This window comes from Colius striatus, chromosome 3 (genome assembly GCF_028858725.1).
Source record: "Colius striatus isolate bColStr4 chromosome 3, bColStr4.1.hap1, whole genome shotgun sequence".
NCBI lineage: Eukaryota > Metazoa > Chordata > Aves > Coliiformes > Coliidae > Colius > Colius striatus.
In genome coordinates this window covers 8,264,353-8,552,710 of record NC_084761.1, presented here as the reverse complement: position 1 = coordinate 8,552,710, position 288,358 = coordinate 8,264,353, and the positions used below count along the sequence as shown (strand labels likewise).

The window sequence follows — 288,358 nt, the reverse complement described above, 5'->3', positions numbered from 1 at the left end:
GAGCTATGCTTATTAAACCACTGCCCTATTAGAAGAACACAGAAGTCAAGTATTGTTTCTGGATACACACACCTTTCATTGTCCTCCATTATTTATATCAAGTAGCCAGCACAGTAAAATATCTACTGCCTTGGTCTTGTATCCAACAAAACATGTTCTTAACTCTGTGGGGTTTTCAGGGGTTTTTTGTTTGTGGGTTTTTTTACTTGACTATTTGTCTAAGTGATTTATTCATCCACAGCTGTTTGAAAAGGCATGCTTCATAGTCAACATTTGGCCAGAGTTTTGTCAGGGAAACGCATGATTAGCTGTTTCCTTACCTGATTAACATACCTACAATCCATCAATTAACCCCAGTCAACCATGCTATTGGGTGAAGAGTCCATAAATAGGGCTGTAGCATCCTCCTTCAGAGATCCTAAATGGGACAGCATATGGTCCCACTAAGGTGTTTCATGATGTTTATCAACCAAAACAGTGGTCGGCTAAGCAGGAATCTCCACATCACCATCACATTGTCATTTGCAATGGCTGCACAACTGAAGCCACAGCTGTGCTACAATCACATTTTAGAATGAGTTCATGAGAAAAACTGCTCTTTTAGTGATAGTGTGTTAACCAGTAAATACTTTTCTTCCCTAGTGAAGAGAGTTATTACATCAAGAAGTCTCAATCCTCTCTACCCTGCTCCTGCAACAGAAAGACTTCGTAAGTGTGTGAGACAGTTGAAATTTGCATGAAGAACAGAGAACACAGATGAAAGATCGTGGGCAGTATTTAAAGAATTCACACTGAAAGCATCTCTAAGAGATGAAAATCCACAGCAACAGATTGTCTGAAGATGTTCTAGATGCAAATCAGGGCTACACAGAGACATCCAGAAAGATGCTGACTTATAGGACAACTAAACACCTCATCTCTGCCAAAAGTGCATCCTGTTACATGGCATTAACTGCCTAAAAATAGGCCAAATAATTCAGAGGGACACAAAACACACAGGTTAAGGAGGATATCTCAGTGTTGCAGAAAAATGATTAGACTCAAGTTGCTAGGGAAATGTTGGGAAATTAAAAGATTCCAAATCTCATAAAATTTGTCTAAAAAAAGTGGCAATTTGGGCAACCACTGAGCTGTCCCCAGAGACAGTAAAAATGGCCTTTCCCCACACAAGCCCATATCCTTGACTGCAAATCTGCTGTAGCCACGGATCTGCCCAGATCCATCATATACATATCCATCATATACAAACCCACCAGAGGAAAAGGAATGTTTACAGCTGCCATTTAAGAACAATCTGTTGGAAAGAGCATGCACAGTACTTCCTTCAATCAGCTTTAGGCAAGGGGATTTGAAAAAAAGAAAGCATCCTTCAGAATTCTAGGTGAAAATTGATGCTATAAAACAAGTCAGCGTGGCCATCTACTACAAGCAATAGCCTCACAAAAGCAACAGAAGAAACTGGGTGAAAGGAGATGCAAAGAAAGTGTCAGCAGAGTAGCTGAAGGGGTCTGTCCTCTCTCACTCCAATAGGAACAGGCATAGATAGAACAGGGTATCTTTTTTGTCATACAGTTCAAAACCACATAGTAAGCTTAAAATGTTCTATTACACTTCAGAGATCATTGTATCAATTTCTATGGAACTAATTACACAGGTTTTCCATAAAGGGAAGAACTAGTACCTCAGTGGGAAGGATCAATCAGGCCATTAAAGATTTAATTGACTCTTCTGCGTATATTTATTTGAAACAATAGGAGCCAACTGTATTTATTGATACAATAGTATTTCCTCCTCAAGAAAACGACTAATGCGCTCAAATGACACCAGCCTACACGGCACAGAAAAAGACTCCAGAGAACAGAAACTTTCTTCAGATAATACAACTTTAGCTAAACTGAGACATATTCTGTCTTCCTGAACACTATAGTTCATGTGGGGAGATACACTTCCCAGGCCACCAGGTCCAGTCCTCTGGTCTGTTACATGGCAAACGTGTTAAATGAATATATCTATCAATTAACAGTTGGAAACCCTGGCAGTATTTCTCATTTTATTTGAAAACTTCAGACATACTGGAGGCTGCCAGCTATACCAAAAGCCCTACCTCATCCCTGTGCTGGTATTGCCAAAGAAGCTGGAGCACATCACCCTGCACACCTGTGGTCTCTGCACCTTCATCTCTCAAGCTCCAGTTCTTCAGAAAAGTGTTTTCAGGTACTTACGTTGGCTCACATCACAGAGCATACATAGCAGAGATTCTTTTTCCCAAGTGTTCAAATGATGAGTCTGAATCATGAGTTCTCCATTGCCTTTACTTCCTCTCTTCCTTTACCCCTGCCAGGAAAACAACAAAAAGCTAAAACCATCCTCCATGTTATTACAGCCCTTCATGTCTCTGCTAGAGCCACTTCAGCAGACCAGCGAGCCCTTTGCTTACATACTTGGAGGAAGTGACTCCTTGTGAAGGGAAGAAAAAGCTTCACTTCTGTAAAGAATACAATTTTAAGGGGTGTATCATCACATCTGGACTTTAAACAGTAAGGAACAGGGGCTAGAAACTGGAAAATAAAAGATTTTGTGGCCTGACCTCCTGTAGGTAGGATAAATCCTTTAAATTACACAAGATCCTGATTAAACTTGTTACTTGCTGTTCAGAAGTCTTCCAGCGTTTTTCATTCTTTACTAAATCTATGACACTAAATCCTTTCCCTAAGATCAAAGTCTTCTGGGAAACAGAAGCTGAAAGATTTACAAGCCCTATGATCCAAAGGGACTCTACAATGAAAACAAGCTTCAGTAATACAACCTCCTAATTGTTACTGTAACTCAGCATGACACACTATCTCAATGTCAGCAGCAGCAAAAGACTTCCCAACAGGAAATACTGGTTTAGAGGATCCACCACGTGTCTCATGTACACTCATGAGTGTTGCTGAGAGGTGGCAGCCCTGTTCACAAGTCCCTCATAATAAGAAATTTTCAGAACACTGTGATTTTTTGAATAGAGATTCATCTGTAGGACTTCACACCTTGATGACCAGGCAGCAAAACTCACATTTCTCCTTAAATAGATTCACCTTATGGCAATACTTCACTTTTTAAACAGTAAGGCTCTCTTTCTAGTGGAGGACAAGTTCAAAAGTCAGTTAAATCAGTTGAAAACAATAGAGTAGTTGATGTGGGGTTTTTTACTATCCCCAGTTGTCCTAGAAACATACAAGGAATACAATATCAGCCAAAGGTAGAAAGCAGCAACCAACAACACAAAACCCTGCCTGTCAGTCTAAGATACTTCTCTGTCAATCATTTTTATAGGACCCAGATGATATGTTAAATACCAAAGTCAAAATACTAATTCAGTTAGGCATTCCCTAGTTGTGTTATTGCTTCCCATTGAGGCACATCACTGTCATTTTTAACAGATATTTTAACTACCTAGAGTTTGCAGGACTTTCTGCATTTCTGTGTGTATTTCAAAGAGCAGAGGCAAAACAAAGGTTTTGACTTCATCACAAAAAGGGTCAAATTTCCGAGTGGCTCATTTATTTCTGTAGGAAATATTAAGCTCATTTGCTACAGAGTTACCAAATACTTTCTTCCAAATCATTCTCAAAGCCACTCCCTGCAAGTTCTCCTCTCTTTCCACATCACATCAACAGCTCCTCAGGGGTCTGCACACCTTTGCTGATGTGAACACTACTTGTCAATGGTGTCCAGAGCTCATAAAAAGTAGCACCGTGGAATAAAACTCTCAATACCCTGTAATGTAAAGCTGGGCCTATCCTGACATACCTTATTGTCTGAGGACTTTGAAAACCCAGAGAGTCAGTCTCAGGGGCTGTCTTACCCATACACACTGAAGCTTGCTAGAAAGAAGAGACAGAAACTGTTGCAGCAAAGTCCGTAGAGTCACCTTCACACTTGCTTTCTTTCAGCCATTAACCTGCTGGCTAAGCCAACAGAAGCTTCTGGGAAACCTTGCTGTCATTTTCACTTGCACCACCATTTCTCCTGTGCACAAATTATACAGACAAAACGCCTTCCTTCTTACCAGTCACCAATCAGATGCTTCAGAATAACCACTGCCTGAGTTGTACAAGTCAACTCTTCATCAAAATGCAACAAATATTTCACATAAAAAGCTAAAAACCCACAAGCAACGATTAAAAAACTATCCAAAATTTTCATTTTCCATAAGAGTGAATGGGAACTTGCTTGCACAGCCCAGTGCCTCTGTATAAATACTGGAGACAAACTCCTCAGGGAGTCTAATGACCAAGACACAAGAACTAAATTCTCCCTGGCCACGCTGTGTTTAATGCAAGATGAAGGATTGGGGGAAAAAAAAGAGTTCTCCATGACCTTGATTTTATTGCTGAACAGCTTAGACCCTCTGTGTTGTCCTCAGCTGTTTTGACCAAAAGGATACTGTGGGGGAAAGAGGTTAAGAAGCTCATGACAAATGGGCTAAGGGAAAGTCTGTCCACTTACTGATGAAGTAGTTAGAAACTGCATAGATTTCTTGAGACCAGGGGTGCAGAAAAGTCAAGACTTTCATTTGTCTAAAACGAAATCTAATTTGGTGATATTTTCCATTCCCAAAGTCTCTAATGATATTGCATTTAGTTGGTCAGGCAGAAAATTACTTTTCATAAATAAGATGCCTGGGTTTTGGGAGAAGTTTATTGCTGCTAGCTATATACAGCTATTCTGTTTATCTACATGAGTGTTTGACTTTACTTCTTTTACTAAAATGATTATCATCTTTGTCGATAATCCCACTCATCTGATTCTGTGCAGGCAGGAATCAACAAATAGGGTGAAACTCATGGTTAAACCCATGAGATGCATACATTCAAAACATAGCTGAAGACAGCATTTTTCATTCATGTTCTGATCTTGCTTTTGCTAAAAATAATGAAATTTATGAGTCAAAGACAATGCCATAACACAGAACAATAGGGTTTGAGGGACATGAAGTCTCCCAAAACATCCTTCTGCCCTTACACAGGGCAAGCTAGAGTTAATCTGCTACAGAAAACACCCAATGACTGAAACTGTAGATATATTGGGGTACATTTTCAGTTAACATGAAGTTGTTTGATGACAGTTGACTTCAGCCAAAGGATCAGGCTTGATAGTTCTTGACTCCAAGTGTCCTAATTTGGAAACTTGTAGAGGTGGATTTACAGGTGTAACCTGCTGTGTCAGAATAGTGAGAGTCAGGGTGGACTATATGTTTGTTGGTTTTCAGTGGGGTGCATTGGAGGTGTATTGGATGAATGCAAGGAGAGTTTGAACTTTATATTTTATTACCTGTTCAATATCCACAGCATTTTTTGCTTTCCTGATGAAATACAGTGAAAATCACCATTGCTTCAGGGATTGGGACTTTTGGCTTCTCCTTTTCCTCTTTGTTGTTTGGGGTTTTTTTGAACAGTATCATTTTTGGTGGGAATACTAGTACATGATATTCCCCATGCCTGTGACTCATTCAGGTACATACACAGAAATATCTTTGTATCAAATTAGGCTAATTATGCTACTATTCCCTAATGGTGAATTATAGCAAAAAATCAATCAAAACTCAGCCCTTCTTTATGATACTTTAAGCATAATTCCTGAACATCTGTGTTATCCCATGAAGTGCCTGGGTTTGATGAGAGACAGGTAGGAATTACAAAGTGAATTCTCCCCATGTTGCAGTGGGAGGAGGAAGCCTTAATCTCTCTGTGCTTTTAAAAAGTCTACTCATCCTTTTCTAAAATGTGATCTTTAGAAGAAACACTCACATAGCAGATTCTTGATGCCACAAAGAAAATAGTTAAGCCTTTTACCAACACAAAGGACACAAATAATGCAGCACTTTTGGACCTTAAGCTAGCTGGCAGGACTTGCACCTTCAGTGAGCTGCATGCCCTTTCAGAAGGGAGCTTCCACTCAGAAGACTCAGGATGGTGTTTTACAGCACTGTGTACTGAAAGTGGAGTACCAGAGTTCTTGAGCTTGAATTCATTTTCCTCTCACCAATACTTGTTAAGTTCTACAGCTGAAGTGGAAGTTTTCTTGTTTTTATCAAACTGAAGGAGTTTACAATGAACCACTTCAGCCCAATAACATCTGATTCCAAAGACAGTATGGAGAAGGAACACAGCTGAGATTCAGTAACTGAATCTTGGTAACGATATACCAGTTACAACAGCATTTGGGGCATATAAACACCCACAATGCATCAGTAACAAACAATACTCACTCATGACAGCATTTTTCTCTCACAGCTCTGAAAGCTCTGTCAAAGGAATTATTATCTCAACTTTGGGTTTTGGGAAGCAAGGCACAGAGTACCGAGGACCAACATTTCCAAACTGGCTATTGATTTTTGTAGTTCTCCTGTGTTTCCTGTGTTCAATAGTCCAGCTGGAGCTAACAAACCTCATCTTACAGAGCCATCAATTACACATACACAAGTCCCACTGCAGATATCAGCATTTCTAAAAAAAAATGATTCAGGAGCTCAAAGTGAATTTGGTGCATAATTTGAACATGCCAAAAAAGAGATTGCTTTGGAAAAACCATGACCCACCTCTCATCCAAGGTCACACAGTACATCCATTGCACAGGAGAGAACAGAGTTCAAGTCTCCTAATACTGCAGAAAGTAGTATATGGAAACTAGGTTAATGATTCAGCTGTGGGCTTCACAGTCTTGTGTCTCTAATGCATAATTTGAATGACACTGATGGAGCAGCAGCATCATTTCATAATCATCCTTACTACTGTAGACTATGGAGGATATCAGAGCTATTTATGAGGCCAGTTAGGAGATACACTTGGGCTCCTTGTCTGTGTTATGAAAATTCCAAAATACTGGCACTTTTTTTTATGGTTTCTTAGAATCATGAAAAACATAAGAGAGACAAACTGCTATATTAGTCTGAAAAGAAAGCAACACATTTATATTTACAGGAATGATTTTCAAAAATCTCACATCCAAGCATCCAATAACTACATGTCTTCCCCTTACTGATATTTAAAATACATACATCATTTCGTGTTGGGTCTACTCTAAGTCTAATTGTTCCTACATAAGCACTGCTTCTGTGAAATAAGATTTTTCAATCAGATCTCTGATGAAAATCAAAGCAAACACTATTTTTCTAAGTTCTTGAACTTGGCATTTTCAGACAAATATAATGGAAATTCTGAATGAGCAAAAATTAATACTAAAGGTCAGATGCAATAAAGGAACACTGAGAAAATGCTTCTAGGCCATGCACACTCGCATTGATCAGAGTAGCCTTTCAACAAAATTGTCTGCTTTACAAAGGAGGAAAGCAGATAAATTATTCTAGAGACAAAAGGTAAAAGGAATTAAAGTTATGTGTCATGTAGTTTAAGAAATCTTCCTGCTTTTGATCTTGCTAAGTGATGTCTGATTGTAAGATATCACTTTGAAAATTACAAAAGACAAATTTGGAGAGTAGGAAGCTGTTATTTAAGCAATTCTTAAGAAACTTCTTCTCTGTTCCTCTGCCTTTCCACTCACTCATTAAAATGTGGTGGATCTCCAACAGATTACATGGAAATGTAACATTTAAAAAACCAAACCCACAGCATGGTAACAAAATATATTTTAATATATGTGCAAAGGGTAGGAATTTGAAATGTTTCCTTCTCATCAGCAAAGCTTTTCTAGAAACTACTGCTCTTTTATCCAGTTTTAAAATTTCTGCAACTGTTACAAAGCAAGGGCTAATAGTGTCCATCACATGGATACAGCCAAAATACAAAACCACTATTTAAAATCCAAATTGCCTTCCTCCAACTGATGTTCAATATTCTGCCAATAGATTTAAGGAGATTTCCTCATTTAGAAACAGGGAAATACGAGTAAAAAGGAAAGGAATGGCTTAACATTCCATTTGCCCTTTTGTATTATTATTCAGTTCCTTGGCATAATGCTCTTTAGATGTAATCCTTTATGGGTTTTATATTGCCAGTCTTTAGTGTCGAAATTTATTATAGCTTACATGCTCATCTGATGTAAAGTAGCTACTGAAGTAAAAGTTACAGACTGAAAGTAATGCTGAATACTAGAACAATAAGACACTCTCTCTTTCTCTGCTTGACAAAAAGTATGTTGGAAAGTTTCTGTAAAATAAAGACAGAATATCTGTTGACAAAATATGCTTCTCTTTTCCTAGTAAAAAACACAGATTCCCTTCACCAAAATATATTCATTGAGACTAATCCCCATTCAGCAAGAAAACAAATGCTACACAAAACATCTTAAACGTTTGGTATGTTCACAAAAATGTAACCAGACCAGCTAAGAAAGAAAAATTGAAAAAAAGCAGGGATATAACAGAACTCATCAGAAAATGTTCTTTTACAACAGCTGAAAAGGCTTCCCAGAAATTAGTTTCTAAAAGAAAAGTGTGCGTATACACCAGAGATTCGTGTGCCTGAAAGCATCCTTCTGCTTCTCCTATTGAACATTCTAACCACCAGTTGCATTATCTTACTTGACACAGACAGGAACCTTACAACAAAATAATGCAATCCAGCCTGCCTGAAATGTTGCCTTGGGGACACTGCTGGGAACCAAACATCTTCCTTAGTTCCCATTCAATGCCATAGGAGGAAACTCAAACTGAATTGTAGGATTTGATGTTACTTTCAGCCATGTATTTTGCTGAGTGCAAAATTCTGGTGAAGAGATCATAGAATCATAGAATGGTAGGGGTTGGAAGGGACCTTTAGAGATCATCCAGTCCAACCCCCCTGCAGAAGCAGGTTTGCCTAGATCAGGTCACATAGGAACATCTCCAGGAAGGTCTTCAAGATCTCCAAGAAAGGAGACTCCACAATCCCTCTGGGCAGCCTGTTCCACTGCTCCCTCATCCTCACAGTGAAATAGTTTTTTCTTACATTTAAATGGAACGTTTTGTGTTCCTTAATTTCTTACTGAATAATGAAACTATCAGTGCATAAAGCTAACATCATGTCCTGGTTAGCACCAAACCTCTGAGTGCTCTGCTACTGAGATTCAATTTGTTGGCTGCAGCTGAAAATAGAGAAGAGGCACCTAAAGTTGAAAAAGCTTGTTTCATTTAGGGTCAAGGATCTGTCATGTGCTTTGTTGACACAGTACAGACCATGTTGTCTGAAGCCATGTGTTCAGTTCCAGGACAGTGTTCTGGCAGGCTTCCAAACTCCATCAGTGACATCCAAGCTTCTCTGATATCTCAGTACCTGATTGTCTGTAACTGATGCAGGGAAATCTCATTTTCTGTACAACAAACACACTGTTGCCAGCCCTAATCCCATTTCTAATTACTGCTTTGGATGACACAGAAATGAATGGCAAGTCCTCCATATCAGCTGGTACAGACCTTCATCTTTGCAAATATACAGGAACCAAGTTCTGCAACACTTGGTTTTCCTAACCCGAGCCTGAAATCTAGTTTTGTTTGAATTAGTGTTCTGAGTGGTCTCAGAATCGACAAATGAGAGGATATACCTGCACACTGTTTGGAATGGACCTTAATTTTAAATTGGGTGACATTGCAATATTCAGGAATTCAACTACTTTTGAAGCTCATATTTTTCTGGAAACTAACCCTAACCTTAGCCTTATCCTGAATTGACTTGGCACAATGAATAATGACCTCCAAACATATGGTAATCCTTAAACTAAACAGAGCTTTGTTCCTCTTGTACGGGACACTATGCAATCCACAGCAGTTTGTGAGGCCCTGCTTTTTCATTTCCCCTCCCTCCTATCCTTAATATAGGTGGTCCCTATGCCTATCTTGAACTACTTGTAAGCATTTGGATTTATGCAGGAAAAGTCTGAGAGCATGGACACACAATGATATCTCCATCTAAAACCAACACTTGTGTAAACCATTTTCAGTTTTCAAGAATGACTGACACTTCAATGAGTTTCAGGTCACTTTACTAGGAAATGAAGCAGTATATCCACAATTTAACAGGAGATAGGCTCAGATTTGCACAGTACTCAACAATAGCTTATGTATCCACTGAATTCAGCTTTTCACATTGTTGTTTCATGCTTTAGTGTTCTCTTTACTGAGTGTAGCAAACCTCATCTAACGAAAAAACAGATAGTTTTGATTTTTAGTCGTTTGCATGGGGCTAATTTCTGTTGTCAAGTAAAACTTGATTTCTAAACATCAAATTCTGTTCACAATTACACTCGTAGACTATTGCAGAGCCCTGGGAGCTGCAAGGCTATGATGCTAGGGATTGATCCTTTATTGTTCTGGAACCTTACATCATGTCCCAGTTGTATAAAAGAGCCACAAAACAGGTGAAATAGGCTCCTGGAATAAACATGTAATGAAACAAAGTGTTCCCCACTGAGCACAGATATTACAATGGATCTAAGTCAGCCAATATCAGTTGTAGTTTCGATGCTCCTCCATGAGTGCATCAGCTGGGCACATGCTGAAGACACAGATCTGCAAGCCCAGCAGTCTCAGCTGCAGGACTGTGAGCAGTCAGGACTCTGAGCAGAAAGGGGAGATTTAAACCTCCCAGTGAGTCGCTGCATCAGAAAGGGCATTTGTCTGTACTATACACCATTTCCCTCTTCTCTTTGAAGCTCTCAGCCACTGAAATGACTGTGTGCCTACATGGAAGGGAGTGCAAGCAGTGGGGGAGGCAGAAGACTTAGATGAGGTTAGCTTGGCTGAAGCACATCATTTTCCATTTATCCTTGGGAGCTTTCAGTTATAATATATTAGACAGCTTTGGCAAAGCCTGAGGTACCCCTCAGACTCCTCCAATTCATTCCAGGCATGGGTTACCATAAGGAAAGACTTGCTGTACATCTATACCAGGGAGAGAAATGCAGAAACAGACGTCTGTTGCTAGTTCCCAGAGCACGACGTAGCCCCAGCCCTAGGATTCAATAATCCTGGCCCTACCCCATGGGGCTAAGCACAACTTTCCACTAATGCAGCTGTAAATGCAGTACAATTCAAGGGCTATGGTGGACTTCCAGAACTGTATGGTAACAATGGTCTGCATCTCTATGTTGTTATTCACTTTTATGTTGCTGTAGCAAGAGCACAGTCTGGAGTAATAGTCTACCCTGAGCTTGTGCTCTGTGTTTTGGGTAATGGGTAATTGGTTTTATAGCTTTTTATGAAGTCTCATTCATAATGACAGCCAGCTGTGTTATCAGCTAACATATCCTCTTATTCCTTCCTATATACACAAATTTTACTCTTGACCCCAACTCAGTCAGCACTCATGAGACACATTCTCTGGTGTCAGGACTCCCTCAAGTGCTTTTTACACAGTCCAGCATAGCATGTGATGGTCTAAAAGAAGAAAGATCCATGCTTCAGTAACAATCCACTATTTGTGTTTTCATATAATCACACCTGGGTTATTGTAACTCATTTTTCATGGCTGCAGAACTGCAGCCTCTGAACTTTGTTATTTATAAACAGCGATTCAAGCATCATGCAGAATTTGAACTTCGCCTTTGCAATCTGTCTCCATGAACCACCACTGAGCACACAGGTGCTCTGTGCAGACCACCCACACAGAAAGCTGCCTGTCTACCTCTCCCATCCTGCATTACCCCTCACTTACATCTAAATTGCAGTGCAGACCTGGGAGTTGCATAAAGCCAGAGGATGGCCTTAGGTACTTAAAAGCAGAGCAGTCAATTCAGGCTGACAAACTCGTGTTGCTTGCAGACTAATTGAGCTTATAGCATTTCCCTCCAGGTTGCCTCTGCTCCCTCTAGTTTCCTTGGATTTTTTAATATGAGGCATTCTTTTTCCCAAGCAGCTTCATGCAAACAGTGAGATAAGGGTGGTTATTGTAGGGGGGTTTTTTTTCCCTAAAGGAATGTTAGGAAAAGCTCCAGCTATTAATTTGATGAAAGAGGTGCTAGAAATTACAGCAAATGGCAACATCAATCCATATAAAAGCTCTGCAGTGTTTTTATTCTAAACTCATGCCATCAGGCAATGCAGTATGTGTGATTTTCATAGCCTCTCTCTTAGCCCCTCAGTTATCTTCTGTCAGGTGTTGGTGGCACTTGTTTCCCCTGTTCTTATTTCAGATGTTTCTCACATTTCCTATTACTCTCCAGAGGGCAGGCGGTCATCTCAGGTCCTTATAAGATCTCTGTTTTTCCAAGTAATGAGTACCAAATATCTGCTTGCAAAAATGAACCTGAATGAGTGATAAATAGAACTCACACGTATACAAATTGAAAAACAAGCTGTTATTATCTTAATAACAAAGAAAATCTCTAAAAGGAAAGAGCTTTTTTTCCTGACGTGAAACAAACAAAACTTTGAAAGCAGTTTGTAATTCTCTTTGGTTTCTTTTTGGGAAGGATAAAATTCTTTTGCCCACTTTCATTTTTATGAGACCAGAAGTCTCATTCCAAAAAAAACCCTGATTGTTTCAAGCTCAGGGTATTCTGTAAAAGTAGCAGAAATAGAAATAGTTTTTAAATGGATTAAAACAGGAAAAAAAAACCCAAGAAACCCAAAGAGACAAATGAGAGCAAAAATAAGAAGACAAAAGAGGGTGATCCTTAGTAGCAGAGCCACGGATGCAGAGCAAGTAAAGAATGCTGAAACGAAGAGTTGCTGTAACAACACTACACTGGTTTGGCTGGTTAACTTAGGTGCTAAATCATAATATGCCTCTACGCAGGTACTAAGGTCACATACAAAACCCAATATTTCATGCAGGTTCTGTGGAAATAAGACATTGCACATGCTCATCTCCTGTTCAAACACTAAGGTTTTGATCAAATCCTTGAATATTTGTGGTAGGTCCAAAGAGCCAACTCCTTGGTGGGTTTCTGGCATTGGCATTGTTACAGGCAACCTCATATTGCTATAGAAACTTTGTGTAAGGATAAACACCCTGGCCAGTGAAATGTTTTGCTGACAGATCTGACACTAAAGAAACTTATCATTAAGGGAGCAGGTAAACTGCTTACTCACAGTAAAAGTTCTCTTCAGCAATTCAGCTTTACAGTAACAGGACGTGTGTGTGCACATAAGTCACCACAGCCAACTAAGATCCAATTCAGTGCCATCAAAGCAACAGACACACTGCAGCTGACGTTAGCTGGGCGCAGGACTGACCTCAAAGCAAGCACACGTAGACCTTACCACTCCAAGTCTGTAGAAGCAGCTGTGACTGAAATGGGCACATGGGAAGGTGATAATGGGAACATCCTATCTCAAGACTCTGCTGTATCTCTTCCCAGCTGGGATGTTCACATAGCATTTTTGTGCAGTTTTAAACACTGTTTTGTAATCCCAAGAAGAGTCATTTTAAACCCTACAGGAAAAGAGCAAAGGCTCCTCCAGATGCACTTTATGAGACACCAATTCATACTGGTGTTTCCTGAGCCTAAGCAGGCCCTGCAGACATCATCAAAATCTCCCAAAACCCAAATAGCAGCTTCAGAAAATTCAACAAACTTGCAATAAAATATATTTTCCAATTGCTGCCAAGAAGCCTTATTAAAGTAAAGAAGTTACCTGATAGTTTTCTCTAACTTTCACAGTCATTGTATCTGAAGATCTCTGCTCCCAAAGATATTCTGGTCAAATGATTTATACCCAGCTAAACTTTGTTTGCTAGTGTTAAGAGGTAGTGCCTGAATGCTGAAAGGTGAATGACAATTCAAGAAAATCTGACCATCAATAAGAAAAGGCAAAGCTAACAGAGACACAAAAGTCCCTGGAGTCTTGGCCAAGCTGAGTGCCAGCTTGGGAGAGTACTACAAAAAGCAACAAAATACAACAGCACCTCATGGAGGCTGCAGAGAAACTGGTTTTTGGGAGATCATGTCACAAGGAGTTACAGATCATGGACCACATATGCTCCTATAGGTCATAGCAGCACTTGACAGAGCTACTTCCCAGTTACCAGTAACACTCAAGGCAAATCTACCCACGAGGACATCTTCCAGTGCAACCATGATATGGAACATAATTTTCAGCCCCTTCACAACAAAATAAATTTCTCCTTTGACAACTGACTCTACAAGAAAGAATCTCAGGGAGAAAGCCAGGCTGTAACCACAACATTGGTGTTTACATGCATGTTACTTTCAGTATACAATGTTCAGTGCTTGCTCCCAAATTCATCTTGACTTCTCTTGGCTGACCATTAATGTCTCAGCCTGGCACAGGCCTGTTTATTTCAAGTCCTTCTATATCCTCTAAAAAGCCTTTTATTCAAAAAGTAATTAAAGTTTTATAAAAGAAAAGCTTCCCAAACATGAACTACTTCCCATGCACACAATGCCTTATTCTTGCAATAAACACATGGCCCTTTGCATTAATAAGAGAGTGAACTCTCTGCCTGTTTAATGAAAGGGCAATGTATTAAATACATTTTCCAATGTTGAAATGCTTTTCCTTTTTGTCAGAAGAGCTCCCTTCCCACTTGCTGTTTTAATAAAACATGGCAAGAAGCACTAAGAACAGTGGAGCTGCATGCTGTAACACCAGGCTGTGTACAGAAATAAGTATTCCATCAACCTCTACTCCCAAAAGCAGGAAGACAATGACCTGTGATCAAAATCTCTTCCATAGCTGCACCTGTCAAATCAAAAGTCTCCACGTTCCCCCTTCCATCACTCTCCTCTCTGCTTTGCAGGCAGGTGACAAGCAGCTCAGCAGCCTCTGACCATGACATTAGGCCCTGGCATTTCCCCATCAGACACTGTACTACAGGTGAGGTTGGGTAGAGGGCTGGACCCTCTTACTGCACAACACAGAGAAGCATGTTGTTTTCACATTTCACCTCCCACTGAGCACTTGAGAACCCCAGTTGTCCCACAAGCACCATAATCCCTCAAGTCTCCTGGAACTCCACCATGGCTCCAGAAAAGATTTAACATGCACAGGATCTTTTCTTTCTTACTGAAACAACTGTGACTAATGATAGGAGCTCCCAAACTCACTCTCTCCTTATAAGCAACTCTTTTCTAAGACTCTTGCCTGCATAGGAGGTTTAAAACTTGGGAGTAGAGTTTTGAAGCCTGGTTTGCTGTTTGTTATCATTTTAAAAGTATTAAGCTTGAAATGCAAGAGCAGGTTTATCAGATAAAATGACAGTTTACTTATTATGCTGTCAGTAATATTTGCCAGTGTTTGGTGGTAGGTGTAGATATCTTTTTGATGAACTCTTCCCATGTGCAAAGAAAGAGGGCAGTATCTTCTGTTAGAACTGATTAAAACTACACACTTGTTGAAAGACCTAACTTTTTCATTCCTTTTAATTGTGCTTTGAACTAAAATAGACATTGTTTGGTGCTTAGAAAAGCATTTGCATATGTTGAGGCTAATACAGCTCCAAGCAGGCTAGCTTTCTTTATTATGTCATATTTCTGTCACTGCAATTCATTTCCAAGAGCATGTCACCTCAGTTATGTGTTTTATCTGAAGTGCTACAATGTTTGGGACAGTTGTTCAAGCTTTGGTGATACCTATATTGATGTAATTACTTGAGAAATTCAGTTTCTTCCTAGTTTTTAGCCCTCAGGGATTCTGAGAAAAGGTTACAAATAAAACTCATATGCAAACTGAAAGTTCAGAAGCAGAAAGGCTTATGAGAACCAAGTGAGCATTAATCACTGTTTCTAATGGCCCAAAATATGTGAGTTTGCACCAAGCAAAGTTGCAGAAACCAATAAGAGAGGATGATGGAGAAGCTGATAGCAACCAAGTCTTGGAACTTGCTGGGCTGGAGGCTCAGCTGCCTCTTCATTTTCTTTTTGCCTTTAAAACTAAGTCATGGCTTTCTTGGATGTTTTCACAAAGGTTAGCCCCTCTGGAAACCTGCTAATGCTCCCTGAACAATTGCTGTGGTCTTGATAAGGGCTGATAGAAACCGCTGTCACCGAGACTGCCTTTAAGATGTTTGCTGTGGTTTCCATCACAAGTGACAGCCTTTCTCCTTCTAAAGTGTTCTGAGTGTTTGCTCTCTTGCCATTAATACTTGTCTTTACCTGGCCAAATTGGTTTACTCCCACTACCATACTTTGATCTGCTAGAGCCACTTGCATGCGTGTGGCTAGGATAGCTCTTCCAGGTGCGCCAGAGGAGATGGCTTTTCTGAATACTAGTCAGTATAACAACTTTGAACTCATGTACATCAGGTTACCTGTGATAAAATATCAACATACATTATCCTTAGAGTGACATTTTCTGGCAAAGAAATCTCAGAGGCTTTTGAGTGTTCTTTCGTTCCTACAACTACTCAGCTTTTTAGATTTCATTACATTGTTTTTCATCTCCTAACCAGAGATGCCCCTTTTCAGTTCATTCTTTGCAATACTCCAAAAACAGTAACAAAATTTTGTAAACAATTCTTCAGATTACCACTGTGCTAACTAAGGAATCTTTTTACTCATTTCTTCAGTCACTAAGTGATCTTGGGAACCATAGACAAACAGCCACATGCTTTAACATTCAGTATAAGTTGAGATGGAAATATCATTTCAAATTTCCTTACAACAATAGCATCTACTTGCAGTTTCCTACCTTCTATCCAGCAATCCTAATAATGAAAACACATTCAACCATATTTTAAGTTGTCAGATCAGTAATTGCTGATAAATTTGTAGTTTTTCACTGGACAATACATCCAAAACGTGAGCCAAACGTAGCAATGGTTGGATGCATCACTGCTGCTATCCAGGCTGTGCCCAGTACCAGAATGGATATCATTTCAGGAGTGTGCTGTATGTTCAATGATCTGGCATGGGTTGGAAAAAAGTCTTTAGAAAGTGTGACCTTCAAAGTACTCTGGTAAATGGTTTTGCAAGTGCCAGATTTTCAGATCCCCACAGCACCTTCCTTCTAATTGTGTGGAGGCCCATTTCTCTGCTCCAAAACCCAGAGGCTTGAGGTTGTGCAATAACCTGAAGGCAGCAGATGCTGCCATATCTTGCTGGGTAATTTTTTCCCTTTTACATTAAAAATAGGATATGATTTTTTCTTACACCTTCTAGCACTATTTCATCCAAATAATTGTTACCATTTGGAATGCAGTCTCCTGTGACAGGCTCATTAGTCTGACAGCAAAGCCAGCAAGTTAAGAATAACAGCAGAGCACGTGCTGCTTTTCTCTGCAGATGCTTAAAAAAAAAGGAACAAGAGCCCAAATCCTGACCCCAGCATGCATCCCAAACTAGCTAAAAAAATTCTTTCTCAAGATCAGAAGCTCTTGTATAGCCTCTGTTTTAGCACTGGGTCATAGCAGCAGATCAGCAATTTCATCACTTTCTGTGCTTGTTTGCAAAGGAGTGCAAGAAAAACCCAGAAAAGGCTCAGAACAACAGCGCTACTCTCAGGCTTGCTCTGCTCAGCACCCACGTGTGGGGTGGCTCCTGGGGCATCTCCCTCCCGCAGTCACTTGGCTCCCCAGCAGAAGGGCATTTTTGCATTTAAATTGTGGAATACTTTGTCACTGAACTACTACTATTTTTTATCTCCTAAACAAATTACAATGTGAATGGCTCCAGCTGTCTGATGATTTGGCTTGGCTAGCAGGGGAAGTAGGATAAAGATACAAGCTGGCCTGCAGACTATCAGAAAAGAATATGTAAAACAAGAATACTACTGTCAAAAGGTATTAGATAGTGTCCTTATTAATTACAATAAAATTAATTCAGGTAGCCACTGATTAAGCAGAAGCAGCATTTAAAAAAATCAAATATATAGTTTACTCTTGAGAATTACAAATAGCCATTGTATCTTTAGGCAGAGTGTTTTTTTATGCATTAACTAGAAAAATAAGTTCTACTTGCAAATTACCTGTCATGGAGACACAAAGGTGTTATAAGTAATTACCATAATGATAACTACTGTTACCACCAGTGAGGTGAGGCTGAGGTTAAATCCTTCTCTCTAGCCAAACTATATTTGTCTCTGTCAATAACCTATCAATAACATATCTCTGTGCATCCTTCTGAATGTGAAATTAAATTGGAGATGAAGGTAAAGAGGTTTAAGAGGATAGAAAAGCAATTATGCCAACTAACAGCCTAAGCTTCTAACAGGAAAATAGGCCAAAGAGTAAATCAGACTTGTTTTGGCAGAAAGTCTCCATTTATCCCTGGCCTGAGCAATCAAAAATGCTCAGCATGGACTCAGGATTTCAAACTGCCCAGATTTTCCGAGCTCCTCCCTAGAATCACAGATAGAGGATTTACTAATCAGGCCTAATGACTGCAGAGAACATTGTAAAACAGACAAAGAAAAGTTTCTTCTGTATCTCTCATTGGAGAGGAAAAAAGTAAAAGTAAAATTTAAAAAACCTAAAAAAACTGGTAAACTAGACCTGTCAGGAGAAAACAAGCACAATCTTTTACTCTTCTGAATTTATTCATAAGCAAAGAACTTTGGAGGAACTACTTGATTTGCAAAGTTACACATGCAAATATACACAGCTGTCAAGATGCCTGAGGTCAAAGGGAGGAGGTTGAATGTTGGTGGGTTTTGGCTCTGCTTTTGAGGTTTAAAGTGACACCAGCATGAAAGTTGTACACAGGAAAAAAAAAAACCCATCAAAAAACCAAACAAGCCAAAAGCACCAAAACACAAAGCAAAACAGATACCAAAGCTCAGAAGTAATGCATTTTCTCTTTTGAAAGGAGTAATTCAGACTTCTTCAGAACTTCAGTTTCTCAGTTGGCAAAAGAGCCCTTGGATACTGCAGGTACCATAAATGTACAACACTTGCACAGTTTAATTCACAGGGTCGGTACATACCAACACATATTGCCATTTTGCAGCTATAAACTTGATTTGGAGTGTTAGTAACACATAACTATATGAAAATTCTCACCTTTAGGTAGAAGTAAGGTGTTCTGAAACAAAGACTGTATAATACTATATGGTAAGCATTGAAATGTCTAATCTGCACATACTGATCCTCTGACCTAGGATACAATGGAGAAATTGTCAGATAAGAACAGAGGAAGCACTGTCTTATTGCTAAAGCAACAGTTTCAACTGAAGAATCATAGAATCTTAGAATGGTAGGGATTGGAAGGGACCTTTAGAGCTCATCTAGTCCAATCCCCTTACTAAAGTAGGTCCACCTCTATCCAGTCAGGTTTTGAAGACCTCCAGGGGAGACTCCACACCATCCCTGGGCAGTCTGTGCCAGGGCTCCCTCACTTGAACAGTAAAATAGGTTTTTCTTATGTTTAAACATAGTTTTCTGTGTTCCAACTTCATCCCATTACTTCTTGTCCTGTCACTAGATACAATAGAAAAAAGGGATGTTCCAACATCCTGACACCCACCCTTTAGATATTTATAACTGTTAAGAAGATCTCCCCTCAATCTCCTCTTCTCCAGACTAAACAGCCCCAGTTCCCGCAGCCTTTCCTCATATGAAAGATGCTCCAGTCCCCTGATCATATTGGTGGCCCTGTGTTGGACTCTCTCCAGCACTTCCCTGTCCCTCTTGAGCTGAGGAGCCCAGAACTGGACACAGGACTCCAGATGAGGCTTCACCAGGGCAGAGTAGAGGGGGAAGAGAACTTCCCTTGACCTGCTGGCCACACTCTTCTTGATGCATCCCAGGATGCCATTGTTCTTGGCCACAAGGGCACATTGCTGGCTCATGTTCAGTTTATTATCAATCAGGACTCCCAGGTCTCTCTCTGCAGAGCTGCTCTCCAGCAGGTCAATCCCCAGCCTGTACTGGTGCATGGGGTTGTTCCTTCCCAGATGCAGGACTCTGCACTTGCCCTTGTTGAACCTCATGAGGTTCCTCTCTGCCCAAATCTTAAGCCAGTCGAGGTCTCACTGAATGGCAGCACAGCCTCTGGGGAATCAGCCAGTCCTCCCAGTTTGGTACCCTCAGTCCCCTCAACCAGGTTGTTGATATTGAACAAGACTGACCCCAGAACTGATCCCTGTGGAACTCCACTGGCCACAGGCCTCCAACTCAGTCCTGTGTCATTGATCACCACCCTCTGGGCTCTGTCATCCAGCTCTTCATCCACCTCACCATCTACTCATCCAAGCCACAATACCTGAGATGCAGCTGCCAGAGTTCACATAGGACCTTAAACAGGGCTAAATCTTGAATTCTACATTCTGTCATGGTAACTGGGATTATGAGGAACATGGACAGCTATGAGATTATTTGGAAGTTGTCCCAATGGGCAGGAGCAGCCTTCTAATATGACTTACTGTGGCAATGAAAATAACAAGCTTGCCATCAAGGAGAGGCCTCACAGGTGCAGCTTATATTCAACACAAAAATAATCAGTGTGATTTAGCTTCTATGTGCATTAACCAGAGAGATCTATTACAACTTATCCATTGTTTTTAATATAAAACATAAACTTACTGGCTTCCTCCACAAGACCTTCTATTTGTAAAGTATTTTTAGACTTGTTATTTAATCATATGAACAGTTTTTGCCAATTGGTTCAAGTCCCAGGATGGTATACTTTTAGATTAGAGCTTTAAAGAGCTCCGAGAAATGTTTATCCTGCCAATGAAGAGTTTAAGCGATGCATAATTTAGTTTTATCTTATTGGTGTAATGAGGGCAGGTAAAGAGCATGCTAACCATTTGCACATTAATTACAAATACTGCATTACAAATGCAGGCTGTATTTTTAGCTTTTCAGGGTCTTTAGATCTCCCTATGTGCCTGTAACCTAAACATTTTAGCTTGCTTTTCGTTGCATCAAGTTATGAAACTAATCTTTCCTACTTTCTTTTCTTATATAAGCTCCAATCACTCAAGCAAAATTGTTTTCTTTTAGTTTCTTTTTCATCACTTCTTGCATTCTGATAAAGCCTGTTGGGCTCAAATTCTATAACCAGGTCATATTATCTAACCTTACAAAGCAAATTTCCTCAAAGTCTTTTTCTTACTGGAAGGAAAAATTCTATTTTAAACATTCCAGGAAGTTTAAATACAGAATATATCACACAAAAATAATAAAATAGATCTTAACACTTTTATATTGAGCAAATATTCTGAAAGCATTTATTCACTTTTGTTATAAGCCTAACATTAATATTTCTGATTGCACTAGTTTCTTCCAAACAGCCAAGACTGAAGTGAAATCAGCATGACTAAGGAGAATTTATGTTAGAGGCTGGTGGAACTTGCAAGATGCTGTTTTTTCAAAATACACAAATTGTGGTTGCTTTCTACAATAATTTCTTTCAAGGACACACATTAAATAACTGGAAAGAAATAGCCTGACTAGTAACCCTTTCATTTATAAAAGAACAAAACAAACAGATAAACAAACAGAAAAAATAGTGTGAACACTAACAGCAACTTCGTGATCTATGTTGTGAAAACATCTTCAGTGGTCTTAATGTTAATTCTGATTATCTTTGAGAAAAAGAAGAATGGATTGAAACCATCTGGCACAACACCCTGCAAAAGCATTTGTACAGTTCAAAATGATGGCAAGACAAAGGCTGATATTTTTTCATGCACTGTGAAAAAGCAGAGATCAGGTGTTAAGAGGTACCAACTAAATAAACAAGAGTGAGGTGGTGACTTACTTTTTAATTATCTATGTACAAAACCTAGACAAAAGAGCAACATTTCCCACAACAGATCAACTAGATTAAGTATCTGAAAGTAGAAAATATATACAGATGATAACAAAGTTAAAAAGGAGATTTGGAAAAAAGCTAATTAATAGAAAACAAATTACTATCTAATGTAATTGCAGGCCCTTTGCTTTCACTTGAGCATCTGAGCAAGTATTTGCCGGTATAAAAGCAATCTAAGACTGGCTACAGTACAACACTAATTACTTGTATCTCCCAAGGAATGCAGGATACTTGCAGAATTAAAGAAAAAAAACCAGCCATTAAAAAAAAGACTTTTATGGAAAACAGTTGGAGGTAACTTCCATTAGAAAAATATAAACTCTTTTATATGTAATACTGCATCATTTTTGTACATGGGATTAAAAAACTTCTGCAAGTCAAAGGATCCACCAAAAATAATTGAACATAGGGAAAAGGGAGAAAGAATCTATTTGTAATATTAATCCTACAAAGACAGGACAGCTATACATTGTACACACCAAGTAACGTCCAACCAGCTTACATATGGTAAAACTATGTGTGCCTGAACTCAGCATGTTACTGGTGTATATTACACCAGAAAATTGACACACTCTTTGGAATGGTTTTGTTTAGGAGGTATTACTAGTGAAGAGGTCTTTAATACCTCTGAATATCTCTAATCTTTTGGTTTTAGAATAAATATTGCTTCAGTTTAAACAGAGCAAAAGGATTGACAATCACACTAGCAAATTATTGCAGAGAAGACACAAGACACAGTCATGTCTAAATTTCAATGACCTAAGGTACAACCACGGCACAAAAGAACTTCTCAGATGAGCCAACTGATTGAATTTCACTTGCAAAGGACAATAAAGCATGGAAGCATTGATTTCTTTTTCCTAAGACACTCAAAATCCTGCTTGTGAATGTGTAATCAGCAGTCTAAATTCCAGTTAATTCTGTCCATCTAAAGCAACACTTTATATAGATTAGAGCAAAATGTAGTTTCGTAGTGTTGGAAGAGATAAGAAAAGGTTTTTGTTCGTATCATTCATTCTCACTGAATTGCAATTAAAAAAGGAAAGAACAAGTTGTGCATTTTTTATTCTGTCTGAATATACAGCTGAGATGGTTCCCCAATGAATGCAGACACAGGTATTCAACTCCCAGACAGGAACTTTGTTCTTGCTTCAATGGTTCCACAAAGGACTTTGAAGATCCCTGAGGCTGACTAAAGGCAACACTCGAGGATTGTTTAAAAATACTGTTCTGGAGTCAGAAACACCATATTTTCTTAGAAGTCTTCACTGAACTAGAAGCCCTTTACAGCTGGCTGAGGGCCACCCAGCACATTCTCTAGGGACCATCAGTAGGACAAAGTTCTTACCACAGAAAAAGCCTGGGTTTTAATACCTTCCCCATGCAAAACACACTTGGTACCAGGAGGCAGCCCTGGCTCAAAGCCCAGAGGTGGGTGTCAGCCCAGTGATGGCCCTAGCCCAGGGTGCAACTTGCTCCTGCCCTTTTTTGGCCAGCACCACATGTCCCACGAGCACATGTTCCCATGGTTATTACAAATTATTACAAATGAGCCTGATTCTTTAGGAACTGTTACTGTTGGGTTTTGGTGGCTCTGGACAAGCACAGAGCAAACCTGAGAATGCTCTCACTGATTAAAATTGGAGTGTCCTGCTATTAAAAAACCACAGCAGGAGCTGCATCTGCTCCAGGCCCAGCTGTATGTGACAGTCAAGCTTGAAACTCACCAATAAATATCAACTTGTTCACAGAAGCCAGGGAGGTCTGAAGGAAGCCTTAATTCAAAATACATTACACTATATTTTTATATCATTTTATATATTTTTATATAATATATTACACTATATTTTTAAGACTTGGTAAAACCCCAACGTTGCATGAGGCAGAAATGGTTCTTTCCCTTTCCTTCCTCTATACACCATTCTCTCTATCCATCCTCCCTCAATGTGAATGCTTCCAGTGGCTGCCAAGTCAGATCTCCCCAAGGGAGTGATGTGTGCCTGAGCAAGGGACTCGGTTCAATTCCAAGAGAGTAAAAAGGGATATTAGCTACTAAAATTTCTGCAATCTACAACTGAATAAGAGCACTGGAGATAGGCTGAGCCCACCCAGGACACCTGGGCTCCTGTCAGATGGGAGCTAGATTAAATTTTAAGATGACTATTGTACACAATTCTACCTCTCTTCAAGGCACCTGAGAAGGATACAGCAACCAAAGCCACCAAGCAGATTAACAGGGAGGACAGGATCAACATACTATGCCATTCCCACCTATTAAATCACATACTGCACAACTGGCCCATCTGCAAACTGAAAAACACACAGAGGCTAATGTAACCTATGCAAAGATCTCTACTCAAGTGTCCATTTTTGCTGTCACATTTAATTTCTCCCAGGACACCAAATAGGTCCCAATAAAAGGACTCACAGTCTGATCCTGGAACTGGGAACAAAGGATGGCTTTTTTCAAAATACCATTCTGCAAAACTTACTGTGTCTCAAGCTAGGTTAAAAGCACTAAAAGCTTGAGACAGTCTTGTCCTGTTTGAAAGTGGATTAGCCTGAGACAATAGGAGGTACAGGGGGATGCTGTGGCCCTCCAAGTCCAGCCTGGGCAGTAGAACTGGTTACAAGTACTTCTGGGCTTTGCAGGGCTCTAATCATGTCATCTCCCATTCCTGTTTCCACAGGGGTAATGCCACCCTCCAGCTTCCACAGAAACAACATCCCTCACAGGGAGCTAATCACTATCAGGAGTCAGAGAAAAACTGGTGCTGTGGGCAGGTCCTTCTGCTCTTGGCAGGTATACAGCACATCACATCCAGGCACTAAGCATATGAACCACTTGTCTGCATTTAATTTCCCCAGAAAGATCTGCTAAAGGTGATTGCCTTTCCACACAGGGTTTGTAATTTGCTTAAGCAGCCAACCTGAATTCCCACGACTGCACTGGCTGCTGTAGTGAGACCACAGACCTCCCAGCTCATCAGGTTTCAGATGCTGACACAAAGTTTCTAGCACTTTCAAAACTTTCTTAATGATCTTACTCTCCCATCACATTCCCTTCAGCCTCCATCAGTCCTCTTGCAAGGTGCATACACCAGTGACTGGCAAGAGGGAAATGAAAAACTAACAAGAATCAGCAAAAAAACGCTTAGGTCTTTATAATCCCCAAAGTTGTTTATGTCTGTATCAGCTCTGAAGTTCCCATTCACATTACTTGGGAAGACAGGTCTGGCTGTAGCATAGTAAGTCAGGACACATTGGAAAATAAATAAATCCTAGGCTTAGTGCTGATACAAGAAGCAAAAGTTGATAGACGTGTTATTACTTTTTCAGCTCTCCTAAGATTTAGCTTGGGTAGATGGTTCTTATGCTTTTCACTCATATATATGAAGTGTTGGTTTTGTAATTATTTTCCACTTATTTCCATGGATGATTACATAGACAACAAATGACTGCAGTAGAAGACATAAGTACTTTTTCTTGGGTTATATCAAAACGCTCAGCAGAATGATTATTTTCCTTGTTTCTCAACAGTATAGAAAATGGAGACAGTGTTTGTCTGCTGCCTATATGAGTGACACACCATTTCATGTATTAAGCCATCTAAGGCACTTTCAGGTTTCTTTTTTCTCTTCTGGCAGAGGACCTCAAAAGGTTACTTCTTTTTCTGATGTCCCCTTTAATTGATGAACAGACTTGAATCACTCATGGATCAATAGTAGTATTAGAATATAACCTTGCTAGATACCATGATGCTACTGCTCAGCATGGATTCCATTAATATATTTGTTGAATTCTCACCTCCAATTCCAACATTCTCAACCTATTTAGCAATTATCTTCCATACAACCTGCTCAAGTGCTCCAAAAGAGCTGCATCAAACCATAGACCCTGCTTAAAGACCCCGATTCAGAAACCCATTAGTACATATGAAATTTAAATGCAGGCTCTGATGCTTTGCCAGATTAAAGCTAAATCTCTGTGATGCTGAGAAGAAAATGGCAACTTTCTAATGGACTTTAATGCTTTTAATACTTAGAGCTGGTTTAGAGTTTTCTGTGTTGAAAGCACTTGTCAAACACTACCTGAGCCTCACATGAAGAGCATAGTACAAAGACAACAGGAAATACTTTTATCTTCTTATGCCCCATGCTGGGAATCCATTAATGCTCCCCACACACCGTGAAGACCTCGACTATTCTCTTTTGACCTTTATTCATCTAGATACTTGCTATCTTAAGTCCTACTCACACTGTTAGCACTTTGTGTTATCAAGTACAAGCATTCCTGAAACTATTATTGTCATATATGCCAGAGGACCTTCTTGCATTCACTTTATATTCTTGTCACTCATCCAAACACACTGGCACGCAGCTCCTGCTCTGAAGTTGATACTACATTCAGCCCTATGTCCCTGTTACTTTAGCAGAAACATCCAACTCTGCTGCTTCAAGTGCTCCCCTTGACAAGGAAATACACCAGTTTCAAGTACCTCTTCTCCAGATGCTGTCCATGAAAGACAGTCTCACAAGATTTCTGTCCATATGTGGGGTCCTGCATTTAGAAAGACTGATGCATCACACAGCCTCTGAAGGCTATGAGCTGCATCACAGATGAGACTTTAGGTCAAATCTTACCATCCTGTGAATTAAACAACTTTGCTGAAACAGAGGGAAAAATGTGTCTAAATCTTTCAGTGATTGTGCTGACTGAAAGTGTTCAAAACCAATTTTTTTTGGTGAAGTTTCTCCTTCTTTTAGGCCACAGGAATGCATTTTCCAGTGCCCAGCTTTAACTACTATGGGTCCCTTCTCTTCAAAAGTACTAGAAAATACTACACATCACGTACATTACGTCAGCACATTGGGAAACTTGTCAGTGCATGTTCATACCTATGACTGCTACACACTGGAAAGGTTTAGCATTTATGAATTTCTCTTGACATTAATACAACTACTTTTCTAAATCACATCCTTTGTAATTTAGTGTCCAAACTTTATCATCATCTGATTGCTTTCACAGAGTTCTTGATGAAACTCTAAATGGTTCATGACACAATCATCTTTCCTTGTTAATATTCTATTCTCTTCTAGAAACCAGACAATGTTTTAAAAAGAAATTGGTGGAACAATTTATAAATTCATGAGTTAAAGCAAATCTTATTCTTTAGCACATGAGGAATAAAACCAGCTTGCTAAATCAAAGCCTTAATTTCATATGGTTTCTCACTCTGCAACTCCTTTTTGACATTTGTAAGTAATGTTTGTTTTTCAGATATAACTACACTAGCTGGTGTGTCAAAGACTTGTGTGGCATCCATAAAGTCTTCTCTAGGATTTAGAATATTTGACCTCCTGTAAAACTGTAGTTTGGTGCCTAGGCATGCCAGACACTGATTAGATAGAAACACGGCTGATCTGCCCATTTTTCCATGCCAGATGTGTGTGCTGGCAAAAAAACTTATGAACTATTCAGTAAGTGGGCACCAAGTGGGATCAACCACTCTGCTTCTCAACGTGGGAAATAGGGCAGACTGGTGAGTGGAAGAAAAGGATCACGAAAGAAACATATACACGAAACAAGCAAGGAAAGGTGAAAGCCAATTTCTTCCCTTATCTCCACTTCCCATGTGAGTCATCTTTAACTAGACCCAACAATAAATCTTCAATAAATTAAGATTTAAGAACAATTATATGGCAAGATTTGGATATAAAAATGATTTATGTTCTTTCTGTATGAATCAGTTGGTCCCAGCTAACATCTCTGAGAGTTTTGCTCTCTGTTGTTGAGTGGAAAATAGACTCCTCTGTATAGGCAATTGGTACCAAGACAATATTCAACTTCTAGGAAAATAGAAAGATCACTGCCCCTCAAATATGAGGTGAGAAGGAAGCCATCCTAAATGTGTAATGTAGGAGACAACACACAAGACTGCATCTATTATGCCTAATCCAGGGGTCTCACATAAGAGGAAGCATGCTGTTAACATGCCTGAAAGGGCTTTCAGAGAGTCTTCAGTACAGCACTCACCAAGAAAACATATGTGTGCCCACTGTTGCAGAGGTTATGTGATGTAGCCTCTGGCAAGCAAAGGGCAAAATGTTTGACAAAAGTGCACTACAGTCTATAAAGGAAGGATACATCCTCTAAAGCTGGATTCAAAAGTCTGCTTATGAACTGGGATTGCTAAGAGCAACAGAAGGTTTGGGTGCACAATTTCCGTAGTTACACTTTATCCATTGAATCAGAAGTCTCAGTAGCAGCAGTTCACATGAAGATGTGCCCTTCAACAGTGAACAGATCTCCAAACAAAAGCAAAATAACCTAACAGCCTGGCACTGCAAAAGCAACACTTGCCTCAGCTCCAACAGGTCGCAGGCTTCCCAAAGCATAGCATGAAGAAACATACAGCAGCACTTCCTTCACAGTAATGAGTATCTCTGTGGTGTATTTGTGCAGAGCTGTTTTGAATGCCTTCAACCTCAAAAGTGAGCTTTGCCTGGAAAGTACATTTGCCCATGGTGGTAACAAATAGCATTTACTGAGCTATGCCAGTGGAAATAAATGCAAAAGTGACTGTATCCATACAGACACTAAAATCCCGTGTAAGTGGCTTACAAGACATACATATTGTTCTGATGCCAACCTCCATTACATTGAAATTTGAGTTTTCTGAATAAAATAAATACAAGTTTAAAAAGCACAAGCAGTAATTACCTACTGCTGCTGAAGTCTGCTACCACTAACACCACTCCTTTCCCCTCTGATTTGACTGGAAAAAGAAATTACCAAAAAATATTATTAGAGATGACTGCAGAAAAACAACTGAACCCATCAATTCCTGTTTCCATTGTAAACCAGACTAAAACACAGTAAAGGAAATAAAAACTGATTGCAAGTTCAAAGGAACTGTAAAAACCATCTGACAACAAAATGTTTTACTTGATTCATGGACTTTCCTCTGTTCTAGCATTGAAAATCATATCTTTTTATTCCTTTGGAAATAGTAAAACCAGAATAGGTAAATAGGAGTTTAAATAGTCCCTGTAGTGAAAAGATATTTCAGGTAAGAAATACATTTCCTGGAATGTGCACAGCTTTTTGGCCTTACCAAGGCAATGCTGTCTTATTACAGACCCAGGTCAGAATAAGTTTTAGGGATGAGATCCCTTGCACTCAGTAGATAGCAACTATCACTTCAGCAAAAGTCCCCTTGCTGGTGACATAGCAGGTAAGTAGGTAGCTATAGAAATTCCAGTGTGACTGTCAGCCAATCATTAGTAATTACTGGACTCTCACATCAATTATATGGCTATGTGATAACATGCCAATGTCTGTTAGATTCCATGTAAAAAACTAAGATCAACAGTTAATGGATTCTGATATTATTGTCTCATCTGAAAATTATCACAATGATACTAGAAAAAAAATCCAACATGTTTGTACACAGGATGAGGAAGCTGTATCCTCTGAAATTACCATTTCAGTGAAAAAAAAATACAAACAATAAAGGGCATCTGACCTAAAGCTGGTGCAACTTCAAGCTTCACTAACAAAGCCTTTGTTTCCCTTACTTGGCAGCACCACATATAATTTCAGCTCCATTCTCCTTTTAAGATGGAGACTGATACATAATCAAAGCAAGCAAGCAAGAAATATATTCAGAGGCATTTCAGCCACTTAAAACCAGAATTTTGCCCCAGCTGTTTGCTTTCAGCAAATATTTATGAACATTATGCTTTGCTCAGACAATTGTTTGCTGGAAGCAAAACCTAGGACTGTATCTGAGGCTCATTTAAACAGCAAACTAAATTTATTCTCGGAAATTTAGGCAGAGGTAGTTTGGAAACTACATATTGCAAAATAAGGCTGCAAAACAGTGGCATTAGTTAGCAAATGCCCAGAGGCATGAGGAGCTTAAAGTCATCTGAAATCGAAAGTGATCCTCTGTAATAGGTGATTGTAACTTCTTTTCTGAAACAGAGGAATGAATTCCACAGATGTGATTTACTAGGGCCAGCTCAAGAAGCATAAGCAAAACTCTGGAGATGCCTTTCCTTTTTCCAGAGAAAGGATTTACCAGGGCTGTCATGCCAGGGAGTTGCTCCAATTTTGGGGCACATCAGGGTGAGGACACCTGTCATTAGCTTCTCCCCTGCACTCCTCAGGAGCAACAAGGGGAGAGAAAGGTTGGCAGGAGAAAAAAGGTGATGCCTGTCTGCCCACCTGCAGGAAGTTTGCTGCTTTAGGCAGCAGCTTACTGTGCTAATAACTAAATACTACCCACCAGGTACCAACACTCAATGTAGAACACAGACGGTCAGCTATTTGTCACTCACCCACATCTGCAACCAACATGCAGGTTTGCATACCTGAGTCACTGTATCCAAAGAATCCCAGGCATTGGTAAATTAGGCACTGGGCTGAGATTTGGAATTTAGTTTACTGTCAAGTCTCAAACCAGTAACATATGAGCAGCCTGCAGAGGGTCACAGTCACACACACTGGTAGTCTGAGCAGTTCCTTGCAGCAGCCAAGCTGAGGCAGACATTGCTCAGCCTCCTCCACCTTGTGCACACAAGAGCTGGTGGAGAAACAGGATTTGCTGTGTGTCAGTTTGATGCTGACATGTTCATTTTTAATATCAAAAGCAGTGTACAAAGCAGCCATGGGTCATCTCTCCTTGACACTGGGCTGCAGCTGCTCTGAAATATATAGCTGTGTTGGCCCAGGGGAAGGACCTAAAAGCTGAACTAATACGTGCTTGGGTTTTGTGACTCCTAATTCCTGCACAGCATATTGAAAAGCAACCTTTGGGAGCGATTGCTCCCTCTCATCTAACAAAAGGCAAAGCTATGCAGGGAGAAACACAAATGGTTTCCACCACAGCCAGCTGTCCCAAACGCTTTGCTCCCTGGCATGGCTGCCAATAGCCCAACCAGCAGAATCATTACCCCTGCACACAAGCTCCGTGTTGGCAACTTCTCAGTTTGAGACACGATGCCCACGTTGTTTTTTTCCTTTTATCAGTAACAGAGCTGTTCAATATCATCATTAACAAATCATGGATCCAATGATCTGCCATTTCATTTCAAATTTACAGTCTCATTCCTGCTTCTGTGACAGGAATAGATTTTCAGATGATTTCACAAGTAGTCAGGATGCCATTAGGACTCAATGCATGTGATCAAATGTCTTTCTGAATGATTCTGTTGGATTAATGAAGCCCCTTGATGAATTAAATTTGAGACTCCAGCAAAGAACAGATGACAATATTTCAAAATGGGAAAGATTTTTCACACATTCTGATGTTGTCAGTGTCATTCTGCATTAGGGACAAGTTCCAATTATGAGAGGATTTGAAAGCTCAAACACAAGGCTTCTCTGATGGTCGGTGGGACTTGTGCCTTAGAGCTGCTTTCCCCAGTCACAGCTGAGAAGGCAAAGATACAGGACAGGTCAAACAACATAGCCTTAATCCACATACTAAGCAGAGCCAACACATGGAGAAAAGCCAATAAAACTTAGAAAATTGTTTTATAAAAAGGAAGAAAAGATGCAGAGTTTCACATCTCATTTGCAATTGCTTCCAGGAGCATGTTCTGAAACGAGCAGCTCTGAGCATAAGCTGTATCACAGTGATAAGATTTGAACTCTTAAGTCTTCTGCAGGGCTGAAGGCAGAGGAGGAACTTGGGCAGTGCTGGGTTTGACAAGCATTTTTACCATTTCTTAGTAATTTACACAGATATATGCTGACAGACATATTTCAATTAAAAATACCTTTTTCTAGCTTTTATGTTTTGCCCCAATAAAAGCAAAAACAATTAGAAATTGCACTGTAACAAGAAAGGACTAGATCACAGTCTTAACACTTGGAATGTGAAGATTTGTGATTGATTTTGCCCCAATTAATTTACAAATTCACTCATTCATCATGTAGTGAATTTAAAGGTAAGATCAACCTGTTTGAGCAATCTGGGAATCTAAGCACTGCATCCCTAGAAGGAATTGCTTCTTTAGTTTCCTTAAACTATTTTGAAAATTTACCCAGCAGGTAAGTTAATAAACACTGTCACTAATTATCAGCAAGAAGCATTATTTGGCTAGGACCTCATGCCAATCACCAGGTTTTTTTCTCCATGAGACAAATTCTTACTATAAACAGGAGATCAAATGAGTCTATTTTAACTAGATGAAGCTCTTCATTGTTTTTCAAAGGTTTTGAAAACTTTTTCTTATATGAATTTACCTAAGAAAATGTTTGAAAAATTTCTCTCATAATACACATTTGCAATAAAGCACTTGATATGTGTCAAGTTCCATTATGATTTGGAATGAGGACAAAATTCTGACCTTCTCACCAGTCACATCTCCTAGGTCTTTGTTGATGGCCACAGGATGTAGGTAAAGACCACAGCTTTACTTTCTATTCAAATATCTTCTTACATACTGTTGTATAAAGAAGAGCACAGATGAACTATCAAGTACTCCTGCCTTTTAGTACATAGAATCATAGAATGGTAGGGGTTGGAAGGGATCTTTAGAGATCATCCAGTCCAACCCCCCTGCAGAAGCAGGGTCACCTAGATCAGGTCGCATAGGAACATGTCCTGGTGGGTCTTGAAGACCTCCAAGGAAGGAGCCTCCACAACCCCTCTGGGCAGCCTGTGCCAGGGCTCCCTCACCTCAACAGTGAAATAGTTTTTTCTTATATTTAAGTGGAACTTTTTGTGTTCCAGCTTCATCCCATTACCCCTTGTCCTGTTACTAGCTACTATAGAAAGCATAAATGGAAAGTTACTAGGATTATTCTAGCTAACAGCAGCAGAACTCATCCAAATAACAGCCCCAAATTTAGAAAATGCAGAAACACAGCAATAAACCACCAAGGCCAATATCAGAGACAGACAGTTGAGAAGCAAGGGATCTCAATGTTCAATGCAATCAGTGGGGCAAACTCTCCAAATTTCTCCAGATCTGTATCTTTATACCTCTAAGCAAAGACCTGGTTAACGTTGCCCTGGTGCAAGTGAAAATGCAAAGCCCCAAAACTGAACATGATGCTTCAAGGCTGACATCAGGAGGGACAGAATGAAAGATCCCACAGTTAGTAGAGTTTACACTGTTTTGAAACTCAGGGTATACAACACAGAGCAGATGAAATGAATCATTGACACAGGTGCTACCTCTTAATGGAAAAAGGTTTTTAGAAGAGTTTATATGGAAGTTTCTTCCACAATATAATTAAGTTAGCTGTAATTTTTTGTTAATGAGGCAATCTAACAGAGTTAAGACTCCAGTCTCCCACCTTCATGGGAGACAGGCTTTTCCAGGTATATTTTCTGCTGAATTCTGTCTTCTTTGTAACACTGTCCAGAGACTGGCAAGGAAAAGTTTCATCAATCAAATCACTGGGAAATCATGATGATTTTTTTTCAAAACCAACCACAAACACTTTTGGAAGTTAAATAAATTGATCGTGCTCTTTAACTTCCTTTCCTCCCCGCTTTAGTATTTGAAGCACAATTCCTTTTGTATCTGGCTATATTAGACTAATCAATAAGATATTATACTTTTGCCTTTTTGTAATCCAAGGAAGGCAAATGCAACATATTTCTCACTCTCGTGGTGATTGCAAAGCAAAACCAGAAAATCAGTGGAAATTCCTTACACTGTTCTTAATGCTGCCATCTAGTACTGGGGTATTGCCTTGTCAGTGCTTAACTTCATTAACAGACTATTATTTTTAACAGTGTGTACATCTGGAATTATGTGAAGCTTTTTATTTATCAGTCAAATTAATTACCATAAGATTACTTTCACTCAAAGAGTGAACAGTGTTCTTTTTAGGGAAGCATATGAAAGTTGATAAAAAGTTTAGTCACATTACACAAACAAGACACCAGCAGGCAACAAGAGAACCTGCTAAATAAATAGTGGAATCCCTGTTCAGAGTGGTCCTAAATTTTAATAATATACCATTGGAAAAATGATTGTCAAGGGAAAGATGAGAGTGGGTGAAACAAGAGCCAAAAGTATATTTTTGAGATTGCTTCCCCAGCAGTTAATTTATTGTCGAGATTGTCCCCCTGAAAGGATGCACCAAACAGCAGAGTTAACACTTGAGTGGCTTCATTTACATTAGCATTAGAGAGCAGAATTCAGCTCAGAGAAAAGGAAAAAGTAATGAAGGCAATGTGTTTTTTCCATCAACATCACTTCAGTCTTTTTTATAATAATAAATGCCTCAAAAATAAGCAGGGAAAAAATAGTAACAGCAAATTTGCATCCCAGAGAAAAGTTAATGTTTCCACTTGGCCAATTCATCACTTACTATTGAAATGTTGACATCAATGACAGAATATTTAATAAGTTTAACTTGCAAATGCTTGGGCCAAATTTCCAAAACAGCTGAGAATACTGGATGCCTCTGGAAACCTCTGTGTCCTTTATTTTCTGCTAATTTGGAGCTCAGCACTTAGAAATGCAGATCTAGTTATGGACCATCAGCAAAGTTCAACATTAATTTCTTTTCCAAGCTTATTCCTACAGAGTGAACAGATTAATGGCAAAACAAAAAAAGGTATTAGAAATTTTCCTCCTATAATAAATGCAATGAGTAACAAATTCACCACCTTGCCACCTGTGTTTCCTCCTAGCAGTGAAAATATCTAAGGGAAATTCAGCTAATAAATAACTAGGAAGGTTTAAATCAATGCAGTGAAAACAATATGAAAATCGGTATATCTTTCCATGGCCTATATCAAAACAAGCTATGAACTGCATAAAAAAAAGAGTTTGAAATATGGTGAGAGCAACATGTTTTAAAAAAAAAATGCAGTCAGGGTGTTTTCTGTAAAATTCTACAGAAACCTGGAAAGTTCTCTCTGGAAGGACATGACTGCTATTATTAAGCCAAAGTATATTTGGACAAAGCTTCCAATCACACAATAATGATAAGATCCTGGGGAGGTGAGGATAAAAAGTTACTTTGAAATATTTGTTACAAAAATAGTAGGAAAAAAAAATAGCTCACAATCAAAGTGTATGCTTCATAATTCTAGTAAAGCAGAGAAAGATTTAGACAATTGGAGAAGTCAGACCACAAAGGAGGGTATGACACTGTTTATGAGTCAGGAAATACATTCTTTATCTTCTTTTTCAGCTCCTTGGAAGCCAAATTAAAAATCACTTTTAGGTGTCTGAAGATGCAGACATTCACACACTAAGATTCTATGGATGAGGCAGGACTCCTATGAGCTTGGTGGCCATGAACCAGGCACAGGTGCTCTTGATAAGCCTTGTCCCCATGAAGCCCAAATAACAGTGCAACATTTGGCAAACTGATGTTATCCGTGCACCAAGTAAGACTTTCACAACATTTTGGTTTTATGTTTATTATGATTTGTTGTTTAGGAGCCCTAAAGCCCCCTCAGGCTGCTCAGATCACATGTACACATGTTACACTAAAAGCAGCTTCTACATCTGTTGAACTTCAGCCCTTCTTCTCCATCTCAGAGCTGCTTGGTTCAAGTCAACTACTTCCTTACAGTGCAGCACATCCAAAGGGATCTCAAAGTCTTGCTCAGGAGGGACACGGGGTCATAGAATCTTCCTTAAGTCATTCTTAATCAGTATTTTCACACAGAATCACAGAATGGTAGGGAGTAGAAGGGGCCTCTAAAGATCATCCAGTCCAACCTCCCTGCTCAAGTAAGTCCACCTAGATCAGGTCACACAGGAACACGTTCAGATAGGTTTTGGAAACCTCCAGAGAAGGAGACTTCACACTCTCCCTGGACAGTCTGTGCCAGGGCTCCCTCACTTGAACAGTAAAGGGTATTTTCCTAAAGTATAAATGGAAACTTTTGTATTCCAGCTTTTGTTCATTACTCCTGGACACTACAGCTGACTAATTTCTGAAATCAGTGTAGAAACACCTGAACAGCTGCAATGGCAGCTATTTCCCAATAGCATCATTTTGTTCCACCAAGAAAAACAAAACTGGGGCAAGATTATACAGAAAGCCTCAAGAGAGCTCACATTTGTCTCTGGAATTATCACATTATTCATCAGTGATCAGTGTCAGGGCAGTGGTCAGCACAGGGACACCTTTCTTTGCTATGAAGAGATTTACTCCCCACAAATCTCTACCTGTTGTTGAGAGAATTTTTTTTTAATCAGGAACAAAGGGGGAAAAAAAACTTCACTTGTGGAAACAGATTCTAAGAGATGATGGACAAGAAAAGTCAATTTCCCGTTCTGAATATCACACAACACCAGCCAGAACAGCACACAACCAGCTAAAAATAACTCACATAACTAGACAGGACACATTTTGTTTTCTTCTCATGCTGAAAAGAACAAATCTGAGAAAGCTGTCCTGTTCAACGTGCTCTGAAGTAACCTATCAGCTGATTGCCATGAAAGTTACCCTGAAGATTCGTGCTCAGCCCTGTTCAGCTTGTCAAGGTTTGTGCATTCTGCTCCTCTGTACTCCCAGTAACCAAAACAAAGGAGATCTATCCCCAACATCCAGTGTGAATCTGTTGCACCCAGGAGTCCCTCATGTTTCTCTTCACAAGCTTCCCATCAGTGGCAAAGTAAAAGAATGTTGTGGTTGTTTGCACAGCAACCTCAGCTACAAAGTACCACATTGTCACCTATTCACAAAGACAGCAATACTTTATCCCAACTCATCATACCAGAACACTACAACGTAATGTTAATGTAAGACTTTGGAGACAAGAGGGGCAAACAGACTTAGCTGTAAGCAGTGTTTATAACCAACTGCTGTAATAGTATTTTGTAGTTCATTTGCATCTGTTTGGTATTAATTTACTTTACACATTGTTATGCTTTTCTGGTAAGACTTCTCTTACTCAGTAATTTAAATTCCTAGACTAAAATATGAGTATAAACGTGGTTGAAATCTGTGTGAAAGTGATTATAGTTAAGTCTGCAACCACAATTATCATTATGACCGTACCTAATGACAACCAGTAACAGATTACGAATGCTAAAGCCTTTTGCAGTGATTCAAACGTGGTGCAATTTTTAGTTCAGCAAGTATTTTATACCTAAAATAAAGCTTTTCCTCTTTTTAACACTGTATTGCTAAGGAAGATGTAACGTTATTGTCAGCATTAACATTTACTACAAACATTATCATTTTACAATTACTACTGCTGCCTGAAAGTTTACTTGCTTTGGTTGAACCAAAGATTTAACTTCAGCATGTGAACATCATACTTTTTACATTCTTAGAGTACTGAGACTGCAATACCATTGTATCTGATTTAAAACACCACTAATACAGTCAAGAGCAGAATTCAACCCAGCCTGGATCTCATTGTGAATGTTGCCATAAAGACAGAGAAAATGGAATTTCCTTCTTCAGTTTCTTTTATGATCAAAAATGGACTTTAGTTAGAACCACTGAATCTTGAAAGCCACCCTGGATTGACAGAATAAACTTAATTAAGGCCTTGTAGATAGCTTAATTTCTTTCCAACCATGGAATGACAAACATTTTCATCACTTTAAAAAAATAAAAGGTCACTCAGCACCTAAACCACATGACTTGAATGCCCAAAATCACCCCCATAAGTTCTATGGGTTCCTTCCAATTCAGATTAAAAAGCATTTAAGTAATACGAAAAGAGAATGAAATTTTAGCAAAAGATGTTCTACCATCTTCTGGAATGGCTCTCATATAGAGATTAATGCCAGGAATGATTCACAGGGCAGTGAAGTCAAAGTGCCCATAAACTTTTACATGAGCAGAATTAGTCCCAAACTATGTGTTATAGGAAATGTCACCCTGTCCACTTAATATTCTTTTGGGAGTCACACTATAATAAAAACAGAAGAGAATTTAGCATACATGGCAGTGTATGTACAGCAAATCTATTACATCCAAGGATCTCCTATCATATTACAAAGATATTTCAGTATCATTACCTTTAGTAATGGGGAGATTACTGACAGTTACAGAAAAGGCCATAGATTTGCTGAAGGTCATACAGTAAGCCAGTAACAAGGATAGAGTAGAATATATACTAAGTCCCCAGGTCAGGTGCTAGACTGCTGATCCTCCTATTAATGTGGAATGATTGCTGTAAATGGTATTATCAGTTACCAAGTCATGGAGATAAATGAACCTTTGAAAGAGTTACAGCTGTTTAAATGGTGATACATCACACAAAACCAGAGTTGTTCTCATCATTTTTGCAGAGGCAGAATCTGATTCTTATGAAGAGAAATGTATTTCATTCCACACTGGGAAATGTGGAGGCAGAACTGAGTCCTTTTAAATACATATACAGAGAAAACTTATCAGCTAGAATTTTCAAAGCTGTTGTTGCATATGCAAGAGCCATGATGATATTTTCAATTGTGTTACTCATCTCTCCCACCTTAATTCTAGGTCGTTAGAAACTCCATACGGTGGGAGGAAAGAGAACTGTGAACGAGCACATTTTGCAAAATATCATCCCCAGAAATAGAGAGAAAATGGTTTTCAAATTTTGTCTGCAAATGAAATATGTCTTGCAAGATCATAATCAATCACTGCAAGTACTTCATCTGGAAATCTTAGTGAATAGAACCATATTGCAAAAAACTTCCTACAAACAACAACGTCTGCAACAAGCCAGACCATGAAGATTTGTGAGGATGCAAAGTAAGTCACAATATGTTTCTTGAATTTCTCCCATCCATCTTACGATGACATCTCACTCCAAATAGGGGAGTCAGGAGTTGCATCACACCTCTGCTATTGGCCTGAAAACTGTGTGCAATGCAGCAAGGAAATATGCTGCACCAGCAGGCTTTTTTTCCTTTTCTTGTACAAAATCTGAACAAAAGAAAAACAAAAGGCAACTTCTTCTAGTACTCTGCTAGGAACATTTCACTTCCTTACTCTCCAATATAAGATTGTACATTTTCTGACATAATTCCTAAATTTCAATGGGTAGCATCACATTGAATAAGCTGTATAATTAGGTCTGCAATACATAATTGATTCTTATCAAAGCTACGATGCCTTAAAACATAATATATCTGCAGCTGCCACAGCAGGAGGCTCAGGAACCTCTGGAGCATGCCTTAAAGTGCAGGGGGAAGCAATGTATTCAAGCGGATAGAGACAGTTGCATTGGACCAAGCATTCGCAGATGGGCTGTTTGCTGTTGCTTCTACAGCTGTCCTGACAGAAAACAGAGTGTATCAGCTGGCAGAAAGTGATTGGAGCAGTTTAAACTCAGCAGCATACACATAGTTAAGAATTAAATGGACAGTTTCTCCAAAGCCAAATTTCAAAGGGAAAGTAGGGGAAAACAACTGTAAGAGTTCCTGCTGAAGTGTTCCATAAAACTCTAACACCTTTACCATGCTAACTCTGCCATGCTGAACCTCTTTCCTTGAGCAGCTTCAAGAAACACAGCATAACACCATATAAGCAGACTGGTGGGACTATCCACTGTCTTTACACTTTATGGCAGGTATAAGGCCTATAGTATACTCTTTTGGTCATAATTTTTGGTTATTAACTCAAATGACTTTTGAATTGGAGTCAACTTTTAGGGGTAAATGAATCAAAACCTTCTCTTTTATTGCTAGTTAGAGCTCTTTGCAGATCAGAACTAAGAATTTTCTTTGATGACAAGGTAGTGCATCATTTCAAGATGAAGTAACACGGAATAACCACTATTACTATTGTCACTTTACAGTAATCTCTTTGCTTTCCTATAATCTTATTCGTTGATGTAATTTTACCTTTCTGTTGAACACTCTATTTGGTTTTTCAAAGGTAGTTTGATAAAGTATATTTTTCTTAATTCTTCATGCAAAACTGGGAGGGAGAATTGATACTGCCAATTAATAAACTGTGGGCAGTTTTCTGTAAAATTAAAGGCAATAATCAAGTTACTGGACTGTGGTGATTTTGACTGGGACAGAGTTAATTTTTGTCACAGTAGCTGGCATGGGGCTGTGTTTTGGATTTGTACTGGAAACAGTGTTGATAGCACAGGGATGTTCTGGTTATGGCTGAGCAATGGCTACAGAGTCAAAGCCTTCTCTGCTCCTCACCCCACCAGCGAGTGGGCTGGGGGTGCACAAGATGCTGGGAGGGGACACAGCCAGGACAGCTGACCCCAACTGACCCCAGGGACATTCCAGACCATATGGGACAATGCTCAGCAGGTAAAGGTGGGGAAGGAAGAGAAAGGAGAGATGTTTGGAGTGATGCTATTTGTCTTCCCAAGCCACCATTAGATGTGATGGAGCCTGGCTGTCCTGGGGCTGGCTGAGCACCTGCCTGCCCATGGGAAGTGGGGAAGGAATTCCTTATTTTTCTTTGCACCAGTGTGGCTTTTCCTTTACCTATTAAACTGTCTTAATCCATGAGTTTTCTCCCTTTCATTCTTTGATTCTCATCCCCGTCCTAGCATCAGGGAGTGAGAGAGCAACTCTGTGCAGCTTAGTTACTGACTGGGGTTAAACCAAGACAATGTCTTTGTCACTTCGACCCTCTAAAATAGCAACATTCAAAACACGTGCTGGAGATAATATTCTTCAGATAGTTCAATCTTTTGCTACTGAGAGCACTTGGTTATTAACAAAGATTGGACTAAATCAGACCAAAAGTGTGTTTGGTAGGAGTTTTTTATTTACTAGCCCTTCATCAGTTTTACTTCCTTCTCCAAGAGATTTAAGAAGTTACTTGAGAAGCATGAATCAACACTTCCAGCATTCAGAATAAATGCTGCAAGTGATGTGGAATGCCAGTACATTGTCATTCAGGCACAGTCTGATGATACAGTCTGATCAAAACATTATGAACCCACTGTTCTACATTTCAGAGGCTGACTGTACTGAAAGAATGATAGTATCATTTATTGTGTTTGCAGTGTATAGACATTACACTTGAAGCACAGCACACAAGAGATGATGTTTCTGTTAAGCCACTGTGAATTAAATGCATCCATTCATGGACAAAACAATTGTTTCTGTAGTAAGAGAAAGTGAATTTTCATAAATACTTGAGACACTGGATTTTAAATTCAAGGAATTAGTTTTGAAATGCCACACATGAAGAGCAAATATGAAACACCTGTCCAGAAACTAATAAGGATTAAACAACCAATTACTATCAGTAAATTGAAATATTCCATTTGGGTTTTGTATGGCTTACACATTGCTCAGTCTTCAGCTTGATGAAGCCCTTCAGAAAACTGGGGAAGGACTCATCCTGTAGTTGAGAGGAGTGGTGTGGACCATAGCCACTTTTACTGAGCTATAATTAATTAGCTACTAGTTGACTGTTCTTCAACACACAGCCTAGCAGACATACAGTTAATGAGCAGCTCATTGCCAAATACAATGCTTTTGTTTTCTTACTAAAGAATACACTACTTTTCCAGCAAGCTGCTTGGCTACTTCACTTGTATTCAGAATCTAATACTGTCTCTTTTTTTCTTCAATGAAAAAAATAATTTGAGATGAGATTTGCACACATACAAAAACATCCCAAAATAGAAACAAACTGGAGTATTCTGACTGCTCCAGAAACTGAAGCAAAACTCTCCACTGTCTATCCAGGAGAGGAGCCTTTCTGAGAACTCCAACCATATTCTCAACTCAAAGGTTACGAGTAATGGCCAGCATCTTCAGCATCTTCACCACAAGTGAAACTGGAGCTGGCCATGTAACCTTTCTTGCAAACAGAGAAGCAGGACTCAAGGATTTGGGAACCAAGTTAGTGAATACCTCATTATTTATGGACTTCAGGCAACTGATGGCTAAGAACCATTCAGTCTCAAATATCAGGATTTAATTACCTATTTCGTAGTGAAGTTCAGTCTGACAAGTAACAGAAACTGACTTTTTACAGAAAAACCTCAGCAGTTGTAGTTTAAATATAGCCAGAGAACATGATGTTGCTCACTCTTCCTACTTCAATCCAATGGCAAGGCAAGGAGATCTCCATACAGCTCTGACCACCACTGTGTTCAGACTGTGCTGTAGCACTTTGGAGAGAGTAATTGAAAATATTCCAAATCTAACAACACACAAGAGCAAACATACTACACTGGCTGTAATCCATTAAGAATGGCACCTAGGGAAATCTGATAGGCTCTGGTCTTGGCACCAAAGACATGATTGTATGTAAAATTATACTCTCCTTGAGGAAAAGCCTTGGAATCAGCTGTGCTTCCACTTGGGCTCATTCTTCATTTTTCACTCTAATTCAAGACAATCCTGGGTTATTTTCTGAACAAGGATAATTTCACCAAGGGACATCCAGAAATATTTGCAATTCATCTGAGTGAAATCCTGACCCTCCTAGCCACTCATCTTTCAGTTTTAGCTGGAGGAGCAAAAAATTCACATTCCAGCACATTTTAAGAGCATTAACAGCTGCTTTTGTGGATTTTCATTAAAATATAGGCAATGTGCTTAACTTCACTAGAGGTTTCAAGATTAACCTGAATTAAGGTTAAAGGCTTCTGTACAGAATTGTAGATGACAGTGTCCTGAGACAATGCAGGACCTGAGACATCCATCTCTGCACATTTTACTCTGGGTGCCTTGGACTGCTTGCTGGAGGATCCAAACATTCCTCTTTTTCCATATTTTGCCTATGCAGTAGCTCAGGACAGTGACCTAAACCCAGGGGCCAGGTTCTTATGCCCCTCAGTGAATGCTGATATTTTCCTCTTTTGCCTTCTAGCCAATAGTCATACCTACTCACCTTCTGTCCATAAACCCAGACTAAGCTCAGTGGTCTCTCCTTGTACATTTGGTGAAATCTTTACTTCAAATGCTGAAGAGACTTAAATACCAGTTTCTGAAGAAGCTATAAGCCTTAAAAGCTGCCTGACAATCAATGGCATTTTCTCCCAAGGCTTTTTCTTCTTTTATTGTGAGGATAGGTAAAAGGAAAGTAAAAGTACAAACTATATTCTTCCTGTCAAGCCAGAAACATCATTGATTTGTGATAGGAAGCAGGCAGAATAAAATAAGAAAGTCACAGTTTGGTATTAAAAGGTTGTTACTGAAAAGATGTTTTGAAACTAACACAATATGCATAAACACACCAATATTGCCAAAAATGGGAAAAGGCCTGCCTTTGCCAGCATTGTTCCCCTTTAAGTGCATAACTGAACAACAGATGCAATAATGCCTTTCATTCCCAGGCCAGCAGCTCTGCTGGTGGCACACTGTGACTGCTTGTAAAGTTTAATTGATTTTTCTAAAGGTCTAAAAGTCTGTTGTTCCTTTAAATTATTGATGGATGCACAAGGATTACTGTGTATGCACTGCTGTTCTTGAGAGCCTGGCCTGAAAAATGTGGCTGATTATCTCTTCATCTAAATTCTGCTCAATTAGGTCACTGCTGTCCCTGTTGGCACCTTTCAGGAGCTTTGGGTGGTCTCCCTGCTTCACTCTCCCAGCTCCAGTAATGACATTCTGGCTTTATAAATTCTCTTCCCAGTTATAAACAGAGAAAGTCTAACTGCAGCCTGCCACAAAGGCTCATGCAAAGTGCTTGATATCTGTCCTGCCACGTTTCAGACAAAGCCAAATAGGGAAAACAGCTCTGTGCACCTGTAAGTGCTCCTCCACTTGTTCTACCTGGAAGCAGGCTGAGGTCTTTCCATTTGAGACACTCTGAAGTGATATACTACTGTATTTTTTTTTCTTTAGCATCTCTGTTTGAAACTATTTTAATCCCTTACTCCTTATCCAGACAAGTAGCTAGCAAACTGAGGAAATGTGTCCCAACAGAAATGTGGTGTCCAAGGGCCCATAGAGACAATGGACTATCCTGTCTCCTCCCAACAAAGATTCTTATACTATGTATAAAACATGTAATACATATTCAGAAGTGCGACCAACACAGATAATCAGACAAGGGGGAGCTTGTCAGGCATGCAAGGTCATGAAACATAAATTAGAGGAAGAGAGAAAATTAAATCACAACAAGCTTTTGCCAAGGAGACAGAGGAAGGGTATGAGGCCCAGAAGGTTATGTAGAGAGCTTCATTAAAGTCTTTATTAGAGTCAGCTGAGAAAAATTCAAAGTAAAATTAAATTAATTGGGGGGGCAAAACATGGTTCTTAATTGTTCTGTGGAGTTGTAACAAGTCTCTGGTCTCTCCCGACAAACAAAGCAATATGTTTCCTCACAGGAGACCTGACCAGCTTGAAGTCTTGGTCTGCTGGAGACCCATTTAAATCTGATTCAGCTTTGAACTTCCTGTCTCCTTGGTTGGGCAGACACAAAGACTAATGCCTGCTAAAGATCAAACTACCTACAGGACTAACTGCACCTCCTTCGCCAGAGACCTGTGTGGGTACCACTGGAGACCAGGAGCAATCTGCTCCTTCATGAATTGTCCATTTTACACACTTTTGTATTTTAGCCTGTTTTTCAGATTTATCTCCAAATATTTGAAAAGCAGGATCAGCCTTTTGTTTAAGAAGAGAGCAATTGATGCAAAATTCATTTAGCTGATCATCTCTATTTGCAAAGTGCTTAACGATATTAATTATCCAGTACTGCTCACACTCTAACCAGGATGGGTAGCACAACTCCTTGTCCTCACACTATCCTGTTTTCAGTCTCACTGTTCAGATAACTCTAATAGACTTTGACAGAATCTCCCTAATCATACAATTCCTCCATTCTGCAGATGGAGGTTTGATCTGCAAATAAGATGTTTCCAGTTATTCATGTATGTGTTGACTCAGTTCCCACTTCTCTGTGCTGATGGAGATACATGCTGCCACATCTCTGTACTTGGCTTGAAGCTCACCAAGACACAACAACCTAGACACTAAATATGAAACTACATTGGAACAGATTTAAAGTCAAAAGGGTAAGCTTACTACAGGAGGGCTGGTGGTACATAAACTCAGCTGCAGAACTCCCACTGTTGGTAATCAGTGTAAAGGAGGCCTGGTCTGTGGCAACAGTGTTAACCTGCTGTCACGTCTTCCATTTCTTTTAATAAGCATAAGATCCTGTCAGAATGTTGGCATTTCAAATGTGTTGATTACAAAGGTCAGCTATGTTTGGGGGGAAAAACAGTTTAATTGATTTTATTGTTGCAGAAAAATATAATAAACAATGGCACTTTTGTTTGGGAGGGATAAAACCTAAAATTATTGGTTGCATATAGCTGAATGAAGCACTTAAAGTTCAGTCTCTACAGAATGCTGACAGTGTAAGCTTAGATCGATACAGAAACAATTTACACTTTAGAAGCACTGGCTCTGGCTATTAACTAGTAATTATACTAACTTTGCTCTTAAATTGCTTTAACTGTTTCCAAGGTGTAACTGAATTATGGCAAAACTTATTAATACTGTCAGAGTGGGAACTCACGTCACTCTATTGGGCATTTAGCACCTTCTACAGTCTCGGCTTTGACTCATCACAATTGTTCTTCCATTTAATCTTCTACATCACTGACCTACTGCAAACTTCCTTTCACTTCAGATTCTGTGTCTTTTACACACTGGAAGTTATTCAGCTGGGTGAAGAAGGAAGAGGGGCAAGGGGCTGCAGCCAGCACTAGCCATTACTTAGTGTTATACTGTCTCTGAAATAGCACAGAAACTGGTAATGTTTTTTAGCCATTTTCACAAGTAGGAAATGGCAGCTAAACCCTGGACTTTGCAGACTAGAATCACTATCCTTTCCCAAAACAAAGCCCAAAGCTTGAATTTAACCCACTGTAGAAATTTGTTTTCCTCAGTTAGTAAATAAAGTTCCCAAACACTGATGTGAAGATAAAAACGTTGCAAGCTTGTTTATCAGCAAAAGCAATGTTTAAAACATTTACACCTTGCGAGTTTCCTTTGCATCCTGCATTTCCCACTATTCATCTGCTAATCCCCTCTATCATGGAAGAACCAGTTTCTCCTTCACATAGTACCCAAGTGGTGATGGAAAATGAAAAAAAATGTTATGCCAAAGAAATACAACAGCAGAGTAATGTGTGAGGAAATCTATTGTTAATCAAATGGGACCAGCAAGACTAGGAAGAGGAGAACTAATTGTCTATCACAGAATATTCTCTGTCCCCTGTGTCTAACTTGAATGAAAATACATTGTCACACTAATCAGTTTTTAATATTCAGGGTACCAGAAAATAACTGATGAATTTATTTTAATAATGTACAAATCAATGTGTACCAAAGACTCACCTGAGTGTACTACAGCATGTCCACACTCTCATCTCCTCTAATTAATGCCCCATGCTGTGGATTTCACCTCCCTCTGCTTTCCACAATACTCCAATCCAAAAAGCAGACAACACTTTATCAATAGAGCACACACATTCCAAAGTAAAGCATCATCTTATTTTTTTGCTTGCTATGTAGTTGGCTTGCTCATATAAAAAGTAAAAGCTGATGAGAAGAAACAACTTCAACACTCTATACACACCAGGTCCTTCACCCACATTTTCCTTCAGCTGATGTGTTAACATTACCCACCACTGTGCACAGCTTTTTGACAGCTTATTAAGACCAGCTTTAAATAGATAGAGGTAGTGTAAAACAAATTGATTAGGTGAATATGGCTAAATTGGACACTACAAAAATTCATCTGCAGAGTTATTTTTTAAGCCATGTAAAAAAAGCCTTGGAAAAGAGCTTCAGCCCAGTTGTTTTAAATCAGTCTGGTTTGTTGACAACAAAGAGATGGTGTCAAAAAGGAGATATTACAAGATGGGTTCTCACAACACAGTGTAACTCAGCTAATATTGTGCTGATAATTTTAAGAGTGAATGGTTCTTTAGCTACAGGAAACATAATCTGTAAAGATAAACACATTACTCAGCTGGGTACCTCAATTTAGGAGACTTTATACCATTAACAGCAGGAGGGAGTCACACTGTAACAAAGACAAGTATGTCTGTCAACCACTTGCATGACCTGTCTCCACTGACCACTGTATTTAATAGTTTTCTATTTTAAGCAGCTTGAGAGCAGTTGAGATCAGACTGACTGTATCAAAGGATCATTCCTTATCATTCCTCCTTTCATTTTCTCCTGCTTCATCTCTTCCTTTCCCATCATCTATTCATCTCATTGCGCCATTCTTCCTTGCTTCAAAAGGCTCCCCTGTCTTTCACAATGCCCTGCACTTCAGCCTCTTGTCCTGCTACTGCACAACAAACCACACTCTTCACACCTCAGAGTCATCCACCACTTATGTCCAAAGAGGTCTCACCAGCCATTCTTCATTGTCAGCTCAGAAAGCTTGCAATTCTTCCATACATAGCAGTTTCTTGACATAGTGTCTTTAGCATTGGTCAGCCCTTTCAGTCTCAGAGCTGTGTCTTCCCAATACGTGGCTCTTTCTAGAGAAGAAAGGTCAGTTCACTCTCTGCTGGATATCTCTTGGTATCCAAAACCAGAGGAGTGTATCCCTTTTCCATGGAAAGCACTGTAACCACAGAGCTCTACTCTGCTTTTAAGTAAAGGCAGTACAAAGCTACATTACATTATTTCACCCTCATCTGCCATCTGCTGCAGACTCTGGAATAAATTTCCTGGGGGATTTGCTCCTGAATGTAACTTCAGTCCTTCAAAATAACAAATCCCTCTCTCTCCAAGTAGAGATGTGTCTGGTGATGACATCTTTTCCACACTAAGCCAGACACAACTGATACATTCACTTTCTGCTATAAATAAATGCACTAGCTATTACAATCACACACAACCGTTTCAGGTTTTATTGTCTGGAAATATTCATTTCCCTCAAGTATTGCATACATGTCCAAGAGGCCCTGTGCTGTAGTGCTAATGACTGAGAAAGCATCTTTATTACTATGCAAGTAGTATCAGCATGGGTTAGCACCATCCACAAGTGCACATGAACACACATACACTATAAGCATCCTTAGCTACATAGAAGGTGAAATCAAAGAGAAAAAAATTGCTATGAAAATCCATGTCTAAATCCAACTTCCCTCTCTTCTATGAAGCAATTATGTAACTACAGCTTCCATTTTGGCTTATAGAAAGAGAATATTTGCAAAATATCAATCTAGTTTCAGCTACCTTGTTGCTGAGAGGAGAAAAAGGTCAAATTCAGGGTTTCAGTCGAGCCAGAGCAGATTTAATTCACATCTGGGACAGTAACCACAGTCCATCCTGCTTACACATTAATCTTCTCTCTCACAACTACTTCTCTTTTGGTTTGTTGTTTGGGATTTTTGTTGCAAGGGAGGGGGCTGGTAGAGAACTCAGAAGTGCATAGGACAGTGTCAGTCCTACAGTGTCCTTCCTGAGCTTGTTCCTTAGTAACGTGGTTTCCTTTCATTTGCTGCTAGCACTGACATTATGCTTCTCCTCAGGAAATAGACTTCTGATGCTCTGCCCAGCTTGTATCAGTAATGGGCAACACAGTTGTATAATGTAACTCATGTTTTTTAAATGAGCATTCATAGCAGGTAAGAGCATGCCTTCCTTGTCATGACATGTAAAGACACACCAGAGAGCTCTGTGCAAGCTAACTCAGGCTCCAGAAGCCTGTGTATTTATATAGCTCAGGACAAATGTATGTATTCACATTAAGGGGTTGAATTATCCACAGGAGATACTATGCCATACACCGCTCCCAGTTCCCTTCTAGTTGAGAAGTTACTTAAAAATCACTGTATGACACTAGATTTTTGCACTTAGACCAATCCCACAAGCTGTATTTTTAAATATTATGACAAAAGTTTTCTTCTCAGACTTTCCCTTTGCAGAACACCTAATATACTCTACAAATCACTGGTACAAATTATAAGTGAAAGTATATAATCCCCAGGTAGGCACTTAATCTGTGCTCACAAATATGTATCAAGAATGTAATAGTCATAAGTATCATTTAAAAAATACTAATCACCAATGCATTTCATATTTTTAAGATCTTTCATTGATATTTTTGCCTCTTGTGGCTAAAATTTAAAGACTAAGGAATGTGAAATCACAGCCTTTGAATATCGTTCAGAAACATAATGATGGAAGGGGAAGGTTAGTAGAGAGAGGTGGTAGCATTTGATTTTTTTAATTCAAGACATTCAGCCACTTAAAAAAAATAGACAAAATTTTGGTAAACAAACCCATCTTCATGGTTTCAGTAAGTCTATTGCTTCAAAACCTTTCACTTTGATTAATAAAGATTTTCTCTCTTTTTTTATCTTGGGCTACAACACTAAACTATAACTACCATACCACTAAAACAAAGTAATGAAGGGTACTGTGGTTTAAAGTCCATGCTTTAAATGTATTGACTCAACAGTTGTCAATGCTCAGTAGTACAACTGAGAGTAATTAACTTCTGGAGATTTAGGTTCACATTTAAGGATAGTCACCTTCACAAAAGGCAAAAAATTTTATCATAGTTACCCATGAAAATGACTCATGTTTTGGAGTTGTAACCCAATCATTGGCTCATTTGAAAAATGAGACAATGATTCTTGAGGACAGCTTGGCACAGCTGAAATTTGGAAGAGTGCTGACCATGCCTCATAGATTGAAGGATAGGAAAATAAATAAATAAAGCTTAGGTCCACCAAGAAAAAGAAATTAGAGAAATCCAACAGGATAGACTTGATAATTTCCAAAGGAGCTCTGGCCTGTCTCTAGATCTCAAAGTAAAAAACATCACATTTCCCCTCTTGTTTTCATGAGAGTACTGTAACGTCAGCTTCATTGCTCACATCAAACTGCTTCTGACCCAAGAAGCCAAAACTAGTTAAGCTATTTGATGCTGAAGGGATCAAGAAAATGAAGGCTCTACAAGTCAGAACTGTGACTAGTAGGGCCATGTAGGGAAATCTGCTGTCTTTGGAAACTAAAGAGGTTCTGAAAGAATAAAGTGAAACCCTGTCCACAGATAGACTAAAAATTAACCTGCTCTTAACAATTATTTAAGATACAGGGGTTTTTTTAATCCAACCATTTCCAGAGATAAACATCACTGTACTCAGAAACAACCAGACTAACAAGACCTACTTACCAGCATCCCTAGACATTTATATCCAGAGTGCTATATTCAAACACAATGAATATAATTAAAAGCCTTTACACAAATTCCTGCATAACTTCTGCTTGTCAACCTCCAAGCCAGAGGAAGGCAAAACAAACTAAAGTCACTATGTCACTTATACTCAAAAAAACAAAGCCACACCTAGTGCCACAAAAAGAGACAGAGTGTACCCTCAGCAAGTTGACTGATGACACCAAACTGGGAGGACTGGCTGATCCCCCAAAGGCTGTGCTGCCATTCATCGGGATCTCAACCGGCTTGAGAGTTGGGCAGAGAGGAACCTCATGAGGTTTAACAAGGACAAGTGCAGAGTCCTGCATCTGGGGAGGAACAATCCCATGCACCAGGACAGGCTGGGGATTAACCTGCTGGAGAGCAGCAGCTCTGCAGAGAGAGACCTGGGAGTCCTAGTTGATAATAAACTAACCATGAGCCAGCAATGTGCCCCTGTGGGCAAGAAGGCCAATGGTAGCCTGGTATGCATCAAGAAGAGTGTGGACAGCAGGTTGAAGGAGGTTCTTCTCCCCCTCTACTCTGACCTGGTGAGGCCTCATCTGGAGTCCTTTGTCCAGTTCTGGGCTCCCCGGCTCAAGAGGGACAGGGAACTTCTAGAGGGAGTCCAGCATAGAGCCACCAAGATGATCAAGGGACTAGAACATCTTTCTTATGAAAAAAGGCATAATTAGTTCCCTAGCTGCAGCACCTCTATTTTGCTAGTGTCTGCTGTGTGCAGGTGCTGCAGACACACTTACCTGTGTCAGTGGTTACTAGCACAGCAAGAGCCATAGTTGTGAGCGCTACCATAAACAAGTAATGACACATAACATCAGACAACAACTGAAACAACAGATATGCAAACAAATCTATATTAATTTTAATGACTGCTCTAGAAACTCTTTTTTTTTACAGCCTATGAACTGTTCACTCACCCAAGCAGTGACTTTGGCTTCTTTGCAACTGCTCTTGAGAACAGCAGCTTGCCAAGACAGGAGGTGGTTCATTTATACTAAACAGATCATGCAAAATGAGGCACCCAGATTAGCTTTATCCTTGTCTTTAAGCAATGTAAAACTGCATTTTGCTTTACCAAAATACTTATGAAGATGTGACCTTGACCTTGCTCTGCTGAAGGTCTGAACCCTCCAGGCTTCACTAAGTGCTCAGCACCTTGGACAGTGGGGACATTTTTATCATGGGATTCAGAATGTTAAGACACAAACCTCAGAAATTATTACAGGTGAAAACTTGCTGACCTGTCTCAAAGTGAAACCTGCAACTCTGATTAAATTCCTTCCTTTTTTGCCCCTGGTTTTTATCCCCCGATAAATTTAGTATCTCCTGGCTCTTGTGAAATACTTTAACTGATAGTACTGAAATAATAAAATTCTCTCACTTGGGGTTTTTACAGTCATTTACTCTGAGGAATACTTTAGAATTCTGTTATAACCTTCTGATAATTGTAATATATTTTCCAAGCAGAAATGTTTCAGGCATTCAAGAAAAAGAAAAGCAAATACACTGTAAAAAATGACAGTTTCTTGAGCTGATTTTTTTTATTCTTAGAAACGTGACCAGAAAGTCCAAAATCAAGATTGATAAGTCGATAAGAATCCCAAATCCTATCTACTAAATACTATAAATTGGACACTTACTTGGGCTTCAAAGATAAAAATGAGGGTTTAGACAAGGAAGATTAGCTTTGCAAACTGAAATCCTTCCTTCATATCAAATAAATTATTTGATAAAACAGATTAGGTTGTTTACCAAGATGTAGGCACTTGCCTTCAGCATTTTCTCCTCTGCCAAGCTCTGCAGCAGCCGTGCAGAGCTGACTGGCATGTTGGGCACCCACCCCAAGGGTACCAGCTACACACCTCACAGACGGGCCCCTCTCACACCAAGACTGCAGCACCGGGGCTGCAAGGTCCCTGCTCTGAATTTATCATGGTTGGAGCTCTCCTGGCACCAGGAGTTACATTGGGTATGCAACTGCTTTCTGTTTAGATAGACTCATCATAGAATCATAGAATGGTAGGGGTTGGAAGGGACATCTGAAGATCATCTAGTCCAGACCCCTGCTCAAGCAGGTCTGCCTAGATCAGGTCACACAGGAACACTTTCGGGCAGGTTTTGAAGATCTCCAGGGAAGGAGACTCCACACTCTCCCTGGGCAGCCTGTACCAGGGCTCCCTCACCATTAAGACTCCTATCTTCTCTCCTTTTTTGTATTGTAAAATGCAGATGTGCAGCTACACACACAATGATGCTATTTTTCATCAGTAAACCCCTTCTTGCCCCCATCTTGCTTGACATTGCTCTGTCTCTGGAGCCTATGACTTCCCTTTCCTTTTTTAAATCCATGCAGCACTTGACTGCTGAGAAAGCAGCAACTGAAAATCAATATTAGTTCATGACAATCTGCTAGGGACAGGGGAAAGTGGTGAGATGCAGTATCACCAGCTCTCACCATTTTGTCTCTGCTCCCCAAAGGCCTGGAAATTTCTGCAGTGTCCCAAACACAGGAACCATGTGATTGAATCACACTTTGTGAAAAATAAGTCATTTTCTAATAACAGCAAGATGCTTGCAAACAGAATTTAGCTTCAAATACTATTGGGAAAATAGTAAGTGCTTTTAAGGATTGGACAGATTGGAGGTGAAACTTAATTCGTGGCCTTTTATTGTTAGAACTGGCTGTGAACAATAAAATAATCTGATAATTGGTTCATTTTGCTTGTTTTGCTGTATAAACCTCTTTTGGCTGGAGAAACTGTAGTTGTCCAGCTCTGTACTGTTCCCCTTCCACTTTGTTAGGTTTTTTCCTACTCTTTTTTCATATTGTTTTCCTTTCTGTCTTACCAGAACTAGACAGAGGCAGTCCTGTGTCTGCATATAAGTGCCACATAACTCTGCACATCAGGGGAAAAACATCTCTAAGAAGAGATGCTCCACAAGGGCCCAGCATGAATAAATCACGATGATGGGCAACTATTTTTAGGTCATACTTAGGGCCTGGTCTACATGCTGCAGAATTACAAAATCAGTAAGGCGAGCTCAGGAGGAGGAAGATTATGCCTGGATCCCCCAGAGGGAATAAACTTGTGAACCAATTCATTCACACCTCTTCCCCTCTCCTTAGCATTAGCAACTTGTCATAATCGCAGATCCCAGGGAGCTGCTGCCAAGTTGCAACGTCTTGGGATCAATTTCCATGGTGGCTGTGGGACAAGCAGCCCTCCTTCCCTGGTGTCAGCCAGCCCAGCTGCTTGGAAGGAATCAAATACGTAATAGGCCTAAGTAGGGTGCCACAGACTACTTTTCAAGCAGAGAGCTGTGAGAGCAGATCTGGAAGACAGACTACATCCCTGGGCTTGCTCCAAGGAGTCTCTGGCTCTGTACCACCGCCTCTGCAGGACATGGTTGTTGCCTGTCAGCTGTGACATTAGCACAGAGCTGTGCCTGCTTCTAGTGTGCCACACTTTCTGTCTGCTCCACTGTGATAGGAGCTTCTCTTTTCCCAGAGCCCAGGAAGTTGGAGCATGATGCTTAATGCCAGCCAGTGGTTCTTATACAAGTTGTGCTTCAACTCGTTAGAGCGTGCAAGAGCCACATTCACCAAACAGCTTCTCCCTGCTCCAGTAACTCCACTTACCTGCTCCAACTCCCAGCTATTATTCCCAAAATTGCTTTTACTCAACTGAGCCACTCAACAATATCAAATCCCTTAGAAACATGATGGGGGCCCATCTGCAACACCACTTCTGTAAGGAAGCGTGACTCTGGTCAAAGGTATCTGGAAAGAAGAGACACTACCAATGCTAAGAGTTTGTGTACTTGAGCTGCACTGGACCACTTCTGTCTCCTGGACAGGAGTGAGCACGTGAAGTAAGAACAAACTGGAGTTCTCAGGAGGTGTGCAGTAGTGATGTAGTCCCCCTAAAGATGAGTGTGAGACTAACAGCAGGAGACAGTTTCCCAGAAATGCCACAGACTGCAAGGGGTTGCTGCATGTTACAATACACTGTGCACTGAGCTAAAACATGAGACCACTGACACCACAGGAGTCTGACAATGAATAAACAATTTCACAAAGCAACACACTCAAACAACTTGTTCCATAACTCATGCCAATGCTGTAGCAACTTCCTCACAGAGACTGTCTGTAAAGTCTCTGCCTGGAAATGGGATTATTCCACGTAGCAATATATCTTTCCATCAGTCTTTTCCAATTGATTATTCAGTCTGTCCACTTCACGAGATGCCTTCTGAAGCCCAAGATAAAAATCTGATGTTAAAAAAGTGAAGCCAGATCTTTGCTTTTAACATATAGAATCTCTAGATTTTTGTACCATGGAAACTCAATTATTAATGTAACTATGTCATCTGGGTTTGTGTTTTAATGGCAGCATGGTGCACTCTCACTGCACTTTAGAGACTGGGAATAGAAGACTCAAAATGGTAAGAACTCATAATCCATGAATGCAGATCCCCACATTTGTGTGAGTCAGCTGCCCATTGGAAGAAACCGGTGTGCAGGTACTGAGAAATAACATCTCAGTAACAGATGAGATCAAACTTCTCACATACAAATCAACTTCTCACATACAAAAGATACAGGAAAATAATTGCCAGAACTCTAGTGCCACTTGTCAGTTCAATCATTTTGGTTGGAAAAGACCTTTAAGATCAAGTCCAACCACTAACCTCGCACTATCAAGCCCAGAACTAAATCAAGTCCCTGAGTACCTTATCTACATAGCTTTGAAATATCTCCAGGGATGGGCACTCCTCCATGTCCCTGGGCAGCCTGTGCTGGTGTCTGAAAACCTTCTGAGTGAAAAAGTTCTTCCTAAACTCTAATCTAAACCTATTCTGGGGCAGCCTGAGGCCATTTTCTCTTGCCCTATCACTTGTTACTTGGGAGAAGAAACTGACTCTCACCTTGCTACAGCCTCCTTTTAGGCAGTTGTAGAGAGTGATCACATCTCCTCTCAGCCTTGCCTTCTCCAATTCTTCTCTTCTCCTTTGCCTTCCATGCATCTTCTCTCCAAATCAGGATATTGTTTAGGTGCAAAAGTCTTCAAGATTCCTTCTTACAGTCAAAAAGCATCATTTAAGTGGTTAGATTTGTTGGAAATCGACCAAGAGAAAAAAAGATTATGCTGGAATCTTAGGGTAGAGGGTACAAAAAAGCATCATCAGAAATAATATGAAAGAAGGTTCAGAGTTAGTGCCCTGATTATGCTGAAGTGATCATCTACAGGCAGATTTAATACATAACTTAAGAACTTAATCCTGTGATCGACGCATCAGGCAAGTCAGTTCTTGCACAGAACATGTCAAACAGCCACAGACCTTTTTTTTTACTATTACTTCACAAGAGGAGATTTGGCTCTGGAGGATTAGATGCAGTTCACAATAGTGCAGTGGGATAAAGTCTGTGTCTAAGATGCTTAGAAAAATGCCTCAAAATTAAAAAAAAAAAGAGAAATGCTGTGCCACACGTGTGTTTCTGTGCTGCTTTTCCTATGTGTTAATGGATAGGGATTGACTTTGTGAAATTGCTGCAGCAAGCTGAGTATGACGTGTGAAGTGAGAAATTCCTCCCAATGCACACACAATATGGATGTGTTATGTTACTTGCTGTGTGTTGCACAGATACACAATATTCATCTCAGTCAAAGCAGCAGCCAGTAAAGCCTCCAAAGCCCAGAGAGTTGTGCACACCTGATGCAAAAGGCCAGTAATGCTGCTGGCTAAGACCCCATGCTTGTCCCCTGAGTGCAAAAGGAGGTAGACAAATACATACAAGTAAACAGGAGGTGAGAGAAGGTAGAGGCAGCAGAGGGCAGAAGAGGCGAACCAGAAAACAAAAGTATCTCTGTAAGGATCAAGTCTCATCTCATTACAGAGACAGTATGTGTGGAGATGCATAGGAGAGATTAAGCTCTAGTAGTGCAAAGGACATGGACAGGACAGTGCAAAGTGCATAGAGAGCTCGGGGAACAGAGGTTTGAGTAGCAAGCATTGCCAAGACAAAGGGTGCATGCAATAGGGTGATCAAGCCCCACCACCCCAAAGGACATGTTAGTAACATGTGTATGCTGCTCATCTCTTTGCCTGTATACAAGAGAGAGTAGGAAAGGCATGAGCAGGATAACAGCTACACCTCATGCTTCATCAAAACACTTAATCCATTTTTCCAATGCTCCTAACTATGTAGATTTAGGAAGAAAAAAAAAAACAATGATGTTTGTGGGAACAACCCTTCTTCCAAGCAAATGCTACTGCAGATAGCCTCCTCTACACTCCACGTTCCTCTTTTCTGCAATAAAAGCGTAGGCTACAGGGCCATGGAGACAGACAATCTCCTCCCCTTTACCACCAGCTGCCTCTGCCTAGGGGCATATCCTGAGGCATGTCTAGCTGGCTCCTCCACCTGGCCTCTTATTTCAGGAGTTATTCTTGCAAAAACAGGAAGATCTCCACCAGGGAGGGGATTCTATCTCAATCTACACTGAGAATTTTTAAGTGCCTCTGCACAAGAGCTCAAAGAAGATACTACATTTTTAAGGATGATGCAGCTGTCTTTCTCTTTTGTCTCTTTTGGTCCCATTCTTCACACTCCAGGTCTCTAGCCACTTCATACCCCACACCTGCACTGCAACTTGTGGCCCAAAGCTAGCTACTGGATATCATCCACTACAATCTTCTCTGGAACTCCCACTTTTCTTCACAGCTTTAGTCTCTGTTTCCTCCTGCAGTGGGACTCTGTTTAAATTAGGTGATTTGCTGCCATTGCTGTCCCAAGCAGCCTAACTTCTTAGAGGGACACATCGCTCCCTGTGTTCAGATCTGGACAGGATGTTTTTCTTTTACCCCCTAATAAATAATGATAAATGATAAAGAAGCAAAGATCAATTCTTTTTTTGTTTGTTTTCCAGAAATCTGTCTGTTCCAGGGAACAGACACTATTTTATATACAATTGAGACAATTTATCAATCCTTTTTTTTCTAAATGACATTGTCCAGATTCCAAATGGTACTGAAACAACAGTTATGTGCCTGTCCCAAAAAGAGAGCACAGCATTGACATCTATTTACTCTGTAAAAAAAGGCTATCTGGACAGGATGACTTTCCCCCTTGTCTCACCTCCTCACACTTCACTAGATTTCAATCCTGGCCCAGAACACCTCTACTCTGCCTAACTTCCTGTAAGGAAGACCTGTGTCATCCTCATGTCACAGTGCTCACTCCCAGGCTGGTGACTACCTTGAACTACTGCTCCCACCCATGCTTAGACCTTAAAAACTCTCTAACAAAGTTTTTTTTGAAACAAACAAGCTGTTGTGACTTCAAATAGCTGGCATTTTCCCACATGAACATAGAGCCTTCTATTCTTGAAAGCCTTCCAACCAGCTCTTCTCTCACATGAAGTACAGGAGGTATCTATACCCATTTTTATAGGCAGTTAGAAGGCAATAGTAGTAAAGCTTCTTCCTGCATTGGTCAGAAGAGAGCAGCACTGTCCACAAGTACTCAGAAGCATATCCTCTAGTAATGAGCAGATGTACAGTTCAGTCAACCACAGTCACAGCAAACCCAGAGCTACCCCTGCTGAACCTTTTTGTCTGCAAAGAGAAGAGTAGTTTACTTTGCATTAGGAGTATAGTCTGTGAATGTATGCATCAGTTGCATATGAAAAGCAGCTTTTTATGAGAATAGAGGTTTGAAAGAATAACACAGCATAATAACAGCCTAGAACAAAGTCCATACTGACCTACAGCTGGCCTTCCTTGCCTTAGTTACAGAAGTGAGAAGTCCCTTTGCAAATCCATGCTTAAATACCTGCTTTTTCAGGACCCAGAGAAAATATCAAGACATTTTAAAAAGCAAAAACATATCCTTTTTTGCTCCTGTATTTGCAGGACATACTCTTTGCATCTTTGTGAGTATAGGTAAATGAATCTCCATGTGACCTTGGGAGCACACAGATCACAACAGTGACTCTGTCCTTAGTGCCACAGACTACCTGACCTGCATCTCAGAGAAATAAAGTAGTTTTGTCATTCCAGAAACTCAGCTTGTTAAATAGCACTGCACCGGCAGTGATGTGCAAGCAGTTCAGCTCCTAAGACAGATGGAAAGTCAGTGGTGTTACACAACTGAAACACTACTTGCTGGTGATGCTAAAATTCTTGTGGAAAACTAAACAAAGCATATTCTTCATGAAAAAAAACCCAAACAAGCCTCACCTGATGAAAATTCTGAGCATCTATTCTAAATACTGATTAAAAGTAAAAGCTTTTTTAAATGGTCACTTTGCCAACAAATTACACTTTGAATCTTCCCTTCCAAAAATGGTCTTTTCATCTTCTGATAAGGATTCCCAATCCTCCACCATTTCTCATGAAAATCTGCAAAGACCTTTACAGAAGTATTAGTGTGCAATATGCATCCTTTGGGTACATCCTTCCTTCCACAGCAGCTTCTTCCCTCCCTCTCCATCCGCGCTAGCTGGTGTCTAAGAATGGCATCGTGCCCACTCAAGGAATCTGCTCCAAATTCCCAGCACTGCTGAGCACATTCAGACACCACAGAAACCCTCCATCTCCTGCCCAACCAGTCCCCGTGAGCTTCAGATGGAGTGACTGCTTAACACTTCCAAAAAATACTCCAGCTTCCAATGTAAAATTCATATGAATACTCCTCTACTGCCATTTACAGAAGCATTTATTAATCTTTTTAAGGAAAGAACATGTCTGAAGTTTTCTGCATACTCTGTGCACCATCCCTTTCCCCTACAGGCCTACCAAGTGCAATCAAGATGCTGTCTGAAAACTAATCCCATCTTGGTTGGCTTTTAGTGAGGAAATCATTCCACTCTGTTTTTTTTTAAATAGTCTAAGGTATCATGTAAAGGAATGCTTAAACGTTTTCAGGAGAAGAGGAACACTAGTTAAAACCCATTTCCTTTCTCTCCCCATTTCTACATCATGCACATTCTCACAGTTTTGTATGACTTTTGCACAGTAGTTGGCACAAGCCTTGCTGAAGGAAGAGCACAGCTAAATGTTTTCCTTGGTTGAAGATTTAGCATTCATTTTGCAGGTATGTTCACTCCAGGATTTAAAGACAGATATAAAAAATCCTCTGGCCCAAAAACAAACCTGAAGTTGGGGAATTTAACATATGAATCTTGATATAAGGCAATTACTTTTCCTTCAGATTTCAAAATGTTACATAAAGAGTAAATAACTCCATACTGAGGAAATCATTTCATCACATATGATTAGCTATTGTCTGAAGGGAATAGCAGAATGTAAAGTACAAAATAACAGAATTGTACTGTTTTTCCTTTCTAGAGTTTCAGATCAACACATTCATCTCATCCTGTTGCCCCTCTTAATTATTGTGCCATGGCAGCATGTGGCTTGAAGCAATGCCAGAGAAATGGTACGTGCATTTCCATGGCAAGTGCAGCAATCCTCTAACATCTAGCTACAAAATACTTGGGGATCCATAAAGAACAAAAAGATATCAAATAAAAAATTTAGATAGCACCACTTCCTCATGCTTACAGAGCCTAAAATTAAATATTGAAAGTCTAGATTAACTGCACAGAATCTACACATAGACATGAATAGTTAAAGAGGGCATAGCCTAATCCTGTTTTGTATAACAGATACTGCCATCCTTTCTCTAGCACCAGTGCTAACCATAGCCACATGTTTTTAAACAGAAATTACTCATTTTTTCGTCTTCTCATTTACCTTACAAGGGTAAGAAGAAAAAGGGTAATTCAAGAGGTTACAGTAAACTGGCCACATCTTGAAGGAAAACATGTAAACATCTGTTTAATTAACAACTGTTGCCTCTACCCATCTAACTTTCCACAGCCTGATACCAGCTTTGACAGGTTTTCATAACAATGAAAAGCAATAAATGAATTTAAGTCCTGAAGGACTCTAAGCTGCAATGTAGGAAAGCCGTGAAAGATAAATGATGTCTTAACTAATTTCAGGATTCATTATTTCCCCAACTTTGCTCATCTTATGATGCAGGAGAACTCATTTTTCTATTTGGCAGATAGCTATGTCAACCCTGTTAATGGATACTATTACTGTCACATAAATATGTTTGTGAAAATAAGTGTGGTTTCACCTGACGCTGACCTCAGCACTTCAGTTTCATTACAAGCACAAGATCTGTCAGTAACAAAAATTGATGCACTTACCCAGAGTTTCTGCTTGCCTGCCACTAGCATTTTATTCATTTTTCTTCCCCAAAAGTTCATCTTTAAGCAAGTACAGATTCATGGATTAGATTATGCTCTTGACACATCATCTGTTGCTTTGTAAATTCTTTCAGAGAGCACAATTTCCACAGTCTTTAGGAGATAAAGAATCGATGTTAACCATCACTGGGTGAGCTGTACTGACTTGACCTTAACGTGGACTATGTAAATCTAAATTGACTTAAAACTTGTTATTTGAAAGATTTCCTTAGCAAACGTTTAGGATAAGAATAATCTTAATTTAATAACTCCATTTAATACTAATATGACACTTTCAGGTGTCAGGATTCAGCAGCTGAATTTTAGGGTGAGACTTTCCAAACCTCAGCCATTTTGTCTGAAATTGAGCACTTCTCGTTTTTGGTGGCAGCAAGTTTATGCCAGTGGATAGCAAATACTGAAGTTCTTTCCACTCTCTGTGTTGACTGGTTTCAAGAAAAGTATGCCATGTAACGCACATACATCTTCAAGAATTTTATTCCTTCTTGGTATCTCCCAATCTGATTGGTTTCTTGCATCCCAAAATACAATTATTTGTGGATGATCTTGGTACTCATGCTTTTTGGCCAAGAATTTGCTTCTTGAAGAAGTCTGTAGAGCTGAAGTCCAGCAGACCCTTCCGAACTAGACCTCCGGAGAACATCTGAGTTTGGTGACCAATGAGACCATCCAGATTCAATACTCTTCCTATCTCAACACTGACATATTAATGCCAGTAAATTCTGGAAGCTATTGTAATCCCACTTTTTCAAGTAAGAAAGCAAAGGTGAGAAGGAAATGAGCTCTCTGTGCACTGCCATTTGCTTTCCAATTGAGACTTCATCTCCCACAGGACTCTCCCATAACAAAGTCTCATTGTTTTTTCTTGACAAGAAATAGCTACTGATTTTTCAAGACCACTGGCACAATGTTTGGTACAGTCAGGAAGTATTTTTCAACAGACAATATTTTTAGTCTATTTATATTTTTAGCTGCTAGAATATAGAAGCTCCTGCCTTTACAATACAGGAGCAGGAACAATCCTTGTTAATCTCATTATACAAGGAAACCAAACCTGTGTAAAGCCACCTTCATTTGCTATTCCACTTTGTTCAGTTGTACTCAGAGCTTTGGGCCTTCCTTATGCATGGGAGTAAAACTTGTTTACTGTTATTCCCTCTAGGTACCTTAAATGACACAAAATCTTCCCAGATCCACACAGTCTCAGAAACTTTTCTAAGGAAATCAGTTGCTTGTGTTGTTCATTTGGGATTTTGATACAAGCACACTCAGAGTAGAGCTCGGCTGAGGAACAGTAATATCTTCTTGGAGGATACCAGGCATTCTAACTCAATCCAATCCATCACAGCTTCCCAGAGCCACTTGCAATAAATCAGGTCAGTTGTTTTCTCAAGAGGCAGTGTGTATTTCAAAAAGCCAGTAAGTTTTATCACTGAGAGGTGTGGAAGTTCCAGTGCATCTTTTCCAGTTAAATTAATAAACCAAAGTAGTAAACAATACATTGTTTTGCTTAAACAATTTGCTGTTTTACAAGCTGTACTTCACCTGAGCTGTGTGTTCAAGATATATCTGTTAACAACTTGTTTGCTTTTTCAAACCAACTTCAAAACCCTTCCAATCTTCCACTTTGCTCAGAAGTTGGTGAGAGCTGCCTACCAACAGAAGAGAGACATCAAGATACTAAAGGAACGAAACAAGACAGCCAAAAGGTCCATATTTACTATCATCACTTGATGACATTCTCTGAAAATAAAGGAAGCAGCTAACCATTAAGAAACCTGACTTCTTTCTTTTTTTCCTACACAAGGATATATTAAATTCACCACATGCACATGCAACCACTTGTGGGTGATCAACTGCTTTAGATTCTGAAGGTCATACAAATAATTCTACCTTTCCATTTGCTTTACAATATATTCTAGTTTACACTGTTATAAATACCTACTGTTCTGACTATTGCATTTCAGATGGAGTAAAACATTGTAACTTTGGTCTTTGACTGGAGTCTGAGGTAAATGCCCTACTAGAATTCTTCATTGGAAGAAAGATTTGATGAGGAGATAAAGACAGAAGTTCATACTATCTGGACTTGGGCTTTTCATTAATAGGTTGGGAGGCACATCACCTAAGTGTCTGGAGAGAGATAGGACTGGAGGAAATGGCAGGCTGAAGAGATACCCATCTTGGCATCTGGAGAAGCTACTCTGTAGCGCAGGGAACGTCAGGAGATGCAGGTCCCAACATGGGGCAATGAAATAATGTCTGAAGTTATGCATTTGCACAGGTGTGTACATTTACACAGGCACCTAAAGGAAAATCAGTCTGTAAATTGGAGTGAAAAGCATAACCAGTCTGCATAGCAATACATTTCAGAAGTCCTTTTAGCTTCTGGGACTTAGGGTCTGTGGAGCCAACTGATAAGTTAGCTCCAGTTAGGCAGGAACTTCTTGTCTACATTAGCCCTCTCACAGACCCACTTCAGGATGATGGTGGACAGTCAGTGCCAGGTTCCCAATGCACCAACTTCTCCTCAGAAGGAAAAGGCACTCTCTCACCTGATAGGCTCCAAAGGGGTTAGTTGTAGCAGGTTTGCCATCTCCAGTCCCTATGTCACCACTTTGTTTGGACTAACACATATATTCTGTTAAATAGCTGTTCTGTTGTAAAAGATCTTTTGTAGTCTTGTACAGCAGAGACTGTGTTAAGCCTAGATTGACTTTTATGACAACACATTGCTGGATAAAAAGCCTTCTTTTATCACGTATTGTATTAAAAATAATATTAACAGCCATAGCAGAAACACAGGGTTGGTTGACACCTCCTATGTGAAGTTGATTCATGCTTGCACTAAGCCTGGGTATGGTCCAGCTGACACAGTCAGCTAAGTTATTGTGCTGCCAGTTTAATATTTTGCCATCTGCTAACTGAAAGCTCTGCTGCCTGCTGGGTCCCATAAAGACTTTTATTTATTACATTACACATGGCAACATCTGCCACAGGATTCAGCTCAGCTCAGCTTACTAATTAAACAAACAAACACTACATCTCCAGTACACGATTGGGTCTAACTATTATTTATAAAATCTGAGATAGGTATTTAAAAGATATACATTGTCTGTTCCAGATGAACAAATACCCCTCCTGCAGTTTGGGGCAACAGAGGAGAGACTGTCAGAAGAAGCTTAAGATTCACAAATGCTCCATTTTACCATCACAAAGCCACCAGAAGTTGCTGCATTTGTTATGTTTTGCACTTATTTTACTCTCTGAATTATTCAATTTACTCTAGTTAGAAATATGAGATTATTTCAGACCTCTGCTAGCTGTTCTCCTGAGTACTGTCTGTACGTACATCAATGGAGAATACAACAGTCTTCTCTCCTGTTTGGTTTCAGAGGATAAAGTGGCACTTGATGAAGAGAGACACTGGATCTGAGCAACACTTCACCGGTTCAGCTGTTTCAAAAGACACCATGAATGTGCTACCCAAGTCCATATCAAACGTCACCTGAATGAGAGAAATCACTGCAAAACTATCACTGGCTGCACACCTACATCAAGACTCTCCCATCTGTGCTAGTCACCTGCAGTTAAATCAGACTGGGAGAAACACTGGATCAAATCCAGGCCTAAGGAATTCAGTAGGAATGCCACAAGTTCTTCACATTTTTCAAACCAGTCTTAAAGGAAAAAACTAATGGTTTATTCAAACTTTAACCCTTCTTTTGCCAGTCCTTTCTAAATAGACCTGCTTCTGCAGGGAGGTTGGACAGATGATCTCTAAAGGTTCCTTTCAACCCCTTCCATTCTATGATTCTATGATTTCTTATTTTTAAACAATTGATATTTTAAAATGTGAAAGGATGTCTACAATTCCAAAGAAGCCACCTCCTCCCAAAAGAAATATTTTATTTCCCACATTTAACTTCCAAAAAAATCAAAGGGACAAAATAGCAGAACTAAAGTTACATTTTCCACTTTGCCATTCTTTCATCTGGTTCTCATTTACTGCAGTCAGTTGCAAAAAAAAAGACAAGAGGAGAAGCCAAATTATCCATCTGTGTGGGTAAAAAAATGAAAATCACTCATTGGCTCTAATTCTGTAAAATACAAATAACTTCCCACAATTTCCTTTGGTTTTATTTTTGACCAACACCAGTTGCCCTGGTGCCTGTATCACACCAAGGTAGCCCACTTATTCTCTTTAAAAATTGGCCTCATTCCTTCTTTAGTCAAGAATCAGAAATCGTTTCATTTGCACTGCAATGACAGGTGTGTGCTGGCTGCCAACACCCCCAGTCCCTTAGGGCAGGAAGTCATCCCAGGCAAGAAGAAAGATATTGTTGTATTTATGAAAGTAACATTGATTTTCAGTTAAAATCATTGCCTTTAAAATATTATTTCAGAACCACTGACGCCCTGGCGGTTTCTCATCCTCTCATTTAATGCTGAGAGTTGTGGCCACTCTCTGCCCCTCTGCCATACTCGGGTAGGGGGAGAATCTACAGGCTTCATCCAACAATGCAGCTCCCTAGGGGTGCCAATTCAAGGTATGATCTTCACTCTGATGTGCCAAAATATGCACCTTTACAGCTATGTTATTGCTATAGAGATGAATCAATATAACACAGGCTGCCAAATCATCTGCTATTAAAACACTCCAGACATTGAGCTATTTAGTAATGACTTAACAGACTCTTTGCCCACCTTAATCTTTTGATGCTCGAAAAATTCCACATATAAGTATGTAGAGCTTTATTGTACAATTCCTTTGCCACAGCACCAGTAAGTCACAACCATATTAAACAGTTTACCTCCCTGATGATCCACAGCTCCTGTATATATGGAACATGTATAAAAATCCTCTTCTCTCTAAGGTGAAACACAAGCCTAAAAGAACTGGCAGCTCTACATGTTCAGATTAAGCAAGATCTGCTACAGGATATGTTTCATATTAACTGCTTTTAATTAATCTTGGCATGTAAAATTTGGATATTTACAGGCTCAAGGAAATTATGAGTCTTTTTCTGTATTACTGGTACCCAAAGAATGAGTTATTTGTGACCAAATCATCACAGACAACCTCCAACAATACAAGATCTTTATTACCTCTCTTCTGTAGTTCAAATACTAAGTCTGCTATCACTTTTCTGAAGACTCAATAGTTCAGCACAAAAGGAGGTGACAATAAAGAGACAGAAACCTAATTAGTTGCACATAAAAAGATGAATGCATCTGCCAGATGCTGTCAGCACCAACAAAGACCAGGTTCAAATAGCCAGAAGTTGTCTCTTAAAGCTAACAATTCCCATGTGCCCCAAGTTTGTGGGCTCACTGGACACCTCCCCAGGTAGCCTTTAATTAGTGACATTTTCCTATTTACCCTGTCCTATCTGGTTCTGGCTTAGTCCTTGTTTCAAGGGAATTTAAGAAGTTTGCTCTGAACCTTCAGTGAGAGAAAACTCCAGCCCTGTTTCCCAGACACCAAGCCATCTGCACTGCAAGTTCAGTCAGGCAGCAACCTCTGCAAAACAACTTTCACAGCAAAACCCTCAATTTTTACCGTTTCCTATAATAGTATGTGATTCTTAACGAAAAGGGAGAATACACGATTTATCAGCCCCTTCACTCTGTCCCAGGCAGGTGCCTTTATCAATTCACATCTAGGGGCTCAGCACACTTAGCCAGGCAAGGCAATGCTGGAGGAATTTTGGGCAGGGACCGAATGCCAGTACGATTCCTCTGATACAATATCACATCATGCACGGAGGCAGAGAGCTGCCCCTTTCCAGCATTGCAGGAGTAGAGTTTAGTCTTTGGAGGCAGGTCATCCACATCACTAAAGCAGAGGAGTCCTTACTTTCCATAGCTTCAGAACACAAGAGTGCCCTGTACTTCAAGATCAGCTATATCTTTCATTTTTCGTGTCTACACGTGATAAATATGGACAACCTCTTTGATAATTACATCCATACAAACAAGTTAGCAATCCTGTCTTGTTCATGAATGTAGCTTTTCATCAGGGAGAAAAGTATCTCAAGAGCAGCTGGACAAAAGCAGATAGCTTACAACGTGCCATTTCTCCCCACCAAATATCACTGTGCTCTTCAGTATTCAAGTTTAAATATTTCTAATGCCATACATTACTTTCTCTTGATCTAGCACTGTGTATCAGATCCCTAAAAGTTATATCTCACAGAACTGATGTTGCTTAACACCTCACACACAGTAGTTGAGCAGAAAATTTTAAATACTTAAGGAGGTATTAATGGAATTTGACAATTTGCATCACGCAAGAATGTGTCCAGTATTCAGAAGAAGAGTCCTGGGGTAAGGTTGTGACAGCTTAAACTGGTGCCCACAGAGAGAGCCCCAACCAAGAGGGGAAATCATCTTGAGGCCTTGCCAATCACACATGCACTTCACCCCAGGGAATTACTGCTTCTGGGTGACATGAGCTGTATAGCAGTATTTGTCAAACTGACATGACTCCACTTTTGTGTAGTTGCTTTTTCTGCACACGTTCCAGCAGTGGCTCTCGCAGCCGTTCAGTTTAGCTGAACCAAATCCCAGTCTTCATGCAACAATCAAGAGATTTCACCACTGACACAGCAAGCCCTTTTTTATGCCACATAATTCCTTGTGCTCCTGGGTAAATTCCCAATTCAATTGGGAGCACGTCCCAGATGTTTCCTAACACTGTTAAAGGCAATAGTTCATTTCTGTTCAGGATCATTGTTAAGAAATGTCCTGTTGATAAGATTATCTTCTATTCACAGAAAGACTATTCCAAGAAGGATAAGCACAACTGATCCTAATTATTTCCTGCATGAACTGTGAGAGTTCAAGAGGTGGTCTAAGGGTACAAAACTCCCAAAACCCGGCATATCAGCTTATGCACTTTCAAGGCAACAGTTCATGAAGATGGGGCCACAGTAAAAGAAATAATTGAAAAATACAGTTTATATTAAAAAGAGCTTTAACATTAGCAGAATATGTCTATTTGCCACCTGCAATGTTTTTATCAGTAGACCAGGCAGATTGTGGCTCATCATTTTTTTGGAAACAAACGTCTTACTGTCTACAGCATAACACTCAGACCTCAAAATCCAGTGCCCTTTTTTGTGCAGAATAAGAATACGTTAATACCATAATTAGCAAACAACAGCACTCAACGATTGTGCTGGTAGCAGACAAATCCATATATACTATCAGTTATGCTATTAACTAATATCATTACAATGCATCATAATATCATATCTCACCCAGGTAAATACTTACTCACTGTTACTCTGCAGTTACACCAATTTCTCACCCTCTCTGTTGAGACTTTTTAGGTGCAACATCTACTTATGTCTACTCTATGCGACTCTGTGGTCTAGTGATGGTGGAAAGGCTCAAGCCCATACAGTCATTAACTTGTCAACAGAATACAGAATAATGCAGAGCTGCTTGTGTGTTGCTCTTTCTTCTAATAAAGCTCAACAGAATTCCCAAAACCAAATGAAATCTATCCCTAGTGTTAAAATAAAATTTGCTGTTGATGGAAGAGGAACCAGTGATTAAAGTGTAGTATTGCCTATTTGTCATTATAGAGACTTCTGTGTACCTGTATAAAATCTTAGTCATTGCATAAAGGACTCTCTATATTTTTAGTAAGTTGCTAGTGGCTTTGGGGGGCAACTGCATTCAGAAAAAAAATTCCACAAAAATCACCTCAATTGTTGCTCTGCCAAATTCCTTTTAGTTCAAATAACAGAACACGATTTCCAGACGCTTCTGTGATCCAAGGAGCCCTAAATCTTTAGCATTCTCTACTTTTCTTCTAAGGTTTTCCTTGAAAGCACTGACCCAGAGTTTTCTTGCCAAAATGCTAATCAACAGTGAAAATAAAAGAAACATTCCCATCAAAAACCATACTGAAAGTAACTACTGGGATGTTCACTTCTGAAGACATACAAAATATGACTCTGAAAAAATGAGTGAAACTTCAGCCTAATTGAAGAGAAAATTGGAGAGAATATCAAAGTTTTCCCTGAAATGTCTGATTCAGTATGCATGGAAAAGCTAGATAAACATTGCATGATCTCCCTGGACCCTCTGAGACATAAACAATGCAATTAAAAGGAAACATTTACTTCCACTCTTGATGGTATTACCTGAGGGATAGCAGATGCCAGATAGTTCAGTGTTTATTAGAGGAGAGTATCAAGTTAGGCAATTGGAGTTGGCTCAACCCTCTCCCACGTTTTTGTAGTTGTATAACACCATATGGTCACTACACATTTCTGTGACTATCTTCCGGTTTAAGTTCAGCTGCTTCACAGAACATTTAAACTGAAGTTAAACATATTGAAGACATAATGATAAGCAAAAAAGATATTTCAGTGAGGCTGTAAAATTACTAAGATGTGGAAAATGTTATTTGAATGAGTTCATATTTGTTAATAAAATGCTTAGTACCTTTGGTTTTTAGAGTCTTGGCAACCAGAGGTTGGTGTACACTGTTCTTCAGACCTCACTAGACCACAAGAAAACTGCTGAGCTGAACTGAAGCATGACCCTGAGAACACAATGAACCCCTTGAAGCATGGTGACACACCATGGCTGCTGATAGCTTGGAAACATGCACATAAGTACATCATATTTAAAGCTTTATAAAACTTAAGAGCATCCTGTGTTGCCTTCAAAAGTGAGCAGCAAACTAGTATTATGTGCCTAGCGTCGTTCATCTGGGTGAAAAGCAATTGGGTTTTGCTAAAGCTTGCATAAAGCTTGGATAAAAGGCAGTACTAGAGGGTATCATGATTCTGCACTAGTATTGTCACTTGTATTTGTTTTGTACCCCACGTTCTGCTACACTATGCAAACTAATCCAGTCTTTCCATGCCTCTGTCTTCCTCCACCGTTTCCTTTTTCCAGAGCCAGGACAGTACTAGTTACAATCTTTCTTTTCCAGCAACAAAGAAGGGAAAAGCTTCAAATAGGCTCTAACAGTCCTTCCTCTTTATAGCAAAGTGCCAGAACAAAGCTGCTGCAGATGTGAAGTCAACATCTCCAGCCAAGAGCCTATTGAAGGAGTCCCGTACTCCTAGAGAAATGGAGCAGCAAGAGTATTGCTCATGCTGTATCTTAAGCCACCGTGTCTTAATGATGTAAAGTCCTCCAGGGACAGTCAACTCAACTCATCCCTCTAAGTTCCCTTTGACCATAGTTCCATACTATTTAATTACATTGTGATTCTTGTTGATGTTCAAATATTTTGAATCAAATGAAAGATTGTATGCTGTTGTTTGTTTACAGCTCATCCAACAATTACTAAGGTAGTAAAAATAGAGAAAGGAAACAGCCAGGAAGACCTAGAGCTTTGCAATAGGAATACACTGAAACTGGCACAAAATATCTTACACCTTATCCTAAACCACTCTCAGGTTCTTAGAGTTCAGAAGTTTGTCAGTGCTTACGCCAGAAACAGCTGCTACAGCCATTTCACTTTAATATATAGAATACAGCTCCTGGAACAGCCTCTGTTAGAAATGCTTAAGTTCAGTTGTTATTCATCTTAAAATACAGGAAAGACTTCCTCACTTTGCTGTCAGTCTGGCCTTTGCAATCCTCTTTGACCATTAAACAACAGAGGAATAGGTACAGCTACATATGCTATAGAAGGCTGCTGTTCCAAGATTTTTTGTGACTAAAATGTAGCTGTGGGTCTTGGCTACTATTCAGTGGATCATGCCTTCCTCACCTCTTTTTATTGTTGAATAGATTTCCATACTGATTTTATGGACTAGATTTTGGGCTGGGTTTCTTCTGTTTCTGCTTAGAAACTTTTCCTTGTAATTTCTCCTCTCACTGTATAAATAGGTGTCTGTTTGTACCAGGGAAAATCATCAATTTAAAATTAATCTCCGCCACTAGTTATACAAATATCCAAGGAATCTGGAACTCAGTTTCTAGCTTCAGTAAATGCCCTCAGCCAGACAATGATAGAAATCATCCTGACCTCCACTGACAACATTTACATTCAGTCTTCCAGTTACTGCTTCCCGTTAAATGACCCTTCTGCTTAAACAGATTGGTCTTCTCATAGAGGAGCCGTGCTCCTGAAACAAATTGTGAGCACCAATGCTGGCAAGAATGCAGGCAACTCAAGCCATGATCTATTGGCATATTAGGTGCCAATCAAATGCCACCGACTCCCCAGGAAATTGTGGGCAATGGGAGCTTCAGTTAATGAAGTCCCACATTTACTGGATTATCAGTAAAATATGTTTTCTAGAAATGCATTGCAGAAGCATTAGTATGACACAGCAATCTGTTTCGTTAACAACTTATTTAACCATGTAATTTATTGGTCATATCTAGAGCAAGGCAAGATATTCACAAGTTCTTGGTCCTCCATGGCAGACAGCACACATATATAAATCACAGAAAAACAGAAAGACCCAAGAGAGTATTTAAAGTCTGCTCTTATTTTAGCTCCACAGACTTAAACAGCGAGTTCAAGACTGACACTATGGCAAGGCAGTGAGTCTGGGCCTCATTAATTTTTAATCAAACTTTATCCACCATAGCTTTTGAAACGAACTGTTGCTAATGACTAGTCATATGTCAGTCTAATGAATGGGATGCAGACTTCCATTAAAATAATGAAATTATCTTGTTTGGACTTTTGTTCCAGTTCCATGGCACACAGCCCTTGGTAATTACAGCTAGCACTACTTTCTCATTGTAAAGTCTGTTTATTTACTTTAGGTCTTTAGTTTGGACATCCCAATTTAGTTCATGTCAGTTGTTCTTTATGAGTCTAGGAGTATTTGTCTTATTAACAAAGAGATAAATACATGCAGGCAGTGCAAAGTGCTAAAACATCAATTATGTACACATGGAAACACAAAAATAGAAACATTGTGAAAATAAAAACAGAATAAACACCCAGTTCCCAGCCATGTAAACACATCTCAGTGTTTCCCTAGGGCAGCAGAAACACAACAAGGTCTGAAAGGCATCTTTGCTGAGTATAATTTGGTCCCTTCAAGCAAACTCTGTTCTTTCAGATCCTGAGCACAGGCTAAAACTAACATTTGAAAACTTAAGTCAGTTTTTGTGCTCTAGTATACCCAAGTCATGACATATTGTGATGACCTTATTTTAAAGTTGTCATCAGCCTGGCATCTCAACATCTCTCCTAAGAACGAAGCCTAGTTTTCAATGAGCAGCTGTTAGTAACATATCACTAAAATCTATTGCAACAATAATAATGTTGTGAATAGATCATACTCAACACTTTACAGGAGTTTCTCCCAAAATCACTTTGGCAAGCCCCTATATCCCATAATCACAGATCTAGGAGTGATGTAGATCACCTCTGTAGAGATGACTTCTGGAGCAACTGAAGATCTGGGTGTGAGCACACAGGAAAGGTTGGGTGAGAAGTTACTATGCACATTAAGTCTTATCACTAACAGTACTTTCTAAATAGCAGCCTTTGTTTTATAAGACTAAAAAAAACCCATCTGCAATAAATAACAAGTGCTAAAGCAAGTTTTGTTAAAGGACGAACAACTCAACAGCCATCACTAATGCTACCTGGCAAATAAATACAAGCCTCTGGTGACTCAAAGAATGAATTTTATACAGTTTTCTAGTCTTAATGTCTTTTAGGGTTTCAGTGAACTATTCTGATTTGTACTAAGGCTTAAAATAAATCCTATAGTATGACTCTTCAGAGACAAAGGCCAATGGCTGCCTCAAAGCCTGGGTCCCACAGAAGCAAGGCAGGAATCAGCAAATCCTCTACAGACACAGAGCATGTCCTGCAAAGAGGTTAAAAAAGTTTCCCACACTATGGATCAGAGGTAGAGCTAGGAAAAGCCATGGCTTCCCATTGCTGGCACAGCAGGAAAAGCCATCACTGTTTCTATCAACTACAAAATATTTTACCTGAAGTAGAAGTGCAAACAAACAAGGAATTTTGAGAAAGATGTTTCCTGTTGCAAAGAACACTTATATGACCCAAACAAAAGTTTTCCCAACACTTGGGGTTTTTTTTCCCTAGAAGTATAAAAAACATTGATATAGATCCTCTAACCAGCACCAGGTTCAACTCTGTTCTGTGAAAGCCCAGGGAAGATGGAGCTGCCAGTCTGGTGTGTCAACTGGGTAGAGCAGGGATGAAAATTTGTCTCTCCTTGTTGTGATTAACAGACCCTCACCTCTCCTTTCCCACATACCTCCAGAAATCTCTGAAATATCTTTTGTCTCATGGCTTCTTGAAAAACACACAGTTTACTAACAATCTTCACAAGATGAGGAGAAAAGAATAAGTCTTTCCTTTTCACATGTTTATGAATTATGTGTCTGCAATAGATTGTGTTTATGAACACAAAAATCCATCATTAATTATACAACAGTTCCTACTTTCTGAATTCAGATTCCAGTCTCAAACTGTTTTTATAGCCACAATATTAATTGCTGTGAAACAGAAACATTTATTTTTTTTCTTTCCTTAGACAAATTCAGACAACCTGTAAATAGACAGATCGAGAGCAAATGCAAGTCAGGACAGATCCTGTGATTAAATAGGATTTATCAGGAAAGACTCCAAATTACTCCAGCTGACAGCTGTAACTGATGCCTCAACATTTCAAAAGTGGCTAGAGAAACAGAGGGCAAGTGCTACATCCACTTATAGTCACCATGACATCCCAAGGTGGATTCTCCCAGCCTAAAATCTGACACTTCAGCCTGACAGTGCAAATGCCAGTATAAAAACCTACAATTAAAGCCTACAATTTAAGGGACATTCTGTGTTTACAGAGTACTGTTTAATGTAGGAGAGCTCAAGGACCTGCCTTCCTCCTGTCCTGTTGAAAGTATATGAGACTTGATAACTATTTGACTAATCTAAAATCACTGTTGGTAAAAGTTTTTTCTTCTTCTTCTTCAACTTCCAGACTACAAAAGGGGAACGATCACTGTTCTGCTTTGCTCCCTATTCTTAGTTTCCCTTTGGAAAACAAACAAACAAACAACAACAACAAAAAAACTACCACAAAAAGACCACACAAAAAAACCCAAAACAAATCAAACAGAGAAAAAAAACAAACCCAAAAAACCAGAACATTGAGTTTACCAGAAACTTCTGGTAGAGGCAGGAGCAAAACCAAAGCAAGTTTATATTACTGTATTGTCCCTCCCACCAGAAGCCAGAGGGACACATTTGATTTCAGCTAAATTGATTTAGCTCAATCTGCAGTCTTTCTCCTTTTATATTACATTAGGCCCTGATCCATCTTTCAAACTACCTTTGCCAATTAACTGAGGTGGCTAATTCAGGAGCTTAATTGCTCTCCCTTACTCATGTGATCAATATAGACAAGCCATTGCAGTAGCATACTACGTAACTCAAGTATAATTGTTAAAAGTTTCGTGGTTTAATCCAGGCTTTAGAGCTCAGCAGTCCCTACTAGAAATAAATCCAAGTACTTTCCCATATTAAAGCAAGAAAAGCACAGCACAGCAAGGAAGTAAACTCAGATACCCAGGTATTTGGGAATATTAAAAAGGTAAAAAGGAGAAACAAGGGTTTTCATTAAAAAAAAAAACCTAAATCAATTATAATTTATCTTATAAATTACCATAAAGCTATTCACTTTTAATATCTCTTTATGTAACTGTTTCTTCCTCCCCAAGCCTTTCCCAGTTTTAGAACACATTCAGAGAGAGGCAAACAACTGCAACTCACTGTGCATCAGATTGGGCAGGACAGCCCAGGCAAGCTCCATACCAGCTTCTCTGCTAGATCGTTATTTGCCAGATTTCTCATTCATAGGAGAATTGCACTTGCTTTTTATGGTTGCAGCTGCACACTGAGTGGCCCACAGTGACACCTCAGTTTTTCTCCTGGATTCATACAAATTATTTAGGTCTCAATATGATATGTTGAGTAGTTTAATTATTTCCCTCTGGTATGTACTAGCAACAGCCACATTTAACAGAATCTATCACTTCTGACTGTTACAAGTCCCCTTGCTAGAACCCTCAATTCAAATTAGGTCCCAATTAAAAAATTTAAAAGCTGCATTTACAAAAACTGCAGTATTTTCAAAATAACAGAAAACTTGTAAAGAATAATGACTGTGAAAAGAAATAGCTAAAACATGGGACTTTGGGAAGGTATTTGCAAAGTTTCATGAGATCTTCTGTAGAATATGCTAGCAGTTAGAGCTATAAAAACTAAGATGAAATAGGAAGACTATTTCCTTTCTTCTGGCTATGTATAAATTGCCTATATTTAGAATTACTGACATAAATTTTCAGTACTGTCAAACAAGCCTGTACTGTTAACAGGATTCAATGATTACTGGGAAGAGTAAGATTCATTTATAACATACCATAAATGCATACAGAAAATGAATGTTTGGATGTCATTAAGCTGGATCCCACAGCTATCTAGAAAAAAAGAAAAAGAAAAACAATTCTTTTCCTTAAAAGTTTTTGTAACATTCACATTTTGCTATGTCAGATCTGAAGGCCTATATCTGCTGATCAGAAGCCAGCAAGATGACTGAAGAGGGCTTCCCACCAGGCTCAAGCATTCAAAATCCTGGATGACCTTTGGGATGTCAGTTCTGCCCTCAGTTCAACTATTGGCACAATTGGCTTCACTGGATGATTTTATAGTTGTTCCCATACTATGAACCCAACTCCACAATCTGCTGTCTCAGCCCTCCCACACTGACAGACAACTGCACCACCGCTCTCCACTGACACCCTGCACAAAGAGCCAAATGCAAGCTGACCTGGATACAGAATGCCAGGACAACTAAAATCTGAGGGAACTCATTGGCAGAAATTAAGCATATATTCAAATATTTACAGCATTACAAGAAATACAGTTAAGCTCTTAATTCTAAAGTAAAATACATGGATATTGCAAGTAGTCATGCAGTCTTGTCTTTTCTCATGACACCAAAATCTGCTGTGTACTGAATCATGCTGATACATCCAACAACTTGTCCTAATGTCTACACACATAATGCTTCTAAGCTAAACTTTTCTGACGTTCCTTGTAGCTATAGGTTAGTATGTTTGTGTATGTTTGATCTCCTTCTGCCTTTACTGTACAGATAATTTCTCCATTATTTCTTTTAATGAAGAGTTACATAACACTAAAATTAACTGTAAACTTGATGTAATATGTAAACATGCATTTTATTTTGCAACACTTCTGGACACAGTTACTTTAGAGATATCTCATTTCTCTGCAAACAGGTAAATCATAACCAGGAATAGCCTTCTATAATATTGCCAGGAGCATTTTTCAGCAAATAAGAGACCATACAAGATATCACCTCATCAACCTTCAGCATTTAATTCAGCCAGTGTACTGAACTTACATGTCTAAATGCAGATTGTCTCAACAATGTTACAAAAAGATAATTTTTTGTAAGTGGAAACTAATAACACATTTACTTATGCCCCTACCTGGTGCCCCATGTCAGTTTTAGGAGGTTCATTAGAGCAGAGAGATTAGCGTAAGTGAACAAACATCTGTGGGTGCAATGCCCTACCTATCACAGCTGCAATGTGCATCTCTCGGTGAAACAAGGCAACCAAGAGAAAATCCGTGTTCGTGGATAGGCTGTGACTGCCATCAGTCTGCAGGGCTGGGATAGGTCTCCCTGAGGGTTTCTGCCTCATCTTTCTTAACCACACTGACCCCTCAAATGCAAACCATAAATTTTCTTAACAGGTGGCAGATGTCATCCACATATTTGCTGACTCTTCCAAAAGTTCCTGGGCATGCAGGCAGCATTATTTTCATTGCTGCAACAAATAAGAGTGAATTCTCATTGTTCCAAGAGTCTGACTGCAAATGCTCCAGGAAAACAGGCAGGTGTGTGTTCCACAGGCAGCCATCCTAAAGCTCTCACAGCTTTTCTCAGCTGCTGTCATCCCAGTCAGTAATTTCCAAAATGTATTAGAATATTCATAGCTGCTTCCAAACAGATTAGGCGTAGGCAGTAAATCATATGAGATTAACTTGGCAAAACATTTTTATCCTTTCATGTGCAGCTGTTCAAATTTCTGTAGCAAGGGAGATTGTTTCATTCAGCTCTAATATTTGGATTTACCTTTGCAACACAGATGTGGAAAGTATGAAGAAAAATCAAGAACTCAAGTTTTAACCAATAAGCAGAGACAAGGCTTTTGTTTTAGTTTGGTTTTTTATCCCTTTCACTGAAGCACTGAGATGTCTCCAATACAGAAAGAAATGTGAAACTTTCCCACCAACTCCAGAATAAGAGCAGATCAATAAACACAAAAAGCAAGAAGCAGAAACAAGAAACAAACCACCCCAAAAAATGCCCTTTTAAAAACCACAGCAATAAAAAAAAAGGAAAGGCATATGATAAGTAGGAGCAGCAACAGCCAAACACACTTAAAACTTGGATTCTTCAGATATTTCCTCACCTGAGTTCAAACTGAAGCAAGTTCAACTCGGATTCAAATTCAATTTTTTGTGATACTATTTTTTTCTTAATTGAATTAGGGATTCACTCTTCTGGCTGTTTTTAATTTAAATAAAATTTTCTCTGAACATGTGATAATAGCTCTGCAGATGTACTGGTTTGCACTGGTGTGTGTTGTGCCATGACAGAAGCCAATGAATATCATACTAGGCATCAACAGAAATACAGAGAATTTTTGCTCGTCTATCATCCCAGGCTTCCCATTACAGCCACCATAAAAACGCACATGAATCTCTGATAACACATTCCACGACTGAGGTTGGCAAAAGAAAATAAACTCTATTACAGCTGCTCTGATAATGAACTCTGTATATACTACCTGCTGTTCCACAGCATTTACACATACTGACAAATACTGCAATGCTGACAAAATGTACTTGTTTTCAAACTTCTCAAATGTGAAATTCTTGCACAAGTCAAAATCAATCTGCATGGGAATTTACAAGAGTAATTCTTGCCCTTCTCACATTTAATAACATGGAAAGAATAATGAAGAAAGAACAACATATTCTTTCAGGTTGTGCAATGCAACACAATACTTTCAGTTGAACCATCTCAGTTCTCTGTACATTAAGCAATTTCTGAAAGCTTGTCACAAGTTCCATAGTTTCTTTTGGGACACTCAGGTGTGTTATATTCCTGTAGAGCAGGCTAACTCCACACTCCTGAACTACTACATGATTTCATGGTAAAACAGGAAAGCATCATCCTAAAGCCCATTACATTTAAGCAAGAGCCTTTCCATTGACTTTCAAAACACTTTGTCTCAGGATCAACAGGTGAATAGTAAAAAATTACTGACACTTCACCAAAAGTCATTTCTAATCCTCCCATCTTCCTTCCAAGTTCTCTTCCTTCTGCTGCCTGCTGTCCTGAAGCTGTCAGTATTGAAATGTGCTAGCAAACTATTCCTCCTTGTCAGAGCCAAATCCATAAAACAGGTATTTAAATGCTAAAACAAACCTGATTTACAGTAAATCATTAGAACTAAAATATCATATTCCACATGCAGAAGCCTGCACAAAGGTTGGTAAACTGCTAGCTCTTTCTATAGAGAAAAAGCAGGCTCATAATTTGCTGAAGCTCTCTTTAGGGCGGAGCAACCAATGCTCTGGAGCTCCTGGGTTTGCTTCTCATTGATTTCTCAAATATAATTCCCCAGCTTTGTAAGCACAAACAAGATTTGTAACAATGAACAAAATAGCTCTCGAAGTCTGATTCAGAGCAGGAGACAAAGTCTACCAAGGTTAATGAACTTGAACTTAGAATCAAGCCAGCATCAAATACAGATGAAGAGCAACCTGTCTTGTAATGTCCCTGTGTATATCTATCCAAACAAATTAGTACTGTCGTTGTCTCCTGCACACACTACATCAACACAAGGCCATTTCTTTACCTCTTCTGGGAAAGACTGAGCATTATAGGCCCAGCTCCCTCCATGCATAAGCAGTTTGGAGGTTTAAGTCCAGACTGCTGCTGCCCTTATCAGTACCACTCAGTGAGAGCATATATGACTTGTATGTTCAATCTTTGTTAGTCTGGCTATTGAATTTATTCAAGGAAAAGGAGCTGCATCCACTTTGTTTCTATGACAACAACCCTAAGAATTTTGTCTTCATATAAGTGAATTATTGCTTTTTGTGCTTCCATAGTCTAGGCAGAAAAATTAACATAATATGGCCTCTAGAAAGACAATCAAATCTTCCTATACTCCCAACACACCTACAGGCAGGAAATTCTTAGATTTCATTACCAGAGGTATAGATGGATTGAAAAGTAGTCCTCATTCTTACAAGTATTAACACTGGAGAGATTTAATTTCAAAACAACTTCAATTAAAGAAGATTCTTTTGATGTCTGTGTTTCAGTACACACTAGCAGAGAATAGCCAAGCTTATTATTGCCTTTCAATTTTAGCCTTTTGAAAGCAGCTTTCAGACGTTTATCTAAAAATTATAGTCACTATTCTCCTCCATACATAACTTAAACATTTATTGGTGATGTATTAAAAATATTCTCAGTGCTATATAAGTGTAAGTTTCCCCAGAACATAAAGACCAAAATCTACACACGACACACATTTAAAAGCATAGGGGGAGGAATGATTAAAATGTGAAAACTGTTGACTTACTCTTTGAATTAGTTGAGCTAAAACTGTAGTGAATACACAAAAAAAACCCACAGAATAAGTTAAAAAAAGTATTTCTGTTGAAACAATAGTAAAGTTGGTCTCTTGTGAAAAGTGAATCTGAATCAAAGATCCTTTACATGGGAGACTGTAGAAGAGTTTTGAGTTGAAAAAGTTAGTGACTAACTTTGTTGAGAAAAGAATATTTAGGTAAGGGAGCAGAGGAAAGAATTTCTAAGTGGTCCTACTAACAAGATGTGGAATATGAATGTCCTGTTTCATGCCATTTGTCCCACACTTAAATCAAGAGATCCTAAAAATAGAAAAATCCTAAAGATCCTAAAATAGAAAACTGCTTTTACAGAAAAAAAATATTAGAGCATTATTTTTCCAGTATTGTCTCCTGAATTACAAGAAAAATCAGATCTCCACATCCACAGCACTCTTAGCAAAGGACAGATTATACCATGAATCAAGCAAACACTATAGCAATTTCCCATCACAGCACAACTGGGACATTTTTATCTCAAAAACAAGTGACATGGCAAGACAGGTTTCATCATGTGGTATGAATTGTTGCAAATCTGCTGACTTCATTGGAAAACTTATTACACAGATGAAAATTCGGAACCACTACCAAACACTTTTATGATTTTTACTATCCTGGAGTTGTCTTACAAAGAGTAGCTGCCAGCACTGATGGATTCTGGGTTCCTTTCAGCATTTCAAGATAGATGAGTTCGTAACCATGACATTTATGTTGTTATCAAGCATATAAGTGAGCATATTAAATCAACTACAGAACAATGAATGTTTTAAGGTCAGTTGAGCAGGAGAATTCAACTCTGCGAACAAGGGCACAAAGGTTTTTCTTCAATGAAAAGAGTAAAAGGGTCAGCGGGGGGAAGCATCTCTTGAATAAAGTATGGTCAAAATCTTAGAGACCCAGGAGAGGACATAAAGGGAGAGAAGTTCTGTCAGATACAGTGCTTGTAATAACATTTCTCCATAGCACACACCTACTGCATGGCTGGGCTGGCAGCCAGGAAGCTGTTATGGGGTTGACTCCAAACCTAGCTGACCCATGAGACTCACTAAAGCCATGTCTTCACTACTGGTGTCAGTATATTCTATGACTAAATACTCTAGTGGAGCTTTCACCAAGTGGAGGATACTTTAATCTTTATCACCAGCAAGATTGCATAAATATAAATTTAGGATGAAGTTAACCAAGCTTCTGTAGAGAGCACAAAATACCAGATCTTTGAAGGGTTTTTGTACTTCCCTGCAATCTTGTGGAATTACTCAAAAAAAACCAAAGCCTCCTACCTAGCATAGATATCATTGACAGGGGGAGAATGGCCAGGGAGAAAATAAACATTGAAAGTTCTAGATTGCAACCTGTTTTCCAAACCATAGTTCATAGAAGAATACCTTAAAAATATAATGAACCACCCAGAATACAAGATACCAGCCACAGCAGAGCTCTCCAGAGACAACTTCAGGTCCACAACCACAAAAATCAAGTCAAAAGCTGAATGACTTAGAATAAGCTTGTATAAATGTTTGCCTGCTTGGACCTTGGAAGACATTAACTCTCCAGACTTCATTTTCACCATTTGTTTTTCATTTGTCTTTTTGCTGCTTGTAGTTCTCTTTTTCATTTTGACAGGTAGACAAACACCAAAGTCCTTCCTCGACCTGACTCGCATGAGCATTTCAGGTATGAGACAAACACAGAACCTAGACAATTCAAACATTGCCTCATATGTTCAAAATGTAGCTGAATGGAATAACGTGGGAAGTTGGTTAATCAGAATGGCAGCATCTTGTAGAAAACAGAGCTTCCAAGTAATGAAAACAATTTCTGGTCCATAGTAGTAGTGTTGGACGTCAAAAGTTCCCTTCCCCAGAAGCAGACTCAAGTCCTTTCTGAACAGCAGATTTGTAGTCAGCTCTAAGTGATCATTAGGTCACTTTTTTTACTCAATTTAAAAAATGAAAAGAAAAACCCAAACTCATCATTAGAACTGGATATTTATCTTTTAGTGTATTGCAAAATCAAGTAGAAGAGAATTTTTTTCCCTGACAGTCTGAAGCATCAATTTGGAATAACAAAATTCTCATGATGTCGGCTACAATATTGTTTAAAAACACAGTTTTCGTTCAGGAGACAAGGAAAGCCTCAAGTTAATTTTTGTTCTAAATCTGTCAGTGTTGTTAATTACACAGAAAAATGTGGGAACGTCTTAACTCCACTTGAGGAATTGAAGAACAGAGGAGATTACACTAGTTAATCTTTAGAATAACTGTGAAACAATCAAGTACCATCAGTCTTGCATAAGAAATATGTGATTACTCCTCCTACCATAGAGTAAGCCACAAGAAAAGAGTAAAGGGATTTCAAATAAGTCTTTGGGTCACTTACACGACTGGGCCATCAGATCCAACTGGGTCTCTGCCACTGACAAACATGTGATCAATATCACACACAAAGATAGAAGATGTGTATGCTAAAAGGCAAGACATCATTCAGAACACCAAGGAGGAAAGAACTTGGCAACTACCGCAGAAAATTAACTGAAACAACTAGCAAATTAAAGAAAAAGTACAGTAGGTTGTACTGAGAGAGTTCTATTCTGTTAATGTATAAAGATTTCTAACCATATTCAACACCGGATAAGTCCATCTGGGCTCCTGTGCATGCAGGACATTTGTGAAGTCAGTCAAGCAGTCAACAATCAGCAAGGTAGTCAGGAATTCATTTTGCTACCGTTTCTCTTATTAATTCTGTACTAATATTTTCAGCCATGTTCACTCCCTTAACAGAAAATAATGACTGTGAGCAAACAGTATTTCACTTTTGAGAGTCTGTGATTCTAACCTCTTAAGACTGAGAGTAATCTAGCCCTTAAAGCCCAATTTGCTATGAAAAAGCAGTATCAAGAGAGATTCCCCATGCTTTGTCCTTGCTTCCTAGATTAGCAAAATATCACCTTCTGGTTATTATCAGAGCAAAGGCACCAACTTAGAGGAACCATGAAATCTGACCTCATAGGTGGTACTTATTTTTACAACTAGGCTCAGTATCAGTGAAGTAATTAAGCAAGTTAGACCCACTATGTAAGCCTATACTTTCATAAGCCTATACCTTTAAATCCAATGTCTAAGTAATTCTGGTCAGAACGGGGAGAAAAGTTTCCTATTTCCACTTAACTCTTAATCAAGCACGTAGAGTCAAACCCAATCTAGCCTTATAATATTGGTAAATCATGGATGATACACATAAATTCAAGAAGACTGACAGCAAGGTCTTAAAAGGAGTGGGGGAATATTTGGAATTAAACTTGTAATTTACAAAGGAACAGTAAATGCAAACAAGATCTTCAGTAGAGATCTTCCTAGTCAGCAAAGTGAAAAAAACCACACAATCATTCTGAAGAGCAAGAACTGAGGTATGTGAGGATAAAAAAACAGATTAGGAAATCATGAAGTGGCAGGAACAGATGGGCTTTCTTTGAACTGAACTTCACTTAGTTCTAATCTCTCTAATTCCCATTATTATTTTTAGGCAGAAGAAAGTTTCATTTTCAGAACATAATTGCCTTGCTATTTTCTGTGTTATTGCAAGTCTCACTTTGTATCTTCCATATATTATTTTTGCTCCTGTGCTATTTTCTTTTTTATATAATTTGCCAAGCCGATTCCTCTTTTTAATCCCTTTGCCATCTCCTATTCCACTGCTAAAATGTTATCTTGAGGTGACTGATGACATGTTTGACATTTACATTTTGTTGGAAATAATGTAGATTGCATCTTTCTTATCTGTTCCTAAGACATTTCCTCCATTCTCCCACAATGCATTTTTGGGGACAATAGTTGCATCCCCATCAATTTTCTTCAATTCATTACACACTTCTTTGAATACTGACTTTTCAGATTTTAATATTTTTGTGCCACTACTCTTTGTACATATTGTAGCCTCATGAATATTTCAAATCCAACAGCATTATGATCAGTCAACCTTATAAAAGCTCACCAGTGTCTATCTTATTTATCATACAGGTCTTGCTTCATTTCTTAGGACCACATCCAAAATATCCTCTGAGGGTTTGGATTTTTTAAAACTTGCTTATATAAATTACAAGAGAAAATAGTTTTAAACTACCACATGTATCTTCTCAAGCATTAAACAATTCTTATTCCAGTCAAACATGAAGTAATTGAAATCCTCTGTGATCAGTGCTCCATCCTTTTAATGAGTCCTCACGAGTGTATAAATATTTCTTGATTTTCTTGCTTACCCTCTCATGAATAACATCCTATGATCATATATTTAACCATTTTCAGACAGTATTTTAACGGCAGTACCTCTGTTTTTTTCTTACTGACTGAAAGTCCAAGCATTGTACAGTCTCTTACCTGTTTTCCTATTTGTCCTTTTACGCATCCCACTGCTGAGATCCAACTGCAAAATTCTGCAACATTTCATTAATTAACATTACTTAAAAATTTCTCAGACCATCAGTTTACCTAGGATTTTATCTCTAGCAACCTGCAAACAAAGCTGAAGAATCTAAGGACTCTTCTTTTACCAAAGTCATTTAAGACCTCATTCTGAATTCACTAGAAGTTTTTTAAAGCACCGAAAAGCAGAAGTTTTTACTGTAGCTCTTACTCACAGCAGGCTAGATGGATTGCTATTTGCTATAGTCATTTCACTCACTAGGGTGACTTGCAGAGCATGAGATATTTTGGTCTAGACCACAAAACTGTCCTTGAAACTCTAGCAAGGGTCAAGGTTGCTGCATCCTGGCTTCCAACTTACTCCTCACCTCCAGGAACACAGCTTCCTTCCAGCAGAACCAGGCTAGGATTTTTGCCATAACTAATGCCTGGCTTCTGATGTGAAGAGGAACCCAACAGCTCCATATACATATGATGAAAGGAGCTCAAAACTCCATCCTGCAGGCTGAGAATCTGGCCACAGTAATCAAGCTTATATATGAATAAATATGCCTAAAGCAAGATCAAGTAGTACATCAGTTATTTCCAGATAATGACGTTATCGTATCCATCTGCCAAAATCTGCCTGTTAGCCAGAGAGTGTTGGCAAGAACGGATGAAGAACTGGCCAATTAATGAACTTCTCTGCACACACCTGGTGAAAAAATACTGAATATTTTACCACCCACATAGCAGAGAAGCAGTTCTGCTAGGAAGCTGACTTCAGTCGTGCGAGTAGCCGTTGCCAGCAGACACCATCCAAAGGATGGGGTGGAAAGTCTCTATTGGATTGAAAACATTTTTCACAAATTCATTTCTTATAAAACTCTATATTTTTACATAAGATCCATAAATTGTCATTGAGTAAAATTTAATTGTGGCGTACTAGCTTGGGATTTTGCTTTTTAAGCTGAGTAGCAAGAGTCTAGAGAGTAAGAGAGACTGAAAGCAATAGAGCATTTCAGGATTCATTGCTTTTCTATGGCTGTCTGAAAAAATACAATAGGACACCCTAGGACAACACAAAAGCTCTCACCTTCCAGAGGAACCACACACTGAAAACTCTGAAAAATCCCATTGCATGGTGTGACATACAGGAAGCAAATGACACAGGGCAGGAAACTCTCCTTGTTTTACATACTTTTTTTAAGAGAAAGAAGATGTCTTATCCTAAATTGACACACAATAAAAATCTCCAGAACAACTGTGATCCAACTGTGATAAAGTCAGTTGCTGGATAGTACAAACTCGGGGCAAATAAAACTATTTGCTTAGAGAATTCCAATAGCTTCATTTGCAATTTTAACCCCACTAGGCTTCTCTAATTAAAATCAGAAGACTTTTCAAATGATGTTAATATCCTCAACAGCTCATATTCACTGGGGTTCTCCATTTCCACATAGTCCCAAATCTCTCTGTCACCTCTGAGTGTCAGTGATTAGAAACTGTTCATCAAGATCCATCTCTCCAGGGTCACCTATAAAAATTAAGGTCATTTACTCTCAAAGCTCCTGGCTGTTACCCTAATATTAGTCTGAAGTTAATTTTCCCCAGTGCTCCTGTGTCCTGGGGATGGAGGGAAGTAGGACTGGGGAGTAATATGGGATTGTTTGCAACTGGTTTGGACTTTTGTTTTTACACCACAGCCTATTCAAATCTAGGGTGAGGGTTTTCACATGTGGCACCTGGACATGCTCAAATATACATAACGCACAAAGACACAATCACCCAGATGTCTACTTTCAGTTATCACATTCCCCACAGTTCAAGATTTCCCTTTAAGCCTCTCAGTAGAAAAACTGCTCTTCATTTTGTTTATTTTCTTAAATACAAGACTATCCCAGCCTTTCTGATGCACTTTTGCATTTCATTATGAAGTTAACTTCACTTCAGCAGTATAAAAGTCACCACTGCACATTGTCCATAAAGTGCTGATCTTCCAGAATGAAAGTCACTTAACAACAAGCTATTAATAACAACAGTGAGGTGACTTGTGTTATTGTGTTTAAATATCACCCTCAAATGCCTCTTTTAATTAAAAAATGTAAATAATTCCATCATTTAAGTTATTTAGGCAAGATAAGAATCAAAAATTATGTTTGTGAAAAGACAACACTAGGTACAAGAGTCTCACAGGCTAAAGCAGGTATTGTCTGTACTTGAAACGTTAAGCACAGTACAGCTCTGGGAATTCGTATTTAACTGAATCAGGGTTGAGAAGCCACAAGACTTTGGGCTTCATTTGGGCTCCAGTCCTTTGAAGAGCAGCACAAGAACACAAAATCTGCAATCACTTGTACCCCAGGGTCATCTACACCATGTCCTACAAGGTACAAATGATGGTGGTGCAGTAGAGAGAGTGCAAAGATTATGCCTTCTTTAATGTCATCTTTAAAAATAACAAAAAATAATCTAAAAAAAATTAAAATTACACAAGTTACAGATAGAATTTTAGTGTTTGAGGGTCTCAGGTCTGCTTTCTTTCAGCTTTATTCTCTGTAAGACAGCAAGCAGCAGAAGAAGGCGGCTAGAATGCAAAAAGTTATTTGTTGGCTTGTATCCAGCTGAAGCTAGACTCTGCTTCAGCATATGGCATTCATCTACTGCAAACAACTCAGACAAACAATTACCTTACTCATCTATTCCAGTTCAGGTATCTGTTCTGTGTTTATTTGGTCTGGAGGCTCTAAGAGGAAAGTTATTGATCCTTTTAATTGGTAAGGACCTTGCTAAGTGTCAAAACCGTCCGCCTACTTCCCCTAATTAAGAAAAATCCAATTACCACACACAAGTATAAATTGTGAGATTGTAAATACCACCCATCAGTTGTGAGGAATTGATGTAACTGGCATATATGTCCCTAAACCATCTGTACAGAAAATGATTTATTAAAAATTACTTATCAACTTACATATTAGTTGGTAAGACAGAAAGTATAAGTCTTTTGAAAAGGTTACAAACCAAGTTAGAATTACCTATGTTCTCCTCATGTGAGTGACTGTGGTCATAGAGGATTTCCAGGTTCTGAAGCAGACAGTTCTGTAAATTAAGGGGAGCAGCCTCTCCATAACCCCCAAAATAAAAGTGAGTAATTTCAGGGCAATGTAGAAATGTGGAACAGCACTGAAGAGCATGTAGAGTCTATAGCACCTACTAGAGTGTGAACAGAACAAGTGCTCACTCCGATGAGGTGACCTGCAATCACACTTTGGAAACCATGCCTCTAAAATGACATTCAATGAGATAGAAGCCATAAGAAAGAACAGATCAATGTAAAATCAAGGTTTTGGGGAAGAGGCAGAGACTGACAGTACAACAAATATACAAAAGTCATGAAAGAAGAAATAACAGTGGAAGAGGAGATCTTTCAAAATATTTAAAGCAAGTCCTTCGCTCCTGACTACCATGCAAACCAAATTCAGTGCTCAGAGCAGAATAAGCCTTTCATTCCTGTCTTGCTCCTATGCCTGAAGCTCAAGAACATGGCAATGTGATGATTATGCATTGAACAAAGGAATATCCCAAAGAAAGACTACAGAAATTCAGATCTTACTTATGATGCAACACACAAGTGCTGCCACATCTGTCAGATTACTTTAAGAAACATTACAGAATATCTAAAGTCTGGTTCATGAAATTAACAAACTTAACATTTCTTTTTAATTGTTTCTTTAAACACAAAGACAACAGAAAGGAGGAAAATGACACTGAAAGGCAAAACATCCAGTAAAGCAGACTGAGAAGGTGACAGCATGACTGACAAGTAAATAGTTAAACGTGAAAGATGATGCCAAAGGAATTTTAGATAATCAATAATATTCAGAAGACTGGAGAGTAACAGGAAAGGGAAAAAGAGAAAAAAAAGAAAAAGTGGACAAATAAAGAAAATATTTTTTAAATGGAGAATTAACTGCAAATGCAAGGGCTAAAAGCAAAGGGTAGGAAAAAAAGATAATGTCATAAGAGAATTATGGGTAAAGCTGAGATATAGGCTATGATATGGCCTTCCAGGGAACTCTCTTATATTTGTACCAAAGTAGGAATCCTGACTACCAATAGGGAGACCAGGCCTCAGTGAGTAAGAACTCCATGAGACAGTGTCAGTATAAACTTGCTTCTCAAATGAAAAATACCATAAATTGGTATGTAGTCTCACTCAATGTATGGATTGCTACGGTGCAGGAATGGTCTGGACAAAAAGATACAAAGTAAAGATAAAACACACCTATCCCTTTGTTCTAGCTAGCTAGAGACACTGATCAGAGTAAGGAGTGAGAGCTATCAACTTCCACATGGATTTTACATGAGAAATCTCTTTTTCAGAATGGGAATAAAAATCACAAGCTAGATCCCAAATCCTGTTTTCTAATGGTTTGTCAATGTACTAGGAAGGAAATCTGACCTTCTGGAAACTCATGGCACCAAAGGGCAGGATTCTTTTGACACACAGCTTTGACCAATCCATGATCCTCCTCAAAACATTCACATCATGTCAAACACAAACATGTTCTCCTTGATATTAATCTGCTAGACCAACAGACTCCAAAAATAACGTATTCTACAAGCACCACGGGACTTGCAAAGGTCTGACACTCAGCAAATAAAAACATAAATAGAGAAGCAAGAGAAAGATGTTTCAAACACTGAAATGTCATTTCTTGATTTACATCGTGGGCAAAAAGTCATTCACCAATACATTTGAGTCCCTTGTCTGTGTAAGTCAGTACAAGCAAATAAAACCAATTGAGGTAATATATTAAACTAATATGTATCTGTATCTTACAATATTGATAGTGGATGTCATGCTTGCTTTACAAGAAATAGCTTCATTTCTTTTGCAGCCTTTAAAATCTGAATGCAATTAATTTCCTTTGAATAGTGCAAGTCAGATTCATTGAGTGGCTGGGTTTTTTTAAACTCATTAAAAACATACTTTTATTAAAAATACAACTTTTCCCACACACAGGTTGCAGCCCCCCTAAACCTCAGCCAGTCCTTAACAGAACAGGGCCAAAGTCCACAGACACAAAGGGGAATCTGGGCAAGGTATAAACAATTCATCATGTCTTATGTGTCCCATCTCCTATACTATTTACAATCCTTATAGTACATAAAATAATTAATCAGCATTCCCTACCTGTGTGCTACCTTTCAAGGATGATCTCAGGAGAGTGTGACTGGAGGTCAGCTAGACAGAGGACTCTGAATTGATGTCTGCACCAGGCAGCCAGCATCATAATTTATTTCCTTTGCTGGCAGGCACTAACTGTTCCTCCTGCTGAAGAAAATAGTCAGTAATGGAAATCCTGCCACCACCTTAATTATAACATCTCCAGCTTGATGCCAGATTAATGAGTAGCAGTGGAATAACATTTTTAAAGTTTGACTAATGATGATGTAGGTAATGACTGAAGCATGAAAGCACCTGCACTCAGAAATGCTCCAGGTTTGGACCAGTTTGTTCTTTTACATCTAACAATATGACAATAAAAGAAAAGAAGAATTGTGACTTGAGAATTGAAAAACTGATTTAAGATATTTTATTTCCTAATGATGAGAAGGTATGGGAAACATATGAGAAATATTTTTAAGCTGAAAAAATGATGACTATCACATCTTCCTAAGAAAATGCAAATAGAGGATTAAGTAAACCATTAACTAGACATTAATTGGTCTTTACTTTTGTGTAAACAGTGAAAATGAGAAGGAAGCTATAGATACTACACTATAATTTTGTTTTGCTTATTGTTTTCATCAGCACCAGCTTCTGCCAATGAATGAAAACTGATCAGGGGAAAAAAAAGCATACAGTGATGTTATGATGCACACATCCACCTCCTTGAAGTAAAATCAGAGAAAGATGATATTAAAAAGCTTTTCCATGTTCAAAGGACAAGTCCAGCAAAACTAAGGAAGATTAACTGCTCCAGATATATCTATGGTCAAGAATCAGGGAAGGAAATAAACAGTCCCTTCCAGCTCATCTTTATGCATCATAAAACAAATTAAATTAGGTTTTTGTTCACTGTGTTGTATAAAAAGTAATTTTGTCAAAAGTCATTGTGATAGAGTCAGGCTGCTTCTCAATCACTGCACAAACAACTTTTTTCCTCAAAGGTTATCTTCCAAGGAGATTTAAAATATAAGTATATTTATATGAAGTTTATGCCTTTCATATCTAGCATATTTACTTCAAATCTTTGCTGGGATGCCAAATCTACTGAGACTGTGGATATTGTTCTGGTTTATACATTTTAATAAAATTAAATCTGCAGAAAGGCATAAAAGATAAGGCAAGAAAAAGTAAACATTTTATGACCAGTTACTTGCAAGATTAAAACACATCTTGGAAAACAACAACTAATAAATCTATGTGTACAAATAGAAATGTTGTGTATTAGCCCACAGTTTCACAAATATAATGGAATATCATATTTCAAGGGGATAATTACACCTCTTCAATAAAGCCAGAATATTAGACATGAAAATACTATGGTAGTGCTTGAAAACCTTCAGTTACCATACTGAAAGATTCCTTACAAACTTCTCCCATGTTCACATAAAGAATATGCAAAGTCATACCTTTTCTCCAGAGAATAAGATTTCCAAAAGTTTCTCTATTCTTTATATAGATACATTTCATGTTTATAAAGTATGCACCTTACCCTGACAAGTTTTAACTGCTATTTTAGCCATAGTAAAAGAGCTTAAATAGTTGCTAGGTTTTCAAGAGAAATGCAAGAGTAGATGCAGAAACACAGGACCAATTTTCAAGATGAAAGCTGCACTGGTAGAAATGAGTTGGCCCACATACATATGTATATATGACTGCAGACAAGCAAGATTGATAGATCTGTATTAAGCCATTGCATTTTGACAGCAGAATAGAAATATACCAAATGACCTACAGAAGTTTGCAATAGAAACTTCTCTCCAAGAGAAAATCCTACCATGTAAAGATGTCTGGGAAAATTTTATATGACAAAATTGAGAAGGCAAAAGAAAAAACATTGAAAATTGTCAACTTCAGCACAGGCAATGAATTAAGTGAAAGGAAGCTTTCCCCACAATTCAAACCCCTCTGTCAAAAGGATATTCTGGTCCTATAAACAAATCATTTCTTTTTAACCAAAGGTGTTACTGGGTTAGCAATAGATGTTCTTTAGTATACTGGATGTTAACTTTATACTTGGCAACAACTTTAATTTTGAACAATGCAGTTAGACACCCAACACATAAATGTAGAAAAGAACAGCAGTCAGACTCACAGAATCATTACAGTTGGAACAGAACTTTAAGATCATAAAGTCCAACCACTAACCTAACACTGTCAAGTCCATCAGTAAACTAAACGAAATCCCTCAGCATCTCATCTATAAAGCACTAATAAAGCTCAGTATAGTCACACCAAGGATGCATGTGGTCTTTCACCTATTAGCTAAGTCCCTGTGGACTATTTTATAGGGCAGGTGTCAGTCTGCTTACTACAGAAACTCATTTATGTTGTTACCTTACCTTCTCTCAAGCAGTTGGCACTGGATTGCTTCTCACATTGGCATTAAGAAATGTTTCCTGGTGGCCTGCCACCTCAGGCTCATGATCTCCCTCTTCTGATCCCATCAACACGTAAAGACTAGTCGAGGCATCACACAGCACTACTGGAGAACGTCTACCTGCAACTTAGGATGTGGTTTAACACCATGTAAGGAAAACAAAGACTTAATCAAAATTAAAGGTAGTGATAATACAGCACAAATTTGCACTTTCAGAAGATACATGTTGCCAACTGAGCAGGAATCAGAACTGTCACAAAACATACTACACACCTAATGTAATCACTGAGAAGTTTTCTGCGTCGTTCTAACAATCTAAAAGCATCTGGAAGGTGTGTTAGCTATAGAGTAAAAGATCATTTCTTGTAGCCTTTACAAACTTAATATGAATTCCTGAAGGTTTTTTCAAGTAAATGTTTCAAAGAAAATTTGAGGCACACTTCATCTGGATGGATGGAAGGCACAGGTAGAGCTAAGACCTAATAAATGTATTCAATTACATTATGCAAGTGCAATAAACATTTCTGTCATAGTACTGAAATTATATGGAGTTGTTCAGGAATGTAACATTTCTTTCTCTTCTAATGAGACAGAAATGGACCAAGCCTTGTTTATGTCAGCTAGAGACAGAGTTGCCTTTGAGTTACACCAATTTATTCAAGATAAAGCTCTCATCCATTCTGTGCAGATCTTGGCTATGATTCTCTGTGTTTCTGCTAGACAAATATTTCAGGTGAAGACAAAAACTTCCCCTTCTTTCAGAGACATTTCAACAAGCAGACATATTACAGGTTCCCATTTCCAAGGTCTTCACACTATTACTTTTACACTCTTGCTCTCCACTTCTGCATCTAATTATGTTGCATACACATCTTTGTCTCCAAATCCAAGTTTTCTGGGAGAGTGTTATCATCTTCCATGAAAACACTCCAAAAACCTCCCAGGTTTGTATGAAACTATATGTATTTGCACATCACTAATGGCCATTCTTGCTACAGAACAGACAAAACAGTAAGTTAAAAAAAAAAAACAACTTTATTCTAAAAATAACAATAAAAAAATCAACCCCATAACCTTTAAAGCCTAAAAATTCAGCAGCTAAAAATGAGGATTTCAAATCTCAGGCTGACTCTTTCCTTATGCACATTGAAAGTGAGAGCTCTGCCTCCACTGTCAAAGCATCTCTTTGTGACAGTTAAAGCTGATGACTCCTTTGGGTAATATTCAGCCTGAGTGAAATCAAGTGTCACAGACTTTGACCTTCAGCAATGCCTATGCTCTGATTAAGAAAGCATGATACTGGGAAGCAGAAAGCACTGGTTTATTTGCAAGAAAAAGGTGGGTTTGGTTCTGTTTCTTGAAAAAGTGGTATTTTTCCACATTCCTACATCTGGCAGAATAAGCTGAACAAAGAACAGTGTTTGCAAGATAATTGGAATTTATGGTTATAAGCAGAGATAAAAAGGGGCTAAAAATATCATTATAACAATACATCATACTGCATATACTAAACCAGGTGTGACAGTGGCATCTACTCATAGCAATCTAGGTCTGCTCCCAGGGTGAACCAATGACCATGCAGTATATGTAGCCCACAAATGTATGGCTGTTAAAAAAACAGTACCAAGACAACACAGTATTCCCATTAGTTGATCACACATTCGCTCTGCAATGACCCAGTTGCCAGTCACTTTGGGATACACAGGAGAAGATTTTAGTTACAGACTGCTAAGAAATGAAAAAAAATAAATGGAAATTTGAGTTTCTAGTTTAAAAATGTTTGGTGTTGCTTCCTCTTAAAAATCTAAGGATAGTGCCTTTTAAGTTAGTCAGTGACGGAATTCACCAGACGATGGAAGTGCCATCTAGATTTCCCCAGCTAAATATAAGTGATAGCTAGAAAATATCTTCAAAGATTGAAAAGAATTGTTTCAACAGTGATGATATCTAAATTAGGAACAACTGAAAAAAAATCTGGATACCAAGACTGAGAGCTCATGGTATCTCTTCCCTTCCTTCTCCTTCATCTCACAGTACCACAGTAAACAGCAAGAATGTGCCCTCCACCTGAATTTTAGAAACATAGAATAGTAGGGGTTGGAAGGGACCTTTATAGATCATCTAGTCCAATCCCCCTGCAGAAGCAGGTCAACCTAGATCAGGTCACAAGAATCAGGTCGAATTAAGAATCATCTGTTTAACATCAGGAATAGAACAGGATAGCAACTATTTCTCCTCTTCCTTTATTCTCATTTTACTTCAGGGGTTTGGAAGGCTAGACTTTCAAACTTATTACTAGGCTTATTGTGGTACCAAACTCCATGAGCTTTTATTACAAATGGCAGACAACTTTGTTCCCAAACTATGCCATACACATCTTTTGATAAGCATTCCATTTTAGCTTGCATTATCTTACATATGAAGCAGCTGCCAGGTACAGTTTTTATTATGCTGGTCAGAGTAACCTAATATCACCAGCTCCTAAGCTACATTGCATTGATTGGATCAAGACCATATCTGGGCTGCAGATTAACTAGACTCTATTTTCTCATGTAACTCTCCAATCAAAGTTTATATTAGAAGCTGAATTTGATTCTCCCACACAAATATCATTCTGTAGAGGTGGCTGTTCCTCAGCTACTCCATAATGTCAAACTTCTTTCCCTTGTATCATGTCCCCTTGAGAGCCTTCCTTCTTGCAGTGGTATCTTCCATGAGAAAATTGATATGGTCTAAGCTGTAGGTCACAATACAGATATCAGGAATGCAGCAGTCAAGTGATCTGAAACCCACAGCTGAGAATGTTGAAGAGGTAATGGAAAATAAGAACATGGAGAACTGACTAGGAGTTTTTGTTTCTCTGCCAGCCAATTTGATACTTGGAAAACTATAGTTTTCCTTTAAAGTCGAGTCAGAACTGAAGCTGGAATATACAAACATGAGCAAGTGTAAATAAAAAGAGGAAAGATCATACCGGTTCAGCTACAGTTATCAGCAGTAATCACAGGTTGAAGATTAAAACTTGAATCAGACTAAAGCATGCTAACAGTCTCTTCATATTATAAGATCTGTGAAAGCAGTGCATCACCAACACTTCCAAAACAACCTTTTATTTAATCATTTTTTTATCTCCTCTTTCTCTCTTACATATATAAATATTGTTGAAACTAAAGTAGTCGATGTTATTAAAAACTGGATATATACTTCTCTCTGTATTGGTTTTAAAACTTTGAGGAGCAATAGGAGAGATGGAAGATCAAAAAGATAAGTGGCTGGTGTGAAGCAGTTTGCAAATCTGGAAAAGGGAAATCTTGTAGCCCTGTAATGGGCTGTGATAGGACAGGGAAAGAAGGAGGGAGGGTAATTCAGTTTAATTTGGAAGAAGAGACAAGAGCATGAAAGGAAAAATGAGCTTTGCTGAAACAGCATGAGGCTAATAAACACTTGTTCTAGTTTTTAGTTTAAGCTCTTAAGTTTTAGCTGTTCAGTCCCAGTATTTGAGGAATTGAGTCAGTCACCAGAGACAAAACAACAGAGGTCCTTCATCCAGATACGTATGATATTAAGGAATACGAGTTACAAGGTTTCTCAGGGAACCCCACAAACAACACTGGGAGCAACAAATGGGCAATTCACCAGCACTCACCGAGTATCCTTCCATAAAATAAGTGAGTTATTTTCACCCTTTTGTTAAGGGGGCTGGCAGTTCATAGTGATGTATTACCAGATCCTCCCATAAGTGATACATTATGTCACAATGAAGTAAAGCTATTGCTTGTATAAACTAAAACAAATAAGTGCCAGCAAGACACAAACAAGCTGGATCTTCAGATACATTTTAGCTCTAAATTGACACCAGCATGTTGCTCTGCACATTAATACATAATCATTGTGGTAATTATCTTCCTCCAAGGGCCTAAAACTAGAAGCAAACACTACCAAATGTTTTTCTTTCACACAGGGCTGCTTCTCTGTCTCTTCTGTTCATCTTCCTGCAGTGAGATTTTTAAATTTTCTCAAACCCCAAAGCAGAAATCACAGAGGGACTTTTGGAGCACAAGAAGTACAGAACAGACTGAATTGCCTGATGGAAAGGTGATATACAATGTACAGAAGCAGGTTTTCTAGAGCCTCATGTCTCTCTTGACTGACAAGCTGGTGAAAAGTAGACCACAAGCAGACTTACCTTTAAATCAAAATTGTCTCCTTAAGCAGAGACAAATTTGGCTTTGATCATTATGTGAATTTTGTCAACTTCTGTTTCTATATTTGCTTCTTAGTGTTGGAACTTACACCATCAGAACAAATAGCTATTTAACCTATCATTTCCTAATAGTTAAGATGTTGGAGCAGCTTCAATGTACACATAAATTTTCAGTGACACACGCTGTATTTTGACACTCTCTAGGCCCATTAGGCCAAATCTGAGGAACCAAACTGTGAAACTCTACACAGTTTGATAGAGGTCTTCTTTCTTTGTTTTTATTTAACAAAGTTCTCATCTTGCCGTTGCTATAAAGTCAGAAAGAGGGGGAAAAACACTCCAGATACCAAAACCAGGAACAGAAAATTTGCTGTTTAGAGCCTCTAGTTACTGGTTGCAAAGTTTAAAACAGTCTGAAGTTTATCTGTTGCATGAATAACCATTTCACATGCAAGAGGAGTATCAGGTGTTTTTCAAACTGGATGACTTCAGAATTTCAAAATGACTGTTACAGAGTACTTTAGATACAAATGTTGACCCACTTGCAGAGCTGCTCTTTTTCCAGAGAGCAGCTTCTCCTTTGATGGCAAGTAGGGATGCTCAGAGCTTATTTCCAGGATTTTGCATAGGACAGTCACCACAGACTTCATATGAATTATGGAAAGGAGAGAAAAAGTCTAAACGTTGAGCTCAGTCATGATTTACAAAACACATTTTCTGTTGGGTTGGAGTGTAGGCCAGGTCCCAGATGCACTGCCTCTAGACTTCTGTCTGCTTAATCTTTTTCAGAAGTGACAGAATTGATACTGTTTTACCACCCACAGGCCCAAATTACATATCAAAATCATAGCCTCTTACATTACTAAGAAGCAATCCAAGCTAAAAAGAATTTATACTCAGAAAAGAGAAGAGCAGAGGGAAAGAAGCATCTTGCCCATGCAATTCTAGCTTTGAAAATTTCTAGTGCATTTTACTCTACAGGTACAGTAATCTTTTCTGCCTTTTTGCAGAAGGTTTGTGAACCATAGCATCCTCATCAGAAAATCCTCATCAGAACAGCCTGTCTCCCATAACATCCTCATCAGAAAGCTCAGGCAGTGTGGCTTGGATAAGTGGACAGTGAGGTAGATCGAGAGCTGGCTGAATGACAGAGCCCAGAGGGTGGTGATCAATGGCACAGAGTCAAGTTGGAGGCCTGTGGCCAGTGGAGTTCCACAGGGATCCATTCTGGGGTCAGTCTTGTTCAACATCTTCATCAACAACCTGGATGAGGGGACAGAGTGTATCCTCACCAAGTTTGCTGATGACACCAAACTGGGAGGACTGGCTGATTCCCCAGAGGCTGTGATGCCATACAGGGGGATCTCGACCAGCTTGAGAGTTGGGCAGAGAGGAACCTCATGAGGTTCAACAAGGACAAGTGCAGAGTCCTGCCTCTGGGAAGGAACAACCCCATGCACCAGGACAGGCTGAGGGTTGAACTGCTGAAGAGCAGCTCTGCAGAGAGAGACCTGGGAGTCCTGATTGATAATAAGCTAAATATGAGCCAGCAATGTGCCCTCGTGGCCAAGAAGGCCAATGGCATCTTGGGATGCAGCAAGAACAGTGTGGCCAGTAGGTCAAGGGAGGTTCTTCTCCCCCTCTACTCTGCCCTAGTGAGGCCTCATCTGGAGTCCTGTGTCCAGTTCTGGGCTCCTCAGCTCAAGAGGGACAGGGAAGTGCTGGAGAGAGTCCAGCGCAGGGCCACCAAGATCATCAGGGGACTGGAACATCTTTCATATGAGGAAAGGCTGCAGGAACTGGGGCTATTTAGTCTGGAGGAGATTGAGGGGTGATCTTATTAACATTTATAAATATCTAAAGGGTGGGTGTCAGGAGGTTGGGACATCCCTTCTTTCTATAGTAGCTAGCAACAGGACAAGGGGTAATGGGATGAAGCTGGAACACAAAAAGTTCCACTTAAATATAAGAAAAACCTATTTCACCAGGAGGGTGAGGAAGCAGTGGAACAGGCTGCCCAGAAGGGTTGTGAAGGCTCCTTCCTTGGAGGTCTTCAAAACCTGCCTGGACATGTTCCTCTGCGACCTGATCTAGGTGACCCTGCTTCTGCAGGAGGGTTGGACTAGATGAACTCTACAGGTCCCTTCCAACCCCTACCATTCTATGATTCTACCTGCAGTCCAATATCAGGTGGCACTGGCATCAAGGTAGAAGCCTTTTCTTTCATTTTGGAAGAAAAAAAAAGTCAACTAGTACCCACCAGACTGACCCTCTGCATCAGTCTACCAGAAGCTGTGAGGAGAATTGAATCAGATATCCTTCTTGTCAGGACAAGCATTGGTACAGTGGCCTTGTACAATACTGTATTTATGTTGGATATTGTGCTGTTTAAACATGCTAGAAAACTGGACTTGAGGTCAGAGGGGAGATGAAGACAACACACAAGATTTAAAGGGCTGGAGAAGGTCAGGTAGAAGCGTCTGTAGGGTACATGTATTTGTGGGCTGATAAACAGTGACAGCAATGAATACAAATATTTGAAAAGTGTAAGCATCAGAGAAAAAGAAGGAAACAATGATGTGTTTACTGTGATTCAAATACCAAGACAAAAGGGCTCTTTCTACAGAACACATTAGATGAGCAAAATTCGGAACAAAATTATGAAGTTACTGGAAAAAATTAGGACAAACAGAAGAAATATATGGGTAATTATATAGGCAATTATTCAGAGGTGGGATAAAAAAGTAGTGAAAGTGGTTTGGGTTTTCTCAAGGCAGACTGTAGTAAAACACTCTGCTATCTCCTCCCCAAAACAGGTAGGTTGGAACAGGCTTATATGGGCAGAAGATGAACTACGGGTTGTTTGCCCTCTCTCACTTTTGCAATGCAATCAACTCTAGAAAAGCATCTTCCCAGACTTCCCTCATCCAGAAGTCATCAGCTCACAGCCAACATGTTGAAGGTTTTTCTCTGTTGAATTAAGAGCTGCATGATAGATCCAGTTCTAGTCCCACTTTATGTAAAAGAATTCAAAACCATTTCCTTTGAAATGCAGAGGAGACACAGTGGAGTAACATCAGTCTTTTATTTCCAGGTTCCTAACAACAATCTTATACATTCTCCTTTTCTATGCAGTTGTCTTTGGGCCTCTTAGGCATAAAGCCTCCTAAAGGCATAGTCTGAGCTGTGGTAAAAAATCACTAACCCTGTGAACAAAATCTTCAATTAAAATTAAAAACAATGTAAATGTTAAGAGCTTGAGCTAAATTAATTAGTCACTTCTTCCATTTCCAATCTGCATTTAAATATGTAAACACTGCAGCACTCAAAGATTTATCCGATATAAAACAAGAACATCAGCAATCTCCTTCTAGAGGGACAGATGTTAAAGTCATTCTTGGGATTTTTCACAGATGGTCCCCTCCCAATAAAACAGGATTTCTTTCTCAGTTCTGAAAAATCCATGTTCTTATACCAAAACGCAGGTAGCTGACATAGGCTATGAACAAGTTTCACGATACCTGCACAAACAACCAGGCACTAAAGAGGAAAGGACTTTTACATCCATAGCAGCTTCCCAACATATTATAGAGTCAGGTATACTGCACCTTGGCTTCTATTGTTTTTCTGATGTCATTAAGGGGATAACTAATTGGTAAGCTCCACACAGACTGAAAATTCTTGGATTTATTATTGTATTTTAAAAGACAGGTCTCAGAGCACAAGGTCTCCTTGACCTGAGTATTGCACAGTCTTCTGCTAGGAGCTTGCACCTGCCTAAGAGAGTTTCCAGGAGAAACAGATTTAAAAGTTAAGGGTTGGCAGTATCCCTGCAGTATCCTGCACTGGCATAGAGGAAAGAGACACATTCTTGTAGATTTTGGATTGCTAACAAATATGCTTAATGTTATGACCAGAGTCAGTACTACTCAACAACACAGCAAAGTAAGCAGCCCATCACTGGTCTCTCAGTCTAATCAGAAGAAAACAATGACATTTTGAAATATGAATAGAAAGGGTGAAAAAAAATTCTTCTGAGATTCCAAAATCAAAGACAGGAGATGAAGGGAGAACAAGAAGACCTCACCAAATCCTCTCCTAAAATAAAAATCAGCTTGAAACAGAGCACTGAAAAAAGGGTCAAATGGCAGCATCACAGGCTTCCCCTAAATCAGCTCCATCACAGGCTGTAGGCAAGATCAGAGGGGCTCCACACTCAAGTGTCCAGTTTATCCTGCAGAGCATCTGGCACTCACATAGTCTCCCTGAAGCCACAGACATTCTCCCTCCCAGGCAGGTAAAAATAGCCAAACTGAGCTAAGCCAAACAGTTAGAATGTCCTAAGCAAAGCAGACAACACTTGAAAAATACCTGCCTCTTAGCAGTTTTAGGGGCTGATTCACCTGCAGTGATATTAATAAGAAATACTACTATTTAAATTTAATGGCAGGCAGTGAGCAGAGACCAGGCAGTACAGCTTTGAAAGAAGAGAATCCAAAAGATCACATTGTCACTTTGTCTTACCAGCTCCCAAGCACTGCAGCAGTCAGGACAGGAGCTAGGCAAAACGTCAAGACAGAAAAAACAGTCAGGAAAAGCTACTACAAATCCGAGAGAAATAAGAATGTGCTTTTCCTAGGGGGAAGTTCAGGAATGAAAAAATATGTGTCTGTTGTAGCACAGATCAAATTTTCTACAACCTCCTATGCAGCTAGAATCAAAGTAGCCTGGAGCAGACTGTTCCATTTGTTCTCCTGCAGGTGTCTGGAGCAAGCAGGTGAGTGACAGAAACTAATGCAGAAACAGATTGAGGAAAGACATCTCTAAAAAGCCACACCATTCCTCTCCTTGTCTCTTGCATAAGTCTGCTCATGCCAAGCTGACTAACAAAACGATGATACTGAAGGGAACAGAAAAAATACAGCAGCTTTCCTATAGCTACAGAAAGGCCAATCTCTTGCCTACAAAGTACAAGACTCTAGCATTGTGTGACCATCTTGATGTTTTACTGTCATGTGGCACATGTTCTATAGAAAACAGCAGTACATTTGTTAAAGATTTTTAAATGAAAACACAGACAGGTGCAAAGTATGGACAGCTTGCCAATCCTTTCTATATATCTTTTCCTAAACCTTTCCTCTTGCAACATTAGGAACATCCAGGAAATTGAAGACAAGGTAAAGGGCGGGTAGAGAATGCTAGAAAAGATGTTAGAAGACACAGATTAAACATTTTAGTATCTACATGCCTGTAAAACCTACTGTGCCATCATCTCAGCAGGTAATTATAGGCAGTTCAGCCATACAGAGAGGTTCAGTAAGCTAAATAACTTTCTTTTTCAATTTGTCTTGCAGCCAAAAGTAGGTACAAGGACATGGACATCTAAATCCCAAATCAGAAATTTTTATACTGTTTTTTTCTTAAAAAGCAGTCATGACATGTACTTTCAGTATTAGTAGCTTACAGCAGCACATAAGTGCTCAGTGAACAGTAGATGGATCAGATCACAACCACCACCTTTTCTTCCTCAGCAAACTGGAACCCTGTTGCAAGCCAAACTGGGAAAACAGTGCTTGGGTGAAGAGAGATGATGTATAGCTTTTTTATTTCTTCTCACTAATGCAACTAGTGTAGCTCTTCCAAAGATGTTCTCTGTTCTGGACAGTCATTAAAAACTTCTTTCCAGCTGAAGAAATAAAAGGGGAAAAGGTTTGTGGAGTCTCACAAGCTCTGCAAGGCCTCCTGCCTCACAGAGTTCACCTGCAGGAGTTCACTCCTTTCCTACTTGTGCTCATTAGCACCATCGTTGGCATTTCAAAAAAAAATGTTTTCCTCTCTCTAATCTCTGATCTCATTTATCTTGGGACTGAAGTTCTAACATGGAATTTATCACCTGAGAAGCCTTATTTCCCTGGCAACACACCGATATAGCTACAAATATCAAGCAAGGGACAATAAGCTATGACTGGAAAACAGAAGTGTGTTTGGAGAGAAGCATTGCCCTGCATAAAGATTCCCCATCTGACACGCAATAACTCTCACTCCACTTCCAAAATTGTTCTCGGAACAAATTTCCTCTCTCTGCTTTCTTTCCCTCTACTTGGAGTGCAGCAGATGCAGTGTATTTTGAGGACTGGCAGCCCAAAACAATTTTCTCAGGGAATCTTCTGGCCAGTCCGTGAGGTTAGTACTTCACCGTGACTGCAGGACTTGGGGTGAACTCCCTGCCAGAAGTACTTGGAAGCATTTGACAGTGAACAAGGTGCAACACCCTTTCTTCATCTCCCGCCTTCTCTTCCCAGTCTGTTATTTGATTCAGTCCTTGATCAGAATATGAGTGTTAATAAACACATCTGCCATGTGGATTCATGGCTATGACTCTCCATGATACCCCGGTGACCACAGTGAGGTAGTTTGGGTACCTGGCATCACAACCATCCTGTGGCAAGGGTTATTTAAAATAACTGCCCATTGGAAACTGAAATTTTGCCATTCTGGTTTTCCCAGGCTCAGATGTTTATGAGAAGCACAACTGGGGTGAGAAGAGAGCTGTGTAGGTTCTTAAGCAGCCCTGGACCATGTCTCTTGGGTGTAGTCAATCCAAATTGATAAATACAAGAGAATCAAGGCTGCAGGAGCTCCTTCTCTAGTTTGACAAAAATAATTCAGTTGTAATTGGAGAAACTGGGACTCATGGAACATTTTCCTTCCCACTAGGAAGATGAATCTATGATTTGTATTCTGATTTTAAATGAGATTCTCGCCCATCTTCAGTGGATTTGATTGATACTGCATGCAAGCCCACTCAGGAAAATGATACAGTGTAGATCAAAGCATGAAAGATAATTTTCCCTGAAATGTATGTAGCTAAGTGTAAGTTATGACTCTTTGTTTCACAGTTTATGGAACACAATTTCATTTAAAACCTAAATCTGTCACTTCAGCATTGTTTATCAAAAGGCATTCAATACCCTCTCCCCCTAGAAGAACAGTGTCAAGTCAAAGGTAAAAAAATCAAACCAGTACAAAGACATTATTTCAAATATCTAAGCATAAAATCAACTCATGGAGAATAGCTTGTGATTTGCATAAATATTATCCACATACGATGCATGTGATGCAAGCAAAAAGTAATTCATCTGCAAGTTAAATATCCAGAGCAGCAAAAGGTGCTGTAAAATTTATGACAGAAAGACTGCTTGATGTATACCTAAAGATGCTATAAACTGCCTTCACTTCCTTGTATATCTATATTTCATAACTTTGTTTTATTCATGCAGGAGCTGAAAGATATTCTCAACAATGATCATTTTTAATCTTCTTTCTTCATTACCTGGTTTGTGGCTCACTGGCACTTTGGGAGTAGATTTTCCCTCAAAATAATTTCATTGCCAAATTACTATGTGAAACATAATTAAAGCCACACCATTTTTTTTCATTACAGCAATACCAGGTTAGTTGATTCAAAGCAGCCTTACAAACATCTCTAGCACTCCCCCATCACTCCATAAAGTTGTATCACCACTCTGAGTTAATGTTTACAAACTTAATAGCCTAAAGAGAAATTGGGAGATTTGAGAATGAAAAGAAGAATAGTTATAAGAAAATATGTGGAAGAAGAGGAGAAGGAAAGGAGATGGAAAGACAAAACAAAATTCAAACTATTTTATGGTTTGGGTTATTTTTTTTTCCTTAAAAACTTCCCCTGTGAATTTAATTAGGGGCATATTTCTTGAAAGTAATGAACTGTTATGCCAATCACCTCAAGCCTGGTATGGCTGAATTGGAAATCATATGCCAAAATTTGTCCTCCATTATACCTGTAGACCCTTGGATTCTTCAGAATTACTTTTGTGCTCAGCCTGGAACTGTTCCACTACAGCATATACAGATCAAGGTCACAGATCAAAGAGAGATGTTGTCATTCAAGCCCCTCTAACCATAGGGAATGTCTATATGACTCCACTGTATTCAGGATGTTTCCATGGCTGTTTGATTTGTTGCCTAGTAGATGGCAGAACTATATCTGTAGGAGTATGATAGTATATATCATATATATTGCAGCTGGATGATATAATAACACAATATCAATGATGGGATCTTTGGATCCTGTCCTGCCGACCATACAAAAGAAAACTCAAAAACCCTCTTCTTGGATCAACCACCTCTAATACAGACAACAGCTATGGGAACAGGATCTGGCAGCCATTCACTTCATAGGAAAATTCATGTTTTTACAATCCATCCACACTCACATATCCAGTGAAAATGCTTGCTCAGGTTTTGAAGCTGAAAAGCTAAACATTGAAGATGACATTAAGTAGTTAAGTTATCGTGCAGAAGTAGCATTCAGGATGTAATGAGACAGAGGACAGATGCTGAAGTGCAAGATAATTCAATGCATTCACACTGTTAAGGCTCACAGAAATTTAATGTACTATATACTCTTGAAACATATTGTCGCATTGCCAGCCTTGTGTGAAACAGGAAACAAAGGCTTGTTAGACTCTGATCCAGGCCATTCTCATTATGTAGAAGGATGCACAGATCTGGGGTCTGGAGAGAAAGAAAGCCAGGTGGCTCTCTGACACAGCTGTCTCATATGAAAGCTCCTCCTGCACCATCACCATTGCTTCCATTCCTCCTAAAGACTGTTCAGTGAGATTTCAACAAGACACATTTCAGAAAGTGTAGGCTGAGGAAGAGGCAAAGTGCAGAAAGACATTGCCAGCTTCTTACCTCTTTCCAGCAATAGAGATAAGTTTTGGAAGAGCTTTGGGTAAGGAACGAAACAAGGTTCCTGCACAGTGAACTCAGCAACTGTTTTGCTTTTCCCCACTAGAGTGTCAGACTAGGGTACACCTCATCCTTAAGCTTCACTTATACAACCTGTGCACTCGGTGTCTAGTCTATTTCCCACAAGCCCAAAAGAAACCCATGTTGAAACATCTGTAAGTTTGGACACAAAACCTCATGGAAGGATGTCAGGAAAAAGACCAATGGAGAACACTGAAGCATTCCTTGGCTTCCTAGCCATGTGGGAGAAGGGAGGAAGAGCAATATGACTGTCTTTGAACCTACTCTTTGTTCTAAATTCTTGCTGTGGAAGAGTTGCCAATTAACAACTAAAACTGGTCACTATCAATGGGCTGTCTAAGGGCACCATAGGGAAGAAACTTAAATGATCAGTTTTAAAACAAAGCTTCTTGATTAATCATAGCATAGTCAGCTTTGTTAAAAAAAAATCTCAGCTTCAGCCATTGTACTTTTTAGAGTTTTGCAAAAAGCACACTTAATTTTCATATTTTTAATAGATTTTTGGGGAAAAAAAAACCAAGCATCAGTTACCTGCAAAGAAGAGCCTGCCCCATTAAAGTACCAAAGGTTTAGCATGAAAACAAGAGATTCTTCTCTCCACTTTATCTAAGTGAACTACAGCAAAACCCAAAATTCTTCCAATCTTATAAAAACTGTTAATGTAACATTAAGCACCTAAAGGTAAAGTGTAGTTAATTAGAAGTTGTGTGGTTCAGAAGCTACAATTGCTTATGATTAGCATTGACACTAGCAAAAGAAGGTAGTGTGATCCTGATTTAGAAAACTGGGGATAGGGGAAAGAATCAGAACTACAACTCCCAGAACAGAGTTTCCTTTGGTATCTACAACTCCATTGATTTCAGTAGCGACAATACTTTAGAAACAGCATAAAACCCTCACTCGGGGGAAGTCTGCTTTGTTTCTACTGTTCCCTTTATGCAAATAACTTAAACACAAGTAAACCAATCCTCTCTAGTTCTGCAATCTGGAAGGGCCTCCTTGACTAGAAGTATTTTGTAGCCCTTTTTCACAGGAGGATTCAGTCCAGCTAAATTCCTTAATACCAGTATCTCTACAAGAACAGAGTTGTGTTGGCCTCAGGAAACAGTCCAGTCATACATGCCACAGTTATGTGTCAGTCAGACAGGTAAACCAGCTCTTAGATGGGACACTTGATGTTCAACTTAATTAAGCTTTACCTGTTAGAGAGCATTTCTGCAGAGAGAGATCTGGGAGTGCTGGTTGATAATAAACTAAGCATGAGCCAGAAATGTGCCCTCATGGCCAAGAAGGCCAATGGCATTCTGGGATACATCAAGAAGAGTGTGGCCAGCAGGTCAAGGGAGGTTCTCCTCACCTTCTACTCTTGTCCTGGTGAGGCCTCATCTGGAGTCCTTTGTCCAGTTCTGGGCTTCCCAGCTCAAGAGGGACAAGGAACTTCTAGAGAGAGTCCAGTGAAGGGTGACCAAGATGATTAGGGGACTGGAGCATCTTTCTTACCAGGAAAGTCTGTGGGAGTTGCTCAGTCTGGGGAAGAGAGGACTGAGGGGGGAATCTCATTAATACTCACAGGTATTTGAAAGGCGTATGTCAAGAGGATGGGGCAACACTTTTTTCTGTAATGTCCAGTGACAGGAATAGGGGTAATGGAAAAAAGCTGGAACACAAAAAGTTCCTTTTAAGGAAAAACTTCTTTACTATTCAGGTGAGGGAGCACAGGCTGCCCAGGGAGGGTATGGAATCTCCTTCTCTGGAGGTTTTCAAAACCCACCTGGACATGTGCCTGTGCAACCTGATTGAGGTGAATCTACTTGAGCAGGGAGTTGGACTACATGATCCCCTCCAACTCATAACATTCTTTGATTCTGTGATTCAGAAAGCATCCAGATAAAGAGAGGAACTCAATCACTGTAACCTGTGTCATCTCCCTCTGCTTCAGCCTCAAGGCTTTCTCCTCCTATGAAAAATAAGTAGCTTCCTGGATGAAACATTAGAAGAACAAACAAACCCCATACAGAGTCACAAAAAACCACAAACACTGCCTTTGTAAGAAACTTTCAGGAGGAAAAAAAATATTTAGATTTGCTAAAATACTGTGATTTACAAACAGACTCTCTCACCCTACAGGGCAGCCTGAAGGGGAGTCAGCAAAAGCCAACGTATTTAGGTGAATTATACCAGAAAACATGATTTTTTTTACAAACTTACTTCCTCAATGGAAATAAATTCAGGTTATTTGCATGCATAGAACCCTGCACAAAGCTGTAAAAGCAGTGGTTTTGTCCTGCTGCACAGGAGGAGAAAGAGAGTTGCTTATTACTCTGTGAGAAATGCCTAAAGGAATCCTGCAGCAGGTTTTGTTAATGATACACTTCCTTAACTGTCAGCAACAGAGAGACTTCATTTTAAATTTATACCTAATATGGTTTGTCAGATTTTATAACCAGCTAAAGAAGTTATAAATTCCCATAGGTCGTTCATCTACTTAAACCAGAAGGAGTGCTTTTCCCTATCATAGCTTAACAGCAATACATAAATAATTCAATCTGAGATGAAACGAAATTAAAAGTAACACAAATGCACAGATTTTCACCCTTATGCCTGTTGATAGAAACATTACAAGTTATTCTTTTCTGTGGACAGGAAATTAAAAGGCAGCCATACTCCCAGGAGGAGGACTATCATTTGATTTTGGGGGAGGATCCACATCAGTGAAGTGTTGGTCAAAGGGTCTCACATGATGTCAGTTAAAATTTGGGTAATTAGTTATGTGCAACTTCTCATCTACACATGCAGCCCTACCATAACTCCACTGGTAGGCATTTCCCTAGAAAACACAAAATCTCTACAAAGGATCTCAAGCAAGCATCTAGTGTGATGTACTCCTCCAAGGCAATCCAGTCTTGCAATGAAACAACAGCCTTTCCTCACAGCAGGACCTTTAGCACAACTCTATATCAATATACATCCAGTACTCTATATTACTTAAAAATTACATGCTGCTTTGAGTTTTTTATTTCAACCTCAATGTATTTCTACTTCTTGCCCTTGAAATAAATGGGTTACATCCTTTCTGCCTCTTAAATACATAAAAATAAATGTGAATGCATTTTCAGTTTTGTATAAAGTCTTTGAAAAAGACCCCTTTTATGACTTGAAAAGCTTTATAGATGCTCTTGGTTCTCAACCATTTCAAACCTCAAGTCAGTCATATCTACTGAAATGACCACCCTACAGTGGTTACAAGACCAAAGAACAAAGTAGTATTTATTCATCTGCAACACATGTCAGAGGTTTAGGTCCAAACTACCTTGCACAAATGCTAATAATTAGTGTTCAGCTGGAGGTTATACATAATATTTGGTCTAAAATCTCCACCATTTTACACCTTACACCATACACATATACATCTGCATGGCAAGCATCAATTTATGAAGCCTTTATCATCTGTCTCTCAGTATCCTTGCTTACAGATGTTCAAGCAAAGCCAAATATCTTTCCTTCTTAAAACATCAGGCTGTATTTGCCAGCATGAGCATCTACACCACACCTGACAATATACGGGAGCCACTCCTGGGAAAATCCAATGACCTAATTGAAACAAGCAGGCTGTCTTGGAAAGCATTTATTATTCATTGTCACTCCATTAATATTGTATGGCACAGAAGTGATTGCATTGAAAAGGTTACTGTCAAATGAGTAACGAATCTCTTTGTCAGTACAGGAAGGTCAACATCTAAGACTAGGACAGAGGCAGCTAGTCAGTCATTTATATACACTATGTTGAAAAATGACAGAGCTGAAGACAGACCTCACCACTATAGCTTCATTTTGAATTATTCAGTAAGCCTTTTGTTCTTCTCCATGGACAATAGTTTGCATACTTTTAAATTGCCCTGATAAGGCCATGGGAAATGTTCTACTGATAAAAGTGCAGAATACAAATTGGAACTGGATTTACTTAACTACCCACAATAGATCATCCTGACACACTTTTCCCCTTAAGCAACAACATGGATAAAAAAAGCAAGCAGTGTTTTACTTGCAAGTGTGTATCAGACAAATGTTTCCATTTCAAGCTAAAAACAAAGGAAAAGGAGAGACCTAGTAGGAAATGTTTTTCATATGTGCAAATGCATATAGTGAAAAAAGATCACACAAGCAACTTCATTTCTTACATTAATTTTTCACTGCAGCCATGGAGGTCCACAGTGGAGTAAAGATCCACTTGTAGCCCATGGACAACCCCAGAGTGAGTAGTTGCCCAAAGGAGAATGTGACTCTGTGGGAAGCCCACACTGGAGAAAGTTCCTGCAGGATCTATGAGAGAGAAGACCACACTGGACCAGGTTTTCTGTAAGGACTTGTGACCCCATGGGGGACCCATGTTGGAGCAGTCTGTTCCTGAAGGATTGTTTCCCCTATGGATGACACCAACACTGGAGCACCTTATGAAGAACTGGAACCTGTGGGAAGGACCCACCTTGGAGAAGTTGACACTGTCTCCTGTGGGAGGAACCTCATGCTGGAACAGCAGAAGCCTGAGGAGTCCTCTCCCTGACGGGAAGCAGCAGCAGAGACCATCTGTGATGAACTGACCAAAATCCCTAATCTCCATCCCCCTGTGTCACTGTGGGGTGGGAGGTAGAAACCTGGGAAGAAGGAAGGGGTGAGGGGAGGTGTCTTAAGATTTAGTTTTTATTTCTCTTTTCCCTATTCTGTTTTTATTGCTAATAAATCAAACCAGTTCTCTCCAAGATGAGTTTGTTTTGCCCATGATGGTAACTGCTGAGTGATCTCTTCTTTATTAAGGGCACAGAAACAAGATGTAAACCACTTCTAGGAGGAGTAAGGAAGACAATAACAAAGGACAATCCCTTCCTCCTGCTCACTCCCCACATTATTCTGTGTGAGGTCCTGCAGGCAGCTGTACCTTCCCAATCCAAATTAAATTTGTGGTCCCTACACAAAAGACTTTTTCTTTCCACACAAAATAGATACAGGCTATGACAAATACTACCTAGAAACATTACAGACTCATTCACTTTGGACATCCAGGATTAATGCAAGATCTAGGTGAAGAAACCTGGAGGGAGTGGGGAGCAGTGGGGGGGGGATTCATCACAAAATGATCCCTCTCACTCTCTCCCTCCTGTCTACTCTATGCTTCCTGCTTCCCAAAGATACTCTTAGAGGAGCAGACTACACCATCTTCACAAACTGCACAAGGCAGTTCCAAGCTGAAAATTGACCAATTTCATCCTCATCAAGTGTTGTCAGTGGTGGATTCACTTTAATTCCTAAGAAAGACCACTTTCCCTAAATTAACACTGGAGGGAGGGGAAACGTAACATCTTTGAAAGGGATAATAATACCTAACTGACAAACTTTCTGATAATTAATGAAAATGTTAGCAGTTCTCTAATTGAAAAAAAAAAAAAGAAAAAGTTGAATGTGTTCCCCAGAACCTTCCACTACTTTTTCCATCACATTAATAATTCAAGGACACCTATTACAGATTACTCCTTTCAGACACAATCTTCCTGATAAAGAGAGTCAGGAATGCTGGCGAGGTCAAGTGCCCAGCTAACTCCCATGAGAGCAGGCAACCAATAAGTATAGTGCTCAGTAAGATTTAGAAAATGTCAAACTATGAATAAGATAAATGATGGCTTTCCGAGTCTAAGGTGGAACACATGCAGTGTAGTACACAAGTCAATACTTCCCAATGAATAATGTATTTGCCCAGTGAGGTGGTCCACATAGAAGCCTATGAGTTCCCTACCATCTTAAAAGAATTAAGTTAAGCAAACAAGCTTTGGTAGGAGCTATTTATCCAAAATACAGAATGAAGGGGTTTTTTTCTTCTGTAGGATATATGTTCCATAACATCACAATGCTCTCCTTGAATTATCTTTTTTGTGGGTTACAAAGATGTAACTGCATCTTACTACTAGTGGCATTAAATGTACAGCTTATACTTAGTATCAGAACGCTTCTGTTCTTTTTCAGATGCACCAAATTCACCACAAAAATTAATTCATAATCACCAGAATGATGGATACATATTTTTCATGAGCATAAATTATTTTTGTAATAGTGTTGTACATGAGCTGCCTGTGGGTTGTCTCTTAATTGATAACTTTGGAAAGCAGGGGGAGAACAGGCTGCTGTGAAGTGTGTTCTGTCTCACCTAGGAGACTGCTGGCATCACTGATATTTCTTTCCAGACTTCTATCTGCTTCATCATTTTGTCTAGCAACTATGAATTGTCACATACTGGTAGCATCATAGGCACTAGGTATTTCACTTGCCATGATATAAGCAAAGTCACTGCAGAGACAGAAAAGGTCTACAGCCACATTTTAGGACACTCAGCACATGACAGAGAGGCTTATGATAAGGGAACGTTGACTTTTAAACATGTAGCCAATAAAGAATGGAAAATGAGGTCTAGGGGACAAGTATTTGAGGGACTGGAGTCCTGGACAAGCCACAGAGATCTCTTAAAAATGCTTAGATTGGCAATTAGAAGGTGACTAGTCCTTAGGAACAGTTTTGTGACAGAACCTTTTCATAAAAAGACATGCTCTAATTATGTTGTAAACAGCCACAAATGGTAACAGCCTGAGAGGCTGAAGTATTTCTCTATGTAATAAATACTTATTAAATAGACATCACCAAGGACAAGTAACAAGATACAGCTTTATCACTCTCATTCCCAGGAGTTACTTGGAAACAGAAAGAACTGGGCAAATCAGACATTGTCTATTAACATTGTGCTCAAGGACCTAAGGAGAAACAGAACTCAATAGTAGTTTACTTGATTAATGCATCTTCTCTTAGACTATATTGTTGTCTGTTATTTCCTATGCCAGAGGATCCAAATCTGAGAAACAACCTTGAGAGAAACTCTACTCTTAGGCAGTTCATATATAACTACGAACTAACTCCATGGTGTTCAGTGGCACCAACAATGTTTTATTTCATTACCTGATATGGCAGAATTGTAACCTCTGGAGCTACCACTTTAGGTATGCTTTGTTCCTAGTCTGTAAGTAGGCAGCAGATAGAGGTACCTAGTTTAACAGTAACGTGGGCAGTCATGCAGCAATCACCCAAAGTATTGTTTGCCACTTCATGTTTTTGCTTCTTACATCGTATTCTGTACCAGCTTCACTGTCTCAGTCCTTATTAAGATTAAACTGCCTTTAAAGAAGAAAGTTCTCTGCTGCCCCACCTACCACTGTGTTTTGAAGGACTCTGAGCTGCCAACTGAAAAACAACACTAATCCTTTCCCTAGGTTGAGTTTTGTCAAGAAAGCAGTAGTTACATAACATTCTATGCATGAAGGCAAGCAAAGAGTGCAGTATTCAAGCCTGACAGGCAGAGCCCAATGGAAAGTACAGAGGCTGACAATGGTGGAACTGGGGTGTTAGTTTACTTGAGAAGTGTTGCATAGTAAAGCTAATCATGAATTTCAGCATCTCGCTGCAACAGAGTCTTATTGTTCTTGTGTGTCATTCCTTGCTTGTATGGGTATGGCTAGGTTGTACCTTCCAGGCAAGTTACTGCCCATCTTCATTATTTTAAAATAATCCTGAACAACTATTCAATAACTATTCAATGACTATTTCAACGAACCAAAAGTGAATAAACACAAAGAAGTGAGAAGTGGTCACTAATGGCACCTCTCCAATCACAATGGGTAACCAGCCCTTGCTGGTACCTTCAGCTATTAAACCATACCTAATAGAGGAAAATACAAATAAAAAGCAAGAAACCAAATGAAGATTCATGTTGACTAAACAAATTATATTTGTCTATAAATTACACAGGAATAGAACATATTTCCCCAACTAAAAGACTATTTTGAAGATAAAACAGAATATATACATCTTTACATGAAAGGGTTCATCCTTTGACAGCTTACCAGTCTAGATGGTGGATATCTGATTCGATTTGGCAAATCCAACACCTGCAACCATAGAACAGCTCCATCCAAACACACAAGACAGTGGCTTCTGATCTAGAAACAGCATTTTATGGACTGCAACCTGTGAAGAGGGAACAGGGTAAGCACTAGCAACTTCATTTCCACAAGTAGTTCCAAAGAAGTTCAGGTCTTCAACTTTATCCCAGAGTAAAATCTCCAACAGGCTACTCCACATAGAACATGGGATGGAACTCTACAGAACCAATACTAATCCAATAAATCCTAAAACCAACCAAAGTGACACAGCTGCTCTTTGTTCTCTTTTTTCAAGCTTTCCTCAGAAAATAGATCTTACAGCTGTGCTTCATGTATTGAGCAATATGTTTGCTCAGCAATGCTTTAATGTAGAAACCTGAACAAACTTTTGAACTGTGATTACAGTGATACGTTGGGGTTTTCAATCACTAGTGGAGTTTATGGTCCTTGCACATGTCACATAATATATGGCTTGTCTTACACATACAAAGAATACATTAAAACTGCAAACACTTGCCCATGGGACAGACTTCTTTATGGCTTAATATGCTTATGACTGTAATAAAAAAACATTTTGGGAGAAGTAGTACTAAAACAGAATTCAGAAAGTAGAATAATGGGATAATTATGCTCTAAAACCAAATGTGCTTTCTTTATGTCATCATTTTATAAAGTCAAAACAATTTATTATAGCAGTGCCTCAACAGCATCACTATAGTTAATGGTCAGTTGCTGTTTCTATTATAAATCCTGTCTTTCAAGGCCTTCATACAGTTCAGCAACTCTAGCTTGCATTAAACTAGAACTTAAGTCAAGTCAACAGCACAGATGCAGTTCTCCACACCTAAAATGGCTAAAATACATTCTTAAGATCAGAATATATTCTTGTGAGGGATGGGGATAGAGAAAGGTTTGCTTCCAGGAACATAAGTGAACAATGAGGCAAAGTTGGCTACAGAAAAAAAATTGCTCTTTTTCCATAGGTTTTTGCAAGCTTCTCTCAATGTCTCTGGCATTGTAGGGATAAGGAATAGAACAGATCCTTTGGCAAGTTAAAGTAAAGCCCATGGAGACAGAAGCTAAACAAATCCCTATTTATTTATGTGCTAGGAAATATACAGTACCACATATTTTACAGCTTACACAAGGAGATCATGTCTTGAATTTATTTTACATCCAAAATTTTTATTTACTACAATTTCAGCAGATAAGAAAAAAAGAATCAGAAGCAATTTCTTAAGTAAAAGAGAAGACATATGAGGAAGAAAAGAAAGATTTAAAAACATCACAGGATTTCAACTCTATATAACTAACTGTATCCTGGGCAATTTTCACCTGAAATTAATAACAGCCAAGGTTTGAGAGAAAATTAGAATAGGCATTCTGCAACACACTGTTGGTATGCAAATAAATGAGGCAATAGTTCTACATGCATTCAGGCTGGACAGTTGATAAGTTCCAAGTTTTTTAGATGAGTCCTACACAAACAGATACTATCATTTCTCATTCCTCCAGTTTTCCCTTGTTCCTTCTTCCTCCAGAAGCAGTTGGAGTTCAAAGTTAGTTCTGGCATGCCTCCTCAGAACCATCCCTTCCTTCTCTTTGGCGGAAGTAGACCATCCCTGGGCCAGCTACAGTTGATCAATCTTGGGATGACAAAATGTGTTGCCCTGCACTGGTGAAAAATGCTGTCTCTTTTTGTGGGAGGAAGATGTTGTGCTGTGGACTGACGGTCAAAGGCCAGTCACCATGGTGAGAGAGGTGTACATGTGAGAGGAAAAGGAGATCCTAGAGCCAAGGAGAGGACCAGTTTCTTGGGATCCAATAGCAAACAAAGCTTTGAGTCAAGAACAGAGACCATAACTCAGTTTTAGCAAAACAATTTGGGACACTATTCTACATAATCTTGTGCACTTTTTTGTTTGGCTATTAAAATTGAATTGGCATTGTGCATCTCCAGTATTAACCAGAAATCAGTAATGCTATCCAACTCAAAACATTCTACAGAGAAGAAAGATACTGCAGAGTCATCTAGAAAATCACCACTTCTTTCCCCAAGCAGAGACAAGACTGCAGGGAAGTCCACAGAGTCTACATTTCCATATTAATCCTGAAGCTTCCCAGTTTACCACTTCCCCACATCAAATACAGATTAGTTTCTTTAATTGCTCTATATGAATTCATAGTTGAAATGTTTGACTTACCCAGAACTAATTGTCTGTCAAGAAGATATTTTGCAGCCAAGCAGATAGCTTAATTGGATATTTAATTTTAAACTACAGGCTTTGTTTCTTCATATTTTGAGACTTATTCCTTAATGTTTGCTAAATTATATATTCTGAACACAGCCTCTGATTGTCTAACTTTAAGTGGGTGTTTTGTAGTTCTTTGAAAAGAAACATGGTTTATTATTAGCTTCTAAATCCCTGTCATTTCTGACATGATTTTTCCATATTCCAAATAAAAAAAACCCATGACAGGCTTGTCCCTTCAAGAGAGAAAATACACATTGAGTCTCCTGTCCATGACCAGTTAGCATCTGGAAAATTATAAATCTAGAAAAACAATCAGTTCTTTGCAGAGTCTCCCTGGTACTGAAGCAAGGCACTCCTGAATGATAGCACAGATCTGTAGAGGTCTAGCAAGGGCAGGCAACTTTGGCTGACAGGATACTACAAAAATCATCTGCTACTTATATGTTTCCAGGCTCCTTCTGACAAGAAAGTAACAATCACAAACTTTGCTCTAGAGCTTACTGGGTGTATCAGCTCTGCCACCTCCCCACCACAGCCATCTATAGAGAGTGCTCTGTACAAGACCAGAATCAGCGTATATCTTCATGTATAGGTAAGCCCTATAAGAAGTCAAGCCAAACAAAAACACTGGAAATCACTATTTCATTTTCTTTCTGGTGAAAGATCCAGGAGGAAGGGACAGAGAAAAAAAAGGCAGTTTCAGATCCCAGCTTCCTTTTTCCTCCGCTGCTATCAAGTCTAAACAGCTCAGTTAATTAGCACATTGTTAGCCCAGCACAGTCCACACAACATACTACCACCATAGAATTCCAACATCATTTGATGACCCATATTATAATGAAAGGAGGAACCTGTCAGAAATGTCCTTGTTTTCACTGATCCTTGCTCTCACCAGATCCTTAACATCCTCTTGAAGAAGTTTTTAGTGTTTTTGTGTAATGATCAGTGTATAAGAAAAAGAATATATACACAAAATTTATATCCTACAGCATCTGGCAAATTAGATAAAGAACTCAGTAAACTAAGTTACATAGACAGAGATGCTTCTGATTTTATTATCAACCCTGTCTTCAGGCACGTATTTCTGAAGCTGCATGACTTTTGGTGATTATGGTCTCCCTCCTTCTGATTAGCACAGTGTATGTGACCTCCATCGTGTAACAGATTAGATATTTGCTTGTAATTTTTCAACAGCACTTACACAGACACTATTGATTTTCAAATGTATCTAATTACAGGACACTCAGATCTTGTTTGTAAAAAGCTTTTACTTGCATGAGACAAGATTCAAATAATGGTGTTAAGATTCCAGTGAGAAACAGAAAACCCACTTCCATATGCACTTATAAGCACATAATATTTCTAGTCTCCCAAGCCAATCAATTCACAAAGCTTCTCTGAATGATAGCCTAGCATTAGATATTGGACCTTAGTTTGTAGTCAAAACAACGTAGGTTCTGCCTCAGAAGAGCTGCCTGAAATCCATGTGGTATTTGAAAGCGGTTTGCTGTGCTGACTTTTTCATTTTTATTCCTTATTGTTAATAGTAATGGGATAACCTTCAGGACTGTTTTATAATTTGCTTTTAAATGAGGTCTATTTCATATTTTCCTTTTACTTCATTTCATGACAGAACTTGGTCTTGATGAACAAGTTCACTGCAATATAATTTCCAATCTTTTCATCAGGACATGGAATATGATTCCCGAGAACAGAAATCAGTGCAGAATGAAATAAATCTGCTTTACAGAGCAGGATTCACAGGATGAACTGAATGTTCAGCTTAAGGATAAAGGCAACTTGAAGCCAGCTGTAAAACTGTGTTGTATGATGCTTTGCCAAAAAGCATGCACTGCACATAATACACCACTCACAATGTCCTATAATAGTTCCCTCAGTTCAAAAGGATCCGATTAAGGCAACTACAGTCTTTTGACTAACTTACAAAAATGAGTAATAAACACCTACTGAAATCAAGAGAGCAAACACTATATAGAGTAGATGGTGAATGGCACTATATATACACAAGGAGAGCTGAGATGCTGCCTTTCAAATAGTTAATGAATAATTAATGGTGTGCTTGATTAAATAAATTTGCATATTTCCATAATTTCCATACTATCAGACTGTTTGCACATACACCAAAAAAAGGGGACAAGGAGAAAGAAAAGAAAATGGCAGTTTGTTTGAAAGCTTGCTTCATTAATATTCAAGATCATCCATTTTAAAGCAGCCGTTTGCAAATCAGTCAGTGTGTGCAATTTTGCATATCAACGATATTTTAATATGAGCAACATCAAATTTCAATTATAAGCACAAGAAGCCAAAATCAGCTCTCAAACAGAAACAGGATAGATGAACAAAATTCTCTAAATTCTTAGTGTAGGATTTCATGGAACTTGAAAACATTTTTTTCTGCTCAGAGTAAATTATTCCTCTACCCCACTGGATGACACGAAGAATATATTAAGTTTCCCTAGATGAACCCAATTTTCTACCACTTTACACTACTTTCATATCAAGTGAAAGGACTCAAATCACCAAAAAAATGAGCTCAGCAGCCTGACAAATGTCCTTGTTCATGTTCCTTCACAAACACTTTTCAGGTTTTATTTACTTTATAAGCAAAATGACGTTCCTTGACAATATTTATAACATCTGTTTCTGTAAAATCCTAACACTAAATGTTGGGTACAAATACGTTGACAAAATCTCCTCATGGACAGATATCCAGAAAGAAGTATCCCCAATTCTGAGAATTTAACTTTTCATTTTCTTTTATGGTACAGATTTAAATATGCAAGTAGAAGAAAAATACAATTCTCACTCTTGGTGGCTAATCATTATACATAAATATTAGTGCTGGCATTAAATAGAGGCAACATGGCCTCCATTCAGCTCTGCACAAAACTAGGGAACAGACACTGTCTTCTCAGGACCTCTTTATTTGATGTATGATCAATGAAATAGTAATAGTAGTAAAGGAAAATCCTCCACAGTAACATCAATCCTTCCTTCAGTAGATTTCCCACAGTGCATATGATAGGGCCTGTTGGTCACACTGCTCCATCCACTTCTGCTAATCTACACTTTTGCTGTATGTTGGCCCCTCTAAAGAAAAGGCTACAGGAAAAGCCACTCCAAAGTAGACATCTCAAGTTCTCCCTGGGGCACATTAGGTTGATGTCCTTGCAGTAGCTATGATCTAGTTGCTTTGCCAAGCTCTAGAAAAGCTTCTCTCAGGTTTTTATCACATGGTTTCAACAGAGAGGCCTCTAAGCTTATGCTGTCTGTTAATTTGACCACAGAAATACCCATCACAAACAGTATTTTGAAGAAATATTGTCAACTAATAAAAAAAAATCACCATAATAAGCTAAACATAAGTACAAACATAATAGTAGCTGTTCATTTATTTTTAGCATAGTTCCAGCATTCACAGTATTTGTTAGTGGATGAGTAAAGACAGAGAAACATTCCTAGATATGAGAAGAATACTAAAAGTCTCTCTTGAAATTCAGGTAAGAAAAACTGCAATGTTTTGCATGTTGCAAATAGAAGTGCACTTTCCCTCCTAGCAAGATTCTGTCAGAGTTTGGCAGGAGTTCCAAGTGCAGCTAAGTCAATTACTCTTCTCCCAAACCAGAAAAAAAAAAGATATTTCTTTCATAGAATCATAGAACAGTAGGAGTTGGAAGGGACCTTTAGAAATCATCTAGTCCAACCCCCTTGCCAAAGCAGGTCTGCCTAGATCAGGTCACACAGGAACATGTCCAGGTGAGTTTTGAAGACCTCCAGAGAAGGAGACTCCACACACTCCCTGGGCAGCCTGTGCCAGGGCTCCCTCACCTCAACAGTGAAATAGTTTTTCTTTATGTTTAAATGGAACTTTTTGTGTTCCAGCTTCTTTCCATTACTCTTTGTCCTGTCACTAGATACAATAGAAAAAAGTGCTGCCCCAGCCTCCTGACACGCACCATTTTGATATTTGTAAATGTTAATGAGATTCTCCTGCAGTCTCCTCTTATCCAGACTAAACAAGCCCAGTTCCCATAGCCTTTTCTCATAAGGAAGATGTTCCTGTGCAAGCTATAAGAAACTCATCTAGACTTTAGCTACATTAAAAAAACTTGTCTTGGGTTCAAGCGTGTCCCCTGAAGACCTTACACCAGAACTGCTTAATTCAGAGCTCCTGGATTCAGGCTGTCAGTGTTGCAAGTGCTGCCAAGGCATCACAGATAAGACAAAAAAATGTAAAGAAAAACAAAAAAAGAGAGAAATCTCTGCATTATATTGAAAACCAGAGAGGTTGCAATCCATCTGGTGAAATAAGGAATCTTCTTTCTATTGTAGGTTGTCAAAAATGTTGGTTGTATCAGCAGCAGTATTAGAATTGCAAATGACTAATCTGCTGCAATGATTGGTAAACTTGCTAATTATTAGTTGATTTTCTATCCAAAGTATGTCATTACTGAAGTAAATTAAAATCAGAATGAGCAAAGAAACTTATTAATTCTGGTAAAAAAAACAGAGTTGAGAAGAAGCTTTGTCCTTGAGTTTCCAGTTTTGGCCACTGTTCTCTGTTCAGGACTGCCTTAATACATGCATACAAGGAAACTAGACAGAAGAATCCCTTAGTCTAGTGTATAATACATCAGTTTATGAATGGAGGCTTCAGGATACCGACTGAGTTTATGTACCTGAGGATCTATGTAGTACATTCACAAACAGCACCAGGTAGGGCAAGGCTGCAGTCAGCACAAATCCAAAAAAATCAGGAGTTTGAGATAAAGCACTCAGTTTAGTGCCTTAAATATTTACAGAAGAGGATAGCCTAAAAGATAAGCTCTATCAATAAAGGGCAAAAGGAATCTCAGTGGTGTTTGTGGCACAAACATGACTCTGGGATGCATGTGTATATGTACAAAGCTGTTGAAGGGTCTGGAGCACAAGTCTGATGAAGAGTTGATGAGGGAAATGTGGTTATTCATCCTGGAGAAAAGGAGGCTGAGGGGAGACATGATCACTCTCTAAAACCACCTGACAGAAGGTTGCAGAAGGAGTTCAATCCCTTCTCCCAAGTTACAAGCGACAGGACAAGAGGAGACAGCATTGAATTGTGCCAGGGGAGGTTTAGATTGAATGTTAGGAGACAATTAAAAGACAGGCAGATGTAGGGCTTAGGGACATGGATTAGCAGTGGACATAGCAATGATGGATTAATGATTGGACTCCATGATCTTAATGCTTTTTTCCAAACTAAACAATTCTATCATTCTAGTTTATATCAGCAGCTACTGTAAGGTTTAGTGTGAGCAAGAGGCACTGTAATAGTAACTTTAACCCAATGCACAAAAAGATTGACTCAACATTTATAGACTGGAAGCAGCAGGTCATAGAAATGCTAGGAGATAGATCTGAGGGCTATCAGGGGAAAAAAAAAATCCATTATAAAATACTTCTATCACAAACACTTCATTGCTGGTAGGAGGGAGAAGTATGTCTGGATGTCACAACAAAGTGCTCTGCCACAGACACTCAGTGAAGCCACTATGCACAGAGGCTAGTGAATTGGGGCAAACTGATGTGTCGGAAGTGCAAAAGGGCAAAACAGCAAAGATCTAAGGTACAGAGTCCAAGCACCTAGCAGGGAAGGTTAAGGGATCAAAAATGCAATTGAAGTTCTGCAGATGGGTATGGAAATATTGACCAGGAAAGTCACAAAGCATCAAGTGTAGAGATAGTTAACTCCACAGAGAGAGAAAAGTAGTAAGGTCAACCTAGGCAAGATTTCAATCAAGAGGAGCAAGCTAACACCTAATCAGAGTCTAAGAGGGCATGAAAGTTAATCTCTGAATGCTTCAGAGGAGCTAGCCTACTGTAAGAGAAAGGTTGGTTTAAATTAAGTGTAACACAGTAGACTAGGAGGTACTGTAGACATATCACACCAGTAAATTTGCCTGACACTGACTAGATGTTTTTATTGATCAACAACTGATTGCTATTCACTACTTCAGATAAAGAGAAAAATATTAAGAGAACAGTAAAGACAGGGTTTTATTCACTCAGCAAGCACATTGCTAGCCCTGGAGAGCACATGGCAATCATTTATGTTAATTTGTCATGGTAAGGTCCCATTCCATTCAGAAAGGAACAGTCAAGTTATTTCTGTTACCTTTAGCAGAACTCATGTTTCATTAAATCATCTCTTCCAGAAAGGCTATTTAGTCTTGCTTCAGCAATACAACTAATAAAATATATTAGTGTCCTAGGCTTTTTCTTCTACGGTGCCTCATTCATTGATACAAATGTGTTTTCCTTTATTTTTAATGTTTCTAAAACTCATGACTCAGGTTTTAGCTCCCTTTCTACTCTCAGTTACAAACAATTCCTGTCTATCTCTGCACTAATTTCCAGAGCTCTTCAACATCCAGTATTTTATTCCCAGGAATGCCTTCTAATCAAGCAACTTTTTGATCTTTTTCATACATCAAGTTCATTTTTGACTTGAGAACATTCTAAAATCTCTGAGGCACTTATATAGATCTTTTCCATACCCTCTAATTTTGCAGCCTTCAGTTTAAAGTCTCCAGACCATCTGCAACAGAGACAGGTTTGCATCTAGTTTCCCCAGAGATGTGCTCAGAGTCCTATTTCTTCCTGTTGCTCCAGGGTACCACATTTCTCTTGACTGTCCAGTATATTCCCCTCCCAAGAGCCTTTACTGGATTTTTTTCCTCTAGAGTATGCATTTCATTCAACATCTATCACAGCTCGTGTACAAACTTAGACTGCATTGGATATGATAAAATCATGCTTTATTTAGCACTTCCCAAACTCATATGCCATATACAAACAATACTAAGAAGCTTTTCTGTTACTTTGCAATCACTGAATAAAACATCAATCATCAGGTCTAAGAACATGCCCCACAGAACCCTCAACCAAGCAAATGATGTCTTACTGGCATTTACCTTAGAGATTAGTCAGTTTGCCCATTCCTAATCCATATGCTTAAGAAATAATCAAAACACTGTGGACTTTATTAAAGAGTTCAGGAGAGTTAAATTAATGCAATCATATCCAAACTAGAAACCTCTGGAGAAAGCTCTAGGTTTGCCTAGGGTTATTTTCTACAAAGCCATGTAGATGGACTTTAATTAAATACTTCTACTTACAGAATTGATATTTCCCAAGAGCTTTTTAACTTGAGAGATCCTTATTAAAAGTTATACAAATTCCAAAAATTCTGCTTACACGTTCTTTTCCTAGAAACACAAATCTCATTGTTTTTACCATCCATCATTCAAGGGCTCTTCCCTTCTGCTTCTATTTTCTTTTCCATGTCTTCCCTTTAATATTTTCTCTTTTTTTAACCTTTCATTTATATTTATTACCTCACATTTCCTACTTCTCTCACAGTTTGTCGATTTACATTTGCTGCTTCTACTTTATCACTGAAGGAGGAAGATCATCTGGTTAACACCATCATCCATTTTTACTAAGGAATTACATTTTCATTGTGCAATGAACTTCTTTGGGAAGTTCAAATTCTAAGTTTTTCTTAGAATTTCTAAGCTCTTAAATTCTAAGACTTTATTTAACAATTTCTTCTTATTTTTCCCCTCGGTCTGTGGATGATTTGAGCTTTTGAATCACTGGTCTTAGATCTTGACACAGAATGAGTGTCAGACATACCGTGCCCATCATAATTATCACTGCATGTACTATATTTTTGACATTTGATCTTATGGAAACAGAGTGTTGGTTTTATTCCGTGTTCCCTTGGCTGGTAGTCTTACCAAATAAGACAGGTTACATAAGCAATTGACATGCATCAGCCAGCTACCATTTCCCCCCCCTTAGCCTTTCATCATCAGAGTGGCACTCGAGGTGGGAAAGATGCTTACTGATGGTATGGCGAGACAACGACAGTATTGCTACCTACAGCTTCTCCTTTACATAAAACATAACTTGTAATTTAGAAAGCAGGACCTCTCCACATGCCAGAGATCCAACAGGTAAAGACTGGAAGTCACCTAGAGAAAACACTTAGGTCTTCAAATACAGCTGAATTTACAGAACTTTCGCGTCATACAACTGGAACTCAAAGGAACCTTGTGAATTACTGAGTGAAACATTCTGATGTTACAACTGATAAACAGTAGCATAAATGTAAATTAATATCCGAGTTACATAGAAATAGGTAACTCTTTACAGATATTAGTTTGAAATCAGGATAAAGTTTATGTCAATGCTCCAAGGTGCATATAAGTAAGCAGTGATCCTCATCACTCGTAGAATACGCAAGTCTTCAAACATTTTCAGTGGTGTTGACTTTGCAGACCTGATTTGCCTATCAGCCATACTTTACTCTTATTGATTACTACTTTGTCTTTTGGACTAGTCATGTCTCAGTCACATCATTAATCAGTTTAACAGAGATGTGAAATAACTCATTTTACTAAAGCCTCAGTGTAGAATTAGACTCCATTGTGAAGACAAATGCAGTGGTCAGACAGTTATTTAGGCATAATGTATTTAAAGCTGCCTACAAATAAGCATATCTAAAATAAGTGTCCCAAGAAGGGCAATTACTTACCCTTTGTAGTTAATTTACTTTTCTCTAAAGTAGAATCACTCCATCAGATCTTTAGGAAAAAATCCATAGGACATATTTATCAGTATCACACTATGAATTTAATATACAGATCCAAACTTAAACCTCTAGTCTGAATGCATTTTTTTCCTCTATCTCAGCCCTTGTTTTCATATAAGACATAAATATGGCTTTTAGATCTTTTAACACAGCTGCTGAGAGCTACAATCTGCTGTTCATAGACCATAGAGCCTATAATACTTTGGATGGTATCTAAAACAATAAAGTCTTTAAAGTGTAAGTTTGCAAGTTCAGTATTTACATAAAGCAGTGAATTTACCACTCCATGAGGACCCCCAAAAAAACCTACTGAAAAGCAAGTGTGGCACTAGAATACACCAATTGTACTTAAGGTAAACTGTTTCATAGTGAAAAAGATTCCAGGGTAGATGCATCTAAATCTACTGAAACTTGATCACGTAGTGTTCTCTTTCCAACTTATTGTCAAGTCTGCAGTACCATTCAGCTTACAATTGTGATCGTATTATACCTACAGTCCTATCCCCTGTAGCCATCATATCTCCCACAACTGTTGCATTGCTCAGTGCAGCATTTGCATCTAACCTCATGTCCTGGTTTTGGCTGGGATAGATTTTGTTTCCTTCCTATCTGCTTTGGATTCATGTTAAAAATGGCATTTGGAATACAGGGATGTTTTGGTTATTGTTGAGCAGTGCTTGCACGATACCAAGGCATCTTCTGCTTCTCACAATGCCCTGCCAGCAAGTAGGCTGGGGGTGCATAAGAAGCTGAACATAAATATGGTCAGAAGAGCTGACACAAACCAGCTAGAAGCCTGTTCCAAACCACAGAACACCATTCCCAGTATATAAACTGGGGAAGTTGATGGGAAGTGGCAGGTCACTGCTCAGGCATCGATCATCAGGTTGTGAGCAATTGTGTTGTGCATCACTTGTCTTTTCTTGGGTTTTATTTCATTCATTATATTTCTTTTCATTCCAATTATTATGTTTTATAATTGTAATTTTATTTCATTTTAGTTCTTAGCTGCTCTTATCAAAATCCATGAGTTTTACTTTTTTCCTCTGCCTTTTCTCCCCATCCCACTGGGAGAAGGAAGCAGTGAACAAGTGCCTGTGTGGTGCTTAGTTGCTGGATTGGGTTAAACCACAACAATCATGCAAGTCCTTTCTCATGGTTCTGCTTGTGGACAACTATATCCCAGAACTTTTTCTTGCTGCATGAGTCACTTCTTTAAGCTAGCATAAACACTTCTGATGTTACTCAGGATGTTCTATAAATGCAGATCTGCATGAATAACATATACATTAGGTTGGCAGCACAACCAAAGTATACATTAAAAGTTCATTTCATTCATGCAAAAAAATAGAATATTATCATATTTTGAAGGAAGACAAATCTAAATTCCCCAGGTTCAGCTCAATCTCTAGTTTTACTCTGAAGGATTTTTAGGGACCTCTAAGGTTTAAGAATAGCTTAATTGCAAACATTTATTTCAAAGTTCTAACAATCAGTATTTATTAATTTTTGCTACATCTTGAATATTACATTATTTCTGCATATGTCTGTCTTACAACCCAAGCTTAAGCTATTTCTCTCCTCAAAAATGCATTCTTCAGTAAGTTTCTTCTCAAGAACAAAAAAGAATGTCCTTGTCTTAATTGCACATAGATCTGCTTGACTTCCTACTTTTAAAACTTCAATGCACAGACAATAATGACAAAGCCGTCACATTCTAGTCTTTAGTCCTCGCATCAGAACTAGTTGGTTCGTTTTAAAGAGAGTTATAAGACTCTGTATTTCCAGTCTTTTATACATTCTTCAGCCAAAGACAAGTTAGCTCTAGTTTGCACAAATGCACAAAGTGTATCCAAGTTAAGTTTTCCTTTCCTTTAATTGCATCTGTTTCAACATTAAACAATTACAAGGACACAGGCTGGTAGGGGCGTTTGGATCTGATGTGTGACTGTGGCAATGTACCCTGCCATAGAGTATACGGGAAGAAGTGATTGTACTCTTCTTAATCACCACCCTGGAAAATCCCACAGCAACGCAACAGGCCTGAAGATGCTTAGTTTTCTTGTACTTTTAAAAAAAAAAGATAAAGCTGAATCAATACCAGATTAGATTGTTTACACAGGGCAGTTAAAAACATTTCAAGTTGTATAAAGACACTCAATAAAACTGTGCCTGTGCATCTACACTGCAAAGCTCCTAGATATTGCACAGCATCTAATCCTGCACAATTGTGTTTATCTGCAGAGTCTTCACTAGTATCCTGTTTCTGACTATGCAGTTTTAATTTTGGATATGTCCATTTTCTAAGGTGTCTGTTAGGAAAACTGTTCAGAACAACAATTAGCTTTCAAAGCATGTTCAACTATAGGGAAGAAGGACTTGCTTCCTGACTACTTTCCATGCAGAATTAAGTACCCCATGGTAAAAGAACAGTTCTAAAGCCATAAACAGAAAAATACAATTTTTATATGCGGGAGGGAATTAAGAAAATTCACTAGTTTGGGTAATCAGCTGTATTTCAAGGATAAGACCTAAAACTCTGTCTCCCTCTGGAGTTTCAGGATTAATATATCAAAACTGACAATCAAATGGTCTTGATAGTCTTTAGATCTTAAGCATACATCTATTTATAAATAAAATAAATTATAAAAACAGACACAAAACTTAAGCTATGTGGATCATTACATGGGAGTATAATTAAATCTAGCTGAATTCATACGAGATTCATAGAAGCCATGATAAAATCTTCCTTGCTTGGATTAAAAATATATTGCTGAGTAAATTAGATTTCCTGGCGTTTTAGCTAATTAATCCACCTCTTAACACAAATTGGTTAGCTTTTTAATTACCTGCTAATCTCGTCAATATAACGAGGGATTTTTCTGCTCATATCTTTTCTTTTAGCTGTCCTGGGGTTTTAGTGGGGGCTGGGAGTGTGTGAAGTTGTGGGTTGATTTTTTTTGATTTAAAATGGAGTCTGTCTTATTTAGTTGTATGAACATATTATTGGAAACCAAGATTTGAGGGATGCAGGTTAAGGATAAACTCATTTGTGTTGCATTCTTCTACTTGTAATCACACTATTTTGCACAACCATAGAGTTGGAATGCAAGCCCAGTGTATCTAAAGTATAAAAGGCAAACAGGCATCATCACTCTGCAAAATATATTAGAACTTACTAGGTTAAATTTTCACATAAGCACGCCTCTCAATTTCCTCAACACAATGCTAGAGTGTGACAGTCTAAAGGCAAGTCTTGAGTCATTTTAAAAAACAGAAGGTGATCTGTTTCTCTTCCACCTCCCTCCTGAGCCATGTTGAAACAGCCGACCTGAAAGCAACCTCACTATTCAGGATCTGACTGGTTTAAGAGAAAAAATTAACTCAACAGAAAAACATGAGTCCACCAGGAAATATCAAACACTCAGGTGATTTTTACACTAATTTTAAGTTTGCTTGAATCCTGTAGGAATTTCAGGCAAATTCAGATAATACTGCCTGTGACCTACAACATTCTTACTCTTCTCTTTACACTTTTCTTAGTCTATATGACAGTTTCAAACTCAGAAAGTGTTCTCTTACTCCACAATTGTTTCATTTTTCTCAGTCTTTGTTTGTTCCTAAAACTGTTGATGTCTTCTTTCAGGAGGTAAAGGCTCCTGCTTTTACCACTTTGCAATTCTCTCTGGAATCATGCAAGGTGTATCTATGCAGTTTCCAGCTAATCCCTTGAGTGACAGCCTTTATCTTGCTGTCCACACTTATCCAGGTTAAAAAAAAAACCCACACAAACCACAACATACCACACAAACAATATGCCACACTCCAAAAAACCCAAAACACACCCACATGCCACAAGACACATTTATTCTTTCACCCAGACATATAAAACTCAAGAAAAAAAATGCATAAAAAGTCATTACACTTATTCATTCATATCTGTACACTGATTTTACTTTGGAAGTCTTTGCAAGTGTTATTGAAGTAGTCATCTCTACCTGTAGGCTGGTAAGACAGATTCCATCACCAACTCCTTTATCCTGGTCACTGGCAGTCAACATCACTCCTTCCACCAACCAACAGCCAATGTCCAAAACACTGCAGAAAATCCCCTTGGCTCACCTTTTTCCCACCCAGGCAAGAACATTTATACACAGCTGCTTGTCAGATTTTTTCAGAGTTACAAAACTGACTTTCTAGTGGACACTACATTTGCCTGTTTCCTGAAAGACTTTCTACTTTCTACAAGGCCTTCTATCTGCCATTAAACTTCCCCTGCCTTTAAGACTACTTAGAAGTAATTACAAATTCAAATAAATCCTCCTTTCCCTTGCATCCTTCCCAACTAAGCAACAGATAGTAAATCTGATGTCTATGGACATTGCAAAGGTCAAAAAGTACAAATGGGTTCAAAATATTAGAAGAGTCCATAGGGCTCATCAGGGATGACATTGAGTCTGCAGCTCCCAGCTAGGGAGTCACCAAACCACCAACTCCCAAAGAGGAGACTCTGGAACAGACACTCTATACACCATTATATTTCCCCTCAACCTTAACATCTATCTAATATTGAAGGCAGAATATCTGTCTAGAGGCACCTCTTATCTGATCACAGAGATAAAGTGAAGCATGTATGTCATCTGTCAATTCCTATCACTCCCTCTCTACACACCTGACGTTTTAATCCTGCATTTGATTTGATAAGGCAAAGAATAGGCACCATGCCAGAGAAACTGAGGTTATGGCCGAGCTCTCTCTCTCATGCTTTAGAAAGTTCAGAGAAAATAGCTCACTTAACCTCTCTCAGAATTGCAGAAGTCTGCATTGCTCAAAACTTGGTTATTGTAGGTATATGAGAGATACAGGCCTTGTAGGAAGTCATCAGTATGAGACCCACAAGGAGAAAATAGGTTCCTTAACGAGACTGAATACACAATATCACAAAAAGACAAACTTTACAGTATACTAAGAGCTTATTCTGTTAAACATAAAATGTATTATCTTTAGTTCTGAAATCATTACTGAAACATGCTGTCCTCTTGCTTTTAACTCTGCCCTGCAGGTAACCATATGAAATACCTGCCAGAATTTCTTATCTACGGTGCTAGCTAACCCCTCCTGCCTGAAGTATTACCTTATAACCATGACTATATCAGGCTACATTTCCTACTCCTTTTTTCTGGTGTACATGAGCAGTAAAGAAGTCTTCCAGGTCAACTATTGACCAATTTTGTTATAAAGCACAGAGTTCTTAATATGAGTTATATTGGGATGAACTTACAGAACACAGCAGTTTGGTTATACAAAAAGAATTATTAAGCCAAACCCAGCATTTTCACTTTATTTTAACATTTAAATCAGAGATTTAAATATGTATTCAAAGTGACCAAAACAAAGCAAACCTACCTCTTTTGAAAAACAAAGTTGTTGGAATCTGTACCATTTACCTCTAAAGCCTCAAATACAGCTCAGATTCAAATACAAATCACAACAGGGGGTTTTTGGCTTATGTATGAGCAAGGAGGGAATGCTACATTAGTATTGTTAGCAGACTTCATTCATTTCTTTAAGTGTCTTACCCTCACAAAGAAATTCCTTTTGGCCACTAGACACATAATTCCCCATGTTGTCCTCCAAATCAACTGCCACCTTGGTTTTTTTATAATGCTTCAACCAGTCCTTCTAATTGAAGTTTTAATAGTATAGGGAGTTTTCTTGGACATTCAAGAATGTTTTCCAACACAAATTCTCCAGTATTCACAACACCATGTTTCATGAAAATAGAGTTTATATGTCCCTCACAGCACATAGCCATATCTGCCAAAGCTGATCAAAGCCTTAAGCTTTACTAACACCACAGCTGTAAAATCACAATTTCTGCAGACAGAGGAAACTAAATAAACAGTTTATGCTGCTCTGAAGAAGTTTCCTGTACAACCACCTCTGGCCTACTTGGCTCCTGATGGAGAATCAGAGTATATTAACTGCTTTTAATAGAGCATATTTATTGGCTAATCCAAGCATTGCACACTAAGAATCCACATACACTTTTTTTTTTTTAAGGAAAAATATTCATTTGGCTTTACACAAAAGCAAAGGAATCACAGGATAAATCAGAAAACAATTATCTCATTTGGTAGTTGAATATCAGCACCTTACAAGGGGATGCTACACAGAAGAGCAGAGCTGTCTCCTGGCTACGCTGCAGATTCTGCTCCTTTAAGCCAGCTATAAGGTATCACATGAATCCTGAACATCTGACATCACTCATTAACTGTGTCTCAATCCAGACTGTGGTGTCAGAGTAAGACTTGGATCTCATAGTCTTGGTGGTGGGTGTGGAGTGAGTGGTGCATTGAGATGTTAAAGTTTCTAATCTCCATCCAGAAGAGTCAGGAAGCAGCACAAGAGAGCTAAGCATTCTTTATACTGAACATCTCATGGCAAGAGACATGCAGCCCTCAAAGTTTAGCAAAAAAAGAAGTGAATATAAGATAACTCGAAACTTGCAGTAGCAGCAAAAAATGAGGCAGCATCATTTGTCACAGTCTAGAGGATGGAAAGCTTCAGTGCAGGTGTATTTATACCCCAATATCTTTATATATATATATATATATATATATATAAATATCTCACAAGTCACCTCTTGAAAGATCTTTTATACAGATAAACATTCATCAGTAAGATCTGATGTTAAAATTGAAATGTAGCTGTGTAAGCGTAAATAATATCTTGTCAGATTGTCAAAAAACAGATGGGGTAGTAGTTAGCTCAAGTACAACATAAAAAAGGCAAGGACAGTTTAAATAGGGAGAGATTGACAAGGTAAAATCACATTATATATATTCCTAACTTATATCAGGAGGAATTTTGACTAGATTGTGTAAAACAATCAAATTCTCATGAGTAAACTTCCCTGTAGATTACAACATACTCATCTAATCTCTCTTTTCTGGGCTTTAACGTGTATCTGTCAGTCTTCACAGAGCCATGAGGTGACAGTAAGATAGATTCAGACTTTTCATATATTTCCATAAATTTATTGTAGGGAAAGATTAATCCAATTATGTACTATCACCAAAGTCTGATGCTGTAAAGTCTGCATCAGTGGCTGTGATTTAGAGTATTTTTGAGTAAAGACTTGACAAAGCCTTAGGAATTCTTTATCCTACCCATTAGCCTACTGTCTACATCTGAGATGTGCCAGAGGAGTTTACTAGAAAACAAGAGAGGTGATGTGTAGCAAGTAAATATTAATTTATATTATCTAATTACATCCTGACCTATAATACTTTTATAACCACACATGAACATACACAGTGGTAACAAACAGTGTTAACACACCATTGATGCACACCTTGCCACAGCTTTTTGCAGGGGACAATTGCTTCACATTACATGCTGGGTATCTCCTGCTTTGCCCAACACTGTTTCCCAAGTGGTCTGGCTACCAAACCAATCCTTCAGCTTGCTCACTGAAACCTTTGGAGCCCTCCCTTCACTGCACTGCAGATCACTCCTCCATTCTGCAGGCTCAGATTGCTGAGTGGGACAATATAACAACATTAGCACTATGCTGCTTCTCCTATTTTATCTTTCCAAACAGCCATTAACTCCTCAAAAACACATTGCTTGTGCCTACACAGTAGCAAGATAACTGGGTTTCCCCAGTTCAGATGTTTTCTGTGTATGTCTCACTTTATTGAATTAAAGAAAATATCCAAAAACTTTTTCTGTGGCCACTTGAGTCAACAACCCCAAACTGTGCCAGAGAGAGACACCAGTGATGCTGGGTTGCACATGACAGAACCACACATTATTCCGATGATGAGGCTTTAGGTAAAGGGCTGTGTCCAGCTGGCTGGCACTACACCTCAATATGCAGGTCCACTAGAGAGCCCAGAAAGCAAGCAACAGCTAATTCAATAGTTAAAATAATTAGCACTTTAGAAAGCTATCTACAAGGAAGACTAACTATCCTGTTATGGTTTAAGATGGGGGCAAAGTGAGGGGCCAGACAGAAGAAACAGCTTTCTCATCTCACTTTAAATACACCTCTGCTGAGACTCACAAGGTGTTTTGGTAAATGCAGCCAGTTGTCATTGTTCTGTTTCCTCCAAGAGCAAGTCAATCACAACCTTAAAATATTAAAATGTTTGTTTTCATTTCACGCCTCTTGCAAAGTCTGTATCTTTAGCATGTTGTTCAAGACCAAATAACTAATCTTCTGGTACAACTGTATCTTCTCATATGACAGCAAGCATGGGGGAAATCTTAGGCTGGAAGACAGTGTCAAGTAATTCTTCCCGTATATAATGCATCACAACTACTTGTCACAGCATATACAGAGCTGTACATTGAATGATTGATGTTGTGTGTATTAATGAATGCATATTGTGAAATGTGATGTTATACTTCATGAAGACACACTTAACTAGCTTCACTCAAAGATAGCGAGCTAAGATTCCCCTTGCTAGATATTGTGTTCACTGTGACAGCTTTTAAAATCTATTTAGATTACTCTGATTTTTTTAATACAGCCACTGAGCTGACATTCTAATAGTGCTAAACTCTGCATTTACAGTCCAATGATATTTTATTCTTTCCAAGTACCTTCTCCACATAGTTTATAGAGAAAAGTTGATGTTTCTAGATAAGATTTCCCCTTTTTCCAGCTGTACCTATTTCCTTTTGAAGATCAAAACACTTTCCATCAACTGTTTGTGACTTACAAAAAAGATGAATGAATTCAGCTTTCAGACATATTGACAAAACATCTCACAAAGTTTTACATTTTAATTGATTCAGTATTTTCTGTCAAAACAAAAAGCCCTTTGTCTTCTGAAATTTTTAATACTATTATGCTTAGTAGAGTCAGTGAAAAAAATAATCTGTTTTCCCAAACTCATCCTAACATTTTTCATTCTTTCATTTTTCATTCACCTGGAAGTTAATTGTTAGCCCCAAGCGACTCATATCTGACAAGTGAACAGGTTCCTTAACCCAGAAAATTCTAGACCTTGCTGTAAATTCATGACATTGCCATAGCCCTCATGCCATTAGAAATTATAGCCCACCACCTGCAATTAGCCTGTCTTTTGATAATCTCTGCTCAGGTGAATTCAATTTAAGATTGAATCAAAAGCTCTTTTAGATTCAAACTAAGAAATACCATCAGAGTATTTTGATGAATACTATCAGAGTATCAGTGATCCCCATCTATTTGCAGCATGTCTTGAGCTAGCCAAATTTAGTGCTATTAATAGCTTGAATTAATAGCTACTAATAACTTGAATTAATATGGCACTATAATAAAACTAAACACTCAGAAAAATGTTGAGGTATACTTATTATTTCTCTAATTTTCAGCACTACCTGGCTACTAGCAGGGTTACAAAAGCACAGCTTTGAAGCAAGGAAAAAGCATCAGCTATCAGTTGTTTTAATCAGAAAAATACCTACTATTCTTTTGATCTCAGCATGCAACTTCAGTGCAGCTCCAATGCAAACTAAACCTACCAGTGCTTGCACTGGATTTACACAAAGGAAGTTCTCATGTGCTTCTTTCAAGCAAAGTGAACACATTAACTAATCATAGCCCTCCGTATGCACTCACACAAAGGAGACTCGTGATAGCTGCTGGGTTCCTTCTCTCCTGCCAGCTGACTGGAATGCACACTGAAGTATCAATGCCCTTAAAAAGCATAGGAACTTTCACATAAGGCCAACAGCAACTGCACATAGCACAGAAGACTGTATTTGTTTTCTTTCAAAATAAATTGTTTCATTATGTATATTCTCCCATCTGAGAGAGTGATTTTACAATCTTCAAGGGTGGAAAGTGTCTACAGCATTTGGTAGTAAACCTGCACTTCTAAGTATTCAAGAAGCTGCTTTGCAAAGACATTCAGAAACACACTCACAGATTAAATAACTACATACACACACATGTATACATATTTTCTCTATTCTCGACTTCCCTGTTGAAATTTCCTTACCAGGGAACTGGAATTAACCAGTATTAGGAGATAGGAAATAATAAATACAAGAAGCCTTTTCAAGCCACTACTACAGCCTCAGGAAAATATAAATCCTTAACTCATAATTCACACCTCCGACACAAACAGACACTAATTCCTATTTTACTGGTGGAGGAAATAAGTCAGGGAAGTTGGGAGAAACCTCTTTGATTTGCATACTACCATATCAGGCGTCTATCTTTACTTATAAATAATCATAGAAGTCATTAGGTATTCAGAAATTAACACCATGCACAAAGTATTTGGTATTGAGTACAAGGCTTTTCTGTTTACTTATATAACTCCATTTTCATTTCTTGAGTTTCACATGTATGGTACCATCAGCATTTCTCAAATCACAATCTAGAGACATGTCATTATTTTTTACTCTAAGGCAAACCTTTTTTTGAAAGCTGGAATAATCATTTCTCCAGGACCCTGCTCTGCCATAACTAGTTGTGTTGAATAACCCTTTCAGCCATGAACAGCCATAGCAAGTGTAAAGCAAGTTAGGATGTTTCCAGGTTGTGCTAGGGAATGACAGATGCTCTCCATGCATTACTGTGTTTTTACAAGGTAGAAGTCAAAAAGCCTATCTAGGCTAGCAAATAGAGAGTTAGCTCATTTCCCTGATCAACCATTCTTAAATACTAAATAAAAAGTTTTAACCTTAAAAAATAAGAGAAGATAAGAAAGGGAGGTGAAAAAACATCATGTCTATCTGGAAGAAAATAGATGGCTTGGGAAACCAAAGCAAAAGTTTTCTCAGGTTTAAATAAAAAGAAATTAGATCAAGCCTTTGGTAAAATTAAGCCTGCAAACTACTTCAGGAGGAAAATTGGAATTCTGAAGAATAAACTGCAATAGATCAGGACTAAAGAGCTGTTTAAGTAACTGGTTTGCTGTTCTCTGTTGGCAGTTCAACCAATACACCCAGTCACAGAAGAAGTGGGCCAATGGATATTGTGGTTTGCTCTGTGCTGAGGGAGGGTGGGGGCTGAAGGCTCATCAGTTAGCCCAGCTGAAACCAAACATCACAGGCTTACAAATGCACTCACTGCTCCATTTATTATTTTAATGCTTGCAATAAATATCTGCATGACTTGACATCTGAGAGAAATCATGCAAAAACTCACAGCACTCCTGTATGGCAATTATGCCACACTGATATTTCAAACCAGGACCCATTAGTTTTATAATCTCCTACTTTTCATTCGTAATCACCTCTTCGCTGCTCTCTTGCCTTATCCCCAACTCAGGGAAGCAAAGGCTGCAACCCAGCCATTAAAGCTATTTCCTATGTCATCTGTAAGTAACAGCAATAAACTATGGCAGACTACACAAGCATTAAAAAGAAGCTTCTGAAAAGTTAAGGTTGTATATAATGATTAAGTGTACCTTGAATATCAGAGAAGTTGAATGACAAGGCACATTGAACACACTTGAATATTCAGCTGACTGTCACTCTGACATGTCTTTTTCAAAATAATCGCTTTCCACTGTTATGATAGCTGTTGAATTTCCAGTACTAGAGTTTTCCCATGTGCCTTTTGATTTCTTTATAAACAGAACAGGAAGATGGCAGGGAATGCGACCTGATCTAGGTAAACCTGCTTCTGCAGGGGGGTTGGACTAGATGAGTTCTAAAGGTCCCTTCCAACCCCTACCATTCTATGATTCTATGTCCATTATTTAGAGGAAGGTCAAGAAACACACTAGAAAGCTAAAGAGCATGAAGTTTAACATCTGTTGAACAATAAAGTCTGGAAACTGTCTTGATGTGCAGAAAGATCACCTGGGCATATACAGGTGATTAACAACACATTTGCTGGTGCTTCCAGAAATAAAGTGTTAATTTAATGCATTTCCCTGAAGTAATTAAGCTTTCAGCAAGATGCATTAGTTTTATGTAGTGATAGAATCACGTAAGTTTCAATGTACAGCAAGAACACATAAGGCAGCACTTGAGGACTGTCTTGAGTGTCTGACCCTCTTGAGTGCCTGCCTCACCAAACATATCCTTTCAGAAACTGAAGCCAAGTAGTTAGACAATGCCTGGCCATTAAAGAGACAGATTCAAGCCACCAACAGCTAGTTCTTAGCAAGATGGTTTCACAGAAATCACTGAGGTGTTGCCTTAGCTCTGACAGTGTATGTAGCACTGTCCACATAGAACACTGGGAAAGTAGTTATGGAGACTAGGACCAACAGAAAGAGTCAAGAATTATTACTTTGCTGGAAGAAGTGTGCCAACGAATTAATGTTAGAACGCACAAAACCCATCTTGCATATTCCCTCCCAGTTATCTTCCTCCTCATCAAATCTCTGAGCCAGACACATCTGCTACGTCTCTGCAGTCACTGCCAGACCTGTACACTGTGGGGATCAAACAAAAGAGGTGAGACAAGTTCAGTTTGTTTGAGAGGAAGAATGAGATCAGCCATATCCTGCTAGAGCATGTTTGACTGCACCAATCACCTCAGTCTCAGCAAAGCTGTATATCTGCTACAGTGACAACAACTTCAATTAGACCTACAACCTCAGGGACCTCACAACAGAAAAGCATGGTGGAGGGACAGCAGGCTTCAGTGTATAGTACCTGTACAGTCAGTGTATGTGCACGGCATGCAGCATGTAGCAGCATATGTTGTAAATCCTATCCTTGCTGATAAGAATATCTGGCAATATCATTATTGAAGTGTTTCATTATTAGAATGAAATTACACAGGGAAGAACTCTTAATTAACATAAATGTCACACAACCTGATTCTGATTCTCTGAATCATGCATATCAAAAAAACCACTTGACATCCACTGTGCTGTGGTCACAAAAAGCCTGGCAAAGCAGAAGATTTATTTGGTATGCATTTGGTATAAGCAATCTGAGCACAGAAAAAAAATCAAACAGAAGGATCTTAATCCTGCAACTCTCTTGTCTGTGGCTTACAATCAGGCCCCCCCCATGTGTAAAAGACTCAACCAGTCGCCTTGCAGCAACTGTCCCATTAGTGCTATAGAGAATTTGTAATATCCATGCAGAAGGGGAATAATGCATTTGTGTTCATACTCTGTGATATTTCATTTGTCATAAAAATCAATAGGAATTTTCAGAAAGGGCATATTGTGCTCTGAATGTGCTAATGTGACATTCACTGGGCCAAATTCATCCCTGAAGCAACAACTAGCTTCCTGGAGTCCATGCTGTGCCTCATTCAACATGAGAGCCCAGTCACTCTTTTTCTGCCATCTGCAACAGGGGAAACTCTCCTTGATGATGTGCAGAAGACATCAAAGAAATTATGACAGTTCCACTTTAGACTTGCCATCTCTGTTTCAGTTTATCATTCTCAGCTTCTTCCTGAATAAGGGACAAGTTTGTCTCCTGTGATTCACTTTCCACCACCCTCTCTTTGTAGGCTAGCACTGCATCTCTTATTTCCTAGTGGGAGTTTCACATGCTTGGGCTGATCCACAAACATGTTATGTCTACAATCCCATTCAATTTGCATGCTGAAAATTCCACCCTGGCCAAAATCTGAGCCACTCACATTTCACAGCAATCAGGTGTTTTCAGGGCTCACGATCCATTGATGGGTCTAAGAACAGGACAAGGGCCTTTAAGCAATTAATAGAACAAGTTTGTCACAAACCTGATTGCCCCAGATCCTCAGGAGAAACAAGCTGGCTTCCCACAGAGCTAACAGCTGTACTCTGCAGGGCAAAGACTTGGGTATATTAGCAGGACATAACTTCTGCTAAACTCTCAAGGTCAGCTTTGAACACTACTTCCTTCCACGGGGACATGGAGATTGATCAGGTAAAGGCAGGTTAGAGCTCTGTCCTTCTGCCAGTGGGCTTTGGCAAGAGAAAAAGCAGAAGACATGCAAGCTTCCAAGACAAACAGCAACAACACTGTCAGAGATATGGCTTTCAAAAGGTTCAGCAGTCACAAGCTAGTGATCACTGGCAGGACTGTGCTAAGGATTGTTCAATATAAACATGTTAAAAATCACAAGCAACTCCTGAGCCAACACCTAAAAAACCCTTTTAGTAGCTCCTTTACTCCCCATTCTGTTTCTTTCATGGGGATCTGTCCTGTCCCTCTGCAGCTCAGCCTCCCATTCTGTCACTAAGGGCTGCCCACTGCCAGCAAGGTCTCTGAGTGGACTTGTAGTGTCCCAGGCTCCTTCTCCAACCAGGACTGGCCAACAGTCTTCTGCCTGGCCAGCATCATTTAGCAACTGAGTTTCCTGGGGTCTAAAAGCATGAGGAGTGGCCAGCTCTTCCACAGCCAGTCCTGTGCAGTTGTGTCTACAGCTAGTTAGGTTTAGAAACAGAAGCTGGCAAGCACCCCAGGAAATCACTTTCACCTCCACTGCCATCTAGTGCAATTTAAGAGAAAATAGAAGTCCACAAAAGCAGCAAACATGAACTAGTGGCAACATTTGCTGTAAATTACCCTGGCTCTGCTTTCTACTCCAAATGAACCTATTCTGTTCTGTGCACTCTCCTTCATATACCTTGGAATCCATGAGCACCACCTTAGAGGATGAGTTAATTAAAGTACTCAAAGTTGAGATGAGAGTCAATTGAAGCTAGGGTCAGAGCACACCTGTCTGCCAAGGAGCAATGCAAAAATAGAGTAGCCTCTTTCACACAGACTTTCCTCAAACAGTCAGATGAGCTCTGAATCACCAAAGACACTACTTCCACCATAACCAAACAGGGACAGCACAAAGGAAGGTAAAGGTAGCAAGGAAGGGGAAACACCCACAGAACTGCTGGCCATAGAAAGTCACAGCTTCAGATGGGTACAGTGAAGGAGCCTGCTGTCAGTGTCAGGCATTGTTTACATGATGACAGGTTTTTTAATATCCCACAAGGAATACATACCATACTAATATGACACCAACCTGGAAAACAGTTCAAGCACCAAGAACAGCTTGCTCTATTCTGAAAGGCAGTTGTGCTTGCATAACACCATTCTAGTGCCAAGTGATGACCATGGATTCTGAAAACGTGCAAGGGATTTGATCTCATGCTACAGTAAAGGGCTTTCGTTTACTCTTGAAAAGCTTTTAGAGACTGGGTCTATAATTCATCTAAACAGCATTTGCTCTATCAGATGTGAATTCTGGACAGGTTAATGCTAGCCTGTCACACTTTTCAATAAGTAGGATCCTTATCTTGCCCATGTAATTCAAATATTGTACATAAAAAGCTAGGAGGAAAAATCCTGAGAGATAGAAGAATGTTCAAGTGAAGTAGAATTAAGTGCATTTACACTCAGAAAAACAAGTGACAAAAAAATGGCTCACTACACCACAGCGAAGCTGTACAGGCAAATTGATTGGTTTTGTTGGTTCACTGACAGAACACAAAACGTTTTATCTTACAGCAACATAACATTATCTTACCCTTGTTACCTAAACAAGGTAATTTAATACTTTAAAAGTGATTAACCTAAATATTATACTTTTAACTTTCACATCTCCCTCTCCAACTCCAAAGTCATTTCAGTTGACCAATATCTTCTTGTTAATAGTGGAGCAAACACCTTCACTTCATCAATTCTCAGCAGATCCAGCCACCTCACCCATTCTGCTTGTTACCATTTTCCCTGTTGCATGAGCATCTTAAAAGTTAACACCGCCCAAAAGCTCTCCATTCACACAGCCTTGGTAACAGCTCTTCCCCCTTATTGAAGAGCTGGAGATCACTGTTGGACAATCACTGTTACAAATCTATTGTGATGTTGAAGTGTTAGGCAGTACTTACTTGCACATACATACATATAATGTTTAGGAAGGAAGTGGGAAGATTATGCCATTGTTTTCCCTCTAGAATAAAGATTGATCTGAGGAGAACAGGTAAAGGTTACACAAATTACGAACTTATGAACAATTCACAGCTGCAGTACTTTGTGTATAAACATAAGCATTTAGTATATACATTTTACAGTGTCCATGTATACATATTAAGAACAAAGCACATCCATACTTTTCAGAGCTCCAAAAGATACCTAAAGCTTGGAAATACATTTTTCTTAGATATGTCTTGATTTAATGTAAAAAAAATCTATCATCAGATGGAATAAAAAGTAAATTCAATAATCAAGTTCAGATGTCAAAGCTAAGATGTTAGTCTAAATGTAAAACATGATATTTTTGACATTGCTAACACCAAGTAGACATTATTTAATTTTAACATCAGTTCAGAGGGTTTTTTTCTTTCACAACTTTGTAAGTGTACTGCAGAACAGCTATTTCACGTACAACCCATTTTGCATCCTTACTAAGTTGCTATAAATAAAGCACTGGGGGAAAAAAAGATAATCTCTCCTCCAGTGATTCTTTCTTTTCCATCACAATTCGCCTGCAGTGTTATTAAAAAAAAATCCATTGCACAACAAAATGTAAGTGGAGCTCATGTGTTCAATCAGCACTCCCACTTCAGAGGAACAAATTCTATTTCCAATAACCTTAATTACTTTTCTTAGCAGTTCTCCTCTTCTGCATTCACAGCTCTCATTTTAAGTCACTGCATAAACTTTTGCTAGGGTAACCCATAACTATTTGAGACAGAGAAACACAATAAGACTATTTCATATTGATTGGTTTATTATTTACTGAGGGAGCAGATCATTGCTGGCAGTCAATAAATTCATTCTATTTAGGAAGCAATCTAATTATTTGGTATGTTTCCAGTTAAACCTGTTAATAGCCCACGTCCATATAGTGGTTTGGGGTTCTTATTCCTCAGCAATGTGCTCATACTTGGTGAAGGTGATGTTGCATTTCATCTGACACCTTACCTAACAGAGCAATAACACATTCCACATTGTAACTAATTACTAGCAATGAGAACACACCTAGCCCCACTTCAAAGAATAAAAAGTGTTGCTACTGATTTCAATGCACCCTGGGTTTTTGTATCCTCTAGCATCAAGGTAACATTTTGCTTGAATTTCTAGAAATCCAACTCTTTTTTTTCTCTTGGGGATGCAAGCTCAGTATTGAACCTATCCACCCTATCCACTCCAAATAACTGGTGTAACAAGACTCAAAATTCTGGGGATTAGGCAGATGTCAATTCAGGTCTATCTAACTGCTACACCACTATGTGCAGCCAAATAGAGGGGGAAAAAAGCCAAGCAAAGTAAGTAGAAGAAAAATATTAATATAAAAGTCATGACCTGAGGACAACAGATTTTTTTTTTCCTACTGCAATATCTAAATCACTCTTTTCCTTCACTCCAGCTTCAAACAAATCCAATGTAATCAGGAAAATTGGGATATTGGACAACTAAATCTTCCACCTACATTGGTAACTCAGTGGCAAGAATAGAGCCTGATTGACCCAGTCTATATTACGATATTATGGTAATGCAGGTCTGCAGCAGGTAATCAGTAATGGAAATAGTTGGTGCTAAGGCATCAACAGTTTATAAAATATAAGGCTTTTTGAACTTTGTACTAGACTTAGTCTGGTTTCCAATGTTATATGTTTCCAACTCATGTTTTTGAAGATGTCATTCCCCAAAAACCAACACATAGTAAGCATGGATGACTGGAATATTCAATTCAAGATAATAGTGCAGATTTTTAAGTGAAAAGCTAACAGAATCAACCATTCATTGCCTTTTATAGCCTTTCTTTAAATCTCTGCCGTTTCAGCAGCACAGTACCCAAAACTGTAAGAAAAGTTACAGATGAATCAGATTTCTATTGCCTAAGCAAAAAGACAGCCTCCAGGAATCTACACAAGCCATAATCACTTTATACCAGTGCTGTTATTGTCAGGAAATATAATCATGTTTGTTTGAAGCAGCCATAAGGGCCATTTACATGCTAAAGTAAGAGTTTGTCATCTAAATGCACTAGAGGTGAGAAAAGAGAATATTCATGCTTATTTGTACAAGTGTAAAACTATTTTTCTAGCTTTTGGAACAAAGATAGACTTGGCAGACCTGAGAATTGAACTAACCTGAGCTATTTATTTAACTGGAAGGACATTTTTTTTCCCCGTATCTAGCTTGTGCCCAGAAATAATCTGCGTATCACCACTTACCAACATTTTTCAGGAAAGTAAGCCTACCAACTACAGAAAGCTACCAACATGAAAAATGTGACTTCCCCCAGCCACAGCAAACAAACAAAAAGATAATTAAGTGGAATGACAATCTATTAGCAAAGCATTCTTTATTCTTCACATAATCCCATGTACTAGTACAGGTTGGGGAATGAACTGTTAGAGAGTAGTGCAGGGGAAAAGAACCTGGGAGTCCTGGTGGATAGCAGGATGAGCATGAGACTGCAACATGTCCCCATGGCCAAGAAGGCCAATGACATCCTGGGGTGTATTAGAAGGGTTGTGGTTAGTAGGTCAAGAGAGGTTCTTCCTCCCCCTCTGCCCTCATGAGGCTGCATGTAGAATAGTGTCCAGTTCTGGGCCCCTCAGTTCAAGAAGGACAGGGAGCTACTAAAGAGAGTTCAGTGCAGGGCCACAGAGACAATTAAGGGAGTGGAGCATCTCCCTTCTGATGGAGGGAGCTGGGGCTCTTCATCTTGGAGAAGAGGAGACTGAAGGGTGACCTCATTAATGTTTACAAATATGTAAAGTGCAGGTGTCAGGAAGATGGAGCCAGGCTGTTCTCAGTGATGGCCAATGGTAGGACAAGGGGCAATGGGTACAAGCTGGAACATAAAAGGTTCCAAAGAAACACAAGATAAAATTTCTTCACTAGGAGGGTGATGGAGCACGGCAACAAGCTGCCCAGAGGGGTTGGTGAGTCTCCTTCTCTGGAGACATTCGAAACCCACTTGAATAAGTCCCTCTGTGACTCTGCTAGGGCAGGGGGTTTATAATAGATGATTGTTCAAGGTCTCTTTTAATTCTTAAGGTTCTGTGATTTAGTTTCCATTTCTACCACTTTACAGATGGCAGGCAGTAATTTGGTCAGCAGCAGCAAGACCAAGGATTATGGTTGAACAGTAGGGAAGGGGGCTGTTGTACTCTTGATCATTACCCACAGCTGTCATACTACATCTTTTGCTTTTATTATTGTCAAGCTAAATCAGGTGTCTTACTTCATTTTGTGGTCAATATAATTTCCAGTTGAAGAAAACAAAAGACTATGGTGTTTAAAGAGGAAAACCTAGGTATTAGGTATTGATGTATACTTCTGACTTTAATTCAGTAGACTTAGCAAATTTCTTATTCTCATTTCCATATACATTCTTCATGTGTTCAAGTATGATTATATGAACTGCTTAATATTTCTGAATTAAGTAAAATGAGCCTCTTGTGGCTAGAGATGTTTATTATTCTAAGTATCTTAGGTTGTTAAGCTAATTTTATTTAAATTACTATCCAGTGCCTGACATTCTCAATATTTTTCATTGATATACCTTCAGGGTTTTACTTTTCCCTGAAGTCAACTTTGCTGAAGCAGTATATAAATTCCCTTTCGATTTAACTGTGATTTTATCATTACTAATTCTTCACAGCTGTTCAGGTATAGCACATCCCTAGTAACACTCAGTGATATGAAGACACTTTTTATTACCTATTTCATTTGTGTGAAAAGCAATCTGTCAGGAAGAGCACGTTGGTCACAGCACTCTCTGCTTCCCATGGAGCCTGCTGCCCAACCTCCCTGCACTGAGCATGGACCAGACCTTGGCACATGCACATTCAGGAGAGTCGGGCTGGTCAGTACCAAAAGAGGGCATGGCCCTCCCAAGAGCAATGATTTCCTGATGTTCCAGAAACAGTCTCATATTTTGGATATTTTGTTGGTAGTATCTTGCCCAGTTTTGTCATTCTTGCATCTATGCATGACTTTGCTTTGGTACCCACAAATAGTACTAAGGAAAGTGGCCTACACTATCCCCTGTGATCAAGAAAATGCATTGAGATGAGACAAATCTTAACATTCACAGCCTTAATTTGATGATAAACTTTATCACTTCTGGAGAATTCAGTGCAGAGTGATCAAGATAGTCAGGGGACTGGAGTATCTTCCTTATGAGGAAAGGCTGTGGGAACTGGGGCTGTTTAGTCTGGAGGAGACTGGGGGGAAGGAATCTTATTAATATTTACAAATATCTAAATAGTGAGTGTCAAGAGGTTGGGGCAGCACTTTTTTCTGTTCTATCGAGTGACAGGACAAGGGGTAATGGGATGAAACTGGAACACAAACAATAGTTAAATTTAAACATAAGAATAAACTATTTTACTGTTGAGGTGAAGGAGCCCTGGCACAGGCTGCCCAGGGAGGGTGTGGAGTTCTTCAAAACCCACCTGGACACTTTCCTGTGTGACCTGACCTAGGTGGACCTTCTTGAGCAGGGAGGGTGGACTAGATGATCTCTAAAGGTCCCTTCCAAACCCTACCATTCTGTGATTCTATGAAAATCTAAACTTTAAATTGTGACACCTGATGGTTGCACAGTCAAGCTTAAAGTGATATTTTCTGAAGCTCCCTGCAATACAGCTGTGTATGCCCCATGAAAGCAAGCAACTTTTTATTCTTCATTGACATCTCAGCCACTAGCAGATCTCATGTTGCAATTATGTCCAGAACATGTACTATACCGCTCACACACGTGTGGCGGTTCAAGTGATACTCTATATGCTCCATTGAGAGGCAGTCAGCTAACTACTTCAGGTAGCAGTGGAAACTTGGACTGCATCATTCCAGGAAAGCTGCAGGGAGGTTGCATCAAACAGTAACACAATATTCAAGAAGGGGACAGAGATGATGCCCAAGAACTACAGAACTGAAAAGAAACATGCAATGCTTTGTTCCAGCCTCACTACTGTTACTGACACGTAGCTGGTATAACTAAATCTTCAGCACATGCTTGGTTTTCACCACTGGCTATAACCAAGACAAATACTTTGACTATCAGATAACTACTACTTTCAATCAATGCTTGGCTAGCAGTCACTTTCACAACAGAATTCCAATTCCTTTAACTTTTCTGCCACTTATTTTACAGTATTTGTGGTAATAAACATTTTTTCACTAAAAAGGTAACTAGGGAAAATCATACAACATTAGCAAAGCAAGCTTTTTAATGTAGAGCAAGAAAAGCATTATGTTTAATTACAAGTTTTACAATAACTGTATGATACAGTAATTGGAATGAATTTGAAGTGCCTTCAGCAAGCATCAATTAAAGAAAAATCGAGATAGTGAGAAGTAATATTCATTATATTCAGCCATTAGTAAATATTCTCAACCAATACAGTAATGGGAAAAAAACAATTCCTAGAAGAAACATTTCTGGTTTTCCTATAATTACTGAAAATCAAAACATACTTGGTAGGATGAAAAGTAATTATTTGCCTGCACTGGCAAACTTTACAGCTATGCAGGCTGTTTTTCCAATTAATGAAACATTGCTCCGAGAACCAAACTAATTTCCTCATTTCTTTTCTCCACTCCTACATGCATTTGTAAAGCTATCACATCTTCAAAGGCATCACTTACTGCTTGCAACCGTTTGAAATTTGCAATAAAAGAATCTGATTGAGCCTTGTGGTTTACTTTCAGTGCACATCCAACCCAGCAGCACACTACCAAAGTCACATAGAGAAGATCTGATGAAAAAAAATGTTATTCTTTCATGAGCATGGTAATTCAAAGCCACTACAAAAATCAATAGGAGTTTAAACTGATTTAACACGACAAACCAATATATGTGCAAAATTGTGACTGTTTGTAAAATGTTGGTGCTCCACCAGTTTCAGTTCATGTCAGTCAAGATTCCAGCTCTGCAGCAGCAAGCCTCTGATCTAAAGCTGTTTGTGCATCAACAAAACACAAGTCTGTGAAAAAAACACCACAAGGCACTAGTTGTCAATAGACCACAGAGTGTTCACTACTTTGTTTTAGCCTTTACTGCTATTTTAATTCACGAGAAGAACAAAGCACATGGCAAAACAGATTTCCACAAGCTCTTCTGATTTGGTATTGTTTTTTAAACTGCCATGTCTAGTGTGTGAATTAGGCTGTAAGATAAACTAGCTGCAGCATCTTATGATAACACCACCTACAACACACACAGTCATCATAAGCCTGAGGATTTCTTTATCTCTAATATGATTTGTATATTTTGTCCTTGTCCTTGCAAGTGTAAATTACCTTCTTTGCTCTCTAGATTTTTTTAGTTTGCAAGTCTTATCACTGGAAGGTCATCACATTCTTATCAGCCACCATTCAGAGCATGCCAGTTTGCTGATAAAGCACCCAGAGAAGCCTTCCTTCCATCCATCTAAGGATTGCAGGGGATGGGAGTGGAAAAGGAATTGTGCCATTTGAAAACATAATTCAAAGTCAAACTGTCTTATACACCACAGTACCTCCAACTTGTAGCTCAGAGGTGTACTGTACCATGACTAGCCTTAGGTATAATCATGGTTTTCATCAGGTAGCTCAGAACTCATTCATTCCACCATGCAAATTTTAATCAAGCATGTCACTGGAACATCAAATCCAGCTAAAAAGCAATTTGAAGCAGATACCTCAGATGGGATTTTCACAGGCTCCAAAGAGTCAAGACACACACCTTCAAATAGGGTTCAGCATTCTTTGGGATAACACTGGCCTCTCTAACTCCAAATGCATACCTGCACTCAAAAGATCTCTGGTGATGGTCTCCATGCTGCCATCCCTTTACAGCAGCTTATTCTTAATGAAGTGCTTGAAGGCTTAACTAGAAGCTGGGTTCAGGCTTCATTGTTTCCTTTACAGTAAAGATAAGCTAAACCCCAGGAATACACCTGAAAGTGTTAAATATGCTAGGAAAACAAGCACCCAAAGAATTATAATATGTCATTAATAAGGATTAAACATATTAATAAAATTACTCACAGAGGGACCAGTCAATTGCTGGTATCTTTCATATTAATTAGTGCTTGGCACTGTATAAATACTCAGATTGTATTTTGCTCTATTACATTTGTATAAGACAGCTTCCAGAGCAATTTTAGGTATGTGCTAAGGAGAAATAATGGTTATCTGAGCAAAGCATTGGACTAAGTTGAAATGCAAGGCTTGGTTCCAGAATTTAAAAGTTGCCATAAATCCCAAGAGGATGACTTCCACCCTAACACTTCGACTTAGACCCATACCTAAGGCACAGATGATTAAGGTACAGGAGCTCTGCCATACACATCCATCTTTATCTATTTGCAGGACAATATCCTGTACTTGGGATTACTCTCAGAAACCTACCAGTTCTTTGTGTATGCACATATAAATCTCTTCAGTGCAGCTCTTCCACTCAGCAAAAAGAATCAGGATCACAGAATCTTAAGGGTTGGAAGGGACCTCGAAAGATCATCTAGTCCAACTCCCTTGCCAGAGTAGACAAGTTTAATTAATTTTTCAATATCTAAATACAAATTTCTGTCTTATCTGCAGGCCAAATGCTGAAATGACTTTGTCTAGTATCTTCATCTCTCAGTGTTCACCACGGTATCCCTCATTTTGGCACACATTCTTTCCAGGGGGGACAACTGGGGCCTATTTAGCTTCAGTCTGGCTGCACGGAATCATTCATTTGGACAGTCAGTAATGTTACTCTCCAAAATGACAGTCAAACACTACCAGAGATCAGTTAAAAGGCCTTCAGATCAGACTAAAACACTCACTTCTTCACAACTGTGACGTTCAGACAGTTATTTAAGCAGCAATTAGGCACCCTGCAGTAGTGCTTCCAACGGCTGCGGAATTATCTGACCTGGCAGATGGGAACCGTTGTCCCTTCCAACTCTGAATCTTTTCAGAACATTGCCTGCTACTCACTTAGGATTTCATCTGTTCTTTTCCCAGTTACATTTCAGATTATCTACTTGCCTAACTGAACTGAAGCAAACTGTTAGCATACTACCAAATTCATGCATTAAACAAGAGAGGAGTAATTTCAACTCCTTCCCACTAAAGAGAGAGATTTTCCTGCAGCAATGGAAGTTCTGAAAGAAACATTATGCTCAAGCTGATTATTTCATTTTTCTTCCACTGAAAATTGAACTTTCTTGTCCTTAGTCACCAGTCAAGACTCCCTAACTTTATTTCTACAAATACTAAAATTACTTCATGCTTCAAGAAAAGAGGAATTTGTTGGTAAAGCAGAGAGAATCTACAACTTTTCCACATCCTTTCTCCAAAGGTCCCTTCCAATCCTACCATTCTATGATTCTATGATTCCTAGGACATCAGTATTTTTTCTGGTCCTGCCAAGCTCAGATGACAGTACTAGACAGGTTATCATCACACTGTCAGAGTTTCTTCACTGCCAGCTGCTGCTACTTCAACCTATTTTTCAATAACCACAGCTCACCCCACTGCCTGTCAAATTCTTCCATTGCTGGAACAGAGTCATTGCCAACTGGCAGGATTGCTCCAAGGAGGAAAAAGGCTTTTCTAGATGTCTGGTTTCCCATCCCATCCTCCCTCAAAGAGGAAGTGCCATTTAGTGACAGGTCCCTGTCAGTCAGGAATGACTGGCAGGTTGGTTGCATTCCTCTCAAGAATAAATTTTGTAAATACATGCTTAAAACTTGTAAGAGCCCACAAGTTACTAAAGCTTAACAGTAGTTCTTCACATATAAGGAGGACTTAAAGTTAACTGCTTCCTTAATGTGCAATAATAAAACAGATTTACATAAATAAGTACTTTGATTTTAAGTAATTCTCTTTCTCCTAAAAGACTTCCAAAGCAGAGGAGACGTGACTGTTCAAGCACCCTTTGAACTAACAGCGAAGAAAACCTTTCAAACATATACTTCCTATGTTCAGCTGACTAAAGGAACTTCCTCCCTACAGCAGGGAGGAAGATCAAACATCTGTTACAGGGTTTTGCTCAATGATGAGTAAGTCTGGTGAATAAGCACAGAAAGCTTGTCTGGTAAAATCCACCCTGCATAGCCCCAAAAAGCCTTATATGTATATATACATATATATAAACCACACTCAATGTTGTACATATCAGGCTTTTACAGTGTGCCAGTCAGGGTTCACCTATTTGTCTGTGTTTTCCAACTGCTTTCTCAAGCAACAAGAATATGCTGCAGTATGAAATATCATCTTTTCCAACTCCCACCCTGGCTGGTTGTGTGCCAGTTCTCACCTGAGACTTTGCTTAGATTTCATTTGAAATTTAATACAAGGGTACATAGAATCTTTGTGTGGCACCCCTGCAGAACCAGGTCTCTGGTTATAGGTGTAGTTTTGTAACATTTTTAAAAGTAAAAGAAAGAAAAACCACCACAGACTTACAACAAACAGGACAGCTCATCTTATTAAGAAATCCATGAGATAAGGCCCTGATCTAGAAAGCCACATCCTTGCAAGTGTTTCTTATCCACCTAAAGAGATCCATTGAACTCGAGGAAAGCAATGTGATTTATCAGGTAAATGTCTACAGTATGTCAGGACACACTGGATGCTACAAAATAAACGTTAGGGTACACCAGTACCAAACAACTTGAGTACTCCCAGCATTAAAAACTCAAATTTAGGAACAGGATAAGAAAAATATCAGACAACAGCCCTACTTCAAAGCTTGAAAGATCACGAAATGCTTGAACTGTTATGTACACTGTATAAGGAGTTGGAAGCCACGTCACCAAGGACAGCACAGGCACTTCCTGGCTGTCTTGTGGGGAGTTGCAGCCCCTACATTGTGGAGAGGATAGAAACCTGAGGAAAACATGTTTTTCTAAGGGTAAAACTTCCTATACCCTAAAGCTTGATGGTTCTTCCACCTGTTAGTCTAGCAAGAAGTATTACATCTCCCTACAAACCTTGCTTTGCTATTATGTAGCCTGAATCTTGGGCAGAAAAGTTAAAATCAGGTTCTTCTGATATTACAGTCTTCCTCACACATGCCTTCCTCTGCTCTCAGACAGAAGGCAGGCTCAGTACTGCACCACAGGGATAACTAATACCTCAGCTCAGCCATCCTGTCCCACACAAACCCCCTGCGCCAGCCCTGAGGTAACACCAGCCACCATCTCATCTCGTGGGCCCACAGTTATGTTGAAGGATGAACACAGAACACCCACTTGCAGGAGCAGTGGCTGTTAAGAGCTCCAGGTGCCCTTATGAGCCTAGGGAGGAGTGATTGCACCCACACAAGGTCCTAGGTCCCCAGAGCCCTGGAGGAAGGCAGCCTGGCCACTTCAAGCATGGCATCCACTGGAGATCCACATATGTACCTCCCCTCACCCAGCCTAGCCACAATGGGTTCCAGCCCCACAGCCCTGGGAAGCAAGGAGATGAACCCTCCATGCCTTAAAGCCTTACCCATCACAGCAGGGCACTGAGGAGGAAGTCTGCAGACATCCACTTCTCAAAAAAGAAACAGAAAGGACTCACTGACAAGTCACAAGCACAGATTCCCACCCCAACCTCCCATTGTCTTGGGCAAGACGTTTCAGCACCCTCAGCAAAGATGTAGAAAGTCAAAACTAGGGAGGTGATGGGAGAGGAGACGTTTGTTTAGCTGTTGTATTCATTTTTCCTCAATACCTTGACCAGTGATCTGAATTTTGCACTGAGTGGCATCAAATTAAGCCCAGTGAGATGTCCCTTGCTGGAAGCCATGCTGCCCACAACATGAGGGCAAGTAGCCATCTTGCCCTGCTGCTGCCTGCACCAGCATCAGCTCTGTGCCTGTTTCTATATGCAGCTGCACAATAATGGGCCATTCACAATGCACCCCATAAATGCTTTAGATTAAATCATTCATTATTATGGTCATTAAGATCCCACTTCAAGATTTATCATCTCCCCATATTCCCATTAAACAAATTGGGTATTATTTTCCAGTTATTCATTTTGCAGAAGCAAATCCATCAGTGAACTAATAAAGTAATTTTACATATTAATGTCACATCTCTTCTGCAAAACATTTTTCCTCCCCCTACCACCTCCCACCTGATTGCCAAGGAAAGGAAACTGGGGAGTCTGGAAACTGGAGAGGTATTGCTGTCCAGACACTGGCATGGAAATAAACCAGATCAAGAGCAAAACAGCTTATGAGATCAGTTTCTACACCACATCGAAATATGTCTCATCAACCATCCAAAAGTAAGTGACATAAAGCAACTTCCAGGAATTGTCTCTTTGCTCAAAAGCAGGGGTGTCTGCAAGGGATCTCACATAGCAAACATGAAATCATAAAGATGTCTGGTTTGGAAGTGGTAGATACTTTGCCTGTGAGACCATTTCAAATCACCTGGGGAAAAAAAAAACCCTAACTTGTGTATTGATTAATGCAAGGGGATGTTTCTAGTCCTTCTGGGTTTTTTTCCAGTGCCCTGCAACAACCTGGTTAAAAGATCTGTGCCAGTACCTAGCATGGTATGGTCAATTCTGACTACTTCTAAAGACAGGACGAGAACAAAGAAGATGTACATGAGCCTGATTTAAAAGCAACACATGAGAAGAATTATATTCAAGAAGATTAATTCATAGACCTAAGTCTATTAAGTAACTACAATGTCCTATTTAAGAACTTAAATTCCTCTCTTGTTTCCTTGAAGACCACTCTCATCCAAAGCACACAAGTGCATGTGAAATGTAGTTGTGTGCTGAACAACTTTCTCAAATTGGATCCTAGAGAACTTGACTGGAAACACCTGACAGTGTGGAGCTACCAGGTAAAAGCTCTGTGTTAAACTAAGTGAATGGCAGGTAGTCCTATCTGAATCCCAGGAAAGCCTCTAGAAGTACCAAAGTTTGGTGTCAGTCATTGCTATAAACATGAGTCCCCAGCAGCTGTGAGCCACAAAAGCTGCAAGGAAAGTAGGTGCATAGGAAGAAGGCTCATGCAGAGACCCACAGCAAGTTTCCTCCAAGAAAGGAGCAGCATAAACATCTACTAGTATTACAGCCCTACAAAAACTTCTTGGGTGGGTGACTCTTGTTGGATGGGCAAATACTAACCTGTTCTACAACAGAGGCCGAGATATGGACTACTACAGATAGGTTAGAGCCAGCTTAGTTATACTCACATAAGTCACCATTAGTGAAACATGATCATTCTCTGTGTGTGTAGGATATGTACCATGGGACAGTCCAAGCTGTGCTGGATTGAGAGCCATGCAGCTGTAAATGTCAGAAGGTTTACCTGCCATTGTTCCCTCTACCACAAACCTCCCAGTCTCTCAAAACAGAATAGAGGGTATTTTGTGTAATAGTTGAATTCTGGGTTATAATTGTTTTATGTTTGCCTGCAATACACCTCCTCTCTTTCTCAGGCTGACAGATCACTGCAGAATTAAAGGCAGCATCAGACACTACCAAAGCTTATTTTGACGTACTATCCACAGTCTGCCTCGATACCAGTGGCTCAAGAGGTTATAAAAGAAATTGGCACAGTATCAGAAAGTAATTTAATAAGCATTACCTGTTGCATTATGGATTCAGAATTCTTCTCTTTGAATGTATTCACAGTGTTAAAGCTGGATATTTTGATAACTTCTGAAGACTCTGTCAAAGCTACTGGAAAGAGAAGCTATGTGTCTATGAATCAGAGAATAATGTCTTAGAAAAACCTGGTCCACACAGCAGGTGAAAGTTCCAGCCCATCCTCATATGGTTAATACATTACTTCCAGCTGAGTACGAATATCATGATGGGTGGGGGTGTAGAAAGAACACACAAATTCACAGGTTTCTCAGAAATTTTTCTTCCAATTAGTAATTATTTTTTAAAATAAACTGAAGGCATCTGGGTTTATGCTAATGATGGAAGACTAATGACTGCAACATTCAAGTACCTCAGATTACAAAAAAACTCCGAGAAGCAATCAAGCAAAAAGAATAGTATCCAACATAGTGAGACTAAAACTCAGTGAAGGGAAAGCAGCAGACAGAAGTGAAGGTGCCAGTGCAAGATATATGGGAGAGCAGAAATAAAACATGTTTTCAAAATCTGTGTTCCTATGCTAAACTCTCAACAAACCTGCCTTTCTCTCAAGTCATCACCATCAACTCCTTCCTTCAATTCTAAAAGGAGGAAAACATTATTTTGATGAACATTCAGAATTGGAGTATGCTTTGGAGCACGCTCCCCTGACCCTATTTCTCAACTCTATGCTTGTTCAATCCCACTATTAAAAAGTATGTATTCCAATAACTGCATAATTTTTGATTACACTATTTTGTCTGAATCTAAAAGTGTACCAGTAGGAGAAAAGGCACACTCACCCTCTAAAGGCTCAGAGCTTTCAATCAACATACTGAATGATGAAATCTTGCTATCTCACACCTGTAAAAGCTCTCCATCAGGATTATGGAAGAGAAAATCAATGGCTTCTCATGCCTGTCAAGTCAATGTTCCTCCTGCACTGATGTACACTGATGCTATAACCAAGAGAGGATGCACCACTCTTTAATAGGAAGCAAATCCATTCTCCATTAGGATTAATTTCCAGACTAAGGAACGTGTCAGATCTTAATTTGCTACACACAGATAATTGACTTGATACTGAAGTTGCTGTCATTTAATATTTATCATATTCAGGTCTGACGAGCCACCTGAGGAGCAGAAATTACTCTTCTCCTGTTTGATTCATTTACAATATCTTTTCTGCTTACTATAAACAAAAGAGAAACATCTTCAGCCCATTTCCAGGACACACATTGAGTCAGCCTGTGAAGACTGTTTCACGTGTGACATACCAGGAAATCACATGTTAGTGTTGGAAAAATGTGATGCACAATCTGCAGAGATCTTATTGCTGCAGCCAATACTTTAAACAGGAATGCAGAGATGGAGCTTTTTGTTTCACCTCCACGTTCCCCCAATTCTTCATCTCTTTGCTGCAGCTCACTATGCTTACCTACTGCTCTTCAGCTTTCTGTTCTGCACACATTAACACCTAGTCATCAAAAGTCTGTATAGCATCGATCTGTGCTCCAGCATGGTCACAGTCAAGTATTGTACAGTTCTTTCTACCACTTCAAGAAAGATCAGACGTGTTTTGATACTTCAGCTCTCATTGTATCAGCAAGGCTTTACTCTCCTTTCTTGAAAGCACTCAACACTCAAGATACTGCTTGGCTCACAGCCACATCATCTCATATTGCAATCCTGAGAGAGAACATATGCACACTAAGGATTATGAAAAGCAACCACAGAAAGAACAGTTGCTCCAGATCACAAGTAGCACACAGGAGAAGATCTTTCTTTTAGATCACAGTGGGCCAAGATGAAATACTAACTTTCTTTTTCCCATTTCAGAAGTTACATTTTGAGTCTCGTGTGCCATCTGGGATTCATCCAGAATTATATCCTACAAAATTCCACTACACTATCAAACAGCTCTAGGTTTCTGGTTTGGAGTGTGTATTATTGCTGTGCCTATTAAACAACTCTTCTGCTTTGAGATCGAAAGAACAAGCAAGAGGTAGAAGGAAAGATTTTTAAGAGATTTACTGCACAGAAACTGTGAATATCAATTATTTACAAAGGTCTAGGGAGTACCAAGTCATACATATTGCAGAAAACAGAGTTTTGGAAGTGGCAACGTGGCTCAGCACAAATTGAGAGCCACTTGGCAGTACTTCTTGCTGAAGAGCATATGTCATCACCACATGGCAAGTCATGAAAGTTGGCAAGTCATGAAAGTGTGAAATAGAATCATTACGATCTTCTGCCCCCCCCCCCCCCCCCCATTCAGAAGTAATGATAATGAAAACAATCTATTCCTCTCTCCTCCCAGGAACATCAAGACTTGAAAAGGAACGAGTCAAATATTAAAACAAACAAACAAAAAATTACTGGGGAAGAAAAGTGATTTTTCTAAGTCAGCTCCAAAGCAGTCTGCAAGCTCATGCACTTAGCTCGAAAGTGCTTTTGCATTTTAGCAATAATTAGATCCCCAGTAAAAACAAGTAGTATTCAAAAGAGGAGCACATGTGTACAGCAATTGCAGCACAGGGCAAAACAGCACCTGAAGAGCTCAGGCTGACCAGTAGGTTCAGAGCTGAGCAAAGGAAGCCTCAGAAAACTATTTGCAATGTGCAAGCTTTCGTAGTCTTAAAACACCCTGGAGTTAGCTACAGACTCCTCCTTACTTTCCAGCTCATCATGCAGACACAGCTGATTCCTGGAACAGCTCAAGACACACAAGACTGCTCTTCTATTAAGCTTTTGCACAAAGTGCTAAGATCCATTCTTTTAGGGTGAAAGTAATTCACAACCCATAAAAGAAAATGCCCAACATCAGTGAACAACATCAGGAGCTAGAAGACGGCTCTTAGTTCCCTGCTGACGGCAGCTACCCCTGCTCCCACACACAGAAGTGCTAAGGCACAGTGCTGTCCCCAAACAAATGATAAAGTACCCAGTGGGAGAACTTACTTCTCTGTGCAAGAGAGAGTCTTGTCTCCTACTCTGCAAAGCCAGCTTGCATTGCAGCCTTCCAGGATACAGTCTTTCTTCAGGAAGCCCCGATGGAAAACTCCTCATCTCACAACTTTTAAGCTTTTTGCCCATGAGGTTGGTTTTGGTTTAGAGCTTTAGATTTCTGGGGGTTTAAGCATTGCTTTCTCCCATGACAGGGGAAACATCTCAGCTCTTGTTTCTGCAGGAATGTTATCCATAGTCAGGTCCTTCTTCAGCTATCAACCCCAGCCATAGTCATAAGCTCACTAAGTACATGAGCCCTTGGTTTTTTACTAGTCCCACCCCCAGCTCCCAATACTACCTGAGATTATTGTTAGCAGCAGCTGTACAGCATGTAAGTGTTGCCAGCTGAGGGGATGCTCACAGCCACCTGACTGTAGTGTATTGTAGGGATACCTGTGCTTCCTAAAACTAGTTCCCTTCAGCACTAGTAGCTTTTTATCCAGAGTGCTGTGAAGCTACCATCCCTGATTTATATATTCAGGTTTTCCTGAGCTCAACACTGCAGCAGCTAATTTACAGCCCAGATCATTGTGCCTGCTATCTTTATGTTTAAAACACCTTCTTGAGATGCTGAGATCCCCTTCACCCAGTCTAGCAGGGAGGAGTGACTGGAATCTGAATGATTTCTTGCTCTCCAAATGAGTGCTTCAAGTGGCAAAGGTGGGACTGGATGTAAGAGTGAAAATATTTCAGGGAAAAACTGATGATGGAATATTTTCTTATTTCTAGCCTAGTCTGGAAAAAGAAGGAAATCATTTCCAAGCTCCAAACCACTTTAGGGATCTGCAAAAGTCTTTCTTACTCAGACCTAATTTACCTTACTGATTGATTTTCCCTGAGGAGAGTGAAGGATGAGGAGCAAATTTCTGCAGGGATAGAAGCTTGTTTCTCACAATGGCAAGGACATGGATGAAGAATGCCAGGTGTACCATGTACCCACCTGAACTTCTCAGATTAGACAGCTGGCCTGCATAAATGTGAGCTTTCAAGAAAAGGTTTGGCTCACTGCAAAACATTCTGGGTGCTCTGGCTGAAGCCATTTGAATATACAAGTTTCCTTTCCAGGAGAAACACCTGGCAATTTCAGATTTCTTTCTGTTACAACACGAAATGGCAATAAAAACCCCACCATAAAAATCCATTCAAACAGAATTTCCATGAGTTTTTCAGACAAATACAAGCCTGTTCTTGCTAGATTAAAAAAAATCTTGTTCTGTTTTTTAAACTATCATTAGAGTATGAAATTCATAAGCTATTAAAAAATGAAAATAGTATTTCAGGGAAAAAATTACTCTATCAGTATGTTTCCAGTCTTTTAAAATGTGTTTTTATTGAAATCAACACTACCTCATTAATTTAATCCATCACCATTTTTAAGATGCTTATTCCAGGTGTTAACCAGAGTACTTGGCATCTGTAGAATAAAATGTGATTACATGCCATAAAGTCACAAAGTATTTTCATCTGGACTATAAATGGAAGTAACCTTTCTAAACAGAATATATTAACATATGCTGGAGAATCCATTGCTTATTCTGAAGCCTCTTTCTTTCAGTCCTTAATCACTAAAGCTATCATTTTAGAGTCAGTTTTACAAATGGCAAAGGACCAATAGCTCTCTTGTGAGTGTGGGGCTTTTTTCTCAATCCAGGCAAGGTCTCACAAGTGTGCTATTTTATTGTAATTATTTTTTAAACAGAAATGTCATCTCATTCCCTCAAATGATAAACAAATCTGATACTTCAGAATTCCATTAAGCTCCCTGCAAATGAAATAATCCTCATCTGAGAAGTACAAATATGCAGATGGCTTCACTCTATTACATCTTATTCTTTCAAACAGAAGGAAATTAGATGAAACCAGAAACTAACAAATATCCCCAGGCAAGATTTGCAAGACCCTGAAGAAAATGGAGAAGCACATCTGTTGCTTTTCTCTTCTTGTGATATGGAGCACAAAACTGATAGGATACACCTAAATAGGGGTCATGTAGGGAGAAAAAGAAAGGAAGTAAGTTATCAAATGCTCAGGAGAGCTGTATCATTGTGGTTTTTAAAAGGCCAATTCTCTCAGCTCTATCTTAAACCAGAAAAGTTCCAGCCTACAGGAGAAGATGCAAAGCTAAGGATTTCAGTGGCAATATATGCTTTCTTTCAGTCCCATTTTCCCAGATGATAGAAGCACCATACAGTTTTCCTGAAGGTCATGCAAAGGCTTTGTCTACTAGAAGCCTAAGCAACATGGGGGTGTGGATCCTCTAGCATGGAGCAGCTCCGTGGTCACTGGGCACCGCAACGCTCAGTGACTCTGATGTGGGTCCTGACCTCTTTGGATCTTAGCAGCCAATGTATAGACTATGCATATTTGAATTTCCTAGCATCTTTTATCTGTCTGGTTCATTTTGACTGTTAAGGCCTGTGGGCTTTAAGCAGGGACATTTTCTTAGTGGATGGGTAAAGTGTGTAGAGAGATGGGGTGTTAGATCTTTATGTTGGCTTTCAGAAAGCCTCCACCCTTCAGCTAGTAAATAAAACAGCAAATAAGATTATTAAGACACAAGGCATTAGAATTTACTTAGTGAGTTTTGTTAGTTAAAGAATAATTTTAGATGCAGATCTGGGTTATATTCACCTGAACTAGACCCAGAGTTTGGAAACCTGAGAGATAGCAGCTTAAACAATTAAAGAAACAAATGCACAAATCAAGGGAGAACAGAAAGGTTCTGCAGAACTGCACACAAATTCACAAAGGAGCTGGAAGGCATAGTTCACAAGTGACAGCTCCGAGATGTCTCTAGTGGCTGAACACAGCAACCTGACGAGATGAAGATGCACAATTAGGCTCTTCACATAAGACTAAAATGTGTTTTGTGAATTGGATAATGCTTGAGCATGAAACACATTACTCAGCACTGACTGACTTTGTGGGACAGATCTGCACTGGGGACATAAGCTCAAGTCTTATGAGAACAAGTCTTATGAGGAGCAGCTGAGGGAGCTGAGGATGTCTTGCCTAGAGAAGAGGCAGCTGAGAGGAGACGTGATCACTGTCTAAAACTACCTGAAGGGGACTTGTAGTGAGGTGGGGGTTGATCTCTCCAGTAAGGAATGATAGAACATGAGGAAATGGATTTAGGTCATGACAGGGGAAGTTTAGGTTGGACATTAGGCAGAACTTTTTCACTGAGAGTGTTATTAAGCTTTGGAATGGGCTGCCCAGGGAGGTGCTGGAGTCCCCATCCCTACAGATACTCAAAAGACACGTAGATAAGGTGCCGAGGGATATGGTTTAGTTTAGTGATGGGCTTGGCAGTGTGAGGTGAGTGGTTGGACTCAATGATCTTCATGGTCTTTTCCACCTATAATGATTCTATGATCAGCAGATGGGAAGTAGCAAAAGTCATCTGACCTAATAACCTTGTATGAGAGAAGACATCAAGAGAAGTGCCTCTCACTTCCATCAGCACTGACATTCCTGTGTCACACATGAGTTCTCCACCACTGGGAATGATGGAGTCACTATATTTCATGATCTCTTGGTGGAGTATTTCAGAGGAGGAAAGCTTGCATAATAATGGTAGTGTTCCTACAGTAATTACCCAGCTTGATGTGGTGAGAATTGCTTCACATCAGCTCCTCTCTCCTCATGGCCAGCTTGATAATAAAAGCTAAATTAGCATAAAAACTAGGCTAGCAAAGGACTTTTGGCTCCATTTACACCAGAAGCTAACTCTTCCCATTCTGGACTCCACTGCCCACTGTGCAGGTCTGAGAGAGGAGTTGTCTTGGAATTGTCCTTGATTTTACCTAGTGCTCAGGATGTTCACACAAGGGTTTCATCTTCCAGATCACCATCATCACCACCACAGGAAGGATCTACAACAATCTGCACAATAAGGTCATGAGCAGAGAATGCAGGTCATTGTCCAGCCTTATCTAATCCTGTATCTTGAGCACACAGAAGAGTGCTCCATTGTCTGAGAGCATGTCCTGTCTTCAGTCAGGACACACTGAATGGTTTGTTTTCAGTTACAGATCACCCATTACGTAATCAATGCAGCTTGTCTGCCCAGTTTATCTTGCATAATATAATAAGCACAAACTACCATTGGTTATTTTTAAGAAATTACATTCTTGAACTTGATTTGACACTGTACTAGCTCTCTGCTTCCCTCCTAGCAGCAGCATATAGTAAGGAGGCAGTTTGATTTGGAACAGAAATCTATGTGTTTATATAGATCAAGGCAGAGGTGTTATTTCCTATATAAAAATTAATGAAGGCAATAATCACAGACAGTAATCACTACCAGAAAGAACACAGGCTCATTGACCTGGCAATACTCTCAGGCAGGGGTTTATGGATGGAGGTTTTTGCTAATTAGTTTGATGGAGAAAAGAAAGTTGCACAGCACAATAAGGAGAAAAAGCTAAAGAGTCACATAAGCTTGTGCCCTCATCTTTTATCTCCTCTGCCACTTCCTTTCCATATTTATTCAGCTGATATTTAAATGGCTGAAGACTACAACAAAAAAGATGCCTTCTAATTGTGTAGGCCATCTTCATTTTATTGAAAAGTTGAGCTTGTTCAGTATTTTGCATTTTCCTGCTTTAGAAAATCTGTCTACATAGGTAAACTGGAAGAGAAATATATCTAAAGGCTGAAGCTGTATTTAAACACAAGTCCATACCTGACCCTGGACCTACCCAACAAACATTTTACTGGGACACAGGCTCAGTCTTCCGGAGAGATTGTGCTTGCAGCCTGGTAGTAGGTGCTTGACTACCCAGTGACCTTGTGGCTATGAATGCAAGACAAGTAGCAGCTCATTTAATAAATAGTCATCTATTTGATATATTTAAGACAAAGCAGGGAGAGCTGGTGCCAAGTTCCCAGGACCAGAAGCAGAGATTTTAATATTACGATGAATATCGTGTTCTTATTGCAACTCCTACTGCTCAGTCTTCAAAGCCGAGATTCCCCTACTCCTGCTTGGAGAAGTGGCTCTGGCAGGATTAGGAGCCAGACAACCTGACTTAGAATCACAGAATCATAGAATGATAGGGGTTGGAAGGGACTTTTAGAGATCATCTAGTTCAACTTCTCTGCCAAAGCAGGTTCACTTAGATCAGGTCACATATCCAGGTGGGTTTTGAAAGCCTCCAAGGAAGGAGACTCCACACCCTCCCTGGGCAGCCTGTGCCAGGGCTCCCTCACCTCAACAGTTAAATAGATTTTTCTTATGTTTAAATGGAACTTTTTGTGTTCCAGCTTCATCCTATCCCCTTGTCCTGTTGCTAGCTACTATAGGAAGAAGAAATGCTTCAATCTCCTGACATCCATCATTTAAATACTTAAAAATATTAATGAGATCACCCCAGTCTCCTCTTCTCCAGACTAAACAGCCCCAGTTCCCACAGCCTTTCCTAACAAGGAAGATGCTCCAGTCCCCTGATCATCTTGGTGGCCCTGCACTGGTCTCTCTCCAATTCTCTTGGCACATAAAGGGTTTCACTCCTCGAGGGCTGTTTCAGATGTAAGGGTAATCACAGGTGCTACTTAAACTTTGTCAGGCCTGTCTGCACAGCAGAAAACAAACCACTTAGGCCCCTGGACTACAGATGTGCCTTCAACAAACTCCTGAGTTTGTCTGCTAAGAGAAATCATCCATGCCTGTCACACATCCCATGTACTGAGAAAAAGGGAGGGAAGAGCTTGGGCAGCATCCCTCCCATCCTCTCCTTTCAGAAGGAGCAACCCTATGGTACAGAATGGAGCATAGGAATGTGCTTCCTAACCACTGCTGGAAAAAACACTAGAGACTGTAGAAACAAGCTAGTTCCTCTTCATCTGTTTTTGTGAAGCCTCTATTGGTTTCTTTTGTGCCTGAGAGTAGGAAAGCTTGGAGAGGGAATTTGCTGACAGTTCAGAGCAATGCTATGCTTTTAAAAAACACCCAAACCACTACCTAAGTATCTCACTGTGATGAGAGGCCTGTGAAGAAACTAGTCTTCATGATGGAGATTTAATTATTCCAGTATTGACAAAAATGAGAATTAAAGGAGGAACCAACCTGCTGACTTCCACAGGCAGTAAAAAACAGGTTTACCTTTCACTGTTTATTGAGCTCTTAGATATGATAAATTCAATAACAGTCTGGTGGCTGTTCAGTGCTTTCTGATAATATATCATTGGGCTTAAAGTAAGCATGGTCTTAGGCTATGAAGGTAACAAATGAGACTTTGGACAACATCATGTGGCTAAGTTTAAATATTCTCAGAAAGATGGTGGGAGATGAGAGGGGAGAACAAGGCAAAAGTGGCATTTAAAGCAAACAGGGTAAATAATGCAATAGTGTCCATCCCAGTAATAGCAAACAGTTAAAAGTGATAATGGAAGTTACTGGAGTAAAGCAACAACATATCAAATATAGACAGAAAGCAATTACAAAAGGTACAATAGAAAATTGAAAGGACATGCTGGCTGATGTAAAAAGCTCACAAAAGCTCTGTAAAACATTCAAGGGGAAAAAGTTGCACTTGCTAATAATAATCCACGAAGGCTCAGGGAATGCTAATTTGGATAGAGCTGCTCTGCATTTGTACAGGGATGTCTGAGCCTGTTCCAGGTTCAAACAAATGGCTGAATGACAGAGACTACACTCATTGGTGTTCTTTTAAAAGTAAAACAAAAATTACAGAGTTCTGTCATAAGTTGATAATGCACCAGAAATAGATTTACTGGATCTTCAGAGACTTTCTAAAGCCACCAACCTATCTGCAAGGAAAACATGACTTACTATGTGTAAGGTGAATCCACTATCGGGTGTGATTTGAGCCAATGATGTGCTCAACTCAGGCTTTTTCTACACCACTCATTTTATTTCACCTACCTTTGCAAGAAGCTCAATTTAAATTCCTTTCAGGCTAGAAAAATTAGAAATACAGATACAGTACACAGCAGGGGATAGTGAATAGGAGGAAAAACAGACACCAATTACTCCAGGGTTCAGTTCCACATTCAGCTCAGCTTTTCTGGGCACGTCAGTTACCCAGATGTCTAGCAGGATTTTTCAAAGCCATCTTACCTTCAAAAGCCTCAGTGCCTAGTCCATGTTTCTGCAGCACAGGGCTGAGAAGGCACTCATTAAAAATGCTAATTCTACAGTTGCAACTTTCAATATCTGACAAACAAAATTCACCTGAGGAAGAAGAGCAGCAGGAGTCAAGTTGAAGTTTCAGATGGGTGATGCTGAAGACCCACAGTGTTGCCTTATTTTCACTATACAGAGAAATTTGCTGATAAAGAGTAAAAAAATCTGGTAACATCACAGTATTGAACTGTCCCAGGAGAGGACAATGAGCTCGCTGGTGGCCCTGACTGAATTAACTTCCTTTTTCTTTCTTTGGTCAGTTGGAGAGGCTGGCAAGTGCCATCACTATTCTGCTGTGTAAAAAGTAACCTGGCAGGATCAAAGTAGTGACTGGAAAGCTGCCAGGCAAAGAGGTATCTGGGAGTGTTGACTGACAGCAGCTGAACATGAGCCAGCAGTGTGCCTGGGTGGCACCCAAGCCAATGGCACCCTGGCCTGGATCAGGAACAGTGCTGTCAGCAGGAGGAGGGAGGTGATCGTGCCCCTCTACTCAGCTTTGGTGAGGCTGCACCTTGAATCCAGTGTCCAGTTTTGGGCCCCTCTCTACCAGGACATTGAGGTACTGGAGAGGATCCAGAGGTCGGCTACCAAGCTAGGAAAGGATTTGGAGCATGTCTCATATGAGGAGTGGCTGAGGAGTCTGGGGCTGTTTAGCCTGGAGAAAAGTCTCAGGGGAGACCTTACCACTTTCCTACCTGAAAGGAAGGTGTAGTGAGGTGGGGGTCGGTTTGTTCTTCCTAGTAACAAGCAATAGAACAAGAGGAAATTACTTCAAGTTGTGGCAGGGTAGGTTCAGGCTGGATATGAGGAATTCCTTTCTTGAAATGGTCATCAGGCACTGTAACGGGCTGCCCAGGGAGATGCTGGAGGCACCATCCTTGGAGGGGCTTAAGAGATGGGTGGATGCTGCACTTAGGGAAATGGTCTAGGGGTTGATAGGGCTGGGACAAAGGCTGGACACAGTGATCTGAAAGGTCTCTTCCAGCTGAAATGATTTATGTATCAGCACAGAAAACACCAACATTGATTTTGGAGGTTTCCTCCTGAAATCCTGTCCTCTGCAGGACAGGAGCACTGAGCCGGAGGGCGTGGGGGACACTTCCCGCCATGCTCAGCCCCAAAGAGATCTAAAACCAATCTCACACTACATTATCTAAGAACATGGAGAAGGAAAATTAGAAGAATGAGCACTTAGCCCCAAGAATTTGAGCCACTCAACTATCTATATTACATTAAAAGATGCAATTCAGTATATTTTTAATATCTGAATTTCAGTATTAACAGAACAAGGAAGACTGTGAGGAAATGTGCTTCTCCACCCTTGCTGAAAATGCTCATTTCTCTGCTTTAAGTACTTGTTTTCTTGCTTTTAAGCACATTTTGGTTTTAAACTATTGCATCTTTATTTAACAATATTGTTTCTTATGCATAAAAAAACCCTTTCTCATGGAACCTGACAGTCATTTAATAAAGGTGCTGCTTCAGAAACAAAGCTGAACCATCTATAACAAAATGGTAAAATTGAATATTAACGATCCATTTCATCCTTAAACAACAGAATTCTGTGCACCACTGGGGAGCCAAACAAATATCTGTTATACTTGTTGCTTTTGACAGAAAGCAACGCCATCTTTATCCAGAGCGCAGTACTTTTCTTTCCAACAGAATTCAGTCATCTGCTCATACTCAGCTCACCCTACAAATTAATCACTTTGGCTATTGTGCCTGCAAAAAAAGAATGCTAACCCCTGAGCCTTGGAAGTTTTCTACCAGGAGTCAACATCTAAATGTTAGTTCATTCTGCATTTATTCTCTGTAATAACATCAATTAACTAAAGATGCAATAAGGAGATTTAACTGACATTTTCAATAGGACTGAAAAGACCAGTTCCACTGGTACTGAAGTCTTGGCTTTAACAGCACAGAATCAATTGCAAACCTGAGATAACACAGAACACAATATGGAGCTTGGGGCAAGTAGGCTGCCAGTGTGCTGCAGAAGGCAAAGAAAAGAAAATTGAGAGATGTTGGACAGATCCTAGGTTTAGAAACAAGCATTAACAAGCATTATCACTTTTTCCTTTTTATTAACAAGCAACTCCAATGTTTAATGTCAATCATCATCAAGTCCCACATTTTAGAATATCTGGTACTCCCTTCAAGGCACGTGGACATGTGCATTTCTTCCTCATACATTCCCCCAAAGCAGCAACACCTTTCTTAACATTCACCAGCTTAAAATAAAGATGTATTGAAAATGTACAATTTATTATAAGTCTTTACAACACTTGTGTTTTTCTCCTCATGTTTCATCACAGCAATATAAAATTCAAGGTCATTAAGTAAAGAGCATGACAGCTTATTAGAGCTTCATCTCAAACTCTACCCATACATGCTTTTTTCAACATTCTTCCTTTTTATTATGATCTTTACAGAATTTCCCTCACAGAGATTAGAATGATCACCAAATGAAGTTTTAATTATTTAGGCCCAAATGAATGCAAAATAGCAAAACAAAACAAACCAGCATAAAACCTTCAGCATCCACATTCCTACAACTGGACGGGTTTGCAAGCTTAAATACTCAAATGTAAAGGGACTTTATTTCAAGTACTGTAAAAGAGAAACATTGCCACTTACTGGCAGTACCAATGTCTTTGCAATATTTGTAGGCATTTATGTGCATTTTTCAAAAGCTCTATTAACCTTTATGCTATTTGTCAATAAAAAGCCCCATTAACATTTCAACTGTGTATGTCCAACTGTCAACTTCAAACAAGAATCAAAAGATAGCACATAAGAAACAGTTACAGGTGACATTTTTGGGACTGTACACATTGGAGATTGTGAAAAGCTCCAGTTTCTTAAATTTAAAAAGAAAATAATCCATTATCAAATGGCAACAAGGCTGCAGACAGTCTGAGCAGATGTGACAGGCACTCAGGCACAGGGCTATCACCAACCACAGCACAGCTTTGGAAAGGACAGTACAACCAGCTGGAGCCATTGCAGAAATGCTGGGGATCTAAAGAGATCACACTGAATATGAAACTGAATTTTAAACACTGCTTGTGCAGTAGGATCATCAGAACTCACCTGACATTAGGATTTGTCTTCACTGGGCACAAATTTGATTTTAATCAAAGATGACATAATCATTGGGGAAGAACTGACATCACAGCTGTGCAGATGACAGACTCTTCAATCAAGCTGCTGAGCTGGAAGTCTCAAAGACTTCAGTTTATGTATGTTCCCCAAAACTTTGTTTCAGGTACTACTGCCTTACTAAAACCCGTAAGTGCTGCTTCTGCCAAGTAGATATTGAAAAGGGAAGGAAAAATGTTCTGTTTCACTTCCAGAGACTGGAAGTGAAATCAAGCAGTCTACTACCACTGCTGTTAAGGATTGTTAACAAAGACAGCATAACCCATTCCACTGAAGAGAAAAACAACCTAATAAAACAAACAATAAAATAAAAGAAATCATTGTGTTCAAGTATGGGAGATGGACTCACAGTGACCACAGAGGCATTTGGTACTTTACAACAGGAAAGACTCCATAGAAAATTCACAACCAAAATGGAGTCACTCGACAAACAGCACTCGTGTAGCAGCCACAAAAATGGCCAAGTCCACAAATTCAACATAAATGTCTTTTAGTGGCTTCCCCAGTTTAGCAGAGCACCACTCCCTCGCCACAGTCCCTCCTGCTGCCGCCTCACGTCCGACGCATCTTCTGCTTTTTCGTCTGTCTCTTTGCATCCTCTGAGCCCCCTGTGTCGGAGCCCGTCTGGCCGAGGGCACGGACTCCTTGCAGTCGAGTTGTCAGCTGCAGCAGTAAGGGAATAAGCTGGGCAAGAAAAGAAAGGGGCAGCAGCTTGTGGTTACAATCATCTGTACAGTGGGAACGGTAACATCCCTTAGAGCCGTGCACACCAAACAGACAGAGTCATGCGTCCCAAGCAGATGATCTGCAGAGCAAAGGGCACATCTACAGAGATGTCAGAAAACAGCAGCAAAGCTTGGGAAGTAATCAAACCAAACTGGGAATTCCTGATCACCAAAACCTAGAACAACTGGCAGCCACTTTCTGTCCTGCAGTCATCTGATAGCCAGGAACAGCAGCCTGAGCCCTGAGACCAACTAACGGCCGCTGCTTTCAGCAGAGGCCCTTTCAGTAACACTAGAAAATCCTGGAGAACCCCATGTCCTGTGCTGTGCTGCCCATGTTTGAGAGGAAATCAAACTGCACAGATAAATTTATTTTCTCTGATGAGTGAAGCAGAAATCCAGTCATATCAGAGAAGGCCTGAAGAGTATGGCTTGTTAATAAAGACCAAGAGGTGATACAGTAGGTAGTTGTTCTCCTCTTGAGAGCTTTTCACTAGGGAAAGTGTAAAGCTAAAGAGACCAGGCTCTTGCAGAACTTTATTTCCAATCTGATTGCTCCTGAATTAATTATTTTCATTCCTGTTCTCACTGAGTCTGGCTATCTGCACTTGAATGACACCACATTAGGTGTTCTCCCCAGAGCCATCGGGCAAGACCAGATTCAGGACTGACATGGGAGCTCATGTTCACAGGACATCGTTTGAAAAGAAGGTAATTGTCCAAAAACTTGGCTGCACATGGCTTTTCTTGAAACATGTCACATCAGGTGAGTGTTGATTGCATCTTTCTCTGGATAACCACCTTACCAAACCTTCACTGAACACAGTTCAAAGTAACATAGAATAGTAACATCTGGATAGGACAAAAACAAACCCCCAACCTACCTTATCATGGTTGTAACCAGCCAACAACAGAAGCAGCGTCAGTGGTAAGGCAATGTAAGATCCTTGGGCAATGTCTTGTTCAGGCAGTTTTCTCTGAAAACAGTGGGGAGCAGGGATTTTATGTTTTTTCTAAACAGTCATTTCAACTATGAAATCTCTGAGCTTTAAGCAACATCAGCAGTAGGATCAGGGACCACAGCCAACCTTTCCCATCTGACTTCATTCTAAGTGCTGCTCTAACATTTACTTCAACTTCAAAGCAGCTCCCTTCACTGATTCATTCATCTGTTCCCTTCTTCTTGAGGGTTGCAGTTTTTTAAAGCTAATTCACTGGTGGTCAGTCTCCACTTTACAGTCAGCCTGGTGTGCTTTGCTTTGCCTCTCACATCCTGCCCAAACCTCTACGATCCCACTGGCAATGCTACAGCAACCATACCAGCACAAACTCTCTCCAGCACATCCCCATCCACCATTTGTAACTGCCATTCCAGGCTCCCCTCACATTCCCCTGACACCTGGACACACAGCGAGGCACAAGAGAAATAGATTATTGAAGTATTACAGAACAAATGCTGCACTCTTCACACAGGCAAAAATACACCTCTCTCTCTTTAAGGAGAGAAGTCTTCCCCTGGTGCTAGTTTGAAACCCCTCTGCTTTACCCTCTAACTCAGCTCCACTAACTAAAGCCCTGTGTTTAGCCTGGTGATACTTCTTTCATATACACGGAGGTCTTTAAAGAAAATCTGACAACAATACTATCTTTCTCCTCCAGCCCACAGTTACTGCAAGCTCTCAGTTAGTGTTAGGTTACAACCCCTCTCTGAAGTTCTGAGCCACCTCTCCTAACAGACTAGGTTATGGCATCCCTGCCCCATGTCCTTGGTGTGTCCAAATCCTAATTCATTGTTGCTTTAATGCCACTCATTAATCTCTGTATTTACATTAACAGAAAGTCTGACCAAGACCACAAAACACACACAGGCTATAGACACTACCAGACATTGTTCCCAAGGTGAACACCTGAACATTTAAGTATTTTGTACTTACAGTGGGGCTGAAGATCAGTGTAATGTGTTTGTGATAGCCAATAGCAGTAAATGAAACTTGAGGCAGGGTGTAGTCATACTGGGATTTAGACAACGTAGAATCCAGGAGCACCACGTAATTCTGTGGGTAAGAAACACACTCAGGCTACAGCACCAGGAGCTGAGAGAAACTCTGCTCACTCCAGCATGAATACAGTACTGCAGGCACACCAGAAATAACACTTCAGAATCCTCAGAGGACAAAAAAATCAAGTGACCTAGGCTAATCATTCAGCAATATTCTTACCTCTCCATCTCGCAGCAGTGGTGGGAAATGGAAGAACAGGGATAGGCCTAAGTTGACTGTATGAATTGGGTTGTCAAGATTTTCACTTTTGTAGAGCTTCACCTGTGAGGGAAAGAAGAAAGCATAAACCAGGTAGTTCTGAGCCTGCACTACAATAGGTATTTCAGACATCCCACTTCTTACAGGATAAAAGCACTTCAAAATGCATCACGTGCTTTATCAAGCTGTCAAGTAAGAACACCTGGAATTGTACTAATTGGGATGTGAAAAGTCACAGAAACAGCCTTTTTACAGAACTTGGAATAACTCAGGAACAACTGATGTCTGACATTTTCATAGATCTAGTGTGTTAAAGGCAGTCTGTGCTGTGCACCAACCAGACCTGAGCAAGTCCTTGCAACAACCCCAGTGGTTCCACAGCAATTTGCAGCTGGGGGTCATTTCTGTTTCTCCCATAACTTCATTTTGCTTGATTTCAGTTTCTCTATCCTTACAAGCCAGACATCCTTGAGCTACAGAGTAGTCCAGAAGTTCTCAGCAGACACCGTTTGCCCAGACATCCTTGAGCTACAGAATAGTCTAGAAGTTCTCAGCAGACACAGTTTGCTCAGAAACCAGCATAATTTAAAGAGGGTTGCTTCAGTCAAATAAAGCTGGAAGGTGCAGCAGCCCTTCCTGTCCACACAAACATTTGGCCTTCTCCATTCTGCCTTATCCACAGGACACAGTAAGCAAAATTATAGGTTTTGGGGACTTCTCTGAAGCAGCCTTCTAGCATCTACATCCCTATTTGAAACCTCTGGGTCAGATATTTGCCAAGACACTCTCTCTCTTTGCAAGCACAGCCCAGCTAAGTTCTCATTGATTCTGCCCAGTGCTACCATGCAGCTCCAATCAGAGCATTTCCAGTAGTCCCATCAAGCCCAGACAGCCAGGAGGGACAGCACTGAGGTCACAAAACCACTTGCTTGTGTCTGCATCAAATCTTAGCACATCTTTCAGACAAAAATCTCTGCCTTGAAAACAAGGATGATGACATGCACCCATTAACAGCATGTATGCAACACAAGACTCAACCTAATATGACTCAACAGGTTCAGGCTTAGATAACTTCCATATAACAAAATTTGGACATCAATTTCTATTTCCTTAGGCTGAACTGCAAGGGTCCAAACTTCCCCATAAAGGTGGGAAGCTTACTCAGGAGCTCTTCAGTTAGGTGATATGTTTTGTCTTCACACCCGCTGAGTGTTGGATCCTTTGGGTGTTTCCCAAAAAAGCTTAGCAACGAGATCTTGGCAGGTGAAATGCATCACAGACTAGTCTCAAAGCAATCTGGCATTGCACTTGTATTTATGGGTAACATTTCATGAAGCTCTTAAATCTGAGAAATGGTACTGTAACTCCTACTATACAAACACGTCTTCCAGATACTTCCAGATACCTGCACCCTAAGCTAAAAGGATCCCAGGTGTTGTCAAGTTTATTCAGATCACAGTGCAGTCTTTTGAGTTTTGAAAATTTCAGCTTTACTGTTTGTCTCATTGTCTCTCTTTTACCTGTACTTTTAAATTCATGTGCCTTCTAGTATCCCTGCACTCATATGATATCTTCTTGCTGGCAGGCCTAGTAAAGAATTCCAGGTACTTCAGGAACTAAAGCAGGTGTCTGATAGAGAGGACTCCCCTTACCTTAGACAGAGCATCCCTAATCAGAGAAGCAGACCCAGAAATGTACAGACCAACCTCAGAAAGTATTTCTTAAACATACTCCCATGAAAAATGGAAACATTAAAGTCAATCAGCCAGGAACAATATAATCTTAATTCTATCTGGAATTCAAATTCATTTTCACTGAGGTATTAGTCATAATTTGAATTAAATGTGTACTCTGGCTACTGAACAATTTCCAGTGATCCTGCAAAAATAATAATTGGGAAACCAACGACAAATACACTTGATAAAGATGAAAGGCTTGAACTTACACATAATGTGGACAGATATTCAGAAGACGTAATTACATTGCCACTTAAATCAAATTGATTAATTTGCCGGAACGCTATAATGTTAACATCATCAATGTCGCTGTTCCCAACCTGCAACGTAAAACACAGTCATCTTTTTACCAACAGAGGAACAGTTAAGAGAAGACAGTTAGTACAACACAAATATTGCTCATCATTTTAAACAAAAAGTGAATTTTGTTCTATACTAACCAACGGAAACTTGAAGGCTTTCCAATTGCAAGTACTTTTCAAGTGCACAGCTGACAGTTACAGATTTGTGTGTTATCAGCATAAGGCTGATGGCATCAAGTTAAACTACAAATGGAAGAAGTGTCACAAGCAGGTATTAGTTTAGAAGAGGCTGTTACATACACAGGGATGACTGATCTCTGAACATTGGTCTCAGTATTCTGCATCTGTGCCAAGAGCTCCATATGACTATGCTGCTATGTTTATACAGTTGATTAATGAGGAATATGCTCATGTCATACCATAACCTACTCCAAAAATACATAACTTTATAGTCTCAAAAATTGTTTAAAACATGAAACATTTGTGTTTCTAAATCTGAGCCCTGATCAGAGTAAGGAAAGGCATTTACTCAGACACTAACTCCTGCAGCAGACAGGTTATGGTGAGGTCAGGTATCCTACCATCAGGCTGGCACCACATTTCTCCTGCAGGTGTCTTTCAAACGCTTCTCTATCCTGGAGAAAGTAGCAAGCCAGCCAGGATACTGCTAGTACCAGCTACTGCATACAGCTGTCACAGGCAGTACATGACCTTCCTATCATTTCCTGGAATCCTGCCATCCTCTTTGCCCTCCCAGCCAGCAAGCTCTCTTAGCAAGACACCAAGGACTTGAAATTCTGCCTGTCTGTTTTGCTGTAAAGGAGGGCACCCTGGTCAGACAGGTGTTTGAGCTCAAATAACAACCATCTCCCACTGCAAAGCTCTGGACAAATAACGAAGGCTAATTAACCCTTGCTGGATATCCTGATCTAGGTGAACCTGCTTCAGCAGGGGGGCTGGACTAGATGATCTCACAGGTCCCTTCCAAACCCTACCATTCTATGATTCTATGATATCAGGACAGAAATTTGAGGCAGCTAATCTGAGTCTGTAAGGATGGAGGAATATTTAACAAGATTTCATCAAGTTTTCAATTCAAACTTGTTATTACATTAAATAAAGATTTGCTACTCTGCATGACAATTCCACCTACATGGAGACAGTAGGCATCTTGACTAAATTCAGTGTAACACATTTATCGACAACTAAATACAAAGATAGAATAATATGACAACTTACAACAACCTCAAGTCACTACTGGTTTATTCCACATCATAAGGAAATGCCAAAAGTTATTCTATACATTTAGCCTCTTGTTTCTTGATGTATATTTTTTACAGCTGTGAAAGAATCCTTTTCATGTGTTTACTGTTGGGGCTTTGTCCTACTTCAGCTGCAGCTACGGTGCTGACACACACTATGGGGCCTGTATTTAGGGAGCTAACTTGCTGAAAGACACTTGTCTAAACAGAATGTGTTCAGCTACACTGCTGCTGATGGAAACCACATAATGTCTAGACAGATGCAATTCATATTTAACTCATACTACAAAAAGAAACCAGATAGAGGAAAAAATTACCTCAATTGCCCGATGCTGTGGTAAAGCTCTTTCAATGTGATCATTGCCTTCAGCTTTGAGTTGGACGTGATACACACAACCAGGCTAAAAGCAACATTCAGATGGTAAATCCCAACACTGAATAATACATACTTAAAGTTTAGAAAACAGTCAGAGCATTTTCTTACATCCCATTTAAGATACATACCCCAGACAGATCTAACGCTATCCAGTTAAAGTTGTCCTGATCTCAAACAGGAAATTCAACTCAGTAACACTATTAGTGGTGTTTACTGCCAGAAAATACAAAAGGGCTCTCACAGAGCTTTCATTAGTTTATTTCATTACAGTATTCAAAGAAATCATCTGCTGAGAAGTGTTTTAGCTAGAAAGAAAATATATTAGAGAATTAAAACCTGATCACACACTGCCTCCTACTACAGCAAATTGCTGACTCCACACATAGCTGTCCCACAAATTCAGCTTCCACGTTTCTTGCACAGCTTACATCACATACATGCTGTACAATCAACATCATGTATACACCCAATATCCTGCTAAAAATAGGCTGTTAACAGTCTTTTCACAAGATAAAGTACAATGCTCCCCTAAACTCTTTTGGCTAAGAAAATTCCCTGCTGTCACACCTGAACACTGCTGAGGACCTGTTAGAGACACTCAGTCCACTGACTGGGGGCTCATGCCATGTCATGTCATGTCATGTCATGTCATGTCATGTCATGTCATGTCATGTCATGTCATGTCATAGTACACTGGCAGCAAGCTCCACAGACTTCTACTGCAAGTTTTTCCCCCTTTCCTAAAACGAATGGTCACTCACAACAGTGTTTCCTAACACAGAGAGACTTGAGCGACTCTCAGCTGGCAAACACAATGGGAAAATAGAAATCAGTAGTTAATTAATAAAACACATTTTATTGCTCCAATCTCACACTACAGAAATGACAGAGAGTGTTTTAATCCTTACCAGAAGGCCACGCAGTCTGAATTTGCCCTCTTCATCAGTTATTGTGTCTTCTCCATAGATGTTACAATCCTTCTGCCCCACAGCTTCTACTGAAACTCCCTGCTCCGGTTCTCCATTTAAAGAAGAAACTGTGCCATAACAGCTAGAGGTGTAAAGAGAAACAATTGCTACAGATGCGAAGATGCTGTTTTAATGCCCATTTTTAAGACATTTTCTTGTCGTAACTGTTGTTAAAAAGTATTTTCTATATTGAGCATAGCATGGAGAAGGGGAATTTATAGTGTGCATGTGAAACTGTTTAAAGCATTAGAATTAGCAGCAGTCCTGAGAACTTCAGGAATCCAAGTTTCCTGACCTCTATGAACAGCAGCATTATCCCTGAAGGCAAGGGAAGGATCTTGAACTCAGATAACTAAATCGCTCTACCAACCCCAGAACAGCCCTCTCCACTCCCACTGGACACAGCAGAAGCCACTTCCAGTGCCATGATACGGTGCTTTCACTGCAATGCTTCTCCTTACAGTCCAGCCATACATCCACATGCATGAAGAAAGGCTCAAAAATGTACTTATACACACCATAATAACATTAAATTGTGCCTTTGAAAGCACTCTCCAAACCTTCAGAAGTGAGGTGTATCAGGAGGAAACAGACATTTTGCATCATGCATCCTGATACAGTAGGCAGCCCTGTGCATGGCATTTCACTGACCTGTAAGCTGTTCTGTAACCAGTTATCCGAATTTTAAGATTTTGTCCTTCCTGCACTTCAATCATTTGTGATGACGGTTCAAAGCGAAACTCTTTCATCATGGGTTTAAAATAATACTGCCCTGGGCTCTGTAAAGAGGCATAAAACAGGCTGTTTACTGACAGCATCACACCAAAAAAATCACCAACTCCAAAGAATTACACTTCTGCAAGAGTTCTCTGAAGTTCTCTGTCCCAAATATAAGCTAAACTGGCAGGAAAAAGTGAAAGGAAACTATGGCCTTAAAATCTTACCAGAAGACCTCAAGGACAGGAAAGTGACAGGAGAGAAGGATGTCTGCAAGGAAACTTCAGGCACATCTACACACGTGTACAGATCAATAATCTCTAAACACTCTCAAATGATCATCAACAAATTGGCTTGTTTTGTGTTTAGAGCCTGCAAATTAGTAACTGATCTCAATCAATACCATCTCCTACCTATTGGGGAGAAATCTCTTGCTAGGTTAGATTTCACAGCTTTCACTTGCTAAGATTTTAAGTGCTGCCCACTCTGAGGGACCTACATCTCTCACTGTGGGTTACAAATTCAATCATACATCCTCCTGCCACTGAGGATAGCCAATAACATCCCTGTTTTGGAAGGTAAAGTGACACAGCATTGCACACACAGCCACACTCAGAAGAATCAATTCCAACTTACCAGATTGGAGAAAGTCAGCATGCCATTATCCTGTGTAAGGAGGTTGGACCGAAACACCCCTCCACTGAGAGACAAGAGAACTCCAGCAAGAGCCTGGTCATCCTCTGATTTGATCTATTTTTGAAAAAGTGATAGTTTTAAGTGTAAAGTAAAGGTAGCTTTACACAGGTTTGATTCAGAAGTCCTTTGCAGAGTGCACAGAGGTGTTGGCTGTCCTGCATCTGCAGTGTGTCCCCTCCTGCGAGAGTGTAGGCCTACAGAAGCTCATGCTTCTGAAGCACCTGGGCAGTCACAGCCCCACATGGCATGTGCTATCAGAACAGTCTCTATCACTTGGCAGGACATGCTGAGGGCCAGAACTAAATAGCCCAAAGACCAGAACCAGGCACTAGTTGGACCAGTCTGTATATCAAAAATAAAATCACCTTGAGGTATAAAATGCGTTAAGAGAGGGTGGAACAACTCTACAAGAGCAAATAGAGCCAGTCTTTTGGATTGCAGGCTCTTTCACTCCATAAACCTTGTAAAGTACCTTCTACATGGCAAGTCATGGTCTACAACTAAGCTCACCCACTGAGATTTGTTTCCCTGGGACAAACTATCCCCAAATCCCACACCCACTTGTGGTTGCCTGGAAGATGAGGGTTAACTTTTTTGCCTGTCTAGCTCTAACTGCACACACCATTCATTCAGAACCCAAAGTGTTTAGAACATTACCTCAAATGTCACCCCAGCAAGAGCAAAAGCTTTGAAGTCTCCAACTGTTCCTTCTACTGCAGTCAAAACAAATCCTTCTTTCTGAGCAGTAACTGTATATTCCAAGTCACTGTGGAGTGGCCCAACACTTCAAATAAAAGGAAAGAAGAACTCATTTATAAGAAAGCACTTGGGTATCACATATCCCTTGTCAAGTCCCTATTGCACTTCAATTAAAAATCCAAAAGACCAAAATAAACCTGCTAATTACCTGTAAGCACCTTTGTCATCAGTGAAAACTGTGATAAGTGGGAAAGTTGCTCCCTTTTCCCCAATGACAATCTCAACACCTTCCAATTCAGGATGAATTCTCCCTTCCAGGAATAAGCCTGCTTTTCCATGGATCTCTATCAGCTTCCCAGGACAACTCTCTTGGTCATTGCAAAGGGGATTTAAGACAAACAAGAAAGTAAAAAATACACTCATCATTCTGTCTTACAGAAAGAGTTTAACTACTTGAAAAGTGAACAGTTGATGTTTTTTTTAACTCAAAGATCAATCCACATAATTGTATGGTCTCTCAACACATCTATGAACACCATTCTATGAACACATCATCTTCAGATACCTGAACATTTCTAAGATCAGCAACCAAACTCCAAAGCCATAAGCACATCTCCAAATCAATTTGGACCTGTTACATATTTACACATACTGCAGCCAACAATGTTCCCTTCTGGATGGTATTACACTGAACTTTGTCAAAATTCTCAAGAGATCAAATTCAGGCCAGCATATGTCATGTTTAATGAATTAAATAAATCGTCTCCTCTCCATGTACTTAGAATGTGCACAACACACAGGCACATTAAAAGGTTACCTAACATTTTCTAGTCATTTCAGACAATGTATGCTCACTTAGCAACCTGAGGGCAAGATGGACACTGACTTAACAAGGATTATCAGCTGACTGATGCCAACCCTGACAACTTTCAAGTTTCCATTTTTGGTGAATATTTTTATTACTGTAATTTACTGCAAAGAAAACTTCACAGAAACCTGAATTTGGTAACAAACTCAAAACATAAATACTGCTTTTGTACTACTGTTTTTCTAAATGAGAGCCATATGAACAATTCTGTCTGTCTGGTGTAGTATCCAGAAACATAGCCCTTCCCCTCCTGTCAGGTCTTTCAGCTCTTGGAAGCACATTCTGCTGATACAAACTGTGCTTGTACCCATGCTTCCAAATTCCAGACTGAAATGGGCCCAATGAAACAGCTGCAAGTGAAACCTTCCTAACATTATCTTTGAAGAGTTAATCATATGATAGACTTGTGTCTTAAAACCTACTCCTTTCAAACTGGATTTCATTTCTATTTACCTCCACTAACAACTGTTTCCACGTAAGGTGGATAGAAAAGCAGCTCTTTTGATGATGGTGTCACAGTAATTTTCTCTCCAGACCTGGAAAACATAGATAAGTTACAATTAGAAGAAAATGGAATTAGGAGTGCTTATGTAGAATAGAGTACTGCATATTGACCCCAAAATCCACCTAAATACCCTGAGGGAAAAGTATGAACAATAACCTAAGCAGACTTCATAGGAAGTGGTACTAGTTTCCATTTAGCTGACAGACAACAATAACAGGCACAGGTACCCACAACAGCAGCTCTTTCCCAAATGGAATATAACACTGTTCTGTTTGGTGCAAACACTAGATGACGGTACAAAGAATACACCTTGTCCATTGGAGCCTGGTATTACCTTGCCCAGTATGAAAATTCATACAAGAATGGTCCTTGGAGTTCATCCACCATTTCTTGCACTGGTGGTTTTGTTCCTTCCTCCTCTTGACCCTTCTTTTCTCTCTCCTGACGGCGGGTCTCAATTTCTGCCAGCTGCTGCTCCCTACGTAACTCCTGTACAGATTTCAGGGGCCCTAAAACTAAGGCAGGTTCACTGTCAATGGATGACCTGAAAATGTGAAGGAGAAAACTAATTACTGCCTTTCTAAAGCAGACAAGTCCCAACATTATTTCCTTAAATCCATTCCTTTCTAATTCTGCTATTTATTCCAAACATAACTAAAACTTTTAACCTCTGTGTCAGTCAGTTGCTACTACAAATGCTCATTCATAGGCACTACAGGTAACCTATCTGGCCTAGCAGGAAAGGACCTACCTGCAACTCTCTCAAATTCTGCCCCACCATGCTGTAAGTGAGAGCCCTGCTGCCTCTTCCCCAGCTCTGCAGTGCCTCAACATCCCACTGCAGGGTCAGTGTTACACCTCAACCACTCTGCAGGATCCACCATCCTAGCTTATCTTAGGCTCTGCTAAATAGAGTCTTGACTTTGCACCAAGTCCCAGACACCAATTCTGCTGCAAGGACAATAACCTCCCACAGAGGCACTGACAACCCAGCAGGAGTGGTAAAGTCTTAAGCCAAAGGATCAGGCTTCAAGAGTACCTGAGAGTACCTTTAACAAACTAAAAGAGAAAGGTTGGAACTCCAAACCTGAGAACAAGCTTAATACAGAAAGGATGAGTGTTACAAAATAACTGGTAAGCTCACAGGATTTTTCAGCACTAGGAACCTTCCCTCAGAACCCACTTCCAAGGAGTAGGCTATACAAATAAATATAGACTAGCACAAATAAGTATTTCCAATAACTGGCAATTCCCAGGAAAAGCTCTGAGCTCCAACCTATCTGCCCCACACATTTCAACTATCCAGCTGTCTTGTAACTGACCACTGAATAGATTCCTAAATAAGTTTCAATCAGCTCAGAACAATGCATCTTGTTTCACTTGCCCCGATCTTACATCTGCTCTTTCCTAGCAACTTCTTCTAGTCTCCAACCATCCTTTGCATCTTATCTTCTGTCCCTTCTACAATAGTCTGAAAAACAGTTGCAGAACACTGTAAAATTCTGCAAATTTGCTTTTAAACCCAGAGCTGTTCATTTTACACTGATGTCTTTTCACCAACTGGACTTTGGCTGAAAAGCTTCAGGTAGGCTTGAACAGAGACGGTTTGTGGCAACTGAGCAGCCTTCAAAGCACTTGCAAATAGTCTCAAGAAACCCAGTTAGTCTAGAAGGTGGATATAATATTCACCTTAACACTAAGCTGTTCTTAAAATCCTAAGGGCTCTCTGTTGTCTGTTTCTTTTCTAGCTGCTGTAGTTGCCCAGTTGTAGGTTCATTAAATTCAGGGAACTTCAGGCAATGCTCTGCAGGTAATTTGTGCTCTGAAGAGTTATTTTCTACACCCAAAAAAAAGTTTGGGAACCTATAGTCTAGAACAAGTGGACATCAGCAGAGCATTATTAAAGTAACCCTCATTATCAGACACTTTCAGGCAGATCTGGCACCTCATACAATTAAAGCTGCTCACAAAATCAGTGCTCCCTAGTGAGCTGTCTGTTCAGCTAAACATAAATTGGCGCATTAGCATGTAATCACTCTGCATGGCTTTCCTTTTATAACCCTCTTCACACCAGTAACAATGCTCTAAAGCAGCAGATTCTCATTCTGAGGCGACAAGAAAGGAATAAAATAGATCCCAGCTAAAGAGCTCAGACCTAAGCTAAAACAATACTCTCTGAACTCTGAAATTGCAGCGTGTAAAAACCTCAGGAAATCATTTCTGTTTACCATGACACACAAGTAGAAAAGGGTTATATTGAAATGAAATGACAATGTTTAAACTGAGAGCTGAGAATTATTTCTCCTTCTACAAAGAAATCAAAGCACAGCTGAGCATAAAATCCTCTCATAGTCTGGAGGTGGATGTCATTCCCTTAGAAAGCAGCCACTGAGATAGTAAAACCGGAATAAAACTTTATGAGGGAGATGATTCTTTCTTCCCATTTTCAGTCCCAAGATTTCTTTGATCTTACTTAATGGTAATAGTCACATCCATCAGCTTATCTGTTACAATCGTGCCAAGGACATGGTGTCGAACTGCAGTGAGCGTCAGTATACTGGGAGAGGATCTGTAAATCAAAGTAACAAAGAGCTAAATTCAAGGCCCTCCTCCTAAAGAAAATCATCACATCTTATTCAGCAGTTTGTTCTTCCGCCTCTAAGTCTGAAAGTGCTTTATAAAGGGTGATACACAAATTACACAGCAAAGTTGTAGTGCTCAGATGACAGCACGTTGGAAAGGGAGTCTATTCCAGCTCTGAACCCCAAACCACTGCATGACATTGGGCAAAACAATCCCTTCCTTCCTGTCTCCTGCTTCCTCTCAAGCTAAAGCTAAATTGGTTGATTTCATATGTACAATCCCTTTACACACAGCAAGACACTCAAAAGTTTGTCATATTAGACATAGTTCAGCAAGATGCCCCCAGCCTAACAATACTTTGCTGCCAAGAGAGGGTTTCTGCTTCTTTCCATTCACTCACTTTGTGCTGGCTCTCATGTTTACCACATCTCTCTCTGAAATACTTTTAACTCACTAACACAACTGAAAATAATCAGATTTTAATGCTGAATTCGTTCTCTGCCACGTTCATGAAACAGAAGTAGTCTGGGAGCAGAAGTCTTCTTTTAGTAAGCAAAGAGCCCATTGCCAGACCATATATGCCAACCTATAAATGGCTAATAAAACCCGTCTGGCTTCAGAAAGATCAGCACTGCTTACTTGTGATGAGGGTGAATATTTATTCAGCTTGCAGAAACTAGGGTGAGCAGAATCAAATCACCACAGTCATGGCACTAGGGATGTACAATGGTGGCACATGCCTCCTAGTACATGTACTGTTGCCTCTTGCATTTCAGCTCTCACAAGTGGTTGGTAGTTTCCACTGAAACATCTTTGCTTTATTACACAGCAAAACCAACATTAAATAGACAGCAGGCTGACAAAAATATCTATTTAAAGTAGCAAAAGCATCTTTCAAGCCTGTCATTAGTTCCTGGGGTTTTTTTAAGACTAGAAAGGGCAAGAGAACACATCTGATAGACTTTGCTAAAGCTTCCCTCTCTTGGTTAGAGACAGTCACAGTGACACATCCTGAATTGCTGAAAGAAGGCAGCTGCAGCAGAGGGAAGCTTTACAGAAGTGTACTGACAAGTGTAAGATCAAAAGCATATTCTGCTCTTACGTGTCATAAGTGTAATACTCGTGTTCAAACTGGTGACAGGAACGTGGGGTCACTTCATATACACCTGCAAACGTGAAGTCAAAGAATGATGTGCTGAACAAATTCAAACTGTTTAGTCACAGATCACAACTGGGAGCTGCACAGAGTTTCTAATGTACACTGATACAAGACACATTGAGGTATCACTACAGATAAACAGAATTACAAACTCAACAAACCAAACAAGCTCAGAATCAACCTATTATGGTCCCATAGCTTTGACTGATTATAGAAACCCTCTATTACGGTATTGTGATTGAGACCACTGGCTCTAAGGATGAAACGCTCAAAGCTGAAAACTGATTCAAAACCAAATGCATTTGTTAACTGTTTGGCTGTGGGGCCCTAACAGAGAATTAGCTCTCTGAGATATTAAAAGGAGAAAAACAATCTAATTTTAAAACCTTTTTTTTTCCTATTCCAGCAGTATTAGTTGACTGGTTCTTTCCCATTTTTAAAGTAACATTTTACAGCTATTACCTGGCTTTGAAAGACAGAATCTATTAACTCCTTTGGATAGGTTATAAACACCAACATTCTCTGGTCCGTTTCCATCTTGGTAAAATTCCTGTGAAGCCACAACACAATTCACTATTAGTAATTACCAATCAACAAAATGAAAACAGGATTTGCCCAAAGACACACTAACGCTTCTCTTCTATAGCAGCCAACAACATAAAGCCATTTTGCCAAACCTAAGAGTGAGATCTCAAAGCACTTTAAACAAGTGTTGCTGTGCTATATGACTCTAGTGAGACATGAGAGCCTTGATTCCAACCATTATCCAACCTACCTACACAAATTTATTACAAAAAATACAAGTTTGTTACCTACTTACCAGTGTAATTGCATGAGAAAGAGAACACCTCAGCATATATCCAGTCTGCCTGAATTCTACTCCTGAAACATCTTCTTCCATGACTTCCAACTCCAAAGACTTATTCTTCCAGCACCAGTCTTCATGCACAATGCTTACTAGAACACACACCAAACAGAGCATTTCAGTCATGTGAACTGTGAATAAGGATAGGCTTTGTGGTGTAAAAGCTTGTATCACTTTATTTTCCCTGACAATAATCTTCAAACAACATATAGACAGTGAGTACAGTAACAGTCCAGGCTCACAGCACTGCAGCATCACTAGGAATGTACCATATCTCCTAGGAGAAAAGCTCTTATAAAAAGGAGTCACCTGGAAAGCTCTGTGCACTACCATTGTGACAGTCAAAGAAGCCACTAGGACCTCAGAGCCTAACTCCAGTTTCACTTGGTGGAAAGAGGTTCTGACTCACATCTGCAGTCTGAATATACCCCTTCTACACCTTTCCCTGGAAAGGAATTGACATTTCATAGCAGGCCAAGACAGACTGACCAAAAGACTGTACTGCCCTTAGGAGAGACGCTCTGGAAGCAGAATTACATTATGCCCCTGTTCTTAGGCTTGGGACAAGTCAGTTCATGATAAGGATCCTTCTTCTCACACCAAACATGTATACTCTAAAACCTAGGGGACCAGTTACTTGTAAGCTGACAAAAGGGTTAAACATACAAGATTAAGAAATCTTGACACATTGTTGTACAGTGGTTTTGCAGATTCTCTGAAGTATCAGAACTAGTTCCATTTTGGGCATCCTGTAAATGGTATCCATAATAACAGAAGCATCCAGATTGTCACAAATTCAGCTACTAAGGTAACACTTGAAGCAATTCCCTACAATCCTACCTTTGTATTTGCCAGGTAGCACGTTTTCAAACGTGAAGGCCACTGAGTCCACGCTCCCAGAGAGCTGCAGGTTGCGTTTCTCACCCTGACGGCTCACAGACTGCAGCGTCACCATCAGATCACCACAGGCATCTGTGCAGAAAAGACGGCACAAAACGAGACTGCAGTTCTGGCTTTGCCTCCAAAACCTCCACTCCAAGCTTTGTGTGTACTAACATTAAAATGCTTCATCTCTTCCAGCAGAGAACACTTCCAATTACAACTCTTTATTTCTTAAGTGTATGTCTGCCAGTGCTTTTTTGGAGTCTTCAGGAAGTTTGAGAGTGTTAAGCAAATTCTTGTATCTAATGGCAAGTAACAACCAGAGGCCAATATAAATCCCCTGGGTCCACCTGACTCTGTAGAGACTAAGAGGGCCCAGTAAACACCTGAGAGCCAGATCACAAAGTGCAGAGAGGATTCAGAGATGAAAAAGGAAGGGGTAAAAATGACAGACGCCAAGCTCCAATCCCCATCTGCTGAAATCAGGGGGTAGTCAAGGAAAACAGCAGGAGAGAGGAACCTAAGACTGGAAAAAAAGGGATAAAAAGTTTATGAAAGAGAACAGGGATTGTAGTCTTCTGTCAACAGCTTAAGCCTCTATCCTACAGGTTTTTGCATGTGCTGCTTGGTTGCTTGGCTTTTTCAATTGTCTTTTTCAACCTCCAGTACTTCTACGGCTGACATACAATATCCCTAGTGTCAGCCAGGAGCATCTCCTTCCAGAACTTGCCCATCTTCTTGAGAAGGCAAAAAGGTCAAAACTCCTTCCTGAGGAAGGAATGCTTGGTTATTCATAGAATCATAGAATGGTAGGGGTTGGAAGGGACCTGTAGAGACCATCTAGTCCAACCCCCCTGCAGAAGCAGGGTCACCTAGATCAGGTCACATAGGAATACGTCCAGGAGGGTCTTGAAGACCTCCAAGGAAGGAGACTCCACAACCCCTCTGGGCAGCCTGTGCCAGGGCTCCCTCACCTCAACAGGGAAATAGTTTTTTCTTATGTTTAAATGGAACTATTTGTGTTCCATCTTCATCCCATTACCCCTTGTCCTGTTGCCAGTTACTATAGAAAAAGAGGATGTCCCAACCTCCTGACACCCACCCTTTAGATATTTATAAATGTTAATTCCTAGCAAGTTAGTTATAAATGTTATTCCTAATAAGTATTAGAAACTAGGTACTTAACCTCACTCCTAATTTTCTTAAAGTATCTTCTTAAACTGGAAGGTGTCCTGGAAAGAGTTGCTTTATTTATGTGCTGGAAGTTAAATGTAGTTATCTGCTGATGAGGCTAAACACAGCAAGTGTCTTGATTTAAACAGTATTCATTCACACATTCAGTGCTAAATTTCTCTATTCCCATTTCCACTTCACTTTCAAAAACTCTTACCTAAACAAGAGATCTTCCCTGAGACAGATGCCAAAAACTGAGAGAAAGTCACATCCATTACTGGTCTGTCTGTAACAGTAACAGGGAACATCTTGGGTTTCAAAGCCAATCCTGCTCTGGTCTCAGCCTCTGGAATAACGACCTGTGGAGTATATATATCGAGACATCATCAGCTTTTAGATACCAGTCCAAATGCACCCACTCTGCTGAGTTCAATACACTTAGCAGAGATTTTTGAATGGAAATTTACTGTGAATCCCAGGCAAAGCAAAACCCATCTCCCAAACACACTTCACAAAATCCTATATTAAAAGTCTCCAAAGAACTGCAACAGAACTGAGCTCAAAATCTTCCAAACAGCTCAGTTTCAAAAGTCTAAGTGCATTTCACCTCAGGATGTGCTGCTGCTTCTATGTATCAGTACCTACAAGAGTACAGGCCTGAAAACCATGCACTCCCCTACCTTCCAGCCTGCACTATCTCCCACGAAGCAAAGTTCGTGGTGATTCTGCTATAGGTTCTGCTGTGACCTATAATCTCAGGAGTCATTTAGGCACCTGAGAAAGGCATATGCTACATGTCTCACTCACAGGAAAATATATTACAATAAAAAGTGATCCAAGGGACATAACTAAGAGGAGAGAGAAATAAGAAACTATTAGCCCCAATCAAGTGTAAAGGACAAGAAGCATGTGAATTTCAGCTTATTAAGGAACAAAAAAAAGATAAATAACTGCCATTGTTTAAATAATACAGACAGGAGAAAAGTACCAGGAAAATCTAAATGCAGCTCCTTCAAGTTGAGAAATTAAATGCTTGAAATCTTCTAAAATCTAATGACAGCCTTGCAATGAATGGCAGCTCACTCTTACCTGAACATTGTATGTACCCGATTTTGCCCTAAAACAAAATGCTCCTTGAGGGTCGGTTTCTGTTGTAACTGGTACTGCTTTGTCCTTGTCTTGAGGCATCATGATGACCTTGTATTTACTGATCTGTTTGACTGTATCAGGGAAACGAGTTACTGAGATCCGGCCACACACGCTGAACCTGTTAAACAGAAGCCAGCCATCAGAACAAATGTATTGATTTGTCAAAGCCCAGTAAAAAACACTTATTTTCAAAGTAAATCTTACTATGCTGAGGTACTAACACATGAATTGGAATGGATGTCTCCTGAAACAGCGTCCATATCAAAGAGACATGATAAGCAAACACAACAGAGCGAGTGCAAACTCATGTATGATTAACAGGATCTTTTACAATGAAGCCACCATCATCTTGTGGTTTTATTTGCAAGCAACTTGCTTCACTCTTCCCTGCCACCAACCCAATCACTTCAAGCCCTTTCTCTTTCTTTTTCTATTCCTGGCTGGGCAGGCAATTTAGGATTGTCAACCCTCTGGTTTTAAGGTTTTGTGTCAAAGTCCTCAAATATGATATGTAAATTCACTGGAACACAACCTCAGTACACCCATGTTTGCAAAACACAAGACAAGAGGACAAATTAGAAGCTGTGAAGTTTTATTTCTCACCTTCAACAGCACAACATATTTAGTGACTGAAAAAACTAACTGATCAGTTAACAGCACACAAGGTTTTTTTCTTGATGTCTGGCTAAGTCTGTATGAATGTTTTGGGATTTGTGTCAGCTGTCACTCCTCTGGAAGGTTTTCTCCTTCTCAGAAGCTCCTGGACACAAAACCTCAGCTCACACTGTATCTCCCAGCACTGCACAGCCTTACTTTCCCAAAATCACCCTGCCACCATTACACAGGCTTATGTCCAGCAGTCAAAGAATCACAAACAAGGAGAAGACAATCCATGTAAGACAATCCTGACCTTGAGAGTGAGTGATAAAATGCAGAGGTTTGATACAACACTGGATCAGAAAGTTATGTAACCCCACTGTTCCACAGAAGTATCTGAACTGCAGCATCAGTGTCTGAAAGCCTCTCTGTTCCTTTCTTGGTTCACATACCAGTCTGTAATTCCTCAATATACCCAGGTCTTATCACCTTCATTTGCAAAGGAGAGGTCATTAAGAGGGTACTCTAAACCTTATCAAGTACTGAGCACAATACTGTGGACAAAATACTATCCTGCACTCACACTGTCCTGTTTTTGGAGCAAGCTTTAACTCCTGACATCACCAAGTATGGGCTTGGCATGGGAAACAACCACACATTTTCAAGACCTTGTCCACATATCAAATTAGCTTTCATCACAGTACTCACACCAGTACTTACCCTGTTGCAATGATGTTTGCTAGCTGAGGTGTATTTGGTGCAATCTTCACAGTAACAGTATCAAAGAACAGGTGGTCTTTCCTGGCATGAATTGTGTATGTACCTGTTGTTATGTTCTCAAGGCGGAAAGAGCCATCAGCTTTTGTTTTTACTGTACCAAATAATGAGAAGAGTTACAAATCAGAGCAGGTGTTGACTATCTTATCTTTACATGTCAAAAGAGTCACTTAATGCTTTAAGCTAGTTTTAATTCATGGTGCACAACAACAAAACAGCATTATGCTTTTTTACTAGACTAGCCCTTATTTATCCATTTCAAAGCAGAGTTTGGTATACAGCTGAAAGAAACGAACACCTAATACTCTCATCTAAACCAACTGCATGGAAACCACCTTAATATTTCAAATAAACTGCCACACAAGTAGTGTATTATCCTGTATTATTCCATCTCATACACTAGTTCTGTATATAAGCTTAATAAAGGCTCCCCTGTAGCAACAAAGCCCAAGACTACTGCATACCTTTAATCTGATTGTTCAGAGTCACAGTGGCATCAGCCACTCCTTCTCCTTCAGGACCATTCAACACCCTGCCTGTGACAGAAAAACCCATCACATGGAAAACAGGCTGAAATGGGACAAAAAAGTCAACATTAGTCTTTGCTCAGCAGAAGCAAACATACACCTGCAAGCAATCAAAACCATTTCACACACACACATATAAAGGAAATTTGTTTCCAGCTTTAGGAAAAATTGTACTATGATAATCACAATGAAGTACATATCAATCTCCAGGTATACTGTTTCCTTAAGCACAAGAACAGATTCTCAGTTGACCAAAAAAGAGACTGAAGTACAGAAATATAGCATGATAACAGACATGATCCGCTACCTGCCGTGCAAGAGGGTAAGAAACTGCTTCAATCTTCTTACAAAGAAGTTTTTCCATAATACACCAGTTTTCTGCTAAAATCAGTTACACTTTTACAGGAATGAATGGCACAAAAAGATTCTTTTCTCTGAATGCCTTACCTCAATCTGCAAACTGTCATGCTCTACAAGGAAGTCCAATCTGGATGGTGCAACATCAAAGGTAATTCTCTCTCCCCGGTAGAATGGTATCTGAAAGAAGACACATCACTTTGACTCCTGAGATGCTATGACAACAGAATGGTTTACTATTTCCCTCTCTACAAAGGGTCAAATGAGCTGCCTGGAAAAAAAATAGTTCAGGAGGGATGGAGACAAGAATATAGGCAGTATTTCAAAACTGTGATGGAAACCACATGAGATTATCCAAAGAGATAGAAAAGTAACCTTCTCCTCAGAACACAGCAAAGAGCTTACAGATCGGAGACTGTAGGATCACTGGAAGGGTTAAAGGAATGAGAGAAGTTTGAATCCCACTTCTAGAGGATGCAGATTGAGAATGCAGGAGTGCACAGCCAGACATGCTCCCACACTACCCAGACATAAGAAAGAGAATGGGCAAAAAAAGGAAACAGTGAAACTTAAAGGCTGTAGTCAACTGAAACTTTCCTTCTCTCAGCAGGCTTTAGGTGTTGTTCTGTGACTGCTCTGGTAATTCAGAGCCTGATTTGCAAATAAGCCCTTACACAGTAACCACACCACAGAACGCTATCAGAGCAACTTACTTCACTGTCATATACTTTAGGCTTGAGGTTCCTGTTCTAATTGCTTCATCCAGTTCAAAGTATTGCAACTATTTCTGTTTTAACAGCTCCAAAGTCATACACAGTCTAGTTCAAAAAAATGAAAGGTACCAACCCAACAGATAGGCAAGCAATTAACTTTCTAGCTACTTACCACAGTGTATGTCCCACTTGGCAGAGAAAGAAAGCTGAAAGATCCATCTTCTTTGGATACAACATTGCACAGATAGGATAGAGACTCATCTCGTGACTGGAATCCATCCACAGGAGCAACATTGCAGCCCACAACATCCTGTGGAAACAAATGCAACACCATCTTCTTCTCATGGGAGAACAGATAAAATAATTTCAAGGGGTATGTAGAAGGGTTCAAAATACTATACTGTAAACAAAAGGATGGGAAGTAGCATTTTAGAGGCAAAGTTTGACAGTGTGACTTAAAATTCATGTCTAAGAAGAAAAAACAGCCAATAATCCAACTTGATGGTAACAACCACAGAAAACTGGGACTTTTAAGATTTCCCAGTACCCCAGAATTTACTGCGTGCCCTAACATCAGATGACTTTGGTTCTGTACACTTGTTGCCTGCTTCAGTCAAGGTCTTGACTTTCTATGCTCCTGAACAGCCTGATTGTTGAGGAACCTGGTTGCTTGAAAACAATAATGAAGAGTTCAGAAGAGTTGAAATCAAAAGAATACTGTAATTTCTCATGTCCAAACAATATCTAGATGTTAAGCTTTAATTTTGCCAATGTTTAAATGATGGTCTTTGTGTTACACATCTGAGTACTTCCATGGAGGTCAGGTGAAAACACAGCACATCCACAAATGTTGTACTACAAGGGCCTTGTTGAAAGAAAAAAACAAACACAAAAACCCCAAACAAAAAGGTACAGCTTGAGTGGCTGTATACTTTATGTTTACTATAAGCCAAACTCAGTGAAACAGAGAGATGAGTATCAGGGCAATATGAATCTAGAAGCTATTCAGCTGCTTCTTACTTATGTCCATACTCCTGTTGAAAAGGTATTGACACACCATTACCTCTTTAGTGACTGAAGAGGAGAAAAGGAGAAACATGACCCCTTTCATTGGCTCTCCATCACTCCTTACTGACCCAGAAACATTGTAGCCTGCAACAATCAGAGGGCTAGCAGCATAAGCATTAGAACTCGTCACCCGTACCATTGTGTTTGACTGAAATAGAGAAACACAAACATTTTCATCAAAAACAGGTAGCAGATCAAGTTTACAGCACCCAAATAACAATCAGATGCTGAATATTCAACAGAAGCAGAAGTCAGAGCAGCAGCAGACAAAGTGGGTCCGCAGACTATTCAAAACACAAAGACACTAAAGCAAAGATACTTTGGGAAACTATTTTTCCTGTGTTACTGATTTGGGAATTGGTTGGGATCTCAGAGCTCCTTAGAAAGCAAGAAGTCTGAGAGGGAAAGATTACAGCATGTGCTACAATAGTCAAGCTTCTGCAAAATGCATGTAAGATTAGAAGAAATGAGAGCAAGAGCTCATTTGCCAGTCCTTCCCTGGCTGGCTCCACTATCTCCAAACTGGACCCACATGAGGCAGCTTCTGAACACGACTTATGAAAACTCCATTAACCCCATCCACTCACAAAAACCCTTCCTCACACTAGTTGATCAACACAAGGTATAGCAGATCCACCATCACTAAACAGGTAAACCACAATTAGTAGACTCTAACCTCTTTCAACATCCAGGTAGGATGAGATGCAAAGATTTCATATTCACCAGGAAGCACTTTAAAGAAAGCAAACCTGTAAGGCAAGGAAGGGGTTACAGCTCTTCAGAAATTGTCACAAACATCTGTTTAAAGAAAAAAACAGTTGCAAACTCTGTGCATATGTCAGAAAAAATATTTCAGTACTACTATAATCCCAGTTAATGTGGCAGAAGTGAAAGAATGTTGTTGTAAAGGAACAGATTAATAAGTATGCACAACCCACACTCACTTTCCTCCAGGCTGTGTAACAGTTGCTTGTATGTTTATGTCACTGCCAGGATTTCTCAGTACAACCTGGACTCCAGCAGGACCTAATGTCTGACCTTTGCTGAGAACCTGTCAAAACAAAAAGAAACCAGAGTATAAATGCATAAAAGAACCTTGCAGAGCTGAAGCAGAATGTTTTTATGAAGGCAGAGTTACCATAAAATGGAATAAGATAAAGGAGTCTAACCTTTCCATTCACAGAAAACCCTGTGAACACAAAGTTAATATCTCCTCCCTTTGTGCAAATGTCATTAATGCCATCCACATGGATGTCTACACTGGTTGGTTCTGGAGAGGAAGAACAATGAAACAGCATGGTAGTTAGTGAGAGAGCAATCAGAAAGCAATTTTGGTTTAGCTTTACTCAACTCCCACAGAAATGCAGTAACTCAAGCACACAAGCCTTGCTCTGCAAGTCTTGCCCCAGCAAAGTCAAGGCACCCATGAATCCTGGTACTGAAAATCCTCTTTCCTCCTCCCAGTGCAGCTATTTCTATCAAAACTCCACATTGCTTCAGTAGCTCAGTTAATGGGTTGTCAGGTTACAGCTTTATTTTCCCCTAGTAGAGTAAGTACATGTTAATCATTAACACCATACAGTAGGGCTTATCTCTTTTGAAAAGTGCTTGATTTTCTCTGCCCACTGCAAGTTAGAGATAGTTCTAAGTCCCACACTGCAGATACACTGCCCTATTGTAAGAAGATACACGAGCACTTACCAAAACTCCACCCTAGGGGAGGCTCAATTTTAAGAATGAAATCCCCCTAAAAATAAAAAAGCAATAACTGTCTTCACTGATCAAAATTCAATCCAGCTAAGATATTATTTAAATAAAAGTAGTCAGAACACAAGCATCATGCTGCAGAGTATCACAGGACTCAAGTGTTTCATTCTCCTTTCCTCTTAGCTAAGAGACTATGTTCAAAGAAGCAGCAATATCTACCCAGACAGGCTGGGATGCTGGGCTCACATCCAGCCAGCTAAGAGCAAAAATTCAGTATCATCATGTTTATGCTGCTTCCAGACCAAACCTGGCTCATGTTTGAGCAGCTCAGTGTTAGAAAGTGTTCAAATCAACTTCTCCCTGCCCCAAGAGATGTACTCAAATGAGCCTTTAGCATTTAGACAAGGAGGTCCTACTCAAACATTCTGCCCAAACACAGGATAACAAAACTTCAGTCCTATTAAAAACTCCACAGCAAAGAAGTATTCATCTACAGAGAGACCATCTTAACAGGGGGCAGCACGTCTGTTCTGCCAGATAGGTTCAGAAGGTTCACTCATGGAAAGGCTCAAAGGCCTAGGAATAAAATCACTCAGACCAAAAGCACCCTACATTCTTAGATTGGGAAGGGAAGAATTTATTTTGTGGTTTTAAACTTCCTTCCAACCCAAACCACTCTGTGATCTATTTCTGACCCCGAAATTAACTAACTAGCTCTTTAAAAGAGCAAAACACTTAGATCATGTGAGGGCAGCTTGTATTTAATTGGAATATAAATATCTTCCCATCAAACTTCTGATACAGGCTGAGCTTCTTGTAGTGTTATTTTCTTCAGGCATTTAATATCTGCAATTAGTCGTTCAAGTTATTTTCAATTCGGTCATATCAATACACATTCTCCTACAGACTTATTTTCATTTCTATAAATAGACACATGAAGGCTTTAGCTGCACTCTGTAGGAACCTGTACTTTGTGTGCAGTGTTTGCACAGCTGCTAGCGTGGGCAGTAACCCAGGCTCCCAACACTACAGCCATCAGACAAAACACCAAAGTTACCTGACTTTTCTCATGGTAATACTTAGCACTGAGAAATAAAACAGGTGCATTACAAAAGGAAACAGTTTAACTATTAGCCTCAAGTAACTGTTGTTATGTCCCAGTTCAAATGCCCGCTGTTCTGACATTCCTGGAGATGGAGGCAGCTCCTGCCACCAGCACAGAGCAGACAGCTCTGTATTTCAGTTTCTTACCTTATCATAGAGGGGAATCATGAAATACCCATTGTTGGGAGCACAATCTGTCTGGTATTTGAGAGTACCGTGCTTTGTATATAACTTAATCTAAAAGAAACAAACAAGACAAAGATAGCTTAAAGAACGTGAGCAAAGCTGGAACCGGGCATTGTCTAACCAAGCGCTTTTACGCAGCAGCAGCCGCTGTCAGCAGCCGGGAACGGGGAAGAAGTTTATTGCAAGAGGATTACATTGCTCCAGGCAAAGCCGGCGGAGCTCAGCCCGGCGCTGGAAGCAAACGCTTCAACAGCCCCGCCTCAACCCACACCACGCCGCATCCACAGTCCCGTCCGACGGCGGACGGGGCAAACGGCCGAGGCCACGCCGCAGCCGGGAGGGCAGGGAGCGGCGGCACGGGCAGCCCCGAAAGCTGAGGACAGCGCGGGGCGGCGGCGCCCACCTCGATCAGCGAGTAGTTGATCTCCACGTCAGACTTGACGAAGCCACCGCAGCCCACGACGATGTCCTCGGAGCCCCACGCCAGGCCGCAGCAGAGGGCGCAGACCACCGCCGCCGCCGCTGCCCAGGCCCGCATCCCGGCGCCCCGACTCGGCGCCGCCGCCGCCCTGACTCAGCGCCGCCGCTCCGCCGGAAGGGCTGTGCCGTGCCGTGCCGTGCCGCACCGTGCCGTGCCGCGCCGCGCCGTGCCGCAGGGTGCTGCCATCTGCCGCCCTCTGCCGGCCCGGCGGGCTGCGCCGCCTCCAGCTCCGCGGGATGCGCTGCCAAACTCTCTCCGGGCCCGTCCCCGCGGCTTCCCCGCGCCGCTCCCCGGGGCTCGCCACCGCCTTCTTTCCGCCGCTCCCGTGTGATGCGAAGCGCCGGTACCCCGCGGCGAGGCGACGTGGCGCTCCGCCGCCTGTCTGCCGCGGCTGAGACGAGGCGCGGCAGCCCCTGGCCCCTGCCCCATCCTGTTGCGAGCGGCTTCGCCTCGGCGCGCTCCGGCTGCCGAGCTGCGTGAACACAGAGCAGCGCCCGGCCGCGCTCTACCGCCTTTCCCCCGCGGCACCTCCTGCCGCCCGCAGCAGCCCGCCAGTCCCGCACACGGCCGGCGGGCACAGCGCTCTCCCGGCCCGCCCCGCCGAGCCGCGACGCCCCGCCCGCCAACTCCGCGGCCGGCCGGGAGGGTGCGGGCGGGTGCCGGTGCCATGGCGGCGGGCGGTGCGCTGTGCGGCTCCCGGGACGGCCCCGCTGGGTTCTGGGTGAGTGAGTGAGCGAGCGAAGCGGCACCCGCGGCTCCGTCCCGCTGCCGGGTCGCTCCCTGCCAGAGCCCGGGCCGGCCCCAGCGGCGGCTGCCAGCCCCAGCGGCGGCTGCTAGCCCCGACCCGACCCGACCCGACCGCAGTTCGCGCTGCGCGGGGCCGGGGCAGCCGCTGCGCGGGCCGGCAACCAGCCGATCACCCGCCGACCCTGCGGCCGGGCAGCAGCTGCCTCGTGTGTGCGAGGGAAGCGGCCGGCAGCGTGTATGCGGTGCCGTGTACCTCCATCGGCGCTTGCGGCTGCGATGGACTTTGCCTCCCAGCCACAAGTTCTCACCCAAATGGAGAACAGCCCAAATCTCTTTCCAGTTACAGTAAATTTCATGACAGCCGCGTGGGAACATGCAGTCTGGATGCATCGCTGGAAGGATGTTGAAATTAGTCTATTGTCTTCAAGAAGTACCTGCTGAATAACCCACCTTTGAAGGGTCTTAATATTGAGGTTTTCAGTCCAGACTCACGTGGATTTCCATTCTCAAGGTTGAAAATCTCCCATAATAATTTGTGAGACATTACCTGTGTCCTCAACTTTTCATCAAGTGATTCCCCTACCCCTACTTTGCATTGTGTCCTCTGCATAAAGGAGTTGAACCACAAGCTGCTGAAGAAAAAAATACCCCTGCCTGTTCATCTACAGCCGCTGTCTTTTCAGTAGTATTATGTTAGCAGATGAGATCCAACTATATGTTCAGACAAAGAATTATGAATGGATTTTAAATGCAGCTGAGGAAATGCAGCTGCAGTGCGGCTGATGCACTAGGGCACTTCTTTGCTCCTAATCTCCATTTCACCAGTCATTCTCTACTGCCTATGCTGATGGTTCCCAGATGCCAACAATCTTTTTTCCCATTCCACATTCAATAACTTAAATTTCATCTCTTTTTTTTCCCCTTTCTAGTTGTGATACACAATGTCCTTCCTTTGACATCTTTCCCTTGTCAAACCCTCTTCCCTCCTGCTCCTTTCTACTTCCACTCCCTCCAAAATGCTGCCAAGACCTCCCTCCCTCAGCTGTGATGCTTCACTGTTCTCCAGCAGCCCCTCTTGCCAAAGTTTTTCCCATTTGAAACCCCAAATCAAGTTCCTCTAACATTTAGATCTCAGTTGTAGCATCAGCGACTTGCAGCAGCTGGTGAAATTCTGCATGCATTAGCTTTACAGTTTCACTTCTGTGACAGGACTGGAACCAGACATGGTACACAAACACCCCAAGACTCACCTGGTGCTTTGAGAGTACAGTCGTTGCCTGGATCCCTTGTGCCTATCTTTGGATCTGTTTTCCCTTCTACTACTTGTACCTTCGACACACAAACAAAGGCTATATCAGAATGTCCCGCATCTTCAAAACCAAAATGGTAAGGGAGTTTGAGCCTAACATTATCACAACTTTGATGCAGAACTTATTTTTTCTAAATCATTAGCTCTTTTCTGATGACCCATCTCTGTGTTTGCTTTGACATTTACTCAGGTAAAGTCAGGTCAGTGTAAATCAAGTACAGTTTCAGTTAGGACTGTCCTAAGGTCTTCTCTCATGTACTTCCATTCAGTTCCCCGCTACTTCCCGCGATGCTCTCTGTCCCAAACCTGCTCTTCCACCTCTCCAGCTTTACTGTGCCCAGACTCTTGGAGCACTTAGTTCAGTAAATCTCATCAACTTTTCAGTCCATTCCAACATGTGTTTGCTGTCTCTTCCCCAGGCCCTTGGATTCATCCTGATAACATTATGTTTTTCCAATGTCTTCTTTGTACTGTGGGAAATAAGCCACGGAACCCCACGGGCTCCAGCATTCCTCCTTAGCCCTGCTGTGGTGGGAACCACAATGGTAATTCTTTCTCTGTTTTGTCTGTGTGTGGCCCAGCTTAGCCCTCTCGGGGTAAATAATGTATTTCCCTTGCTTCTCAGTATCTTTAGTAGAAGATTGGAGACATGCTTTGTGAGTTTCTGCTGTGTGACACGGTAGGGATTTGGAGTTGGGGCAGACCACTGTGTCTCCAGCTACAACGTAGAGCCCTAGGGGCAGAGTACACCTCGTGAGAGCTGAGGCAGCAGCAGTGGTTAGAAAGAGGTCTCACAACAAGATCCAGTTTCTTATAACCACAGCATACTGAACCATTAGTATGGTTTGGAAAGCAATGGGACTTCTGTACAACCTAAATCCTATACTCCCCTTTTGTCTTTGCATGTTCATGGCCTAGATTCCCCTAGCCCTAGTGTTGGCCCACGTGTCCTTTTATTATTTGCCCTTTCTGGAGAGACATTCTTGAGTGCAAAATTGCACATAATGCTTTTGAGTTTTAGCCTTTTAGGAGCAATACTGCAGCTCTGAACATCCTGAAATGTTTGGGCAAGAAACTAACCAATTTTCCTCTATTGTATCCATTAATTTGACAACAATGTTTGGTATTCCGTTGCCAGCTGTTTATTTGGACAAATTTGTACTTCCTTGCAGGTCCTTGCCATGTTCCTTACCCACATGGAAAGAATGATGGGCATCCAGTCTTCAGGCATCCTGTTGATTTACTGGCTGCTCTCATTTGTAGCTGCAGTTGTGATGTTTAGTTCCAAAGTCCAACATGCCCTGGCAAAGGTAAGTGAAATCACGTACCTTTAGCGTGCAGGGCCACTTTCCTCAGGCAAACAGTCATACCTTTCCATCACAACAAGGAATAAACTAAAGTTTATCTTACATGTGTGTTTAAGTAATAGGGGAAAAACAAAGACAGTTGGGAACTTGCTTGTTCCTGCTGTAGAGAATGATGCTCAGGCACCAGACCTCTTGTAGAAATGATGCTTTGCCACTTCTTACTACCAAAACATAGTTCCAAAAAGACTCAGACTTTTTCCTTGGTTTTCCTCTTTCTCATTCACAAAATTAATTAGAGAGCCCTTCAGGGAGCTCCTTAGACACACCATTTGTAATGAAACCTATCAGCTGCTTTATTATATCAACAACTCATCCCAATAAGTGAGCAAGGAGCTCCTATCCCTCAGAGCACCCAAAGTTCCCTGAATAATGATGCAATGTGGACACTTGACTTGAAGCCTCACAATAAAACCATCCTTAATAAATATGCCCATTAATTAGCATTTCCTGATACTCCAGTTTCAGTTCTCTATTTAAGTAGCTCTACATACCTACAGCTTAAAGAAATGCCCCTCATGCTTCCAACTCAAACACATATGGCTGGTAGAACATGAGGAGCAATTTTTCTCTGCTGACTTCACCTGAAGGTCCTTGCCTCATTCTGGTTCCTAGGGCTTCCTGGAAGACCATTTCCACCACATTACAACTTACCTTTATGTCAGCCTGGTGCTAGGAGAACTTGTGCTGTTCTGCTTAGTTGATCACCCTCCCTTCTTTGCTAAAGCTGTCAACAGTCTGGTAAGTATCATGAGATAAGGATTCCTGTGCTCTCCTCTGCAGAAGTTCTCTGAGGTATGAGTATGGCAGAGCTTGGTGTTTCAGAAATGTCTTTGGGCATGAGGAATGATAATTCTTTGTTCCTCCATCCGAGGCATAATCTAATTCTCCAAAGTGTCCTGATCCCATTGATCCTGCAGAATACATTTAACACCCTGTCATACATCACACCCACCTGTCAGGGTCAATGAATGGGATGTGTGTAACTTCATGCTTGCTTCTCCTGGGGAAGCACAAAAGGGGATTATATTCATCTGACACATACCCTTTTCTATATACAAATACCACCTTTTTTTTTCTCCCATCAGAATCAGTGTCCAGAAGCCAGCACCTCTTTTCTTTCCAAAATCACATACTGGTGGTTCTCTGGGTAAGAAAACACTGGAAAAAAACATGGTTTTGCCAGAATGTCAGAAAAAAGGAGCAGCATGAGAAAGGGTGTAGATGACAGCCAGTAGGAAATACCTCAGCTCCCCCAGTTAGCTTATGCAGTGAGGATTTAAATCCTTTCTCTGAGGACTCAAGGTATTCTCATGAGATCAAGTTCTGCAAATTTAACTTACTTTTCTCAAAGTAGTTCACAAATTTGTGGTTCCAGGGAATTCTCTTCCCCTTCCACCTCCCCTTCCAGAGCCCTCTACAATCCTGAAACAGAGCTCAGAAATCTCAAACGATCAACCACACCAACCACAGCCCTATCTGCCTGCCAGACCTTCCTGCAACAAGTCCTGGGCAAGTGGGAAATAGAGAAGGAGGGGATTGGCCCATCCAGCTGCTTAGCATTCAGAAGTAAACTGATTACATACCTCAGGCCTAATGTCCATCACGATAAGGCCTCATCTGTCTTTCACTAAGCCACAGAGTAAGTTAAACTTAACTTTGTCCCCCCACTGGCCAAGACCAAATTTCTAAGTTTCTCTATGTCCCTGTGGTGCACTAACTTAAAGCCCATCTGGTTTGAAAATGCTACATGCACAACAAATCCTTCTGTGCTTACCTTACAGCAGTCTGTGTGTTCTCCAGGCTTGTCTGGAAAGGCTGTCGGCAGTCCTTGGGGGTAGATGACTTGTGGCCAGTGAGGAAAGAAGACTCTTCTGAAGAAATTGTTGCCAGGGCTGAAGGAGAGTTGAAGAAATGTCTTAGCAGAACTCAGCAGTGAGTACTTCATCTAGAGAGTGTGCCATGGAGTCAGATGGTCAGTTTCTTTCTTGCCTCTAGATTATATAGACAAATAGGGTCACAGGTGCTGGTGTGTCCTCTCAGAAAAGGCTTTAACCCCTGCCATTCCCCATGGAGTGTTAGCCAAACTGCTTCAACATAAGCTCTGCTAGTTGCTTCCTATGTGGACAGAAGAATGGTTAAAAGACTCAAAATCCCACTGAATTATTTGTCCTTTAAACAAGAAAAGGATAGTGAGCATCAAATGGCCCAAGCAGGGTTCTGCTATGAAAACTTCAGGGTCTTTACTCTTCAGTGGGCAATTGCTCAGTGAGCACGTTCCCTCATGCAAAATGTAAGTGCTGAAATCTGCTGGAGAACACCCTTCCTTTCCTGGAGGCACAGAACTGTAAGGGGCTTTTCATGAGAAGGATCATTTTTTGATGAGCATTTCTACTGCACACGGCGTGAGACCCAGTGTGAGATATTTGATGATTTTTTGAAAGCACGAGTTCCCCAAGCTTCCTCCAGTTGGGGCTGGCATTCTCTTTGCTTCTTTCTTTAGGAAAATAGAGTCTGCCACATTTAAAAAGAGTCAGAAGAGTGAAACTGGCACAGCAGAAGCTGAAGAGATGGAGGTTCTACTGCAACCAGAGATCAGTCCAAGCAGACCCTTACTGAAAGTGTTTTGGAGTATGTTTGGAACCTACTTCCTTCTTGGCACTGCCTGCTTGGTTATCTGTGATGTCTTCTTGTTCTCCATCCCAAAATTACTGAAGTATGTGCCTGTTTATAATGTATTTCTATCACATGTACAAGACTGCTGTGTGCATGGGCTCACCCAGAGGTGTGTCTGTCAGCACCCACAGAGGCAGACACAGAGTGTGCTAAGATCACAGTCAACTCAGTGAGAAAAAACCCCAAACCACTGTCTAAAGCTGTAAACACTTTCTCCACTTCAATACTCCAGCATTGGAAAGGACAGGCTGCACTAAGCCTTTTGACAATTTTACTAAAACAAGAGATATTTGATGGTCCTACATATCACGTCATTTGCACTGGCTCACAACCACTTGCTGTAGTCTTAAGGCTCTGTGTTCCTTGACTTATTATAAAGAGCATAGCTGTGCATCCTACACACCTTAAACAGCTTCCTTAGTCAGCTGGCATAATGATTTCTGGATTGTGTTGGTACAACACAAACCTGTATTACAGTATCTTTTCAAGAGCAAAATCACTTCTTAGTCATTATGGTTAGGAGAAGTTCTGCTCTTTGACTGATAAACATGAGTCAGAGAGAATACAGAAAAATCCCTGGGATTTCTGCACATTTTTCCTGTGTGACCTATTCTAGGTGTCCCTGCTCTGCCGGGGGGGTGGACTAGATGATCTTTCAAGCTCCCTTCCAACCCTTAAGATTCTGTGGTATTTCATGGATTCATCAGCATTTTGCTCCTGTCTTACAGCCTTTTCCTGGAGTTCATTGAAGATCAGGAAGCACCCAGCTGGCATGGTTATTTCTATGCCTTCACTATGTTCCTTTTGGCTTGTCTCCAGACTCTGTTTGAACAACGATACATGTACATATGTCTCGTTCTGGGCTTGAGACTGAAAACTGCCGTAACAGGGCTTGTATACAGGAAGGTGAGTCTGTAGCTCCCATTCCAGACTCATTTTTTTCTAGCCCTGCATTAGCAGTTCTGACATTGTTGGTACATTGTTCTTAACAATATCAGAGGAGATGTTATTAGAAACTACTTTTAGGATGTAACTCTGCTGCATTCATCTTGGAACAATATGTGGGAGGCATTTCTTTTTCAGAGCTCATCTCTGAAGGAAATGCCAAGAAAATGAGAGGAAGGAGATAAAAACAACATAAACTTTCATATGCTGTAGGTTGTGGTTGGGGAAAGGAGTAAATTCTTCATCTTAAAGTGAAGACACAAGTCCCAGGCAACAACATGTTTTGAGTACCTCCCTCTTGTTTTTTCTTTCTTTACAAGGAAAAGAAAGCTGTTTGATTTTTGGACCAAGCTGTGGTTTGATGTCACCTTTCCTTTCTTCTCTACCCTGTCTAGATCCTTGTTATGTCAAATGCTTCAAGGAAAGCAGCAACTGTAGGTCAAATTGTGAATCTGGTATCTGTTGATGTCCAAAAGCTAATGGATCTGATTATCTACTTTAATGGGATCTGGCTTGCTCCTATTCGGATTATCATCTGCTTTGTCTTCTTGTGGCAGGTAAAATATGATCATACTTATCAATTCCTTTCTGTCCTAGGTATCAAAGGAAAAAGGAGTTTTTACAAATTCTGCTCAGAGCTTTGCTGGTTTGAATAAGCTGAAACTGCCATATTTTTCTTGGCTCTGTAGCCTGGTGGATTCACTTTTCTTTTTAGAAGATATTTTTATTGGTATAGAATCCTTACCTGATGCTTCAGTTCATCTTCTGACCTGTGTATTCAACATTCAGTCTCCTTTAAGGAAAAGACTGTCAAGTATGGTTATTCTGAGCTGACTCATAAAGTTCTGCCTTAGATTTTCCTCTGTCACCTCTCTTTTTAACCAAAATGTGGCCCACTGCAGGCTGAGAGTCCAGTTGCAGCTCCTTAGCATAGTTACAGAACAGAAAGGGAAATGGTCAATCAGACCTGGGAGTCCTGATTGATAATAAGCTAAATATGAGTCAGCAATGTGCCCTCGTGGCCAAAAAGGCCAATGGCATCCTGGGATGCAGCAAGAAGAGTGTGGCCAGCAGGTCAAGGGAGGTTCTTCTCCCTCTCTACTCTGCACTGGTGAGGCCTCATCTGGAGTCCTGTGTCCAGTTCTGGGCTCCTCAGCTCAAGAGGGACAGGGAAGTGCTGGAGAGAGTCCAGCACAGGGCCACCAAGATGATCAAGGGACTGGAACATCTTTCATATGAGGAAAGGCTGCGGGAACTGGGGCTGTTCAGTCTGGAGAAGAGGAGATTGAGGGGAGATCTTATTAACATTTATAAATATCTAAAGGGTGGGTGTCAGGAGGTTGGGGCATCCCTTTTTTCTATAGTAGCTAGCAACAGGACAAGGGGTAATGGGATGAAGCTGGAACACAAAAAGTTCCACTTAAATATAAGAAAAAACTATTTGACTGTTGAGGTGAGGGAGCCCTGGCACAGGCTGCCCAGAGGGGTTGTGGAGTCTCCTTCCTTGGAGGTCTTCAAGACCCGCCTGTACATGTTCCTGTGTGACCTGATCTAGGTGACCCTGCTTCTGCAGGGGAGTTGGACTAGATGATCTCTAAAGGTCCCTTCCAACTTCTACCATTCTATGACTCTATAACAACCTGACATACTTCATCCCGAAGCCTCATTACCACAAGATCAGTGAAACTGTTTAAAGGCAAGTTATATGATATCCAAAAAGACTATTGCATACATTTAATTTCATGGGTACCACGGAGTTTAGAAGGAGACAGCAAAATGTGAATTAGAAATAAAGGATGATAACCTGAAAGATCCTTTTTTTCCCCCCTTCTAATTCCATGTATGGTATTTTCTCAGCAGAAGTATGAGCACTATAGAGACATTGAGATCTTCCTTTGCTAACTGGGATGGGCTGTGCCTCGTGCCTGGCAGGATGCTGCCACCTTGGGAAAATAATGGCCATGGTGTAGACTGTGGAAAAATCATCAGCCCTTTTCTATCAATGTGGACAAGCTGACTGTGGTTACATGTAATTGGAGCATAATTAACACTTTGTTTGCTAGTGTTCATATACCATTTGTGTATAGAATACTTTTATCTCTCTGTATTTGCCAGCACTCACCACTCTAGCAAATGTAAGCTGCCTGTAGAAAGATGTAACCAAACGGGCTGTTTTGATGCATGTCATTATGAACCCTGGTCTCCAAGAGCTGTCTCAAGAGTACATGGCACAGGATAATGCTAGCTGATGTAAATTCAGACAAGATGGATTATTTATGCTTCAAGAATAGCTTGCTGAGGGTTAGGGTTTGTTTTTTAAACAAAATCTGATTTTGCTTTGGGTCACTTCCTTCCAGCAGCCACGGGATGTCCTCCTCAACACAGCCAAGAGCAGATGGCAACAAGCAGAAATTATTTGACCTGCCAGCGTGCTTCTGGATCACTTTCTGTACTAATGTAGTTCCTAAAAGGGAAGCAAATAAATTCAGCAAAGCACGATGACAGGAGTTACCCTGCCTGGAGAATTAACAATCCACAGGGCTTAGGGAGAATGACTTCCAGGAAAGGCAAAAGGATGATTAGACTAAAGCCTCAGCCATGAGGGATGATAGGTGTAAGTTCAAGTAAGAGGAAAGGTGAATGTGAGGAATGGAAAGCAGTCATTTCTAGTAATCACCAGAAGTTCTTCCTCTTTCATTTTCTCTCCTGGCAGCTTCTTGGACCATCTGCCTTGGCTTCAATTGCTGTGTTCCTTTTTCTTTTGCCTCTGAATTTTGTGATCACCAAGAAGAGGAGTCAGTTTCAGGTACATTTGGCTTCATAAAAATGATTTACTGACTTAAATTATGCTATGATACTACTTTTAAATGTCAATTAAAGGCTGCCATGATTTTCCAGGATGGGATCACATGGAACCCAACATTACTGATTATTACACTACAGTATTTCAGTACATTACTGAAAAACAAAGTAATATCCTACTGAAGCATATCACTAACATTTACTATCAAGTGATGGCTTAATATTACTCATGTTTACTGTGACTGTCTGAATGAACGTGGGTGGATTCAATGCCTATACATTTCCTTGAAGTTTAGAGTAAGCTCTTAAATGTTCAGTCTTTTACCTTGTTTGCTCACCTTTGCTGTGTTCTTTATGTATTGCCAGTAAAAATAAAGCTCTGAAGATGAAAAGCAAAATATGTCTGAGCCTGGAAGATTCATAAGCAAGACAGTATAAACAGCTTAACTGCAGGGAAATTTTTTCAGGGTACACAGGCAGGAATAAGATGTTTCTTCAGAATAATTGCACCATTAAACATTCCACCTATTAAATGATAAAAATCAAACATTAATTACAGGAGATCCAGATGAAACATAAAGATGAGCGGGCCAAACTCACAAATGCCATTCTCAGTGACATTAAAGTAATCAAACTGTATGGCTGGGAGAAAACCTTCATGAAGAAAGTGCTTGGTATCCGGAAGCAGGAACTTCAGGCTCTAAAACGATCTCAGATTCTCTTCTCAGCATCTCTAGCTTCTTTCAATTCATCAACTTTCCTGGTAAGTGGTTCACCTTCCTATGCAAAACATGCTATTAGGACTAGACTATTGTTAGAGGTCCCTTCCAACCCCCCACCATTCTATGATTCTATGATCTGGGCTGGAAATGCGCTCCAGGCAGACTGAGCCTGCTTTGCAAGCACTACCTCTCCAAGCTAGAGAGTTCATGGCACAGTCAGTAGCTCCACAAGCTACTTTGGCATGTGTTGTTGCAGTTCAGCCACATGTGTTTTCAATGGGAACTGGCTGTGCTTTCCCTTGCTGTGGTCACAGCACCAAAACTTCCTTAAAGCAGAACAGATTTGGGTTCGTCAACTCCAATATTTGCAGGACAGGTAACCATTTAACTAAATGGGTTCCAGAACCTTGTCACCCTTGAACCAATCTTTTCCTTACCTGAAGCAAATGGTTTGCTTTCCCTTTGCTGCCTTTCAGATTGCATTTGTCATGTTTGCTGTCTACACCCTGGTGGATAACACACACATCCTGGATGCTCAGAAGGCCTTTGTATCTTTAACTCTGATCAACATTCTCAACACTGCACACTCCTTCCTGCCATTCTCCATAAATGCTACTGTCCAGGTTACATTCCTTTTTCTTTGGCCATAAGTGTTTTTTACATATCACCATTAACAGGTAAAGGTGGGGACTTCTTAGGGCTCTGGACATCAGGGCTAGCTATTCACTCACTACCGTGAAACACTGAGGTGCAAGGACTTGCAGCTAAAGGTGCACTGCAATATTGTTTTTCAGAAAGGCTCCATATATTGACAAAGTAATCACCAAGAACAACTCTTTAGTCTTTTGGGACCATCACAAGCACCATTATATCTCAGAGGTGCTTCCAGTCCTGGTTTCAATCAGAAGAGATGCAGCAAAATCTCCACAGGAGATCAGTGGGAACCTTTCTAGCCCAGGCCAGAGAGAAAGAAGTCATTGCCAAGTAAGAAATTGGGAAATTAATTTCCCTCTTGTGCTTAAAGAAGACTGTCACAGCTGTTCATGTACAGAAGCAATCACTGGAAAGACTGCAGAATGAATTGGAGGAAAAAAAGCACCAATTTCACTGTGTGAACAGAAGAGATAACACAGGGAAGACTATGTTTCTCTACTAAGCTGAGAGGAAACAAAGGCATTAATAAAAAGAAGAGCTGCATTTACCCATCTAAGCCTACAGCACCTAGTCAATATTCTAACTGGGTCTTCAAGTAGAATTCATTTTGGGTTTTGGCTCCCTTTGTATTGTAAATCATGGACTTTTATGTTGCTTCCTCACTTCAGGCCAAAGTTTCTTTAAACCGCTTGGCAGCTTTCCTGAACCTGGAAGAACTGAATGCTGAGAGCTCAAGCAGAAACACTTCTGACTGTGGTGAGCCTTCGTGTTGGCATTTTCTTGTAAGAGAAGTAGCTTCCATTGTTCAGCTTCCACTCTTCAGGGGCCTACCATAGCCAAGAAAGAAAAATGTTTGTCCCATACTGGCACTTTATCTCTCAGACCTATTCATTTCTAATGATTGAATCTAGTCTGGTAATGAACCTCTTCTTTTCATACTTTTCATTTTGTGTAATACAAAAACACACTTAAAGTCACATAAATAGAGATGTTTCTGCACCTACTTTTAAATTGACAAGTGTCCTGTTTCTCCTCATATTTTAGGACAGGCAAGTATCACCATAAGAAATGGAACTTTTTGCTGGAGCAAAGAAACTCCTCCATGTCTTAGAAGGTACAGACCTACCCTTAGGCACCTCAGTTTTGTAGGTCAGGGTGGATGATGAATGAACTAATTCTCAGGGTCTAAGTGAAACTGGTGTGGAATATCTAGAGGCTTCTGAGTTTGCTTCATATTTAATGTTGGATTCTGGGAATCATAAAGTCAGACAAAATGTAGTCTTGCTTTTATGCATAAATGGGAAAGCATCTGGATCTGGATGTTGCCTTAATACACAGAGACAGCTTTCTTCATACAATTTTCTTGTCTGAATATGAAAGGACAGTAATTTAAGGATTTAACAGGACTGATGGTATGCAGATGGTATAGCATCACTATATGCTTAATTCAAAAGGCACTGCAGTCTTAAAGGAGAAACAGTGTTGAAAAGTTCTGATGTTCAGGAATGTTTTATATCCAGTGCTTTGGGTTAGCCTGTGCCTAAAACAGGGATCTAGGTCTTGGATCTGGGTTTGAAACTCAGATGGGAATATGGATGAAGACTTCTTGGTTGGAGATGAAGGGATGACTCCCATTCTGCTGCAAAAAATCCAACATAATGGGAAGAGTAACCCTGTGCAACTGAGGCCTCAGTGATGAAATTAGGGGTGTTAGCTGGTACATTTTTATTGCTACAAGAGAATTTTGGTAATTTTCTTTTTTCTTTCCTTTTTTTTTTTCTTTCCTTTCTCTTTCCCATTTCTTTTTGTTTCTTCTTTTTACTTTTTTTTAAAGAAAGCATACCTAAATGGTGACAAGACTAATCTTTTCTCTTTAGGATAGATCTTACTGTGCCCCAAGGCTCCTTGCTTGCTGTAGTTGGCCAGGTGGGTGCTGGAAAATCCTCTTTGCTGTCAGCATTACTTGGTGAGCTGGAGAAGACAGAGGGCTCTGTGACCATGAAGGTAAAGTTTCCCCTGAGCTTTTGCTACTACTACTTTTGCTGTCTTCAGGAACAGTAAGCTATTACTCAAGGTATGATGTACCTGATGAAAACCCATTCACTGCTGAATTTTAACAAAGGCTGTATATGTAACAGCAAGCATTTAATTATCTAAAGGTGCTTAAGACCTGTGGGAACTGAAACAGGACTGAAAAGATTGAGTTAAATTCCCCACCTTGACAGTGAACTGAAGTGGCATTGTGATAAATCTCATCATGGACTTGCATCTCCGTTTCCTCCAGACTTTAAGTGCAGACTTATATTTTGCAAAGCCTTCTGAGATCTGTCAGTGAAGATGATCATTCCAGATTTCTATAAATCTAATTGGGAGAGTTTTTCTTCAGAGACAGATTCACACAGCATCAAGTTGAGACTGTTAACATTCTTCCACTTCCATTTTTATAGGAGCCTGCAGCTTATGTCCCCCAGCAAGCCTGGATACAAAATGCTTCAGTGGAAGACAATATTCTCTTTGGGAAAGAGATGGATCAAACGTGGTTTAGCAGAGTCATAGATGCTTGTGCCCTGCAACCCGATTTGGACAGCTTCCCTGTAGGGCAGAAGAGTGAAATAGGAGAGAAGGTACTGGCTTAGGTTTATATTTTGGCCAACTTTTCCATGAGTAGCTACAAATTCAGGTGTTCTGCTTAAAACACCTACAAAAGGACTGAACTTGCAGGAGGCAGGTGCTCAGTAGTTTCTGAAAAGTCAGGCCATGATTTAAAGGAATCTAAAGCCCACCTCCTGACAGTTAACCTAACCAGAGATAAAAGAGATATTTATGACAAAAAAAACACCCAAATCCAGGTCATTCCTGGGTCATCTTTTGCGGGAAAGTGGAGTTGCTCAAGAGAATCTTTCCCTGCATCTCAAGGGTTTTAGGAGGAAGGAAGGGAGGGAGGGAGGGAGATGCATGGACTTAAAAACAAGGAAGTAATAAAAGCCCAGTGTAAAGAGAAGCCAACAGTTGGCAAATATGCTGTAGCTTTGGAATAAACAGTGTCAATACATTTTTGTAGGGAGTCAATATATCTGGAGGGCAGAAGCAAAGAGTGAACCTTGCTCGTGCCGTGTACCAGAAGGCTTCCATTTACCTACTGGATGACCCTCTCTCAGCTGTTGATGCCCACGTTGGACAGCACATTTTTGAACATGTTCTTGGACCCAATGGCTTACTGAAGGACAAGGTGTGTTATAAACCCTTAACTGCAGAAGACTGCACAATGTGTCTTATTATCAAGGCCCCTGTGTGGGTTACTCACTTTATTAAAGGCTTCCAAAGTCTTTTTTGCTAGTGGCAGCAGGTACTGCTGTTAGCATCAGTAGAAGTGGGATTGGTAACCTCTGCACTCCACAGAGCACAAGGAAAGTCCTGCACTGAACCTCACCTAGGAGAAGGAAGACTGAAAAGTTACCTTCCTCTGAAAGACTGTCTTTATCTTTGTGCAAACCACATGCCCAGTTCCAGCCTTACTCCTACAGCAAGTTTCTTTGGCCTTCCATCATCATCATCCTTCTCCCTTTTGGAGATTTACTTCTCATACCATTAGGAGGAGCTGTCTCATCCCTTTCAGCTCATTGTATCTGATCATAATGTCTAATCCCATCACTTTTGATTCATTCAGTGGCATCTTTCCAGTTCTCATCACCCAAATGCTCATCACTTAAACTTCAGTCTTAAAACCCATCTTAAATACTTCTTTTCCATTCTTTCTTTCATCACTTGCATTTTGTTATTCCTTGGTACTTCTCTGCTGTTAAGCAATCTGAATAATAAATGTGGTTACATGAGAAGGGATGCTAGGGCAGCTCTTCTTGTTTCATACCAGAAATTGCCTACAAATCCTTGACTCAATTTCACATTTTAGAAGGAGAATAGGTAATGACTTTCATTGGAAGGTCCAATTAAAACAGACACGTCTGATTACAAATACCCTTCTCTGCATGTGGGTTGGTTGCAAGTATCAGAATATGATTATTGTACTGAAACAATACAAAGAATGTATCAAGCCTAAGCAGTATTTCAAGGGCTTGGTGGTATTTTGGAAATATGGAACACAATCTGTTATCTAAATAAAAATTCCTTCTTTTACATCCTTTCCTACATGTAGTTATCTATGCAAATATGCTCAGAAATTTAAAGGAAAATAAACTCCATTCAGGCTGATGAAGTTTTCAGGCACAAATTTGATTCTGAAATATTAATATCAGTAACAATAAACATGACATAATTCTCCAATGAACACCATTCTACTGAAGAGCTTTGGCCTGAGGGGAATCAACAACATGGAACTGGTCGGTGAGCCCAGCAAAAGATCCTCTTAAATGCAGAGTGTTAGCCTGGGACTTGAGACTTCAGTTCTAATCCTCACTCTTTTCTGCTGTATGTGACAAAGCAAGCTGATTCACTCCTCTGCTCCCAAGTTCTGTACTTTCAAAAAGGGCACAAAGCTGTGCCACAGAGATAAACAACTTCATCAAGGAGACAGCAAGAATAACAAACAAGTTAGTAAAAAACCCATAGCTCACACTGAGTACATGTCTGTCTTCAGAAGACAGCTGACTGCAACAGCTCTAGTGAGCAGAAAATATGGCAATTGTAACTGTCTCCTCTTTCTTCAAGCAGACTCGTGTGCTGGTAACTCACACAATCAACATTTTGCCTCAAGTGGACAACATCGTTTTTCTAGTGGATGGAACAATCTCAGAAACTGGTTCCTACCAAGAACTTCTAGAGAGAAATGGGGCATTTGCAGAATTTCTTCATTCACACATTACTGCAGAAGAGAAGGCTGGCACTGCTTTTTCAGGTAACCTGAATGAGTTGGAATCACTCTTCATAGGTCTACTGGTCAATGGTTTCCTTACTATTATACTTAACGTTAAAGAAATGGGCAGGAAGGGGGTCTGCTGCTGTTCAGAGGGGGGAAGAGGGAAAAAGAGAATAGAAATGGAAAAGCTAGTCTTATACTTGTTTTATTATGGACATTTAAAGCTGTCATTTCATGTAGGCATATTTTTTCCCTGTCAAATTAGCTGACTCATCATCTCAAAAGTGGTTCTTGAATAAACAGTTACAATCTCAGTAGACCACAATCACTCAGTAAGTTACTCACTATTTGTGCAGTTCTTCAAGCCTCACCTTGATGTTTCTATCCTTAGCAACAATTCTTTGTGATTAACTTTTCCTCTGTATTGCCAGTTTCTCAAAGCCTACATGGGACAAAACAGGATTCTAAAGCATTTGGAAATAAAATGCATTTATTTCACAGCTACAGGAGATACCAAAGGCACCATCACTTCTACAAACGGCCCATCACAAGATAAACTCTTTAGGTAAGCTGCCTGACAATGAATATCTGGCTCTAAAAGCCCATCCAAGCCTACATGGAGGCTCTTGCTGAGTAAGATACAGGTTTGGGATTGACTCTAGAAATTAAGAAGAAACAAGCTAAACTCAAGCAAAGCAAGAAACTGCTCTTGAATGTGGAGGTTAACTAACATTTTCTCCACATTAAGCCAGAATTTGTTCCAGAGCTCACATGTGAGGCACACTGATACATTCCCTTGCTGTTCACTTCCCAGTGGAGCTCTGAGGTCTGACTGACGGCAAACCAGCCACAGCTAGGGAATGCCTAAAGCTTCTGTTTATTAATAACTTGACAGAGCCCAGTCCCTGTGACAAACAAGGACAAAAGTTGGGGTCAGTGTGGAGGACCTTGAAAACTGCATCCTTCAAAACAGGCATGAACATAGGGGCAGCTGGATAAGGAGACACAGCTTTAAAATCCTCATTGCCTTGGCTAAAAATTGAAAAGATTTTTGTTTTCTTTATGAAGGGACAATTCAGTCAAACCTTCTGCCATGGCAAGGGAGACCATGCCTGTAAATCAAGACTGTACCACTGCTGCAGTCAGCAAAGGAAGATTACCCAAGGGAGAGAAAACTCAGCCTGGCAGGGTAAGCACAGCACCTTCCTACAGAAGCAGAGACACAGACCGTGGGCTTATCACTGACCCACTCAGGGCAGGTGGGTCAGCTCACTGCCTACATTACACCAGTGCAGCTGCAGGGAAGGCAGCTGAACTAAGTCTGTCCTAGGATTAAGACAAAGTCACTTCAGTGTTGTTTAACGTAGCACCTTCTATGCCAGCTGCATCTCCCTGGATGCCCCAATCCAAGCACTGCTGCCACCATGGGAATAAATTGTGGACATTGCAGACAGCACATTATGGAAATGAGAGGGAAAAGCAATGTTTTATGACCACTTGAGGAGAGAGATCCTGATTCAAGAGTTGTCATGAAGGGTGAAAGCACACTGAGGCAGTCAGGGACAGAACAGGATAGATTACAATGGGCTTGTAACGTTGAGGCTTGTAGGAAGGGGCACATCACTGTTCTCATCTTGCCCAAGGGAGACACCTCAAAAAGCTGTGCAAGGAGGGTACTGTGAAAGGAAAGAAGCTGACCTGGGATTCCAGCTAGGAGGAGTCAGGCACAGAAGATGTGTATTCAAGGCACATTGCAGCAGCAGTAACCCGTGGGGAGGAAACAACTAGCTGAGGCTACACACTGGTACTGAGAAGAGTTTAAGAAGTCAGACACCTCAAAGGAGGGCAGCTCTTCCCCAGGGGAAGCACAATATTAGTAGACCAGGATCTCCTCTCCTCTGCCAATCAGCAGTTACTCACACAGTCAGGGGCACATGTGATAGTCCCCACTCAACACTGAGAACAAATGAAACCACTGACTGGCACAAGGAAAGCCTTAGGTGCATCCCAGCAGTAACAGGAGCTTATTGCAAAAACAAGCAGTTGATAATAATCACTCATTAACATCATAGATTTAAGTCTGGCTTCATTATTCATCCATCAGGAAAATGAAGAATTAACATGGTTGGTATGGCCTCAGACATATAACTGAGTAGACAGGCCATAATAAATCATTCCATGGTTTGGAGCTGCTTTTCCTTGCTAACAAGATTGATCTTCCCAACCTCACCTCCAATCATTTTCACTCCAGGTTAATACCTCCATTTATGCAGCCTACCTGAAGGCAGCTGGCTTACCACTGTGTGTGTACATCATTCTGCTCTTCACATGTCAGCAAGCTCTGTCATTTGCTCGTGGTTACTGGCTCAGCATGTGGACAGATGACCCTGTTCACAACGGGACACGACAGCACACAGAGCTGAGAGTTGGAGTCTTTGGTGCACTAGGAGTCATTCAAGGTTTGTTTAAACTTGCTCACCTCATTTTTCTCTGTATTTCCATCTCCCTTTCCCATATCCAGGATGTTTTCTCAGAATATAAACAAGTGCATACCCAGGGGCTCTTAGCCTCCCAGCCCTTTGGCACTAGCCCTAAGGCTTTGGCACAGGACCTAAAGCTACAGGCTCTGACGCACAGGGAGGATTTCTAAGGGATCTGAACAGTATTTCCAGTGTTACTGCCTGAAATTCTACTTCATGGTATGCTAGAAGGGTCCTCCTGTGCCTTTCAGCAGACCATGATGAATAGTGTATTCCTCTGTATTTCCTCATGGAACTAAATGACCTGAGCCCCTAAAAAACATTCTACAATGGAAGAACTACAACATCCTTATATTTATGTCCTGCTGCCTTGTATCCAACGTTTTCTGCATATCTTTCTTCCTCTTACCCCTTTCCATTCCTCCAATATAGATTAATCATATCCAAGTGCAAGCAGTGGCTCTTCTCCATGCTGAATTAAGTATTGGCTTAGTTCTTTTGAGTGCAAAGAGAGAGAAAGAGGAAAGGGTGGAATTCCAGACATGTCTTTAAGTCTTTCTCTTCAAAACTGGCCACAATTCTTTTGGACACACTCTTTATTCTTGAAAAAAATCCAACAAAACCACAAAAATCACTTGGTTTAAGGCAGGAATCACAGTGGGAAGAGTTGGGTACCCTTCTGTGCTCACAACACACCTGTAGGCAGGAAACCTAAGGCTGAGTAATTCAAAGTAATTCCAGTCGAGTTCATTTTATGAAGAATAAAGACTGTCCTGCATGTTTGAAGTTGCTGGATCCCTGGCCCCCATGAAGCCTGCTTAGGTCTTCCACCGCCTGTAACTGCCCTGCAGAAAGTGCAGCTTACCCTGCAGCTCTGAGGCTTGGCTTAACTGCTACCAAAGAGAAAGCCGTTTCCTCTCATTGGTATAGCATTCACAGTACTCAGTGAAAAACATGATCTTGCAAAGGAGAACTCCAAGATGAGTTTGTTCAGGCCTTGTAATAATGATTTTCTGCATTTCAGCCCTTGGTAGATTTGCCTCCACAGCAGCAGTCCTTCTGGGTGGTGTGTTGGCATCAAACAAGCTGTTTCTGCAGCTGCTGAGGAACGTTGTGAGATCCCCAATGGTCTTCTTTGAGCAAACACCTATTGGAAACTTGCTGAACCGCTTCTCCAGAGAAATGGATGCTATTGACTCTGTGCTCCCTGACAAGCTGAAGTCCTTGCTGGGGTTCTTGTTCAACTTGCTGGAGATCTACCTTGTGATTATAGTGGCTACACCAAGTGCAGCGATGGCCATAGTGCCCTTGACTGTCCTTTATGGTGCATTCCAGGTAAGGAGCAAGAGCTACACAGACAGGAGAGGCTGAAGCAGCAGAGCCATGTCCCTACAGAAAGCCTCCTTCCATTTCTTAGGAGCAGAGACATGCAGAAACTAGTTTCAACATCATGAATTGCATCTGAACAAGAGTCAGTGCCTCTTCCCACAACACCTCAGCCTTCCAAAGCACCCCAGAGACCTCAAAAAGGCTTGTCCAGATCAAATCCTACCTAGAGCTACTTTCCTTGTCTCCATTAGAACCAATCAATCATTAAGACCAGAAACATTTTTCCTTTCCTCTAGAATTCCTATCCTGGTTTTTAAGATATCCATGTATGCTATGGAGCTCTCTGGCTGGGCTCTGAGACCTCAGAAGCTTTGCCAGCTAAGACTGAGCATGAGGCAAGAGCACATAAAAGGTTTAAGTATGCTTCTGTTCTCCATCAGGTGAAGGGCTGGTCTAGAGGAGAAAGTGTCAACTTAGAGGTTTCTTTGCATTAACCATGAGGTTGCTTTTAGTGAACATAACAGCAAGAAACACTACCTCAACCTTTCAAGGGCCTCTCCTACCTGCACATTAGGTGTTACAGCCCTAGGACAGTATGTACTATTGCACTTGGTGAAGCCCTCCCCAGTTTTCTCTGAAGCACCTCCAAGGGACATAAACCTAATCACTCTCCCTTCCATTTCCCTTGGTACCAGCACTTCTATGTCATCACCTCCTGCCAGCTGAGACGCATAGAGGCTGCCAGCAGGTCACCCATCTACTCCCACGTCTCAGAAAGTTTCCAGGGGAGCAGTGTGATCCGTGCTTACAGGGACCAGCAGAGGTTCATTTCCAAGAGCAATTTTCTAGTGGATGAGAATCAGCGAAAGTGCTTCCCTGGAGCAGTTGCTGACAGGTACAAATGTGCAGTGTAAAAACCAATGGTAGTTTACTCTCACAGTCTTGGTGAGTGGAGAAGGCTGCTGATGGGGTTGGGTGGAGTTACAGAAGAATTAGTGGTGCACAGTGCTTTGGGGGTAGGGCAGCCTTTTTCATTATGACCCACACTGTGTCCCCATCTGGCAACGTGCCCCTCACAGCCCATATGCTCCCACATCCATTGTGTGGCTGGGCACACAGACACGCTGGCACACTGCTACAGGTGGCACTTGGTGTCTGAAATGCAGAAGGCTGTAGTACAAGCCTGGTGAGGCCCATCAGCCTAAGGCAGAGTGCAAGAGGACTGTGGTATAAGCAGAATCCATCAGACAATAGAGCCATCAGCCACCAGTCATGAAACGAGCAAGGAGTAGCAGGAGTGAGAGGTGTTGGACCAGCTCAGCCAAGAAACCACATGATGGCTGCTCTCACTCAACAGACCTTGGAGAAAATCGTAAGAGAGATCATAAGCCAACGAGTTCAAGCAGACCTGTGCCATTCATGAGCTCCAAGGTGGCTGGATAAGGGCAACCAGGGCACGGCAAGAGCTTTGTTGGGCACCCTCTACCCCAGCAGCCTCACCAGTGTTTTGCAAAGTAATCATAGATTCTGTTGGGAGGAGAGAGCACTCAGCAACAGCCCTGTGTTCTCCTCTTGCAGGTGGCTTGCTACAAACCTGGAGTTTCTAGGCAATGGCATCGTGTTATTTGCAGCACTGTTTGCAACAATGGGCAGAAAACATCTTAGTCCAGGCACTGCTGGCTTCTCCATTTCATGTGCCCTTCAGGTAACTCAGCACTGCAATACCAAGCTTGCCTTTCATCCAAAGCAACTTGTATTTAATTTCTAAGAAATCATGAACAATTTCTGTGGCTTTCCAGATGCACACTCCTACCAAACCCTGTCATTGCTGAAACCCAGAGCCTCTAGAGCACATGGCCCCTTAGAGGACAAACCTCTTTAAATACATGCATGCACCAGCCATCTTTTAACTCCTGCATCTGAACTCAGTTTGGTTACAGCATGCTCACAGTGACTAAAGCAAGGTCTTCAGTGTCTGTCTTGTAGGCCAGTTACACAATAGCCTAAGAAATAACTATGCTCTCTTTTTGCATCCAACTCAGTTCCTCGCTGAGAAGCAGCTGGGGGGAAGCTGGCTAGGCTCCCTAATCACAGCTTTACAAACTTTCACAAGGATCCAGCATCTCCCTTCTGATGAAGGCTGAGGGAGCTGGGGCTCTTTAGCTTGGAGGAGAAGAGACTGAGGGGTGACTTCATTAATGTTTACAAATATGTAAAGGGTGGGTGTCATGAGGATGGAGCCAGGCTGTTCTCAGTGATGACCAATGATAGGACAAGGGGCAGTGGGTATAAACTGGAATATAAGAGGTTCCAAAGAAACACAAGAAAGAATCTCTTCACTGTTCAGGTGAGGGAGCACTGGAAGGGGCTGCCCAGATGGGTTGTGGAGTCTCCTTCTCTGGAGACATTCAGACCCCACCTGGATGAGTTCCATTGTGACCTACTCTAGATGGTCCTGCTCTGGCAAGGGGGTTGGACTGGATGATCTTTAGAGGTCCCTTCCAACTCTTATGTGATTATTTTTTAGCCTTTTAAGGGAAGATTTCTGATGTACTAACACTAAAAAAAAAGGACCAGGTACTTTGCAAGCACACTGACTTGTCTGCCCTAATGCTTTTGTTTCCTTCTGCTAGATAACTGGTGTTCTCAACTGGATGGTGCGCTCCTGGACAGAAATAGAGAACAACATTGTCTCTGTGGAGAGAGTGAGAGAGTACTTGAGGACTCCCAAGGAGGTAGCTGAGCAACTGTTGACCTCACTGCAGCAGTGAACATCTCTGCAAACTAAATGAGTAACTTTCCTGTTCCACCTGGACAAACCCTCTAGTCTTTCCCTTCTAAAGGACTAGTTGTTTATCCTTTAAAGACCCGCAGCATTTTTTTTGTACTCAACTGTCTAGGCTTGTTTTATAACCTCTGATCATCATTATTCTCTTCAGACAGTTATACTTTGTCCTGCCATTAAAACAGCTTCAGTTGGTAACACTCCTGGAATGAGCTGTGTTTTCTGCCCATATTTGGAGTGTTTACTGCGTGACTTCAGATGCAGCTCTGGTAACTGATGGCTGCTAGATAGCCTGTTAGCCACTAAAAGGCTCCAGTGCAATCATTTTTGTTCTCTAAACATTAAAATTATTTCTCTCTATGCTGCCCTGAGATCCTACTAAAGGAAACTTTCATGGTCCTGTTCACAGAGGCACATAAGTAATTTTTACTGAACTGCTCATCATGTCAGAACTCTGGCACACAAACAAATGTTTCTCCCCATTTTCAGTTAAGACAATTGGCATCTTTGCATAAAGTAAGAAGTCAACATTTGCACTATGAAAGTTAAGAGGACTTTTTATCTCTTGCATGTTAAAGGCATTTTTCTCTTTTACCAACAGTTTCAACTGGGGGAATTTGGCACAGATGTCTTCACAAGCTTCCTGTTTCAGTCTGGCCACTTGGTTTGGTAATCTAAACCAGCTTTACATTGGTTTAAACTTGCTGTTTCTTTTCACCTGTTTAGGCTCCCTGGACTCTGGATGACAAATCTCAAGGTCAGGCTTGGCTCAGTGAAGGAAGAATTGAGTTTAGAAACTACAGTTTGAGATACAGGCCAGACCTGGAGTTAGCACTGAAGCATGTCAATCTGACCATCAACAGGCAAGAGAAGGTAAGCAGTGCCAATTTAGAAGAGCTACCAAGTGTGAGCTGGGCTTTGCAGGAATTAGATCTGGGCAGACACAGTCCCTGCCCTGCACCAAGGTACAGGAACTTGGTAAGTGTGAATGCTACAGTATGAGCCCATCCACCCCCCTGCACACCTCTGCTAGTACAAAGTAATGTTTCTAGGATGGCTGCATATTCACTTTTTACATCTAGTGCCACACCAAGGCCCTGTTCTAGCTGCTAAGACTTGTAGCTATTCTTCTCAGCAAAGGCTTTCAAGAATGCTTTTCACACAAAACAATTTCAAATGACAATTATTCCCTTTAAGGATGCATTGCTAGACTATGTGCATCTTGAACAGCCCCGAAGATTTGATCCACACAAAGCTGTCTCTCTTCAGAAGGCCAAGAGTCTTGACAGGTCTGTCCAACCGTGGAAAATGATCAACATCAAACCCAAAATCTTTCCATTGCACTTTACAGGTCGGCATCACTGGAAGAACAGGAGCTGGGAAATCTACTCTTGCTGTGGGGTTGCTGCGATTAGTGGAAGCTGCAGAAGGACAGATCCTAATTGATGGACTAGATATTGCTCAACTGGGTCTCCATGACCTTAGAACCAAGATAACTCTCATCCCTCAGGTAAGAGAAAAGAGTTTCCAGACTGCTTCAGCAGTTAAGTCTTAACACCTAGGAAGGGTTTATAGGGACCCTGACATTTCTGAATGCCCCTCCTCTCACAAAGATGACAACGACTTCTGTGCCACACTAACCTGCCATGGGATAGCAGATTAGCCACAGATTTGTACCCAGCAGGGAAAACTGGAGAGCTCGTTTTTATAACCCATTTCAGGAGTTGTTTGTACTGTCTCTGTGCTCAGGATCCAGTTTTGTTTTCTGGCTCTCTAAGAATGAATCTCGACCCACTAAACCAGTACAGTGATGCAGACATCTGGACAGCTTTGGAACTGACTCAGCTCAAGAACTTTGTTGCAGATTTGCCAGATCAGTTGGAATATAAGTGCACTGACCAAGGGGAAAACCTAAGGTACCTTATCTGCTTATCTGCAGAGGCAGCAGCAGGGCAGTGCCAGCCTGTGGGCAAGTAGAAAGCCAGTGGGACAAGGAGTCTAATTCGTTTTTTTTAAACAATCATGTTTTAAAATCATTCCCAGACAGCAAATTACTGCATTACTGTCCTGGTGCATGAAATCAAATCCAAGGCTCCAAGTGGAAGACCTTTGAGATTTAATCATTGTGGTGGCTTGTGTTTGTGCAGCACTTAAAACCCTGGCATCCTGCTGCAAGTGCAGATCTCCTGGGTGCTGTAGGAATATACTCCATGTCCTTAGGTTGTTTCTGTTACCTGCAATGCCACCAGCTTCAATCACACATTCAGGGAAGGGGAACAATCACCTTTTCATTACTATTTCCAAATTAATCACATACTCTAACCCCAGGGAAAAGGGATTAGTGCTCTCAGTTTACCATCCCCCCCTTTTTCTTGCAGCACTGGGCAGAAACAGCTGGTTTGCCTGGCCAGAGCACTTCTTCAGAAAGCCAAAATCCTCATTCTAGATGAGGCCACAGCAGCAGTAGATGTAGAAACTGATCTTCAGATTCAGTCCACCCTGAGGACTCAGTTCAAAGACAGCACAGTGTTAACAATAGCTCACCGGATAAACACCATCATGGACTGTGACAGGTAACATTTTCAGCCACTTCTCTAGGGAGGAAGACACAGGCAACCTGTGTGAACCAGACAAACCACACACTATTAGTGAGCAGCAGCTTAATTTCTATCCTTTTCCCATTTAACCCCCAAAGCTTTCCTTTAGGGGTTTTTAAGAGCTAATCTTAAATCAGCCAAACACCAACAGGTAAATGATAAAGATCATTTATTCCCACATGATGTTTCCTGCTGTTATACCCTTCCCCCCCCTTCCACTGACAGCAAAACCATGGCTGTAGCTCTTTATCTTAAAGATCATGAAGCTAAAATACACGTTCAGAAATCTTACTCTAGCCTCAGCTGCCAAAACACCCTCCTCCCAAACTCAATACTTGAATAGTCAACTCTTCAGAAACCTATTTCCGTTCCACAGTTGTTTCCCTGCTGAAAAGCTTGCTTGAGTAACAAGCAAGCACTGCAATTTGTTTTAGCAGTAAGTAGAAACAACTAAGGTTATCACAGCTGCTGGCATATCCCCAAGCTTACATTTGTGTTTTAATATTCACAGGATTTTAGTCTTGGAAAATGGCCAGGTAGCTGAATTTGATACTCCGGAACACTTAATAGCTCAGAAGGGACTGTTCTACAGACTGATGGAAGAATCAGGCCTCGTGTGACTCACTCACAGAGTACACCAGAATGCCACCATTATCAGGAATAATTCATCTCATAATTGAGTGACACTCAGCCAAATCTTGGCTGAGCTACAACCACAGTGAGCAGATGAAAAGGGACGTCTCGGGATACGCATCACTTCCATAAGAAACTTAGCGACTCCATTTTCATTATGTTTCCAGGTCCCAAAACCTCCATCTTTTGTTAGAAATGAGCCAAAACTTAAATGCCTTGTTGCTTTTAAGGTATGAAAGCAAACAACCCAAAAGAAAAAGATGATAGCATTTCCAATTTATACTATAAATGGAGCCTAAATATGCTGCCACACTCAAAGATGACACAGATTATTTTCAAGAGCCAACAAGATTTTATGGACAGCAAGCAAGAATTCAACTGGTATCAAGCTAACTTAACTGTTTACAGCTTGTCCTAAGTTCGGGACAGAACAAATTCAGTCTTTTACCAATGTCTTAAAAGACTGCTCACTGAACACTGCTGTTACCACAGGTGTGGACTTCAGGCAGCAGCTGGATCTAGTCACCCAAATTGCACAAAGACTGAGGGAGCAGAGAAGAGGCAGCGGGATGTCACTAAGTGTGAGAGCATTACAGCTGCCTGTGGGCAGCCTGTTGTTGCAGCTGGGGACCAGAGCTACACCATTGCTTTCCGTGGCAGTGATTCATGCTTGCAGAGGCACAACCAACTGCCTGGAGGAAGGGAGACAGCTTGCACATAGGCTCACTGACGCAAGAGAGAGTAACCTGGCTGGGACTGAGCAGCAGAGCATTCCTTGTGCTTGGAGGCTTGGAGCAGCCCTGCTGTCAGATGCTGGTTGGTCACAGCAGAGCACATCCAAACACCAATGCCAATGTGTCCAAACTGAATGTGGCCACAAGGACTTTGCACGGCTGAAAGCATCCTCCTCTGGTCCCTGCAGCATGGCAGGTGGGGAAGGTAGCAGGGACTCACCTGCCAACCTTGTGGGTCATTCCTGGTTTTCTTCTGGAGTGCAAGTTTACCTCCTGCATGTGCCACCCTGGCACTGCAGAGCCTCAGGCATGGTCATCCTCCAGCTGTTACTTTAACCCACAACAGCAGCTGAAAGCAAAGCCTTCCTGTGCTTCCCACAGTGCCAAGGAGCTGCCCTCGGAGCTGTCCCCAAGTCTCTCCTCAGGAATCACAATACAATGTGACAAACCACATTGTAAGATACTTCTGTTTCCTGTGACTTTTGTTAAACATTTTACTTCCTAGAAAGCTGAAATAAAAACAGAATCAAGTCTTGAAATGTGTCCCTTCAGTAAGTTAAAGAAATAATAGTATAAAAGGGAGTAATGGGAGAGGGGAGGAGAGTTCCAACTGGCAAGTTTCAACCCAGACCGGGAAAACCCAGCAGTTTCTTCTCCAAGGGCTGTTCAGTAGCCTCTTCACTCATGTTAAAAGTGGTTAACAGGTGCTGCTGGAGAAGTCCTTGAGATGCCAGAGTCCACTGTCTGCTGCCATACCGCTGCTCAAATACCAGGAAAGAGGCATATTTTTCCCCTCTACTTTCCCCAAACTTTACTCAAGGGCAGAGACAGAATAAAAATTCAAACACAGACAGAAGTTACAAGCAGGTTTATCAATGGATCTCAAAACCAGGAGCATTTATAAACAGTGAGATATGAGTTAGGTCCTTTGTCTTTTTAACTGAGGCCAAAGAGAAACAGAAGTGCCCACTTTGCTGGGTAGTTTTGAAACAGACATCTTTGGGCATACCATAATCTCTGACATAAACATCTTTTAAATACTTACTTTCAGTTTCTAGGTTGGGAATTAAAAGAGAAGGCAACAGAAGGAGAAAATAATCCAAACATACTTTCATACTGGTCATCTTTGAAAGGGCACAGTTTTGCTGTTGAAGCAAAGCCACCTATGAGCTTTTACACATCAAGCCGTGCTCACAGGGCAAAAGCAAAGGCACTCCCAAAATTACATGTGACAATCCCCCCTATGTTTCAGATGAGACAGAGTCCCTGTGATACAGTGAGTAACAAATTGGGAACTCAGACATCACAAAGCACCTCACATGGAACAGTCATCACAGGGAAGTTACCTGGAAGTTGGTTAAAGCAAAGTATATAAAGGAGTTAATGCTTGGACATACCATCCTCTCTTGAAAATCCAGTTTAAGGAAGAAACAAATCTGAGTATTGAGAAATAAAACATCTGCCCAATTCTTGTAGTAACCTGAATGTCTAGAGCTGATCAAGAGGAACACCTGCACTTGCCCTGTCCACACTTCTGCAGCATTAATTTTTAACAGCTATTGTGCAGTTCAAGTGCACCACATGCAGAGCAGATGTTTAGCTCTGCAGTAGCCACCCACTCATAAAATCCACTAATCCAGAGGGTTTATAGACATTTCAGTAGCTTTCCAACTCTATTTTTTTTCTTTGGAGCAAAACAAAGTGTTTCACTTTAAATCCAGCAGGGACTCGAGAGAAAACACATTTTGACTCAGATGACAGGAGCACAGCAACAGCACAAGGGTCTGCATTTCCATGGAAGAACTGACCCACATAGGCTGCCTGCTCTGCCAGTTGGGCCCCTACAGGGCTCTCATGCAATTGTATGATATGAGGTCAAGATCTTAATTAGCACTTTCCCTGTTCCAGCTGTCTGTCCAATCTGAACATCAAGAGTTTGGGCTGTTAATTACAACTTAATATACTTCAAGTTGTGCCAGGGGAGGTTTTGAATGGAGATTAGGAAAAACCTCTTCACTGAAAGGGTTTTAGACACCATCCCTGGCTGCTCAGCGAGCTGGTGGAGTCACTGTCCCTGGAGATATTTAAAAGCCAAGGTGAGGTGCTGAGAGACATGGTTTAGTGATGGGCTTGGCAGTGTCAGGTTAGTGGTTGGACTTGGTGACCTTAAAGGTCATTTTGGTTGGAAAAGATTTTATGATTCTACTTTTTCTTTCCCCTTTTCCTCCTCATTTAAGGTTATCTAAAACAAAATGAAAGCACAGCATATGCAGGAGAGAAATCTCAACTTGGAATTATAAGACAAGAATCAAGGTACTTCCAAAATTATTAAAGCTAGAAAGTACAAAGTGTTGTGCATTGATTTACACCAAGTTCAAACAAAATATGCAGCTTGTAAGTTGCACTCCTAGCTCCCTAGTTGGTTGCAAGATGCACAGGAATGCCGAAATGCTGAAGGCTTCAGTGCCCCAGAGCACAACTGTTTCTGTGCTAGATTGGAGTTGAGCCACTACAAGGTATCTTCAGAGATGTCTCAAGACTGGGAACACTTATACAGAAGCAGCCGTACCTCAGACATGTTCTCTGCAAGTCCCCTAACAATCCTGAGCCATTTGTTCAGCAGAATTAACTCTTCCCCATGTGAGACATTTTCTATGTTGCAGCAAATGAAGTCAGCCAGGTGGATCAACATGCACTGAAATCCAATACAGGAAACTCCACAGTTTTACACTTTGGTAAGTATTAACATGTTTATAATAAATATGTTGATGTTTATTGTTATTAATGACACCACCACTATCTTCACATGGGCTGCACTGGCACTCATGTGGCTGCTGTAAAACAGAAGATACAGGAGAGCAGGATCTGAGCCGGTTTAATGGGTCCTTAACATTTTAATGATTCAACGGTTTAATCAGAACAAAATGGTTCTGAAAGAGCAAGCTTTGCTTTGAGGGATGAGAGTCCTAGGAAAAATGGTCCATAGAGCACAGAATGACCCAGGGCCTTTCTCTAGATAAGAGCAAGGGTGCCAAGTCTGGCCACTTACTTCAGAGCCTTGGCAACTTTTTCACAAAATACATATAAATAGTCAGGAATGCAGCTAAATAAGGTTTGGGGTTTTTTTTCTGCTGATGTATTTAACTGTGTCATCTTTATTTAAAAAATGACAGCGACAGAGTGAGGTTTCCACATGCTCTGCAGGAGGGGAGAACCTGCCCATCTAAAGAAGGACAAGACTACCAGCAAAGAAGATGCTCCGGATGGGCAGATAATTCCAGGAGGGGACCTGGAGGACAAGAACAGGATGAACTGGGGCTGTGCCACAGCAATACACTTCAGGGAAACTCTGCTCTGCAGCAGGTGGATGAAGGTTCCCAGCTCACCTCTTTCTCAAGGACTAAACTGCTTGTTGCAGCTCATGCTCCTGGTACGGTTCCCATCTCCTGTCCTAGACACCATCTTTCAGAGCTGGCATCAGCTTTGCTGCATAACAGAAGACACGTGACATCCAGGCATTCAAAGAAAATAAAGGTTTGCTACATCGCTCCATGCTCAGCTGCTGGAATTCAGTGTTACACCCCTGAACCTCCAAGCAGCTGGAGGGAAGCCTCACCACCCCGGGCTGCAGTATCTCTAGCGCCTGTTGTATGGCACCAGGTTGTACTCACTGGAGATCACATGCCCTTAGGTTTGATTTCACTTACCCAAACATGCCCGTCCCAAGTATGAGCAGCACAAAAAGGAAAACAGATTAAATAAGGTTTTAATGTCAGACTCTAATACTCTACCTTGCAGCAAGTTGTATCATTTTGTGCAGCTGGTCCCAGTGACATTGCATGCAGGGATCAGTCCATGCCCTCTCTTTCCTAGCTGAAGCAGGATCTCACAGCTATATCACCCCTACCTCATGGTACCTCAAGGTACTTGCATGACACTGCTCTTACACATTGGTTCTGAGGGAAGAAAGTTACATTGTTCAGTTAGCTCTGTGTGCAGTAAAGGTTAGCTCAGACCTATCCTCATTATACATAATACAATTTTGTTCAAGTTCCATCCAGACAAGATATTGGTCTTTTTTATGAGGACAGACATTTGGAATCAGGATCATGAATCAATGCTGCAACAGCACAAAGCACTGACAGGTATTTAGAGCAAACAGAAAAGCATATCTACTGCAGAGCTGGGGCAGAATGGTTTGTGCTAGTAAGTGTATAAATATATAAAACTAGGAGGACACAGGGATGCATAATAGCAACCCCACTGTTGAAAAAGAACAAGACTGAAGCATACACAATGAGCAGCCTTCTGACCCCTTGCTGCACTATTTAGAAGGTTATTCTCCAACATACAGCATTTTGGACACACAGTTCCCCAAATGATCACAAACAGCCAATGAATAAGACAGAGAATGTCCAGTGACACTTTCCAGTGTTTCCAATTTGAGATGGCAAATACAGTTTAAGTCATTCCTACACAGACACCTCCACCACAAACAGTTGACACAGTGAAAGCATACTTCTGCAGTTCTGTATTTCATACAAACCATGCTCCTAAGTGCACTTCCATTGTTTTCAAAGGACTTACCTGAGTCTGTCAAGGCTCGTAAATCAATGTTCATCCGTGTGCAATGGGAAGCATCGTTTCCTCAAATCCGAAACCACTCTGCCCTGAGGAACTCTAGCAATGCAACTTCCTTTGAATGCAATCCCAGACCTGCAGAGTACTTGGCAGCATCTTCATCTCACTAACGAGTTGCACTAAACCCACAGAGCTCTCCACAGCTCTGCCTTGTGGAAGGTGGTTGGTGATAACTAGTTTGCATGCATAAGAAGAGAGCACAGACAGCTTTAGTGTCTGGATTGTCCAATACCAGCAGCTCCTCTCCTCCTTTCCTTCCCAGAGCTCTCTCAAGAAGGGACAAAAGGGAAAGGATCACAAAGTGTCCCCAAGCAGGAAAGGTCTCATGATAGTATTCACACTTCTTCCTCTACAGATAGATTTATCTCTGTTTTAACGCAGCTGTGTAAAACACCACCAGTCACACACCTTACCCGACAAGCACATTTCTCTGCTCTGTACTCCACTCCTTACTAACCATTTGCTCCAATCTTTCCACTCTTCTGTCCACCACAATGCTACAGAAGTGTTAGATGACTTGAAAAAATCAAAACCTACTGCTTCTCCCCAAACTCCCAAATCACCCCTTGCCATTTCCATAGACAAAGTTAACACCAAGCTGCCCACTGGCAGACACGGGCCACGGACACCACAGATATGTCAAAGGTCCACAGCACCACTGAATCCTGCTCCACTGATGCACCATTACCTGGCCTGCTCAACAAACTGCAGTGCTCCAATTACAAGACAAACCATGAGATGTGACCCAGCTCTCACATAGCACACATTTGTTTGCACTCAAGCTTTCTTACCCACCCCAACACCTCCAAGACATCAGGCCTAGCAGTCTGGCTATTCTAAGCAGTACCAATAATTCCTATTTTCATGGAAAAACCCTGAACTGCTGAAGTTAGTCTTTGTCAAATACAAAGCAAGAAACGACACACCACGTTACCTTTAAAACTTTTTGGTTTTTACTGCAAGTTCTTTGCAAATATTTGTATAGTCATTACAAAAAATACCAAAGAAAATTTCAGTCTATTCCATTTCAGAGAGTCATAATTTACAAAAAAATAAATAGTTTTACTCTAAAGAAGACTTGTCTAGTATTAAGGTCAGCAATATCGTTCACAGAAGTCCACATTCTCAGAGTGCTGAGTATTTGGGTCCATCCGATTCAGTTTGCTTTCTTCCAGCATTTTCCTTTAAAATAAGACTAATCAGAACATGAGAAAAAGTAACTTTTTTCTTCCCACAGAAAACTGAACATTCAACACAGATCTTGAAAAGCAGACTCTACTGATAATCAAATTGTTAGACCCTCCTGACACAAAACTTTAAAACCAGTAGAACTTCAAAAAAAAAATTGTAACAGAACAATTTCCCACAAAATTCAAGAGTCAACAGCAGCAGCATGAAGGGCATGTGTCTTCAGTATAAGGCTAATGGTCCTTGATGTGACAGAACTTCTATTAAAGCACAGAACTGCCAAAGCCAAGGGTATTACAATCAATACCACGCCCAGCCTGCAACCTCTGCTCGGGCAAGTCCTCCCTTCTCAGCCTCAAATCCACAGGCCCAACCAGGATTCACTAGCCAAGGTCAGAATTGCTGAGTGAGCCAGGGGTAAGGTGAGGTACTGCATACTGCAACACACCAACTGCTGCACAAATTTGGTTTTGGAGTGATTGTCATTCTAGACATGCTCAAGTACTGCTTTGAAGTTGACTTTTCACATCAGCCCTACTGACGTGACGGTGGACTTGCTGCTAGACACTGTAAACACATGAAACCTTGAGGAGAATGCATAAAAGCATTAACCATATACAGTAAATGCCATAATGAGAAAGTCTGGCACACATGTTATTTCACAAGAAGAAAATTCTTTGGACTATAGTACTATATGCCACAAAATGTTCCAAATGCATCCCACAATAGATGGCTCAAATGAGGAATCAGCAAACAAGCAAATAACTAGCATTTGCAAAAATATTTGAAACAGGAAAAAAAAAAACATACAGAGGGAGGCTTCAGAACAACAGATGGAAAGGAAAAGTTTTTCAGAACTTCTCTGCTGACTCACTCTGCCTGACAATTGAGCGTGAAACAGACTCCTGGGAAGTGCCATGCACGGTGGATGTGCTTCTCCTCAAGTTGGCTACAATCAGTGACAAGGAGACATGTGAAGAAAAGGAAAGAAGAGTGCATTTTTTCCATTGCCACGCTCTGGCTGACTTCACTAGGTCTGAAAGTGAACTGCACTGTTCACATCAGCACGGGAGAAGTTGCAGTTCTCTCAATGTGTCACCTCCCTCTTCTCCACAGGAACTAACCAAGTTCAAATGCTACACCAAGCCGGAATCTTTGGCCATGCTATAGAAAATGCCTTTATCCTGAAGTAGGTGGTCTGGGCTACCACACTCTACCACTTCTCCTCTGTCCAGGACTAAAACTCTGTAAAATAAGGAAAAAAAACCAAAACAAAACATGGTCATAAGAAGATCCAGAAAGCCATCAAACAGAGATGTATGTGTACAGACAGACACTAACTGTAGCACAGCCGTTTTATGCAACCAAAACCAGTACAGACTGTATGAATGGGCAGGTTCTCAACTCTGTCCTTCCTGACCTCATTGCAGATGGCCTGCCTGGTGTATTTTTGATATAGCATCTGTGAGAATTTGGATTGTGCTATGAGCCAGCCAGAAATGAGATGGAAGCATTTCTTGTCAAGGAGTGAGAGTCCCTAAAGACCTTGCAAGACCTGCAATAACCTTCCCATAACTTTACACTGCTGCTGTTACACAGCTTCTGCTGACAAACACAAATACAGACCTGGCTTATGCAAAGCAGATGTGCAGCTGGAATCAGGAAGTTTACAAAGCAAGTTATCACAGTGAGCTCACAGTTCAAATGTTGCCTTCAATCGTCAGCCAGGCACTGCAGAGGTGCTCACTAAGCCCTAAGCAGGTGCTGCTGCACAGCATTACCTGCTGCCAGGACTGAACTGGGTGTTTATCTGGTGAGAGCACTGCAGGTGCCAGTCCTGGCTCTTATCTTGCACTATTGACAGCACATGAATGTCTACAGAAGTATACACAAAATCTTATAACTGGTCACTTTGCCCTCTGGCATTCTGTGATAAAAACAACAAGAGATTTTAAAATTGAAATGATGAGACAAAAGCTGTCCCCAGCCACACCTTAACAAGGCAGCTGAGGATGAGGGAAGCTGTATGAACTGTGAGCTGAATTCATGGAAAGCAAATCGACTTCAGAGAAGTGCAGGATCTGCCCCTTTGACTCCTTATGCTGTCTGAGCCCAGTTGTGTCTAAACTAGGGTAAGAGGCAGGGACAGCCTCCTGTTCTCATATCCCTCCCCTCCCTAATCTACTTGGGCAGGAATGACACAACTGCAGTGCGACAGAGGGATCGGGAGCTCCCCAGGCCAAGCACAGCCACGCTGCAAGCCAGTTCACACAGACACACACCACCCCCATCTACTCAGGGATTCCAGCAGTTCTTCAGAGAAGAGGCTAAAAAGGCACTGGTAAACATTTAGCTAACACAAGCAGAGCACAGTGCAGGTCACACACTGCATTCTTCAAGACAGCAGTGATAATACTTCACCTTGTGTAGTCCATGATTGTGTTCAGCCGATGTGCTATAGTTAATACAGTACATTCTTCAAATTGAGATTTTATTGTTGACTGTATAAGGTTATCTGTTTCAAGATCAACAGCAGCTGTGGCTTCATCTAGAACCAGGATTTTGGACTTCCTGAGGAGAGCTCGTGCCAGGCAGATCAGCTGGCGCTGTCCCACACTACGCCGATGGGATGGAGAGTGAGGAAACAAGTCAGAGTATGTTTGCAGTATTCACTTTGAAGCCACCTAACTCCTTGTAAGCACTCCTTAAAGTATAGGCCCAAGAATCCAACAAAATAGGTAAGGTCAGTCTTACTACTACACTGTTGAGTAACTAATGGTATCCCCCATCCCCCACACAATGAAGTCTTGGCAACACAGTAAGAGAATACACTCCAACTGTTTCCTGCAACAGACTGATTCACTGCATCAGTACAGTGTTGAGGACTGGACTTTAAATGGTTTCTACAGACTGAACATATATCTCTGTCACAGTGCAAAAAGCAAGCTAACAGCTCCCTTAGAAAAACTGCATCTGTTGAGCAAGAGCCATGGTAAGCTCAGAGCGTTCACCATACATAGCTGGCTGCTGCTGCTAAAACCCTTTCCAAGACTGCCCAAGCTGCCAAACCCCACAGCATTCGAAGTATTCCCAAACTAGAGAATTTAAATCATGTTGAGAACCCTCTAGTTGGTCGATTGCCTGGTCATGCCTTAAGACTGCCTCAATTCCCTGTCCACAATATCCTATGGGGCAGGGTTGGAGGAGCCTCACACTGCATTGCTACTGCCACAGTCAGTGTCACAAATGAACTGTAAAGGTCTCTGGATGTGGAAAGTCTAGCTGCAGATGGCAGGAGCACACACCCCCGTCCCAGTTCTTATTTGGTTCTTAAGGCAAGTTTCACAGCATGGTTCTTCAACCTACCTGAGGTTCTCTCCACCTTCAGCACACTCATGATTAAGTTTTTCAGGAAGGGATGACACAAAGGTTTTCAGGTGAGACAGTTCCAAAGACCTCCAAACATCTTCATCGGAGTGTTGGTTAAAAGGATCAAGATTCATACGCAGAGAGCCAGAAAACAATACTGGATCCTAGTCACAGAGAGAGGCAACTCACAATATACACAGAACATGGCAAGTGCTCCAAAAATATTTCTTAGATAGTGAAAGGAAAACAATGTGTCCGGATGCAGCTGCATCCAAGCTCATCTACTGAGTTTAGGAGTGAGGTCTCACTTTTTCCAATAACAGCAAGTTATTCTCCCTCCCCCTAATTCCTCTTGGGGGCTTGACTCCTGCCCTCTGCAGACTCTGGCACTTCAGAGCTTTCCATGAGTCAGTAACTTATAAATCCAGAAAGGAAAAGAAAAAGTCAACTTTGTGTTTATTGGGCTACTAAGTTACAGAACAGGCACTCCTTGTCCAATCTTCTGCAGCAGGGACCTCTAAGTCAACTTTCCATTTCTTAGGAATTACCCCATCTGTAAATATTTCACAAGTCTTCAGCTGCTATTAATGAAATGAATGTTGTTGTTTTTTTTTCCTTGGACATGGAGGAATACTCCTTTGGAAATACTTTTGACCTAGTAGTGTCAGATTGATGTGAAGTGATCAACAAGATAAAGCAAAGGTCCCTCCCCCAATTTCCAAAAGAAGTTGTGCAAAACACCTCTTAAAATGTGCTCACTTGTTTTTGCCAGCATGCTGTAAGAGTGATTTATATAAACATGTTTTATGGTCTTACTTTGAATCCGAATAGGCAGGCAATAAAGGCTACACAGTAAGAAGACTTGAGACTCTAAAGCCTTTATTTCCCAACATTATAGAATCATAGAAGCATTTTTGGTTGGAAAAGACCTTTAAAATCATCAAGTCCAACCACTAACCACATACTGCCAAGTCCACCATTAAATCATGTCCCTCAGCACATCTCAGCTACATGGCTTTTAAATATCTCCAGGGATGAGGACTCCACCACCTCCCTGGGCAGCCTGTGACAGAGAGCCAGTTAACTAAGAACCCATTCAGGTATTTAGCTGGGATAAGACCTTCTACACAGGCTGAGCTGTCTGTAGCAGTTCAGTGATCAGCGTGGGGTGCTGACAGAGTGCAAAGGTCAAGCTTTTGCTTCCACATCACTAGTCAGCTGTAGCCAAGCTCCTACCTGTTACCCAGCACCAGTAAATCAAAGCCAATCTAGGAATAAAACTCAGTTTCAAGTCCATGAAAGAGCATGCTGCTGAAATGACTCCATTTCATAGCAAGAGATCAGAAAAGGAATAAATATCTTCTCCCTAGTGCATTTCAGAAACAGCACTGTTACAAAATGAGTTGTGGTAATGGCAGGATTTCCCACCTACCTGAGGGATGATGGTGATCTTGAACCGCAAGTCATGCAGCCCTATCTTTGCAATATTAATTCCATCAATAATAATTTCTCCCTCAGCTGCTTCATTAATCCTAAACAAACCTAAAGTAAGTGAGGATTTTCCAGCTCCTGTTCTTCCAACTATTCCAATCTGTCGAGAACAAAGACAGGAACGGTGGGGAAGAGTTAAAAAGTTATTTCCAAGCATCTACCTGAAACTCACATGTCTGCAGAAGATTGTCACATTCACTGAGCTATCAACACCCCGAAACAGCACAACAAATTGAGGCTGATCAAAAGAGAAGGAAAAATCTCTGGATATGAAAAAACTAAGAACAAAAAGCAGTCAAAATGTGCAATCCAATCACAGAAGTACTCCATTTTTCTAGAAAGACACACTGCATTGCTAATGATGGAGCTAGACCAGAACAAGCCATTCCTAACCCTTTGTTTGGTTCATGCTTCACAGTTATAAATGCTGGCTTCATATTTGAATCTTTGACACCTGATATTTGAATTTATAGCAAAAAAATAAACCAAAAGTACTCAGCTTCACATTGTATGTTTTGCTTCCAAGTTAGACTGAAGTCTTCTTCACCAGCTCTTTTCTTCTTTACTAAATACAAACGAATGTTGCTTTGGTTGGTTCCTATATCTCTTGCTACCTGCCCTTTCTAACCACTTGAGGTGATATTCTACCTATATTTGTAGGTAGAAAGCATGCACTCAGGAAAAAAGTAAATGCCACAAATAAGCCAGAGAGCAGATGTGTCTGGCAGCCACCTTTCATGCTGACATGCAAGATCACGCTATCATTAGCCATCAGAAAATCCCCATAGGACTGGGTCAGGATGCACACGGGCACATGTGCAAGGAAGCACTAGGAGAGACAGACACATACCACCATCAATTTGGCCAGATCCAAAGAATCTACTCTGAAGGCCCACTTCTTCCTGCAGAGTCCAATCTTGCAACTTTTCTCTCACTAGATTCCCCCCCTTTACTTAGTAGCTTATTTTCTTGAGATAATAATTAAGTTTAATCTGTCTGCAACCTGTATTGTTTGTTTACGGCAAACAAATTAGCCACATTTCCTGGGAAGGGGAAAGAAGACAGCATAAATCTCACTTCCTTATGAATCCAGACCAAAAGATACTTCACAAGCCCACATACTAGTTCATCTCATGAGGCAGGACACCTTGAAAGGGATGCGAGTCCACTACATCTGCAAGTTACAGATTCTACAGAAGCTCTTCTAGTTCAGGACCCAAGATACACCACAGAACAGGGTTAGACCTCTGTCTGGCTTATGCCTGCAGACTTATAAACAGTAACACTCAGATTCATTACCTTCTCACCCCCATTTATGGTAACATTTATGTTTTTCAGAACCAAATCCAAGTCTTCCCGGTAGCGTAAACCATAACCTCGAAACTCAATCTTCCCTTCCTCGGGCCAGGTACTTGGTGGTGCAGTTTGTTCAATACTCCATTCAGCCTGAAAGAACCACACAAGCACATCTATCAGTTCCTCCTTCCTCTGGACATGGGCTCAGATGACTCGAGGAAAGCAATCAAAACACATCCTTGTTAGTGTGTAATTTGCAAAAGGAGCTGCGATGATAATGGAAAGAGAATGGAAGAGTTGTCCCAAGGCAGATAAAATGGTACATGAAGCCAAGGGCTTTACTGTCACAACTCCCATTTGCTGGATAAACTTTCCTCTTAGAAATGGCAGAATCATATTGGCAGCACATCTTCAGATCACCTGCTTCTACACCCCCACCACAATAAGGAAACCCCTGGGGAAGCCAGACCCGCAACTAGAAGTGGTTCAACTGAGACATAAGCACTAAAAGATTAATAACCTGATAAACAGCTGCTGCCTCAGCCTCTCAGAGAGATGGGAGATGAGACAACACCTCACTATATTCACTGCCAGTGCCAAACAAAGTGGCTTTTAACTGTATAAACACTGTTCTGCTCACTGAACCTGAACACAAATTCTAGGCAGGGTCCTCATAAGGTTTGGCTGCAAAAATAGTGATTTGAGTCAGGTTTGAGTGACTGGCATAGAAAAGAGAAGCTACAGGGAACTCTGTTCTGTAGCCAGAAGTGGCACAACTGCAGATGAAAGAAGTTGTTAGGTGATTTGACTTAAAACAAATAAAAGGTAAAACCTCTTCACTTCCCACACAGAGAGCAAAGAGAGAAACACACACACATACACAAATGTTTAGGCTCTCAGGAAACCAAAACATTTTTATAGCTCCACTGCTTAGCCCATGGCAGAACAGCACATTTCCTGAACAACTTTGTGTAAGTATCAGGGGATGCACCTCAAAATCACCCACAGGAACTACTGGGAAGATGCAGCCCGTCCCTAGAGGGAGGGCACTGACAGCACTAAGCTCTGTCCCCTCCCTCAGCTCAGAGCACACGCCCAACTGCACTCTACAGCCCACTCAGATAGGCTATGGGCGAGACCTCAGAACAAGGCATTGACTTCTACAGGGGTAGTGGACAACTGAAGGTACCTCCTTCTCCATCTCAACATATTCCTTGACTCTTTCAACAGCAACAATGTTGCTCTCCAGGTCGGATGACATGCGAACCAGCCAGTTCAAGTATGCTGTAACCTGCAAGAAGAAGGAGAAGTCTAGAAGCAGTTTACACTAAACATGTTTCCTGCAATAGATAAGAAACATGAAACAACCAATCACTGCATACACACAGACAAGATCTTGGCTAAGGGATCCAGATGCCTCGAATATGCAGGGGATGAGTCATCTTAGCCACATACCCTCACAGAGGCAAGGCACAGAACGAACATAGCAGCATCTTTCCAGCTGCTATTTGTAGTTGTCATTCTCTTCCTATGTTCTTTATATTAGTTCTCCCTCCAAAGTAGTGGCAAGGTCCTGACTTTGTGATGCAGTCTTACCATTCAGAGGTTTGCTTTTTTAAAAAAAACAAACCAAAAAAGGTCAAATTACCTGCAGTGAGTAGGACACCGAGAGGCCAACCAGTCCTGCACTGAGTTTGCTGCGGGCAATCACTGCAAACAGTGCTGCAAAGAGGACAATACAGTTCCCCACATACTCCAGACGGACAGCCAGCCACCTGCAACACAGACAAACGTAACACACCTTTCCAGTCATTCACCCACAGAGAAGGAGGAATGTGGCTAATGTTCTGCCACACATCTTGGTTTGGAATAGATTAGTAATAGGGCATGTGCATACTGCCAGTGACACTGGAAACACAAGACAATGGAGGTTCTGCTTGCAAACCTAGCATGCAAACCTAGAGGCATCCAACATTAAACAAACATTTCAGGTGCATAAATTCCTGTCTTAGTTCAGAAAGCAGCTGTGGTTCACATTGGCATCAAGAAACAAAGAGTTTTTTGGAAACATTACCCAGAAGTAAGGCACGATGTCTCAGAAAGAATTAAGATTACTTCTGAATTTATTTTCTATCACAGAAGTTTAGGCAGAACACCTGAGAAACCAGTTACACCCACACAGGCTTCCCTACACCCTGGACAAGCATGCTGACAGTTGTCACTGATAAGGAGCACAGGCAGAAGAACCATGTCCTCCTTATAGAGGATTTGAGTCCCACTTGTTACCTGTTTGCAACAATGCCTGTATAATAAGCTTTCTGATTTTCATCCACTTTGATGTCGTTCTGCTTTATGAAACGTTTCTGCTCCTCAAAGGCTCGAATGACACTGACTCCCAGGAGAGTCTCATTGAAGTGAGAATATACAGGGGAACGACTGACAGACTCGAGGCGCTTGAGCTGGCGAGAAGTGGCCACATAAAATCTCTGTAAATCAGAGCATGAGAACTATGGTTACATCCAGGCTGTGTCTGAAAAGACAAAGGGAATTGTAAGAGAGTTCCCTGCCATTTGGGCAGGTACAGAGGTTCAGCTTACACATGGGAACACCTTCTTCAACACTTTTAGGCCTAAAAAAAGTGTTATACTATAACATACAAGCTGTTGTCTTGAAACAATCGCCAATCAAATCATCTCACACCATCGTCATTTTCTCCTCTTTCTAGTCTCTGCAAGCTTAGTTCAACAGTATAAAACACATACATCACTGCCTCTAAGTTTTTTCCTAAGTCTAATGGATTCACTAATTCAAGAGTCAAAGTCAAAACACAGGTTCTTCTCTCCAACCTGTACCTGGCTCTACTAGAGGCTGCCATTTCTCTTGCTCTGTAAACAATATTCTGACAAAACAGACACATCATCAGTGCACACACAACACCTCTAAATGCTGCTCTTTTTGGAAGCAAGTTTTCAAAAGTCCACATTTTCCATATTTGGGCTCAGAATCTAATGGCATTTTTATAAAGTCTGCTCAGACATTAAAGGATTACCTTCTGCACAGAAGTCATTCTACCCTTGACAACAGAAGGAAATGCTCTGCTAACATCAGCTAGTTAATAAACCACACAAAGCACTGCCAGTCAAGCACAACTCAAGTCAAACACAGTAAAGTCCATCCCAGTGCAGAGTCAGAAAAGAACTGTCTTAAATAACCAAGGACTGCTAATCCAGTGCCTCCAGGTAAAACCCCCTACCTGTACAAACAAGTACATAAGTCCCAGAGGTGGAATGATGACAGCAGCTATAGGTGTGGTCAGCAGAATGACGATACAAGCCCCAATCACGTTAAATGTCGAGCCCATGAACATCTTGATGATTGGTGGAATGGTGGAGTCAATGGTATCTATTTCCTTGGAGAAACGGTTCACCAGATTCCCACTGGGTGTACGTTCAAAAAAGCTCATTGGAGACCTGAGGACACTGTGCAGCAGGTTATGGTGCAGGTGTTGTGATGCAAGTATTCCCCCTATGGACACAGCCATCGAGTAGCCAAACACAGCAATACCTAGGAAAGAAGATAGGTTTTTAACTGCTTCCCCTTCTCACACAAAACATGTTTCTTCATTTTGTCTTAACATTAGCAAACCTCCAGCACAATAATCCTGAGAGCTGGGGTCCACTACAGGTAGTCTTAGCAATTGCTCCAAAGAACTGTAAAAAGAAATTAAGTCAGTGAAAACACCACATTTCTTTCATGGAAGAAGCTGTTTCTCCATCACAACATTTTGTGTAAGATTTGAGCACTTTCACTGAGCAAAGGCCACTGAATTTTAAGGTGGCATTTAGATTTATTGCAGGATTTTTATGGTAATTCTGAAGTGGAGTACTTGGGTTGTTAGATTTCATGGCAAACAAACTTTGACAACAAAGAGGAGTCATAAAAAGCTGCTGAGCTGGCCTCCCTGTGGTACTTTGGATTGACTTTCAAATAGCCAGAGGAAGCAACAGCTTACACAGCCAGGCCATGGCTGCAAGGAAGTCAGTGTGGCCATGGCCTCCTGTGACAAACTGTCCCTGTGAGCCAGGACAGCGGATCAGACATTTTGTCACCCAACTGCTGGCTCATCAATCCCTGCAAACCACTTTCATTCTTGCTTTGGCAAAGAAAATCATCTTCACTGAGTAATTTTATGGGTTGGTTTGCTTGTTGTTTTTTTTTTTTTAATTCACTCAAGTTTTTCATCTTTCTATAAAGGAAAAAAAACACCCAACAAATCCACACTCAAATACTCTGCAAACTGCTGCTGCAGTTCACAGAATCATAGAATGGTAGGGGTTGGAAGGGATCTTTAGAGATCATCCAGTCCAACCCCCTGCAGAAGCAGGTTCACCTAGATCAGGTCGCATAGGAACATGTCCAGGCAGGCTTGAAGACCTCCAAGGAAGGAGACTCCACAAGCTCCCTGGGCAGCCTGTGCCAGTGCTCCAGTTCTAAAGATACAAAGTCACCAAGGGAATTAGAAACATCCTGAAACAGCTAAGCTTAAGAGACAAGACCAGGCAAACCTTGAGAAATTCCCAGTGCTGCATACACTCCCAGCCTGACATCCGTGTACTGCTGTGTCCCATTGACAATAGGATCATCTGTCCATAAACTCAGCCAGTAGTTGGAAGCCAGAGATGCTACATGATTACATATAAAGAGGAAAATGCTCAAGAAAGAGATAAAGAGCCCAATTGCTTTCATGTAGTCCCAGTACACTGTTGCCTTTACCTGAAGATAGAAGGGAAAAAAAGGTGTAGATTAAGTTTCAGAACCAGCAATTCCTCCCTTTTCAATTCCTATTTAAAGTCAGTATCCCTGCATCAGGCCATAAAAATACAACAGTTGCAAAGCCACTGCTTAGGTACACAAGCTGCAAGGTATTCAATGGAGACCTGCCAATCCCAAAATTCCTCCACAGTAGACACACATCACCCTTCCCTTGTCTTCCATGGAAAGGGAAGAGTAGGGGACAAGTATCAGTGTCAGACAAAAACTTCACTAGGGGGTTCCAGTTTTTGGCTCTCTCTTTTTACCACAAGATCATACAACCTTTAAGTAAATCCTTGTTCTACATGGTTTATATTGTCTGATCTATCTTTAACCAGAGGATTCAAGCAACACTGCTAGGAGGTGTAACTGCCATTTTCTGAGAAACCTCACCCTCAGGTTTCTCAGAAAGCCTGGGACTAGATGCTTGTGTTTACAGTGGAAACTTGGCTTAAAGTCACCTGACTCGATTCCAAGTCCTTACACTTGAAGGGCAGATTTCATTAGGTCATTCAATTTGTCACAATCTCTCTCCAAGAAATGGCTGCAAGGTTTTAATTTCTTCTTTTAAACTTTGATGTGGTCAGGCCCAACACAGTAAACAAAAGTTTTGCTGTCAGTACACTTTCTGCACAGAAACCTAGAGCTCAGCTTCGGGAGCAGAGGGCACAACAGCACTTCTACCGAGCACTATACAACAGGCAGCAGCTACAAGAATGCACTCGGACCTTTCTCATTCCAGTTACATCATCTTTGAAAGCTACTTTGTTTTGAAAGCTGTGAATCATTTTGAAACTGAAAGAAAGTGCAGGAAGCAGGAACAGGAGACCTTACCCTGCCGGTCTTCGCTGTGTCAGCCTCTGTCAGTTTCCAGGAATTCTTTTCCGCAAGCGGCTTCTGTAGCTCTGCTGTGCTGCTCTGCTGCTGTGACTTCCCAGCATCTCTGCTGTATGTTGAAGAGTTGCTGAGTTGTCTGTTTGAAAACATCTATTTTTCAGTCTTAGCATGACACAGGCCAAGTGTTTACTCCATAAATAGGCTTCAGCAGTCCACAGCTCCAAGTCAGTGGTTTACATTACTCTGGTGATAATCTCCTAACCACTTATCATCAAGCCAGTGGCTACTAGCGCTCTCCTTCTGCACTCAGTGCACTCCTAATCCTCCCTGATGGCATTCACTTCTCAAGTATCCATCTTCAGATAGAAGTACTAGGCTGGGCAGTCAAAGAATTCTTGGTTGAGCAATCAAATTCCCAAAAGAAAAATGCTTGACTATCACCAACGTCAACCTTTACAAACCCCAACATCACATACAGTGCAGCTGCTGAACTGCAAAAAGGGCACTCACAAAGGGCATCAAAATAGGCAATTGCACTCCTAGGCACTCATTAGCTTCCAGACAGTCACCAGAAGAACAAAGTATAGACCAAGAGATTGATTTTGGGAAGGTATAATCAGAGTGATTGCCTTCGGCCTCTCTCAAGCATAACAGTAGCTGTACTACTAAAGCTCCACTTAGCAATTCATCCCACTTGACAGCAGTCAACTGCAAGACCCTTTAGAAAGTATATGAAAGCTGGACTAGCCAACACAGAACTCTCCCTTTAAAATAAGCGAAACCCATGGATCCTGGCTACAACACAATCTCTTCTTCACAAGGAGAGAAAAGCAGCACAAGAGCTCTGTGCAAGCAGACGTGCCACACGTGTGCAACAGCCCACACCAGCAACAGCAGCCGTGCTGCAGCCACAGCCGCTCATACACCCAGGTGAGAGTAACTGGGGAGACTGGGACCCAGGGGCAGCTGTGGAGCAGACACTGTCTGAGCCCAATTCGTGGAGAGATCCACCTTGTACATACACGTATATTATATTCTTAATAGTAAACTCCCATCCTGCTCAGACAGACTTGGGAACAGAATGAGGCCATTTGGTGCTGTGTTTGCTGCATCTTCAGCCTTGCTACTGTTGGATCTGGAGCCACAGAGCAGCAGTAGCCTCATCTGTCTCAAGCTGCAAGATCCAGCATGATATATTTTCCTCTAATAAATACCATAACCACAAAATTACTGTTTTGTCATGACTGAAAAGCATCTGGGAGAGGGGAACAGATAGACAGCAATAAAAGAAAACCCAACCAATCAACCATAAACCACAGAAGAAATAAAGAGAGAGACTACACACCGATGTACCAATTTTCCAGGGGCTTCATTCATGAGGACTCCATTTTCAACATGTTTTTCTTCCTTTCCAGATGGACTATTTGTATCTGTGGGTGAGTGAAAAAGTAAACATGAAAAAGGTAAGCAAAAAGATACAAGGGTGTCATTGGATCCAAAATGTCAGGTGAAACTGTACTGTGCAAACAGAAGTATTTACATATACTAACAGATAATTGACCAGGTGAAGAAATCTGTTAGTTCCATCCCCAACAGGACTATTTGCCAAGTAAACATGTAATTTTCTACCAAATGTAGGTCAGTAATAATAATGTAAGATAATTATGAGGATGTACTTGATGTGAAAGCATGCAGTACCAAGTGACTCACTCTGTGGGAAAAAAAACCCAAACAATCCAATCACTCCTTTTTAAACCACATCTTTTACACACCATTAACCACAAATTATTTTCATTTCAGATAGCAATAAGACATTTTAGTAAATGATGGACTGAAGCTGTAAGAATAGAAGGCACGTGCTATTAACTTCTGAGTCTTCCTGAAAAATTCAGCAGGAAGCAACATGCAAAAGCCACATGTTTTAAAGCAACCACAGCAATCACATTAATTTGAGCAAGAAATCTTTCTATGAATGTCACTTTTCAAAAGAAAAAGTCTTTACATCCCACAACATCCCATTTGTAATGACATGTTGAACACGAGACAACTGTCTAAAACACTTCACAAGATCAAATATCAAGCTCTCTCTGAACAACTTAATTCAGTGTAATACAGTGCCCTGAGTAAAACCTCTAGGTTCAAGTTATGCCACCATTTTCCTAACACAAACCAAATGACTGACTCCTGAATAATTAACTAGCAATGGAACTCATTTTTGAGTGTTAAAGTTAATTCATAATTTGTAACAGAAACAGAATTTTGCATTTTACAGGGTTTACACAAACAAAAAAAGCCCATTTCCATCTATTCAAAAGGTAAGTAAGAAAAATGGTGCAGCTCTAGAGGCTGAAGCTGTCATGTTTTTATACTGAAGCAAAATATATGCATATAAAGCAGTTCATCCATACATTAAGCACGGACTGCTTGAACATAAAGCTGTTCCCTCCCACGTCTACACACTCACTGGCTCATTACTCCAAAAACCCAAAGCTGAACTGTTCAGTATGGTCTAGAAGCAGAAAAAGCTGAAAATGTGAAGAGGCAGAGTTCAGTGATTTAGTTCTCATTTTTATTTATACCAATAGGAGCAAACCAATCTGGGACTGCTGGTTATTCTAAGCACTTGACAGTATCTCTTTTGAAAGGATCCCATATGAAAACCAGCAAGCATTCCAGCATATCATTTTAGAGCTTCACTGAAGTTCTTCACACACACATACCAAAAAAACCACAAATAAACTGTCCCGCCCTAACAGCTCTTACAGTTGATTTCACGTTGTAGGCTACAAAGGTTTCCTGCTTACACTGCATTTACCTCTTGAGAACGAAAAATGTTCAAGATGGCCACAGTAAATCTGGCATGTGCATTTTGAGTATAAGCTCACTAATGAAGATCCTGTCTAGAAGTGATAAAAAGCAACAGCTGTGGTGTACTGAACACACATATAGGAACAAAAACAGCCTTTGGGGCTCAATCCTGAGGCATGCCTCTCTGGGTACACTTACTACACTCCTAGGTCCAGGGTACATGTTTAAAGCTTATTTTAAAGCTTCCTCATGGAAGTGTTTGAGATAAAGAATTGCTGCTGCTGAGTTACCTAAAAGCTGACACATCAACTGATGTAGCATCACACAAACAAGTACCATGCATGCCAAGCAGTTGTCTTCCATTGAGCAGACAAAATTCTTCTAGTAACACCTCAATCTCTTGTAAAGGAACTGCAACTATTCATATTACCCCAACACAAGCACTAACATAAAGCCACATGGCAAAAAAAGCAGTTACCTGTTTCCAAAGGTTCAATCATTCCTTCTAATGAAGGCTCTGAGTCTAAAAGCACATATAATTAACCTTTTCCAGAATAGACTCAATCATTTTTAATCTTTACAAACACAAAACACATTCAAGTTGCACAACCTAAACCACCAAAGCATAAATGCCAAGGCAGGACCAAATTTGCTGAAATGGACCTCTTTTGAATCTCAAATCTCATCCACAGTCAAAAAAGACAACTTTGAGGAAAAACAAATTCAAATCAGACTGCTACAAGTGGATGAACAGGAAACTTCCTTCCAAGACATGCACTAATCAAAAGAAGTGACTCTAAAGTGGTTTCATATTGACAATGACAGAAAAATGTCCATGGAACTACCATATGCTTTTTCCCCAGCAGTGGGGAAGAGACTTCATTCAAGAATCATAGACAGTCCCTTAAAGATGCAAAGCACCCTGTTTTCAGAGTGGCAACTTTTGTTCACGTGGTTTTAGTCAAACAAGGGCAACAAACAGAGCTGTGGTAGAACAGGTTTACTTAGTCCCATCTACTGTGTAGTCCCTGGTCATCATCCTGCAGAGATGGATTTGTAAGGAACAGTGAGACTCTTCCAAGCATCTTCATCCCCTAACAGCACTCTGGATTTCCTTCTGCCATTTGGGGCAGAGGCTGAAAACACTTTTTCCTTATGTTTAAAAGTTTTTGTGTTCCGACTTTTTCCCGTTATCCCTTGTCCTGACTGTCAAGTCAATTTTACTTCTAGCAAAATTCAACCTTGTTCTTTCTCTCTACTGAAGTAAAAGCTATTTCACTGTTGAGGTGAGGGAGCCCTGGCACAGGCTGCCCAGAGAGGGTGTGGAGTCTACTTCTCTGGAGGTTTCCAAACCCATCTGGACACATTCCATTGTGACCTGATCTAGGTGGATCTGCTTGAGTGGAAGGATTGGACTATATGTTCTCTAAAGGTCCCTTCCAACTCCTACCATTCTATAATTATTCCTTGATATAGACAAGTGTTTCCTGAATTATCACTCAGGTCCAGACTCTACAACATCTCGAAGAGAGAGGACACATCTCTAAGGAGTCAAGAAGGACAGAAGCACCTAACCATCCCTACAGGCATCATACAAACTATCTTAACTACCCATCACTGCTACAAAGTTTAACTCAGGCTCATGCTGCTAGAAAGAAGCAGAGACACAACATACAGGTGATGTGGTGCTTTACTGCGAGACATGAAGGCACAATACTGGTCAAATCCTTACAGATCTGAAATCCCAGTCCATAATGAGAACTAATTCTTATTATGAAATACATACTACTACCTATATGTACCATACAAAGCCATTCAGAAAGGGAGTAATCTTCCTTCCAAATTCAGCATTTAAACCTAAATCTATATTTTCTTTTCACTGCTGCAATTGGGAAGCAACTTACACAGAGGCCAAGTAAGGCCCTGCACACCTTAGTCCTGTGCCACATTACCTTTTCCAGAGAACACACTTCTACTTTGTACAGGACAACAACTAGAATTTGGGAAATTAAGTCCACAAAGTTTAAGAAAAACCCAAAGGCATTAAAATTTAATAGGTACAAGTGATACTTCCTTTCAAGATACACCAACTGTTAAACTAAGTCTTACAATCCAGACCTTGAGTGTTCTCAGAGTACTTTTACCCACACTTCTCTCCAAATCAAAACTGAGTAACAACTCCCAGATATATATATAAAAAAATTAACTGAGTGGCCAACAAAAGGTTTTTCAGCTTTTTGACTACAAAGTCACAGAGCCAAATGCTAGGGAGACAGCTATGTGAAATACATCCCACACAGTGTAAACCAGATTTAGAATTACTAATTGTGCTGTTCTTGTATCTTTCAGGCATTGCAGTCAAGACCAATGATGAACCAGACAGTTAAAAAACATTTCAGCCTTATGGTACAGTTGCACTTCTGTGGAGCAACTTTTCCTTCCCACAGAGTCAAAATAGCTCCAGGCTTTTCAAGGACAAACCAAAGTTTGTGCTGAAACATTTGCTCCAATGTTCATTTGGAAGAAAAAAACAGCATAACCCCAACTCACACACACATTTAAACAAAAATTAACATCTGCTGCACTACTGTGTATTGGAGACCAGGCAAAACAGTCATCTGAAAGGTAATCTTAAAGTTTATCTGCCATCTCTACAGAAGGAGGTAATGCAGTAACAGCTACATGTCAGAGGTGTGTAGGGAGTGTGTGGAGCAGGGAATTCAAGGCATGACACCAAAAAAGAACCACACTCACAGGACTCAAAGGCACATCTGTGACTCCAGATCAATCTGCATAGGCAGGACTAGTACTGGCATCAGCCCATCAGCCACACTAAACGTCAGAGAGTGGAACAACTACTAAAAGCAAGAAGAATTTGGACACTTTTTCATACGACCTGGTAGGTTGTTTTATGTGTGGTTCCAGTTGCCAAGAGATGATGAGGAACAGACTTACAGCCAAAGCTCAGAGGCTGGGGAGGAGAAGCTTTCCTACCCTTGCAGAGCAGGATGCACTCCAGTCACAAAGCACTAATCCAGAGTTTTCTATTTTGCTCCAGCATAAGTGTTTTCAGGCTGACAACATGAAGCTTCAGACATAAGAGAGCCTCCTTTCTAAAAAGAGTGTGCAGATCACCCTCCAACTAGCTCATCAGGCTCACTCCCAACAGAGTACTTGGTGTTTATCTGAGAACCTGTGATTTTTTTCCTCCTCCAACTAGCTCATCAGGCACACTCCAATCAGTGCTCTGTGTTTATTCCAGAACCTGTGATTTTTAATAATATTTAGTGACCTTTTACTCATCTGACAAATATTAGTATTACCCTTGTGAACTAGGCAAATAACGCCCCTGTTTTTCACTACCATTGGCAGAAGATCACTTGAGGAAAACTGACAAATTTGCTACAACAGGTCAACCCTGTAACATATCAATCCTCTCTGAATCATCCAGGTCACAGTGAGGTTAAAAGTGCCTTTTATTAGGCAACTGCAGAGAAGCACAGCAAAAGATAAAGCTCTGGCTCTCTTTTCAAAAGAGAGTGCAGAACTTAAACAGAAAAGTAAAGTAGCTTAGTTTAAAGGACTTCAAAACCTACCATGCACTTTGGAAAGGGGAGGAAACAAAGGCTAAAAGAACAAGGCTATTAAAGGAAGCAAGTCACTTTTTAATATCCTAGGGAAGCACAGAGAAAATTAAGTCTCCAGAAGTCTGGTACACTGAATACTGCAGTAAGTCTCATTGTGTCCAAAGTAGATATAGGAGCACCTACAGAAAATACACAGAAGTTAGCTTGATTCTGCTTCCATAAAATCCCTTCCCTCAGTGCTTTCACAAGGGGAGACTCCATCCATAAAGCATTTGCTTTTTACAGTGTCCATCCCAAAGTAGGGTTCCAGTCTGCAGAGTGACAACTGAGACATAGCAAGACACTTTTCCAAGAGGAGAGTTACAGTATGGTAGGACATCCCAACCAAGAGCCTCAGCTCAACACATCAGCCCTAAATTCAGCTCCCCATCAGGGACGGCTGGTGCATGAGAGGGGGTCTGGACAAGATGCCACTTTGCACATCCAGGTAATAAACTCTGCTCCTTCCCAGCCTCCAAGAGCAGTCTGTGTTGCCAGCTTGGACAGTAAAGGGCAGATTCAGAGAAAAAGGCAGATCATCACAGCCCTTACACAAGGAAAGGAACACCAGGAGCAGCTCCTTGCCAAAGGTAGTAATTCAAACATCTCTTTAACACTTCACAGCCTCATCAGTGCAGCTAAATGTGGTACTACTTCTTGTTTGTCTGTGAGGGCATATGAGTAGACTAAGAAATGCCTCTACTTTCCCTCTAGGGATGAGAGGAAATCAAGGGTTCCAAATGGAAGATGAAGGGAAAAGTGGGCTCAGTCCCCTCCTTGCTCTGGAGAGCCTGCTCTGCAGCACTCACCAGCAAGCATTTGCTACCAAACAGGCCTCAAGAACATGCCAACAACTTAACCCCAGTCAGCAAAGTGCAACCATCTCTCAAGTTTTTCAGCATCAGCATATGGAGGAGCGTCAGGAAATCACCACAGGCAAGCACTGAAGATGACAGGCTGGAGGTAAGAGACTGTTTCCTTACTAAAATCCAATACTGCAATCATCTGCAGGTAAAAAAAAATAATATCTAAAGTATATTCATATCTCAGTGCAGCTCTACAGCTGTTTTGTACAGGATAAACAGAGGTCAGGGACATTAGCTAGAAAAACGGGCTGCTGCTTCATCCTGTCCATCTCCAAAGGGATTATCTGCATAAAGACAGCACAGGAAGAGTGCATATAAAAACCAGCTGGCCTTTACTTGATCTCATAACCATCTGAATTTTGCTCTGAAATTAGAGGAATTTTACTACAGATCTGCTCCACATTTTCCTAAATGCATTTAATCTCACAGTCTTCAATGCCCTGAAGAAACAAGCACCTCTACCTATAGGTACATCACAAGAAACAGTAATTTCTTTTAACTTCCCTTCCACTACTGGTATTTTTCCTGTAACATGACTCCCTTCACATGCCACACATCAGCTTATCCCAAGGGAATTTATTTATAAGCTTACCACTGTTCTCCATGCTTTGCTCAGCATTAGCATATGTACGAAGAAACTCAGCAAAAGCCCCATCTTGCTTCAGCAGGTCCTGGTAGGAGCCCATCTCGGAGATTTTTCCATCAGATATCACCAGGATTGTATCCATTTGAGGCAGATAGTTGATTGCATGGGTTACCAAAAGCCGTGTCTAAACAGCAAAGGAACAACAAAAATGTTTTTCTAACATTTCAAATGAGTAAACGCAATGGTTGAAATACTTTGCTCTTGCTGCTTGAATTCTGTGTGTAAAACAGTAATTACTGTGGACAGGCATGAAGCATTTTTAGGAAAAAATGCCGTTCTTTGTCTTGATTTTTCCAGTAAAGAACTGGAATTACAGATAACAGAGCCCATTTCATTACAGAAATTCAGTGTTTTATACAAGTCCTCTACCAATCTCAGCAAGATCCTTTCATTTTTCAGATGTCTGAAACAAAAGCTTGAACACGAAACTCGACAATCTTGGAAGCATTTGAATTCAGCAATGAAAAAAATCTATGACATACTTTATTTTTCAGGATTCCTTTGGGTCCAATAACTTTTTCAAAAATATGTTTCCCCACATGAACATCAACAGCTGATAAAGGATCATCAAACAAATAGACGTCTGCATTACAGTAAACCGCCCGAGCAAGACTGACTCGCTGCTTCTGTCCTCCAGACAAATTTACCCCCTGGGGAAACAAGAAAACATGATCCTTTGTTTAAAGCTGAAAAGAGATGTTCTTGCTACAGTTTGTGAAAGATAAGTCCTAGGTGGTTCAGGCAAATGAGAGAAATTTTAGTGTTGTATGAAAGAGATCTCCATCAAAAATTGCTTCACTAGCACAACAGCACAAGCAGTAACAGCCAAGATCTTCTTGGAAAGAAACACAACTATCAAGTTCTCAGTCAGTGTGGGACTAGTCAAAAAGTGTTTGCCAGTCTTGCAAAGTAGTTAACCCAGAGAGACTCAGTTAACTCTGCACATTCAGAGGCTACTTTTCTTCTCCAATGTCTTTCTGCAGTGCTGCCTCTCATTTAATCATCAAACTCTGGTCACACTACAATTCGGTTGGCCTGCTGACCAACATGGAAGATAAAGTTGTACCCTTTACTGAATCTCTTTACTGGCTATCAGCTGGCAGCTACACCCACCTATACCTACCAACTCAGCCAGCACAGCACATACACCCTGTCATCTGGAGACTATCAGCTTAGCAGAAGGCCAAGCAGGTTACATACACTCACTCTGCTGGCCTTGTGGCCAGGAGACACCTGGTCCTGCTCCTGTAGCAGAGCAGCACAACACGTATGTAAGTACCTAAATCCCACACTGCACACTCTGAGCAACCAAGGGCCAGTTTGGGGAGGTTTTGGGGTTGTGAGTGTATGTTTGTTTTAAATGAAGTATTCAGAATATTCTTCTCTTCTTGGTTCCAGAAATTTTTCAGCACTATGACCATGACAACTTAAGAGATGATTAAGAGCTGTGATTGCAAGATGCTTTTGCTTCTGTAATTGAAGACAGGCTTCTTTCCCTTTGAGGCTTACCAACAAGCAAAAAGTACTGTTCAAGACTTGCCACTTAGTCTAAAGGATTTCTACTCAATGTTTTAAATTCAATACAACTTGAAGATAAAGTAGAACAGAAGTTGTGGCCTTAACTACAAGCAATAGTACTGTTAAGGATATTTAAATACCTTCTCTCCTATTTCTGTTTTGTCTCCACTAGGAAGAATCTCAATATCAGGCAGCAGTGCACAAGCCTCAAGCACACGCTTGTACTGGCTCTCATTCATCTCCCTTCCAAAGATAATGTTATCTTCCAGTGTTGCATTTTGGACCCAGGCTTGCTGAGGAACGAAGGCTACTGAGCCCTGCAAGAAAAAGAAAGTTCCTTATTCAGTACTTTAAAAGTCTGCACACAAAGATGAAGCACAGCAGGGCTTTGTGAGGCAAGCAGTGCTAATCACATCACAAATTGCCTGTGGTGATTTCAAAACTGCACAAAGCAGTTTTGGGCTACAGCCTCATCCAAAAAGTTCTTTTTATAATTCTCTCTACAAGTGAAGGTAACAAGGTGGGCTGGTGGAAAATAGAGGACTTCAAACAAAATATAGTTCTCTAACGTGAATGTAGAGGGAATATTTGTTTAGAGAATATGTTTACACAGTTACTCCATCAGAGGTCATTAGTTCTTCCATGTAGTTATAAATTACTTTCTGCATAAAACAATTTAACTGGGAATGCAAGTTTAACAAATGCATCCCTGCTGAGAGATTTTTGCAGAAAGTAAAGGAAGTAGTAAGCAGCAGCAGTTTTTATACAGAAGACACTTCAAAGGAAGAGACTGAGCTACTGCAAAGTATTTTGCTTTGAAGATTATTTGTCCATAAAGAGAAGGCAAAACTAATCAGTGATTCAGCTCTCACCTACTTTGTTTTTCCAGAACACATCTGGAGGTGGCCAGATGTGCATTCTTTTAAATGCAACACATTGGGTTTGCTCTTAAAATACTATTCTCCATGCATTACAGCAGCAGCAATATCCAAACAAAGACTTTTTACTTATTTACTTGCTTCCAGGCCATTTTTCTTCTGTGAGTGCTGTGCAGCTCTGATGTCTAAGAAAGTATAAACTACAACAGCAGCTCTTCCCATGTTTGGGTATTTAGGTGTGTCCTTTCTCTTCATAATTCTCTTATGTGTAAGAAGGCATGAACAAACAGTGCTCTTCCTCAGGCTGGAGTATGTATAACAGCATCTCCTCATCTCGTACCTGTCTGCCAACAAGATTCACCAAAACACTGATCTTTGAGATCTCCTTCATTCTGTCTATCTGGCTAAATCTGAAAGCAACAGATTTAAAGCTGTTGGATTGAGGCTTAAAAAGCAATGACACAGAGTGTAGGCTAAGGCATATACATGGCTTGCCAGAAAATCAGACTAAAAACCACATTGATTTGAAAGGCTGTGTCTTCCCCTCTTCACACCACTTGGCAATACCCACAAATCAGTGAACGATTCTTCAGACACATCACACCTTGACAACCACGTATCCTTCCTTTTTGTCCATCTCGCCCAGTAATGCAGAGAGCAATGAAGACTTTCCACAGCCAACTTGACCAACAACAGCTACCAAGGAGCCTTCAGGAACACTGAAATTAATGCTGAAATAAAGTGCACATAATTCAGCCCTTACTTGTTGGCATATCTCAGTAGTTACACAGTCTATTGAACAGCCCATATAAAACCAGATGCAACGTCAACAGCCCCTGCAAATGCTGGTAGAGCCCAGAAACTTCAAGTGCTTGAAAATTCAGACCTCTCATTCTTACATTCAGGACATAGCATCTTAATATGCAATTAGTCAAAAGGTGAAGGAATAAAAAGCAAAACACCGTGATACCACCTGTCTAGTATTTCTCTCAAATGTTTTGTGAGCATAGATGTAAATACCAATGGATGCTTCCCAAACAGCATACTTGTCTCAAAGAATGTGCTCAAAGAAAGAGCAGCCAAATTTAAAGAAGGGGACAGGGCACAGGGAAGACATAGCTTGTAGCTGCGTCACCTCAGTCACTTTGTTAGTCATAGCATGTGCAAGGTTCTTCACTGGTTTTCTCCAGCATGGGAATCAAGGAGTCTGGCTAGAGTCTGGCAAGGGTAAGGTTTTAAAAGCAAGAGACTGAAGACACTGCAAATGTGAGGAACTAGGGATAATTACAAGGGGCTAATCTGGCTGTATCCTCTAGATGGAGCTCATCCCATCTGCAGCACATAGCTAGAGCTTGGAATCTCTGAGGCTTTCTCTCCTCTTGCTACTCCCCTTTATGCATTCTATACATACAACACACTGTAAATTCCTCTAGTTCACGAAGCCTCTGGTTTAAAAAAAAAAATATATATATATATATATAACAAACGTTATTTTTTCTCCTGATCTTTTAAGGCAACAAACTTTTCTTCATATAGATTTTATAATTCAAATATAGATCATTTGTGATATTGCAAGGTCACGAAGCAGAACAAAGGGTACTAATTCTTACCTGTTCAGTGAAGGAGGATCACTTTTGGACCAGCTAAACGTTGCATTCTTTACAACAATGCATCCTCCAGCTGACAAATAAAAAAGTTGTATTTATAAAAGTTCCAATACAAGCAGCTAAATTGGTTTTTCTGGATCCTGCCACAGAAGTCAATCTAAACACACATAGGCAAAGGTATAAAGCTACTTTTCCAGCAGAACAACCCACTGCTTTTCAAAAGCTGGTGTTCTGCTTTTACTGAATTTATGAAGATAGTAGAAGTTCTGAGGTTACACTTATACAGTAACTAGGAGGTAAATGAATGTCAGTCCTGACTTACTCCACTGCATCCTCCTTTATCCAGTAACTCCATTGCAGCACTGTAAAGAAACTAGCTAACCGACTTGTGCTTCAATAGAAGCATTAGATAAGCTGCCAATTCTACGTGGGAGACAAGTTAGTACAAGAATGACAGGGCAAAATAAATCAAACTACTTCAATAAAATCACTTTGACCAGAAATCCTGTTCAGTGAAATGTCACGGAGTACTGGTATCTGTATATTGTTACAGGGACAACTCAAAATGTACCACTCTTAATTCAACCAAGTATGCAATAAATACTTAGCCTAGGTAAACATTTCCATTAGTATGCAAGTAGAACCCATTATGGACTAAAACACCCAAAACCTCACACTAAAGATTTGAGAGTGATGGATTCATGATATCATCAGAGAAAGGAGAGGACATATTCCCAAAAGGAACACAGAGAGGGAAAACAAAAAACAAAAACCCACAAACACAAAACCAGCAGATGACTGCTTAATCAAAAGCCAAGTGACTAAAATGAGAGCTCAGCTAACCACATGACAGGGAATGATGGGGATTTCACTGTGTTCATAAATAATTTAGAAATTACTGACGTAATTAAAGCCAAGTTTCATCTTGCAAGAAAAAGGCCTTAGTGGTTTTTCTTCAGTAAATCTGCATTCATGCTTATTTATTTCCTAAACAGCTTCTCTCTCTCTCTCTCTCTCTATATATATATATATTTATAGAGACAGATTTTAAAAAGGGAGTTGGACTAGATGATCTCCAAAGGTCCCTTCCAATCCATTCTATGACTCTACAATTTCATCTTGCAAATTCACTTATCTGTTAATTACTGTCTGGATTTTTCCCCATGCTGGCATTCAAATAAATAACCTTGAAAAGGTCAGACTGCTGCTGATTTTTCCTAATTACAATGGTAGGAAGAATATCTCATGCTGCCTTTATTTCTTAATTACATAATACTTACAAGATACTACTTTGTATCTTGGGGAGTGCAGGAATATAACAAATAGCTTCCTTCAATTCTGCTGTAAGTAGTTTATAGATGCTTTTCCAATAGCATGCAAAAATGGCCTATTAACACATTTTGGTTTAAAGGCCCTTGTTCTTTTTTTAGTTCATTATAAGTTTAGATGATCTTTGGAGAATTTTCCTGTCCTTCTCCTTTTTTTAATCTCCACTCCAAGGAAAGGATTTATATAGGTATCTGTATTTATAGAAGCCTTCAACAAGTTTAAGTTAGAAGAGTTGTTTAAGGATTTCCTGCCCTTCCCTTCCCATAGTTAGCCTTTTCTAGTGTGGCATGTGCACCACTTCCCTGGTGAATTATAGACTGTGCTATCATCCCCTCTGCCTTTTCTTTCCTCTTTCCTCCTTAAATAGAAATAAATAATCAACAGTGCAACTGCATCCAGCTATGAGAATGATCTTGTTTACATTTGTCATGGTTAAAGATTATCATCTTGGTCTTTGACTTTTTATTTTGTGGAATTTTTTTTCTTGCAGCCCCTGCTCCCAACATCTCATGTAATGGATTGAACTCTAATATATAACCAGACCAGCAACACCAGATATGGTCAGAGTGAGGCCGAGAACAATGCTCTGCACAAAAGAGAAAGTGGAGGCATTTGTCTAGACTGGTACTTATCCTTTCTCCTTCGAGCATGCTGAAGCATGAACATGGTTGTTCCCCAAAATGCTGGCTTTTGGCAGAGCATTAATTATCATTCTGTTCATTGTCTACAAGTTTCAAATGGATACACTTAAACCAGTCTAACAAGTAGTTTTTTGAAGTGTCAATCTGTGTCTGGATGCAATCATTCTGTAGTTTGGACACAGGAGTTGGAGAGAGGAAAAAAAATCACCTGAGAAGGTGGTAGAAATTTTATGTAATTTTCATCCTCTACTTTCTGGCTAAAATTTATCAGAGAGACCCACCAAAATGCAATAAATTTGTAACATAAAGCAAATTAAACACTGTGAAGACACCCAAAACAAGCACACATTGATTTTTCAATACAAAAAGAAACTCACTCTCTGTGGCAGGACCTCTGATTACGCTATCTGGATCTAACTCTTCATGAGACAGGAACACCCTCAGGCGCTTCAAGGAGACACTGGCCTGCATGGGAAAGAGATGCAAGACTATATTTTACTCTGCTTATGATATTTAAGAGCTTGTTTTGTACCACAGATACATTATTATGCACTCCTAATCCCTCCTTAAATCCACTGCATAGTTTCTTGGAGAGTCAAACTCACACTTCCCAAACCACAAGAACCCTGGTTGTTTTCAGGAACACCCACCCACCGCAACCAGGATTGATAATTTTGCTTGCACAGCACAACACATAGGAAATGCAAAGCTCCCATTCTGAGGTGGCTGAATTTAATCAGTGGACATTCTCTTAAGCACAAAGTATAAATCTTCCCCCCCAGTGGCTACTTCTGCATAGAAACCCCTGTTGATGTTAGAATTCTTACTTCTACTATGCTGCTGATGACCATAGGAAGCATGTTCAATGGAAACCTGAGGATGTTGAATAATGCTAGGGAAACAAATGCCTTCTGAGCATCCAAGATGTTGTTCCTGTCTACTGTGACATAAACAGTAAAGGTGGACAAGGCAACCTGAAACAAAGTGTAATGGTTACAGTTAGGGTAATGTTTTCTAAAGCCACTAACTCACAGGCCACAGTCTGACAACTGGAACCAGAGCTCTACAAATCAAAGAAAGAGTAATGTTCTGGTAACTTCTGTGTTCCTGATAATATTTTTTGCAAAACAAACATTTCTATTAAATCTATTGTTGTAAAAAGAAGGTGATGGCTTCACTTGGAACAGTGGCAAGTGCTCATATAGCAAGGATGAAACCACAAATGTCTGCAGGCTATTTGTGGTCACACTGTAGGAGAAGGGAAAGAGAGGAATGGTAACTAGTCTCTCTCTGTCTTCAGTTTTACAGCACTCCCCATGGCATCAGTTCCCGGATCAGTAACATATATAGACAGACAGATAAGTGAAGAGATACCCCAGTGCTAACCCACTTTACATTTTGTAGAGACTACCACAACCATAAGATTGCCCAGTACAGCCCACTTGATCATGAACAATTGTTTTCCAAGCAACTTGACACATGAAAAAGCTCAAGCCTTATAGCACCTAAATAATTCACAACAGAAAAGTTTAAGATCCATGCTGAACAAGAAAATGACATTGAACTACTGTTCTCATTGATAAGGTACAAAAATAATTCAAAAAAATCCATATACTTGTTTGCTTTTAAAAAAAAAGTGTTGATTAGACTATAGTAAAATTAAACAAAATGGTCACTTTCAAATCTATTCCCTTCAGTGTTTTCCTCCATGGTAACACTACTTATCTTCTTCAGTATATCACAAGATCCAGCAGCTCTTTCCCACAGACAGTCACTTAAGATAAGAAATCAAAGCAAGCTAACCTTTGGCATTACCCTTCCCACAAGGCTTGAAAAAGTTAGTTCAAATGCCTAAGGAACAATCTCATCTAAGCACAGCATCCATTCAAGGCATTAGTGCTTCTGTTACAATCCTGACTGCTATGAAGACATGTATTGTTCTTCACACTGTGGCTGAGTCGTGCCTGGTACAGTAGCTTGTTTGTACAATCCTTAGCTTGGACAACCATATCCTAGAGGGAAAGCCCACCCACAGAGATCAAAACAAGACAGGGTCCAAAGAATAACCTCACAAGCAGCACGTCTGTGCTGCTGTGTTACCAGCATCTAGTTTGAAATTCATCCTTACCCGCACACGCAGCAGTAGGGGAGGTACTGCAAAACACACAGTTTCCTGAAACCATTATTAAAACAATGTTTTAAAGAGCCCTGGTCATGGAAAAAGGAGGAGGAGGAGTCAAAATAAAGAGTTGTGCTTATCAAAAGTGCTTTCAAGTAGGCACTTGTAATAATTCTTTAATCAGAAGTTCAGAAGAACATATAAGAACAAAAATCCAAGAAATGGGATATTAAACAACAGCCTTGCACTTGGGGCTGTACTGTTTCTGCTCCAGTGGCAAGCCTCCTAAGGTGAGAGACCATTGCCACACATTCCCATTGTGCACCAAAACAGAGCTACTCGTTAGGGGAATTTGTCTTCTCCAACTCCACAGAACAGCATTAAGGAGTTCACCTGCAGAGTTTTATTTAGAAACTCGGTTTAATAATGTATTTATCTTAAAACCATCTCAGACTTCTTTTAGAAAAGCATTCACTTAAGAATGCAGCTGATGTTTCCTACCCAGGGCATGCTTCTTCTGCCTTTCATCACGCTCAAAACATAATGTAAACACTAAAAATGTTTGTAGGGAAGGAATCTGAGACTGGAAAGTACACTTAAACACCTTCAACTGGAACAGTACATATTTTATCCTAATGTAGTCATGGCTTTTACTTGCTTCTTCAGACAAGAGCAATGGCTCCTTGTTCTAATAGGGTCTGAGGCAATTTTGATATGACCTCATCCTTCTCTCCTTTTTATTAGTTTAATTGTAAGCTCACCACAAACACAGCAGGGATGCTTCACAGCTGCAGAATTACTAGTTTTTAAATAATAATTTGAAGCAATCCCAGGGTATGCAATGACTTTACCCCTCCACATTGTTCTTAAACAGATGCTGGCAGAACCGAGGCCAGAGGTATGCCTGGTGTTTAATGTCCCATTTGATCAAGAAGTCTTACTTAAGGACCTGCTGCTCTCTGAAAGATGCTGAATAAGGCAGGTTTTACTCTGTCAGCCACAGGTACTGCCTGGAGGGTACTCTGTACATTAGTAACTTCTTTTGACAGTACACTGAATCTTGGGTTCCTCAAGTACACCACCAAAACTAGAGAGGGGTGCAGAGGAGGTTTTTATTTTTAAGTACTTTAGCCATTAACTTGTAGAATAGGTCCACCTTGGATGTTACTAAGTTTCAAAGAAAACAGCAGTGCCTCTTCAGAGAGAGGTGGAGACAGAAGTGTTCAACCTCCCATTGTTGCAGAAAGCCCTCTGACTCTTCCACTCATTAAAAAACAAAATCAAAACAAGTTCCCAAGCACTGCCTTGGAAAGCATGAAATCTGAAAAGAAGCAGACTTCTAGATTTGTTTCACTTACCAAAAAAGGAGCACAAACCCAAGTGAAGGTTGCCACTGCAGCAAGGTAAGCAGATTGTTTTAGGACTTTAAGTTCTTTCTGTCTGATCTCTAATATCTTCTCTCTGAAGGCTAATTCCCAAGCATAAAGTTTCAGAACTTTAATCCCATTGAGAATTTCATTCATCAGCTTAATTCTGTCGTCTTTGCTCTTCATTTGAGCCACCTAAAAACAACATTACAAAAAATAATTAGCAAAGCACAATACTTGGCAGAGCCACAAAGTTCTGAGCTTTGTATTTTGAATGGCGAAATTTACCTCATTATCATCAAAAGCTTACAAGCTTCCCAAGCAGGAAATCTGAGATGCTATCTGAACAAACAAATGCTTAGAATTAACAAGATGTTTTAAACCAATTAAAAGAATGCTTCATGCAACTAGAAACCCCAATCAAGATCAGAATAATTGTGGCACTGGTTTAAGTGGGATTAACCATGCATCAGGGAGCCCCAGGTGTCTCCTAGGTACAATATATAGTTAAAAGATTGTTTGCATTTAACCTTAAACCAAACTTGGTTTTGTTTCATTTTCAGCACTAACAATGGCTTTCTGGTGGTGCACTAAGGCAAAAAGCTTTCCATTCAGACACAAGAAGAACGTCCATTCTTCAGAAGTTTCCATCTTCCTAAAGTATTTTAATGAGGGCACTGAAAAGCTCAAATGATATTCTGACTCAGCACTAGGCACAGGCAGTAGGCTGCACTGGTAGAGCTACCCCAGAGAACTGTTAGCAGGGGTAGTGTGGCTGTGAAAGGCATAACAGCCCCACTTCTCCCATGTAGGAACCTAATGTTGTGGCATATCTTGATGAACATCTAGAGCTAAAAGGTTTCATTTAAAATAAATCAGTCTCCTCTGACATTTGGTACATTCATATAGCAAAGGAGTCTGTACCAGTACAGACACGGTGAGGCTGTTGGCAGTAGTTTTTGCAATAGACAACGTGAGGATTTGAGTCTACATTTACTTATATGCACTCTGTAACAAACGGATCCCCTCTAAATAAAATTAACCAGGGATCAAGAACAGACAACAACTAAGACTTCTCTCTCCTCATCCTGCCATGAAAAAAAACAAATAAAAATGTCCAAACCCAGAATCAGAAACAAAATAACAATAACAAACCACAAACACAGCCCCCAACACTGCAACTACCATCCTGGAAATGTATTTCACTTATTAAAGTTCATTAGTTTACATTTGCACTTTTAGTTCTAAGGCATCAAGTTAAAGATTAAACTAATTCCAAGTCAATCATCAGGCACTTCACAAAGCTGGCTAACCTGCTACCTTGGTCTTAACTACCGTAAAATTTTCAGACCATTATGTATAGATACACTGTAGGGCTGAAAAATACGTGTTTATTCTGCATACACAATACCTATGACTTTTCTTTCCCTTTGCTTTTTTTTAAGGGATGAATAGAGAGAGAGAAAAAAAAGTTTTCAAGGATAAACCTCAGGAATAAGTCAAAGGACAGAATATGTTTCTTAAAAGCACTCTGTTGCACATATAAAGGTTCTAACCTGATAGGTTTTTGTCTTCACTGCCATCACAGCATTTATCGGAACCAGAAGGATCATGACAGCCACACCTGCCAGCACTGAGGCACCTAAATTCTGAAAAGCACTTGATTATAAACATTCATTCCAACTCAGTTTTCAAAATCTTGGGTCAAACCACTGCATATGCTACAGAGAAGCATTCTGAAATAGCTCTTCAACCTCTTCTTCCCTTTCAAGAACGGCTTGGAGGAAGAAGAGGAGGATCAAGTAGGGCTTTGGGTTGATGTCATTTGCTTTGACATATATATCCCCCAGATAGAGAGATATATATAGTTATAGACCACTCTCTCTAGATATCTATCTACATACACACTGATCTTTCTGTGTTCTCCAGTTTTTACCCGTTTGCCTGTTCTTCTGAAGAACAGACTCATGCAGGGAGTAACCAGCTTCTTGGGGAACTTCACAAAATCATAGAATTGTTATGGTTGGAAAAGATCTTTATGATCCAACCAGTCACCTCACACTGCCAAGCCCATCACTCAACTAAACAATACCCCTCAGTACTTCATCTCTGCATTTTTTTAGTATCTCTAGGGATAGTACCTTTGTGATTGACAGTGAGAATCACAAAGAGCCAGCCTGGTGACTGGCTGGACTAGAAATAGCTAACATCTCATAAGGTGACTCTCAAGAGTGAAGAACCAAGACCACTTTTCCTCAAATCAAGTGACAAGTGAGATATAGTCTCCCAAAATATATTAGTTCCCATCTGCATCCTCCCCATATGCACGCAGATGTGCAAAATAGGAATCTTCAGCCTTCCTTCTTGACAGCAGTGACAACAGCAGCTCTGAATGGCTTCTAAACAAACAGCATTTTCTCCACACTGATGTAAACCCTTAAGTGGTCAGATGAACAGCTGTCTGTAGTCACTACTATAGAAAGCAGCACTTTGCCAAAGTCAAAACAGGAAACAACACACAGTACTCACCTGCCACAATAAGTACAGTGCTAGTATCACCTGGAGAGGTGCAGACCAAATCATGTTTATATAGGTAGCCAAGTCCATGAATCTCTGAGCATCCACAGACATCAGATTCACAATCTCACCCACAGTAGAAGCCTTTCTAGCAGAATTTGTGATAACAAGTGCCTAGGTGCAGATTAAAAATACACAACTATGGCAAGATGAAGGAAGAAGCACTCATTCGTATTTTCTCCACAAAATTCAAGTACCTTACAGAGCTTCATATTTCACATTACAAGAAATACTTTTCCTGCTTCATATTCTGTTTATCCTGTGCATCTTACAAAATGCCAAGTTGTATAGATTGAAGCAAGTAGATGGGTTTAAACTAATAAGAGAATTAAAGACAACAAGATGTCCTTGAGGTAGGCAATGAGGTTAGTGAGTTTATTGCTTGGAGGGGGTATTGTTTGCTTGTTTTGATTTGTTTTTTTAGTGTAAGAAGCAGAATCTTCACTTCTTGTTACATATTTTTCCTCACACAGAGCTATCAGTCTACAGCTTTCTAAAATGCTTCAGCTTATTCTAAGATGAGGTGGCACTGCTCCAAATGAAGCTGTAAATGTAGATGCATCTTAATTTCTGCACTAACTCAAGCAGTTTCACACCTCTCATCTAAATGAGATAAGGTTTCTTGTCTGGCAGTGGGAAGAAGGTGCATAAACTTTAAGATAGATCAATTTTCTAATTTATTCAAGGCTTTTCTTTACAAATTAGACACTCAGTTCTATTAGAAGTTAGGAATCAGCCTACCAGAGTCTCCTAACTACCTTAATTACTCAGACTTGAGCAATGCTTTGCACAGCCACCAAGAGGTATTGTCATGTCTTTACAGAAACACCTACCTTTCGGTAAATTACACCAACAATAGCTGTTTTGAGCCTCATTCCAGTTACAAAGCAAATATGAAAATACTGGTGAAGAATCAGTGTCTGAAGACAGGCACAAACGAACAGCAGCCCTGTATAAAAGTAGCCATGCCAGTTTGGGGCAGCTTCGTCATTTACAAAGTTGATTAGCAATCTGTGGAGAGAGGAATTAGTTCTCTTGATATATCCAAATCCAAATAAACACCAGGGTTACAACCTTAAGATTATTTCAAACACTATATGGGTCATGCAAGTCCCCAAAGAAACAAAAACTTAGATAAAACACTTAAGAAAACTTCTTAAGACACTGAAGATTATTTGATATTAGCACACATCATTCACTCCTCCTAACAATGTACTACTTTAAGTATCACATACCTTACATGTACAGCATTCTCTTGTAGCTACACTAAAAAGTCTCATATTCCCTCCCAATAAAATACAACTGCTTACAGCTGCTTTACTTCTCATATTAAAGCAATACAACACCTCCTACCTCCTTATCTCTCTGTTGCTTCACATACTCTGATTTGTAGTCCCACAATTATTACAGGTTAGAATTAAATAAACTCTGCTGCTATTGTTGATTATGTTCCCTCCTGGCCTTCCTAGTGTTGGAGAGGAACATAAGAAGTCAAACATTTTAATGCATCATGTTACAATTTGAAAACCAATAGACCAGTATCATCCATGTGCTGAGGCTCTAACTTGCATGACAACTCTTCCCATTGAACCCGGTGAAGGCAAAGCAGCTTGGTGAGTAAAATACCAGTGTGTTTAAAATTCTGTCCACATACTTATAATGCAATAATAAAGTATATAGGTCTTACTTCAGAATTTCTGGGCCTGCAAACATCAAGAGATCATGTGCAACTTTAAACAGGAAGCTCATGAAAAAATACGGTCCAAAGGTTTTATATAACACCTTGAATAAAGATGCTTCAGAGTTCTTCTGAGATGGTTTTATAATCAAAGCTTCAGCCTCTTCTGTCACATCACCATTTGTGTTGCTTGATTTTTGCTGATTTTTGTGCGAGTATGACACATTTAATGGTTGCCTAAAACATGAGTAGATATATAATGGAGGCTTTATTCAAGCATAAAAACAACTAGAAAATGCACAGTATACAAATGAGATGCTATGGAGATGTTCATCGCCCTTCTTAATAGTTGAATTGAGTTTTACTGTTAAACAGCTCTTTAATCATACAACCATAGCTAAATTAACTGGACATTGAGAACTGGTCATCCTTGTAGGGATAGATAACATTTCTGTTGAATCTCTCCTATACATCCACACTGGGGAATGAGGAATTGGGCTGTAACCTGTGTTAAACTTAAAGAGCAAAGGACATCGTTATTCTAGGACCCAGTATGCTGAATTTTCATCCAAATCAAGGCCTTACTGTACCACTGGAATTAAAAGCCTGCAGTCAAATTTATGCCAAGTCATCCCCAATGGACCATACATTCATTTCATACGTCTGGCTTATGCCAAACTTTATACTTTGAACTTGTGAGGACAAGTTGTATGTAAAAATACACTGTGTAAGCAAGCAAGCAATTTTCCTTCAATGAAAAGGTACTCCTATTTGCTGCAATAAAGGATGATGAAAGCAGGATGGTAACTACAGGCATGCAGTCTTTCTAATTTTAGTCACTTGGCTTAGATGCCCAGGCTCCCTATATAGTCAAAGGAAAGAAATAAGCTTCTCACTTCTATACCCTGAACTGCCTTCCTGAGGCTTCACTAACTACAGAGGGAGCCCAAGCTCCTAAATTACATGACTAAAGTTTGTGTAAAAGCATTGCTTGCCCAGGGAAAACCTACACATCACAAGTAACAATCATCAGCTTTGGAGCATGAAAGACTAAGGGACACTTGATGCAGCTCTCCATAAAGACAACCAATACCCTATTTGATTCCTGTTCTGCATGCACTTGAATGACAAATACAGAGCTGACATTTGTGCCTTACAAAAGCAGGCTTGATAACAATGACAAACACCTCTAAAGCAGAGGCTGAGTAACTTCAACTTCTGAACCTCCACATCTTGGAAGAACTGCCCACCAGGATAGCTCAACTTACCTCTTGGTCTTGGCCCATTCTTTTGCCCAGTTTCTAGCCAAACCTGGCACTATCTCCTCTGATTTGTCCTCCTTATTTAGCGACCACAAATCACTGGCTTCCAAAGGTCTCCGATAACCCTGAATCATCAACCTGTATTAGAAAGAATCAGTACTATATATTTAAGAACAGTAGAGATATAAGTGTGTGTGTGTGTGTATATATATATATATATATATATGTTATAAGACAGTGATCCCTACATCCAGTCCTAAAACAGATCCAGCTCTTCCCAAAAGCATGCAAGAGTAGTAGCCCCACAGGTCCAGATACTAGAACATATTTCCTTCTGTCTGTACTGTGAAAATTACACATCAAAACACCTAAAGATCAAGGATATGCCACTGGATTCAAATTTCAAGGAAAATAAAAGAAAGGATGACATGATCTCATTTGAAAATCAGCCAGGCAATTAATATTCTTATGCCTACCAAGTTCCAAAATCTTTATTAGCCTTTAATTTTACAAAGCAATTCCTTTCATCTAGCTTTCTGTTGGAACTCTGGCCAAGTATCAACCACAACTATACACCAATATTATTTTGCATATTTCTGTGTTTTAATTCACAAGAACATGTGTTGTAACTAAATCATCCAACACAACTGAAGCTACATTTAAAAAAAGAACTCATTTGACAAAAAGATTTTAAAGTTTGAATGCCTTAGTTTCAAAATACAGCAAAATACTGTCTTCTTATATTTCCCAAAGAAAGGTTTATTGTATTCTTTCAGCAAAAATACTAAATATATATGGGCAAAATTTAAAACTAGAGGAAGTAAAAAGCTTTAATCAAATTAGAGGAGGAAATCAATTTCATCTACCCACAGAACAGCTGAAATTATTATTGCCTGATCATTGCTAATTTAACTCTGAAAGCAGGATTCTAAAATGCTCTCTAATTTTACTTGGTGCTTTATACATCATCATGATCTTACCCAGTGATCCACCAGAATGTGATTCTGGAGAGGAAAGAAGCACCGAACTCTGGACATGGATTCTAAAGGAGAGAAAAAGAAATCAACCCACATACAAAGTGACTGGGACAAAAGAAACAAACCAAGCAGAAGAAATGCTTTTGAAATTCCTTGTTTTTACTATTTTTTCACATTACTAAACTTGTCATTTATGATGTTGAAAGCTTGTTCGGAACACAAAAGCACAGCTTCAGGGCTGACATCAGGCTAGACCACTGGGACAATAGGAACAGCAGCGCTCCAGATCAACACACCAGCTGAGGGGATTTTATTAGGACAGTGCAGCCAGACCATCTCTGCTGATGTCATGATCAGTGTCTACCTGTATCAATGCAAGGTATGCTATCATAGCAGAGCATAAACATGTTAATGTTCAATGTTAATGTTATAATGTTTTAAATGAAGAATTCGGCTCTGCTGTTCTATCAGTTAAGTGCTGTCACTCCATTAAAACAGATGCACAAAAGGGGAAAAAAATACAATAGTAAACTTCATATGAACATCCCCAAAACACACCCTAAATATCCTGCACCTCATTTATCAATAAGCATGGGAAAGTTAAAACAGCTAGCTCATGTTCTACATCTAGCACAATGGCTTGTGTTTTAACTACTCTTCAGGTGTAACAGTCTCTCCTAATCTGGCTGGATTAAAACAGCAGAAAGGAAGACTGGAAGAATTTCAAAGGCACTGATTTACTTGCAGAATCCCAGTGTAGATTTCTCTTTTCTCTCTTCCACTGCTCTGAACAGAATCTAAAGAATACTAAAACCAGACACTCCTTTGGCACACAGACGACTAGGTTTTTATTTTTCAACTCATGCTTGTGTAACTTGGCTTCTCCACTAAACTGTATCAAAGTGTGTTGTAATCAAGCTACACAAAACAAACTCCTGCATTTCCTCTTCCTCACACAACAACCTTTTTTGCAACTTTGTAGGGAACAAGAAGAGTATGTATGAGACCAATGCTTTTTTTTTTCCTAAGTGGGTAAGATTTCCACATTTCCAAGGTATTTAAACACTTGCAACAAAACAATTGCAAATAAACCCAATACCATTATTTAATGAATAAATAAAAGTGTTTCAACTTGGAGAAGTTAAGAAAAACGTCAGGGGGAAGACACAGTACTTTCAGCCTTCAGCAGTGCCAATGTTCCTGACAGACAAACTTCTACTTCAGCAAATACTGAGAATATTTTCACCTTCAACAAAATTTGAAAAGATTCTGAACTTGACATAAAATTCTGTGTTACAATTTTCCTTTATACTCTTTTTCATCTCTAAATTCAGGAGCCCTCTAGATCTTGTACTACCAAAAACCGGGCTTTGTTTACATAAAGGAAAAGTTTAAAACATTAAAACATATTAGATAACTGTGAAGATGATAACACTTGAATTTTATGAAGAGCAGTATTACATAAATAGCTATTAATGCTGCTGACGTTCACATCAGAATGAAGACAATAAGTTGTAACAAGTCTAGACTTACACACTGTAAAAGCAAAAAACAAGAGGCAAAACACATTGTTTCACTTCTATATAGATCAGCATCTATATCTTACAAGTTGCACTGTAGGTTTTTTTGCTTAAGTAAGTATTTAATAAGATTTTACTCAAGACTAGTTTGGCAATGCTTGGCAAAAAGTAAGAAGACAGAATTAAAGACTGACTAACGTGACTTGCTTTGTTCTTTCCCCCATCATAACATTCAAAACACGTTACTCATGGAAAAAAGAAGGTTAAAACTAGAAGTCTGCCCTATTTCCTAGAGACACTCCTAGGAATACTCAGAACACTCAGGATACTCCCTGAATGAGATGAAAAGAACCCAGAGATGAAGAAGATCCAAAGACTCAGTAGCCTGCTCTTCCCTCCAGACATACATGCAGACTGGCAGTGGTAAAGCAGAGCACCACTGGTGCACTGGATACTGACAGAGAAGGTAACTGCAGAATTCAGGAAGTGCAACTGCTTATGGGCCTTTTCCACAGTTACAAAGGCAACACTTATTTCCCCTTCTCACACATTTCATACTTTCCTTCAGTCAGTTCCACCTAATATCTATCCAACCAGAAGTATGACTTCTTAAAAAAAAACCAACACAGAATTGAAGTTTCTGAACTCGGCACATCCATACTTCAGGCAGTGACAGGTGTCACATCCCTGTGACTCAGAAGGCCTAGCCCAGGGCTAAGCAAGCCTAGAGCTAGCACATGTAATTAAGAACATGTGCAAAAAAAGATCATATCTAGAGAAATTAAATCTCTACATCCAGACCACCCTCTAACCTTAACTGCTCTTGCAATTGAGCTGGTTAAATTTATGCTTGACACAGAGAGGTAAATATGGAAATCAAATGCATCTATCCAGATTCATGAGTTCAGGTGTAGATTTCCTCCCCACCTTCAAAAGAAGAGGAATACACATTCTTATGAGTTATTGCCTAGTGAACAGTATCAGATGACTAGCATAGGACAGCATTTCCAATCAGTATTTTCCTCCAATTGCCAGAAGCGTTGTTGAATAAAAATACATATGACAACCTTCAGGAATGCTATTCAGAAGTAACTGAAATGACATTTTTCCTCTTTCTCTCACATACAATCTGCCTTGTTCAGCACGTTACAGGCTCCATCTTCCACATCACCAACTAAGGAGCAGAATGAATGCTATTGCAAACAAGTAAACAAGGCTCAAGGTATTTGGCACCTGGGACACTGCAGTCATATATGTCACTGTACAGAATATTGCACGTATGATACTCAGCGCTAACTATAGACTGAACACTTACAGGATCATTTATTGTTTCAGAAAACAATGGTGGTCGTTCTGGAAAACAACACAGGATGAGCTGCACAAATAACAGGATGAAGTAGATGCAGAAGGTGGCATAACGGAAGGAATCTACTTCAGCACCCTACAAAAGAAAGTAATATTCCAATTAGAAGGCTTGAGGGATTTCTTTAAAATAACAGGTTGATATTAAACAGAAACCAGCTCCTTACTGCAAATTCCGCAAACTACACACATGTTACACTACCCACACCTACACAAATTAGGGTCAATGTCTATTTTGGTAAAGGGAAAGTAAAGAGAAAGAGGAAGAAATGAAAGATACCACATTTTCTGAACAAATTGTAAACATACAAGCATGAACAACTTCTGTAGAGAAGTTCTCTTCAAGACACACTTGTACCAACACAGCATACTCCAATTTCAAGTCAAAGTAATCCTAACAGGAATAAGTCATTTATGCACTGGGTAGTAAGGAGTTTGTAAAGCACATTTGTTAATCATTGTGCACATAGAAAATAATAATTAGAGAGCAGGATTTAGATTATAGTTTGTTGTGTTATGATCAAATTCCAGATGTTCTTCCTTTTTTAGCCTGGGACTGATACATAAAGCATAATCCACAGAAATCAAAGCACAGAGATAGGCAGACACAAATCCCCACACATCCACCAGTAAAATCTCACTCCCAAAAGCTGAACACAAAAGTTGGCTGAAAAGTTCTCAAAATTCACAAGATGGCTGAAGTGTTTCAATAAATCAGTGATACACGTGGTTTTCAGGCAGCTCTAGAATTAATCTGATATTTGAGGTGGCCGTACTACAAAGCACACAGAGAGGAAAAGCTTTTCACCCGTACACTTTCGTTTTGTCTCAGCAGACCACCTCACCATCAAACCAAGTGCTTCAGGAAACCCACTGCGCAATCAACAGGAAGACGACGTAAACTCCCAGCACAGTTCCATGCCAAAGATTATAGGCTTTTATCATACTCAAGCAGACACAGTCCCTTTCTAAAACAGCCAGCAGAATTTTCTTGGCAACTGTTGCTACGGTTGCAGTCACCATGAATTTCACTAGCACTTCAAAACAAGAGACATTAATTCTTGCTTGTTTTGCTTTTATAACCCAAGGAAGGAAGGTGTGCAGAAGGGATCATTAACAGACTTGAATAATTAGCAGGCAAGTACTCTGATACTGCAGCACTTGGGATTATTTTCAACTGAATGAGCAATTTTCAAGCAGCAATTACTTACCGTATTTAAGGCATGAATTATTTTGGATCTAAGAATCACTGTGGCACACGACAATGAGATGAGCCAGAAAATCATCATTACACCTGAAGACTGGACTCCTTTTAGCCTTTCATATTGTATTAAAAAAGTGGCAAGCAACTGTGGACAAACAAGATAAAAACATATTCAGTAGCTTTATGCTTTACAACATATTATACACATATATAAGGCACCATGTTTAATTGCACCTATTCAAATCATGTATCTCCTACACAGTCCTAACACTCAAGAGATTTTAAGTTGTAATTCCAAACCCCTACCATTCTGTGATCCTGTGAGTTTGCTGGGGAAACCTATGTGCCTCGTGGCATTACACCCTGACACCAAAAGTAACAACAATGACATGGCACTAAAGACTGTTACACGCAAAAGAGTTTGTAACAAGATAATAACACAGTGCCTTCAACAGTCTTTTACCAAGTTTATTGTGGTTTGTATTATTTAGGTTTAATTAGCTCTCTTGACTTTATTCCTCCACCCAATGCTTGAGTCAAGCTGTTAAACAAATGGCAGCTCAAGCCTACCAGAGCAAGACAAAACAACTAGCACGGGCTTGCATGCAATACACTGAGCACTGCTGGGCTGGACACTTTTGTCCTATTTAATTCAAAGAAAGCAGACATTTCAGAGTCAATATTTCATAGTGCAACTGCTGGTTAACTCTGTATGTAAAGCTAGTAGCTTATAGAATTACAACATTATAATACAAAGATGTGTGTCAATGCTTAAGGCTTTGCATGAAAAAAAGGCTTCAGAAGAACTTACCATTGTTATACCCAATACCGTAGGCCCTATGAGAAAAAATGGAGCTCGAAAAATATTTTGACTTCTTTCCCAGAAAGAGTAGAAAAGGTCTGCCCAGCAGACTATCCACAGCATTACACCCAAAGCCTGCAATACAGAAGTATATTTCATACATCAGTTCTCACAGATTAGCAGAACCATATTCATAAACACAGGACTGTTACACATTAGTAGATGAGGAGTCATAATCAGATCATCTCTTCTGGGTAATTCTACAACATGCATAAAAGAAGAGTAATTTGGTTTTACCCATTGGATCCTCAATAGAAGAAAATAATTGTTACTTTTTAGTACCATATAATTCAGTGTATTATGCAGTCCTAAATAACACATTGCAGAGACAAAGACTCTCCAATACACCATGTTATTATAGCCCTTAAAAGTTTTCACTTATTCCATAGGGGAAAAAAGAAGCTACTTAATGTTCTCTTACTATTTCACAACAGAAGTGGAATAGAACCCCTGCAGCAGCTTTACAAATCTATGCTGTGTAGCTTAAGCAGCTAGAAGGATAATAAAATCTCTTTATTTTTGAAATAAAGATCTTGAGATAGAGTTGCCTTAAAATAGTCTTCTGCAACTAGTCTTACAAAGGATTTGTATGCTTTTTTTTGCAACATCAGAGTAAATTTCAGAAAGCCTGCTGATAAAGGGCAATGAAAACAGAAAAGACTTGGAAATCAAACACATGGTGAAAAGGCAAATTACAGATGAAGTGTGCAGAGGTCAAGATTGATACTCATCAAAAATAGTGTGCTAAAGCATAGTTGAAAACAGATTCAAACTACCAGAGATAAGCTTAATAAATTCTGATAATAGAAGTCACATACTGTTTTGGCTTTGTTGAGGCTTGACATTTGTATGTACCCCCTATCATGATACCGAAGGTGTAAGTAGTACACTGGGAAGCAGACCCACAGGTAAATGCAAGGAATCCAGAGTAGGACTGTGTTCTGAAAGCATTGCGTGAAGTCTGGATTTTCTGTGTACCATGTCAAATTCCAGTCCTGGGGAGACAAAACAGATTGAGGTAAAGAAAAAGCAGACACAGAATTCCAATAGTTAAAAAAGAAATAACCACTATCTGCCCCATTCTTTATCTGTTCTTGTGTATCCATTTATATTTGTATTAAACGGGCTCTGTTCTGTGATCTATCTAATCTTATTGTACTTTTTGCAGTACAGAAGTTGTAAAACTCCACAAGATTACATCAGTGTCACTTTCATTGGTTATACACAGCTACAACAACACATAACTCGCTCAAATGTAATACCAGGATCTTTAACAGTACTTGTCGGGATCTTTAGCAGTCTTAATTAAGGATTTACACTTTATCATTGCAGAAAAATAACATGACAATGCTAGCTACCTCCCATTAAAACCACTCTGCACGTATGTATAAATACCCAGCTACATTGCATTGCCAAATTTCAGCGTGGAAACATTATCTGCCACACAGTAAAAGTGAACAGCACAAGACACAGAGCTTCACTATATATAAAGTAGTCTTGCAGCTCACTGCAGCAAATCCAGTTGTAACTTACTGGTAATTTGTAACAATAAAGCATACAGCTAAGTAGAAGGCTTACCCTTGCAGCCTGTTTCCTACTCAACAACAGGAAAACATATGTCAATATGATCCCTATTTTTTCCTGTTTCTCTCAACACAATTCTCAAAGACAAGATAAACCACTTTACAATCAAATCAAAGCTAACAGAGTCATCCAAACGTGATCACTCTTTCTGTTGCCACTACAAGGGTTGTTTATAATGAGAGGCTATTTAGTAAAATGGACTTTCATACCATATTTATGATTGCCTTGAGTTAAGGAAAAGTCCTGAAGGAAATTCTACTTTAAAATTACCAACATTACTGCAAAATTATCACAAGAGACATCTCCTCAAGTGCTGTAGGTTTCTGACCCTCCAATTGAATGATGCAATACAGAGACACTGCTGCTGCACACAGACTGCAAATTTCACCAGGCAAAGCCTAGCTCACAGGCTTCTGTTTAAAAGCTATAGCCAAAAGCAGCAGTCCCATGCCCAAAGTCTTGTTAACTATAGTGTCATTTTCAGTTGCAAAGCTTTTTTTCAGATGGTTGCACAGCTTAAAACTGCACAGAATAGCACTATCACTACTAGGACATAATGGCAGTCAGTAATCCTTCTCCTCTTTAAAACCCTGAACTGGTCTCAGAACTAAGTGCCATTATCCACATTTTATAGATGAGTAAACAGAACCAAAAGGAGCTGTAGTGCTTGCTCCCTCCATTCCTCAAATAGATCCCACTGCTCAGAATCACAACTCTGCTCCTTATTTGTCCCCATCTTACACTAATTGAACAGTTTAAAACATAATTACAAAGACAGGAAAAGAGATCTAAAGAGAAACAAGATATAACTTACAAATATTTTAACTCAAAGCTAGCCTAACATTATTTTACAATAAGGTAGGCTTCCCTTTAAATTACACCACTTCACACTAAGATGTTTTGTTGGTTTTTTTATAAAAAGTAAATGTATTACAAACATTTTCCTTCCCCACCTCCCTCTCAATTTCTTTTCAGAATCTAGGTCTTATTTCTCAGTTAGGTCCAACAGACAGTATGCTCAGGACACAAAGCTGTTACTTCGTTCCTCTAATTCCACAGCATTCTAAAAATTATTCTCTCTTGATATCATTTTTCATGTCATTTTTTTTAAAAGTCTCCAAACTCAGACAGCCAATTCAGGGACATTAACACTGGCAGAGCATAAAAATGCCCGATTGTGTTTTGGTGTATCTGCATACAGGTCATCCAAGTTGTTTGTGACAAGGCAGCAGCTGTGAGAAACTGTGAGCAAGCCACATAATTATTTTGTTCCCTGGCTGCATATCACCAGAAATTTCAGCTGAGTCATCCTTACATTTAGCCACCACACAAATGTTTTCAGCTTTCTAAGTCCTAGCTGCTCTGCTCCTGCACAACAGCCAAGAAAAAGCCTCATGGTTCCGCAGAACAGTTTACATTTCACAAAATAAGACAGTGAATGTGATTATACAAGTAAATTGAGAAAATATAAACAGTTGTACAACAAAAGCATTGACATGATTTTATTGAGTACATTTTTAGAGATCTAGACACTCCTTAAGAAAGTTACTATCACTTTACAGCAAGCATTTAAAAACACCAGAAAAGAAGAATCAGGCAATTGCCAGAAAGGACAGAGCAGGTACTGCACATGTCAGTGCCACGTGGCTAAATAAAAGAGGACTATATGCATGACTGTTATGCATATTGGTTGGAGGATATTCTAAAAACATGTGCAATATTTCATTTGACTTTCATATTTGCAAGTTATCTGGAGGTGTTTCTGCACGAAAAGCAAGAGGATATGATGCAATGGTACTTTAGGGTTAAAAACAGAAACTCAGGACAAATGAGCAGTTTGGGTTAAGATGACTGGTAGGATGTAACAGCTACAGAAACAGCAGTGTGTCTTCTTTCACGTTTTTCCAGGATTTGATCCAGAGGACGTTGATATCAAATAGGAGTTTGCTTAGCATAAATACACTAGCCTTCTCTGTCCGAGAGAAATGCCCACACACAAGTGAGGTGCAGTAGCCCCTTCCATTTTACATTTATTTCGCTGACAAAAAGTGAGGACAGCATGCACGGATTAAAAAAAAGAAGATACTTATTTTCTGGTATACTGCTGACTCACTAGGTGAAAGTCTCTCAGCTTATGTCTACACAAGGCAGCTGTGCACACAGGAGTAGAGCTGTAGACCCCATGTTTGCAGCTGAGCACCCAGTACGCTCACAAGAAGCCTTTCACTCAGGTGAATGGCTCATTAATCAAGTTGCAGGCTCCCCTGCAGCCATTGCAGCACGTTCCTCACTTAACACCCATCCAAAGGTGCTCAGCTCACTCAAGTGAACCAACAAGCAGGACAAGGGACTGTCAGAAGGTCGCAACAGCAGGCTCATGGTGTGAGTTGAGATGTTAATGCCATTAGTGGGCCAAGTCAAGGGGATCTCCAGCCATTGCAAAAGAAAGGTGTTGCCCAAATTCTTCATGGAGGATATTGTAGTTTTATGAGGTTCAACTGGTGCTGGAAATCACGTCATCATGAAACCAACATGTGTTCATATTCAAATCACAATGTTCAGTTACACAAGTCTAGACTAGTTCTATCGGTTTAAAGTACACATTTCTCCTTTTCTTTATATAAACCCAGAATTCTAAAATTATTTACAGATCAATGCAGAAACATTCACTGAAGCAGAGCTTTATAGTTAACAGACATTAATTATCAAATTAATCACATTTTTTCTGGCACAAGTTTTAGAAACACTACTTTAGCAAGTTCTATTAAAGCACTAAGTTGCCCCATTTTCTCATCTCAAAGATAAGTTACAACTTTCACTGTGACTGTGACTAACTCTTCCCCTTTACAAGAGCACATCAAACGACAAAGATCCAAGTATCCACTGAAAGGCTACACAAACTAGCAGCCTTCAGCCATGAAGGAGGAGGAGGAAAAAAAAAGAGGTTAGGACTATAGCTATTAGATTGCATCATCTGGAAACAGCCTTCAACATACGACTGCAGGAAACCACAGGAGAAGAATCAGTGTGATTCTTGTTCCTTTCTTGGTAGGCATGAGGAGAGAAGAGATCTGTTAGCTTAGTTTAAGTCTAGTCCAGTAGAACCACATCTCAGATGTTAAATGGCTTCAGGTTGGGGCTTTTTCTCCTGATAAAATCCCTGGGCAATTTTCAAGTTTGCCAGAATAGTAAATGGGTATTTTAAATTTATCCAACCTATTTCTCAGTTGTCATTTCCACCATCAGCACTCCAGCTGACAAACAACAGCAGTCCACAGTTTTTGTCCCCAATAACACGTCTGCTCATATCACACAAAAAGGCTTCCTATCGCGTTTGAAGTGAAACTGTCTTCCAAGAGTGGCACAAGAAATGCTTGGCGTTCCTCAGAGTCACGTGGATCTATTTGCAGGTACACCACTTAAAAATTAACAGTGCATAAACCCTGGGACAATAAAGTAGTAAATTAATTCCTGTCAAAAATTAGGCAAGATAAAAGCACTGGCAGTAGGATTGAAGGACAAAGTTGCAAAACAAAAGATCAGTTATTCTGCCACTGCTGAGCAAAGGAAGACTACAGGGAAGCTGCCTCCAGTGTGCCTGATGTGACGAATAACAGTATTTGACACTGGATGGGAACTTATGGCTGGCTGCCTCCCCCCAGCAGTCAGGAAAGGCTGTTAAGTGAGCAGCCAGCAGCCGTGTGTTCTCACATCAATAATCCTACTTGACTCCTAGCACATTTTAGAATTCTCACTAGCAGAAATGGAGAGACCAAAAAAACACTCGGTTTCATGCCTGCTGTGAGCAAGTGTGCTAGAGATGGAAGCTGCCAACCACACTGTTAAATCCACCTGCATGAACCAGTTGTGACTGAAAAATTACTTAAACATCACCACACACCTACATTAAAAAAATGAAATTACAAATGCACATTGGAATCTTAGCGTCATGGTCAATGCTTACACCTTCAAATGGTGTTTGTCCCTGATATCACTGTGTACCCACTACTTTGATATTGCCCACAGAAGAATCATAGAACCACCTCCTTTGTAATGCCATGATTTCTCAATCTTATTTTCCTAACAGAAAAAAAAAAAATCTTTTAATCCAACGCTTATGATGCAAGTAATTAGCTCTCTCAGGCACTAACACTGTAATCACACCTCACAACTTTCACAATAGTATCATCACTTTCTCATTGAAATAGGAAGTCTCAGAGTCTGGCAGCTCTAGATATCATATTCAAAAAAATCCCAAGTGTAGCACCTATAAACTTATGAGCTGACTCAACCATTCTGCCTCAGATGCCACAACACCATCGGCCTTTAGCCTACACTATCTAGGACAGCAAATTTCCTGCCTGCCTTACCCCAAATAGGAGATTTGCCTGATATGGCTGAGCCTACACTCTCCCAGCATCAGTGGTTTGAGGGTTGAGGGAGTGCAAAAAAGGACCTCTCCCTTTAAGACTGCTTTAAAGGAACTCTGACTTTGATTTAAAAGCCTCTCATACCAACATTCTCCACCAAAACCAATAGTAAAAACAGTAACACCGTTGACCACACTGAGAATTAAGGAAAACAATGAGCTACAAAGCTATTCGGACATCACAATAGGTTAGATGGAGGTCTGTTTTCAAGTGATGAACTTAAAAGAGCTCTCCAAAGCTGTTTGGCTTGTCAAGCGAGTTTTATTTAATTTAGCTTTAGAAATCATGAAGTCTGACTGAAATGTTCTCAAAACACTATAGTGGCTTTACTCTGTCATTCACATTCAGCAGTCAGATGACAAAACGTGCTGAAGCTGATCATTTCTCTAAGAGCACATTCAGAATAGAGCCCACAACAAGCACAATCATACATAATCTGCACCAGCATATTTGCACTGTTGTGCTTACTGTTCAAGCTAAAAATCACAAGAGGTGACAGGCTGATAAAACAAGCCATACATAGTCACACAAGAAAAATCCTCCAAGACTCCCAAAACAAGCAGCAAACACATCCACATCTGTAGCTCTCTTGTCCATTAGTACTCACAAAAACAAGTAGCAGACAACTGCAACACCCCTAGCAGTGGTAAACAAGGCACTAAATTAGGTGTATGACAACAAGCAGCCATCACAAGCTTTGTATTTTCATGTTTTTAAGTGCTTAGTACACATACTATGCTGAAATTATTTTGGAAGAAGTAGTACTTGCATTAAAGAACTCAATGTCTCTAGAATCAACTCCAGATGAAGTAGCATAATATGCATGGACAAACAAAACTTTCCACCTTAGCTGATATTTATTTTCTCTATCATTTTTTCAAAACAAACAGTAAGTTACCCCAATGCACAGATCCCTCATGTGACACAATGGAGCCATTCTTGCAGTTGAAATTAGTGCCTAATGTACAAGTAAAATGGTACCTTTGTTGTAATGCACATAAAGTGAGCTCATGATTTCTTTCAATAAAGCTTTGAGTATACTGCCAACTCCTTTGAAGAGCTATACTAACCAAAGGAAGTGAATGGTTTATTGGTTTACTGTATCATCTAAGGGTGTACTCTGCAAATAGGAAGTAGAAGAAAAACTAAATGCTCATACAGATTTTACACTGTCTTTCCAATAGCTCCTTTCTATGCTTACTTTCTGTGCTTAATGAAAGACAACGGTGATTTTAATTTTTAGAACACACAAAACCAGGATTCTAGTAAAAAGTAAAAGCCACACAACCACATACTTGATATTATTCCCAGATGTCCACAGAGTCTAAAACTACTTCTGGGCTGAGAAGTGATGGAATTATATACCTGCATACAATACAGTGTGCCAGACTGATAACTTCATGGTCACCTCTGAGAATAGGTGCTTATATCCTCACAAAGTCCTCAGGCATTTCTTCAGGTCAACAACAGCCCAAAGATGAAACAGAAATGGTAATGGTACTTGTCACACCGAGATGTAAGAATTAGACTCAGATCTCAAAGTCTTGCGGAGATCACATTCATCCACAGGAAAAAAAAAAATCCAAAACAGTTTGGGGATTTGGGTTTTTTAAATTACTACAGGAGAACTAAACTTACCATGTAATTGAGCATCTTCGCTTAACTGACAATAGAGTCTTGGATGGAGGGTGTTCACCAAACAGTGAGAACAAAGAACATTTCTCCTCATAAAACCATGAATGGAACAAAACTATGCCTATTAAATCTGAAGTTAATCAGTTAAAGTGTTTGTAGTAGTCAGAGAAGTAAAGAACAAATAATACTTTAGCTGAAGTTCAAAAAATACAGACCTTCAATTAAGACTTTGATGTCTAAGTCTTGTGTCTGAACAAAACAAAAACCTTAAATCATTCATAACCAAGCCTTCTAGCCCAGCCTCCCAAAATAGCACGTTTGGAGTAAGACCTCAGAGAGGGAAAGAAACCATGTCCCTCCTGCTTTGTTTTAAAGTAGTTGTGAAATCTAAGCTTTAGTCTTGTAGTCTCTTAAATTTGTCACAGGACAAGATTGGTAGAGTGGGAAAGGGAACATTAAAAAATAATAATAATAATTCCATAATAAACAAGGCTACTAAAATTTTTAATTCATATATATAAAGATTTAGGGGAGGGAAACATCAGTAAGTGTTTCTAGTAACAGAGAAGTATCCTTAATTTCTTGTAATGTTTTTTTAATTAGAAATTATTTTAGCAAGAGTAAGTTCTCAACAATAATGGCTTAAGTAGTGCAGATTTGACTTGTCAGCATAGCTAAGAAAAAGCCTCTACCTTTCAATACTTGGTTCTGAACTTAAATCAGGTGTCAGTACCTTCTGGTCCAAAATCCAAACATCAGTATTTCCTAATGGTTACAAAGAGCTGAAATCCTTTGTTACCAAAAGCATTACATCTGAAAAGGTGTGTAAAATAACAACAAAAAAGTCCATTTGGCCTCTGTTTTCCTTTACCCTAAAATTAGCAGTTGGTTCTAACAAGTTGCCAGAAAAAGCAACATCTGCAGAATTTACAAGAGCCCCGCTTTGTAATCCAAGAAGTTAAAAGATCTAGCACTATAGCATTTTGAGGGATTTTTTGATCAGGGAAATATGTGACATATTACAGCAGCACTTGCAGAATTAATATGTTTAGTGTCTTTCTACAAACATAGCATTTCCTTACTCTGCCATGCTTACAAGTACCATGAGACAATATTTGGCCACACAACAACAAAATATTTACTATTCACAGTTTCAGAATACAACAATGGTTTATATCCTTCTGTAAAGTTTTTCACTGAAATGATACAGGAAAACAATTCCTGCTGTCAGGACTTTTGCTTCATAATGCAACCAAGTTCAAGTCCCTGAGAGAAGTTTCAACACACCTGAGTAATAATCTTACAAAGGGATTAAGATCACAGCTTAAGTTGGGATAAACTGTATCTGAAGCTACCACAGATGCAAACAGAAAGGAAAGAGTAATGCATGGAATTTTGACTCTATTAAAAGTACGCAAAAGGTCAGTACTTGGCAGTAGGCTTTTTAGAGATGTGACCCAGAATGACTTCAGTGCAACCCGGGTTAACCTTCACTCAGTCCCAGTATAGCACAGTGTTTCAATGTAAACTGAGCTGTAATTGCATGGAACAGCACAGGTTATGCAGGTGTTTTGCTGGAGGAGTTTCCTCAATTAGCTTTTCCAAGCAACCCTGAACTGACAGCTGTAGAATGACAGGTCATTCGTCATGTCGATAAACATTCCCCATCAACAATGGGCTACTAAGCTTCAGTTTCCTGTATTTCCTCCTAAATTGACCTATTCTGGATCAAGAGAAGTAAGCTAGTTTAAGTTCTAAGCAAATTTAGACCCCTGTTCACATGACAAGCAAAAATGTTTTACAGGTTCAAACTAAAGAAAGCTGGCAAATAAGCCCCTGGCTTTCATTGCTAAAAAACCCAAGGACAACCAAGCCATGAGAATCTGGCAATCAGCTGTTGATTATAATAAAGGCACCATCTGTGTAAAGGAGTTTTTGTTTAACATCCTGCTGTTGCTCCTCCTCTGTTCCAAATGCCATCCACATACGACCTTCCTACGTCAGCAAATATATATAGCTTTCTGATCTGCACACTCTCGGTCACACACATTCATAAACTTGATACCCTCACAACAAAAGGAAGAGGCTAAGCTCTTAATTTCTATCAAGCTTACTCAGCACCACAAACTCCCTCCCCTAGCTCTGCCACAAACACTGAAGACACACTACAGAACATATTATCCCATGCAAAAAGCTGCAGAGTTACAAGACAGATGCTAATTTACTGCTTATCTAATGCATCAAAATGTAAGCCACAGACCTTGAGAACATGGAATTACTCCTCATGTAAAAAGTTTGGGTTTCTTTCAGAAACCTATTTCAGGAAAATTATTGGTGTCCCAGTGTCCTCATAAACAACAGAAGGATAGCAGCTGCCAATGTCACGCTATCCCTTTGCAAATGTAAGCTAATCATTATAATGAATTAAATAATGACTTTTTTTCTTAATCGAATCCTAACAAGCCACACTATAGTCTTAGAAGATCCTAATATGCTTGCAACCAGCTGAGAGAGGCTGGTGGATCTCTCCTAGTTACAACAATGTCAAGACAAATACAAAACATGTCTTTGGACAAATACTAAAAAAATTACATTTATTAAGGTAGATGAAACATGCCTGAAAGCCTCAGACAGAACTGTACACAACAGCAAGGAAAGCAGAGAACAATCCCATCAAGTTGGTCCCTGGAAGCTGTGTGCAAGGCTCTGCCTCACCTTTTCTTATCCATTCTGTTTCCCATGTGTAGTTTGTGAAGAATTGCTAAACCTGGAAGAGTATCCAGATGATTTTTTTTTACTGACAGAGAAGAGGCTGTGCAAAAGGTTTCTGTACCAACAGCAAAGAAATGGGCCTGCATTTACCCAGGCAGACACAGGTTGAATCACAACAAGACTCTTAGTTTTCAGAGCAAAACAGAGGAGATGAAAATACGCTTTTCCTCATAGAAGTGAATGGAATTATTTGCTTTCAATCCTTCCTCAACAACCCAAAACTCAACTAGAAAAATGTGGGAAAAAAAAAATCCACTAAGTTTTCACTGAGATGAAGAAGAATCAGAGTTAACCTCTATCTAAATTACTTTTTAAAAACCGCAGTGCCTTTGCCTGGAAGGACATGATAGAAGCTTACATAAATATACACCGTTTATCTCACGTTCCTGTAAGTATAAGCATCTTCTAATGAATGAATAACAGAGTTTCTGTAAAAACCTAGCAGAGCACTTAGAGAGGGACTGTCAGAAACTAAGTGTGAACTCACTTTTTCTTTCATGTTTCCTACTTCTTTTTCATAAAAACCCCATCAGAAGTTAGCCTTGAAAACTCAAAGGGTCACAAAAACTCTTTTTCTCTTCCTTTAGCAATTTCCAACATGTGACAACATTTAGCTAAATGTGATACTGCATCGTTTACAAACTCTGAGAAACTGAAACTAGCTCAAAATTGCATGCAAAAGAAGGGAAAACTAGCAGACTTATTTCATCAAAGCGTAACTGCACTGAGACCATCTATCACGTGAGTGTGAATGTATCCAGAGAGCTAGGTCAGCCAGCCAAAGTGTACAGCAAGTTCTACATGTGCATTGACACTTCTGCTTCCCAAAATGCCAGAGTTCCTCAGCCAACTGGTTTTTTTTGCATGCTGGTACTGAAGCAAGGTAGACTGCATTTATTCACTAATGATACTCTAGGCAAAGCTATCTCAGCATGTCAGGTCACAAAAATGTTTTCCAGTTTGAACAGGCCTTTAAAGCCACTGAAGTGAAATGTAAGTAGTGTAAAACACTATCCCTAGTGCAGAAGAGTATTTTAAAGCTTTTATTGTCATCAATAGCTGTTAGCAAGTAGTAACTTTACCTTACACAGCTGTACCTTTATATTATGGACAGGATACTCATTCTGAGATATTCGGTGATGTTAGAGAAAGCAAAGATGAAACAGTACTCTTCCACAAGTGATGCAAGAAACAGTTACATTCTGGAAGCAAATCTGATAGCTGTGAAGTTAATACCTGAGCGGGGGCACAGAGGTGAAACAGTGAGGTTAAGAAACAAAACAAAAAAGAGTGAAGAAGATGGCAAACTTGCTCGGGCTGTTGATCTTTCAAAGTACTAAATAAACCAAATCTAGTTAATTCTCAGACAAGAACTTTCAACAATAACATTCCTTGGGCATGTAAACATGAAAAATCCTCTCCAGAAAACCTTAAGAAGATTAGCATACAATCTTTAAGCGTCCATTACGTCCTTTCAACCCGAAAACTCCCCCCTACAATTTTAAACGGAGTTGCCCAAAACTCAGCACCACCCATGACACAAATATCTCTTCCTTGAATATGAGTTTGACAGTACTGGGAAATCCCACAGCTCCACTAGCAAGGCTTCAGAACCAAGGAAAACAACTGACAAGGCCACATAATTCACCACAGGAACTCAGTAATGCGTGCCACCAGGTATCTAGCCATCACCCACCTCTGAGAAGCAAAAGAGCGCAGTCCATAAGATAGCAAAGGCAGTAGCACACACAGAGGTGATCTCTGTAAGTCCAGTGAAACACTGTGTATAAATGGGCATTTTCTGCAAATCCATTTCAAGTTCAACTTCCAATAGCGGCAACAACAGAAATACCAGAAAAAATAAGCAGCCTCAGCATCCATAAGCACCTAAACTAGCATTGCCACCTTCTACTGCTACAGAGAACAATGCAACAAAGTGGATACAGAGTAGTGTTCATGAGGACAGAGTTGAGCAAGGAAGATTTTTCCAGACACATCTTACACCAACTGGAATGCCCAAGTGTTCTTTGGCAGGATTAGAAGAATACAGAAATCAACCAACCACACCCACAGGATCTTTAACTGGATAACATGAAAAGCAGACTCCATGTTCTGTGGAGAAGGATGACAAATCACAAAACTATCTATATTCTTGGTAACAAACACAATTGGTGGGAAAAAAAATGTACAGAGTAGTTGCAACACATAAGTATCAGAAATGGCTGTAGCCTATGTAAGAATCCTAAGTGTTGTCGTAACAAAAGAAACTACCATCAGAAATCCTCTACAAACTAGTTGTTTTGAACTTCCCCAGTGCAGTTCTTGCTTCTATCTGATGTTTCAATTCCACAAGTCAAAGAACTGGCACCTCTTTTTCACACGACTACTTAGTTTTTTCATAAACCAAAGTCTGAAAAATGTATTCTCTAAAGCTCTTCAAAATGAAACATCTCATTCTAGGAGAAGCCTTTTCTGATGGCAACCTGTAATTTAGCCAGTTCTGAGAAACTTGAAAAGTAGCTGAAAATATGTACCAACATAAGCAATGTAAACGCAGGTTAACAGAGTCACTTTTGCTCAGTTTGAAAAACTAAATATCTTCAAGCCTTACTAATTTTAAAAACATCTGAGTAGTATCTTAATGGCTCTTGAGACAAATAGTACAGCAGCATTAGTTGACTGAATATGATTTCATTTTTTTCACTAGTAAGGCAGGTTATTAGCTCAATGCTATTTAGCAAAGATCCAATGAATATATGGACAAGTTCTTTGAACAAGTCTAAGAAAAAACACATTTGCTGTTACCTTTAGTAGCTCTCAACCTACTTCTTGTTTTGCTAACTTCCAGCTCACTCTTTTCCCTTCCACCACACAACCTCCACACATCCTTAGAAACATACAACCTCGTTCACTACCCTCCTGCCCTCCCAGCGGCTTTCCTGCTGCAGGCACCTGCACCTCTGCAGAGGAACCCCGTGTCTCAGCTGAGCAAGACCCATGTTGCAACGCTTCCACAGAACTCACCTGTGCATAGCTGATTTTTAGTTCACCCGGAGCGCGCTGAGCTCACCACTCCTCATCAAGGAAGAGCGAAAACATTGCTACGCAAACATGAGATACAGCTGCTAGCCTGCAGAAAGCGTTATCTTTGGCCTCCTTCGCAAGAACAGCACACTTCTCTTGGGTACGATGGCAGCAGCCAGTCACCGCTACTGTTACTACCCGTAGAACCCTGAGGAAGGCAGAGGAGCGGCCAAAAGCGGTGGCAGAAACACCCGGTCACTCGGGAACTCGTTTCCACTCTCCCAGGCAAGCACTCGTTGTCTAGTTTCCCCGTCGAAGCACTCAAAGACAGCAAAGCACTGCGGGAAGCGCCGCACACGAGGCAAGCCATCTCCCGCTCTGCCACCCGGGCGCGGAGGACATCGCAGCCAGCCGGGGACCGGGGAGCCCCCGGCCCCGCACCTCCATCCAGCCCGGGGCCACTCCGCGCGCGGAGCCGCAGCACCCCGCGCTCCGTCCAAGCTCCGCGCCGGTACCGCAGGCTCCCGCTCCCCCACCGCCCGGCCCAGTCCCCTCGGGCTCCGGCCCCGGCCCCATCCCGCAGCTCACCCAGAAGGGCTGGTAGGTATCCACGCTGCAGAAGCTCTCGATCCCCATGGGGCGCGGCGAGGCACCGCGGGTGTCCGCGGCAGCGCAGCGCTTCCCTCCCCGCACCTCTCGGTGCCCGGGCGGCGGCGGGCGGAGACGGGCCGGCAGCGCCAGCGCGGCGCCCTGATTGGCTCCGCGGTCACGGGGATGCCGAGCGCCGCCGCCGCCACCCGCGCTGCGCAGCCCCGCCTCGGCGGGGGCGGGGGAGCCTGCGGCTTCGGGACGGTCCGGCACCGCCGCTCAAGAGTGCGCCCGTGCCTCCCTGGCCAGGGTGGAGGATGGGCTCGGGAGGCTGCCAGCTCGGCCAGTCCCCAGACGTGCCTTTGTTCAGCAGAGAGCCCCCGCGCCGCCGTAACCGGGCGTAAGCGCTGCCGCCCCCCCCCCCCCCCCCCCCGCGCCTCCGCGTCACCTTTCCACCCGTCACTTGCCCCCGGCAGCCCCTCGGGTCTCGCACCGCCGGCCGTGGAACACGCCTGCCCACCGCCTCGGACAGAGCCACCGGAGGGCATCACGTCATGCCCCTCCCCGTGACATTGCGCTGACCCTCGGGCACAAGGAGCCAACGCACATCCAGGGAGAGGAACCGCACTGCCCTGCAGGACAGAGGCAAGGCGCCGTCCTCGGGGGAAGGCCACAGCGAAAGCCTAGTCTCACTTTCAGATGTTACTTTACAACATGAACCAGTTAAACTGGTTTCAAACCCCTGAACTAGTTCAAGTTGACTAACATGAACTGAACCAAAACAGCTTCACTCGCAACCAAGTTTGCACCAAGAGTGGTACTAGTTAAAGTAACTGCACTGCCACTGCGGTTGCATTTGGTTGAATCACCGTGTGCTCTTCACATCCTATTTAAAATACATTGGTTAAACCCACTGATAGCGACGCTCAGATGACTAACATTGGAATAGATGGTGCATATGTAGGAAGGGCATCATGTGCTGCAAGAAAGAGCAGGGTGGTTACGTACTACCCAACAGTAATATCCGAAAGCTTTAATCACACCAGTTGCATAAAGAACCTCAAAACATTCTTTTACATTCTCCAGACTAAACAGCCCCAGTTTCCACAGCCTTTCCTCATAAGGAAGATGCTTTAGTTCCCTGATCGTCTTGGTGGCCCTGCATTGGCCTCTCTCCAGAAGTCCTTGAGCTGAGGAGCCCAAAACTGGACACAGTACTCAAGATGAGGTCTCCGCATCACAGAAAGATCAAACAAATTAGGTGTCAGAAGCTATACAAGTTTGTGTCATTTTAACCCATACTCAAGTTCATACGATGTTAAAACCTTTATAGTATTGCAAGAGAAAACTGAATGCTAAAATCCAGTTCCCCTTAATTTTATTAACAATATTTCTGTCCTGTTTTGCACATTCTCTACATTCATCTTGAAACTGCATTAAATACCTTGGGAGGTTGTTTTTTGATGTCTCAATGCTCACTTTGTTGAAAAAGTTATATCATAGTTTCCAGCCTTTGTTGTCCTACTGTCCCTTAGCTATAAGGAACACTTTGGGCTGGTCTGCGGCACATATAAATGGTTATAGCTCTGATAATTAATAAAAGCTATCCTGTAGTTAAGTTGGAAGAGCTTTTCTTTTTTTAAAGGCATTATTAATGAAATCCAAAACCAGAAAAAAAAATGCTGAATAGAAAATATAACCTCTAAGAGCTTGCACTTAAACACATATTCTGCCTGCACTGAATAGTTGAAATGATACCACGGAAAATTATACAAGATGTAGAGAACATATGCAGTAAATGTGCCAAAAAAGACAAATAATAAGTATGAAGAAAAATGTTTACCCGCACATGTCTTTGTCCAGATATTATTGTATGCTAAAAGAGTAACAATGCTAAAACTTAAGTTACACTTTCAAGATTCAAACCTTCTAATTGCTTCAATACAGTACTTCTTTTTCCAGCCCCACTTTGTCCATGTATCAATAGTCATGCACCAAGTTAATGATGTTTCTCATCAAATAAAGATAATTGGATCTGCACCTCAGACTACTTTCCTGCCAATTAATTCCATCCCCAATGCAACAATGCCAAAGATGTAAACCAAAGTGTAGTAAAAAATGCAGAGCAACAAAATTATTGTGAGAAGAAGCAAATGAGTTTAGAAGCAAAACGTAACAGACTCAAAGTATTTATTGTGGAGGATAAAAACCAGAACTGACACAAGGCCAAACCTGCGAAGAGATACAGAACCAAGATCACAGAGTACCAGAAAGTCACTGAATGTGGATTTCACAGACCATTGTTATAACAGCATCTTTTAAAACACAGATTAATACACAAAATGAAAGCTGCAATCTTATTTAAAGAGGTTTCCTTGCAACCAGAAAGAAAACCAAAATTCTATCCTTGGACTCTGAACTTTGAAGGATACAAATGAAAGGTGGATAGGGAATACTGGGTGGAAAACAGCAACAACTCGGCATCTGGAAATTAGGTGTAATAGAACAGTGACTAACAACAGCATGGAAACATTTGGAAGGATGCAGAGAAAAATATTTTGACTGAAGATGCTACACATGTTAAAGGTAAAAGGTCATTAATCACTAGAGATCTGAGCAGCAGACACAGGATAAAGGCACTTAGTGCTGCTCATTGAAAATTACTGTGATGTTAAAGGAACAGATGAACTTCACAATCACTTCTAAAGACTTTTTTTCCTGAATTTTGTTTATTGCCCCCTGCCAGAGATTCTTTGGAAGCTCATAATATAAATATTTGCTTTGAGAGGAAACATAAAACAACCAACCAAACAAAAATCCCAAGAATATCCTCCAACACAGACTTCAAGGCCATAAGTGGTTTACTGCCTAAGAAGACTCACATTTTCCTTCAAGCCCAAGCAGGCTGCTCCGTGAAGACCATGACAAACCCAGTTTGTTCATCCACACTGGCTGCATTTCCTTTGGGAAATACTTAATACGTTCACAGAATAAACACTGTTGACTCATCCCAGCAACATGAAACACACACACACGCCTTCAGACTCATCAGGGATCCTCATGGACTCGCAAAACACCCAGTATACAGTTACATTTTGGCAAAGTCTCTTCATTAAAAGCTCGTCTTTGGCAAGTCGTTTTAATTCAGGGTTTATCTTTTAGTGACTGAATGTAAGACTCCTCCGAGAAACATCAGGGAGAAACTCTCGCTCATTCTCCATGTTTCCGTTTTCCTCGCCCCCACCAATAGAAGCCGCATTGACAAGCTTTGAAATTACAGGGGGGAAAAGTACAGCAACCCCGAGACGAGCAACCCTCGCTTCGGCGGACGGGGCGGCTCTACGGGCAGACACAGGCACGATTCCGAGCCGTAACTCCATATACCCTACGCAGGCACTGTTAATTATTTTATCCCAGCTTGACCCGGCCAGCAGCCCCGGCAGCACAGCGGGTCACTCGGGGTCGTAGGGCTGTTCCCTGCGCGGGTGGAACCCGCAGCCCGGCCCCTCAAGCCCGGCCCCGACTCCCAGCAGCGAGCGGCCTCCCACCATGGCCACCGCCTTCAGTCCCGCCCCGCGCCTGCGCACGGGCCGCCGGCCGCCCCCGCGCCGCCTCATCCGGGGTCACGGCGCGGCGGTTGGGCCATGGCTACGGTAGCGGAGCTGAAAGCAGGTTGTGCCGGCGGAGGGGTGTCGGGGAGGGTGGGCTTCTCGACTGACTTCCCTTGTCCACCCAGCGGCTGGCTGCGCGTCGTAGTCGTCCCGGGCGGTAACGAGGGCCGCCGGCTCCTCACATAGCCAGCTGGGGAGCCGCGGGTCCCTCAGCCTCCACACAAGCTGAGCCCTTGTCGTATACCTTCGTCTGGTCGTCCCTTGTTAGAAACCTTGGTTCAGTAACATCCAGTAACTTCTGAAATTGCTAGAACGCATGTTTGCTACTAAAAAACATATAATCGTGACTTCTTAAAGGCTTAATTTTTATCTGTCACGTTGCTGCTGTTGTTACCTACCAGCACACGTGCAGGTGTCTTTTCTGTGTTTCATTGTGAATCTGCCAAGATGATGTTTATATTGTGGATGATAAATGTTGCTTGAATACATTTAGCTTTACATTAACAGATCTTTTTCTGTGGTAATAGTTTTAAAGGACACACTGGAAAAAAGAGGTGCTCTTGGACAAATAAAAGCAAGGATCAGAGCTGAAGTTTTTAATGCGCTGGATGACCAAAGTCAACCACGGCCACCACTGTCTCATGAAAATCTCTTAATCAATGAACTAATTCGTGAATATCTGGAATATAACAAATATAAATACGCAGCATCTGTTTTAACTGCAGGTACCGGGGCTGAATTTTTGTTGTCATCGCTATATTAACAGACATTTACCGCTTGATTGAGTAATTCCAGTGATATTGTGAAATTAATAAGTGGGACAAAGCTGAACAATCTTGTCTTCCCTTGGAAATAAATAAAATACGGACACTCCACAGGTTTACTTGCAGCATTAAACCAAATCATACCATCATTTTTCAGGAAAGTGTACTCTTTATTTCGTCAGCTTGAAGTAAATGCTTTGACAGAGCAGTTGATGCAAGAGCAAGAAAACTTGCTAGCAGGTTGAACATTCAAAATAGCTTTCTTGAAATCTTTTCTTTTGGATAATAATATTTTAAAAACATATATCACTTTTTTCTTCTCTAGCACATAGGTAAACAAAAGCAGAAATCCCACAAATCAACAAAATTTGTTTGAGAAATAAAATATTGCATATATAAAGTAGCTGATAGTCTAAATTCCATCAATTCTGGCAATTTATGCCTATAGACTGTCTCAGAAACTTGGTTAGATGTTCTCAGCTTAAATAATAAAAAAGGAGTATGAAGAAGGTCCATATTTTTAACAACTGCAGTTAATTACTACTGGCTGTGCTAAACTACAAATATTACAGAAGTGTTTAGACTACAATTTTAAGTGGTAGCTGTAATTTGTGTGGTACAGCACTTATTTTTGCAGCTATTGTACCTTGTATTTGAAATTTGAAGTTCTGTAGTTGTACTTAGATATGGTAATTACATTTGCTATTTTATAATTTGATATATTTCACTATGAAAATTCCAGGCACAAAGGTTCATCTGCAAAAGAGGGAATGAAGACAATCTGTAAAGTGCGGAATCTAGTGACAGTACTTGTTTAGAGAAAGTTGTTTTCCTGATTAATTTATCTCTCTGTTGTAAAACTTATTTAATATTTTTCATAGATTCCTTTAGAGTGAAGATAAAAACTGTAATATGCTATTGTTAGTTATTTGAGTATGAAGCAATAATGTTTATGGGAGTTCCCTGAAATTACAACAAACTGTTAGATATAAATAGTCTAAAAGACACGTATGTGCTCTCATTCTCTTTCAAAGTCTCCTTAGAGTCTGTAAAAGTTAATTGGAGATGTTGTTTTTGGAGATTTTCTTAACAGTCTTCAGAATTTTGGGGAAATCTGTTTTCCAGAATCTGGCCAGCCTGAAGTGCCCTTGGATAGACAGTTTCTTGCCAAGGAGCTGAACATAGTTGAAGACACAAATGGAAAATCAGTGTAAGGAGTGATTTTGGAGTGCACAGTATATGCTGTTCTACGTGGATTTTTCTCTTTAGTAGTATTATAAATGACAAATAAATGTTCTCACCAATTGAAATGTGACTAGATCACAGGGCTGCTCTGACATACTGGATTCAAACTCAATGTCAAATACAAGGCCATTTTCAAACATACTCAAAACTAACATTTAATTCTGCCAACTCTGTGGCATTCTCCAGATACGCTCTGATACGTGTATCAGTGAGTTGCTTTATGGAGCAATATAAAGGTTATTGTACTGAGATTAGATATACCTTCAGAATGCTTGAGCAGCTAGGGTACTGAAAGAGGTTTAAGCACCTTCAGTGTTCTCTCTAGCTTGTGCTGACAGAATGTCAGCTGCTTAGGAAGAATCAAGGTTGGGATGTGCAGCCCACCAAAGTCTGATCTTTAACACTGCACGAGTGAGAATGTGCATCTGTGTTCTTGTGCTAAGCATGCTCCAGTTCTTCATCTACAGGGAACTGGAGCTTAGTTGGGAGTGTCTCATACTGTGAGCTTTTTAGGAGTGTGTTGGTGTTCGGGGTAGGCTTAGCTCTGTGCTTGTATGACACTTGGCATGATGTATTTTAAGTAATTACTCTGAAGACATCTGTACATACTCTAGAAATAAACATTGAGGTCTGGGGTTCTGATGAAAGGGTGTTTTTTGAATGCTCAGTATTTCATAAACTTCATAGATTGCTTTTGTAATTTCTCTCCTAAGCAGACCTCTCCTGTATGGAATTATCTCTCATTTCTTACATGGTGGCAAAGAAGAAGGTGCCCAGAATACAGTTCCAAAAGTGTCTTTGATGAGTTATCCAAAGCAGAACCTTGGCAAACCATCTACTGAGAGAAATCAAAAAGGTGTGTGTGGGTATGGGATCCTTTTAGCATAAGTTTTATTTGTGACTAGATTTCCTACATGATACTTATGCTTGTAACAGCGTAAACATGCAGATGCAGTTTACCTCCTCTTCTGTGCAAGGAGTGCTTTGAGTTGACACCTCTATTGTAAGAGAAATTCTTCATCAGAATGGTGTTTATACCTCAGAAGTACCATTAAGCTGTATGACTTGAGTGTTCCTTTTGCTCATGTATTCCTTTAAGAAAGAACCTACTATAGCCAACACCAAAACCACGAACCCATCAGTTATAAAACAACCCATATATGTGCCTTTGTTTAAGTAAGTGACTTAACACCAGCTCCTAGGTCTGCATCTCTGCAGAATCACAGGATCACAGAATGTTAGGGGTTGAAAGGGACCTCTGGAGATCATCCAGTCCAACCCCTTGCTAAAGCAGGTTCCCCTTCATCAGCTGACACAGGAACACGTCCAGGTGGGTTTGGAAACCTCCAGAGAAGGAGACGCCACACCCTTCCTGGGCAGCCTGTTCATATATGGCATAGAAATCTTATTGCCTTCTGAAATGCTTGACTGGTCTTCAGGTGTGACAGTGGTAGAACTTCCTCTCTTATATGGGAATGTATTTTATTTATAAACCAGACTTTTTTTAAATTGCCAAATGTATGTGATTTCTCAACAGTGCAAAGTGCTGTAAAGCTCCTATTACTTCTGTTAACTTGTTGGCTACTAGAAGGAATTGAGAAAACCCTAAATGTTTAGCTTTATTCTGTTAAGACTTTTGGACTGTTAAAAACTGAAAACTCATTTAAATTGAACAGCTGTGCTACTCTAATTAGTTTTGTTGCTCTGAAGTCACTGGAAAAGACCAGAAAATACTAATATCCCAATTCTCAGTGTCAGAAGGGACATCCACCAGATTGCTTTACCATTTCCCTAAAAGTGAAACTGGCCAAATCGTACTGCTTTATGCTATTACAAATCTGCAGTGGGTCAGCTAGAGACAATCCTATTATATGGGCAATTTAATACAGGAAGTTAACTGAAGTTTTCAGTAAAGCATGTTAAATAGTGGGCATATCTCTCTTTCTCATCTGATTACCTAATTTCTATAGAATGTTCTTAACTCCTAAGCTGTCAGTTTTGTATATGGGCATAAACTTTTCCTGAAGACATAATTCAGATCCCATTGACTGTAGAAATCTTATTTTCCCTTTCTGATCTGCTTTTTGACTGGTTACAATTCATACTGCCAAAGCTAAGGAATAAAAGGGATCATTGGTCCATTTTTTTTCCTTCAAAGACTCTGCCTGGCGTATTACTTCACTTTCTACTGGGAGACTTCAGCGCTACAGTATTAGTACTATTAACTATCTCTTTTTTATCAAAACATTTGAAACACATGAGGCCTGAGATGTTATTGACATCTAAAAAGCATGAGAGGTACTAAGCACCTTGTCACTGAGACAATGTTTCCTTCTGCCAGAAGAGGGAGCTGAAGAAATAAAATTTCAATACCAAAAGTGCTAGAAATGATCTCTTTGTTATAAAATAATTATTCCTGTCATAAATGTCTCCATTTTAAAACAAATTCAGCGTGTAGAAGAATAGTTTTTAAAGCATAATTTCCTACCTCAGTTCTGAAATTGACTCTCTGCAGGGTCATCTTGCCCTATTGACTGCGATAGAATTTCAGGTGAGGATTTAATTGTAAGTTAGTTACAAAACTCGGGATTGATTGTAAAGGGGGCAACACGTTGCTTTTTGAACTAAAGAACAGTGCAAAGGCTTTTAACCTTTAAATAACTATAGTCTGAAGTGATTTTCTGTGTGAATATGGAGACCTAAAGGCAGTGGGTTTGAAATACTAATTATATAGCTATTTTGATTAAGCTGCATTCATAAACTGCTAGTTTGCTTTTCACATTAGAAATTATCTTGCTTATTTAGCTGAATGAATATTCCAATAATCTGATATCCAGACTGGGAATGCTGATAAAATCTGTGGGATCTGGTGTTTCTGTTAGCTTATTCACTGTAGCTGAGGTCTGAAGTCTAATCCTGAGCAATGCAAAGCTTTTCTCTCATACAGGTGTATGGAAAAGGTATTTGTAAAATTGCCAAGGTTTCCTATGATAAGATTCTCTATCAAAGTTGATAGTAGTAGAAAATACCATTTACACCTTTGGGTCTCCAAATGTGTGAGGATATTTCATAGAATTACAGAATGATTTGGGTTGGAAGGGGCCTTAAAGATCATGTCGTTCCAAAACCCCCTGCCATGGGCAGGGACACTTCCCGCTACACTAAGTTGGTCAAAGCCCCATCCAGCCTAGCCTTGAATATTTCCACGGATGGGGCATCCACAGCCTCTCTGGGCAACCTGTGCCGCTGCCTCACCATCCTCACAGGGAACAATGTCTTCCTTACATGTAATGTAAACCTCCTCTCTTTCAGTGTGGAGCCATTCTCACTTATGTCTGTGTTTCATATTTCAGACAGAATTCCAGAACCAGGAAGGATGGCTGGCATAAGCATCGAAGAGCCCCTTGTTTTACCAAGTATAAACAGATGATACCTTTCATATGCTAATTTGCCATGTCATGCTCTGTAAGAATTAATTTAGGAAATTTCATCATTGTGGCCAGTGGGACCATTTTCAGTTTGTTAGATCTACCCATGGGACAGGATAACGGGGTCATACTATTTGTCAACCAAAAGGACATTAGCAAAGGTTCTCTTCCTCCAGTGCAGATAGAAGGAAAACTGTGTATCCAGTCAGATTAGTGAAGCCTGTGTCTAGAACTAGGCCTGAAAATACTGGGTTTAATTTATATAAGTTTATCAGATACATTTTGATTCTGCACTTTCCTCACATCTTCCTGTGTCTTCCCTGTGATTCTGAATAAAATTGTTCGGTTTTATTCCGTGTGGTATTTTGAAAGTGTTCAAGCTAAGCATTTTGATCGTTCTTCTTTAAGAAGCAGCTGCTACTTTTGGGTAAGCATGGCAAAATAAATTTTGAATGAAAAACTAAAATGCTTTAGAGGAATAGATGTTTCTGATTCTCCAGAAATTAGTACTATATTTATCTTCATGGCAGCAAACAAACGAGGGTAAGTCTTTTCCATCTGGAGTTGCTGTAAACTGTACAATGCAACGCTGAATGTGTGAGAGAGGAGGAACTTCTGTCTTTTTCCCACAAATGACATGAAACTCCATGTCAGGTGAAACTAGAAGCTGGTAGTAGATTACTGATTGCCAGAGCTTCTTTTTCTTAGCCAAGGTATTTACATGTTTTGAAACAGTAATTTCTTTTAAAAGCCAAACTGACATGGGTATCTCAAAAATAACAGGTTAGCTATTTTTCTCCACTCTAACAAAATGTGTAGATGTTAATGTTTGCAGTGGTTCTGAGAGTACCATCCTAAATGTTAAATAGATGATACAGTAAGGGGAAAAATGCCAAGAACGTGTGGTTTGTGAATGTGAGTGAAAGGACCTTGAGCTGTTTTGCATTTATCTTGATTTGACTCAGCATTACAGGTATTCTTTTGTCTTGATAAACAGCCTGGCTTCTGCTCTAGTGTGAAATTGCAGAGAACAGTTATGGCTTGAAAGGAGAATGCGTTTGAAGCCTCAGCAATGAGTTCATCCCCTGCGTGTGCTTGGCAATGCTGCCAGCTCCTCATTTGCTGGCTTATAAGTATCTCAGGACAGTTCCCAGGAGGAGAGGACACGTGTTCGCAAATAGACCTCGATCAAATCTGTCTCTGTAGCTTTGCACCAATTGTAGTTGTCCACTGGGTGAACCAAGAGAATTTATCTCTGTTCCCTCAGTGTTTGCTGTGTGCTCACACCACTGTTGGCTTCAACTATATGGCTGAAGAGCCATCAGTGTAAAAACTACCACCATGGGATTGTGCCT

At 40.3% G+C, this 288,358-nt stretch overlaps 4 protein-coding genes across 10 annotated transcripts; 2 read left to right on the top strand and 2 right to left on the bottom strand.

The window, feature by feature from the left end:
* Positions 1-163,313: 163,313 nt before the first annotated feature.
* Positions 163,314-190,983, bottom strand: NOMO2 (NODAL modulator 2). The gene is made up of 31 exons (XM_061992425.1): positions 190,774-190,983; positions 190,332-190,421; positions 189,075-189,120; positions 188,543-188,643; positions 188,318-188,424; positions 188,050-188,122; positions 187,369-187,521; positions 186,478-186,615; positions 185,683-185,772; positions 185,173-185,278; positions 184,652-184,802; positions 183,275-183,452; positions 182,403-182,544; positions 180,971-181,102; positions 180,086-180,222; positions 179,728-179,815; positions 179,209-179,272; positions 177,997-178,092; positions 175,858-176,067; positions 175,472-175,554; positions 174,359-174,518; positions 174,109-174,235; positions 173,392-173,505; positions 172,690-172,817; positions 171,979-172,120; positions 171,012-171,095; positions 169,340-169,450; positions 167,356-167,457; positions 167,071-167,190; positions 166,021-166,113; positions 163,314-165,095 (listed from the first exon to the last, which is right to left on the bottom strand). The coding sequence occupies exons 1-31, from the start codon at positions 190,906-190,908 to the stop codon at positions 164,964-164,966; spliced, it is 3,633 nt and encodes a 1,210-aa protein (XP_061848409.1). The 5' UTR covers positions 190,909-190,983; the 3' UTR covers positions 163,314-164,963.
* A 511-nt stretch (positions 190,984-191,494) lies between these two features.
* Positions 191,495-217,966, top strand: ABCC6 (ATP binding cassette subfamily C member 6). Its single transcript, XM_061993385.1, has 31 exons — positions 191,495-191,572; positions 192,808-192,984; positions 193,327-193,452; positions 194,080-194,217; positions 194,887-195,012; positions 195,360-195,421; positions 196,075-196,206; positions 196,775-196,987; positions 197,676-197,853; positions 198,288-198,449; positions 200,606-200,698; positions 201,254-201,457; positions 201,893-202,039; positions 202,739-202,826; positions 203,115-203,184; positions 203,948-204,074; positions 204,518-204,694; positions 205,132-205,299; positions 206,739-206,922; positions 207,385-207,448; positions 207,952-208,072; positions 209,135-209,342; positions 210,388-210,698; positions 211,388-211,587; positions 212,271-212,397; positions 213,326-213,427; positions 214,204-214,350; positions 214,829-214,987; positions 215,227-215,393; positions 215,856-216,050; positions 216,586-217,966. The coding sequence occupies exons 1-31, from the start codon at positions 191,519-191,521 to the stop codon at positions 216,692-216,694; spliced, it is 4,536 nt and encodes a 1,511-aa protein (XP_061849369.1). The 5' UTR covers positions 191,495-191,518; the 3' UTR covers positions 216,695-217,966.
* Positions 217,967-223,012: 5,046 nt separating this feature from the next.
* ABCC1 (ATP binding cassette subfamily C member 1 (ABCC1 blood group)) lies at positions 223,013-278,115 on the bottom strand. 3 transcript variants are annotated; one of them, XM_061994124.1, is made up of 31 exons: positions 277,956-278,115; positions 264,741-264,917; positions 263,872-263,997; positions 263,068-263,205; positions 261,810-261,935; positions 258,978-259,039; positions 258,004-258,135; positions 256,745-256,972; positions 255,891-256,068; positions 255,010-255,171; positions 254,037-254,129; positions 252,472-252,675; positions 249,822-249,968; positions 249,372-249,459; positions 247,028-247,097; positions 246,022-246,148; positions 244,680-244,856; positions 243,504-243,671; positions 242,968-243,145; positions 236,421-236,505; positions 235,073-235,211; positions 233,992-234,199; positions 232,680-232,990; positions 231,713-231,912; positions 231,075-231,201; positions 230,616-230,717; positions 229,430-229,576; positions 228,072-228,230; positions 226,637-226,803; positions 225,692-225,886; positions 223,013-224,515 (listed from the first exon to the last, which is right to left on the bottom strand). In XM_061994124.1, exons 1-31 carry the CDS (start codon positions 278,001-278,003, stop codon positions 224,407-224,409), a joined length of 4,578 nt encoding a protein of 1,525 aa, XP_061850108.1. In that variant the 5' UTR covers positions 278,004-278,115; the 3' UTR covers positions 223,013-224,406. The 3 variants fall into 3 exon arrangements, with proteins under 3 accessions (XP_061850108.1, XP_061850111.1, XP_061850110.1); XM_061994127.1 differs by lacking the exon at positions 277,956-278,115 and adding an exon at positions 277,368-277,772; XM_061994126.1 differs by lacking the exon at positions 254,037-254,129.
* A 3,440-nt stretch (positions 278,116-281,555) lies between these two features.
* Positions 281,556-287,354, top strand: CEP20 (centrosomal protein 20). Of its 5 annotated transcripts, XM_061994085.1 has the most exons (6): positions 281,556-281,627; positions 282,094-282,291; positions 283,456-283,540; positions 284,292-284,431; positions 286,091-286,126; positions 286,929-287,354. In XM_061994085.1, the coding sequence occupies exons 1-6, from the start codon at positions 281,600-281,602 to the stop codon at positions 287,003-287,005; spliced, it is 564 nt and encodes a 187-aa protein (XP_061850069.1). In that variant the 5' UTR covers positions 281,556-281,599; the 3' UTR covers positions 287,006-287,354. The 5 variants fall into 5 exon arrangements, 3 of the variants coding, with proteins under 3 accessions (XP_061850069.1, XP_061850070.1, XP_061850071.1); XM_061994086.1 differs by lacking the exon at positions 286,091-286,126; XR_009818522.1 differs by lacking the exons at positions 283,456-283,540; positions 286,091-286,126 and having other exon boundaries at positions 286,929-287,016.
* Positions 287,355-288,358: the final 1,004 nt, after the last annotated feature.

Excerpts from the sequence above, each read along its gene's own strand:
- NOMO2 (XM_061992425.1), bottom strand. The coding sequence starts at position 190,908 with ATGCGGGCCTGGGCAGCGGCGGCGGCGGTGGTCTGCGCCCTCTGCTGC. Across the intron at positions 176,068-177,996 it reads GATGTGACTATTACCATTAA|GTCATCCATTGACAGTGAAC; the intron begins GTAAGATCAAAG and ends TCACATTTTCAG. Across the intron at positions 174,236-174,358 it reads GATGACAAAGGTGCTTACAG|TGTTGGGCCACTCCACAGTG; the intron begins GTAATTAGCAGG and ends TTTTATTTGAAG.
- ABCC6 (XM_061993385.1), top strand. The coding sequence starts at position 191,519 with ATGGCGGCGGGCGGTGCGCTGTGCGGCTCCCGGGACGGCCCCGCTGGG. Across the intron at positions 203,185-203,947 it reads ACTCCTCCATGTCTTAGAAG|GATAGATCTTACTGTGCCCC; the intron begins GTACAGACCTAC and ends TTTTCTCTTTAG. Across the intron at positions 211,588-212,270 it reads CCTGGAGCAGTTGCTGACAG|GTGGCTTGCTACAAACCTGG; the intron begins GTACAAATGTGC and ends CTCCTCTTGCAG.
- ABCC1 (XM_061994124.1), bottom strand. The coding sequence starts at position 278,003 with ATGGGGATCGAGAGCTTCTGCAGCGTGGATACCTACCAGCCCTTCTGG. Across the intron at positions 246,149-247,027 it reads GATCCTCCTTCACTGAACAG|CATTAATTTCAGTGTTCCTG; the intron begins GTAAGAATTAGT and ends ACTTTATTTCAG. Across the intron at positions 243,672-244,679 it reads AAACAGAAATAGGAGAGAAG|GGGGTAAATTTGTCTGGAGG; the intron begins GTATTTAAATAT and ends TTGTTTCCCCAG.
- CEP20 (XM_061994085.1), top strand. The coding sequence starts at position 281,600 with ATGGCTACGGTAGCGGAGCTGAAAGCAG. Across the intron at positions 282,292-283,455 it reads AGCATCTGTTTTAACTGCAG|AATCTGGCCAGCCTGAAGTG; the intron begins GTACCGGGGCTG and ends TCTGTTTTCCAG. Across the intron at positions 286,127-286,928 it reads TGACTGCGATAGAATTTCAG|ACAGAATTCCAGAACCAGGA; the intron begins GTGAGGATTTAA and ends TTCATATTTCAG.